This window comes from Rattus norvegicus, chromosome X (genome assembly GCF_036323735.1).
Source record: "Rattus norvegicus strain BN/NHsdMcwi chromosome X, GRCr8, whole genome shotgun sequence".
Taxonomy (NCBI): domain Eukaryota; kingdom Metazoa; phylum Chordata; class Mammalia; order Rodentia; family Muridae; genus Rattus; species Rattus norvegicus.
Genome location: NC_086039.1, coordinates 50,097,848 through 50,386,205, shown reverse-complemented (window position 1 = coordinate 50,386,205; position 288,358 = coordinate 50,097,848). Strand labels below are relative to the sequence as shown.

Below are 288,358 nucleotides of genomic sequence, written 5' to 3'. Positions count from 1 at the left end.
AAAAGAAACCTTATTAAAGCTCAAAACACACATTGCACCTCACACAATAATAGTGGGAGATTTCAACACCCCACTCTCATCAATGGACAGATCATGGAAACAGAAATTAAACAGTGATGTCGACAGACTAAGAGAAGTCATGAGCCAAATGGACTTAACGGATATTTATAGAACATTCTATCCTAAAGCAAAAGGATATAACTTCTTCTCAGCTCCTCATGGTACTTTCTCCAAAATTGACCATATAATTGGTCAAAAAACGGGCCTCAACAGGTACAGAAAGATAGAAATAATCCCATGCGTGCAATCAGACCACCACGGCCTAAAATTGGTCTTCAATAACAATAAGGGAAGAATGCCCACATATACGTGGAAATTGAACAATGCTTTACTCAATGATAACCTGGTCAAGGAAGAAATAAAGAAAGAAATTAAAAACTTTTTAGAATTTAATGAAAATGAAGATACAACATACTCAAACTTATGGGACACAATGAAAGCTGTGCTAAGAGGAAAACTCATAGTGCTGAGTGCCTGCAGAAAGAAACAGGAAAGAGCATATGTCAGCAGCTTGACAGCACACCTAAAAGCTCTAGAACAAAAAGAAGCAAATACACCCAGGAGGAGTAGAAGGCAGGAAATAATCAAACTCAGAGCTGAAATCAACCAAGTAGAAACAAAAAGGACCATAGAAAGAATCAACAGAACCAAAAGTTGGTTCTTTGAGAAAATCAACAAGATAGATAAACCCTTAGCCAGACTAATGAGAGGATACAGAGAGTGCGTCCAAATTAACAAAATCAGAAATGAAAAGGGAGACATAACTACAGATTCGGAGGAAATTCAAAAAATCATCAGATCTTACTATAAAAACCTATATTCAACAAAATTTGAAAATCTTCAGGAAATGGACAATTTCCTAGACAGATACAAGGTATCGAAGTTAAATCAGGAACAGATAAACCAGTTAAACAACCCCATAACTCCTAAGGAAATAGAAGCAGTCATTAAAGGTCTCCCAACCAAAAAGAGCCCAGGTCCAGACGGGTTTAGTGCAGAATTCTATCAAAGCTTCATAGAAGACCTCATACCAATATTATCCAAACTATTCCACAAAATTGAAACAGATGGAGCCCTACCGAATTCCTTCTACGAAGCCACAATTACTCTTATACCTAAACCACACAAAGACACAACAAAGAAAGAGAACTTCAGACCAATTTCCCTTATGAATATCGACGCAAAAATACTCAATAAAATTCTGGCAAACTGAATTCAAGAGCACATCAAAACAATCATCCACCATGATCAAGTAGGCTTCATCCCAGGCATGCAGGGATGGTTAAATATACGGAAAACCATCAACTTGATCCATTATATAAACAAACTGAAAGAACAGAACCACATGATCATTTCATTAGATGCTGAGAAAGCATTTGACAAAATTCAACACCCCTTCATGATAAAAGTCCTGGAAAGAATAGGAATTCAAGGCCCATACCTAAACATAGTAAAAGCCATATACAGCAAACCAGTTGCTAACATTAAACTAAATGGAGAGAAACTTGAAGCAATCCCACTAAAATCAGGGACTAGACAAGGCTGCCCACTCTCTCCCTACTTATTCAATATAGTTCTTGATGTTCTAGCCAGAGCAATCAGACAACAAAAGGAGATCAAAGGGATACAGATCGGAAAAGAAGAGGTCAAAATATCACTATTTGCAGATGACATGATAGTATATTTACGTGATCCCAAAAGTTTCACCAGAGAACTACTAAAGCTGATAAACAACTTCAGCAAAGTGGCTGGGTATAAAATTAACTCAAATAAATCAGTTGCCTTCCTCTATACAAAAGAGAAACAAGCTGAGACAGAAATTAGGGAAACGACATCCTTCATAATAGACCCAAATATTATAAAGTACCTCGGTGTGACTTTAACCAAGCAAGTAAAAGATCTGTACAATAAGAACTTCAAGACACTGAGGAAAGAAATTGAAGAAGACCTCAGAAGATGGAAAGATCTCCCATGCTCATGGATTGGCAGGATTAATATAGTAAAAATGGCCATTTTAACAAAAGCAATCTACAGATTCAATGCAATCCCCATCAAAATACCAATCCAATTCTTCAAAGAGTTAGACAGAACAATTTGCAAATTCATCTGGAATAACAAAAAACCCAGGATAGCTAAAGCTATCCTCAACAATAAAAGGACTTCAGGGGGAATCACTATCCCTGAACTCAAGCAGTATTACAGAGCAATAGTGATAAAAACTGCATGGTATTGGTACAGAGACAGACAGATAGACCAATGGAATAGAATTGAAGACCCAGCAATGAACCCACACACCTATGGTCACTTGATTTTTGACAAAGGAGCCAAAACCATCCAATGGAAAAAAGATAGCATTTTCAGCAAATGGTGCTGGTTCAACTGGAGGTCAACATGTAGAAGAATGCAGATCGATCCATGCTTATCACCCTGTACAAAGCTTAAGTCCAAGTGGATCAAGGACCTCCACATCAAACCAGACACACTCAAACTAATAGAAGAAAAACTAGGGAAGCATCTGGAACACATGGGCACTGGAAAAAATTTCCTGAACAAAACACCAATGGCTTATGCTCTAAGATCAAGAATCGACAAATGGGATATCATAAAACTGCAAATCTTCTGTAAGGCAAAGTACACTGTGGTTAGGACAAAACGGCAACCAACAGATTGGGAAAAGATCTTTACCAATCCTACAACAGATAGAGGCCTTATATCCAAAATATACAAAGAACTCAAGAAGTTAGACCGCAGGGAAACAAATAACCCTATTAAAAAATGGGGTTCAGAGCTAAACAAAGAATTCACAGCTGAGGAATGCCAAATGGCTGAGAAACACCTAAAGAAATGTTCAACATCTTTAGTCATAAGGGAAATGCAAATCAAAACAACCCTGAGATTTCACCTCACACCAGTGCGATTGGCTAAGATCAAAAACTCAGGTGACAGCAGATGCTGGCGAGGATGTGGAGAAAGAGGAACACTCCTCCATTGTTGGTGGGATTGCAGACTGGTAAAACCATTCTGGAAATCAGTCTGGAGGTTCCTCAGAAAATTGGACATTGAACTGCCTGAGGATCCAGCTATACCTCTCTTGGGCATATACCCAAAAGATGCCTCAACATATAAAAGAGACACGTGCTCCACTATGATCATCGCAGCCTTATTTATAATAGCCAGAAACTGGAAAGAACCCAGATGCCCTTCAACAGAGGAATGGATACAGAAAATGTGGTACATCTACACAATGGAATATTACTCAGCTATCAAAAACAACGAGTTTATGAAATTCGTAGGCAAATGGTTGGAACTGGAAAATATCATCCTGAGTGAGCTAACCCAATCACAGAAAGACATACATGGTATGCACTCATTGATAAGTGGCTATTAGCCCAAATGCTTGAATTACCCTAGATCCCTAGAACAAACGAAACTCAAGACGGATGATCAAAATGTGAATGCTTCACTCCTTCTTTAAATGAGGAAAAAGAATACCCTTGGCTGGGAAGGGAGAGGCAAAGATTAAAACAGAGACTGAAGGAACACACATTCAGAGCCTGCCCCACAGGTGGCCCATACATATACAGCCACCCAATTGGACAAGATGGATGAAGCAAAGAAGTGCAGACCGACAGGAGCAGGATGTAGATCGCTCCTGAGAGACACAGCCAGAATACAGCAAATACAGAGGCGAATGCCAGCAGCAAACCACTGAACTGAGAATAGGTCCCCCGTTGAAGGAATCAGAGAAAGAACTGGAAGAGCTTGAAGGGGCTCGAGACCCCAAAAGTACAACAATGTCAAGCAACCAGAGCTTCCAGGGACTAAGCCACTACCTAAATACTATACATGGACTGACCCTGGACTCTGACCCCATAGGTAGCAATGAATATCCTAGTAAGAGCACCAGTGGAAGGGGAAGCCCTGGGTCCTGCTAAGACTGAACCCATAGTGAACTAGTCTATGGGGGGAGGGCGGCAATGGGGGGAGGGTTGGGAGGGGAACACCCATAAGGAAGGGGAGGGGGGAGGGGGATGTTTGCCCGGAAACCGGGAAAGGGAATAACACTCGAAATGTATATATACTCAAGTTAATAAAAAAAAAAAAAGATTATTTGCATCAACAATCAAATCCACAAAGAATAAAGATGCACAAATTATCTTTAAGAAATTAACAAATAAATCTCCATATTTTAATACTATCCTCAACTGTGAAAGTCATGGAGCAGACTGAAAGAGCCTAAACTCATACAGAAGGCACACAACTAATAAAAGAATTGCACATACCTACATCATATCGCAAAACATGAACAATGGCCAATGCATTATGTAATTCTTCACAACCATTACTCCTATATAAATGTTCCCCAATGAGAATTACCTGAGATACAAAACTTAAAAGAATAATAAAAATTTCATCTGTCAATTTAAGAACTTTAATGAAGACATAAATTGACATCCCAATGAAAACTGACTCCAGTAAAGAGATAAAAGTCTCTAAGAGAACTCATGATGGAGTGAAGATGTAATGGAAAAGCTACATATAACTATGAAAACACTCTGGGGAAATATTTACCAGTAGAATGTATCAAGGAGAAATGTTGAAGATGAAGTAGGGGAATTTGACTACCCTAGTAATGAAAATGATTTTTAAATGAAAGGAGTATGTCAGAACTGTTGGATGCCATGAAAAGACCAGGTTCTCAGATTATAGTCAAAGAGAAGGCCATAGACTGTATCTTCTACAAGCTGATGAAAGGAAATGTGCAATTCAGGGAAAGATGAATCTATATAGATACAGGAAGCATACAGAACACCAAAAAGAGAGGACCAGAAAAGAACTGCCTTGTGATCTGCTATAGTGGAAACATGAAATAAACAGAACAAAGAGACTGTATTGAAAACCTCAAGAGATAAACTACAAATAAAAAAAATAGGAAATACCATAAGTCAACAGCTGAACTTTCAAGGAAACTTTAAAAGCAAGAAGAGCCTGGAGAATTATACTTCAGATTCAAAAGGAACACAGAGACCAACTGAGACTACTGTACCCAGCAAAACTGTCTGCCATAATTGAAAGAGAAATCAAAACTCAAAACTTTAGATGATATTAACTTTAGATGTTAAGGTTTGTTGATAGCTGCAAACATTTAAAGATGTTCAGTTGTGTTGATTACTGGAAAAAGAAATTGAAATAGTTTACAAATATTATAATAGCTACTGTAATATACAAAGGGAAGAAATAGCAAACAATAAGAAGACTGTAGATGAAATGGAACCCCAATGTACTATTTATTGGAATAGAAAATTTAAAAAAATGAAAGCATACAAAAATACACAGCCATGCCTATAAACCCTTAATACAGAATTATCATATTAAACTAAATATTCATCCCTTGTTATATACTATAGCCTTCCATTCCATCTTAATTTTTGTTTTTCTTTTCTTTCTTTCTTTCTTTATTTCTTTCTTCCTTCCTTCCTTCCTTCCTTCCTTCCTTTCTTTCTCCCGAGATCTCACTTTGTAGGTGTGACTAACTGGAAATTCACAACTTATCTGTGTTGACAATTATGAAAAAGAGATCCACCTGCATGTCTGCCTCTTGAGGGTTGGGATTGCAGGTGTTTACCACCATATTCAGCTAAAATTCTTTAAAGCAAGGATAAATATAGGTTCTATTTGTGTATGTTATAGCAGCATAACTTAAGAAAACAGTAACAGCAATCATAAATAAGAGAAAAAAACTAGTTTTGCTATAATAATGATCGTATAAAAATGGAGCCTATACATATATTAATTTTATTAAATTTAGAAATTGTTTTTATTATTTCAAGTTCATAGAAAAGACAACTTCAGAGACAGATCAAGAACTGTATGGGGATTAAGAGAGATTCTCTGTTCGTAAGCAACCTTCAAGATTTACAGAGTTTTATTTAGGAAGAAAAGATAGTTCTAGTGACAATTGTGGTAATTATTACAAATTCATTCAGATATAATTAATGTAAACAAAAGTACTCTTATGAATTATCAATTTTAAATTCCTAGCTTTGTGTTAATTACTTTGAATTGTCCTTTTCATTGATCACTTTATGTTTTGTATTTTCTTTATTCATTAATATTTAGTATATATACATGTACTTTTTTGGCAACTTTGCACAAACTAGAATCATTTTGGAAGATGGCCTGTGGTCAAGCCTGTGGAGCATTTTTTTATTGATAGTTGATGTGGGAGTGCTCTGCTCACTTTGAGTGGTGTTACACTAAGGCTGGTTGCCGTAGATGGTATAACAAAACAGATTGATTAAGCTATAAAGAGCAATCCAGTAAACAGGAGGGGAATCTTCTATGGCTTCTATTTCAGTTGCTGTCCCAATGTTTCAGATAAGACTTCGTTCAGTAATGTGACTTACAAAATAAATATGGTAGTTTGACATCGCAATGTAGTAAGGCTCAAATGTTGAGAATACCATTCATAAAAATAAGAATGAACCTGGGGGTATTATGTAAAATGAAATAGGCCAGGAACAGAAATTTATATATGTGATTATGTCATGTATATTTAAATGCAAAAATATTAAACTTATAAAAATCACAAAAATGATTACTTAAATGTTTAAGCTATGATTGAAAAATAGATGAATAAATAACCAATCATCTCTATCTGGTGTCATAAATATTTTTCTGCACTAACGATAGCTTTTACACAGGTATTTATGTAAGCCAAATGGATATGGTTTAATAAATATATCTGTTCTTCAAAAATTAAATAGAAAGAAGACAGTGATCATAAAAATAACTCTGCCTAGGAAAATAATACTTTGGGAGAAAGACTAGGGAATATTCATTTTTGCTTCTTTGTATTTTCTAGCCTAACCATAAGATCAATTCCTCTAACCTATACTTAAAGTATTTGCTTTGTATTTTAATGTTGGAAGGATTCATAGTGCTTTATTTTGTAAATTATCATTTTGCCAACAGTGTAGTTTCTTTTTCTTCTCTCTTTTTTTTCATCTTTATTTACTTGAGTATTTCTTATTTACATTTCGATTGTTATTCCCTTTCCCAGTTTCCAGACCAACATCCCCCTAACCCCTACTGCTCCCCTTCTCTATGGGTGTTTCCCTCCCCATCCTCCCCCCATTACCACCCTCCTCCCAACAATCACGTTCACTGGGGGTTCAGTCTTGGCAGGACCAAGGTCTTCCCCTTCCACTGGTGCTCTTACTAGGCTATTCATTGCTACCTATGAGGATGGAACCCAGGGTCAGTCCATGTATAGTCTTTGGGTAGTGGCTTAGTACCTGGAAACTCTGGTTGGTTGGCATTGTTGTTCATATGGGGTCTCAAGCTGCTTCAAGCTCTTTCAGTCCTTTCTCTGAAAACCATTCTTGTCATTTACATTTCAAATGATATCCCCCTTCCTAGTTACTCCTCCACAACACCCCATTTCATCTGCCCTCTCCCTGCTTTCCTTTGCCTGTATGAGGGTGCACCCCATCCACTCATCCACTTCTGCCCCATGCCTCTAGTGTTCCCCTATGCTGGGGCATCAAACCTTCACAGGACCAAGGGACTCCCCATCCTTTGTTACATATGTATCTGGCCCCATGGATCCCTCCTTGTACACTCCTTGGTTGATGATCTAGTCAATGGGATAACTGGGTGATCCCAGCCAGCTGACCTTGTTCTTCTTATGGAATTGCAATCCCCTCTGCTCTCCAGTTTCTCCATCAGCTCATCCACTGGGGTCCCACAGCTCATATAATAGCCAACAATCCAGATTTCGCTCAACAGAAGAATGGATACAGAAAATGTGGTACATTTATACCATAGAGTACTATTCAATTATTAAAAACAATGACTTCATGAAATGCTTAGGTAAATGGATGGAACTAGAAAATATCCTGAGTGACGTAACCCAGTCACCAAAAATAAAATAAAATAAAATAAAATAAAATAAAATAAACCCCACAAGGGATGACTCACTGATAAGTGAATATTAGCCAAAAACTCACAATGCCCACAATATAACCCAAAGATCATATGGACTTTAGAAGGAAGGAAGAACAATGTAGTTTCTCAAAGATCCCCAGTAAACAGAAATCGTTTAAAATTCTACTGAGTTCTTCCTACAGAACTGTAGGCACATATTGTCAGCAGTCATAAATGTGCTTATGACATTGTTACCTAGAGAAGAAGTGGCCACTTCCAGCAACATTTTCCATTTCTTTTACATGCAAAACCACATGAAGGTGAATTTCATCTACATCTGCGGAAAATGCTCTCTTTTAAACCTGGTATTGATGCTGAGACAGATATCTTTGGATGAACCTTGTTGCATCAAGTACAAGTTGTTACAAAAATACTATTTTAAGTATTTCTGTCCCTGTAACTATAGTAAGTTGTACCATGGATTCAAAGAAATGATGCCAATATCATAAAAATCCAATATGTACTCATTCACATTTTCCCTTCAGTCTTTCTATTTTGCAGTTTGTAAAAGGAGCAACACTGAGTGTGACAATAACACAATTAAAATTAATTTTATTTTGTGGAAATGTGAGAGCCATATAGTAAAATGGTAGTTCAAATTTACTGGATTGCAAAATATAAAAAAGAAACAAATATTTACAAGTCCTTAAAAGTATTTAATAACTCATCATTGAATATTAGTTTTATATTTGTGTCTATGTACACATACATAATGAGACTCATATAAGATAAAAAAGCAACTTTTAAGATCTTATAGTACATATTCTATAATATTTAATTTCTTTAGCAAATCAAGGGAAGTGACATAAATATTAAAAGTAATGAAATCTGCATATACTCTACACTATAATTGATAAAGTAATCCAATTATGGTTAAAATGTGATATTTCAATTATTGTTAAAAAATAGGGAGGAGATGTGCAATTCTTCGAATGCCTGCCCTTGGAAGAGAGGCTACTCCAGAAATTATGATTTTGCTCAACTGGGATACGGCCCAATCTTTTGAATTTAACAAATTCCTACTAATGCTAACACAGGAAAATGCATTTAAAAATAGATAAAACAAAATATTTCCTTAGTTACGTCTTTTGCTCTAATTATCAAAATTTATTTTATTCAAGTATCTTTCTTGCTGAAGATAAATTTATTAAACCAAAGAAAGAAAAACATTGTTTCTTAGATATGTAAACTTTAAAATGTTTTCTTCTTGAGGAAGATTTAAGATATTCCTAACTTATCTCTGTCTTTGACTGATAAAATGGGTACCTGTACTATGATAATTGATAGACAATACCCTGATTACATGTATTGAACAAATATGGGGTCTGAAGAGATGGCTCACTGATTAGGAGTGCTTGCTGCTGTGACTGAGGAAAATGCTTCACTTCACAGCTTCCATAGTGTTGTAGGCGGTTCAATACCCTCTCTGACTTTTGCAGTCACTGCACAAACATGGACATATAGATAAATATAAATACTATTTTCGAAAATGGGAACACATACTAATCAAGGCTAACTATACTTGCTGATGAATAAATATAAATACTTGACAATTTCATATATTATGTTTATACTTAAATTAAGCCTTAAAAATTAATCTGGGAGAAAATTCTATTTAAAAATATTTTAATGCTTGCATTGAAGAACTGGAAGAATTCCAATTCTTTTTGAAAGAGTTCTTTTGGTTTGTAAAGACTATTAATTTAAACACTACAGAAGAGCAAAAGTATCCTGAACCATAATTAAATACCTAACCTGTTTGAAATAATGCAGAAAGGCTACAAGAATTTAGTAGGTTTTGTGTAATGTAAATACCATTAACTTTAAGTTATGACACTTGTATTTAATTTTCTGCTTCACAATTATAAGCTGTGCAAGCTGAAATAAATTAGCTTAATACTTAATTCTTAATACTCTTTGTTTTATAGAATTAAGTGGGTAATATAATTGGTAACATTTACTTACGACACAGTCTGCCTTAGGAAATGCACTTAATATAAATCAAATCCTCAGTTCTTAATATAAAATATCAGTAATTATTAACATGTATTGGACATTTATGATATTTAATGTGATTTCAAAATACACTATCTTTCTAAATCTTCTATCACAACTCACTGATCATTTTTGAAATAGAAACAATATCCATGAAAATTTAGATTATGAGCTCACTTAGTATAGTTTTCTGTAGTGATTACCTTAAAATATTAAGGAGATTTATAGGTTTCTATAGGAAATCACACTTTCAACATAATTGAATTATGCTCTAAGTCATTGTAGAGTTTAATACTACAGAAATCTGTGTCAAAATGGTGTTGTGTTAGATAACTCATATAGAATAGGCCATCCTTATCCATGTAAAAAAAATCAGTTCTCTGGTTTCTGTTTTTCAATTATGTTTCTTAAGCAAAGGAGTACAAAAGCTTACAGAATACACTCTGAATAATCAATATCATTGGAGCCAAAGTGTCTCTGGTTATATTGTATTCGTCCACATTTTACACTTTTTCAATTTTCCTCTGAGAATCTGTAGTTATCTTAAATGTATATGACTATAAGACTTCACCATAATGTGTGCTATGGTAGCTGAAATCATTATTAGTATCCCTCAAATTTGAAATTACAATTTTGGTGATGCAGTGTAACTTAAATTTAAAAGGATTATTTTTCCAATTCATCACCACAACATATTAAGTTTTTTACAAAATATATGTTGATATTAATGTAATTGTGGTTGAACATCTGTTGAAAGTATCCTGTCATTTTTTTTGGTTCTTTTTTCAGAGCTGGGGACCGAACCCAGGGCCTTGCGCTTCCTAGGTAAGCGCTCTACCACTGAGCTAAATCCCCAGCCCCAAGTATCCTGTCATTTACTAAAGGGAAAATATTTCCATTTAAGAGGAAGAGAGGAATCTGGGAGGAAGAGGGAGAGGTGGAAATAAAGGGAGGCAGTTCAGATACAGGTGGAGATGGGGGAAAATTATAGGAATTTGAAAGTAGATGTGTAGCAGTAGGGGAAGATGAACTGGGGGTAACCACTAGAAAGTCCCAGATGCCAAGGACCCAAGTGATTCCCAGGACCCAACAGGAAAGAAATTAGCCAAAATACTCAGCAAAGTGGAAATATGAACTCTAGTCATATACCCACTGGATATGCATGGTCCCCAGTTTGGGGGGATGGGGTCACACACCCACCTCAAAAATATTAATTGGGAATTCCTCCTGACAAAAGAATATGCAGGTACAAAGAGTGGAACAGAGACTGAAGGAAACATCATCCAAAGACTGCCTGACCTAGGGATCCCATCCCATCTGCAGACATCAAACCCAGACACTATTCCTGAGGCCAAGAAGTGCTTGCGACAGGAACCTGGTATAGCTGTCAAGAGAGTTTCTGCCAGACCCGGACCAATGCAGATGCAGATGTATTCAGTCAAACATTGGACTGAGTTTGGGGACCCCAGTGGAGAAGTTAGAGCAAGGACTGAAGGAGCTGAAGGAGTTTGCAACCCCACAAGAAGAACAACAATATTAACCAACCAGACACCCCAAAGCACCGAAGGACTAATCCACCAACCAAAGAGTACACATGGAGTGACCAATGGCTCCAACTAGATATGTAGGAGAGGATTACCTTATCAGGCATCACTGGGAGGGGAGCTCCTTGGTCTTGTGGAGGATCAACGACCCAGCATACTGGGATGCCAGGCCATTGAGGCAAGAGTGGAGGGGATGGGGGAGCATCCTCATAGAGACAGTGAAAGGGGGAGGGCACAGGTGGTTTGTGGAGGGGAAACTTGGAAGGGGGATAACAATGAAATGTAAATAAATAAAATAAACAATAAAAAAGAATTCATTGTATATACCATTATAAATACATTTATTTAGAGGTTTACTTGAGATTATAATCATACAAAAATAAACACAACAAAATTACCAAGATAGGAGACATACAGATTAGAAACAAAGAAATATATTCTCTAGCCCAGAACTGTACATTTCTATTTCTTTTTGCCCTAATTTCTCCTTTTCACTGAATATCTGCCTAAGAATGATCACTAATAACTGTCTGACACTGTAAAACTAAGCTGTCTTGAACATTCCTCTTCCAATAACATTAATCCCAAACTCCAATTAACTTCAGGCTAAATTTTTAAGACAATAGCATAAAGCAGCTGAGTTTTTGTCAAATTAGCACGAAGAATGGGCTGTAGTCCAGATGATAATATTATTCTCCTTCGAACCCCCTTGCTTGGACCAGCACAGTCTAAATTGAACTTGGCATTTCTATCTTTCACTAGGATGGCCCACTAAGTCCCACTTAAAGTGTTCAATCTCAAAAAGCAGCATGGTCAGGTCTCTCATACTAATACCACAATCCTTGGTTGAAATTCTGTCTTAGATTATCTTTGATTGCTCTGAAGACAAACCATAGCCACAGGAAAGATTTTTAGTAAAACTCATATGTATCTTAGCAAGGTTCTTTATCAAGAAGACTTGGCTTTTCTTTTTATTCAAGGATTTCTGAGTCAATAAATTGCCTTTAAGTCTTGAAATTATTTGATGATCTGGAACAATTTGTTGATTTGATCCAAGTTTCCTGACCTTTATTTATTCTAGAGATTTCACAGTATATAGTTTGAACAATATATAGATTAAACAGATTAAATAGTATATGGCTTCTTAATTGGTTTTTTTCTGGAAACCCATGATTGATTAGAAAATACCAAAAATATTTATAAGCCATGCTTTCCTAGACATTGTATTAACTGTACTTCCCATTATTGTGATTATGCCATAGATCTCAATCATAATTACAGAATCCTATGCTTTTCCATTGAATGCCCTCCCTTTAACTCGGTCCCTTTGGGTCTGGGATCTTTATTTTTATATTACTTTATTTTATTTTTTGAAATGTGGCCAATTTTATCAGGGCTTGAGTTCTGTGGCTGCTAGAGAGAAAATATTCTTCCTAGAAACACCTAGAAAATATTAGATTAATCAATTCTAGAGTTGATTAATTGTATCACAGAGCCCATGGTTTTCTTGTCAGTTTTTCCAGAGATGCTAGAAGCAACCACCCTGTATCATATTTTCCCTTACTTTTCCAAGGACAAAGAACATATATATAGAGAGTTGTATATAGAGAGTCAGAAAATTTCCTGCTCTTTACAAGATTTTAATGAATAGTATTGAATCAAGTGATCTTAAAAAGTCCTTCAAATATTTCATATCATGGGCTTTAAGTACTATCCAGGCTACCACGGGTTTCTTTAATAAGTTTGTTTCATGAAGTTGCAGTTACAGCTCCAAATATTACCAAGCTCAGGAGAAGAAATCATCCATGTGATTCTTCGTTTATAGCTTTTCTTTGTATCACAATCTGGATTAGTCTGAGTTATCTAAGGAAACAGAACTAATATTGTCAATATATATGTATAATTATAATGACATATTAAATAATTATGTGTATAAATATTACATATTATTATATATCTTATATAATATTTATACATGTTTGTATTAATTATTGATATATAATAGATAAATCTATAATTAGCTTACCGAATATGCCTCCAGCAGTCTACCAATGACCATTTTACTCCGGAGAGGCCAATAATGCAGTAATTTTTCAGTTTATGAGGTTGAATGTCTCATTAGTCCCAATCTCTTTTGGAAGGTATAGAGAATTCCTGAAGGGCTAGGAGTTTTCAGTGCACTGGAATTGTGAATGACTTAATTCTAACAAAGGGTATACTTAATTCTAACATAGTAACAGTAGAGATGAATCTGACTATGAGAGTGAGATCAGTCAGGTAAAATGTTGATTTTTCTTCTTCCATGTTCTTTCATTTTAATTGAAATCACAAGGTGACATCTAACTGCTTCTAATAATCTATTTTTAAAAATCCCTTATAAGAGTGGCCAGGAGCTTGGGTTTTAGTTGAATCATAATGTAATATTATTGACAACTAACATTAATCATCACACTGCTCTTCAGGAGGACCTTATATTATTTCCCAGCATCTGTGTTCAGTGGCTCACACCTGCCTATGACTTCAGATCCAAGGGACCAGTGTTATTTTTTTTCCTCCACCCAATATACATTAGTGCATATGAATCTACTCACATGTATGTACAAAATTTTTAAAAAAATCTTAAAATGATTTAAAACTGAAATAAATCCTCTCTAAATTACTTACCAGTTTGTTAATACAATTACAGGCAAAAATAAGGCAAAAATCATTAGTAATTGACAAATTGAAACTTAAACTTGAAATTGCAAATGACAGAAGTAAAACAACTTTTATAATAAGCTACAGTAATGTCTTTTCACACATACTTTCTCAAGGCAGAAAACTCCCCCATTAATTGCTGTTTCTCCTCTTTCATATATTGGTTTAAACTTCACTTCAAAATGTTGTGGTTTGCCCTGGAGTTATCTGTATTTTGATGCTAATTCCACTGCCCCAACGACTGCTGCCTAGTCACATACTCAGGACTCAGGTGACTTCACCAGAACCTTCTCCCCATTGAATTTGTAAGATACAGGTGAGGGGAGGAACAGGACAGAAAGTGGCCTGTCATTGGAGGAGAAGGAAGGATGGGTGGGAGAGAAGTTTGAAAGTAGAGGAGGAGACTGGAACAGAGGAGGAGGAAGAGACAGGAGGGAGAGGGAGAGGAGCTGAGGGACAACAATGGAGGCTGACATTAAGATTCTGCGGGTTGGGGATTTAGCTCAGTGGTAGAGCGCTTGCCTAGCAAGCGCAAGGCCCTGGGTTCGGTCCCCAGCTCCGGAAAAAAAAAATAAGCTACAGTAATATAACTATGTCATATAATTTTAGACTTTAAAATACTTTATTTTTATTTGTAGCATATGAGGTCATATATAAAGAGCAAGTTTATTTGGAAATTGCATGGATGTATCTGATGCCTTTTGACGATATTCATCCCCACTATTTAATAAGTTCCATAGCAAATACCAAATAATAACATATGCAGACCATTCCTCTAGGCAGACAGATACCAGATATGAAGTGGCATCTAGAGTCTCATCCTTTCAGTAAGCAGACACCAGGCAGCTATAGTTCAATCTTGAAGAATCCTCCACGCTCACCAACAGGTTTGAGGCAAGGCTATAGAAACAGCAAGCTGCTGCAGGAACCTCACAAGCAGTTCTTCGGCAATGGGGAGATTACCAGACGTTAAGCTCTATAATACTATGTAAGGTGCCTGTCTTTAGTGAAGAATAGTCAGGTAGAGCAAATAAAACCAAAGCACAGTGCTTGACTCCCACTGTCTGTAGGATCATATTCATACCCTTTCATCATAGGTCCTTCTATTTGTTTGCTATATCAAAACATCATTCCACCTGTGTCTGCTTCAAGAAAATAGTCTTTAATGTTTTTGCTTTAGCAAGACATCTTTTCATCTATGCGACCCAGCAAAACATAATTTGATATAACTAACATTCCAAAGAACTAGAAGTTTCCACTTCAAATACTAATATTTAAAGAAAAATTAAAAATTATTCCATTTCATAAAATATCCATTTAGACTAAAAAGCTCAAAGTTCACTAAAAATTACAACAGTTTTAGTTTCCTATTTGCTTGAGCCTTAAAATAAAAATCCATATACAATATGTCTGTCCATTCATCATTTTCCTGTTTCTTAGGCAGTGTTATGCACTTTACCACTTTCCCATTAACTAACAATAAGTCTTCAAATTTGTGTTTAAGGACAGATAGTTGCAAGTCTTCCTCTAAGATCCATAATTTCAGTAGGCTTTAATATTTGAATGAGTTTTCAGAATCAGACATGAGTTCTCTCTTGTTGAGTAGGACTTAAATTCAGTTAGCTTGCAAAGTTATTTATGCTACTACTGCACGCTTAGGGATATTAAACTATATTGTAGTTGTTGTGATTCTTAAGCATCAAATTGTGTAGGACTGTTAGTTGTTTTGTTTCTCCTTTGGAAACTTGAATGTTGACTTCTGATACCATGAAAGCTAGTCCTTAACAATGTAGCATTCAGGTCAATTCCCATTCAGTGGACTACTAGGACTTGTTTCTGAAGTCCATGGTGCCCTGAACAATAAGGGTTTTCCTTCCACCTACAGGAGAAAATGAAGTGCAATGCCAGTAAATCTTTTTTTTTTTATCTTTATTAACTTGAGTATTTGTTACTTACATTCCGATTGTTATTCCCTTTCCCGGTTTCTGGGCCAACATCCCCCAACCCCTCCCCCTCCCTTCTCTATGGGTGTTCCCCTCCCCATCCTCCCCCCGTTACTGCCCACGTTCACTGGGGGTTCAGTCTTCGCAGGACCAAGGACTTCCACTTCCTCTGGTGCTCTTACTAGGCTATTAAATGCTACCGAGGCAGTTGGAGCCCAGGGTCAGTCCACGTATAGTCTTGGGGTACTGGCTTAGTCCCTGGAAAATCTGGTTGGTTGGCATTGCTGTTCATATGGGGTCTCAAGCCCCTTCAAGCTCTTTCAGTCCTTTCTCTGATTCCTTCAAGGGGATTGCATTCTCAGTTCAGTGGTTTAATGATGGCATTTGCCTCTGTGTTTGCTGTATTCTGGCGGTGTCTCTCAGGAGAGATCTACATCTGTTTCCTGTAGTCCTGCACTTCTTTGCTTCATCCATCTTACCTAGTTTGGTGGCTGTATATGTATGGGCCACATGTGAGGCAGGCTCTGAATGGGTGTTCCTTCTGCCTCTGTTCTAAACTTTGCCTCCCTATTCCCTACCAAGAGTATTCTTGTTCCCCTTTTATAGAAGGAGTGAAGCATTCGCATGTTGGTCATCCTTCTTGAGTTTCATGTGTTCTGTGCATCTAGGGTAATTCGAGCATTTGGGCTAATATCCACTTATCAATGAGTAATGCCATTAAATGTTGAAGTAGAACCTACAACTATCATTTTACTTTAACAGCATTATCCCTATCTATATTTTAAATATATGTCCTTCTGCCTAAAGTTAAGTATACTTCTTACTGTCATTCAGAAAACTTCTCTTTGCAACAAAAGGTGAGCATTACAACAAAGCATAATCAACCAAAATGCAAAGTTGTGGACCTATGGCTTAAGTACTATTGTGGAAGAATTGACAGAAAAAATGTAAGATTCAAATTATGAGGAGTTTTGCTGTGAAATGCTTTTTAGTACTATCAGAAGCAATGACAACCCAATCCCTGGTTTCTATTATTTTCAGTGGGTCAGTGTTAATTGTAGACTTGTGGGAGACTTAACAATTGTGGAATTTAAACTGAATATCTTCTAAGGTGTACAGTTTATTGTTTTTGTTTGTTTATTTATATATTATCATCATCATTATTGTTATTAAAACACAAAAACATTATTTAGAAAAAGAAAATGATAGTTTCCATCATTAAGACCTAACTCTTACTGACATACACAAAGATTTGTTTTAAATATATTCAGAATAACTCCACATTATCTATTCAAAATAATTCCAAATAATTTCCAAAATATCATCCAATATATTATAATGAGAATACAGTTTTGTCACATATTAGAGAAGCAAATTATAAAACACTTAATGTAACACCTGATATCACCAAATGTTTTTCACTTCCTTCATACAAGTAAGTTACTGAACAAATTTCTTGTAACAGTTATAATTTTAAGTCTGTTGATATAAACACTATTTTTGTCTTTTTTTGATATGATAATTACTTACTGAAGGGAAAAACCTATGATCTTACAGATCATGCAACCTGCTTAACTTTTTCTATTCTCACAAGGAAGTTCTGATTCCTCCTATGGCATTTGGAGTAATTCTTTCCTTTGTATTTATATCAATTTGAAGTCACCCCTAAAACATTAGTTTTATTCACACTTAACAGGTGATACTATACACGAGTCTTACAAAATTGTACAATTTAACCAATATCCTTTGTAATATTGTTGTTGCTCAGATACATCAGTGAGTTAAAAGCCTTTCCAATTTTCTTACCTTACCTTAGAAAAGCTAGAACATAAGCATGAAGTATGAAACTTAATTAAAATAATGTAGTTAATTAAAATAATGGACTGCATAAATATATACCGAATGTTTTATTTAGTGTTTGCAGTTTCAAAGTCTCTATTGTAAGCATAATCACTGACACTACATTCTATAATATTTATTATGTTTATATGATAAAAAATCCTAAAATGAAAAAGAAAATTATAAAATTCAAGTAGAAATTTTATAATTGCCATAATCTTGTGAAGTTAAAGATCACAATGCAAAAAATTCTCTCAGCAGGTTTCAAGTCAGTCACTAACTACAAATTATTCTTTTAGTATGAAACAATTAAAACTCATAACTGTATAACTGCCTTCACAGATTTTGACAAATTAAGCCCCAATAGATTTAAAGCTAATTTGTTGGTACTCTTCAGAATGCCCACTGCTTCTTTTTTATTTTAATTTTATTTTAGTTGGATATGTTATATATTTAGCTTTCAAATATTATCCACTTTCCTGCTCTCATAGTCCCTCCCCCTCCTCCTGCTTCTATGAGAATGCACCCACCCCCACCCACCCCCTTCTACCTAAATGCCTTGGCATTACACTACATTGGGGAAAACAGTCATCACAAGACCAAGGACTTCTCCTATTGATGCTAGAGAATGCAATCCTCTGCTATATATGAGGCTGGAGTCGTGGGTCCCTCCATGTGTACTCTTTGGTTGGTGGTTTAGTCCCCAGAAACTGTGGGGGGTCTGGTTGGTTGATATTGCCTTTCTTCCTATTGGGTTGCAAACCCCTTCAACTCCTTCAGTCCTTTCTCTAACTCCTTAATTGGGGTCCCTTGCTTAGTCCAATGATTAGCTGCACGCATGCTCATCTCAATCAGTAGGGCTCTGTTAGAGCCTCTCATGAGACATCCATATCTGGCTCCTATCCGCAAGCAATTCTTGGCATCAGCAAAATGGTCACTGGGTTTGGTGGCTGCATATGGGATAGATCCCCAGATGGCAGAGTCTCTGGATGACATTTTCTTCAGTCCCTGTTCTACTCTTTGTCCCTGTATTTCATTCCTTGAGTATTTTGTTCTCCATTCTAAAAAGAACTGAAGCATCCACATTTTGTTCTTCTTTCTTCTTGAGCTTCATGTGATCTGTAATTTGTTTGTTTGCTTAATTTTGGTATTCCAAGCTTTTGGGCTAATACTCACTTCTCAGTGAGTAGAGACCATCCTGTTCTTTAGTGACTGAGTTACCTCACTCAGGATGATATTTTCTAGCTCCATCCATTGGACTAAGAATTTTCGAAATAGCCATTGTTTTTCATAACTGAGTTGTAGACCACTGTGTTAATGTACCATATTTTCTGTATCTATTCCTCTGGTGGAGAACATCCTGGTTCTTTCAATCTTCTGGTTATTATAAATAAGGCTGCTATGAACATACTGGAACATATGTCTTGGTTATATGTTGGAGCATCTTTTGGATATATGCCTAGGAGTAGAATGGGTGGGTCCTCAGGTAATACTATGTTCAGTTTTCTGAGGAATTGCCACACAGATTTCCAAAGTGGTTATAGTAGCTTGCAATCACAACAACAATGAAGGAGTGGCTCCTATTTCTACACATCCTCACCAACATGAAATGTCACATAATTGTTGAACTTAGCCATTCTGACTGGTGTGAGGTGATATCTCAGGGGTGTTTTAATTTTCAATTTCCTGATGACAGAGAAAGTACAAAATTTCTTTAGGTGCTTCTCAGCCATTCCATATTCCTTAGTTGAGCGTATTTATTTAGCTCTGTACTCCATTTTAATAGGATTATATAATTCTCTGGAGACTATCTTCTTGAGCTCTTTGTATATATTAGATATTATCCCTCTGTAAAATATATGATTGGTTAAGATATTTTTTCCAATTTGTTTCTTGCAATTGTGTCCTATTGAGAGTGTCTTTTGCCTTATAGAGAAGTTTGCAGTTTCATGAGGTATCATTTGTCAATTGTTGACCTTAGAACATAAACAATTAGTGTTCTGTTCAGAAATTTTTCCCCTGTGCCTATGTCTTCAAGGCTCTTCCCCACTTACTCTTCTATTAATTTGAGTGTATATGGTTTTATGTGGAGTTCTGAAGAATTGAGATAGAATTTTATGGGGATTGCATTGAATCTGTAGATTCTTTTCAGCAAGATGGTCATTTTATTATATTAATCCTGACAATCCATAAGCATAAAAGATCTTTCCATTTTCTGGGATCTTCATTTTCTCTTCAAAGACTTGAAGTTTTGCTATACAGATCTTTCACTTGCTTGGTTAGAGTCACACCAAGATATCATCAAGATACTGTATATTATTTGTGGCTATTGTGAAGGCTGTTTCTTCCCAAATTTCTTTCTCAACCTCTTTATCCTTTGAGTAAGGGAAGGCTAACGATTTTTTGAGTTAATTTTATACCCAGCCATGTTGCTAAAGTTGTTTTTCAACTGTAGGAGGTCTCTGGTGGAAGTTTGGGGATCAATTAATTATGATATTATATCATCTGCAAATAGTGATATTTGACTTCTTCCTTTCCAATTTGTATCCCTCTGAACTCTTTTTATTTTCTAATTGCTCTGGCTAGGACTTTACATACTTTATTGAGTAGGTAGGGAGAGGGATAGAATGGGTAGCCTTGTCTAGTCCCTGATTTTAGTGGGATTGTGTCAAATTTCTCTCTATTTGGTTGGATATTGGGTACTAGTTTACTCTATATTGCTTTTACTATGCTTAGGTATGGACTTTTCCCATACTTTCAATATGAAGGGGTGTTCAATTTTGTCAAATTCATTCTCATTATCTAATGAGATGATCATGTGGTTTTTATCTTGAGTTTTTTTTTACATAGTGGGTTATATTGATAGATTTTTGTATGTTGAAAAATCCTTGCTTCTCTGGAATGAAGCCTGCTTGATCGTGGTTAATGATTGCTTTGATGTATTCTTGGATTAGGCTTGTGAGAATTTTATTGAGTAATTTTGCATTATATTCATGAGGAAAATTGGTCTTAAGTTTTCTTTTTTCTTTGTAGGGTCTTTGTGTGGTTTTGGTATAAGTGTAATCGTGCCTTCAAAGAACAAACTGGGTAGATTTTCTTCTGTTTCTATTTTGTGCAATAATTTGAAGAGTATAAGTTATTATTTATCTTTGAATGTCTGCTAGAATTCTGTGCTAAACCTAAATGGTCCTGGGTTTTTTTGTTTGTTTGTTTGTTTGGAGACTTTTAATGACTTTTTCTATTTCTTTAGAGTGTTATGGAGCTGTATAGGTTGTTTATCGGATCCTGATTTAACGTTGGTGCCTAGTATCTGTCAAGAAAATTGTTAATTTCCTCCACATTTTCCAGTTTTGTTCAGCATAGACTTTCCTAGTAGGATATGATAATGTTTTTAATTTCCTCAGTTTCTGTTGTTATATTCACTTTTCATTTCTGATTTTGTTAAGTAGAATTCTGTCTCTCTGCTCTCTCCTTAGTCTAGCTAAGGGTTTATCTAGTTGATTTTATCAAAGAACCACCTCATGGTTTTTTGATTCTTTATATAGTTCTTTTTCTTCTACTTGGTTGATTTTACCTATGAGTTTATTTCCTGATGTCTACTCCTCTTGGGTATATTTGCCTCTTTTTGTTCTAGAGCTTCCAGTTGTGCTGTCAAGCTGTTAGTGTATGCTCTTTCCAGTTTCTTCTTGGAGGCACTCAGAGCTATGAGTTTTCATCTTCGCATTGCTTTCACTGTAGCACATAATTTTGGGTATGCTGTGTTTTATTATCATTAAATTCTAAAAAGTCTTTAATTTCTTTCTTTCTTTTTCCTTAACCAAGTTGTCATAGAGTAGAGCTTTGTCTAATCTATTTACAGTTTTGTGGGCTTCTTGTATATTGATGAGCATCACTTTCTTTAGGTCAGGGAAGTATTCTTCTATAATTTTGTTGAAGATAGTTACTGGCCCTTTAAGTTGGAAATCCTCGCTCTCTTTTATACCTATTATCCCTAGGTTTAGTCCTCTTATTGTGTCCTGGATTTGCTGGATGCTTTGGGGTAGGTGCTTTTAGATGGAGTCAGATAATATTGCCATATTTTGCTAAGTTGGATCATCTAGAACTATAACACAGTAAATTTGAAGAGGAATCATTGGATTTCTTTGTATATCTTTAATTGTTTATAGTTTATAGTATGGACCTTATACACCTTCATATATAGTTATATAGTATGCAGTAAACTTTTAACTACAATTCAATATTTTGTAATGTTCAGAAATTTATTAACCTAATTTCAAAATGGTACAAAATTTGTAATATGCTAAACAAAATTTCACAAACTTTAGTTTTAACCCTGTATTTCCTTTTTTCTTCTTCATTAGCAAAACCCTAGGCAAACATCATTCTACTTCATGTTTTCTGACTTGTATATAAATAAAACCACACAGTATATTCTAATAGCTTATGCCATGCACTATTTCACTTAACAGCAACAAAACACAAGTATCTTCAGATTCTGTAATCTACTTACAAATAATTTATTTTAAGAAATTTATTAGCCAGGAAAATAAACAATAACAAAAAATGGAGTTCAAAGAGATTTCTTAAAGTGATTAGATCTTGGATATAGCAGAAGCCAAAATAGTAGTTATAAAGGTTCACAAATATCAGCATGACTAATGATATGCCTACATTTGTTTCATGTGAATAAATATTGACTAAAGCTGAATGATATAATTACAGCATTATTTTGTTCATCAGTATTTCAGGACAACATTCTATTTTACATTTTATTTTGAAAGAAGACTTTATTTCAGGTGTCATTTTTACAAAATGTCCCGTTTAAATTTAAGTACTGCCAAAAAGACATCTTCTGAAAATGTAATCCATTAGTTGTCATCTATAGATTTCTCTTGACATGACAAAGCACAGCCCTTTGATAACTTTTACCCTCCAGTAAACACCATATAAAAAGAGAAACTTACTTTTCTGAAGGAGAAAACACAGACTGCTTCTAGAAAATGCTTATTAACACAGAGATAAAGCTACGTTCCATGACATATTTAAAAATTATATTACTGTTTATTAGGCAATTTCAGAATACAGATTAAAACAAGTTTTTCTCCAGTTATATACCAATATGTTGATTTATAAATTTAATCTATTCAATTTCTAGAATAATTCAAGTATCATTAAAATTGCTTCTCAACTTTAATAGTTCCACATGTTCAAAAATCGAGGTTTTAAATTTTTACATATAAAATTTTAATTAGAAAACTAAATGAATATTATATCTGAACTTAAATTGGTCAGATTCTATAGATTTTCATATATGGTTTATATGTACAGCTATTAAAACATAACTGACAGATTGGTACTAAACTATTTTACCACTTTCTGGTGCTCTTAGAGGTGTACAATTTGATAAGTGGAAGTCTAAGGAAAGTTAATTCTATCTACTCTTCTACTGTTCAGATAAAACTATATTATTAAAGTGTTTAAGGACTTAAATAATAGAGAAGTTCAATTTTTAGTCCATTGAAATTGTTTTAAATAACACTATAGAGTTAGTAATGACAAACATAGTTTTCTTTTGGGTCACAGGTTGAGAATACACATCTCATGTTAAACACATCACTGGATGATTTGTGGGGTGGTACATGTCATTGTGTTCCAGGAAATATGGAGATAAGTCTTCTGTTCTTGCATAATACTGTGAGTATTAACTTATAGATAGCTCACTGTAAATACAACACTTAGCATTAATTACCTTCTCAAATCCCCATATCCAAATAACATGTTGTTAAATGAATTATCATTAACAATGAAGTTTCATGAATCTTGGGAACATATTTAATTCATATGTAAAACCACTATTCTGACTTCAAAACAAATGTCAAAATATATTGACTACTGTCTTAGGGTTCTTATTGCTCCTGCCAGCATGCACAGTTTTGCTTCATCAATATTGTCTAGGTTTGGTATACATATATGTGCTGATTCCCCAGGTGGGGCAGCCTCTGAATCCCTTCAGTCTCTGCTCCAAACTTTGTCTCCATATCTCCTCCTATGAATATTTTCATTCCCCTTTCTAAGAAGGACTGAAGCATCAGCACTGTGGTCGTCCTTCTTCTTGAGCTTAGTATAGTCGGTGGATTGTATCTTGGGTAATTTGAGCTTTTATGATAATATCTACTTATTACTGAGTGCATACCATATGTGGCTTTTTGTGATTGGGTTACCTCATTCAGGACTATATTTTCTAGATCCATATGCCTATGAAATTCATGAAGTCATTGTTCTTAATTACTGAGTAGGACTCCATTTATAGATGTACCACATTTTCTGTATCCATTGCTCTGGTTTAAGACATCTAGGTTCTTTCCAGCTTCTTGTTATTATAAATAAGGCTGTCTTCTGAGAGCCTCTGCTAGAGCATGACAAATACAGAGGCGAATGCTAGCAGCCAACCATTGAACTGAGAATGTGGTCCCCATTGTAGGAGTTACAGAAAGGATTGAAGGAGCTGAAGGGACTTGTAACCCCATAAGAACAACAATGTCAACCAACCAGAGCTCCCAGGGACTCAACCACCATCTAAAGATTAAACATTGACTGACCCATGGCTCCAGCTGCATATGTAGTAGAGGATGGCCTTGTTGGGTACCAGTGGGAGGAGAAGGCCTTGGTCCTGCCAAGGTTGGGCCCCCCAGTGTAGAGGATTGTCAGGGCAGGGAGGAGGCAAGTCGTGGTTGGTTGTGTGGTGGAACATCCTTATTCAAGATGTGGGTGTGTGGATGATATAGGGGTTTTATGTATAGGAAACCAGGAAAGGGGATAATATTTGAAATAAAATATATCCAATAAAAAAGAATCAATTGCATAATATTTAGAAACCACCTTTATTGATGTATAATATGCATAAGCTAATTTTAGAAATTGTAAGTTTACTATTCAGTTAAAGTTGTTGATTTCTAGTTTATTTTACTTATGCTTGTTATTTTTCCCACCTGATTTAGTGCTGGGGTCTTAATGTATTCTCCCAAATACATAGTGGAGCCTATATAAGCCTACATTATAGAAATTACTGCTTTGTAAGCCCTTCAAGTGCTAACAGAAGTGAGTTGCTTTAAACAAATCAGTATTTATAGCATCTAGAAAACTCCAAAGACTACTTATGAGGTAAAGGATCTGAAACTATTCTTTTTACTTTCAGAGCCTAAATACTATCTTTTCATTTCACTAAACATATCAACAGTAGTTAATTTTTCTAAGATAGTAAACAAATATAATTCTTAAGCTCACAATATCCCCCAAATCAATGAAACCATATTCACCAGTGGTCAATTATAGAATGGTTAAGAATGAAAGAAAGGAAAAACAAAGAAAGAGACAGAGAGAGATAAAGAGAGAGATAGAAAGAAAGAGAACAAAAGAAAGAAAAGAAAAGAATGAAGGAAAGGAAAGGAAGAAAAAGAAAGAAAGAAAAGCAGACTATAGGTAGTAAGTGCTATGTGATCTATGTGTGATTCTCTTTTACAATTTTTATTTATCAAGATTTAGATCCCATGATTTATGGTACTGAAGTTATAGAACATATAATGTCCTTGAAAATAAATTATGGATGTTTTTCTAGAGGATTTGAATCACTAACATGGAATACCACATGCTTCTTACTCACTAAGCAGACTGGGCCTAATGGCCAGAACAGTGGAATGCTAAACAAAAGGCATTGGCCATATTAATGAAGTTTGGATAAGTCCAGTGTTACTTGGATGAATTTATTTATTCTTAATTTCAGAGTTTGATTCCATAATTTTAAAAGTAAGCAGAACATATGTGAAGTGCTGGCTACAGCATCTCCTAGGATTAACTGATCTACATAGGACTGAGTCACTTTCTGTTTCTCTTAAAATATTATGATATATTCAAAAGACCATTAAATCCTGTGTCCTGCTCTTTGTATTTTCCTAAATTATGAGCTTGATAAACTACCATAAGACTTACCAAACCTCACTGTTTGCTCTTCTCTTCTCTGTTTTCCTTGTCCCTTCTCTCCTAATGACCTCCCCACTTTCCTCCTCCTATCAATGGCCGGCCTCCTTTCCTGTCTTCTACTCTTCTTCTCTCGTTAAACCTTTCCACGTGGAAAAAAAGACTTACCAAACCTCAGATGTTCTGTTGTAGCAACATAAAGTAACCAAGAAAAATAAGAAAAGGTAGAAATTGGGATGTTAAGGTTAAAAACCAAATAGTCCCAGTAAAAACAGAAGCTTAATGATCTTTATATTTGTAAGAGAATTTAGTAATGTAGAGTGTACTAAAAGGAAATTAAAGCAATTTGATGCTGACAGCAAAATCAAATCAACTTGAACTGCAGACCATTTTGTGCTATGTTAGTTTCTGTAAAGGCTGATAGCAATATGCAGAGTAATAATAATGTAGCTGAGACATAGGAAGGACAAACTATAGAAATAAAAAATGTAACTCATGATGTTGAGTTAAAAACAAAATAATTATAAATTTTAACAGGAAATACTTCAACAGAAAACTCCAAGAACAAACAAACAACAGGAAAAACAAAACCCAACTGTATTCAACCTAAATTAGAAACCACACAGAGTTTAGTATGTATCTACAGTAACTCAGCTGATAAACAAAAGCAAAAACAAAATAAATTCAGGATGGTAGATTGTATACAATAAAATAGTGGCTATTAAACTGTATCTCTTTAAATATTTGTAATTTCTTTGTAGTTGAAACTTTTTTTTCAATATGAAACTTATTTATTTGGTCCACAAATGAAGAGAGTTTCCAAGGTGAACTTTTGTCTTTCTTCCTGTGTCGATCTCACAGTGTGCAGAATCAAATTCAGGAAGCAGGAGGGAAGATTAGATTAGTTGAAACTTTTGAAATCCTAACTTTTAGCCTTTTGAAATAGATGTTTCAGTACTATAGTAGATGAAAATAAAGGTTTATTAATGGTAAAAATCTAGTATTGTAATACTTAGAATCATTCCAAATGTATAGTACTTAGTATTTTAACATGTTTTAATTCATTTCTCCGTTTTACATTCCTATTTGTAATTTTTGCAGAAGAGATTGATTCCTTTCATGGCAGTCTTATTTATTTCATATAGAAGAAGTGAAGTAACAAAGATGCTGCCCCAAAACAATGTGTCTATGGAAACAATTTCTTCTACTTGATTCCCAAGTTGATTCTGAAAGATCTGTGGTATTAATTCTGATATTTATAAATAGCAAGTATGACATTTTTTCATTTTCTTTCACTTCCTCCAAACATTTAGATCGTTTTGCCTGTCAAGTGACTTTACTCAACATTATACCTGGAAGCATTAGAAGAAATAAAATTAACTAAATAAAGGAATCTGATGAAAATTATGACAAAAATAAATCATTGATCTAAGCTTGTTATATTTGATAACAGTATTTACAGGGAGATAGAAATCGAAAATAAATCATTAATCTGTGACTATAGTCTTGGCTTTCTAATTCTGAGTGTGTTAAAACAGACAGAGGACATGGAGTTAGAAAAGAGATGCCATATGAGAATCTGGGAGGAGCTGTAGGTGAGAATTACATGGATATGGTCAAAATTTATGTTACATACATGTGGAAATTTTAAAAAATCAGATAAAATATATATTTTAAATATATAATATTTTGGTTTACAATTAAAAGAAGTTTAAGAATTAATGTTGATTCCTTGGTGGTCACAATGTATTTAACGAATGATTTATAAGAATTACAATGGATTACAGTTCCCCACATCCAAAATTTAAATTTTCAAGTGATAGAGAAGAAACCTAAGTTAATGAGGCAAGTGAACAAAACAAAGCTCAGACACAAACATAATATTCACAAAAGCTCACATAAATATTAAACTATTTATTAGACCCTTTTGTGTCTTAATATAGAACTAAAGGTAAATATGTAAGCAGATAAAATTAGTAAAAATATTTTAATATAAAGATTTTTATGTTTTAGAAAGTTCTTTTTTTCTTTTTCTTCGTACAGTCTATTAGGTTAAAAAAGATTCAAAATTATCAAAATAACCATCACAGATAGAATAGAATTTTCCTCTTACAAGAACATTTGCCAGAATCTCCTTCATGTTTTGTTCCTCAGACTGCAGATGATGGGGCTCAGCATGGGAGTCCCCACTGTGTACATCATGGCCATAGCAGTCTCCTTTGCAGTAGAATTATTAGGCAGGGCTTGGGACTGATGATGCTGGTATAATGAAGGGAGGAGCAGATAGCTGCATACTGGTCATAGGCAATGACCTCAGGGAGACAGCTCTCAACGTCTATCTGAACGGTTACCTTAGGCAGCTGTAAGTAGCTCCTTCATCTTAGTGTCTCTTGCACATTAATGCCCTAAGGATTTTGAAAATTTTTATTTTAATCAATTAAAATATATCTGAATATATTCCAATTATAATGCATACATATCCTATAACAGTGGCATAAAAACTCAGGTGTGAAAACGCATGTAACCTTTAGAACTCTATCTTATCTCCTAGCAGTTATAGTCTCTTGGCTATTATGGGTATGACAAGAGCAGCAGCTCCAAGTGATACCTATAATTACACTCTGCAGTTTTGCATCTTGCTGTTCCTTGGCTCTCAGTTCTGTAAGGTGACATTTAGGAACTAATAAATTAAATGTCTGCAGAACCTATATAAAATCAGAAATTTGTCAATTTTTATTTTTTTATTAATTACTTTATTCATTTGCATTTCAAATGATATCCCCCTTCGTGTTTACACCTTCACAAACTCCCCATCCCATCCCCACTCTCTATCCTCCCATTTGCCTCTTTGAGGGTGCTCCTCTACTCACTCACCCACTCCTGCCTTACCACAGCATTACCCTATACTGGAGCATCATGCCACCATAGGACCAAGGGTCGCTCCTCCCATTGATGCCACACAGGCCCATCATCTGCTACATATGTATCTGGAGCCATGGATCCCTCTGCTCTTTGATTGATGGTTTAATCTCTGGGAGCTCTTGGGTGGTCCAGTTAGATATTGTTCTTCCTATGGGGTTGCAATCCCCTTAAGCTCCTTCAGTCCTTCCCCTAGCTATTCCATTTTGGTTCCTAGGCTCAGTCTGTCTCTTGGCTGTATTTCCATCTATATTTGTAAGGAGCTGGTAGAACCTCTCAGGGAACAGCCATAGCAGGCTCCTATCAGGAAGTGCTTCTTGGCATCAGTACTAGTATCAGGGTTTGGTGTCTGTTGATGGGATGGATCCCTACGTGGAGCTGTCTCTGGATGGCCTTTACTCTCTGTTCCATTTTTTTTCCTTTCTTTCTGTTGGACAGGAACAATTTTGAGATGGGTAGGTTGCCCCTTTGACTAAAGTCACCTGAATCATGTCCTGGTAGCCTCTCTTTTCCCTGGCATCTGGTACTTTCTAATGGCTACCCTTAGTTCCTTATTCCCCACTGCTACATATATTATTTTTTTTCTTGACCTTCTGTATTTCTTTCCTTTCCCTTCCAATAATTGAGCCTGACTCCCCCCCCATTCCCTCTACCTCCTTTCTTCCTTCCTAGGTCCCTCTGTCTATTTTGTGTGATTATTTGGTTCATTCTTCTATATAGGATCGAAACATCTACATTTTGGTCTTCCTTCTTGTAAGGGTCCATATGGTTTGAGGGTTTTATGATGGGTGTTCTGAGCTTTGGGTCTAATATGGATTAATCAGTGAGTATATACAATGTGTGCTCCTTTGTGTCTGGCTTACCTCACTCAGGATGATATTCTCTAGTCCCATGCATTTGCCTGCAATTTTAATGAAGTCTTTGTTTTTAATAGCTAAGTAATGCTCCACATTTGTAAATGTACCACAATTTCTGTATCCATTCTTCTCTTGAGGGACATCCCTTTTTTTCCCAGCTTTGGGCTATTATAAACAAGGGTGCTTGCTATAAACATAGTGGAACATGTGTCCTCATTATATGTTGGGGCACTTTTTGGGTATATGCCCAGTACTGGTAGAGCTGAGTCTTCAGGTAGAACTATTTCCAAATTTCTCAGAAGTGCCAGATTGATTTCCAAAGTGGTTTTACCAGCTTGAAGTCCCACTAGCATTGGGGAAGCATTCTGCTTTCTGCAAATCCTCACCAGCCTCTGCTGTCACCTGCTTTTTCTATCTTAGACACTCTGATTGATGTGAGGTGGAATCTCAGGGTGGTTTTGATGTGTATTGCTCTGATGACTAAGGAGTTTGAACATTTCTTTAAGTGCTTCTCAGCCATTCAAGAGTCCTCAGTTGAGAATTCTTACATTTAGAACTATACCCCGTTTTTAATAGGGTTATTTGTGTTTTTTTAATGTAACTTCTTGTTTTCATTGTATATTTTGGATACTAGCCTTCTATCAGATGAAGGATTGGTAAAGATCTTTTTCCAATCTGTGAGTTGCCTTTTTATTCTATTGAGAGTGTCCTTTGCCTTAAAGCAACTTTTCAATTTTATGAGGTCCCATTTGTAGAATTTTGATCTTAGAGCATGAGACATGTTGTTCTGTTAAGGAAATTTTCCTCAATCTCCTTGATCTCTTTGTTGTCTAATTGTGCTGCCTAGAACACCAAGCACTCTATTTAATAGATGGCATGAGAGTGGGCAGCCTTGTCTGGGCTGTTATTTTAGTGGGATTGCTTCAAGTTACTCTTCATTTATTTTAATGTTGGCTATTGCTTTGTTTTAACTCTGTTCATGTTTGGATCTTGAATTCCTGCTCTCTCTAATACTTTTAACATGAAGGTCTGTTGTACTTTTCAAAGGCCTTTTCAGTAACTAAAAGATGATCCTGTTTTTTTTTCCTTTGAGTTTGTTTATATAATGGATTATGTTGATGGATTTCCATGTAATGAACCAACCTTGCATCCGTGAAATGAAGCCTATGTGATCACGGTGACTTTTCATTTTAATATGTTATTGAATTCAGTTTGTGAGAATTTTACTCAATATTCATTAGGGAAATTGATCTGAAATTCTCTTTCTTTGCTGGGTCTTTAAATTGTTTAGGTATCAGTTTAACTGTGGCTTCATAGATTGAATTGGGTAGTGTTCCTTTTGTTTCTATTTTGTGGAAGAATTTAAGAAGTATTAGGATTATCTCTTCTTTGAAGGTCACATAGAATTCTGTACTAAAAGTATCTAACCCTGTCCTTTTTAAAAACAATATTCTTAGATATTTTAAATTTATAATTCAAATTGTATGCCAGTTTCCTTTCCATAAACCTGCTCTCCCAACCCCATCCACCGTCTTCTGTGAGGGTGTTCCCCTGCCCATCCAGACACCCCTTCCTGCGTCTCTGCACTGATAATCCACTACACTGGAGGGTCTAGCCTTGGCAGCACCAAGGGATTCTCCTTCCACTGCAGCCTAACAAGGCCATCCTCTGCTACATATGAAGCTGGAGGATTGGTCTGTCCAAGTCTACACTTTGGATGGTGGTTTAGTCCCTGGGAACTCTGGTTAGTTGATATTGTTGTTCTCATGGGGTTGCAAGCCCCTTCGTGTCTTTCAATCCTTTCTCTAATTCTTCCAACGGGGTCCCATTCTCAGTTCAATGGTTGGCTGAGAGCATTTGCCTCTGTATTTGTCATGCTCTAGCAGAGTCTCTAAGGAGACAGCTATATGAAGCTCCTGTCAGCATGCACTTCTTGGCATCAGCAATATTGTATGGATTTGGTGGCTGTATGTATGTGGGCTGGATTCTAAGGTGGGACAGTTTCTGGATTGCCTTTCCTTCAATCTCTGAGCCAAAGTTTGTTTCCATACTGCCTCATGTGAATATTATTCTCTACATTCTAAGAAGGACTGAAGCATATGCATTTTGGTCACCCTTCTTCTTGAGCTTCATGTTGTCTGTGGATTGTATTTTGGGTAATCTGAGTTTTGGGGCTAATATCCACTTATCAGTGAGTTCATACCATGTGTGGGATTTTGTGATTGGGTTACCTCACTCACGATGAAATTTTCTAGTTCCATTCATTTGCCAATGAATTTCATGAAGTTATTGTTTTTAAAAGCTAAATAGTACTTCATTGTGTAAATGTACCACATTTTCTGTATCCATTCTTCTGTTGAAGAACTTCTGGATTCTTTCCAGCTTCTGGCTATTGTAAATAAGGTTGCTGTGAACATAGTGGGGTTTGTGTTCTTGTTATATGTTGGAGCATATTTGAGGTATATGCCCAGAAATGATATAGCTGGGACCTCAGGTAGTATTATGCCCAATTTACTGAGAAACCTCCAGAATGATGTTCAGAGTAGTTGTACCATCTGGAAGTCCCACGAACAATGGAGGAGTGTTCCTCTAACTGCACATCCTTGCCAACATGTATTGTCACCTGAATTTTTTATTTTAACCATTCTGACTGGGATGAGGTAGAATTTCAGGGTTGCTTGGTTTTGCATTTCCCTGATTAGTAAGAAATTTGAACATTTCTTTAGGTAGTTCTCAGTTATTCAATATTCCTCAGCTGAGAACTGATAGCTCTGTAGCCCATTTTTAAATAGTTTTATTTGATTCTCTAGAATCTAACGTATTGGGTACTTGCTATATATTGAATATTAACCATCTAACAGATGTAGGGTTGGTAAAGATCTTTTCCCAATCTGTTGGTTGCTGTTTTGTTCTAATAAGGGTGTCCTTTGCATTACAGAAGCTTTGCAGTGTTATGAGGTCCCATTTGTCGATCCTTGATCTTAGAGCATAAGCCATTGGTGTTGGGTTGAGGAAAATTTGTCCAGTGCCCAGGTGTTTGAGACTCTTCCCCACTTTATCTCCTATTGGTTTGAGTGTATCTGGTCTGGTGTAGGAGTCCTTGATCCACTTGGACTTGAGCTTTGTACAGGGCAATTAGAATGGATCAATTTGCATTCTTCTACATACTGACCTCCAGTTGAACCAGCACCATTTTTTGAAACTGCTATTTTGTTTCCACTGAGTGTTTTTACCTCCTTTTTCAAAGAACAAGTGACCATAGGTGTGTGGGTTCATTTCTCTGTCTTCAATTCTATTCCATTGATCTAACTGCCTGTCTCAGTTCCAATATAATACAGATTTTATCACTAATGTTCTGTAATACTGTTTGAGGTCAGGGACAGTGATTTTTCCCCAGAAGTTCTTTTACTATTGAGAATAGTTTTTACTATCTTGGCTTTTTCATTATTCCAAATGTATTTCCAAATTGCTCTTTCTTACTCTATCAAGAATTGAGTTGGTATTTTGGTGGGGATTACACTGATTCTATATATTGCCTTTGGCAAGAAGGCCATTTTTACAATATTAATCCTGCCAATCCATACGTATGGGAGATCATTACATCTTCTGAGATATTCTTCAAATTCTTTCTTCAGAGACTTGAAGTTCTTATCATACAAATCTTTTACTTATTTATTAGAGTCACACAGAGGCATTTTATATTATTTGAGACTATGGTGAAGGGTGTTGTTTCCCTAATTTCTTTCTCAGCCTGTTTTTCCTTTGAGCAGAGGAAGTCTAGTACTTTGAGTTAATTTTATATCCAGCCATTTTGCTTAAATTGTTTATCAGGTTTAGGAGTTCGCTATAGAGTTTTTGGGGTCACTTACTTATACTACCGTATCATCTGCAAACAGTGATATGTTGACTTCTCCCTTTACAATTTATTTCCCTTTGACTTCATTTGTTGTCTGATTGCTCAGTCTAGGACTTTGAGTAGTATATTGAATAGGTAGGGAGAGAGTGGGAAGCCTTGTTTAGTTCCTGAATTTAGTGGGACTGCTTCAGGATTCTCTCTATTTAGTTTGATGCTGAATATTGTTTTTACTATGTTTAGTTATGTGCCTGGATTTTTCTTTCTGAACTTTTTAACATAAAGTGGTGTTTAGTTTTGTCAAATGCTTTCTCAGTATCTAATGGCATAATCCCATTTTTCCTTTGAATTTGTTTATATTGTGGATTAAGTTGATAGATTTTTATATATTGAACCAATCCTGCATCCCTGGAATGAAGCCCAATTGATCATAATGAATGATGATTTTGTGTGTTCTTAGATTAGGTTTGTGAGAATTTTATTGTGTATTTTTGCATTGATATTCATAAGGGACATAGGTCTGAAGTTCTCTTTCATTGTTGGTTCATTGTGTGCTTTACGTGTAAGTGTAATTGTGGCTTCATGGAAGGAATTGGGTAGTGGTCCTTGTGTTTCAATTTTGTGGAATAGTTTGGATAGTATTGGTATGAGGTCTTCTATGAAGGACTGATAGAATTCTGCACTAAACCGATCTGATCCTGGGAGTTTTCTGGTTGGGAGACTTTTAATAACTGTTTCTACTTCTTTAGGAGTTAAGGGACAGTTTAGAATGTTTATCTGATCCTGATTTATCTTTGGAACAATTTATCTCTCTAGAAAATGTCCATTTCATCCAGATTTTCCAGTTTTGTTGAATATATTCTTTTGTAGTAGGACCTGATGATTTTGTAAATTTCCTCAGATTCTGTTGTTATGTCTCCCTTTTCATTTCTGATTTTATTTATTTGACCACCCTCTCTGTGACCTCTGAATTCTCTGGCTAAGGCTTTATCTACATTGTTGATTTCGTCAAAGAACTTGATCCTGGTTTTGTTTATTCTGTCTATAGTTTCTACTTGGTTAATTTAAGCCCTGAATTTGATTACTTAATGCCTTCTACTCTTCAGGGCTGTATTTGCTACTTTTTGTTCTAGAGCTTTTAGGTTTGCTGTCAAGCTGCTAGTGTATGCTCTTTCCAGTTTCTTTTTGGAGGCACTCAGTTATATGAGTATTTTCCTTAGTACTGCTTTCATTGTGTCCCATAAGCTAGGGTATGCTGTGCCTTCTTTTTCATTAAATTCTAGAAAGTCTTTAATTTCTTTTTTACTTCTTCCTTGACCAAGTTATCATTGAGTAGATCGTTGTTCAGCCTCCCTGTTTAAGTCGGTTTGCTGTCATTTTTGTTGTTTTCAAAGACAAGCCTTAGTTTTGATCTGATAGCATGTATGGGATTATATCATTCTTCTTGTATTTGTTGAGGTGTGTTTTGTGGTCAGTTTTGGAGAAGGCACCATGAAGTGCTGAGAAAATATATTATTTTGTTTAAGGATGAAATGTTCTACAGATATCTGTTAAATCCATTTGTTTCATTCAGTTAGTTTCTCTGTGTCTCTGATTAATTTTGTGTTTCCATAATCTGTCTATTGCTTGTGTTGGTTGATGAAGTTTCTCACTATTTTTGTGGGAGGTTCAATGTGTGCTTTAAGCTTTAGTAAGGTTTCTTTTATGAATGTAGGTTCCCTTGCATTTTGAGCCTATATATTCAGGATTGAGAGTTCATCCTGGTGGATTTTTCCATTGAAGAATATGAAGTGTCCTTCCTTACATTTTTGATAAATTATGATTGAGTGTCAATTTTATTCCATATTAGAATGGCTACTCCAGCTTTTTCTTCTCACCATTTGCTTGGAAAATTGTTTTCCAGCCTTTTACCATAAGGTAGTGTCGTTCTCTGTCATTAGGTGTGTTTCCTGTATGCATCAAAAGGCTAGGTCCTTGTTTTTTATCCACTCTATTAGTCTATGTCTTTTTGTTTAGGAATTGAGTCCATTGATGTTAAGAGATATTAAGGTATAGTGTTTATTGTTTCCTGTTTTTTGTAGTTAGAGGTACAATTATCTTTGTGTGCTAGTCTTCTTTTGGTTTGTTATAAGATTATTTTCTTGGTTTTTGTTTATTTGTTTTGGGGGGTTATAGTTTTCTTCTTTGTGTTAGAATTTTTCTTCTATTATCTTTCCTCTTTTAGGGATGAATAATGGGAAAGATATTGTTTAAATTTCATTTTGTCATGGAATATATTGTTTCTACATCTATTGTAATTGAAAATTTTGCTGGGTACAGCAGGCTGGGCTGGCATCTTCCTCTCTTAGTTTCTGTATGACATCTGCCCAAGATCTTCTGGTGTTTAGGGTCTCTGTTAAGAAATCTAGTGTAATTCTGATAGGTTTGCCTTTATATGTTCCTTGACTTTTTTTCCTTACTGGTTTTAATATTCTTTGTTTTGTGTATTTGGTGTTTTGACAATTATATGACAGGAGGAGTTCCTTTTTGAATCCCAACTATTTGTAGTAATATAGTTTTTTGGATGTTCATGGTCATCTCCTTCTTTAAGTAAGGGGCAATTTTCTTTTATAACTTTGTTGAAGATATGTACTGGGCCTTCCATTTGGGAATCTTCACTCTCTTCTATACCTGTTACCTGTAGGTTTGATCTTCTCTTGTATCCTGGATTTCCTGAATGTTTTGGGTTTGAACATTTTTGTGTTTTACATTTTCTTTCATATCGGTGTCGATGTTTTCTATAGTATCTTCTGTCCCGGAGATTCTCTCTTCTATCTCTTGCATTTTCTTGGTGATTCTTTCATCTATGACTCCTGATCTCTTTCCTAGGTTTCTATCTCCAAGGTTGTCTGCCTTTGTGATTTCTTCATTGTTTCTATTTCCATTATTAGATCCTGGATGGTTTTGTTGAATTCCTTCACCTGTTTGGTTCTGTTTTTCCTGCAATTCTTTTAGGGATTTTTGTGTTTTCTCTTTAAGGTCTTCCAGTTGTTTACCTATTTTGTCCTGTATTTCTGAAAGTGGGGGTTATTTATGTCATTGTTAAAAGTCCTCTATCATCATCATATGATTTTAAATCCAAATCTTGCTTTTCCTGTGTGTTAGGATATCCATTATTTGCTTGGGTGGGAGAACTGGGCTCTGGTGATACCAAGCAGTCTTACTTTCTGTTGTTTACGTTATTGCTTAGGTTCCTGTGCTTGACTCATGACATCTGGTTTTCTCTGGTGTTAGCTGGTTATGCTGTCTCTGACAGTGTCTTGACCTTCCTGTAAACCTGTGTATCAGCATTCCTGGGCACTTTTTTTTCACAGCAGGATATGGGTACAGAGATCTGTGTTTCAGGGTCAACTCTGGGCACAGGGGGAAACCGGAAGGATCCTGTCCCAGACTGCTCCTTGGATCCTGTGTCCAGAAGGCTGAAGGCAGGTTCCTCTTGGGCCAGGAATGTGAGCAGAAGTATTGGTCTCCCCTGTGGTCTCTGTATTGTCCACACTTCTCAGAGTTCCACTCTTTCCCCAGGGATCTGGGTACAGAGTTTTATAGGACCATGTCAGTTCAGGGCTAAGGCAGAAACCAGAAGGATCCTGTCTCAGACTGATCCTAGGTTCCTGGGTTCTGAGAGCTCCAGGCAGGTCCCTCAGAGCAGAAAGGGTGGTCTTACCTCCCCTCACAGGTGTGTCAGATGCTCCTGGAGACTGTCTTTCAGCTCAGAGAGCAGATGGAGAATAGAAATATCCTGTCCCTGTCTGCTCCTAGGTTCCTGTGTCCAGAGTGTTCTAGTTGTGTTACTCTTGGGCCAGGAATGTGAGCAGAAGTGGTCATTTCCCCTGATCTCTCAGGATTTTCCTTACTTCTGAAAGTCCAGATCTCTCCCCCATGGTATTTGGGTACAGAGATAACATGTGTGACCAGGTCAGCTCTGGAAGCAGCGATTGAGAGACTTTAATGACTGCTTCTATTTCATTGGGATTGTGGGATAGTTTAGATAGTTTATCTGAACCTAATTTAACTTTGGTATGTGGTATTTTTCTAGAAAGTCATCCATTTCATCTAGTTTTTCCAGTTTTGTTGAGTATAGGCTTTTGTAATAGGTTCTGATCAGTTTTTTTTAGTTTCCTCACTTTCTTTTGTTATGTCTTTCTTTTCATTTTTGATTTTGTTAATTTGAATCCTATCTCTTTGCCCTCTTATTAGTTTGACTAAGGATTTATCTATCTTTTTGATTTTCTCAAACAGGGAGCTTGTTTTGCTGATTATTTAGTTCTTTCCATTTCCACTTGGTTGATTTCAGTCCTGTGTTTGATTATTTCTTGCCATTTACTTCTCTTTTGTGCTTATTTTTGTTGTAGAGCTTTCAGTTGTGCTGTTAAGCTGCTAGTGTATAATATCTCTAATTTCTTTATGGAAACATTCAGAACCATGAGTTTTCCTTTTAGGACTGCTTTCATTGTGCCCATTAAATCTGGGTATGTTGCATATTCATTTTCATTAAATTCTAAAAGTTTTTAATTTTTTATATCTTTTCTGACCAAGTTATCATTGAGTATAGAGTTGCTCAGTTTCCATCTGTATGTGGGCTTTCTGTTGTTTTTGTTGTTATTGAAGACCAGCTTTAGTCTATTGTGGTACAATTGCATATGTGGGATTCTTTTCCCTTTTCAGGTATCAGCTGAGGTTCATTTTGTGTGCCTGATTATAGGGTCAGTTTTAGAGAATTGTACCATGAGGTACTGAGAAGAAGGTTTATTTTATTTTATTTTATTTTTCGGTTGAAACGCTCTTTTGATATTTGTTAAATTCCTTTTTCATAATTTCTGTTACTTTCACTGTGTTTCTAATTTCTGTTTCTGTTCTATCGATTGGTGAGAAGGGGGTGCTGAAGTCTCCCACTGTTATGATGTGAGGTTTCACTGTGTGCTTTGAGATTTAGTAACATTTCTTTTACAAATGTGGGCACCCTCCCATTTGGGGATAAGATGTTCAGAATTGAGAGCTCATCTAGGTAGATTTTTACATTGATGAGTATGAAGTGTCCTTCCCTGTCTCTTTTGATAATTTTTGGTTGAAAGTTGTTTTTATTCCATATTAGAATCACTATTCTAGCTTGAAACCTGGGACCGTTTTCTTGGAATTTTTCCCCAGTGTTTTACTTTTTGGTCATGTCTGTCTTTGTCACTGAGTTGTATTTATTGTATGCAGCAAAATTCTAGATCCTGTTTACATATCCAGTAAGTTAGTAAAAATCTTTTGATTAGGGAATTGAGTCAATTGATTTTGAGTGATATTAGGGACCAATAATTTTTAATCCCTGTTATTTTTGTTGTTAGAGTTTGGAATTATCTTTGTGTGGTTCTTGTCTTTTGGTTTGTTGTGAGAAGACTAACTTTTTGGGGGTTTTTTGTTGTTGTTTTGTCTTGTCTTGTTTTTGTTTTTTTAATATAATTTCCCTCTTTGTGCTAGAGTTTTCCTTCTATTGTCTATCCTCTTTAGGGATGGAGTAGTGGAAAGATATTGTTTAAATTTTGTTTTGTTAAAGAATATTTTTTTTCTATATCTAAGTTAATAGAGTTTTGCTGGGTATAGTAGACTGGGCTGGCATCTTTGTTTTCTTAGTTTCTGTATGACATCTGCCTAAGATCTTTTGGCTTTTAGAGACTCTGTTGAGAAATCTGGTATAATTCTGATAGGTCTGTCTTTATATGTTACTTGACCTCTTTTCCCTCATTGCTTTTGACATTCTTTCTTTGTTCTGTGCATTTGGCATACTGATTATTTGAGTTGGGAGGAATTTCTTTTCCAGTCCAATCTGTTTTGTCTTCTGAAGGCTTCTTGTATGTTTATGGGCATCTTTTTCTTTAGATTAGGAAAGTTTTCTTCTATAATTTTGTTGAAGATATTTAATAAACTTTGAATTTGGGCATCTTTGCTCTCTTCTATACATATTATCCTTAGTTTTTTGCTTTGCTTTTTTTTTCTTTTCATTGTGTACCAGATTTCTTTTTTTTTTCCCTTGTCAAGGTCTGTTTATTGAGAGGACTGTACAACATTTAAAGCTCTAAAGCAGGAATTGAAGCAGGAACTGACGCTTAGGCCAGCAGTGGGGGGGAGTACTGGGTGGTGCCCAAGGACATAAGGTGAATCATTAAACCGCAAGATATTCTCCTTAGACAATGAGGCAACAGTCTTCCGGGGACAAGTTTTTTGAAAAGGAATCTGCTCAGGGCAGGGCTCTAGCTTTGCTTAGTTCGGACTTTCGGTCCCTGACATCTCCACCTTTCCTTAACTGTCAGTGGGAGGAAGTTCTGTCTATATGGTGTGCATCCACAACCAGCACCTGGTCAGTGAAGCCCTGTGTCTTAGTCTACACAGGTTGCCCCCATGTCTGGCACTCTCTAGGTTTCATTATTTCCGCCAGGGTGGAAGATTTCTTAAATGTTTCAGTTAAGAGCTTTTTACCATTTGTATTTTCTTTGACTGTTGTTTTAATGTTTTCTATGGTATCTTCTATGCCTGTGAGTCTTTCTTCTATCTCTTGTATTCTGTTGGTGATACTTGCATCTATGACTTCTGCTCTTTTTTTTTATGATTTCCATCTTTGGAGTTGTCTCCTTTTGTGTTTTCGTCAATGTTTCTATTTGACATTTTAGATTCTGAATGGTTTTGCTCAATTCCTTCTATAATTCTTTGATAGAATTTATGTTTTTTTTTCCTCTTTGAGGGCTTCTACTTTTTAAAATGTGTTCTCCTGTACTTTCTTTTTTATTATTTCTTTTTTTGTTGGATTTTTTTAATTTATACTTCAAATATTATCCCCTTTCCAGGTTTCCCATCCATAAACACCCTATACCAATACCCCTCCCCCTTCTTCTCTGAGGGTGTCCCTCCACCCAACCCGCCTCCATGTCTTGACATTCCCCTACACTGGGGGGTTCAGTCATGGCAGGACCAAGGACTTATCCTCCCATTGGCACCCATATGGAGCTGGAGCCATGGGTCTGTTCATATGAACTCTTTGGGTGGTTGTTCAATCCCTATGAGGCCTGATTGGTTGGTATTGTTGTTCTTATGGGGTTGCAACCCGCTTCAGCTCCTTCCATGCATTCTGTAACTCCTCCAATTGGGACTCTGCTTTTGGTTCAATGGTTGGCCGTTAGCATTCTCATTTTTATAGGGCGGGAGTATCTATCCCCTGTATTTCTTTAAGGGGGTTATTTATGTCCTTAAACTGCTCTATCATCTTCATGAGATGGTATTTTTAGGCCTGAATCTTGCTTTTCAGTTGTATTTGGGTATCCAGGGCTTGTTGTGTTGGAAGACCTGCATTCTTATATTGCATTGGTTTCTGTTTTTTTTTTTTTTTTTCTTGTGCTTATCCCCTGCCATCTAGTTATCTGTGGTGTTAACTTTCCTTGCTGTCTCTAACTGTAGCCTGTCCCTCCTGTGAGCCTGTGATCCTGAGTGTGTCTGAACTCCTGAGAATCAACCTATTTGTGGATGTAGGTGAGTTGCAAGACTGGAGCACAGCCTTCACCCCTAGGCACAGGTGCAAAGAAGAAAGTACAGGGTTCCTGTGTTATCTGGGTCCCAGGGGTTCCAAGTTAGGCCAGGTATTGGGTTAGGTGATGGGGCCTCACCTGTGATCCTGGATGTGTCAGTACTTCCATGGATCAAGCTGCCTTAGTGTGGGCTGAGTGGGTGGGGATGTAGAGCAAAGGCTCTGCTCCTGGGTGCAGGTGTCAACTGGGAAACTGTCAATGTTTGAAAGTTACTTTATTTGTTTATAATCCAAATATTGTTCATCCTCCCTGTCTCCCTCCCAAAGTCTTCACTCCACCCTTCTCCTTTCTGTGTATAAGAGGGTGTTCCATCACCTATACACCCACCCCCTTCCCACCCATTTTTACTTCATCCATGCCCTGGGCATCCCCTTTTCCTGGGGTATCAATCTTTTACAGGATTATGTTCATCCTCTTCCAGTGAGGCCAGAAAAAGCACTCATCTTTTACATATGGTCCTAGGTCCGTGATCCAGACCCTGTATGCTCTTTTAGTTGTGGGTTTGTTTCTGGGAACTCCCAGGTGTCCAAGTTATTTGACACTCTTGGTCTTCCTATGGAGTGGTCATCCCCTTCAACTGTTTCAATCCTCCCTCCAAATCATCCATAGGGGTTCACAATGTCAGCCCAATGACTGGCTGTTAGTATCTGCATCTGTCTCAGTTACATGCTGGTAGAGCCTCTCAGAAGACAGCCATGCTAGACTCCTGTCTGTAAGGGCAACATCACTTTAATAATAGTCTCAAGGTTTGATGCCCACCCATGGTATGGATCTCAAGTTGGGCCAGTCACTGGATGGGCTTTTCTTCAGTCTCTGCTCCATTTTGATTACTGAATTTCTTTTAGAAAGGAAAAAATTCTGGGTCAAAAATTTTGAAGGTAGTTTAGAAAGACTATTGCTCCATTGGGGGGTCATGTTTATTATTGGAGGTGATCTCTTCAGGTTCTACCTTTCCACTGCTGGAGATTTTGTCCTATATAGTAATCTCTATTGAGTCCTGGGAGCCAATCAGGTCCCACGTCTCTGGGACTTTCAAGAGGTTACCCCCAGGTGTCCAGCCCCAGCAGTCGCATGTTTCATTTCATTCTTCTGGTTTCAGGGCTTCTATCCTGTCATACCCAATACTGGATCATGCCCCCCCATTCCCTTCCTCTTCTCCTCTCCCACCCAGGTCCCTCACTCCTTCTAATTTCCCCTTTCTAAGTGGGACTGAAGCATCCTTTCTTTGACCTTCCTGCCAACTTCTTAATGTCTGTGGATTATATCATGGGAATACTGTACATTTTGGTTAAATCTACTTATCAGTGTATATACACCATGTTCTTTTGTATCTGGGTTACCATACTCAGGATGACATTTTTTAGATCCATTACAATATTTGCCTGCAAATTCATGATGACCTCATTTTTAATAACTGAATAGTATGCCATTGTGTAAATGAACTGCACTTTTGGTATCTATTCTTCAGTTGAGGGATATCTGGGTTTCTTCCTATTACACATAAGGCTCCTACAAACCCAGTCGCATACATATTCTTCTGGTATAGTGGGTCTTCAGGTAGAACTATTTTCAAATTTGTGAGGAACTTCCAGACTGATTAACAGAGTGTTTGTATCAGTTTGCAATCCCACCAACAATTAAGAAGTGCTCCTCTTTCTCCACATCCTTTTCAGCATGTGCTGTCACTTGCATTTTAGATTGTAGTCATTCTGCCTTGTGTAAGATGGAATCTCAGTTCATTTGGATTTCCATTTTCTTGCTCACTAAAGATGTCTTTAAGCACTTTAAGTACTTCAAGGCCATTCTATTGAAAATTCTGTTTAGTTGTGTACTCCATTTTTAATTGTGTTTGTGTTTGTGTGTGTGTGTGTGTGTGTGTGTGTGTGTTTGTGGCGAACATCTTGAGTTCATTATATATTTTAGATGTTGGCCCTCTATGTGATGTAAGGCTTGTGAAGATCTTTTCCCAATCTGTACATTACTGTTTTGCCCTATTGACAGTGTCCTTTACCTTACAAATGCTTTGCAGTTTCATGAAGCTCCATTTGTTGTTCCTGTAGCCTGAGCAAAGGACACTGTCAGTAGGACAAAACCGCAACCAAGGCAACTTTTACGAGGACATACTTAAATGGGGATGGCTTATAGGTTCGAAAGTTTAGTCCATTATGGTCAAGGTGGGAACATGGCAGCATCCAGGCAGACACAATGTCAGAAGAAATGAGCTTTCTATATCTTGTACTGAAGGCAAGAGGAAAAAACTGGTTTCTATACCACTAGGATGGGGGTATTAAATCCCAGGCCCACAGTGATGCACCTACTCCAATAAGGCTACACTTTCTAACAGTGCCAATCTCTTGGCCCAGTATATACAAATGATCACAATCCAGTCCCTGGGTCTTTCTTTGTATAACATTTCTTAAGGTCTATCTGTGTGTTATATCCTAGGAATACTATATTTGTTGACTAATATCCACTAATCAGTGAGTACATACCATGCATGCCATTTTGGGTATAAGTTACTTCACTCAGGATGGTATTTTCTAGTTCCATCGACTTGCCAGCAAAATTCATGATTTCATCGTTTTTAATAGCTTAATAGTATTTTATTGTGTAAATGAACTATATTTTTTGTACCCATTCTTCAGTTGAGGGACATCTGGGTTGTTTCCAGCTTCTGTCTATTAGAAATAAGGCTTCTATGAACAAGGTGGAGTACATGTCCTTGTGATATGGTAGGGCATCTTTTGGGTATATGCCCGAGAGTGGTATAGGAAGGTCTTCAGGTAGAACTATTTCTACTTTTCTGAGGAACTGCCAGATTGATTTCCAGAGTGGTTGTACCAGCTTGCAATCCTAACAGCAATGGGGGAGTGCTCTTTTTTCCCACATGCTAGCCAGCATGTTCTATCACTGGAGTTTTTGATGTTAGTCATTCTGAATGTTGTGATGTGCAATCACAGGGTCATTGTTTTGATTTGCATTTCTCTGATGACTAAGGAGTTTGAACATCCTTTTTTATTAGATTTTTTATTAATATTACAAATGATCCCATTTTCTGGTTGCCTGTCCATAACTCCCCTATCCCATCCCCTCTTCTTCTATGAGAGTGTTCCCCCCAACCACCCACCTCTTCCCTCCCTCCAGCCCTGACATTCCCTGGGGGGTCCAGCCATGGCAGGACCAAGGGCTTCTCCTCTCACTGGGGCCCAACAATGCAATCCTCTGCCACATATGCAGATGGAAGTTGGGGCTGTTCATGTGTACTCTTTGGATCATGGTTTTGTCCCTGGGAGCTCTGGTTGGTTGATATTGTTGTTTTTATGAGGTTGCAAACCCCTTAAGCTCATTCAATCCTTTCTCATTCAAAACTCCTCCAATGGCTACCCTGTTCTCAGTTCAATAGTTGGCTGCTAGCATTTGACTTTGTATTTCTTTAAGTGATTTTCAGCCATTCGAGATTCTTCTGTTGTGAGTTATCTGCTTACTTCTGTACCCCATTTTTATTTGGGTTCTTTGGTTTTTTCATGGGTTAACATCTTGATTTCTTTATATATTTTGAACATTAGTCCTACCCTCTTTCAGGTTAGTGGAGATTTTTGCTGATTTGTCCTATTGACTGTGTCCTTAGTCTTTCAGAAGATTTTCAGCTTCATGAGATCCTTCCTATTTGTAGATTGGTGATCTTAGAGCCTGAGCAATTGGTGTTCTGTTCAGGATATTTCCCCCAGTGCGGATGAGTTTCAGATGCTTGCCCACATTCTAATTCTATTATAGTCCGTGTATCTGGTTTTATGTTTAGGTCCTTGATACACTTGGACTTGAGCTTTGTGCAGGGTGATAAATATGGTTCTACTTTCATTCTATAACATACAGACTGCCAGTTAGACCAGAACCATTTATTAAATATGTTTCCTCTTTTCCTCTGTATTTTACTGAAACCTTTGTCAAAGATCAAGTATCAGTAGATGTGTGGGTTTACTTCTGGTTCTTTGATTCTATATTCCTGATTTACCTGTCTGTTTCTATACCAATAGCATGTGCATTTTTTTATCACTATTGTTTTGTACTACAGCTTGAAGTCAGTGATGATGATTCCCCTGAAAGTTCTTTTATTGTACAGGATTTTGGCTACCCTGAATTTTTGTTTTTCCATATAAAGTTGTGAATTGCTCTTTCCATCTGCCTGACAGAATTATGTTTGAATTTTGATGGTGAATGCATTGAATCTATAGATTGCTTTGGTAAAATGCCCATTTTCTCTATGGTAATCCTACCAATCTATAAGCATGAGAGCACTTTCCATCTTCTGAGGACTTTGTTTATTTCACTTTTCAGGGATTTGAACCTCATGTCATACACATTTTTCACTTGCTTGGTCAGACTTACACCAACATATTTTATACTCTTTGTGTCTATTGTGAAGGGTGCTGTTTTTCTAATTTCTTTCTTAGTTATTTGTATATCTTGCTACTGTGATGAAGTTGTTTATCAACTGTAGAGGTTCTATGGTAGAAGTTTGTGGATACCTTATGTATATTATCATATCATATTCAAATAGTGACTTCTTGCTTTACAAATTGTATCCCTTTGATCTCCTTTTGTTTTCTAATTGCTCTGACTAGAACTTTGAGTACTATATTGAATACATAGTGTGAGAGTGGTCAACCTTATCTTGTTCTTGATTTTAGTGGGATTGCTTCAAATTTCTCTTCATTTAGTTTGATGTTGGCCATTGATTTGCTGTATATAGTTTTTATTATGTTTAGGTATATACCTTCAATTTCTGATCTGTCCAAGACGTTTAACATGGAGGTGAGTTGTATTTTATCAAACACTATTAAAATAACTAATGAGATGATCTGGCAGCTTTTTTCCTTGAGTTTGTTTATATAGCCCATTATGTTGATGGATATTCATATATTGAACCATATCTACATCCCTGGGATAAAACCTACTTGATTATGGTGAACAATGATTTTGGTGTGTTCTTGAATTCAGTTTGCAAGAATTTTACTGAATATTTTTATATCAATACTCATAATCAAAATTGGTCTGAACTTTTAGTTCTTTGTTGGGTCATTATGTTGTTTAGGTATCAGTGTAACTGTGACTTCATAAAATGAATTAGTGTTTCTTCTATTTCTATTTTGTGGAATATTTTGAAGAATACTGGTATTAGTGAGAGGCCAAACCTTTTCCATCTTTGGACTGGCCACCATCTTACAGAAAAGATAAATGCTGAAAACTTTACCTACAGCAGAATCCAAGCTGCACTCACATATAAGAAAGGACCCCACAGCTTGTCCTTTACTATAGTGACTCCCTAGGTTCCTCTTTTTTTCTTATATACATCAGATTAACTTTTAGTAGACAGGAAGAGAAAAACCATGTTTCAATATACAGATTGGATCTTGATTTCACAATAGATTAAACAAACAAAAAAACAATGACAATCAAAGAATGTTCCACACCAAAACTGCTTAATTCAAGAAAGTGTATTAAATAAACAATGATTAAAACAAAAAGCACAAAGCCTCTCCCCAAATTGTAAAGCTGTGAGACATGGGTGAAGTTGGCAAGCAGGACCAATGAGAATGTTTTAGAAACAGAACAACTGGACAATAAAACCCCTTCTCAGTTATGTGGTTCCCTTGAGTTATTCATGAGCCTATATGTAAATCACTGCTTTACTCTCACAATGAACCCCCCTACCCCCATTAAAATACATAGCTTTCATTCTCCTTTTTTTCTTTTTTCTTTTTTATTGTATATTTTCTTTATTTACAATTTAAATGTTATCTCCTTTCTAGGTTTCCCCTCTGAAAATCCCCTATCCCATCCTCCCTTCCCTTGCTTCTTTGATGGTACTCACCTACCCACCTACCCATTCTGTCCTGTCTCCCTGCCCTGGAATTCTCCTACACTGGGGCATTGAGTCTTCATAGGACTAAGGGCCTCTCCTCTTACTGATGCCAGACAATGCCATCCTCTGCTACATATGCAGCTGGAGCCATTGGTCGCTCCATATATAGTCTTTGGTTGGTGGTTTAGTCCCTGGGAGCTCTGGAATGTCTGGTTGGTTGACATTGTTGTTCTTCTATGGGATTGCCAACCCCTTAAGCACCTTCAATTCTTTCTCTAACTCCTCTATTGGGATCCCTGTGCTCAATCCAATGATCAAAGATCTACATCTGTATTTGTCAGTATCTGACAGAACTTCTCAGGTGACAGCTATATGGAGACCTGGAGCAAGACGGCCACTTCACCCAATAAAACAGTGGTCCTCCCCCTCCGAGCCTATGGGCCCTTAGATAAGAATGGGAATTAGGCCATGGAATATTGGCCCTTTTCTTTGGCTGACTTGTACAACTGGAAGGCCCAACACCCCCTTTCCAGATAACCCAAGGAGCTGATTAATCTCTTTGAGACTGTTTTATTTACTCATAAGCCCACGTGAGATGATATCCAACAACTCATGAAAATGCTCTTCATGATCAAAGAGCTAGAAAGAATGATTCAGGAGGCCAGAAATAATGTCCCCCCTTACACGGGGGCACCATTGATTGACCATGCTGTGATTGACAGCTGATTTTCCCTGATTAGATGGGACTGGGATTACTAATACTGTTGTAGGTAAGAAGCACCTGAAGGTCTACCACCAGACTCCATTGTCAGGCCTCAAGGGGGTTGCAGGATGACCCACAAATTTGTGTGTTTAAGCAGGGACCAGACACCCTCAGCTTTTCTAGAGTGGCTCATGGAGGCATTTCACCAATCTATACACTATGACCCCAGCAGCAAGGAGCACAAACTACTCTAACTTTGGCTTTTATAGACAAGGCTAATAGAGATATCAAGAAAAAACTTCAGAGGTTAGAGGGACTACAGGATAAGTTGTTGAGGCATTTAGTGCAGGCTGCTGAGCAAGTCTACCATAACAGGGAGACAGAGACAGAGGGGGAGAAAAACAGAGAAAGAGAAGGGAAGAAGATGAAAGGGTGATACAAAAAGAAAGGGGACAAAAAGGAATTTGCTGTAGAATCTTTGCTATAGTGGTTGAGGAAGACAGAGGAGAGACAGAAACCATTAAAAAGGACTGTTGTGCCTATTGCAAGGAGAGGGGCCACCAGGCTCAAGAGTGCCCTAACAAACAGAAGCTGGGGACAGGAAATCCCAGGTCTTGGGAAAAGTGCTTTCCTGGGCGAAAACAGTGACTAGGGAAGACAGAGTTTGGGCCCCCTCCTCACAGCCAGGATAATTCTGAAAGTGGAAAGAAAACCCACCAAATTCTTGGTGAACACTGGAGCTCAACACTCAGTCCTCTGAGCTGACTGACCAGTCTCCAGAGGAAAGAAGAAAAAAAAATTGGGATCCAAGAGGCCACTGAGACTAAACAATATTGACCTGAAGAATTATAGACCTGAGTATGGGCTGGGCATCCCACTCATTCGTGGTCATTCCTGTCTGCCCCTATTCCTTGATCAGGGGAGATTCGCGCTCCAAAATGGCTTGCTTGGGCTAAAATGGCTGGGCGAGGCCATGTATATACATATCTGCAGGTTGTATATGTGGAGCTTAAGATCCAGGCTGACTCTGTCTCACCACCAGTATCTGATGTCGGGGGAGGCATGAGAAGGAATTGAGCCATACATCTCCCAGCTCCTCCAGCTGAGAGTGTTCTTAGTCCTATTCTGCCTAGAACACACAGCTCCTGTCAGCCAGACACTAATGATTATCACTCAGTTCAAGACTTCAGAAAGATAAACCATGGGCTGACTACTACCTACTGTGCCTAACCCCAACACTCTGAGTTCTTTGCCACCTTCCAGAATTTGGTACACCATTTTAGACTTGAAATGTGCTTTCTTCTGCCTAAGCTAGGCATCCAAAAGTCAAAAATATTTTACTTTTGAATGGAAAGACCCAGAGGATGGGACCACTGATCAGCTGACATGGACTAGATTCTCCACCAGTTGGGCTCAATCTGTTCAACTTGCTGCCCAATCCTGACCTGAAGCCACCACAGGAAGAGTGTCAAACACTGGCAAAATCCATGGATGTAGGGAAGGCCTCTTCGACTGACCGATTGACCCCTGCTGTAATCTGAGGATACCTTGTATACAGACAGGAACAGTTTTCTTCATGAAGGTCAGAGATGAGTGGGTCCTGCCGTGGTAGACAGCATGAATGTCATCTGGGATGGCTGAAACTCTACTCCCCTAAGCCCCTAGCACATCAGCGCAGATGCCTTTGCTATCTCTTGGATGCCCTGATGAAGCCAGCAACTGTGAGTATTATTCATTGCCCAGGAAATCAGAAGGGGAGAGACTCTGTGGCCCAGGGCAAAAATCAGGCAGATCAAGTGGCTCGAGAAATGGCTATGCAGAAGCCTATCCTGGCTGTGGGCCTGCAAGAGACAGCCACTGGGAACTGGGATTGGACTAAGGGATGGCCTCACTTAGAATGTACAACAAAAGAAGAGGTACAGATTGCTTAGAAGAGGTACACTCGAGGGGAAAGCTTTACTCCCTAGAGAACAAACAAAAGACTCACTTTGCCAAATGCACACATGGACTCATTTAGGGGATAAGAAGCTTATCCAAGTAGTTAAGATATATGTAATAGACCTCAGTATTTTAGCCAGAGGACAATAGAACAGTGTAAGTGTCAGCAAGTAAATGCTTATGCAGCCAAGAGCAAACAGGGCAAAGAGACCTAGGAAGTTTATTGGGATATAGTTATAAATACATTCTAGTGTTTGTAGATATTTCTCTGGATGGGTTGAGGCTTTCCCCACCAAGCAGGAAACAGCTACCATGGCAGCCAAGAAGATATTAGGAGAAATCTTCCCGAGGTCTGGGGTTCCCAAGGTAATTAGATTGGACAACGGTTCTGTTTTGTTTCTAAGGTAATTCAGGGATTGGCAAAGATATTGTAGACTAATTGGAAACAACATTGTGGGTACTGTCCCTAGAGCTCAGTGCAGATTGAGAGAATGAACAGAAACCTAAAATAGACCTTAATTAAATTGACCTTGGAGACTGGTGCTGACTGGGTGGTGCTCCTTCCCCTGGCTCTGTTCCGAGCCTGGAACACCCCTACCATTTTATCTTGACACCTTTTGAGATCCTGTTTTGTACCCCAACTCCCTTGGTGTCCACTGTTCCCCCCTTGAGGTATCCCAACTCACTGATAGGAACCTCTTCTTGAGGCTCCAAGTCTTTCAGTTAATACAACATGAGATTTGGCCCAAACTGTCTGCCGTATATGCTCCAGGAATGTCACAGACCCCTCACCATCTCTAGACTGATGACTGGGTTTTATGTCCAGAGGCACTGAGTGAGGTCAGTGTAATCCCAGTGGAGGGAATTCTTCCTGGTGCTATTAACAGTATTACAGCTTTGGTGTATACATCCCATTTGAAACCTACAGAAGTTTCACTCCCCAGGGACTCCTGCTGCCTCCATGTGCTGGTCTGTCAAACCTGGAATGTGGTTTCTACTAGAACTGGAAATGAGGCTCCCTCCCTGACTGCCTCCAAGCCCCTCAACACCTGGTGGCCTGACCTTACTTTTGACCTGTGTCAGCTGGCAGCAGGACTTGACTTGTGGATCATCCCCACCTAGGGCAGGAGTGCTGGCAGAAACAAACTGCCCATGTGGGAGAAAGAGAACTCTGGGCTGGGAGCGGGGGTCAATAAGATGTGCATTCCATGCACAGAGGTGTCACTTGCAGGAGAAACCCACTTAGGTTTACCCTCAATGGAAGAAATCAGGCAGAAGTTCACCGATGTGGGAGTCCACACCAACTTTATTGCACTGCCTGGGGATGCGAGACTACAGGAGACACCTACTAGAACCCTTCCTCCTCTTGGGACTTGGTCACAGTGAGAATGAATGAATGAAAGAAAGAAAGAAAGAAAGAAAGAAAGAAAGAAAGAAAGAAAGAAAGAGAGAGAGAGAGAGAAAGAAAGAAAGAGAAAGAAATTACACTACTGAGGGGCCCTACCAGGGGAACCGAAGATATTGAGATACTTTCTGAGCAAATGCTACCTACAACCCAATAATCAGATTCACTCAGAAAGGCAAAGGATCAATGAGATGGCTAAAAAAGTTGGGGACTTAGGTTGTACAAATTGTGATATGATGACCAAGATGAGAGAAGGGCAAGCCAAAAGAAAGAGTGAACAGTCAGGGTTGGTTAGAAGCTTGGTTTAACTCATCTCCTTGACTAACCACCCTCATATCCACCTTGCTAAGACCCCTATTTGTTCTTCTATTGTTGATCTTTAGACTCTGCATATTGAATAAGCTTATAGATTTCCCAGAAGAAAGAATAGGTGCATTCCAGCTGATGGTCCTGTGCCAAAAATATGAGACCCTGAGGACAGCTCTTAAAGAATATGAATTAGTTACCCAAAACCCCTGAACATAGCTCCAGGATTGAAGGTTGTACAAAGAGAAAGGAAGGGGGCAGGGATATAAGATTCAAACTTAAGAACAAAGGCTGCCTTAGGCAAAGATCAGGTGGCTGGGACTTTAACACACTGTCCAAAGAATTTAGGATAACACCCTATTCCAGGAAATGAGCCAACTGCCCTTAACAGTCCCCCATCCATGTGAATGAGCTAATTGCAGTAAGGGCAGAATCCTTCACCACCCCCTCGGCATGCCAAAGGTATTTTCCTACCAAGGGCCTCCAATGAATTCAAAGGACAATAGGCAGCCCCCAAGGAATTCAAAAGGCAATAAGCCCCACCAATGAAAAATAACCAACTCATGCTGTAACCTAAAGCCTATACCCTGAAACAGTATAAAGAGTGTGTGCTTTTGTTCTTCGTGACCACTTATGTCTCAATTACAGGGCCACCGTAGTGTACTGGATCATTAATCCACTTTCGTATTGCATCGATCTCCATCTCTGTGTCTCTGTGAGTGGGACATCCCAGATGTAGGACTCGGGACGGGGTGTTTCTCAAGTCTTACAGTTTCACTGTGTCTCTGTTTAGTTTCTGTTTCATTGACCTGTCTTTTGGTAAGAGTGGGCTCTTGAAGCCTCCCACTATTATTGTTTGATTTTCAATGTGTGCTTTGAGCTTTGATAAGGTTTCATTTCGAATATTGGTACCCTTTCATTTGAGGCATAGATATTCAGAATTGAGACTTACTCCTGGTGGATTTTTTCTTTGATGGATATGAAGTGTCTCTCCCTATCTCATTTGACAACTTTTGGTTGAAAAGTCTATTTTATTGGATGTTATAATAGCAGCTCCAGCTTTTTTCCTGAGACTATTTGCTTGGAAAATCTTTTTCCAATCTTTTACTTTGAAGTAGTGTCTGTCTTTGTCGCTGAGGTACATTTCTTGCATGCAGGAAAATTCTGGATGTTAGTCTGTTACTGTGGATATTTTTATTGGGGAATTGAACCCATTGATGTTGAGGGATATGAAGACAGTTGATTGTTACTTGCTATTATTTTTGTTGCTGGATATAATATGATGTGTGTATGATTCTCTTCTTTTGGGTTTGTTGTAAAATGTTTGATTTCTTCTCTTTTGTTGGGTGTAGTTACTATTTTTGTATTGGATATTTCTTTCCAGTATTCTCCATAGGGATGGATTAGTAGAAATATAGTTTAAATTTGGTTTTGTAATGGAATTTTGTGGTTTCTCCATCTATGGTGATTGAGAGATTTGCTGGGTATAGTAACCTAGGCTTGTATTTCTGATCTCTTAAGGTTTAGAGGACATCTGTCCAAGATCTTCTGGCTTTTAGAGTCTTTTTTGAGAAGTCTGGTGTAATTTTGATAGGTCTAACTTTATATGTTAATTGTTCTATTTTCCTTTCAGTTTTTAATATGTGTTCTTTGTTCTTTTATTTGGTGTTTTAATTATTAGGTGGTGGGAGGATTTTCTTTTCTGGTCTAATCTATTTGGGATTCTATAGGCTTCTTTTATACTCATAACCATCTCTTTAGGTAGAGAAAGTTTTTTTTTTTTTTATGAATTTGTTGAAGATGTTTTCTGGTCCTTAGATCTGGGAATCTTTCATGGGTGCCATTCAGGCTATAGGTTAGGGGATTATCTGACTGCTGATTTGGCCTAGGTAGGAAGCAGGGTAGAGGAAAGTTGGAATTCAGGGGTGAGGATAGGAGTGGGGGTGGGGGTGGAAGAGGTGGGTCCTGAGTCAGCTGGTTATCCCAGCATGGTTGTCTCAGTTTGTGTGGGTATATGGGTGAGATTCCCACTTGTGTCTTTAATTACTGTGGACTTCCTGAGACTCGGGCTCTAGCTGTGGTTACATATCTCATTTTTTTAAATTTATGAAATATTTCTTATTACATTAGAACTACTTGGTTTTATTATTTTACCTGATGGTAATAAACTATTGTGAAATGAACTGCTATAGGTTTATGATTGGAATAAACAATTAAAATTCATTGACCTAAAAGGATAATTTATTATTGTATTTTTCTTACTCTTCCCTAGTTTTGGTCAGATTTCCCTAAGCAGCTCATTTGCTGTTCTTTGTGTATCTATGGATTAAATGGCAGAAATTGATTCAGTTTGGAGACCAAAAATTGTTTTTCCAAAGACCTTTTCTGTATGCCTTAAAGCCATGAACCCTAAACAGTCCCAATCAATTTTATCCTAAAACTGAAAATTGATAGGTTGTCAGTTTGGGAAGTAGTCAACACAAGATGGGACACACATAAAAATTACCAATGGTAACAGGTTAAATGACAAAATAATTAAGGTAAGAATAAGAAAGAGACGCTTCAGGACTCATTTCAGGTATGACACTTGTGAAGTGATAAAGCATGATATCTATGGTACAAAGATAAGACATAGCCTTATACCACACATGCTTATTATTTTAGGGGACTTGTAATTTTTTGATTCACATTTACCCACTGTGCCCAGACTTTGGCTGCTACTATTCTATGGACACATCTACTGACCCATGAGTGATGAGACAGATTCAATGTGTATATTTGTTGGAGACTCTTAGGTAATTACAACTATCTTTTTGCATTCTCTCTTCAACAGAAATTTCAGTAAAAAGCAATGACTGCTACTAAGGTTTTGGAAAAAAAGAGTGAATTTAGAATGTCATAATTAACCAAGTAGAGACAAAAGAGTAATTTTGCATGAACAAGATTGCAAATTTTTACTTCACAATTAATATAAAATAAAATTTATAAAACTTTTCTTTAGAAAAAATGATCACTGAATGAATTATTTATTGTCAATGATCTTGTTGCATAATTTAAAAATAAGATTGCCATAAAGTCCAGGTTAATATAATCAAAATGAACAAAAATATATGGCAGATGTTACCTACTACTGAATGGAATGTAAATAAATAAAATAATTTAAATTAAAAAGAATTTTCTGTACATTTTACAATTTTGCATTTGATATTTAAGATTATGATCTATGTTCTGTGAAATTAATATTTTTCATTTTCTACTTTTAAACAAATGTATAGCTGTTACAGTATAGGTTGTAGGTTTTTGAAAAGATAATCCTTGAGTTGCTCTTTTTATGTGATCAAAATGACAGGCTAGGTTTATGTAGGTATACTGTTGGGATATATAATCTATCCTATTAATATATCTCTATTTCTATTAATACTAAATTATGTTATATATTCTTTAGCTGCTATCCCCCAATCCACTGCCAGAAACAATATCACTGATGTTTCATCTACAAGTTTTGTATTTACAGATAGAGGTTTATATTACCTATTTTAAGCTTACCTTTGTATATGTTCTTAAGTAAAAGATTCACATTCCGTCATTGTAAACATAGACATGTAGTCCTCTGGATATAGTTTATTAAAAAATAAAAATAAAGCTGGACAATTGTGACACATGTCTCTAATTCCTGCACTTGGAAGGCAAAAGCATGGGGAAGTATGAGATTTCAAGGCCAACCTGGTCTACAGAGGTAGCTCTAGGACAACTAAGACTACAGAAAGAAACCCTGTCTTGAAACAAAGAAATATTTTTGAACTATAGCATACAAAAGCACAATCAGAAGCTGCAATATAGTAATTAGAGTATTTGAAACTGAAATTCATTTGTTTCGTGAATATCAATTATAAGGAAATGATAGCCTAATAGCTCATTGAAATTTTCTTAAAATATATACACAGGACACATATCTAAAATACATTAAAAACAACTATCATTTGTTTTTAGTCTTGGTATCCTAGAAGGGCTTCAAACTATATTTAATCGTAAAGCTTCTTGAACTTCTGATCTTCTTATTGAGTACTTCAAGCTATGGGGATTACAGGCATATGCATAATTTGAGAATCAGTAGGGATCAAACCAAATTCTTTGTGCATGTTAGTCAAGGAGTCTTCCAACTAAATTACATCCCCTGTGCTATATAAAACAATCTGAAACTCAGCAATATGAAAATAAATGTACAGTAAACTTTGTCTACTATAAAATAGCTCAGATTGTATAATTTCTAAGCAAGAGTTTTGTAGTTCTATATTCAATATCAAGGTTGTAGAATAATTAAAAAATGTTTAGGTCCATGATTTTTCATAAAGGACACATTTTTTTCTGCCTTCTAACAAGCTACATTTGTAAATTTTAACTTAATGTTTCCAGATATCAAGGACTAAACCAGATTATTATAAATCAATTACACTCCCAACCTAAGTGTTCATGAGGGTTTTATTCTGAAACCCATATTAGGCCTGAACTTGCAGTTATTCTTAAGTCTGTCTGTGTCTTTGGATAATAGTTATATGCCACTGAAGAGGCTGATTCCACTAATAAAGATTCTGTCTCATAATCTTGGAAGTTCCTGAACAAATTTCCTTTGTAATAGTGTTGTATTGTGGATTAAAGTTTTACACGTGAATTTCTTGTGGACAATATCAACAAATGATAGCAAAAAAAAAAAAAATCAGACACACAGAACCTTAGAGAACTATAATAAAAGTAAATTTTTGGGAGAGAGAGCTCATCGCTCAGACAGGTGGGCATGGCTGAGACTGCAGGGCAGGAGAGACTACCAGTACTGCCCATCCTTGCACTCATCCCTGGCCCAAGAGTAAACTGTATAGGGTCTCTGGGAACAGGAAGACAGGGGCACTCAACGCTCCAGTCCAGATACCGCCCGGATCTGAAGGGACCCGGTCAAACAACTCCCTGCAACCAAATTCCTTGGGAGGGAAAACTAGACCTTCAGAGGGGCAGACATGCCTGGAAAGCGAGAGGAGATTACTCTCTGCCCACATTTCTGACTCTAGAGGAAAATGCCTAGTGCCATCTGGGCCCCCTGTGCACAGTGTCCCAAGTGAAGGCAGGGCAGGCCCTTCTGGTTGCTGCCCTCATGGAGAGCTGAAACTGACTCTGAAAAGCAACTCCAGGCCTGAGACCAGAGGTAAGACCAACTTTTCTGCTCCCAGTGACCTGCCTGGTGGACTCGGGACACAGGCCTACAGGAACACTGAAGACCAATAGACAGAAACAACTACATGCTTGAAAGCAGAACACTCTGTTCCCATAAATGGCTGAAAGAGAACAGAAAAACAGGCCTACAGCACTCCTAACACACAGGCCTATAGACAGTCTAACCACTGTCAGAAATAGCAGAACAAGGTAACACCAGAGACAATGTGATGGCAAGAGGCAAGCACAGAAACCCAAGCAACAGAAACCAAGACTACATGGCATCATCAGAACCCAATTCTCCCACCAAAGCAAACACTGAATATCCAAACACACCAGAAAATCAAAGTCTAGATTTTAAATCACATTTGATCATGATTATGGAGGACTTCAAGAAAGACATAAAGAACTCCCTTAGAGAAATGCAGGAAAACACAAATGAACAATCAGAAGCCTATAGAGAGGAAGTGCAAAAATCTCTGAATTAGGGGGAAGACACAATCAAACAGGTGAAGGAGTTAAAAATGGAAATGGAAGCAATGAAGAAAGCACAAAGGGAGACAACCCTGGATATAGAAAACCAAAGGAAGAGACAAGGCGTCATAGATACAAGTATCACCAACAGAATGCAAGAGATAGAACAGAGAATCTCAGGAGCAGAATATTCCATAGAAATCATCAACAGAAATGTCAAAGATGATGTAAAACAGAAAAAGCGAGTAGCCCAAACCATACAGCAAGTCCAGGACACAAAGAACAAATCTAAGGACAATAGGTATAGAAGAGAGTGAAGACTCCCAAGTCAAAGAACCAGTAAACATCTTCAACAAAATCATAGAAGAAAACTTCCCTAACCTAAAGAAAGAGATGCCCATAAACATACAAGAAGCTTGGAGAACTCCAAATAGATTGGACCAGAAAAGAAACTCCTCCCATCACATAATAGTCAAAACACCAAATCCACAAAACAAAGAAAGAATATTAAAATCAGTAAGGCACAAAGGTCAAGTAACATATAAAGGCAGACCTATCAGAATTACAACAGACTTCTCACCAGAGACTATGAAAGCCAGAAGATCTTGGACAGATGTCAAACAGACCCTAAGAGAATACAAATGCCAGCCCAGGTGACTGTATCCAGTAAAACCCTCAATTAATATAGATGGAGAAACCAAGGTATTCAATGACAAAATCAAATTTACACAATGTCTTTCTACAAGTCCAGCACTACAAAGGTTAATAAATGGTAAAGCCCAACACATGGAGGCAAGCTACACCCTAGAAAAAGCAAGAAACTAACCGTTTTGCAACAAAACAAAGAGAAAACAAGCACACAAATATAATATCACATCCAAACATGAATATAGCAGGAAGCAAGAATCACCATTCCTTAATATCTCTCAACATCAATGGACTCAATTCCCAATAAAAAGATACAGAGTAACAAATGGGATACTGAATGAGGAAACACACCTCAGAGACAAAGACAGATACTACCTCAGAGTAAAAGGCTGGAAAACAACTTTCCAAGCAAATGGTCTTAAAAAGCAAGCTGGAGTAGCCATTCTAATATCAAATAATATCAATTTTCAACCAAAGGCCATCAAAAAAGATCAGGAAGGACACTTCATATTCATCAAAAGAAAACTCCACCAAGATGAACTCTCAATCCTAAATATCTATGCTCCAAATACAAGGGTACCTACATACATAAAAGAAACCTTAGTAAAGCTCAAAACACATTGCACCTCATACAATAATAGTAGGAGATTTTAATATCCCACTCTCATCAGTGGACAGATCATGGTAAGAGAAATTAAACAGAGACATAGACTAAGAGAAGTCATGAAGCAAATGGATTTAACAGATAGTTATAGAACATTCTATCCTAAAACAAAAGGATATACTTCTCACAACCTCATGGTACTTTCTCCAAAATTGACCGTATAATCAGTCATAAAACAGGCCTAAACAGATACAGAAAGATAGAAATAATCTCATGTGTCCTATCAGATCATCATGGCCTAGACTGCTCTTCAATAACAATAAGGAAAGTATGGCAACATATACATGGAATTTGAACAATGTTCCTTCCACACAGTGATACCTGGTCAAGGAAGAAATAAATAAAGAAATTAAAGAATTCTTAGAATTTAATGAAAATGAAGGTACAACATACCCAAAATGATGGGACACAATGAAAGCTGTGCTAAGAGGAAAACTCATAGTTCTGAGTGCCTGCAGAAAGAAAGAAGAAAGAGCTTGACAGCATACCTAAAACCTCCAGAACAAAAAGAAACAAACACACCCAGGAGGAGTAGAAGACAGGAAATAATCAAACTCAGAGCTGAAATCAACCAAGTAGAAAGAAAAAGGACTATAGAAAGAATCAATACAACCAAAAGCTGGTTCTTTGAGAAAGTCAGCAAGATAGATAAACCCATAGCCAGACTAACCAGAGGACACAGAGAGTGTGTCCAAATTTACAAAATCAGAAATGAAAAGGGAGACAAAACAACAGAAACAGAGGAAATTCAAAAAATCATCAGATCCTACTACAAAAGCCTATATTCAACAAAACTTGAAAATCTGCAGGAAATGGAAAATTTCATACCAGGATACCAGTTACCAAAATTAAATCAGGAAAAATAAACCATTTAAACAACCCCATAACTCCTAAAGAAATTGAAGCATTCCTTAAAGCCTCCCAACCCATAAGAGCCGAGGTCCAGAAGGGTTCAGTGCAGAATTCTATCAGACCTTCATAGAAGACCTCATACCAATACTATTCAAACGATTCCACAAAATTCACACAGATGGAGCACTACCGAATTCCTTCTATGAAGCCACAATTACTCTTATACCTAAACCACACAAAGACCTAACAAAGAAAGAGATCTTGAGACCAATTTCTCTTATGAATATCGACACAAAGATACTCAATAAAATTCTTGCAAACTGAATCCAAGAGCACATCAAAACAATCATCCACCATGATCAAGTAGGCTTCATTCCAAGCATGCAGGGTTGGTTTCATATACGGAAAAGCATCAACATAATCCACTATATAAATAAACTGAAAGATAAAAGCCACATGATTTAAGGGAAATGCAAATCAAAACAACCCTGAGATTTCACCTCATACCAGTGAGAATAACTAAGATCAAAAACTCAGATGATAGCAGATGCTGGCGAGATTGCGGAGAGAGAGGAACACTCCTCCATTTTGGGTGGGATTGCAGACTGGTACAACCATTCTGGAAATCAGTCTGGAGGTTCCTCAGAAAATTGGACATTGAACTGCCTGAGGATCCAGCTATACCCCTCTTGGGCATATACCCAAAAGATGCCCCAACATATAAAAAAGACACGTGCTCCACTATGTTCATCGCAGCCTTATTTGTAATAGCCAGAAGCTGGAAAGTACCCAGATGCCCTTCAACAGAGGGATGGATACAGAAAATGTGGTACATCTACACAATGGTATATTACTTTTTTTTTTTCTAATTTTTTTTTTTATTAACTTGAGTATTTCTTATATACATTTCGAGTGTTATTCCCTTTCCCGGTTTCCGGGCAAACATCCCCCTCCCCCCTCCCCTTCCTTATGGGTGTTCCCCTCCCAACCCTCCCCCCATTGCCGCCCTCCCCCCATAGACTAGTTCACTGGGGGTTCAGTCTTAGCAGGACCCAGGGCTTCCCCTTCCACTGGTGCTCTTACTAGGATATTCACAATGGTATATTACTAAGCTATCAAAAACAACGACTTTATGAAATTCGTAGGCAAATGGTCAGAACTGGAAAATATCATCCTGAGTGAGCTAACCCAATCACAGAAAAACACACATGGTATGTACTCATTGATAAGTGGCTATTAGCCCAAATGCTTGAATTACCCTAGATGCCTAGAACAAATGAAACTCAAGACGGATCATCAAAATGTGAATGCTTCACTCCTTCTTTAAAAGGGGAACAAGAATACCCTTGGCAGGGAATAGAGAGGCAAAGATTAAAACAGACACAGAAGGAACACTCAATCAGAGCCTGCCCCACATGTGGCCCATGCATATACAGCCATCCAATTAGACAAGATGGATGAAGCAAAGAAGTGCAGGCCGACAGGAGCCGGATGCAGATCTCTCCCGAGAGACACAGCCAGAATACAGCAAACACAGAGGCATATGCCAGCAGCAAACCACTGAATTGAGAATAGGATCCCCGTTGAAGGAATAAGAGAAAGAACTGGAAGAGCTTGAAGGGGTTCGAGACCCCATATGTACAACAATGCCAAGCAACCAGAGCTTCCAGGGACTAAGCCACTACCTAAAGACTATACATGGACTGACCCTGGACTCTCACCTCATAGGTAGCAATGAATATCCTAGTATGAGCACCAGTGGAAATGGAAGCCCTGGTTCCTGATAAGACTGAACCCACAGTGAACTAGTTTGTTGGGAGGAGGGCGGCAAGGGGGGAGGATGGGGAGGGGAACACCCATAACGAAGGGGAGGGGGAGGGATTTGGGGGGTGTTTGCCCGAAAACCGGGGAAGGGAATAACACTCGAAATGTATATAAGAAATACTCAAGTTAATTAAAAGAAAAAGCCACATGATCATTTCATTAGATGCTGAGAAAGCTTTCATGATAAAAATCCTGGAAAGAACAGGAATTCAAAGCCCACAACTAAACATAGTAAAAGCCATATACAGCAAAACCATTAGTTAATATTAAACGAAACGGAGAGAAAATTGAAGCAATCCCACTAAAATCAGGGACTAGATAAGGCTGCCCACTCTCTCCCTAGTTATTCAATATATTTCTCAAAGTCCTACCCAGAGCAATCAGAAAACAAAAGGAGATCAGAGGAATACAGATTGGAAAGGAAGAAGCCAAAATATCACTATTTGCAGATGGGATGATTTTATATTTAAGGGTTTCCAAAAGTTCCACCAGAGAACTACTAAACTTGATAAACAACTTCAGCAAAGTGGCTGGGTATAAAATTAACTCAAATAAATCAATAGCCTTCCTCTATACAAAAGAGAAACAGGCCGAGACAGAAATTAGGGAAACAATACTCTTCACAATAATCCCAAATAATATAAAGTACTTCTGTGTGACTTTAACCAAGCAAGTGAAAGATCTGTATGATAAGAACTTCAAGCCTCTGAAGAAAGAAATTGAAGAAGATCTCAGAAGACTGAGAGATCTCCCATGCTCATGTATTGGCAGGATTAATATAGTAAACACGGCCATTTTACCAAAGGCGATCTACAGATTCAATGCAATCCCCGTCAAAATCCCAACCCAATTCTTTATGGAGTTAGACAGAACAATTTGGAAATTCATCTGAGATAACAAAAAGCCCAGGATAGCTTAAACTATCCTCAACAATAAAAGGACTTCTATGGGAAGTACCATCACTGACCTCAAGCGGTATTACAGAGCAACAGTAATAAAAACTGTATGGTATTGTTACAGAGACAGACAGATAGAACAGTGGAATAGAATTGGAGACCTAGAGTTGAATCCACACACCTTTGGTCACTTGAATTTTGACAAAGGAGCCAAAACCATCCAATGGAAAAAAGATAGCATTTTCAGCAAACAGTGCTAGTTGAATTGGAGGTCAGCATGTAGAATAATGCGGATCAATCCATGCTTATCACCCTGTATAAAGCTTATGTCCAAGTGGATCAAGGACCTCCACAGCAAATCAGACCACTCAAACTAATAGAAGAAAAAGTGGGGAAGATTCTCAAACACATGAGCACTGAACAAAACACCAGTGGCTTATGGTCTAAGATGAAGAATCCAGAAATGGGATCTCATAAAACTGCAAAGCTTCTGTAAGGCAAAGGATACTGTTGTTAGGACAAAACAGCAACCAACAGATTGGGAAAAGACATTTACCAATCCTATAACTGATAGAGGGCTTATATCCAAAATACACAAAGAACTCATGGAGTTATACTGCAGGGAGACAAATAACCCTATTAAAATTGGGGTTCAGAGCTAAACAACGAATTCACAGCTGAGGAATGCTGAATGGCTGAGAAGCCCCTAAAGAAATGTTCAATACCTTTAGTCATAAGGGAAATGCAAATCAAAACAACCCTGAGATTTCACCTCACACCAGTCAGAATGGCTAAGATAAAAAACTCTGGTGACAGCAGAAGCTTGCGAAGGATGTGGAGAAAGAGGAACACTCCTCCATTGTTGGGATTGCGGACTCGTACAAGCATTCTGGAAATCAGTCTGGAGGTTCCTCAGAAAATTGGACATTGAACTACCTGAGGATCCAGCTATACCTCTCTTGGGCATATACCCTAATGATGCTCCAGCATATAAAAGACATGCTCCACTATGTTCATAGTTGCCTTATTTATAATAGGCAGAAATTTGAAAGAACCCAGATGCCCTTCAACAGAGGAATGGATGCAGAAAATGTGGTACATTTTCTACACAGTGGAACACACATGGTTTGTACTCACTGACCCCAAAAGCTCATATTACCCAAAATGCAATCCATGAACCACAAAAAACACAAGAAGCAGGATGACCAAAGTGCAATGCTTCAGTCCTTCTTAGAAGGGGGAACAAAATTACTCACAGGAACAAATATGGATTCAAAGTGTGGAGAAGAGACTGAAAGGTTATCCAGAGACTGCTCTACTTGGGGATGCATCCCATATACAGCCACCAAACCCAGACAATATTGTGCATGCCAAGAGGTGCGTGCTGACAGGCACTTAATATAGCTTTTTCCTGAGAGGCTATGCTAGAGCCTGACAAATACAGAAGTGGATGTTGTAAGAGAGCCATTGAATTGAGAGTAGGATCCCTAATGGAGGAGTTAGAGAAAGGACTTAAGGAGTTGAAGTATTTTCAACACCATAAGAACAACAACAATGTCAACCAACCAGAATCCCCAGTGCTTCCACAGACTAAACCACCATACCAATAGTATGCAAGAATGAACCTATGGCTCTAACTGCATATGTATCAGAGGATGGCCTTGTCAGTTATCAATGGGAGAAGAGGCCCTTGGTCCCGTCAAGGTTCAAAGTCCCAGTGTACAGGAATGTCAGGGTGGAGAGGCTTAAGGGAATGGGTAGATTGGAAGGATAGCAGCCTCATAGAAACCCGGGGAGGGGGAATGGGATAGCAGGTTTCTGGAGAGGAAAGAGGATAACAGTTGAAATGTAAATTTAAAAAATCCAATAAGAGAAAAAATTAAATAAAAAAGAAAAAGAAATTGCTCAATTACTTTCCTTCAGGATTATTTAAGTCAATGTCATCTCCCTTTAATGCCTATTTTTTCTCATTACTAATTGTTATTACAAGCAAAATTATGATTTAACTTAAAACAAAACAATGACAAAAACTTTGTGATTAAGGTAAGTATCCTGGAAAGTTACTTAATTAGAAGCAGCTAACATATATGGAATACTTAACATTCAAAGACACTGAAATTCAAATAAGTAAAACTGATAAAAAAAATCATCTGATATTTCCAATGGAGATATTCATATTGTATTTAAGCATTTTCATCAGAGTTGCTTGCTCTTGTCTTCATCAGATATTTATTGTTCACATTTGTAAAGTCGTTTTTGAGTTCAAGTAAATAATTCAAATTTTATTTCTCAATTGAGAGTATTATTTCAAAAGTGTATCCCACATGATCTTGCCAGTAAATGTTTGATTTAATGTAGAAATTTTAATCTCTGAAGTGTAACACAGACTTATACCAATTCCTATATCAGTATAAGAAAAAATATTTTCTAGATTCTGTTCTAATTTTAATAATATCATTCACTGTACTATTGTTTATAAAAGCGTATATACTGAAATAAGTAATTTTCATAACAAAAGATAAAACCACAATTTAGAGTATTAAGGATTTAAGTAAAAGAAACAATAAAAATGGAATGGCTGTAAAATGATGATAAATGCTTTGTTGCAAAAAAGCATGCAGTTGGTAATATGCTCTTGTTGATTTAATTCTGTAATATCTTTCAGATATTTTAATGCTAAGAATCACAAAATGATGTCTGTAAATTGTTCTAGATCAGATTTTTTAAATTTTATTTTTCTTGAATATTTTATGTATTTACATTTCAAATGTTATCCCCTTTCTTCTTCTCTCTCATACTCTTCCCCTGCTTCTATAAGCATGTTCCCACTCCAACGCACCCACTCCAACCTAAAAGCCCTGGCATTACCCTACATTGGGGAAACAAGCCTTCACAGGACCAAGGGCTTTTATTCCTATTGATGCTGGACAATAACATCATCTGCTATGTATGTGGCTAAGAGTCATGGGTCCCTCCATTTGTACTCATTGGTTGGTGGTTTAGACCCTGGAATCTCGGGTGGGGTCTGGTTGGTTGATATTGTTGCTTTTTCTATGGGGTTGCAAACACCTTCATCTCCTTCAGTCCTTCCCCTAACTCCTCCATTGGGGTTCTCTTGTTAAGTCCAATGGTTAGCTGCAACCATCCTCATCTGTATCAGTAGGGCTCTGACAGAGCCTCTTAAGGGTCACCCACATCTGGCTCAAGTCAACATGCACTTCTTGGCATCAGCAATAGTGACTGTGTTTGGTGGCTGCATATTGGATGCATCCCCAGGTCAGGCAATCTCTGGATGACTTTTTGTTCACTCCCTGTTCCACTCTTTGTCCCTGTATTTCCACCTGTGAGTATTTTGTTCGCCCTTCTAAGTAGGAATGTAGCATCTTAAATCTCAGGATTTTTCACCCTCAATGGATCTTATTAGTCAGAAATAATGTAAAACAACATGAAGAAAGTTTGGTATACTGAAAACATGTATACAAAAGTGTTGAAAATAATAAGAAGGTAAGATCAAATTGTAGTTCTCTTATATCATTTAAACAATATATATATACATATATATATATCCTATTATTATTAAGTTTTCTGAACAATGTTTTAGAAAGTCTGTGATATACAAACTTGGATTTATAGCTAGGCTCAATACCACAATGGAGGGGATTGCCAGGGCAGTGAGGTGGGAGTGCGTGAGTAGGAGAAAACCCTCATAGAAGCAGGGGGAGGGGGGTGATAAGGGATTTGCAGAAGAGAAACCAGGAAAGGTGATAACAGTTGAAATGTCAATAAATAAAATACCCTATAAAAATGTCAAAAGGGCTATTATAACAAAAAATGTATTGTTTTTGAATGACTTAAATAAAGGAATTATAAATATAAAGATTTCAATCAAACATTGAAAATGCATATGCATATCTAAGTTGTCACATTAACTTTAATTTTAAGTTATCTAATTGTTAATACTGTGGACTCACATTTATGGTCAAAAAGAATTAAAATATTGTTGAAAGCACTGCTCATTAATAAAATTAGTGAAAAGAAAGCTAAAAATATAGTGATATTTAAACTTAAAATTGAGATATCCATAAAATTAGGTTTCATTTTAGGTAGGGAAATTACAATTCTTAAATTACTATATTTTAAATATTTATGGAACCTCAAAAATATGAATAAATATCATGAGTTGGTTTTAACACTAACAATAACAATAAAGTGCCAATAAAATAGCAACATGAATTTCAAAGTAACCCTGAGAACAATTTGGAAAACTAATCCAAACTTAGAACTTTTTAGAGTAGACAAAAAAACATTAAAATCAAAATCATCTTTCAAGCTCAAATAGTATAAAAAATTACTTTCTCCTGATTTACACTGACCCAAGAAAGTTTAGCATTGCAATTTACAGTACAAAGTAGAAAATAGGATTTTAAGATATAGTGCTTTCTTTTAGTCAATGTAACTGACCGAAGAGATAGAAGATAGAAGAGTCAGTATTTAGTGCTGGTAAATGTCAATTTACCTAATCTCCTTCCTCCTTTAAAGGAATTCCTTCCTCCAACCCAATTCCCAGGATTCTCATGCTCAGGCCACCTGTTACTTTTCAATAAGACTGTGAAAAGTATCTAAAATGAATTTACACTGAGGTGTTGATGACTATGTCGGTATAGTTTCCTCTTGTGTATCTCCTATTTCTAACTGTGAGTTACTTAAAGGCAAGAATCATGTTTTATTCATGATCATTTTTAGGACCACTCATGGTGCTATGGTTGGGCAGTCTCTATATCAACAATTCAACAAAAAATTTCTTGTTAGAATTCTGAGCAACTCATCTCTCCATACTACAAAACTTCAAGATATTTTGTACACTGAAAAATGAGATCTGAAGTAACACACAAAGAAGAATAAAATGGAGACATTTGAGTGATGAATTGGAAGGGAGACTGGGTGTTTGGAATAAACTAGGTGCAAAGAGAAATTATGTAAGGCTGACTCATGGTACTGTATAACCCTTCAATAAGTCACAAAAAGCTTTTTGGAAAAGGAGGTCAATGACATATGCATATGCTCTTCTAGCTATTTTCCTTACTGTATTATTATTTGGTATTACAAAGCCTGAGCCACAAACGGAAAATCTGAGGTTCAGAGAATTCCTAAAGATCATGTAATAGGTAAAGCCAGATTCTACAAGGGAATGTGTGGCATTCATATTTTTTGAAAATATTATAAAAGAACCAAAGTGAAAATGTGAAGAATCACATTTGCAATTTGAAAACTAAAGTGGTTGAGACAGGAAGATGCACAGAAATTCAAATCCTATCTTGGTTCCATAGTATTTTCCAGATAAGGCAATATTAGAGTGAGGCAAGGACCAAATCAACAAACAAACAAACAAAAAGTTGTTCATAAAAAGATAAAAGTCACTGAAATATATGGAAAATGAATTTTGGTATTTTATTGTTATATAGTAATAATAAAATTAAATTTTCTATCATCTTTAGGTACATAAAAAATATGGATTCAAAAGAGTCCTGTGTCCCACGCGCGACTTTCCGCCAGCAAGAAGCACGCGAGACATAGAAATTCTTGCTATGAGTGATACTTTATTCCTATCTCATGGAGAAGCCCCGCGTGCCGGCTAGGCGCGCCTATTTAACCCTCGCGCACGCATCCACACCTGATTGGTTGCTTACTCATGATCTCATCAGGCACGCCCCGGAATGGGCAAAGACCTGGCAGGAAGGCACTCTTGCACATGCGCACAGTTAACTTCCTGAGAGGGGGGCCAGCTGGCGCAGCGAAGGCTGGCGCCATCTTGACTGACTTGGCCTTCCACTTGGGGCGCAGTGGAAGACAGCGCCATCTAGTGGTGGCGAACGTATTGCGGCCCTCTACAATCCTGTATTATTTTTTCCAACTCGATTTCACATTATTAACATCATAAATACATCAATATATATTTTAAACTTGAAACACCAATTTACATAAAATAAAACCCATTGCATTAGAAATTACCCTTTAGAATGGCCATTCGGAGCCTGACACAAATGTGGCATATATATATATATATATATATATATATATATATATATATATATATATATACACACACACATATCCACCAAAACTAGATAAGATTGATGAAGTTAAAAAATGCATGCAGAAAGGAACTGGATATAGATCTTTCCTGAGAGACACATCCAGAGATGTCCAATACAGAGATCAATGCTAGCAGCAAACCACAAAACTGAGAATAGGACCCCCTTGGGGGGAATTAGATGAAGTAGAGGAAGTATTGAAAGAGTTAAAGGATCTTGCAACCACATAAAAACAACAATGCCAACCAACCAGAACTTCCAAGGACTAAACTACTACCATAGGACTATACATGAACTGACCCAGGGCTCCAATTGCATATGTAGCAGAGAATAGCCTTGCTGGGGCACCAGTGGAAGGGAAAACCCTTGGTCTTGCCAAGGTTGGACCCCCAGTGCAGGGGAATATGGGAGAGGGCAGTAAGGGGGATATATAGTGGGAATACCCATATGGGGGAGGTGGAGGGGAGGGAATGGGGGCTTATGGACAGGAAACTGGGGAGAGAATAACCTTTGAAATGTAAGTAGAGAAATATATAATAAAAAATTAAAACGAAGAAGATTAAGTGTTATGGGCTTTAACAGATGCATATTATTTTATACCTAGTATTATATTTTCAGAATTGGCTCATCTATGTCAAAATATATTACACTTTACATATCAATTCTATCAAATGTCATCTGCAATCTTGAAACTACTGAATTAGTTTGTATGTCGCAGTCAGTTGAAATCATATTCTACAAAGTTTTTCAGACTGGTGATTTTAAAGTTATGATGTTAATTTCTTTATATATCTTTTATGGTTTATTGTATTATTGGTTCTCTGCACTGAAGTGTACTTTATTGTACGATTGTAGCAGTTGGTTTATATATTAGCCTAACAATAAATGTATGTGTTGCTTGTTGCTTTTGGAGACTATGATAAATATTTCACTATATTCATGAGGATGTGAAAGTCTTTGATTGGGTCTCTCTCTCTCTCTCTCTGTGTATGTGTGTGTGTGTGTGTGTGTGTGTGTGTGTGTGTGTGTGTATGTGTGTGTGTGTGTTATGTTGTATGTATAACTTTGTCCTTTTCTATGAATATGCATGCAGAGGCAAAGGGTAAACATCAGGAATCTTCCTTCATTATTGTCTAACAGTGGATCTTAACCTGTGGGTTGCAAACCATTTATTGGTCATACACAAGATGTTTACTTTACAATTTGTAGCAGTAACAAAACATAGTTATTAAGTAGGAATGAAAAGAACTTCAGGGTTGGGGTCACTACATGAGGAATTGTCTTAAACAACAAAAAAGAAATCATGATCATCTCAATAATTGCTGATAAAGCATTTGACAAAATTTGACACCCCTTCATGTTAAAAGTCTTGGAGCGATCAGGAAGTCAAGGCCCATACCTAAACATAGTACAAGCAATATACAGCAAACCAGTAGCCAATAACAAACAAAATGGAGAGAAACTTGAAGCAATCCCAACAAAATTAGGGATTAGACAAGGCTACATACTGTCTCAGGACTTATTAAATATAATACTTAAAGTCCTAGCAAGAGTAATCAGACAACAAAAGGAGTGAAATGGATACAAATTGGAAAGGAAGAAGTCAAAATATCACTATTTGCAGACGATATGATAATATACTTAAATGACCGCAAACGATTCACCAGAAAACTACTAAGCCTGATAAACAACTTCAGCAAAGTGGGTAGGTATAACATTATCTCAAACAAATCAGTAGCCTTCCTCTACTCAAAGGATAAGCAGGCAGAGAAAGAAATTAGGGAAATGACACCTTTCACAATAGACACAAATAACATAAAATAACAAGCAAGTGAAATATTTGTATGACAAAAACTTCAAGTCTCTGAAGAAAGAATTTAAAGAAGATTTGAGAAGATGGAAAGATTTCCCATGTTTATGGATTGGCAGGATTAATATTATAAAAATGGCCATCTTGCTGAAAGCAATTTACAGATTCAATGAAATCTCCATCAAAATTCCAACTCAAATTTTCATAGACTTAGAAAGATAAATTTGCCAATTCATTTGGCATAACAACAACCACAAAACAATACAGGACAGCAAAACCTATCCTCAATAATAAAATAATTTCTGGGGAAGTCACCATCCCTGACCTCAAACTGTATTAAAAGGCAATAAGTATAAAAACTGCATGGTATTGGTACAGAGACAGAGCAGTAGGTCAGTGGAATAGAATTGAAGACCTGGAAATGAACCCAAACACCTAGGGTCACTTGATCTTTGACAAATGACCTAAAATCATCCAGTGGAAAATAAAAAGATAGCATTTTCAACAAATGGTGCTGGTTCAACTGCCATTCAGCATGTAGAAGAGTACAAATAGACTCATGTTATAGCCCTGAATAAAGGTAAAATCCAAGTGGATCAAGGACCTCCACATGAAACCAGATACACTCTAACTAATAGAAGACAAAGTGGGGAAGAACCTGGAACACATGGGCACTGGGGAAATTTTTCTATACAGAACACCCATGTACTAAAATCAAGAATCAACAAATGTGACTTCATAAAACTGCAAAGCTTCTGTAAGGCAAAGGACACTGTCATTAGGACAATATGGCAATTAACAGATCTTTACCAATCCTACAGCCATTAGAGGGTTAATATCCAATATATACAAACAACTTAAGTTCTACCACATTGGCAACCTTCAGGCCTTTGTAGGCCGGGAAGCAGGAAGCATAGATGATGTGAAGAACCATCTGGATTATTTGAGAACCCTGAAGGTGAAGGGCCTAGTTTTGGGCCCAATTCACAAGAACCAGAAGGATGAAGTCAATGAAACCAACTTGAAACAGATTGATCCCGCTTTAGGCTCCCAGGAAGATTTTTAAGACCTTCTACAAAGTGCCAAGAAAAAAGAGCATTCACATCATATTGGACCTCACTCCCAACTACAAGGACCAGAATGTAGTTCTTCCCTCCTCAGGCTGGCTTGTAGCCACCAAAATGAAGGAAGCTCTGAGTACTTGGTTGCAGGACAATGTGGATGGGTTCCAAGTTTGGGATGTGGGAAAGCTGGCAAATGCATCCTTGTACTTGACTGAGTAGAATATCACCAAGAACTTCAGTGAGGACAGGCTTTTGATTGCAGGGACTGAGTCCTCTGGCCTGCAACAAATTGGCAACATACTTGAATCCACCAGCGACCTACTGCTAACTAGCTCATACCTGTCACAGTCCATTTTCACTGGGAAGCACACAGGATTCTTAGTGACTAAGTATTTGAATGCCACTGGCAGTTGCTGGTTCAGCTGGAGTGAGTTGCAGGCAAGACTCCTGACAGCTTCTATACCGGCTCAGTTTCTCTGACTCTATCAGCTGCTGCTCTTCACTCTGACAGGGACTCCTGTTTTCAGCTATGGTGATGAGCTTGGCCTTCAGGCAGCTAACCTTTCTGGACAGCCTATGGAGGCCCCATTCATGCCGTGGAATGAGTCTGGCATCTCCCACACCTCAAGACCTGTAAGCCTCAACATGACAGTGAAGGGTCGGAATGAAGACCCTCAGCCAGCAAAGAAGACGCAACATGGTCAGATTCTTCTCAACAGCCTTTATTGCAGGACCACCTCATTGCTGATACGGGGACCTCGAGTGGCAAAAACGCTCGCCTTATATACACAACAGGCTGTGGCTATGCTAATTGTCCTTCAGGGATTGGCAGAGCACGAATCACCCCACTATCACCCCTATTGTCCTCCAGGGATTGGCGGAGAACGAATCACCTCACTAGGATGGTACCATCCCGGTCAACTGACACCAGGTGCAAAACCCGAGCATGCGCAGTACCGTTGTTCACCACAGGAGGGCGCCCTGCACTTAGGAAAGAATCTACCACTAGAAATTTGCTAGGCCAGCATAACTCCTTTGTATATCTAAGTCTTATCCTTACACCCACATATAAATGTACCTAGCCCTCCTCATCACAAAAAATTTTCTTTATATAAAATGAAGATCAACACAGAAAACCACAACTGGACACAATGTACAGTTACTTTCACTCTCCTATACTGATGACATAATTTTATCTTTCCTACGGTTGAATTTCATTGTTTATGTAGAATATATTTTAATTCATTTGCTGATCGAAATCAAAGCTTATTTATAGAGGAATTTTAATCCAGCCACATGACTGCTGAGGTAAGGGATCACATTTAAAACCATCTATGCTTATGTGAACTGCCTCTAATGCAGACCTGTCACAAACCTTTAATCCCTTCTTTGGATTATAGATATACTTTTAATCCCAAATAATTAAGGTAAAGCTAGTTTATAGAAGGAAACAACCATGTTTCAAGTGATATTTAATTAATGGGCAAGCAATGTGATAATTCTGAGAAATATTTGAAAGATTTAAAGATAGGATACACCCAACTCTGATAAGAACAGCACAGGAAAGAGGTAAACCAACAGGAAGAAGTAGTGACTTAAAAGAGCAGCAGCAGCAGCAGCAGCAGCAACAACAACAACAACAACGAGAGAGAGAGAGAGAGAGGGGGGGGGAGAATAGTACTGGGACAGATTTTACATAGAGAGGTTCAGGTCAATACATAATGTGTCAGAAAATGAGAAGGAGCCAAAAGATCAGAACAGATTGCCAGAGTTATTTTGAGGATAGGCAGAGCAATTCAGTCAGTAGCTGAGATAAACCAGTTTGAATTAGTCAGCATGGAGAGAAATTTGTGCCACAATATCTGGGTTGAACAAGTGAGCCAGAGTTCTAAAAGAACAAGAAAGTGTGAGTTCATTCAACAGTAAGATTCTGAAATGACAATTCCATTAGGCAAATGAAAAGAACTTTTATAGTTATTCCAGAACTCTATGCTATAAAAAACACAGTGCTATAATAACTCAGTGCTATAATAAAAATTAATTTTAACTAAGCTCTTAAGTAAGATAATACAGAAACATTTGAATGTGTATCCAGATGTTATATAATTAAGTCACACAATAATTCTAATTTCAGTTTTTTAAAAAGTTTCAAAATGATGTTTATAGTGGCTATGATATTTTTCCCTAACTAGCATTAAAAAGGAATCTACTTTCACTTACACCCTATCCATAATTTGTTGCCAATTGTTAGATTGGTGTCAGCCATTGTGACACTTGTGACATGAAATGTCAATGTGCTTTTGGGCTATATATCCCTCATGATTAAGAATATTGAGCATAACTTATTTTGTGCAGACTCCTAAGGGGTCAGTTGTGTCAAGAAGACACATTTATCTCATTTATAGGAACTGGCTGTCAGAAACTCACTAAAGTGAAATTCATTGTAATTTGTAAATTCATTGTTATTGTACTTTGCGTTAGAGGCTCAAAACCTTAGAAATACCTTTTATGCTCTGAGGGAGGAGTGGAAGAGTTATATGTTCCATATTAGTGGGAGTTAGAAGCATGATTTTCCAATGAAGAAAAGTGTTTTGACATACAGGACACTATCTCTACTTTTGAGACAGCAGCATTTTTCTTGTTGTAGACAGAGAACTGGAAAATAGGAATTATAATTTTATTCATGTATTTCTACATTGACAAATACTACTATGCTTTGCCAGTTTGTGTACAAAAATACTAGCTGAATTCAGAAGTTTTTCAATATCTATAAAGAAGATTATTGTGGTTTTTTGAAATAAATGGCTCCCATATGTACAGAGGGAGTGGCAGTATTAGGTGTGGTCATATTGGATGAGCTGTGACATTTTTGGGAAAGGATATCTTACTAGATTTGATCTTTGAGGCCTTAGAAGCACACACCAGCCACTGTGTCACTATCACTTCTTACTGCCTGCAGATCGAGATGTAGAACTCCTCCAGCATTATGTCTGCCTGAATGCAGGCATGCTTCACACCCTAAGCTAAATCTCTGAACTGCAACCAAGCCCTAATTAAATATTTTCCCTTATAAGTGACTCTGAGAGGATTGTGTATCATTACAGCAATAAAACCCTAACTAAGACAATTATATTTTCCAAAGTGTTGTCAGAAAGCACACAGAAAAAGAAGGTAAGAATACTAAGACAAATGGCCCTAAGATTCAGGATGGTGTCCTGCAGCACAAAAGGTAACATAGTGTTCTGAAGAAGCATGAGCTAAGAAAAACAAGGTGGCTCCCACACTTTTTGGCAAAGATAGTGGAGAGATACAAAGAAAAACACTAGGAACAGATTGTCAAGAGATGTAGGCTGTTCTCACTGAAAAATTCTAATTCTAAGTCTGAGTCCATACAAATCTAGGTCCTTAATAGTAACAAAGAACCTTATGCATCACATGCTAACATATTTAGTTCGCAATCTGTGCCTTTGAAAGGAATCAACCATTCCACTTTTATTCATACCCCGATATTCCATCTATATATTTTACTTTATGTAAATGATGAAGAATATTCCATTACTCTTTTCTCTTTCTCTGATTCATATCTATCTGTAGGTAAAAATTGAATTATTACTGAAGATTAAATAGTGAAATGTATGTTATTCTATCATTCTATTCTCCCACCTTCTACTCAGAGAATTACCTGTTTACTGTTTAACTGATATTTATGTGTCTGTTTAACTATTATAGATGAATGAATAAGTCTCTGTAATATTTTTCTTATATACATATTTATAAATGTATTTGCTTTTCTAAATATATAATAGATTATTTTAATCATTATTAAGTGATGTATAGTCTAAAATGTGTTTTATAATGCCCTTGATGGCTTTGGATTTTGTTTTTTTGTTGTTGAGGTTATAGAGCAAATGTAAAAATGAAGGTCTTAAACAGTAATATGTGAGCAAAGGTAAAATTCAAATAAAATATTATCTCACAAACTGAATTGCAGTGCCAAATCATAGGCTTTAAAAGCTTTAATAAATTATAAATGAAATAACATCAGTAGTATATGATATGATGCTATTGATGAAGATAATATAAACATTGGTTTCAGGATATAGAGAATTCAGTTTCAAGGTAACTAGAAAATTTTCTCACTGCTAGCAGTCTTTTGTAGTGATGACAGTGCTGTGGAAGTTGCTGCTGGGGAGAAGACAACAGTAATCCTACACTGCAAAGGAACCTTACATGTTACAATGTTGAGAAGCTAGCAAAAAGTAGACACTTACATGGTGGTGGCTTCCTTGCTACAGATACCCTTTTGATGTCTGTTTCACAGGAAAAATGCATGCTAAAATTGGCCATGAGTCCATGTCTGTGGAAATGATAGTTTATTTTTATTTTTGTTTGATTATTTTTATTTACATTTTAAATGTTATTCTCTTTCACTGTTTCCTGTCCACAAGACCCTACTCATTCACCCTCCCCTTTTCTCTATAAGGATGTTCTCCCACCCCAACCACTCCCCCTTCCTACCTCCTCACCTTGATATTCCCCTACACTGGGGGATCTAGTCTTGGCAGGACCAAGGGCATTTCCTCCCATTGATGCCCAACATGGCCATTCTCTGCTATATATGCAGCTGGAGCCATGGTTCTGTCCATGTATAGACTTTGGATAGTGGTTTAGTCCCTGGGAGCTCTGGTTGATTGGTATTGTTCTTATGGGGTTGCATGGCATTTCAGCTCTTTCAATCCTTTCTCTAAAGTTATCAAAACTGATAAGGAAGGAACTTCATATTCATCAAAGGAAAAATCCATCAAGTAGAACTTTCAATCCTAAATATCTATGTCACAAATGCAAGGACACCTATATTGGTAAAAAAAAAAAAAATCTTACTAAAGCTCAAATCAAACATTTTAACTCACACCATAATAGTGGGAAATTTCAGCAACCCACTCTCATCAATAAACAGATCATTGAAACAGAAACTAAAAAGAGATATAGAGAAATGAACAGAAGTTATGAACCAAATGGATTTAACAGATATTTATATTAGTCCTGCCAATCCATGAGCATGGGAGATCTTTCCATCTTCTGATATCTTCTTCAATTTCTTTCTTCTGAGGCTTGAAGTTCTTTTCATATAGATCTTTCATTTGCTTAGTTAAAGTTACACAGAGGTATTTTATAATATTTGGGACTATTAAGGAGGGTGTCGTTTCCCTAATTTCTTTCTCGGCTTGTTTCTCTTTTCTTTAGAGGAAGGCTACTGATTTATTTGAGTTAATTTTATACACAGCCACTTTGCTGAAGGTGTTTATCAGCTTTAGTAGTTCTCTGGTAGAACTTTTGGGATAACTTAAATATACTATCATATAATCTGCAAATAGTGATATTTTGACTTCTTCCTTTCCAATCTGTATCCTTTGATCTCTCTTGTTGTCTGATTGCTCTGGCTAGAACTTCGAGAAATATATTGAATAAGTAGGCAGAGAGTGGGTAGCCTTGTCTAGTTCTTGATTTTAGTGGGATTACTTCAAGTTTCTCTCCATTTAGTTTAATATTATTTAATATTATGGTTTGCAGTATATGTCTTTTATTATATTTAGGTATGGAACTTGAATTCCTGTTCTACCCATGACTTTTATCATGAAGGGGTGTTGAATTTTGTCAAATGATTTCAAGAATCTAATTAAATGATCACGTGATTTTCATCTTTCAGTTTATTTATATAGTGGATTACGTTGATGGTTTTCCATACATTAAACCATCCCTGAATCCCTGGGATGAAGCCTACTTGATCATGAGGGATGATTGTTTTGATGAGCTCTTGGATTCAGTTTGCAAGAATTTTATCGAGTATTTTTGCATCGATATTCATAAGAGAAATTGGTCCGAAGTTCTTTTTCTTTGTTGGGTCTTTGTGTGGTTTAGGTATAAGAGTAATTGTGGCTTCATAGAAGGAATTTGATTGGCAGGATTAATATAGGAAAAATGGCCAATTTATCAAAAGCAATCTATAGATTCAATGCAATCCCCATCAAAACACCAATCCAATTCTTCAGAGAGTTAGACAGAATAATTTGCAAATTCATCTGAAATAACAAATACCCAGGGTAGCTAAAACTATCCTGAACAATGAAAGGACTTCCATAGGAATCACTATCCCTGACTCAAGCAGTATTACAGAGCAAAAGTGATTAAAAAAAAACAACAACCACCACAACAAAACAACAAAAACTGTGTGGTATTGGTTCAGGAACAGGCAGATAGACAAGTGGAATAGAATTGAAGACCCAGAAATGAACCCACACACCGACAGTCACTTGATTTTTGACAAAGGAGCCAAAACCATACAATGGAACAAAGATAGCATTTTCAGCAAATGGTGCTGGTTCAATTGGAGGTCAGCAGTAGAAGAATACAGATTGATCCATTCTTATCACCCTGTACAAAGATTAAGTCCAAGTGGATCAAGCTCCTCCACATCAAACCAGATACACTCAAACTAATAGAAGAAAATGTGGAGAAAAGCCTTGAACACATGGGCACTGGAGAAAATTTCTTGAACAAAACACCAATGGCTTATGCTCTAAGATCAAAAATCGACAAGCGGGATCTCATGAAAACAGAGACAGAAGGAACACCCATTCAGAGCCTGCCCCACATGTGGCCCACACATATACAGCCATCCAATTAGACAAGATAGATGAAGCAAAGAAGTGCAGGCTGACAGGAACCGGATGTAGATCGCTCCTGAGAGACACAGCCAGAATACAGCAAATACAGAGGTGAATGCCAGCAGCAAACCACTGAACTGAGAATAGGACCCCTGTTGAAGGAATCAGAGAAAGAACTGGAAGAGCTTGAAGGGGCTCGAGACCCCATATGTACAACAATGCCAAGCAACCAGAGCTTCCAGGGACTAAGCCACTACCTAAAGACTATACATGGACTGACCGTGGACTCTGACCTCATAGGTAGCAATGAATATCCTAGTAAGAGCACCAGTGGAAGGGGAAGCCCTGGGTCCTGCTAAGACTGAACCCCCAGTGAACTAGATTTTTGTGGGGATGGCGGCAATGGGGGGAGAATGGGGAGGGGAACACCCATAAAGAAGGAGAAGGGGAGGGATTAGGGGGATGTTTGCCCGGAAACCGGGAAAGGGAATAACACTCGAAATGTATATAAGAAATACTCTAAGAGCATGTCTATATTCCACATCGTACTGTAATCTAGGACATTTCCTGTGTTATTTTCATTTCAGTTGGACATATCCTATCTCTGACTCATTCTGTAAAATCTTTCTCTGATTCCTAACTTTGACCACCACCACCCTCTCCCAAATTTGATGTCAGTTTCAAACATGGCTACTTCCTTCTACAAACTAAATTTCCTTGCCATTGCACTGGATTGAAATTCCTCTAAACCTGGTATAAAATTATTTATTAACTCTATTTTCTTCTGTTTAGTAAACCTACTGTGTGGTAGTTTTTCTTCTAGTATCTGGTATAGGGTTGAATTTGGGGATAAATATTTTTAAATTTCGTTTTGTTGTGGAACATTTTGTTTTCTCTATTATGACTGAAAGTCTTTCTAGTCATAGTAGTTTATCTGGCATCTGTGGTCTCTGAGAGACTACAAGACATCTGCCTAGGCCCGTTTTTTGACCAATTATATGGTCAATTTTGGAGAAAGTACCATGAGGAGCTGAGAAGAAGGTATATCCTTTTGCTTTAGGATAGAATGTTCTATAAATATCCGTTAAGTCCATTTGGCTCATGACTTCTCTTAGTCTTTCTACGTCTCTGTTTAATTTCTGTTTCCATAATCTGTCCATTGATGAGAGTGGGGTGTTGAAATCTCCTACTATTATTGTGTGAGGTGCAATGTGTGTTTTGAGCTTTAGTAAGGTTTCTTTTACGAATGTAGGTGCCCATGTATTTGGGGCATAGATATTTAGGATTGAGAGTTCATCTTGGTGGATTTTTCCTTTGATGAATATGAAGTGTCCTTCCTTATCTTTTTTTTTTTATTATTAACTCGAGTATTTCTTATATACATTTCGAGTGTTATTCCCTTTCCCGGTTTCCGGGCAAACATCCCCCTCTCCCCTCCCCTTCCTTACGGGTGTTCCCCTCCCAACCCTCCCCCCATTGCCGCCCTCCCCCCATAGACTAGTTCACTGGGGGTTCAGTCTTAGCAGGACCCAGGGCTTCCCCTTCCACTGGTGCTCTTACTAGGATATTCATTGCTACCTATGAGGTCAGAGTCCAGGGTCAGTCCATATATAGTCTTTAGGTAGTGGCTTAGTCCCTGGAAGCTCTGGTTGCTTGGCATTGTTGTACTTTTGGGGTCTCGAGCCCCTTCAAGCTCTTCCAGTTCTTTCTCTGATTCCTTCAACGGGGGACCTATTCTCAGTTCAGTGGTTTGCTGCTGGCATTCGCCTCTGTATTTGCTGTATTCTGGCTGTGTCTCTCAGGAGCAATCTACATCCGGCTCCTGTCGGTCTGCAATTCTGTGCTTCATCCATCTTGTCTAATTGGGTGGCTGTATATGTATGGGCCACATGTGGGGCAGGCTCTGAATGGGTGTTCCTTCAGTCTCTGTTTTAATCTTTGCCTCTCCCTTCCCTGCCAAGGGAATTCTTTTTCCTCATTTAAAGAAGGAGTGAAGCATTCACATTTTGATCATCCGTCTTGAGTTTCGTTTGTTCTAGGGATCTAGGGTAATTCAAGCATTTGGGCTAATAGCCACTTATCAATGAGTGCATACCATGTATGTCTTTCTGTGATTGGGTTAGCTCACTCAGGATGATATTTTCCAGTTCCAACCATTTGCCTACGAATTTCATAAACTCGTTGTTTTTGATAGCTGAGTAATATTCCATTGTGTAGATGTACCACATTTTCTGTATCCATTCTTCTGTTGAAGGGCATCTGGGTTCTTTCCAGTTTCTGGCTATTATAAATAAGGCTGCGATGAACATAGTGGAGCACGTGTCTCTTTTATATTTTGAGGCATCTTTTGGGTATATGCCCAAGAGAGGTATAGCTGGATCCTCAGGCAGTTCAATGTCCAATTTTCTGAGGAACCTCCAGACTGATTTCCAGAATGGTTTTACCAGCCTGCAATCCCACCAACAATGGAGGAGTGTTCCTCTTTCTCCACATCCTCGCCAGCATCTGCTGTCACCTGAGTTTTTGATCTTAGCCATTCTCAGTGGTGTGAGGTGAAATCTCAGGGTTGTTTTGATTTGCATTTCCCTTATGACTAAAGATGTTGAAAATTTCTTTAGGTGTTTCTCAGCCATTCGGCATTCCTCAGCTGTGAATTCTTTGTTTAGCTCTGAACCCCATTTTTTAATAGGGTTATTTGTTTCCCTGCGGTCTAACTTCTTGAGTTCTTTGTATATTTTGGAAATAAGGCCTCTATCTGTTGTAGGATTGGTAAAGATCTTTTCCCAATCTGTTGGTTGCCATTTTGTCCTAACCACAGTGTCCTTTGCCTTACAGAAGCTTTGCAGTTTTATGAGATCCCATTTGTAGATTCTTGATCTTAGAGCATAAGCCATTGGTGTTTTGTTCAGGAAATTTTTTCCAGTGCCTATGTGTTCCAGATGCTTCCCTAGTTTTTCTTCTATTAGTTTGAGTGTGTCTGGTTTGATGTGGAGGTCCTTGATCCACTTGGACTTAAGCTTTGTACAGGGTGATAAGCATGGATCGATCTGCATTCTTCTACATGTTGCCCTCCAGTTGAACCAGCACCATTTGCTGAAAATGCTACCTTTTTTCCATTGGATGGTTTTGGCTCCTTTGTCAAAAATCAAGTGACCATAGGTGTGTGGGTTCATTTCTGGGTCTTCAATTCTATTCCATTGGTCTATCTGTCTGTCTCTGTACCAATACCATGCAGTTTTTATCACTATTGCTCTGTAATACTGCTTGAGTTCAGGGATAGTGATTCCCCCTGAAGTCCTTTTATTGTTGAGGATAGCTTTAGCTATCCTGGGTTTGTTGTTATTCCAGATGAATTTGCAAATTGTTCTGTCTAACTCTTTGAAGAATTGGATTGGTATTTTGATGGGGATTGCATTGAATCTGTAGATTGCTTTTGGTAAAATGTCCATTTTTACTATATTAATCCTGCCAATCCATGAGCATGGGAGATCTTTCCATCTTCTGAGGTCTTCTTCAATTTCTTTCCTCAGTGTCTTGAAGTTCTTATTGTACAGATCTTTTACTTGCTTGGTTAAAGTCACACCGAGGTACTTTATATTATTTGGGTCTATTATGAAGGGTGTCGTTTCCCTAATTTCTTTCTCGGCTTGTTTCTCTTTTGTATAGTGGAAGGCAACTGATTTATTTGAGTTAATTTTATACCCAGCCACTTTGCTGAAGTTGTTTATCAGCTTTAGTAGTTCTCTGGTGGAACTTTTGGGATCACTTAAATACACTATCATGTCGTCTGCAAATAGTGATATTTTGACATCTTCTTTTCCAATCTGTATTCCCTTGATCTCCTTTTGTTGTCTGATTGCTCTGGCTAGAACTTCAAGAACTATATTGAATAAGTAGGGAGAGTGTGGGCAGCCTTGTCTAGTCCCTGATTTTAGTGGGATTGCTTCAAGTTTCTCTCCATTTATTTTAATGTTAGCAACTGGTTTGCTGTATATGGCTTTTACTATGTTTAGGTATGGGCCTTGACTTCCTATTCTTTCCAGGACTTTTATCATGAAGGGGTGTTGAATTTTGTCAAATGCTTTCTCCACATCTAATGAAATGATCATGTGGTTCTGTTCTTTCAGTTTGTTTATATGATGGATCACGTTGATGATTTTCCGTATATTAAACCATCCCTGCATGCCTGGGATGAAGCCTACTTGATCATGGTGGATGATTGTTTTGATGTGCTCTTGAATTCGGTTTGCCAGAATTTTATTGAGTATTTTTGCGTTGATATTCATAACGGAAATTGGTCTGAAGTTCTCTTTCTTTGTTGGGTCTTTGTGTGGTTTAGGTATAAGAGTAATTGTGGCTTCGTAGAAGGAATTCGTGTCTCTGTTTTAATCTTTGTCTCTCTATTCCCTGCCGAGGATACACTTGTTCCCTGTTTAAAGAAGGAGTGAAGCATTCAGGTTTTGATCATCCGTCTTGAGTTTCATGTGTTCTAGGCATCTAGGGTAATTCAAGCATTTGGGCTAATAGCCACTTATCAATGAGTGCATACCATGTATGTCTTTCTGTGATTGGGTTAGCTCACTCAGGATGATATTTTCCAGTTCCAACCATTTGCCTACGAATTTCATAAACTCGTTGTTTTTGATAGCTGAGTAATATTCCATTGTGTAGATGTACCACATTTTCTGTATCCATTCCTCTGTTGAAGGGCATCTGGGTTCTTTCCAGTTTCTGGCTATTATAAATAAGGCTGCGATGAACATAGTGGAGCACGTGTCTCTTTTATATGTTGAGGCATCTTTTGGGTATATGCCCAAGAGAGGTATAGCTGGATCCTCAGGCAGTTCAATGTCCAATTTTCTGAGGAACCTCCAGACTGATTTCCAGAATGGTTTTACCAGCCTGCAATCCCACCAACAATGGAGGAGTGTTCCTCTTTCTCCACATCCTCGCCAGCATCTGCTGTCACCTGAGTTTTTGATCTTAGCCATTCTCAGTGGTGTGAGGTGAAATCTCAGGGTTGTTTTGATTTGCATTTCCCTTATGACTAAAGATGTTGAAAATTTCTTTAGGTGTTTCTCAGCCATTCGGCATTCCTCAGCTGTGAATTCTTTGTTTAGCTCTGAACCCCATTTTTTAATAGGGTTATTTGTTTCCCTGCGGTCTAACTTCTTGAGTTCTTTGTATATTTTGGATATAAGGCCTCTATCTGTTGTAGGATTGGTAAAGATCTTTTCCCAATCTGTTGGTTGCCATTTTGTCCTAACCACAGTGTCCTTTGCCTTACAGAAGCTTTGCAGTTTTATGAGATCCCATTTGTAGATTCTTGATCTTAGAGCATAAGCCATTGGTGTTTTGTTCAGGAAATTTTTTCCAGTGCCTATGTGTTCCAGATGCTTCCCTAGTTTTTCTTCTATTAGTTTGAGTGTGTCTGGTTTGATGTGGAGGTCCTTGATCCACTTGGACTTAAGCTTTGTACAGGGTGATAAGCATGGATCGATCTGCATTCTTCTACATGTTGCCCTCCAGTTGAACCAGCACCATTTGCTGAAAATGCTACCTTTTTTCCATTGGATGGTTTTGGCTCCTTTGTCAAAAATCAAGTGACCATAGGTGTGTGGGTTCATTTCTGGGTCTTCAATTCTATTCCATTGGTCTATCTGTCTGTCTCTGTACCAATACCATGCAGTTTTTATCACTATTGCTCTGTAATACTGCTTGAGTTCAGGGATAGTGATTCCCCCTGAAGTCCTTTTATTGTTGAGGATAGCTTTAGCTATCCTGGGTTTGTTGTTATTCCAGATGAATTTGCAAATTGTTCTGTCTAACTCTTTGAAGAATTGGATTGGTATTTTGATGGGGATTGCATTGAATCTGTAGATTGCTTTTGGTAAAATGTCCATTTTTACTATATTAATCCTGCCAATCCATGAGCATGGGAGATCTTTCCATCTTCTGAGGTCTTCTTCAATTTCTTTCCTCAGTGTCTTGAAGTTCTTATTGTACAGATCTTTTACTTGCTTGGTTAAAGTCACACCGAGGTACTTTACATTATTTGGGTCTATTATGAAGGGTGTCGTTTCCATAATTTCTTTCTCGGCTTGTTTCTCTTTTGCATAGAGGAAGGCAACTGATTTATTTGAGTTAATTTTATACCCAGCCACTTTGCTGAAGTTGTTTATCAGCTTTAGTAGTTCTCTGGTGGAACTTTTGGGATCACTTAAATATACTATCATGTCATCTGCAAATAGTGATATTTTGACCTCTTCTTTTCCGATCTGTATCCCCTTGATCTCCTTTTGTTGTCTGATTGCTCTGGCTAGAACTTCAAGAACTATATTGAATAAGTAGGGAGAGAGTGGGCAGCCTTGTCTAGTCCCTGATTTTAGTGGGATTGCTTCAAGTTTCTCTCAATTTAGTTTAATGTTAGCAACTGGTTTGCTGTATATGGCTTTTACTATGTCTAGGTATGGGCCTTGAATTCCTATTCTTTCCAGCACTTTTATCATGAAGGGGTGATGAATTTTGTCAAATGCTTTCTCAGCATCTAATGAAATGATCATGTGGTTTTGTTCTTTCAGTTTGTTTATATAATGGATCACGTTGATGGTTTTCCGTATATTAAACCATGCCTGCATTCCTGGGATGAAGCCTACTTGATCATGGTGGATGGTTGTTTTGATGTGCTCTTGAATTCGGTTTGCCAGAATTTTATTGAGTATTTTTGCATCGATATTCATAAGGGAAATTGGTCTGAAGTTCTCTTTCTTTGTTGTGTCTTTGTGTGGTTTAGGTATAAGAGTAATTGTGGCTTCGTAGAAGGAATTCGGTAGGGCTCCATCTGTTTCAATTTTGTGGAATAGTTTGGATAATATTGGTATGAGGTCTTATATGAAGGTTTGATAGAATTCTGCACTAAACCCGTCTGGACCTGGGCTCTTTTTGGTTGGGAGACCTTTAATGACTGCTTCTATTTCCTTAGGAGTTATGGGGTTGTTTAACTGGTTTATCTGTTCCTGATTTAACTTCGATACCTGGTATCTTTCTAGGAAATTGTCCATTTCCTGAAGATTTTCAAATTTTGTTGAATATAGGTTTTTATAGTAAGATCTGACGATTTTTTAATTTCCTCTGAATCTGTAGTTATGTCTCCCTTTTCATTTCTGATTTTGTTAATTTGGGCGCACTCTCTGTGTCCTCTCGTTAGTCTGGCTAAGGGTTTATCTATCTTGCTGATTTTCTCAAAGAACCAACTTTTGGTTCTGTTGATTCTTTCTATGGTCCTTTTTGTTTCTACTTGGTTGATTTCAGCTCTGAGTTTGATTATTTCCTGCCTTCTGCTCCTCCTGGGTGTATTTGCTTCTTTTTGTTCTAGAGCTTTTAGGTGTGCTGTCAAGCTGCTGACATATGCTCTTTCCTGTTTCTTTCTGCAGGCACTCAGCGCTATGAGTTTTCCTCTTAGCACAGCTTTCATTGTGTCCCATAAGTTTGGGTATGTTGTATCTTCATTTTCATTAAATTCTAAAAAGTTTTTAATTTCTTTCTTTATTTCTTCCTTGACCAGGTTATCAGTGAGTAGAGCATTGTTCAATTTCCACGTATATGTGGGCATTCTTCCCTTATTGTTATTGAAGACCAGTTTTAGGCCGTGGTGGTCCGATAGCACGCATGGGATTATTTCTATCTTTCTGTACCTGTTGAGGCCCGTTTTTTGACCAATTATATGGTCAATTTTGGAGAAAGTACCATGAGGAGCTGAGAAGAAGGTATATCCTTTTGCTTTAGGATAGAATGTTCTATAAATATCCGTTAAGTCCATTTGGCTCATGACTTCTCTTAGTCTGTTACATCACTGTTTAATTTCTGTTTCCATGATCTGTCCATTGATGAGAGTGGTGTGTTGAAATCTCCCACTATAATTGTGTGAGGTGCAATGTGTGTTTTGAGCTTTAGTAAGGTTTCTTTTACGTATGTAGGTGCCCTTGTATTTGGGGCATAGATATTTAGGATTGAGAGTTCATCTTGGTGGATTTTTCCTTTGATGAATATGAAGTGTCCTTCCTTATATTTTGATGACTTTTAGTTGGAAATTGATTTTATTTGATATTAGAATGGCTACTCCAGCTTGCTTCTTCTGACCATTTGCTTGGAAAGTTGTTTTCCAGCCTTTCACTCTGAGGTAGTGTCTGTCTTTGTCTCTGAGGTGTGTTTCCTGTAGGCAGCAGTATGCAGGGTCCTCGTTGCCTATCCAGTTTGTTAATCTATGTCTTTTTATTGGGGAGTTGAGGCCATTGATATTGAGAGATATTAAGGAATAGTGATTATTGCTTCCCGTTATATTCATATTTGGATGTGAGGTTATGTTTGTGTGCTTTCATTCTCTTTGTTTTGTTGCCAAGACGATTAGTTTCTTGCTTCTTCTAGGGTATAGCTTGCCTCCTTATGTTGGGCTTTACCATTTATTATCCTTTGTAGTGCTGAATTTGTAGAAAGATATTGTGTAAATTTGGTTTTTTCATGGAATATCTTGGTTTCTCCCTCAATGTTAATTGAGAGTTTTGCTGGATACAGTAACCTGGGCTGGCATTTGTGTTCTCTTAGGGTCTGTATGACATCAGTCCAGGATCTTCTGGCCTTCATAGTTTCTGGCGAGAAGTCTGGTGTGATTCTGATAGGTCTCCCTTTATATGTTACTTGACCTTTTTCCCTTACTGCTTTTAATATTCTTTCTTTATTTTGTGCGCTTGGTGTTTTGACTATTATGTGACGGGAGGTGTTTCTTTTCTGGTCTAATCTATTTGGAGTTCTGTAGGCTTCTTGTATGTCTATGGGTATCTCTTTTTTTAGGTTAGGGAAGTTTTCTTCTATGATTTTGTTGAAGATATTTACTGGTCCTTTGAGCTGGGAGTCTTCACTCTCTTCTATACCTATTAATCTTAGGTTTGATCTTCTCATTGAGTCCTGGATTTCCTGTATGTTTTGGACCAGTAGCTTTTTCCGCTTTTCATTATCTTTGACAGTTGAGTCAATGATTTCTATGGAATCTTCTGCTCCTGAGATTCTCTCTTCCATCTCTTGTATTCTGTTGGTGAAGCTTGTATCTACAGCTCCTTGTCTCTTCTTTTGGTTTTCTATATCCAGGGTTGTTTCCATGTGTTCTTTCTTGATTGCTTCTATTTCCATTTTTAAGTCCTTCAACTGTTTGATTGTGTTTTCCTGGAATTCTTTCAGGGATTTTGGTGTCTCCTCTCTATGGGCTTCTGCTTGTTTATTTATGTTTTCCTGGAATTCTTTCAGGCATTTTTGCGATTCCTCTCTGTAGGCTTCTACTTGTTCTCTAAGGGAGTTCTTCACGTCTTTCTTGAAGTCCTCCAGCATCATGATCAAAAATTATTTTGAAACTAGATCTTGCTTTTCTGGTGTGTTTGGATATTTCATGTTTGTTTTGATGGGAGAATTGGGCTCCGATGGTGCCATGTAGTCTTGGTTTCTGTTGCTTGGGTTCCTGCGCTTGCCTCTCGCCATCAGATTATCTCTAGTGTTACTTTGTTCTGCTATTTCTGACAGTGGCTAGACTGTCCTATAAGCCTGTGTGTCAGGAGTGCTGTAGACCTGTTTTCCTCTCTTTCAGTCAGTTATGGGGACAGAGTGTTCTGCTTTCGGGCGTGTAGTTTTTCCTCTCTACAGGTCTTCAGCTGTTCCTGTGGGCCTGTGTCTTGAGTTCACCAGGCAGCTTTCTTGCAGCAGAAAATTTGGTCTTACCTGTGGTCCTGAGGCTCAAGTTTGCTCGTGAGGTGCTGCCCACGGGCTCTCTGCAGCGGCAGCAACCAGGAAGACCTGTGCCGCCCCTTCCGGGAGCTTCAGTGCACCAGGGTTCCAGATGGTCTTTGGCTTTTTCCTCTGGCGTCCGAGATGTGTGTGCAGGGAGCAGTCTCTTCTGGTTTCCCAGGCTTGTCTGCCTCTCTGAAGGTTTAGTTAGCTCTCCCTCCCACGGGATTTGGGTGCAGAGAACTGTTTATCCGGTCTGTTTCTTTCAGGTTCCGGGGGTGTCTCAGGCAGGGGTCCTGCCGCTCCTGGGCCCTCCCCCACGGGAGCCCAGAGGCCTTATACAGTTTCCTCTTGGGCCAGGGATGTGGGCAGGGGTGAGCAGAGTTGGTGGTCTCTTCCGCTCTGCAGCCTCAGGAGTGCCCACCTGACCAGGCGGTTGGGTCTCTCTCTCACCGGGTCTGGGAGCAGAGAGCTGCCCTTCCTCATCTTTTTTGATGACTTTTAATTGAAAATTGATTTTATTTGATATTAGAATGGCTACTCCAGCTTGCTTCTTCTGACCATTTGCTTGGAAAGTTGTTTTCCAGCCTTTCACTCTGAGGTAGTGTCTGTCTTTGTCTCTGAGGTGTGTTTCCTGTAGGCAGCAGAATGCAGGGTCCTCGTTGCCTATCCAGTTTGTTAATCTATGTCTTTTTATTGGGGAGTTGAGGCCATTGGTGTTGAGAGATATTAAGGAATAGTGATTATTGCTTCCTGTTATATTCATATTTGGATGTGAGGTTATGTTTGTGTGCTTTTCTTCTCTTTGTTTTGTTGCCAAGACGATTAGTTTCATGCTTCTTCTAGGGTATAGCTTGCCTCCTTATATTGGGCTTTACCATTTATTATCCTTTGTAGTGCTGGATTTGTAGAAAGATATTGTGTAAATTTGGCTTTGTCATGGAATATCTTGGTTTCTCCATCAATGTTAATTGAATATTTGCAGGATACAGTAAGCTGGGCTGGTATTTGTGTTCTTTTAGGGTCTGTATGACATCTGTCCAGGATCTTCTGGCTTTTATATTCTCTGGTGAGAAGTCTGGTGTGATTCTGATAGGTCTGCCTTTATATGTTACTTGACCTTTTTCCCTTACTGCTTTTAATATTCTTTCTTTATTTTGTGCATTTGGTGTTTAGACTATTATGTGGTGGGAGGAGTTTCTTTTCTGTTCCAATCTATTTGGAGTTCTGTAGGCTTCTTGTATGCTTATGGGTATCTCTTTCTTTAGGTTAGGGAAGTTTTCTTCTATGATTTTGTTGAAGATATTTACTGGTCCTTTCAGCTGGGAGTCTTCACTCTCTTCTATACCTATTATCCTTAGGTTTGATCTTCTCATTGAGTCCTGGATTTCCTGTATGTTTTGGACCAGTAGCTTTTTCTGCTTTACATTATCTTTGACAGTTGAGTCGATGATTAATATGGAATCTTCTGCTCCTGAGATTCTCTCTTCTATCTCTTGTTTTCTGTTGGTGAAGCTTGTATCTACGGCTCTTTGTCTCTTCTTTTGTTTTTCTATACCCAGTGTTGTTTCCATGTGTTCTTTCTTGATTGCTTTTATTTCCACTTTTAATTCCTATTACTGTTTGATTGTGTTGTCCTGGAATTCTTTCAGTGATTTTTGTGATTCCTCTCTGTAGGCTTCTACTTGTTTATTTATGTTTTCCTGTGTTTCTCTAAGCGAGTTCTTCACTTCTTTCTTGAAGTCCTCCAGCATCATGATCAAATATGATTTTGAAACTAGATCTTGCTTTTCTGGTGTGTTTGGATATTCCGTGTTTGCTTTGGTGGGAGAATTGGGCTCTGATGATGCCATGTAGTCTTGGTTTCTGTTGCTTGGTTTCCTGCGTTTGCCTCTCGTCATCAGATTATCTCTAGTGTTACTTTGTTCTTCTATTTCTGACAGTGGCTAGACTGTCCTATAAGCCTGTGTGTCAGGGGTGCTGTATACCTGTTTTCCTGTTTTCTTTCAGCCAGTTATGGGAACAGAGTGTGTTGCTTTCGGGCGTGTAGTTTTTCCTATCTACAGATCTTCAGCTGTTCCTGTGGGCTTGTGTCCTGAGTTCACTAGGCAGGTCGCTTGGAGTAGGAAGGTTTGTCTTACCTGTGGTCCCGAGGCTCAAGTTTGCTCGTGGGGTGTTGCTTATGAGCTCTCCGTGGGGGCAGCAACCAGGAAGATCTGCGCTGCCCTTTCCGGGAGCTTCCATGGACCAGTGTTTCAGATGGAGTTTGGTGTTTTCCTGTGGAATCAGTAATGTGGGCAGAGTGTAGTCTATTCTGGTTTTTCAGGCGTGTCTGACTCTCTGAAGGTTTAACTCTCCCTCCCACGGGATTTGGGTGCAGAGAACTGTTTATCTGGTAGGTCCCTTCAGGTTCTGTTGGTGTCTCAGACGCAGGGGACCTGCTGATGCCGTTCCCTTATCCAAGGGAACACAGAGGCCATATACAGTTTCCTCTCGGGCCAGGGATGTGGGCAGGGGTGGGCAGTGTTGGTGGTCTCTTCCGCTCTGCAGTCTCAGGAGTGCCCACCTGTCCAGGAGGTGAGGTTTCTCTCCCACGGGGTTTGGGAGCAGCGAGCTGCTGCGGGTAGGGATCCACGGGTTTGGGAATCCAGCTAAAAACCGGAAGTGTACAGTCTTAGAGGAATTTTGCCTCTGTGTGTCCTGAGTTCACCAGGCAGGTCGCTTGGAGCAGGAAGGTTTGTCTTACCTGTCGTTCCGAGGTTCAAGTTTGCTCGTGGGGTGCAGCTTATGAGGTCTCTTCAGGGGCAGCAACAAGGAAGATCTGTGCTGCCCTTTCTGGGAGCTTCTGTGCACCAGGGTTCCAGATGTCGTTTGATGTTTTCCTCTGGAATCAGTAATGTGGGCAGAGTGCAGTCTCTTCTGGTTTCCCAGGCCTGTCTGCCTCTCTGAAGGTTTAACTCTCCCTCCCACAGGATTTGGGTGCAGAGAATTGTTTATCTGGTTGGTCCCTTCAGGTTCCAGCGGTGTCTCAGATGCAGCAGATTTCCTGCCCCTGTGCCCTTATCCAAGGGAATCCAGGGGCCATGTACAGTTTCCTCTTGGGCCAGGGATGTGGGCAGGGGTGGGCAGTGTTGGTGGTCTCTTCCGCTCTGCAGTCTCAGGAGTGCCCACCTGTCCAGGTGGTGAGGTCTCTCTCCCACGGGGATTGGGAGCAGTGAGCTGCTGCGGGCAGGGATCCGCAAGTTTGGGAATCCCCTCCTGCATTTCTTTAAGGGAGTTCTTTATGTCTTTCTTGAAGTCCTCAATCATCATGATCAAATGTGATTTTAAATCTAGATCTTGCTTTTCTGGTGTGTTTGGATATTCAGTGTTTGCTTTGGTGGAAGAATTGGGCTCTGATTAAACCATGTAGTCCTGGTTTCTGTTGCTTGATTTCCTGCTTTTAACTCTTGCCATCAGGTTGCCTCTGGTGTTACCTTGTTCTGGTATTTCTGACTTTGGTTAGACTGTCCTGTAGGCCTGTGTGTAAGGAATGCTGTAGACCTGTTTTCCTATTCTCTTTCAGCCAGTTATGGGAACAGAATGTTCTGCTATCAGGTTTGTAGTCATTCCTGTCTACTGGTCTTCAGTTCTTCCTGTGGGTGTGTGTCCTGAGTCCACCAGGCAGGTCATTTGGAGCAGAAAATTTGGTCTTACCTCTGGTCTCAGGCCTGGAGTTGCTTCTCAGAACCTGGTTTCAGCTCTCCATGAGGGCAGCAACCAGAAGGGCCCACCCCGCCTTCCCTAGGGACCCTGTGCACTGGGATCCCAGATGGTGCTAGGTGTTTTCCTCTAGAGTCAGAAATGTGGGCAGAGAATAGTCTCCTCTGGCTTCTCAGGCATGTCTGCCCCTCTGAAGGTCTAGCTCTCCCTCCCACGGTATTTGTGTGCAGGGAGCTCTTTGACCAGGTCCCTTCAGATCTGGGTGGTTTCTCGACTGCAGAGTTGAGTTCTTCTTCCTTCCTGTTCCCAAACCCCTATACACTTTCGTCTTGGGCCAGGGATGTGGGCAAGGGTGGGCAGTACTGGAGGTCTCTCCTGTCCTGCAATCTCAGGCGTGCCATCTTGTCTGGGCGATGAGCTATCTTTCCCAGGGGTTTGGGAGCTGGGAGCTGTGGGCAAGGATCAGCAAGATGCGGGCCCCAGCTGGATACCGGAAGTGCCCAGTCCAGAGGAATTTTGCCTTTGTGTGTCCTGAGTCCACCAGGCAGGTCACATGGAGCAGAAAAGTTGGTCTTACCTCTGGTCTCAGGCCTAGAGACACTCTTCAGACCTGGTTTCAGCTCTCTGTAAGGGCAGCAAACAGAAGGGCCTGCCCTGTCTTCGCTCGGGACCCTGTGCACATGGGTCCCAGATGGCGTTAGGTGTTTTCCTCTAGAATCAGAAATGTGGGCAGAGAGTAGTCTCCTCTGGCTTCCCAGGCGTGTCTGCCCCTTTGAAGGTCTAGCTCTCCCTCCCATGGGATTTGTGTGCATGGAGTTGTTTTACCAGGTCCCTTCTTAATTAGGTTTTTGATTTATCATTTTATGGCTTACTGAACAGTTCTATTATTAATAGGTTTTTAAAGTGATTAAAGCTGAGGTTCAATAGATGGGGAGTTATGGTAGGGTGGTGGAAGGTGAGAATCCTCTTGAAGACAAAGGAGGAGGAAAAACACTTTGAGGGTGAAACAGCAGGAGTATAACAACTGGACTGTAAAAAGTCCTTAAAGAATAATAATATTTAAAAAATTAAAAAAATGGTTAAATCAGTAAGGATTCTAAGCACTTACACCTGTAAGTACATAAGTACCTATGTAGTACATGTGTATTACATCTCTTATATGTATAAATCATTGTTGACTATGATTCAACATCAACATGTATTTTTATTTAGTATTATATATATTTATCATGCTGAACTTTATTCAATATTTAAAATGTATTTTTGTAGTTAGAATATATTGACCTTGTTCTTTAGATTAAAATAATGTGCTTAATAAGAAATAATATATAACTCAGGGTAACTTCATCAATTATAAACAAGTTAAAAATAGTTTAAGTTGCCATAATAATATAGAAATTTCACACAGTGTATAGGAAAATGGGCACAATATTTTAATTTTGGTGGATTAAGTTCATCCTCTGTAGATCAAAATACATATTAAACTATTAGAATTGCCATAGGACCGAAGGAACTTCTGAAGCACTACTGTTTTATACATGTATGACAGAAACTTCAATTACACAAATTTAAATGTATTTTCACATATATAATTTTGCAGGTTGAAATTTACCAGATAGTTTATAACATGACTCTGGTTGTTACTATACAATTATTAAAAGGGTGATTCTTCCAGCATAATATTGGCTTAATACTGTAGTGAAAATTTAATGACCTATAAATGATAAAACTTGTCAACTCTAAGTTCTCCCTTGATCTATATGTTTGATCATATGTCAATTAGTTTTATGGTATTAGGTTTCAAATCTAGACCTGTGACTCCTCCAATATTTTTTGTTTGTTTTTGCGATCATTTGTATTATCCTAGATATCATGGGTTCCCATATGAATTCGAGAATAAGCTTGTCAGTTCTAAAAATCCAGTACATTTTTTCCTTTATTTAGTTATTTGTTTTTTCACTTTACATCACTATCACAACACTACCTCCTCCTTCTCTTCTAGGTCCCACTCTCTGACCCTCCTTCTCTCATTGCCCCCTTCTCCTCAGAGAAAGAAAAGCTCCCCCAGTACCAACTTGCTCTGGCACATCAAGTGTTAACAGGACTAACTGTATCCTCTTCCACTGAGACCAGAAAAGGCATCCTAGCTAGAAGAAACGGTTCCAGAAGCAGGCAACAAATACAAGTCAGAGAGATCCCCACTTCAAATGTTGAAGAACCTAAATGAAGACCAAGTTACATAACTTTTACATATGCATAGGGGACCTTAGTCCAGTTCAGGCAAGCTCTTTGGTTGGTGGTTCAGTTTCTGTGAGCCCTCATGGGACCATAGTGTTTGGATCTGTAAATGTTTTGCTGTTCTTGATTCCTCTCTCTCTCTCCTTGAATCCTTCCCCTGACTCTTCCACATGAGAATGTGAACTCTGCCTAATGTTTGGCTGTGGGTCTCTGCATTTGTTTTACATTTGCTTTTGGATGAAGCCTCTCAAATAACAATTGTGTTATGATCCTGTCTACAAGTGTTACAGTCTATCATTAATAGTGTTAGGGGTTGATGCTGTACAATTGAAGGGGTCTCAAGTTTGGTCAGTCACTGATTGGTCTTTCCCTCAAATTTAGCTCCATCTTTACTACTGTACATCTTATAGGTAAGGCAAATTTTGGGTCTAAGGTTTTGGGGCTTTGGTTTGTGTCACCTCTATCTACTAGAAGTCTTGCCTGAATATAATAGGGCTTCATTATCTCAGCTGCTAGGGTTCTCAGATAAGGTTACACCCATCCACCTGAGAGTCTCTTCAACTCACCTCTCTGATTTTCACAGAGATACTCTTTCACTGATTTTCATTTCTCCGTTCCAGCCCTCTCAACCCAACACCTCCTCTTCTCATACTTAATTTTTACCTCCATTAGCCTCCATACCCCCTCGTTCAGATATTTTTCCCTCTTCATTCATTACCTATCTCTATTTTATTTCCCCCTTCTGAATGCCATTCAAGCATTCCTCTCTTGGGTCCTCCTTGTTACATAGCTTCTTTGGGTCTATAGATTGTAACAGATTTTACAGATTGTTATCTGTTCTTTAGAGCTAAAATCCACTTATAAGTGAGTATATACTGTTTGTCATTCTTGTTCTGGGTAACATCACTTAAGATGATCTTTTCTAGTTCTATCCTACAATTTGCCTACAAATTTCATAATGCCCTTTATTTCAATTTAATTTTATGTTTTTACTTATTCACTTTACATACTGCTCACTGCCCCCTTCCTGGTCAGAACCTCTCACAATCTTTCCCCACCTCCTCTAATCAGAGAAAGTGGACATGCCCTAGGTATTCCCTGACCCTGGCACTTCAAGTCTCTGTGAAGTTAGGCACTTCTTCTTCCGTTGAGGTTAGAAAAAGAAGCCCAGCTAGAAGAACATATTCCAAAGATAGGCAATGGCTTTTGGCATAGGTCCCATTACAATTGTTCAGGACCTACATGAAGATCAAGCTGCACATCTGCTACATATGTGCAGGGAGGCCTAGATCTATCCTGTATATGTTCTTTGCTTGGTTGTTGAGATTCTGAGAGCCTGAAGAATCCTGGTTAGTTGGCTCTATTGGTCTTCCTGTGGAGTTCCTAACCCCTTCAGATCCTCTGATCCTTCTTCCTCTTCTTCCATGAGTTCCCAAGCTCCCTCCACAGTTTGAATGTGGGTGTCCTAATCTATCTGTCAGCTGTTGAATGGAGCCTCTCAGAGGACAACATGGCCCTGTCTTCAAGCATAACAGAGTATCATTAACAGTGCTAAGGACTGGTCATTGCACATGAGATGGGTTTCAAGATGGACCGATCATTGACTGGTCATTCTCTCAATCTCTTTCACATCCCCCCCCATGTCTGAAATAGGATAAATTGTAGGACAAAAGTTTGTGGATTGATTTGTGTCCACTGGGGTTCCTGTCTGATTACAGGAAGTGAGATCTTTAGGTTCCATATTCCCAATGCTATGAGTCATCACTAAGTTCACTCTATTGATTATTCAATGCCTCCCTAATCCCAGATCTCTGTTTCATTCGGGAGATGACCCCACTTCCTCACCCCTGTGAGGTGCAGATTCCCATGCATTTTCATGGCCATCTACCCATTTCCCCTGTCCTTCCCCATGACTGATCCTGAACCCCTTATTACTGTCCTAGTGTTCCCTCCTTCCCTCCCAGTTCCCTCTTTTCATCTGCCTCTTATGATTATTTTATTCCCCCTTCTAAGTAAGATTCAAGGACATTCTTGTTTAGCTTCTTTATATCTGTGGAATTGGAATGTAACATGGTACCTGTCTTTATGGCTAATATTCCCTTTAAGTACATACCATGCACGTCCTTCTGGGAATCAGTGATCTCACTCAGAATGATATTCTCAAGTTCCATTTATTTGTGTGCAAAATTAATTTCTTTATTTACCTGGTTAGTATCCCATTGTGTAAATATACCATATACTCTTTATCGATTGTTCAATGGAGGGACATCAGTGTTTTTTTCTTTTTCTGGCTGTAATAAATAAACTTGCTATGCCCTTTGTGACAAGTAGTTCAAGTCTCTGAAGAATGGAATTAAAGATATCAGAAAATGTATTAGGATTAACGTGGTAAAAATGGCCAGTTTACCAAAAGCAATCTACAGATTCACTGCAATTTCCAACAAAATTCCAACACAATTATTACTGTCCTTAAATGAAAAATTTTCAATTTTAAATGTAATAATATAAAATCAAAGATAGCTAAAGTAATCTTGTGCAATGAGCGAATTTCTGGAGGTAATACTATCACTGATTTTCTGCTATATTATAGAGCAATGGTAATAAAAACTACGTAGTATTGGCATAAACCCAACTGGGTGATTCAATTCAATTCAATTCATTGGAATTGAAGACTCAGAAATTAAATCACATAGAGATACTTTATATTTAGCAATGACATCAAAACCATACCCTGGAAAAAAGGAAAATTTTCATCAAACTGTGCTGTCCTACCTGGATGTCTGCATATAGAAGAATGCAAATATATCCATACATATCACTCTGCACCAGATCAATTCCAAGTGAATCACAGGCTTCAAAAACAAAACAAAACAAAACAAAATAACAATAAAAAAACACTAAAAAGAAAATAAAAATAAAATAAAATAAAAACAAGAATCACTAATCCTAATAGAAGAGGAAGTGAGGGATGCTGTACACATTGGTACAATACATAACTTCCTCAACAGAACACTAACATCTCAGGCACTAGTATCAAAAATTTAATAAATGAGACCTCAGGAAACAGAAAACCTTCAGTAAGGCAAAGTACACTATCAATAGGACAAAGTTGTAGCCTACTGTCTTCATTAGGGTTTTACTGCTGTGAACATACACTATGACCAAGGCAACTCTTATAAGGACAACATTTAATTTGGGCTAGCTTACAGGTCCATAGGTTAAGACAATTATCATTAAGGCAGGAACATGGAAGCATCCAGGCAGGTATGGTAGAGGAGGAGCTGAGAGTTCTACATCTTCATCTGAAGGCTGCTAGCAGTATACAGGCTCCCAAGCAGTAAGGACAGGGAATTAAAGCCCAAACCCCCAGGCCACACCCACTTCAACAAGTCCACACCTCTGAACAGTGCCACTCCCTGGGCCAAGTATTTATAAAACAGCACATTCCACTCCCTGGCCCCCATAGATTTGTTCAAACACAGGAGTCTATGGGTGGCATATCTAGCCATAACAAAATTTAAAAAGTACATTTAGCCCAACTTTCAAAGTTCCCAGCATCTATAGCAGAATCAAAAATATCAAATGTCTAAATAAAGTTCAAAGTCTCTTCTGAGACCCATCCAATCACTTAATTGTAATCCCTGAATCAAGATAGGAAATCAGCTGGCCAAACTCCAAACTTTGCATCTTCTTATATGATGTCAAAGCAGTTCCCAGGTCTCCAACTCTTCTTTTCATTTTTGTTGATGGCCACAAACTTCTTTTCCTGGGCTGGTTTTACTATCTGCTTGCAGCATTTCTCAGGAGATATCCTATGGCTCTGGCATCTCCTCAAACATCTTGGGGTCTCCAAGGCAATGTCAATGTTACAATTTCTTGTTTCAATGTCTGGGATCCACATATGATTTTCTGGGCTCTTTCAATGGATTGAGGTCTCTTCTCCATCTCTGCCCTCTGTAGCACTCTAAGCTCAGGTTGACCCACTCCACTGCAGCTGCTGTTCTTGGTGGTTATACCATGGTACTGGCATCTCCAATACACTTGGGTTCAGCTACAACTAGGATTTAGAAATAGCTTCTTACAGGCTCTCTTCATGGTGACAAGCCTCAAATTCTGTGTGTGATACCTTCAGTCCTAGGTCATCAACTGCTACTGAACTTGCACCTTTACCAATGGCCTTTCATGGCTTCTCACTGCCAAACCTCAGGTGCTGTTCATGACCTCTTCATGCCTTCAAAACCAGTGACACCTGGGTGACTCTTACATATTACCAAGTAGAGGTGCAGCTCGAGGTACAACCTTGGCTATCTCTGGACACAGCTTCTATCTGCTTGCAGAAAACACTTGCCAGAAGATTTCACCTTAATGACTTTGCTCTCTTCTTAACCACTGCTAATTTCTTAGCTCCAGCTAAGAACATCATTTGTCCCAAAATTCCCTTCTATTTTTCACTCTAAAGCCATGTGGCTGCAGCTGCCATGTTCTACTGATTTCTGGGGCTGGAATACAGTCCACCTTATTCTATTATCATCTTTCTGTTTTCCAACTCCCTCAATGCCTAGACTTGGCTTTCCTGGAATTTGTTCTGTATGTTGACATTGAGCTCAGATATCTGCATTGCTGTCTCCATTAATGCTGTTATGAAAGATATTTACCATTATGCCTGGACTTAACATTAGCTGGATGGAATTTTGCCCCCAAATTGCTTAATCTGTTATCTTCAAGAACATAGTATTCAGCTCCATTTCATTTCCTGGTGACTCTTTAATAGTCGAACCTTATATTTTATATTTTTCCTTCCTAAGCTTGCTACACTTGTTCAAAATGTTCTTCATGAAATTTAATCAGAGAACAAAGTCTCTACTGACTTTTTTGAGACTTCCTTTGCCAATGCAATTAACATAAATCTCTTTACCTTAGACTGAGGCAAGGGCAAAAACCGCCACATTTTTCACCAAAATATTATAAAAGAAATCTCTAGGCCACATATTGCAGTACTCCATTGAAACCTCTTGGGCCACACTGGCAAAATTCAAATCATTCACAGCAACAATATATTCCATAGTCCTAGTAGGAAGGATCATTAAGCCCCATTCAAAGCATTCCATGGCTTTCCAAATCCAAAGTCCCCAAATCCACATTCTTCCAACCAAAAGCATGGTCAGGCCTATCACAGCAATACCCCAGTCCATGGTACCAACTTCTGTCTTAGTTAGGGTTTTAATGCTCTGAAAAGATGCCTTGACCAAGGCAACTCTTAAAAGGACATTATATAATTGGGACTGGCTTACAGGTTCAGAGGTTCAGACGATTATCAAGGCAGGAATATGGCAGCATCCCAGGCAGGCATTGTGTAGCAGGACCTGAGAATTCTACATCTTCATCTGAAGGCTGCTAGCAGAATATTTGCTCCCAGGAAGTTTGGACAGGGCTACAAAAGGCCATGCCTACAAGGCCACACCTACTCCAACAAGGCCACACCTCCAAACAGTGCCAATACCTGGGCCAAGGAAATAGAAACCATCACACCTAAAATGTTGAAAAAGATTTTCATCAACTCTACATTTGCCTGAGTATATAGAGGACTTTTTAAAGAAATTGCATACTAGCAATCCCACACATCCAATTAGAAAATGGGGTAAGCTCTAAACAGAATTCTCAGTAGAGCATTTTTTAATGGTCTAGAAGCACTTAAAGCAAGGTTAAATGTCTTTATTATTCAAAGAAAGTAAAATAAAAACTATGATTTCATCTTATGCCAGTTAGTATGGCTAAGCTCAAAAACTCAGGTGGCAGCACATGCTGCCTAGGATATGAACCAAGGGGGGCACTCCTGCATTCCTGGTGGAAGTGCAAATTTGTACAATCACATTGGAAATCAATCTTATGGCTTCTCAGAAAACTGGAAATAGTTCTATTTCAAGACGCATCTATACCACTCTTGGCCATATAACAAAAATATGGTCCTCTTATCACAAGGACATGTGCCAGTGAAAATTTTTGAGAATGTTTAGATTAAAAGGTATGCATTACTTTATATGCCTCAATACTCCTCAGTTGAGAACTATTCGTTAAGCTCTGATGCTCATTTTTAATAAGGATTATTTGGTTCTCTGGGTTCTAACTTCTTGACTTCTTTGTATATATTAGGTATTAGCCCTCTATTAGATGTAAAATTGGTAAAGATCTTTTCTCAATTTGTTGGTTGTCATTTTGTCTGATTGACAGTGTCATTTGCTTTACAGAAACTTGCAATTTTATGAGATCCCATTTGCCGATGCTTGATATTAGAGCATAAGCCATTGGTGTTCTGTTGAGGAAATTTTCCCCTGTGCCTATGAGTTGGAGGCTCTTCCCCACTTTCTCTTCAATTAATTTCAGTGTATATGGTTTTATGTAGAGGTCTTTGGTCCACTTGGACTTGAGTTTTGTACAAGGAGATAAGAATGGGTCGATTTGCATGGTGACCTCCAGTTGAGCAAGCACCATTTGTTGAAAATGCTTTTTTTTCCATTAGATGGTTAGCTACTTTGTCAAAGATCAAGTGACCATAGGTGTATGGATTTGTTTCTGTTTCTTCAATTCTATTATATAGATTTACCTGCCTATCTCTGTACCAATCCCATGCAGTGTTTTCACTGTTGCTATAGATTGAGTTGAGAGATGGCAATTCCTCCAGAAGCCCTTTTAATGTTGAGAATAGTTTGTGCTATTCTGGATTTTTGTTATTTCAAATAAATTTGGAAACTACTCTTTCTAATTCTATGAAGAATTGAGTGTGGGAATTTTGATGGGGATGGCACTGAATAGCCTTAGTCATCAGGGAAATGCAACTCAAACATACCTGAGATTCTACCACAGTCTAGTAAAAATGGCTAAGATAAAAAACTCAGGTGACAACAGATGCTGGCAAGGATGTGGAGAAAGAGGAACACTCTGCTGCTGTTGGGATAGCAAGCTAGTAGAACCACTCTGGAAATCAGTCTGGAGGTTCCTCAGAAAGTTGGACATTGTCATATCTGAGAATCCTGCTACACATCTCCTGGGGATATACCTAAATAATGATCCAACATACAACAAAGACACATGCTCCACTATGTTCATAGCAGCCTTATTTATAATGGTCAGAAGCTGAAAAGAACCAAGATGATCTCCAACAGAGGAATAGACACAGAAAATGTGCTACATTTACACAGTGGAGTACTACTCATCTATTAAAAGCAACGACTTTATGAACATCACAGGCCAATGAATGAAACTAGAAAATATTATCCTGAGTGTGGTCACCAAATCACAAAGAACACACAAGGTATGCATTCACTGATAAGTGAATATTACCCTAAAGCTTGAATACTATAGAAACAATTCAGCAGACCATATGAAGCTCAAGAAGAAGGAAGATCAAAATGTGGATGCTTTAATCCTTTGTAGAAATTGGAACAAAATACTCATTGGAGGAAATACAGAGACAAAGGGCAGAGCAGTGACTGAAGGAAAGGCATCCAGAGCCTTTCCCACCTTGTTGTCCATCACATGTGTAGCTACCAAACCCAGACACTATTGTGGATCACAAGAAGTGCATGCTGACAGAAGTCTGATAAAGCTGTCTTCTGTGAGGCTCTGTAAGAGCCTTTGTGAGACAAATGAGGATGCTTGCAGCTAACCATCAGATTGAGCACATGGAACCCTAAGGGAAGTGTTAAAGAAAGAACTGAAGGAGTTTAAAGTGTTTTTAATCCCATGGTAAGAGCAATATCAGCCAACCAGACCCCCCCCCCCGAGCTCCTAGGGACTAAACCACCAACCAAAGAGTAGAGATGGACAGATCCATGGCACTAGCAGCAAATGTAGAAGAGTACACCATTTTCTGGCATCAATAGGAGAAGCTTTTAGTCCTATGAAGGCTTGCTTCTCCAGTATAGAGGAATGCCAGGGTGTTGAGGTGAGAGCAGGTGGGTGGGAGTAGGAACATCTTCATATAAGCAGGGGAAACGGAGATGGGAGAGTGGGGAAGGGGCTAACATTTGAAATGTAAATAAATACATGAAATATCATAGGTTAATTAGGTGAGTGATGATTTTTCTAAGAAATAAAACTCACATAGGGTTAACTTTTCAATTGTATGCTTTACTTGCATTGATATATTTGCCATGTTGAAAATATTTAAGATCTACAGTGTCAAATATTTTCATTTTTCTGCAGAATGTTCCATGGAAATTTTCACCTTCCATTTCCACACTTGATCACATAAAAATCCTTCATTTGTTTTCTATTTCTCCACACTTTTTTTAATGAGTGTATTGTAAAAGGCCTCAGAAATGAATGGGACTACATTTCATTCCCAACACATTTGACCTTCATGCACAAGACTCAAAGGCTAAAAAAAAAATTACAAATCAAATGACTCAGCTTTATACGATTTTTGTATTTGTTTCTTCTTATTGTTCAATTCTCATGTTTTCAAAGCTCATAAAATTTGGAACATGTATTAATATTTATTGTTTTCTTAGAAGCAGGTTCTCATTGTACCGTCATGATGCCCTTGAAGTTGATAGGTAGACTGAGTTATCATCAAACTTACAGAGACGTTCCTATGTCTGTATCCAGCATGCTGGGATTAAAGCTGTGCATTGCCACATAGGATATTAGTAGTTCACTTTTGTTGAATACTATTCACTTTATTTATATAGATACTGTAATTCATTTTAATTTGTTTGTACTTTTTATTTTACAGTTAAATTGGCTTTTCTTTATGGGGCATAAAATTATAATATGAATCACATTTATAATCTATAATCATCAAGTCAGGATAATTAACATTTATGTTTCTACAACTATTATTGTTATCACTATGTATATAACTAGAGGTTCTAATTTATTTGCCTGTGATATTATATACATGTGCTTATATTTCAAAAATACATTCATTCATCATCTAAAATATTAATTTCTTCCATACCTTGTCATAAAATTTATATCTTGAATGCTAAAATAAACTTAAAATAGATATTTTGTTATAATTATTTCATAGTCTTGAAATGTATAATAATTGGGCTTTGATTAATATATTTTTACTCAATTTTCTGTTTGTAAACTCCATATCATTTCCACAAGACTATTCCAAACTATATGTTTATAATATTATTTAAGAATTAGAATTTCATAACTTTTGTTCGAAAGCCAATTCAATTCGACTTTAGAATGGCTACTCCATGCTTCAGTCCTTCTTAGAAGGGGAACCAAAAATATTTATAGGGTAAGATATGGAGACAAAGTTTGTAGCAGAGACTAATGGAATGGGCATTCAGAGTCTGCCCTACCTGGGGATCCAGCCTATATATATATATATATACAGCCATCAAACCCAGACAATATTGCTGATGCCAAGAAGTTCATGCTGACAGGAGCCTGATATAGCTATCTCCTGAGAGGCTCTGCCAGAGCATGGGAAATACAGAGGTGAATGTTAGTAGCCAAACATTGAACTGAGAATGGGATCCCCATTGGAGGAGTTATAGAAAGGATTGAAGGAGCTGAAGAGTTTTGTAACCCTATAAGAACAACAATCCCAAAAATTCAGAGCTCCCAGGGACTAAACCACTATCCAAAATACACATGGACAGATCTCATGGCTCCAGCTGCATATGTAGCAGAGGATGGCCTTCCTGTGCACCAATGGGAGGAGAAGTCCTTGGTCCTGCCAAGGTTAGAAACCCCAGTGTAGGGGAATGTTAGGTCAGGGAGGCAGGAAGGGGTGAGTGGTCGGGTGGGGAAAAAGGAATAACATTTTAAATATAAATAAAAAATATCCAATTTTAAAAAAAGAATTAGAATTTTCTTTTTAACATTTTTAAATATTAATACAATTATTTTGTTTACATGGTAGAATTGGCTCCACTTACATGCTGAAGTAGGCTTAGAATTTCTAAAAGTGAGAGTAGCAACAATGTCTTTATATAAAATGATAACTAGTTTTAATTTTATGTTAGTTCTGTGATGAATTGTATTTGTGAAATGTTAGGGGTAACAAGTTTTATTTTTTTAGAAATTATTCATAAACTACATCAGTATTCCAAAATAAAAATATCCAAAAAGTTATCATGTAATTGACAAAATATTTCACTAATTTATTTTTGAGCATTTTCATCAATTATTATATTATAAAATCTATATAATTTGAAGCATATTTTAGGAATTGTACAGAAAAAAAGCTTTATAACATATTATCTTTATCTCTTGAATTACTGCATTTCCTGAAATGTACTTTAGTGTTTCATGCTTGGATTCATTTAGAGACAATTAAAAGTTACTTCTTCGTTATGTCTGTTTTTATAACCAATGCCCACCAAAGTCATGAGAAAATAATTGGATATATTTTCATTGAAAATATTTAGAACTTTATTTCAAAACACTAGTAGGCTTTCTCAGGATGATCATCAGAGTTATGCCACCTATGTCTCTGTGTATAATTTGGCATGACTTTTATAATAGTTGCACTGGAAATGGTGGGGCACATCTTTAATCCCAGCACAAGGAAAACAGAGGAAGGTGGAACTCTCTCTGTTAGAAGCCAGCCCTGTCTACAAAGTTTGTTCTAGGACAGTAAGACAGCAAGTGGCCATGTAGAGATACTGTGTCTCAAAAAAAAAGGCAATTGTTATCTACATCCAAGTAAATGTCCAAAAAGGAGAGCAGTTATGAATGGATATTTTATTACTCCTTTATTATACGAAAAACTAAGTGTATGTATTATATTCTTTTTGAATGTAGGAATTTTATGAAACTTCCGTAAAAACTTACCAAGAAATGTCACATAGAACTAAATTTTATAAATGAAATGATCAGTCTCTTATCTATTTTTCATGTCTCTTCTGGGCTATCTGTAATTATTTTCAGCCTTCAGACACTGTTGTTTTCATTCTGAGTCCCAACAGGGGCCATTTCTTACTCCCCAGGAAACCTTGCCATTTTAGTAGGAAAATGCCTTCTTTCCTGGCAAAGCTATCAGAAAAAAATATCCCTTTATTTCTCCCTTATCCCACTTTGCACGAAAGACATTTTCAGTAATACAAAGTCCTCTACAGCAAAATTATTAGACACCAAATTGACATTCAAGCTATCTTTAATACTTTTTCAGAGTTGTTACCAAAAATATATGAATTTTTTTATTTTAACTGAAAGCCCTATTTGTGATACCAATTAAACCTTTAGGGAATACACTTGTTATTTCCTGTTTGCCTCACAGTTTGCTTCTGTTTCAGATGCTTCTCAGTATATTACTAGGGATTGCACACTGATGAATAACTTTTCTATTATTACTTTTCCAAATGCATTCCTTTATGTTTAATTGAAACACAAAAAGGAAAATTAGACATAACTACAGGAGGAATGATAGAGTTATACTATTTCTACTCCCTGACTCTGATTGTACATGGTCTCCAACTTAGAGTTACTATTGTTGTGTTGAAACACCGTGACCCAAGTAATATGGCAAGGAAAGTGCTTATTTCAGTCACAATTCCATAGGACAGTTCATCATGTAAGGAAGTCAGGAAAGGACTCAATGAGGGGAAAAACCTGGAGGCAGGATCTGATACAGAAGTCAAGGAGCGATGCTGCTTATTGGTTTCCTTCCCACAGGTTGTACTGCCTGCATTCTTGTAGAATCCAGTAGCCTTAGACTAGGGATGATACCGTTCACAATGGACTGAGTTCTCTCTTATCAGTCACAACTTAAGAAAGCTGCCCTACAAGCTTGCATACAACCTAATCTTAGAAAACCATTGTCTGAATTAAGGTTCCCTCCTCTTAAATGAATTCAGCGTGTATCAAGTTGACATAAAACTAGCCAGTACATTTTCCATGAAGTTACTTCTATAGCAGGATATTTCTCTTCTGAAGTCCCAGCTTTCAGTTTAAATGCTCCACATTCATGATGGTAGCTAATGATTGCCAGCTCTATATATATTCTTTGAATACCACTTCTTTCACTTAAGTGCATTACTCACCTATTCCTTGAAATATCAACATGGTCTAGATATCTATGTGGTATTACATATTTGCTTTGGTATTTCACAACTTATGATAAATTTTTAAATATTAGCTATTGATCTATTCAATAAGGGCTGTTGTCCCTTGACTAAAATAGTTAATAAAACAACAACTATAATAGTTTTATTTATTTCAATCCTTTGTAGTTTCACAACTACTTAGAAAATACGGTATACTGTAATTTTTAATGAGAATATAATTTTTCAATATTTTCATAATTATATTAGTTTCTACCTACATAACCAGTGTTAAAAACAGTCCACTTCCATTAATATCTTTATATCACAAATTAAGTGGCAAAGTGTGATGTATCCTTGAAGAGAGATGTAAGTATAAATATTGGTTTTAAGTTCATATTAAAAATTTGAAGGAATATATATTTAGAAAAGTTCCATTTCAAAATTCTAGTTTTAACCACCTCATTACTTCAACTTCCAGGAACAGGCCTAGATGTATACAGACCCTGTAAACAGTAGGGTTTATTGTGTCTGGTCATAGCTAGGAATTTTTGGTATGTTCCACTTATGAAATATGAAATTGTTAATATATTTTGCTGATGTAAAACTAATTTTATACTACCAGTATTGAAATTAATTTCATTCCCCATGGTACATGTATATTTTCTATGACAACCACCTATCAAATATCATATATAATATTCGCTGGATTTGTAAACTTCATTGATCCGGTATGAGATGAGAGTTTTTGCATACTTCTGAAAGATGGTTTGTTTTGCAAGGTTTGTGAAGTTGTTTTTTATTCTTAACCAACTCGCTCATTATGTAATGGTGCAGATTATTCAGAGTATACATTTAAAATTTAGTTTTAGTGAAGGAACAAAATGGTCCACTTTGTGTAGTTAGAAAGTGTCATTGATTTTGTCACCATGAGGATTGGACAAAATCTATTCTGGAGTTTTCATTTTATCAAAAAGTATTTGCAAAGTACTTAGATGAAGTTATAGAATTAAAAGCATCTTACTGGAAAGAAAAACATTAGAAGACAGTTTTTAGCAATGCTAATAAACATACTTGTGTCAAATAAGTTAATATTTATGTCAACTTGACATAAGCCTGAGTAATTAGGAAAGAAGGGACCTCAACTGAGAAAATCCCTCCATAAGCTTGGCCATAGGCAGTTTTTGAATAATAATTGATGTGGGGATTAACAATCCACTGTGATCATGTTCAATCCTGGACATTCATCAGTCTCCACTTCAGTTCATGCTTTCAGGTTCTGACAGTGACTACTGATTTATCTTTTGGATACCTGTAATTTGTAAAATAAAATCAATTGCTTCCTCTTTAAGTTGACTTTGGTCATGGTGCTTTTCACAACAATAGAATGCAAACTAGGGCATGACCCATATTAGTACAGTATTTTAACTTTTCTTTATTTGCAGTCTAGATCTTTGTATCTACCTAAAATATATTAGTTTTAGAAAGGAAGGCTAAATAGAATAGTTTTAGAAAGGAAGGCTAAATAACAATGATAATATGGGAAATTTGTGTAAATTTGTGAAGTAAAGCAACATAAGCCTACATGTTTCAAATTGGTTGCTAATTCATTTAATGTATTTACTAGTAAATATATGATCCACTTTCTGTCAATTAGCCATATTAGACTTCAGGAAATATAGAAATGTTCAGAATAGCCTGTGTTTACTAATCAAATAGTAAAACAGTGGCACATTATTATTATATTTGCCTGTCCCGCGCGCGACCTCTCACCAGCAGGAAAACACGCAGGGACATACGAATCCTTGCTGCAGCCAAAACTTTTATTCAATCTTAAGGAGAGGCCCGCACGCCCGCATGGCGCGGCTTATATACACCCTAGTGTGGCGCATCCACACCTGATTGGTCGCTTACCCATGATCTCATTAGGCATGCCCCGGAGTGGGCAAAGACCTGGCACAAAGGCACTCTTGCACATGCGCACACAGTTAACTTCCTGAAAGGAAGTCGACTGGCGCGGCGGAGGCCAGCACCATCTTGTAATGGCAGAAGCTATCCTGGCCTTCCACGTGGGGCGCAGTGGAAGCCAGCGCCATCTTGTGGTGGCGAATGTTATAGCGGCCCTCTACATTTGCCTAACACAATTTCTGGAAAGTGAATTTATATTTCATTCAGTAAATATAAAAAAATTATCTTGATGTCTGTAATAAAATCATTGCAGGATGTGTTGTGCAATAGTTACTGAAATCTAATGTTTGTTCAACTGGAATATATCTAGAAGTTCAAAACTTATAGGGCCATGCTTTCTTAGTAAAATGATTTAAAAGAATATACAAATAAAACAAGAGGGGATTAATGTTGATCTAGTGTAAAATCTTAGGCAAATTTTCATAAGCATCAAATCTGAAGGACAATGGTAATGAAAAAAATGAACAAATTTTTCTTTCTCATGCCTTCTTTCTCATCAGTGAAATAAAAATTAACTGTTGTTCTGTTTTGCCTACAATGGCTAATATATACGGTATACAAGTACTTTCTCAATTTGCTCTATGTATGCAGTAAACACATAGTAGATGAGGAAAATAAACTAGGAAAGTGATAAACAACAACTTTCTGGATAGCATAGATTTTCATAAATTAAGTTTTAAAAAACGAGATCTAATTTATAAAAATGGTAGTAATTAGTTTATTATCCATGAATTTGGTAGAAAAAGTAGAAAAAAACTGACATGAAATCTAAACCCCAATTTTTCATGAGGAATTACCATGAATTTTGACATAACGCTGCCTTTATTAATATGCCCTTAAACTTACATCTGAAATAGAATTCAGCTTCTTACAGGAAAATAGAAATTAAAACAATAAAGAAATTAGACCTTAAGCACTCTGTGAAAATGGGATCATTTGTTTCTTCTCTAAGATGATTTTGATCAGGGTGTTTATCACAGAAATTAGTTTACAGAAAAAAAATATCTATTTGCTATAATTTGTTGCTTTTTCATTATCCCAAAAGGACAAACTAGAAATGTCAAAAATAACTATTAAGTGATCTTGAATAATTAAAGGATATTAGATGGGTTTTTGAGATATACTTTTCCAATTTAACCCAGTACGGCCTTGAATTCAGCAACCCTAGTTCTGGTTTATACGTGTCCATTACCACATCTGGCTGAATATATCTAAAACATAAAAAATTTAGAAAGATTGAGGAACAAAGTGGTTAATATGAGCTTGATGTGATCAATGCATGCTACATATGGGTTGAAATTTCATATATAATCCCATTAACCCCCTCATATGAATGTATAGGTGTATATGTGTACATGTGTATTATGTATGTTTATATATATGTGTATATGAGTATTTATATGTATGTGTGCATGCATGTATTTGTATATGTGTATATATGTATATTATATATGTGTGTGTGCTATATTATAATACATATATAAGTATATATGTATAAATTATACTTTAAAAATACTCTTCTTATAAATTCATTGCTAATGCGATGACTGTTCTCTGGTTTCTAATAATTTATGTTGTTGTCCTGCGAATGTGGAATAAAACAAGCCTTTCAATGAAAGATTTTTTTATAACATTCTTAAGTTGTTTATTTCTTCTTTCCAGATTAGCAATTTAATATAGAGAAAATTTGAGAAGTATATGATAGCAACTCTTTAGAGTAAAGCCTTACACTTTTGTATTGGTTGTTATTATCATCATTGTTTGTGTTTTACTTCCAATGACATTTCTTTTATTCCATAGATATCTTTATCATTATATTCTAAACAGTGAATAGAACAATTTGTTTCAAGAAAGCCCAATTATTTATTACACTTTGATTTTGTGTTTATAAAGGAGACTTACACTTTTCTTATTTGCTTTTATTTTCTTTCTTTTGTTCATTGGATATTTTTTTACTCTTATTAAAATGTTATACCCTTTCCAGTTTCCCAACAATAAGCCCCCTATACCATCTCCCTCCCCCTACTTCTATGAGTGTGTTCCCCTCCCCAAACACTCCCATTTCCTACCTCCCCGCCCTGACATTCCCTTACATTGGGGGGGGGTCCAACCTTCACAGGACCAAGGGCTTCTCCTCCCATCGGTGCCCAACAAAGCCATCCTCTGCTACATACTCAACTGGAGCCATAGTTCTGTCCATGGGTAGTCTTTGGGTAGTGGTTTAGTCCCTAGGAGCTCTGGTTGATTGGGATTGCTGTTCTTATGGGGTTGCAAGCCCCTTCAGCTCCTTCAGTCCTTTCTCTAATTCCTCCAACAGGGACCCCATTCTGAGTTTTGTCATGCTCTAGCAGAGACTCTCAGGAGATAGCTATATCAGGCTCCTGCCAGCATGCACTTCTTAACTTCATCAATATTGTCTAGTTTTGTGACGATATATATAATATATATATATATATATATATATATATATATATATATATATATATATATATATATATGCTGGTTCCCCAGGTGGGGCATGTTCTGAGTGGCCATTCATTTAATCTCTGCTCTAAACTTCATCTCCATATGTCCTCCTATGAATATTTTTGTTCCCCCTTTTAAGAAGGACTGAAGCATCTGCACTTTTTTTCATCCTTCTTCATGAGTTTCATGTGATCTGTGGATTGTATCTTAGTTAATTTGAGCTTTTGGGCTAATATCCACTTATAAATCCACTTATAAATGAGTGCGTACCATGTCAGGGTTTTTTTTTTTTTTTGTTTTGTTTTGTTTTTTGTTTTTTGTTTTTTGTTTTGTTTTGTTTTGTTTTGTTTTTTTGCTTTTCTTTGTTTTTTTTTGTTTTTTGTTTTTGTTTTTTGTTTTTTTGTGATTGGGTTACCTCACTCAAGATGATATTTCCTAGTTCTATCCATTTGCCTATGAATTTCATGAAGTCATTTTTTTTATGTCTCAGTACTACACAATTGTGTAGATGTACCACATTTTCTATATACATTACTGTGTTGAAGGGCATCTGGGTTATTTGCATCTTCTGACTAGTATAACTAAGGCTGTTATGAGCACAGTGGAGCTTGTGTTCTTGTTATATGTTGGAGCACTTTTGGGTATATGCCCAGTAGTGGTATAGCTGGGCCCCAGGTAGTACAATGTCCAATTTTTGGAGAAACATCCAGACCAGTTTCCAGAGTGGTTGTATCAGATTGCAATCCTACTAACAATGGACGAATATTCCTCTTTCTCTGCATCCTCGCCAAAATCTGTTGTCACCTGGGTTTTTGATCTTAGCCATTCTGACTGGTATGGGGCAAAATCTCAGAGCTTTTTTGATTTGCATTTCCCTGATAAGTAAGGATTTTGAACATTTCTTTAAGTGCTTCTTAGCCACTCGATATTCCTCAGATTAGAATGTTTTTGTTTAGCTATGTACCCCAACTTTAATAGGGTTATTTGATTCTCTGGAGTCTATCTTCTTGAGTTCTTTGTATATATTGGATATTAGCCCTCTTTCAGATGTAGGATTGGTAAAGATCCTGTCCCAATCTGTTATTTCCAATCAGATGTACTAAGTATTCATTCTGAATACAATTTTTTGTAATTGTTTATGCATACATAGACCTTTTCCATCTCGTGTACAAATAACATTGCTTCATAGTAACACAAAATATCATTTCTAAATGCCATAGTTTCAATTCCTGATTTCTTTATTTACATAATATTTTGGTAGGTCAATAAATAATATGGCAAGAAAGACTAAAATTTATGTTTTTCTTTTAGAACAATAACATCATTGAAAACTTTTTCCTGTTATCAGGACAATTATTCAATTATACATGATTATTCAATTTTAATATTAGAATATTTTACTCTCAATTATTTTCAAGATTGCTTTATTTTCATGTATATATTCAGAGTATAATATGTGTTAAACACACATAAGATTTAAATAATAGATGCCTAAACTGAAAAAAAGATGTCCTATTAAAAATACTCCAATTTTTACAACTTGTAAAAAGAACTATAAACTTTTAAATATTTCAAGTAGGATTCCTTAAAAACTCTTTATATATTCAAAGTATAACAAAGGATTGAACATTTAAGAAACATAAGAAATATAATTAATGGCCATAGATATCAACTATGACAAAAATAAATAACAGTAAATATCCTAAATAACAGTAGAGAAATTATATAGAGCAATTATAAACCATAAAGTAAAAGGGGCTATAATTATATGAAATATCCAAGAATCATTTAAATATTAATAAAATGAAATTTGTCATCTATATTATATTTATAGTTCATCATTACATTGTATGCAAAATAAAATAATTTTTAATTCAATAAATACATTCAAATTATGGCATATTTTTAAAAATTATGGAGTAGTCTATTTATATTAACATAATGATGTACAATAGTTCTTACTCTGAGGAAAGCTAATAATTCAGTCAATAAAATTAATGACATTGGCGGCCACATGTAATTTACATTCACGATTTTGAGATAGAAATTAATAGAGTGGTTGTTCAAGATATTTATATGTGTTGTGAAAGAAGATTAAAACTATTAAGAAAAAATATGAAAACAAACATGCATATACATGTGTGTATGTTCATATATATATACTAAGGTTTCACATTCATGAAAACATTATTTGTATAAAAATACTATTTTCTTTGGAAAAATTACTGCAAGTTTTGGAGATATAAAATTTTATTAAGCCAATAATCCAAGATAAATCAGGTACATCTTTACTAGAATGATATGCAAGAAGCTACATATATAATGATAAAAATAATTTGCTTTCTTTTACCTTTTAAAATTGAATAATTATTATTTCAGGTTCCCTAGGGGAAAAAACATAAAATATATCTAAAGAAAATTTAAAATTTTGTCAGGGGCTTTCTCAGCATCTAATGAAATGATCATGTGATTTTTTTCTTGACTTTATCAATATAGTAGATTACATTGATGGATTTCCAGATATTGAACCATCCTTGCATCATTGGGGTGAAGTCTACTTGATCATGGTGAATGATCATTTTGATGTGTTCTTCAGTTAGGTTTGATAGATTTTTTTTCTTGAGGATTTTTGTACCAATATTCATGAGGGAAATTGGTCTGAAGTTCTCTTTCTTTGTTGGGTCTTTGTGTGTTTAGGTATAAGATAATTGTGGCTTCAAAGATTGAACTGGGTAATGTTCCTTCTGGTTCTATTTTATGGATTAGTTTGAAGAGTATTGGTATTAGGTCTTCATGAAGTTCTGATACAAATCTGCACTAAACCCATCTGGTTCTGAGATTCTTTTTCAGTTGGGAGGCTTTAATGACTGCTTCTAAATTTAGAGGTCTGTATGAAAGAACTTCACACCTCTGAAGAAAGAAATGTAAGAAGATCTCAGATGATAGAAAGATCTCCCATGATCATGTATTTTCAGGATTAATACAGTTAAAATGGCCATCTTGCTGAAAGAAATCTATAGATGCAATCCCCATTAAAATTTCAACTCGATTTTTCATACAGTTAGAAAGGAAAATTTGCAAATTCATTTGGAATACAAAAAACCCTGGATTACCAATCTATTCTCAACAATAAAAGAACTTCTGTCGACTCACCATCCCTGACCTTAATCTGTATAACAGAGCAATTATAATAAAAACTGTATGTCAATGGTACAGAAACAGGCACATAGATTAATGGAATAGAATCGAAGACCCAGAAAAAAACCCAAGTACCTATGGTCACTTGATCTTTGACAAAGGAGTGAAAACAATCCAATGGAAAAAAGATAGCATTTTCAACAAATGGTGCTGTTTGAACTGGAAGTCAGCATATAGAAGAATGCAAATCTACCCTTTATTATCTCTTTGTACAAAGCTCAAGTTCAAGTGGATCAAAGAGCGCCACATAAAACCAGATACTCTGAAACTAATAAAAGAGAAAGTGGGGGAAGACCCTGGAACCTATAGGCATAGTATGAAATTCCCTGAACAGAACAACAAAGAATTATGTACTAAGATCAAGATTGACAATTGGGACCCATACCTGAGACTTTCCCACAATTGGTGGACACACAATTTGCCAGCAGAGAGGTGATCTGCCAGAAGTAATCTTCCTTTTAAGCCCAAAGCCCACAGGTAGGACTCTACTTTCTCTCTACTGACTATCCAAACAGAAACCACCTCGGGGTGCACAGGCATCTGGAGCTGCAGGTCAGACTGGGAGACAACCCTTCAGGTCACCACCTGTGCCCAGAGCTGGGACTGTCCCACAGCCGTCAGACAGAAAAACCTGCCTGCAGAAAACTGGTTTTGCCCGGAGCACTTTTCCTCCTAAGCTCTCAACCTACACTGGGGCCCCTAATGTCTCTCCATTGACTCTTCAAAGGCAAGTCCACATAGAATGCACAGGGATCTGGTGCTGTAGGGTGGCCTGGGACAGGACCCTTTCATTCTCCATCTCCACCCAGAGCTTGGGATATTCCATATTTCTTGGACCCAAAACCAACCAGCAGAGAGCTGGTCTGCAAAGAGGGTTCTCAATCAAAAGATCACAGGCTCAGACGCTCACAGATTCACAGGCCCACAGGAGGGACAAGCTCTAGTCAGAGACAGGAAGACCAACTGACATAAGGGATAACCAGATGAAAAGAAGGAAGCCCAAGAACCTACAAAACAGAAAGGAAGACTACATGTTATCATCAGAAACCAGTATTCCCACTGCAGTAAATACTGGATATCCCAAAAGCAAGATTTTGATTTAAAATAACATCTCATGATGATGATAAAGGACTTTATTTAGGACACAAAAACTCCCTTAAAATGTACAGAACAACATAGGTAAACAAGTAGAAGCCTTTAAATAGGAATCAGAAATATCTTTAAAAGGATTATAGGAAAACATAACCAAGCAGGTAAAGGAATTGAACAAAACCATCCATGATCTAAAAATGGAAATATAACCAATAAAGAAATCACAAAGCAAGACAATCCTGGAGATAGAAAACCTAGGAAAAATATGATGAATCATAAATGCAAGAATCATGAACATAGGGGTTGGGGATTTAGCTCAGTGGTAGAGCCCTTGCCTAGGAAGCGCAAGGCCCTGGGTTCGGTCCCCAGCTCCAAAAAAAAAAAAAAAAAAAAAGAACCAAAAAAAAAAAAAAGAATCATGAACATAATTTAAGAGATTGAAGAGAGAGTCACAGGGGCAGAAGATGCCATAGAAAACATTGACACAACAGTCAAAAAATGCAAAAAGCAGAAAACTCCCAACTCAAAACATTCAGGAAATCCAGGACCGAATGAGAAGACCAACCCTAAGAATAATCAGTATAGGAGAGAATGAAAATTTCCAAGTAAAAGGACCTGTAAATATCTTTAACAAAACTGTAGAAGAAAATTTCCCTAACCTTAAGAAATATAGCCTATGAACACAGAAAAGAAATTCCTTCTGTCACATTGTAGTCAAAACAACAACTACAACAAAAAGAATATTAAAAGCAGTAAGGGAAAATGGTCAAGTAACATATAAGGCCGACCTATCTAAATTACACCAGACTTCTCAACAGAGACTATGAAAGTTAGAGGATCCTGGAGAGATGTCATAAGACTTCAGAGAACACTAATACCAGTCAAGGCTACTATATCCAGCAAAACTCTCTCTTAACATAAATGGAAAAACCAAGATATTTCAATGACAAATCCAAATTTGCATACCATTCTACAAATCAAGCCACACAAAGGATACTAGACAGAAAACTCCAACACTAGAAGTGAAACTACACCCGTGAAAAAGCAAGAAAGTAATCTTCTAGCAACAAACCGAAAAGAAAAGAGACACACAAACATAATTTCACCATTAACAACAGAAATAATCACCATTGCTTAATATCTCTTCACATCAATGGACTCAATTCCTGAAAAAAATGAGATAGACTAATTCACTGAATAAGCAAGCAGGACCCAGCATTTTGCTGCATACAGGAAACACACCTAGGTTACAAAGACAGACACCACCTAAGAGGAAAAGGATAGGAAAACATTTTCCAAGCATGTGCTATCAAGAAAAAACGTTGAACTAGCCACTCCAATATCAAATAAAATCGACTTTAAACCAAAAGTTGTTAAAAAAGATAAAGAAAGACATGTCATAATTATCAAAGAAAAAATCTACCAAGATGAACTCTCAATTCTGAACATCTATATTCAAAATACAAGGGCAGCCATATTCATAACTAAACTTTAATAAAGTTCAAAGCATAAATTGAAACAAACAAAATAATAGTAGGAGACATCAATACACCAATCTCATCAATGGACAGATCATAGAAACAGAAACTAAACAGAGACACACAGTAAAACTAACAGAATTTATGAACCAAATTGATTTAACAGATATCTATAGAATATTTTATCTTAAAACAGAAGAATATAACTTCTCAGCATATCATTGTACATTCTCAAAAATTGACCATAAAATTGCTCACAAAGCAAGCCTAAATACATACAAAGAGATTGAAATGATCCCACACTTTCTATCAGATCATCATGGATTAAGACTGGCATTCAATAACAACTAAAACAACAGAAAGGAACTATAAAGAAAGAACACCCACATATACATGGAAGTTAAAGAATTCTCTAGTCTATGACAACTTGTTCAAGGAAGAAATGAAGAAAGAAATTAAAGACTTTTTAGAATTTAATGAAAATGAAGTAACAACATACTCAAAATTATGGGACACAATGAAAACAATGCTAAGATGAAAACTTATAGCTTTGAGTACCTCTGAAATAAGTTGAAGAGAGCATACATAAACAGCTTGACAGCATAACTGAAAGCCCTAGAACAAAAAACAAAAAAAAAAAAAAATTTACCCAAGAGTTCTAGACAGAAGGAAATAATCAAACTCAGTGCTGAAATCAAGTAGAAAGAAAAATTCAATACAGAAAATCAATAAAACCAGGAGCTGGTTCTTTGAGAAAATGAACAAGATAGATAAACCCTTTCGGAATAACAAGAGGTCAGAGAGACAGTATACATATTAACAAACTCAGAAATGAAAAGGCAGAAATAATAGAATAACAGAATCTGAGGAAATTAAAAAAGTCAACAGATCTTACTACAAAAGCCTATATTCAACTAAACTGGATAATCTGGGTGAAATGGACAATTTTCTAGACAGATACCAGGTAGCAAAGATAATTCAAGATCAGATAAAACATCTAAAAAAAAAACCCATAACTCCTAGAGAAATACAAGCAGTTATTCAATGTCTCCCAACCAAAAAAAAAAAAAAAAATCCCAGGACCAGATGCGTTTGGTGAAGAATTCTATCAGACCTTCATTGGAGGCCTCATATCAATACTGTCCAAACTATTTCACAAAACTGAAAAAGGCAGAGCATACCAAATTCCTTCTGTGAAGCTACAATTATGCATATACCTAAACTACACAAAGAAACAACAAAGAAATAGAACTTCAGACCAATTTCCCTTATGAATATCAACTCAAAAATAATCAATAAAATTCTTGCAAACCAAATCCAAGAACACATCAAAATGATAGTTCATCATGATCAAGTAGGATTCAACCCAGGGATGCAGGGATGATTCAATATGCTGAAATCCATCAAGGTAATCCACTATATAAACAAACTCAAAGAAAAAAAAACTGAGTGAACTGATAACATCCCACGGTGCCCTGTACCCAAATCCTGTGGGGAAGAAACTAGACCACCCAGTAGTACAGGCATCCTGAGATCGCAGGCAGACTGCCACCTCTGCACACCTGGACACACATCCCTGGTCCAAGGGGAAACTGCAAAGTGCCTCTGGACACAAGGATATAGGAACAGACAATCGCTGGTCCCCGTGGTTCTGGTCGGTGCCCAGGACCAAACTGAGCCTGCCAAACAGCTCCCTGCACCCAAATCCTGTGGGGGAGAGAGCTGGACCCTCAGTAGCGTGGATACTCCTGAGAAGTCAGAGGAGAATACCCTCTGCCCCAGAGTCCAGACCCAAGAGGGAATCACATAGTGTCAACTGTGCCCACTGGGTGCAAGGACCTAAACGAGCAATCAGAGGCAGGACAATTTGATTCCTGCCCATGCCATGATTTGGAAGACAAGTCTCCAGGAATGCTGACACGCCTGAAATCAGAGCACCTTTTCTCAGGAAAGACTGAAAGAAAACAGGAAAACAGTTCTACAGGAGTGCTAACACAGAGGCCTACAGCAGGGTCAAGTCACACTCAGAAACAGCAAGACAAGCAAACACCAGAGACAACTCAATAGCTAGAGGCAAGCACAAGAACCTAAGCAACAGTAATCAAGACTGCTTGGCATCATCAGATCCCACTTCTCCTCCCAAAAAAACTATTGGATCTCCAAACACACCAGAAAAGCAAGATTTAAATTTCAAATCACGTTTTGATAACGATGGAGGACTTTAAGAAAGACATAAAGAATTCCCTTAACGAAATGCAGGAAAACACAATAGGTAGAAGCCCTTAGAGGGGAAACACAAAAACCCCTAAAAGAATTACAGGACAACACAACCAAACAGGTGAACGAATTGAAAATAGACATAGAAATAGAAACAATAAAGAAAGCACAAAGGCCAACAAACCTGGATATAGAAAACCAAAGGAAGAGACAAGAAGCCATAGATACAAGCAACACCAACAGAATGAAAGAGAAGAGAGAATCTCAGGGGCAGAAGATACCATAGAAAACTTCGATGCAGCTGTCAAAGATATTGTAAAATGCAAAAAGCTCGTAGCCCAAACCATACAGGAAATCCAGGACACAATGAGAAGATCAAACCTAAGGATAAGAAATACAGAAGAAAGTGAAGACTCCCAAATTAAAGGGCCAGAAAATATATTCAATAAAATTATAGAAGAAAACTTGCCTAACCTAAAGAAAGAGATGCCCATAAACATACAAGAAGCCTACAGTACTGCAAATAGATTGTACCAGAAAAGAAATTCTTCCCGTCACATAATAGTTAAAACACCAAATGCACAAAACAAAGAAAGAATATTAAAAGCAGTGAGGGGAAAAGGCCAAGTGACATATAAAGGCAGACTATAAGAATTAAACCAGACTTCTCACCAGAGACTAGGAAAGCCAGGAGATCCTGGACAAATGTCATACAGACCCTAAGAGAACACAAATGTCAGCCCAGGTTTTTGTATCCAGCAAAACTCTCAATTAACATAGATGGAGAAAAAAGATATCCCATGAAAAAACCAAATTTACACAATACCTTTCAACAAATGCAGCCATACAAAGGATAATAGATTGAAAACTCCACCACAAGGAGAGAAATTACAACATACATAAAGCAATAATATAATTTCCTTTCAATGAAACCAAAAGAGAGACAAACAAACGTAATTCCACCTCTAAAAATGAAAATAACAGGAAGGGGCAATCATTATTCCTTAATATCTCTCAACATCAATGGACTCCACTCCCCAATAAAAAGACATAGACTAACAGATTGAATACATAAAGAGGACTCAGCATTTTGCTGCAAGCACGAAACACACCTCGGAGAAAAAGATAGACACTACTTCAGAGTAAATGGTTAGAAAACAAATTTCCAAGCAAATGGCCTGAAGAGGCAAGCTGGACTTGCCATTCTAATATCAAATAAAATAGACTTTCAGTAACAAGTGATTAAAAAAGATAAGGAAGGATACTTCATCCTCATCAAAGTAAAATACACCAAAATGAACTCTAAATCCTAAATATCTATGCTCCAAATGCAAGGTCAGCTACATTCACAAAAGAAACCTTACTAAAGCTCAAAGTATACATTGCCCCTCACATGGAAAGAGTAGAAGAGTGCAACATCCCACCCTCATCAATGGATAGATCATGGAAACAGAAATTAAATAGAGAAACTAACAGAAGTTATGAACCAAATGAATTTAACAGATATTTATACAACATTCTATGCTAAAACAAAAGGATATACCTCCTTCTCACCACCTCATGGAATCTTCTCCTGAATTGACCATATAATCAGTCATGAAACACCCCAACAGATACAGGAAGATAGATATAATGCCATGCACCCTATCAGATGACCTCGCACTAAGACTTGTATTCAATAACAACAATAATGACAGAAAACTCACATGTACATGGAAGTTGAACAATGCTGTACTCAATGACAACTTGGACAAGGAAGAAATAAAGAAAGAAATTAAAGACTTCTTAGAATTTAATGAAAATTAAGATATAACATTCCCGAACTAATGGAACACAATGAAAGCAGCACTAAGAGGAAAACTCATAGCTCTGAGTACCTGCAAAAAGAAACAGGAGAGAACATATGTGAGCAGCTTGACAGCATACCTAAAAGCTCTACAACAAAAAGAAATAAACAGAAGAGGAGAAGGCAGGAAATAATCAAACTAAGAGCTGAAACCAACCAAATAGAAATGAAAAGGACTATACAAAGAATCAACAAAACCAGGAGCTGGTTCTTTGAGAAAATCAACAAGATAGATAATTCCTTAGCCAGACAAACCAGCGATCAAACAGAGTGTATCCATTTTAACAAAATCAGAAATGAAAAGGGAGACATAGCAACAGAATCTGAAGAAAAAGAAATTAAAAAATCAGATCCTTCTACAAAAGCCTATGTTCAACAAAACTGGTAAAACTGGAGGAAATGAACAATTTTCTAGACAGGTACAGGTAACAAACATAAATCAGGACCATATAAACCATCTAAACAACCGCATAACTCCTAAAGAAATAGAAGCAGTTATTAAAAGCCTCCCAACGAAAAAGAGCCCAGGTCCAGATGGTTTCAGTGCAGAATTCTATCAAACCTTCATAGAAGACCTCATACCAATACTATCCAAATTATTCCACAAAACTGAAATAGACAGAGCACTACCAAATTCCTTTATGAAGCCATAATTACTCTTGTACCAAAACCACAAAGAGACCCAACAAAGAATGAAAACTTCAGACCAATTTCCCTTATGAATATTGATGTAAAAATATTCGATAAAATTCTTGCATACCAAATCCAAGAACAAATCAAAACAATCTTCTATCATGATCAAATTGACTTCATCCCACGGATGCAGGGATGGTTTAATATACGAAAATCCATCATTGTGATGCACTATATAAAGAAACTCAAAGATAAGAATGACATGCACATTTCATTAGATGCTGAGAAAGCATTTGACAAAATTCAGCACATCTTCACGATAAAAGTCCTGGAAAGATCATTCAATGGAAGAAAGATAGCATTTTCAACAAATGGTGCTGGTTCAACTGGAGGTAAGCATGTAGAAGAATGCAAATTGTTTCATTCTTTTCTCCCTGTACAAATCTTAAGTTAAAGTGGATCAAGTACCTCCACATCAAACCAAATACACTCAAACTAATAGAAGAAAAAGTGGGGAAGAATCTCGAGCACATGGGCACTGGAGAAAATTTCCTGACAAAAACACTAATGGCTTATGATCTAAGAGCAAGAATCGACAAATGGGATCTCATAAAACTACAAAGCTTCTGAAAGGCAAAGGACAGTGTTCTTAGGACAAAATAGCAACCAACAGAATGGGAAAGGTTCTTTACCAATTCTATATCTATAGAGGGCTAATATACAAAACATTCAAAGAACTCAAGAAGTTAGATGCCAGAGAGCCAAATAACCCTATTAAAAATGGGGTACAAGAGCTAAAGAAAACATTCTCAGCTAAGGATTTGTGAATGGCCAAAAAACACCTATAGAAATGTTCAAAATCCTTTTCATCAGGGAAAGGCTAATCACAACAACCCTGAGATTCCACCTCACACCAGTCATAATGACTAAGAAAAAACTTGGGTGACAGCAGATGCTGGTGAGGATGTGAAGAAAGAGGAACACGCCTCCATTGTTTGTGGGATTACAAACTGTTACAACCACTCTGGCAATCAGTTTGGAGGTTCCCCACAAAATATGACATTCCACTACCTGAGGACTCAGTATTACCTCTCTTGTGCTTATACTCAAAAGATGCTCTGACATACAACAAAGACACACACTCCACTATGTTCATAGCAGCCTTAATTTGATTAGCCAGAAGATGGAATGAACCCAGATGCCCTTCAACAGAGGAATGGATTAAAAAAATGTGGTACATCTACACAATGAAGTACTGTTAAGCTATCAAAAACAATGACTTCATGAAATTCATAGGCAAATGAATGGAACTGGAAAATATCATCCTGAGTGAAGTTACTCAATCAAATAAAAACACACTTGGGATGCTCGAATTACCCAAGATGCACTCCACAGACCACAGGAAGCTCAAGGAGAAGGATGACCAAAATGCAGATTCTCCCACTCTTTCTTAAAAGGGGAAAAATACCCATAGGAGGGGATATCAAAGCAAAGTTTAGAGCAATGACTCAAGGAATGGCCATTCAGAGCCTGACCCACATGTGGCCCATACATATACAGCCAGCAAAACTAGATCAGTTTGATAAAGCTAAAAAATGCATGCTGAAAGGGACCAGATAGTTCTCTCCTGAGAGACACATCTAGGGAATGTCCAAAACAGAGGTCAGTGCTAGCAGCCAACCACCAAACTGAGAATAGGACCCCCTTGGGGGGAATTAGAGGAATTATTGAAAGAGGTGAAGGAGCTTGCAACCCCATAAAAACAACAATGCCAACCAACCAGAGCTTCCAGGGACTAAACCACTACTGCAAGACTATACATGGACTGACCCAGGGCTCCAACTGCATATGTAGCAGAGAATAGCCTTGTTGTGGTACCAGTGGTAAGGGAAGCCCTTGGTCCTGCCAAGGTTAGAACTCCAGTGCTGGGGAATATGGGGGGTGCAGTAAGGGGAATATATAGGAGGAATACCCGTATAGGGGAGGTGGAGGGGAGGGAATGGTGGCTTATGGACAGGAAACCTGGAAGGGGAATAACATTTGAAATGTAAGTAAAGAAATACATCTAATAATTTTTTAAAGTGTGAAATGTAAGCAAATACCTCTAGAATATTAACCATAAAATAGAAAAAAAGTAAAAAAAAAAAACATGATCATTTCATTAGATATTGAGAAAGTATTTAACAAAATTCAACAGCCCTTCATGATAAAAGTCCTGGAAAGATCAGGAATTCAAGGTCCATACCTAAACATAATAAAAGCAATATACATCAAACCCCTAGCCAACATCAATCAAAATGGAGAGAAACCTGAAGCAATCCCACTAAAATCATGGACTAGACCAGGCTGCCCACTCTCTCCCTACCTATTCAATATAGTACTCAAAGTCCTAGACTGAGCACTCAGACAACAAAAAGAGGACAAAGAGATAAAAATCAGAAATGGAGAAGTCAAAATATGACTATTTGCAGATGATAAGGTAGTATGTTTGAGTGACCCCAAAAATTCACCAAAGAATTCTTAAACCTGACAAACCATTTCCGCAAAGTGGCTAGATATAAACCTAACTCAAATAAATCAGTAGCCTTCCTCTACTGGAAGGATAAACTGGCTGAGGAAGATATTAGGGAAATGATAGCTCATACAATAGCCATAAATAATATATAACACCTTGGTCTGATTCTAACCAAGCAAGTGAAATATCCATATGAAAAATTTTAAGTCCCTGAAGAAAGAAATGGAAGAAGATCTCAGAAGATGGAAAGATCTCTCAAGCTCATGCGATGGTAGGATTAATATAGGAACCATGGCCACCTTGCTAGAAGCAATCTGCAGATTCATTACAAACTCCATCAAGTTTCCAACTCAATTCTTAATAGATTTAGAAAGACCAATTTTCAAATCCATTTGGAAAAGCAAAAATCCCAGTATAGCAAATTTATTCTCAACAATATAAGAACTTCTGGGGGAATCACCTTCCCTCACCTCAATCTGTATTACAGAGCAATTGTCATAAAACTGCATTGTATTGGTACAGAAAAAGGCAGGTAGATCAATAGAAGAGAATTGAAGAACCAGAAATGAACTGACACGCCTATGGTCACTTGAGCTTTTGACAAAAAAGCTCAAACTATTGAATTAAAAAAAAAAGACAGCATTTTCAACAAATGGTACTGGTTCAACTGTAGGTCAACTGGTAGAAGATTGCAAATTGACCCATTCATATATTATTTTACAAAGTTCAAGTTCAAGTGGATCAAAAACTTCTACATAAAACCATATAAACTGAAACTAATAGAAGAAAAAGTGGGGAAGAACCTCAAACACATATTCCCAGGGAAAATTTTTCTAAACAGAACACTCATGGCTTATTCTCTAAATTAAAGAATCAATAAATGGGACCTCATAAAATTGCAAAGCTTCTGTGAGGTAAAAGACACTGTCATTAGGGCAAAACACAACAAACTGATTGGGAAAATATCTTTACCAATCCTACATTTGATTCAGTGCTAATATCCAATGTATATAAAGAACTCAAGGAGTTAGATGCTATAGAATGAAATAATCCCATTAAACAATGGGATGTAGAGCTAAACCAAGAATTCTCAACTGAAGAATATTGAATACCTGATAAGCACCTAAAGAAACGTTCAACATCCTTAGTCATCAGGGACATACAAATCAAACAACCCTGAGATTCTACCTCACACCTGTAGGAATGGCTAAGATAAAAAATTCAGGTGTCAGTAGATGCTAGTGAGGATATGGAGAACATTCCTCCATTATTCGTGGGGTTGCAAGGTGGTACAACCACTCTGCAAATCAGTCTGGAGTTTCCTCTCAAAATTGAACATAGTATATCACCTGAGGACACAGCTATACCCCTCCTGGGCATACACCTAAAAGACGTTACAACACATAACAAGGACACATGCTCCAGTAGGTTCATAGAACCCTTATTTATAATAGCCAGAAGCTTGAAATAACCCAGATGTCCTTCAACAGATGAATGGATACAGAAAATGTGGTACATCTACAAAATGTATTAAAAACAACGACTTCATGAAATTCATAGGCAAATGGATGGAAATAGAAAATACCATTCTGAGTGAGGCAACCAAGTCACAAAAGAACAAACATGGTATACACTCACTGATAAATGGATATTAGCCCAAAAGCTTGGAATACCTAAAAAAATTCACAGATTATGTGAAGCCCAAGAAGAAGGAAAACCAAGTATGGATGCCTTATTCCTTCTTAGAACAGAGAACAAAATACACATGGGAGGAAACACAGGTAGAAGAGTGGAGCAAGGAATGAAAAGGTCCTCTAGTGTCTGCATTACCTAGGGATCCATCCCATATGCAGCGTCTAAACCCAGTTTTTATTGCTTATGCTAAGAAGTGCTTGCTAACACGAGCCAGGTATGGGCATCTTCTGAGAGTTTCTGCCAGAGTCCTACTGATACAGATTCGGATGGTTGTAGCTAACCATAAGACTGAGCAGGGGACCCCAATTGAGGAGTTAGAGAAAGGACTGAAGGAACTGAAGGGGTTTGCACACCATAGAATAAAACAAAATATCTACCAACCAGACCCCACCAGAGCTCCCTGGGACTAAACAACCAACCACTGAGTACACATAGAGGGACCAATGACTTCATATGTAGAAAAGGATGACATTGTCCAGCATCAACAGTAGGAAAAGCTTTTGGTCCTGTGAAGGCTCATTTTCCCAATGTAGGTGAATGCCAGTGTGTTGAAGTGGGAGTGGTTGTGAGTAGAAGCATCCTTCACAGAAGCAGAGTAATGGGGGAGGTGGTATGGGAGAGGGAGAAAGGGGGTTACATTTGAAATGTAAATAAATAAAATTTTCAAGAAAAATAAATTTTAAAAATAAAAAATATAAAAAGCAGATTTGAATCAGGAGTGGTATCTCAGTCATGAAAAGTATTGGCTGATATTCTTGAGGATACAAGTTTTATTCCCCAACCCAGGAGTGTTAGTACATAGTTTCCTGTAATGGGAAGCTCCAATTCCTTCCTCCAGCTTCTGTAGTTTTCTTCACACATTAATATATTCTTGTATGTTCACAAATACACATGCTGTGTTTGTTTAGGTTGCAATGTTGTAAAGAGATACAACAACCAAGAAAACTCTTATAAAGGAAACATTTAATTTGGTGGCCTGGCTTATTTTTCAGACATTCAGTCCATTATCATCATACTGGAAAGCATAGCAGCATGAAAACAGTCATGTTCTCAGGGGATCCGACAGTTCTACATCTTGATCCTCTGGCAGTCTCAAGGAGACTTTCATTCTAGGTAGAACTTGAGCATAACTCTTCAAAGCCCAACCACACCACGGAGTGACTCACTTCTTTTAACAGTACCAAATCTAGGCAATCAAGGCCATACCTTCTATTAGTACCACTTTTCAAGGGGCATTAAACATTCAAAGCACCACATTTTTCTGCTTAGGGCCCATAGCCTTACTCAAACACATGACTCTTTTGGGACCAAACATAACCATAGCATAATGAAAATATATTTAGCTCAACATCAAAGGTTCTAATTAGTCTATCATAGTCTTAACAATGTTTAAAACCCCAAAGTTCAAAGTCTCCTTTGAGATTACTGTAATCACTTAACAGTGATTTTGTATAAAATCAAAACAAAACAAACAGATAACACTTATAATACTACAGGATATATACTACAATTCCAAATTGTCATAGAGAGGAAATACTGGACCAAAGATAGAAAAAAAAATAATGAACCGGGATCTTCATGTCAATATCCAACTCTTTCCATCCTTGTTGACTGCCACAATTCTTCTATTGGGCTGGTTCCACTCCCTTTTACGTGATTTTCTTGGCAGGTATCCCATATCTGGCATATCTAACATTTTGGGATATCCAGCGAAACTTCAATTTTATACCACCTTGTTCCAATGCCTGGACTCTACATACAATATTCTGGATTCCTCCAAAGGGCTTAGAACTGTCTCCATCTTTGCCCTCTGAAACACACTAGGCTCTGTTTGACTCTCTTTGAATGCTGCTGCTGTTCTTGGAAGCCACCCATAATACTGGCATCTCTAGTACACGGGGGTTTTCAGTTGGAACTAGGCTCCCCAAATGACTTCTGATAGGCACTCTTTATTGTGTCAAGCTTCAACTTATTTGTATGACTCCTTCAGGCCTGAGCCATCAACTGCAACTGAGGCTGTACCTTTACCAATGGCCTTTCTTGATCTCTTACAGTGCCAAGCCTCAGCTGCTCTCCAGGACTCCTTCAAAACCAGTACCAACTGGGTAATTCTCACAAATTACCAAGTCCAGCTGCAGCCCAGTGTCTATATCTGGAACACAGCTTCTTTGTATTCTCAGAAAACCCATCCCCAAAGATTTCACCTCAGTTACGCTGATATCTTTTTAATTAACACTGATTTCTAGCTTGAGTTAACCAGCCTCAATTGCCCCAGTAACATCTTCTATTCTTTGCTTTTCAAATTAATCATTCCACTTTTTCATATCTGATATGATATCCCACTTGTCGGTTACCCCCTTCATCAACACCCTATCTTATGATATCCCACTTCCTGGTTATTCCTACAGCTCCCCAACCTACATCTGTCCAACACCCTCCACTTTGACTGTATGAGAGTGCTCTGCTACGTTCCCACACTTTCCCACACCATCCCTCCAGCATCCGTCTATGCTGGTGCATCAAGCCTCCTCCGGAACAAGGGCCTACCCTCCTGTTGCTGTCAGGCAAGGCCATCCTCAGCTACATATTTATCAGGAGCCATGGATCCCTCCAGGTACACTCCTCGGTTGGTGGTCTAGACTCTGGGAGAAATTGGTGAACAGGCCAGCCTATGTTGTTCTTCAAATAGGGTTGTAGTCACCATCTCCTCCTTTAGACTTTCCACCAACTCCCCAACCAGGTTCCCTGATAACCACTTGGCCAAAGTTGTAGAGTTGTACTGATATCCTTGTGAATGCAGGACTTAGCTCCATTCCACATCCTGATGACCCTTTAATCTTTAAACAATCATTTTGTATTTTTCATGTTTTATTATTTTTAATCTTTGTTTCTACAGTTCAGTCTTTATAGCCCCCTGCCCTGTTGAACCTCTGACTATTCCTCATACCATTCCTACCCCCATCCTCAAGAGAATGTCCACAAACTACCAACTCTGCCCCACCAGACTTCTCCACTCCCTGGAGCCTCAAGTCACTTGAAATTTAGGTACTTCTCTCACTGAGACCAGAACAGGCAATTCTTTGCTGTATATATGTTGGGGACCTCATATCAGCTGGTATATGCTATGTGGTTGGTGGCTCATTGTCTGAGAGATCATGGGGGTCTCAGATAGTTGAGTCTGCTGTTCTTCCTTTCAGGTAATCCTCCTCCTCAGCTAATTTCAGCTTTTCCCTCATTCAACCACAGGAGTCAGCAGCTTCTGTTCATTGGTTGTGTGTAAATACCTGCATTTTACTCTTTCAGCTCTTTGGTGTGCCACTAGGAGGGCCACTTGCTAGCCTCCTCTCTGTAAGCACACCATAGCATCAGTAATAGTCTCAGGTCTTGGAGCCTCCCCATGAGCTAGATCCCAATTTGGGCTTGTCACTTGACCTCTTTTTCCACAGATTCTTCACCAATTTTCTCCCTGAAGTTCTTTCAGACAGGAACAATTCTGGGTCAGAGGTTTTAACTGTGTGATGGCAACCCCAATAATCCACTTGACGTGTGGAGGTGGACTCTACAAGTTCCCTCTGCCCACGGTTGGGCATTTCATCTAAGGTCCCTCCCTTTCAGCCTGGAGAGTCTCTCACCTCCCATATCTCTGGTACATTCTAGAGTGCCCCCCCACTTCCTAACCTCTTGAGTTTGCATGTTTTCCTTCTTTCTGCTGGCCCTCAGGGCTTCAGTCATGTTTCGCCCCAATACTTGATCATGTTCTCATTTTTCCCTGCCTGTCCTCTTTCCCACTCAAATTTCTCTCTCCCACAACCCAATGTCCTAAAATGAAAGAATGGATACAGGAAAATGTGGTTCATTTACACAATGGAATAATACTCAGCTATTAAGAAGAGGGACATCATGAGTTTTGCAGGCAAATGATAGAACTAGAAAATACCATCCTGAGTGAGGTAACTCAGAACCAAAAAAAATGCTTATTATGTACTCACTAATGAGAAGATATTGACCAAAAAATGTACAGAATACCTAGAATACAACCCAGAGAATTCAAGGAGGATTAAGAGCAATCCCTAAAGTATTGTTCTTTTCTCTGTTTGGTATACTTGATCAAAACCCTCTTTATAATGAGTGAACCACAGAGCATAATTTAAAATAGGTTTTTATTTTGAGACTTCTTTCATCAATGCAATTAATCTGAATCTCTTCACTTTATCCTCAGACTTTTTGGACAAGAAGAAGCAGATACATTCTTTAACTAAATATCACAAGAACTGTTTATAGGCCACATACTGAAATTGTTCTCTGAAACCTCGTGAGTTAAGCCCCCACAGTTCAAATCATCCTCAGCACCACTATCTGCCATGTTTCTTAGTGTGTGGCTCAACAACCCCTACATAAATTGTTCTACTATTTTCATAATCCGAAGTCGCCAAATCTCCATATTCGTCCAAATAAAAACACAGTCAATCCTATCACAGCAATGCCCCTGTCCCTGGTACCAACTTCTGTCCTAGTTAAGAATCATGGACCAAGGCAACTCTTATCAAGGACAACATTTAATTGGGGATGGCTTATAGTTTCAGAGGTTCAATCTATTATCATCATAGTTGGAGACATAGCAACATGTAAGCAGATATGATTTTAGAGGAACAGCGAGCTCTACATCTTGAACCACAGGCATCCAGAAGGAGACTCTCTTCCACATTGGATGGAGCTTTTCATTGGACCACAAGGCCTACCCGCCATGGGGACATACTTCTTCCAACAAGGCCATGCCTACTCCAACAAGAACACACTTTCTAATAGTGCCACTTCCTGTGAGCCAAACATACTCAAACCTCCACACATATAAATAAACTGTTTTAAAGGGTAATATTTCTGATTGGCTTCCTTATAAAGTCCAGGTGATTGAACAGTGGATGTTCTTATGCTATAAAATTTGGGAACACTATACATGCTTAGTCCAAAAGTCTTGGTGCCTCAGTGGTCAGAACTTATCAGTAAAGGCCTAGAGGATTCGTCGAGAGCTACTGGTCTTCATTCCACATTGGCAGTCTGAAGATCCTGGCTCTGATCCTAGTGAAGGAGGAAAATAGCATTAGCAGTGACAGAGTAGATGATTCTGTCAGCCAAATAAATAGCGTGTTAGATAAATATTAAGATAGCGAGAAAATATTTTTGATCTTGGATCTCATTTTATTTGGCTCATACTATAAGGTACTACCTAAAGTTAGGTTTATTCTTTACATATAAAATAACATGTCAAAAATTATCCCTAACAGATGTGCTCTGAGGCTTATCTCAGTCAATTCCTAATCTAGTTAAATTGACAACCAAAATTGTAAATTTTATACATGAATACATACATATACTTTCTATAATTCCCCTATCCCTATGTTCTCTTTTTCTCTCTTCCTTTTCTTATTAAAAATTTGTATCAATAACCCCGTTTCCAATGCTGTCTTCCTCGATTGTCTTCCCACATGATACCTCGTGTTCCTCTCCCTATGCATCCTCAGTTCACTGCAATATTTATTCTATTTTCAACTTCCCCTTACCAGGGATATCCATGCATCCCTGTTTGAGCCCTCCTAGTTACTTAGCCTCTTTGGGTGTGTGGATATTCCCATAGTTATCCTTTACTTTACAGGTAATATCCATTTATAATTGGGTATATAGTATACTTGTCTTTCTAGAGCTGGCTTACTTTGATCAGAAATATTTTTCCTAGTTCTTTCCATCTGCCTGAAAATTTCATGAGGTCTTTGTTTGTAACAGCAGAGTAATATTTCATCCTGTAACAAATTGTGTGTGTGTGTGTGTGTGTGTGTGTGTGTGTGTATTCATGGGTGAAATTTAGCAATCTAAAGCAATTAAACCTATTAGAGTGGCACTCTCGCTAATACTCCTCATAATGGGGTTGTAGGGCCTGAACAGGTCATCTCCTATAACTGGGCAAATCTTCCAGAAGGTTTGGGACACCAACCCATCCACAAAACCATCAACCTCTATTACTTGCTGCCAGCATGATATACTGAGGTAAGGGTGGCACAGAAATTGTGGGAGTAGTTAAGCACTGACTTGTCTAGTTTGAGACCCATGCCACGAGAGGGAACCAAACCCAGGCCCTAACTGTTGGACTATAAACCAGAGGCCAAATCGCCCAGATATCTAGAATAGAACCAAACACTACTGGAAAAAATGCCAATGAAATGATGATTAATGATCATTATACTCTATATGGGTACCTAGCCCAATTTATCATCAGAGAAGCTATAACCAGCAACTTATGTAAACAGTCAAACATTAGGTGGAATTTGGGGAATCTTGGTGAAGTTGAGGAGGAAGGATTGTAGGATCCACGGGGTTCAGGAACACTAAAAGAAAACCTATAGAATTAACAAACATGAACTCATAGGGTGTCAAAGAGAATGATCTGATAATCTGAGAGCCTCCATGGGTCTAACCTAGGCCTTTTATGTGTATGTTATAGCTCTGTAGATTGGCTGGGAGTCACAACAGAGATCAGGGACTGTTTCTGATGCCTTTTCATACCTTCGGTACCCTTGTTATCTTACTGAGTTGCTTTGTTCAGCCTTGATAGAAGGTGAGGTGCTTAATCCTATTGCAACTTCATATGACACGTTTGGCTAATATCCCCAGATAGCTTCACCTATTTGAAGGGAAACAGAGGAGGAATAAGTGGTTAGAGAGAGGTGAGGGAACTGAAAGTGTCAGATTTAGGGAGGGGAAACTTCAGTCAGGATGTAATATGTAAGAGAATAAAATAATAAAATAAAACTCCACTCAATTCAACAAATGCTTATCTTTGATTCTGTTTCTGCACAGAGGTCATTAACAATATGCTTAGAATACCATACCAGTTTTTACCTTTGGAATGAAATATTTTCTCTGAAAATTCCATAAGATTCACTATTTCGGGACTACAGGATTTTTTCATAGGTTCACATGCATTTTCTCTTTGCTATTTCAAGAGAAATCTCAAAAGTGTTAGGTTTGTTCCTATGTATCTCTCCCCAAGATGAATTATTGTACTGAGAATTTTTCAGAACATACATTTCCAGTAAAACAGTCAAAACAAATATTGCATTGTGATGGCTTGGTGAAAGTGTGGTGTGTGTGTGTGTGTGTGTGTGTGTGTGTGTGTTGTTTCTGTATGACTTATAATGAGTTAAGCCAAATGAAGATAAATTAGAGATATTAATAAATTTAAATCATGTGCTCCCCCATCATTAATCAGGTTTTGTAATTAGAAACACAATGCTGTTAATAATGTTAAGATGAAAATTCAAAGAAAGAAAAATCACATAAATTCTATAGATAAATAAAATGAAAGTCATAACCATGTTTAAATATTTAGTCAACATTCAATTTCATAAAGAAAAATTTGTGGCTCTTCTAACTGTATAAAAATTCAGTAAAATGTATATGGGTCTGACTATTTTCTCTAAAAATGTCATTTATTTTTCCCTATTTTAAAGTAAATATTTATCTCTAAAACTAGGTTTTGATTTTTTCTTTTCTGGAAATTTTTAATTTATCACTACTAAATACATTATATCATAAATTCCTGTAAAGAGAATTTGCCACCATGATCAAATATGCATCATTGTGCAGATGTACAGATATTTCAGTATATTAAAATAAGTAAATGTTATCCATACTATAAACAAACTAAAAGACAAACCCTCATAATTATCCCATTAGATGCAGAAATTTAGTTGAATAAGTCAAACAATGCTTCATGATAAAAGCCTGAAGAAATCATGGACACAAAGAGCATAATTAGATATAATAAAGGCTATTTATAGAAAGCCTATAAATTATATTAAATTAAATGGAGAGAAACTCAATACAATTCTCTTAACATCAAGAAAAAGACATGGCTGTCCACTGTTTCTATGTCTTTTTACTAGTCTTAGCTAGAATAGTAAGACAACAGAAGGAGATCAAGGAGATGCAAATTGGAAAGGAAGAAGCCAAAGTATTTTTTGAAAATTATATGAGAGTATAAATATGTGACCTGAGAAAACAAAACAAAAAATATTTCTACTGCTTATAAATACTTCCATCAAAATAGCTAGATAGAAAATTAACTAACAAAAATCAGTAGCTTTTCTATATACAGCTGACAATTGACCTGAGCAGAAATTCAGGGAAACAAAACTTTATAGAATAGTCTCAGATAATAGAAAATGCATGGAAGCAACGCTAACTACCAAGTGAAGTACTTAAACTTTAAGATATTGACCTAATACCAAAACTATCCAAACTATTCCACAAAATTGAAACAGATGGAGCACTACCAAATTCCTTCTATGAAGCTACAATTACTCTTATACTTAAACCACACAAAGACCCAACAAAGAAAGAGAACTTCACACCAATTTCCCTTATGAATATCGATGCAAAAATACTCAATAAAATTCTGGCAAACCGAATCCAAGAACACATCAAAACAATCATCCACCATGATCAAGTAGGCTTCACCCAGGCATGAAGGGATGGTTTAATATACGGAAAAACATCAACGTGATCCATTATATAAACAAATTGAAAGAACAAAACCACATGATCATTTCATTAGATGCTGAGAAAACATTTGAAAAATTCAACACTCCTTCATGATAAAAGTCCTGGAAAGAATAGGAATTCAAGGCCCATACGTAAACATAGTAAAAGTCATATACAGCAAACCAGTGGCTAACATTAAACAAAATAGAGAGAAACTTGCAGCAATCCCACTAAAATCAGGGAGTAGACAAGGCTGCCCACTCTCTCCCTACTTATTCAATATAGTTCTTAAAGTTCTAGCCAGAGCAATCAGAAAACAAAAATAGATCAAGGGAATACAGATTGGAAAAGAAGAAGTCAAAATATCACTATTTGCAGATGATAGGATAGTATATTTAAGTGATCCCAAAAGTTCCAACAGAGAACTACTAAAGCTGATAAACAAATTCAGAAAAGTGGCTGGGTATAAAATTAACTCAAATAAATCAGTAGCCTTCCTCTACACAAAAGAGAAACAAGCCAAGAAAGAAATTAGGGAAACGACACCCTTCATAACAGTCCCAAATAATATAAAGACCTCGGTGTGACTTTAACCAGGCAAGTAAAATTCTGTACAATAAGAACTTCAAGACTCTGAAGAAAGAAATTGAAGAAGACCTCAGAAGATGGAAAGATCTCCCATGCTCATGGATTGGCAGGATTAATATAGTAAAAATGGCCATTTAACCAAAAGCGATCTACAGATTCAATGCAATACCAATCAAAATACCAATCCAATTCTTCAAAGAGTTAGACAGAACAATTTGCAAATTCATGTGGAATAAAAAAACCCAGTATAGCTAAAACTATCCTCAACAATAAAAGGGCTTCTGCGAGAATCACTATCCCTGAACTCAAGCAGTATTAAAGAGCAATCACGATAAAAACTGCATGGTATTGGTACAGAGACAGACAGATAGACCAGTGGAATAAAATTGAACACCCAGAAATGAACCCACACATATATGGTCACTTGATTTTTGACAAAGGAGCCAAAACCATCCAATGGAAAAAAGGTAGCATTTTCAGCAAATGGTGCTGGTTCAACTGGAGGTCAACAGGTAGAAGAATGCAGCTCGATCCATGCTTATCACCCTGCACAAAGCTTAAGTCTAAGTGGATCAAGGACCTCCACATGAAACCAGATACACGGAAATTAATAGAAGAAAAAGTAGGGAAGCAACTCGAACACATGGGCACTGGAGAAAATTTCCTGAACAAAACAACAATGGCTTATGCTCTAAGATCAAGAATCGACAAATGGGATCTCATAAAACTGCAAAGCTTCTGTAAGGCAAAGGACACTGTTGTTAGGACAAAACTGCAACCAAGAGATTGGGAAAAGATCTTTACCAATCCTACAACAGATAGAGGGCTTATATCCAAAATATACAAAGAACACAAGAAGTTAGTATGCATGGGGACAAATAACCCTATTAAAAATGGGGTTCAGAGCTTAACAAAGAATTCACAGCTGAGGAATGCCGAATGACTGAGAAACACCTAAAGAAATGTTCAACATCTTTATTCATCAGGGAAATGCAAATCAAAACAACCCTGAGACTTCACCTCACACCAGTGAGAATGGCTAAGATCAAAAACTCAGGTGCCAGAAAATGCTGGTGAGGATGTGGAGAAAGAGGACCACTCCTCCATTGTTGGTGGGATTGCAGACTGGTACAACCATTCTGGAAATCAGTCTGGAGGTTCCTCAGACAATTGGACATTGAACTACCTGAGGACCCAGCTATACCTTTCTTGGGAATATACCCAAAAGATGCCCCAACATATAAAAAAAAAGACACTTGCTCTGCTATATTCATAGCAGCCTTAGTTATAATAGCCAGAAGCTGGAAAGAACCCAGATGCCTTTCAAAAGAGGAATGGATACAGTAAATGTGGTACATCTACACAATGGAATATTATTCAGCTATCAAAAACAATGACTTTATGAAATTCATAGGCAAATGGAGGGAACTGGAAAATATCATCCTGAGTGAGGTAACCCAATCACAGAAAAACACACATGGTATGCACTCCTTGATAAGTGGCTATTAGCCCAAATGCTTGAATTACCCTAGATGCACAGAACACATGAAACTTAAGACGGATGATCAAAATGCAATTGCTTCACTCTTTCTTTAAAAGGGGAACAAGAATACCCTTGGCAGGGAATAGGGAGGCAAAGATTAAAACAGAGGCAGAAGGAACACCCATTCAGAGCCTGCCCCACATGTGGCCCATACATATACAGCCACCCAATTAGATAAGATGGATGAAGCAAAGAAGTGCAGGCCGACAGGATCTGGATATAGATCTCTCCTGAGAGACACATGCAGAATACAGCAAATACATAGGCAAATGCCAACAGCAATCCACTGAACTGAGAACAGGACCCCCGTTGAAGCAATCAGAGACAGGACTGGAAGAGCTTGAAGGGGCTCAGGACTCCATGTAAACAACAATGGCAACCATCCAGAGCTTCCAGGGACTAAGCTGCTATCCAAAGACTATATACATGGACTGACCCTGGCTCCAACCTCATAGGTAGCAATGAATAGCCTAGTAAGAGCAGCAGTGGAAGGGGAAGCCCTTGGTCCTGCTAAGACTGAACCACCAGTGAACGTGATTGTTGCAGGGAGGGCGGTTATGGGAGGAGGATGGAGAGGGGAACAACCATATAAAAGAGGATGGGGAGGGGCTAGGGGGATGTTGGCCCGGAACCCGGGAAAGGGAATAACATTTGAAATGTAAATAAAAAATTCTCAATTTAATAAAGAAAAAAAGGAAAAAAAAAGATATTGAAGAAAGAAGTTAAAGAAAGTATCAGAAGATGTAACGTTCTCACATGCTCTTGAATAATCTGATAACATAGCAAAAATGGTCATCCAACCAAAAACAATTTAGAGATTCAGTGAAATCATGAGCAAAATTCTAACATTAATCTTCACATATCTTGAAAGATCTTTTATCTTAATATGCAAACATCTCCACACTCACCCACAGTGAAAGGTAAAAGTTTTAAAGGTGCCCCCCCTAGACACAAAGTTTAGAGCAGAAAAAAAAAAAAAAACAACCACAACAAAAAAAAAACAGGTTAGGCCCCAGAATTGTATGTTCCAAGAAGCCTCTCCTAGGGCTATAGAATGGATAATTACATTGGCCAGCTCAACAGCTTTCTCTCAGAAACTAGCTGACCATAAATCTTAGAGAAAAATCTTGAGCAGCAGGAAACAACTTCTCCTAGGAACTAGTGGACCATGAAGTTAAACAATCTGGGAAGTAGGAGACAGCTTCTCCTAGGAAACAATCTTGGGGGACAGAGAGTTCTTCTTTGTGATTTTTCACTGTTATTCTACACACTTTCCAATGACGCCATCCCTGCCCCCTCGGGTTGTGGTTTCTCCCTTTAAATACCTCTTTTCCCAGCCTCTCGGGGTCGAAGTCCACTGCCCCTGCGTGGGATATGAGTCTCGACCGCAGTGCACTGGTTGCTATCGATAAACCTCGTGTGATTAACAAGGACGGTCTTGTGTGAGTTCTTGGGGGGTCGCGTCATCCGGAGACTTGAGTGAGAGTCTCTCCACTCCAGGGGTCTTTCAACAACAAAAAAAAAGCAAAAAGGAGGAGGAAAAATAAACAGGAAAGCAAAAATAATCCTAAAAACCTACCCCACCAACCAAACCAAACCAAACGATCAAACCAAAGTCTGGTGCAATTGTCACCATAGTAGTTTTGAACTTGTTCTACAGAGCTCTTGTAATAAACAAATCATAAAATTTGGGCAAAAAAGACATGTTGATTAATGGGATAGAACTGAAGATTCAGCTATAGAGCCATACTCTTATAGGCAATCACACGTTGACAAAGAAAACAGAAATACACACTCAGATATGGCATCCTCTATAAGTGGTACTGGTGAAACTACTCAGCTGCATGTAGAATAATTCAAATAAATCCCTTCTTATCATACTCAACGCTATACTCCCAATGGGTCAAAGGCTTCAACAAAAAAGGAAATATACTAAACTTGAGAGAAGAGAAACTGAGAATCATCATGATATCATTGGGCCAGAAGAAGACTTTGAGTACAGAACACAGTTAACACAGGCACAAAGATCAACAATTATTTAATGAAAAGCTTCTGTAAGTCAAAGGATACTGTCATTGGATAAAGCACTATCCTACTCATTAAGCAAAGAGTTTTACCAACTACATATCTGATAGAGGGATAATATATAAAGAACTTAAAAACTTAGAAATCAAAACACAGTTAATAATGGGGCACATATTTAAATGAAGAATTGTCAATGAGGAAGCTCAAATTGCTAAGAAATACTTATAGAAATGTACAACATTCTTAGTTACCTTTACACTTTCATCTATACTTATCTGAGTGGCTACAATAAATAAAACAATTGAGTTCATGCTGGAGACTCAACCATTGCTGATGGAAGTTTAAAATTATACAGCAAATATTAAAATAATGTGAGAATTGATTTACTTGTCAGCCATATGCAAATATACCCAAAGACTACTGCATCCTACTTACAGAACCACTTTCCTCATTACATTCATTGTGCTAATTACAATCGCCATAATTTGGAAACAACTTAGATGTCCCCCATGAGAAGAAAGGATCAAGAATATGTAATACACTTACATAATGAAGTAATACTCTACGATTTGAAAATGAATATGGAATTCTTTAGTGTGTAATGAGAGTTTTTTTCTTCTAAAGTTTGTTCTATTCCAATTTCAATTTGTTTGTTTTATTGTATGTATCATTTATTTTGTTATTATCCCTTAGAAGCTTGTATGTTGTCCAATGAGAGACAGAAATGGAATATATCTGGATGGGAGTGGAGGGGAGGAGGAAGTGGGAGGAATAAATTGAAAGGAAATGGTAATGTGGATATATTAAGTGAGGAAAATATCTATTTTAAATAGAGAAAAAAGTAAAAAAATGCACACAAAAAGAGATCAAGACAGAGAAACAGACAGATGAACAGAAAGACAGACACACACACACACACACACACACACACACACGCAGAGGCAGGGAGGAGAGAGAGAGAGAGAGAGAGAGAGAGAGAGAGAGAGAGAGAGAGAGAGAGAATGCCAAAATAAGTGGGGTTTGGTCACAATAGGGATATATGTAAAATATAGATTGAGGAGTACTATAGGATATTGAGATGTTCTGTTATTAAAGGGTTTCTAAACTACAAAGAAAAAAGTGAATGGTATTCTGGTGTCATTGATGTGAGATAGATGCCTATATGGTTTTAAATTTATTTGTTATTATATGAAACATTTTTTCCTAGAAAGATTTGTTATTCTATAGTGGAATATATACTTAATAAAAACATAAGATTTGTACTGAAATATTATAGAGCACCTTTTGAGTTCTCTGAAAATTTTTTGTTATATACATTTAATACTAATGCAACAAGAAAGCCGATTCATTATATTGTATGTACTGACAGTGGGTATGATTTTATTCTTTGCAACTTGAGTACAATTTTTTTCTCCTCTTATTCTTTGATACTTTGGAAGAAAAAGAAAATAATCTCACTGTGTTATTTTATAATGTTATTGCTTATTTATTTAGACTTCTTCAGGCTCAATTTCCAAAGATTCAATCATCAAAATCAACCTTAGATTTCTCTTATATCTAATCCCCTCAAATCATGTTCCCATGGATTGCATAAAGCAGAGATCTCACTTGACCTTTATTTAACTTTCATTCTAGCACTTATCTTACAATTTTTTGTATTCTGCTCAAGCAATCATAATTTTTAAGTTATGTTGAGTTGGTTTCAGTGGAACTATGCAGGATTCACTAGGAGCTATTCATTAGTAAAGGAGGTAGTAAATAAGACATATTTTCACAGCATTCAGGACTTGATATCCTAGGACTTAATCACTGTCATTTCTGAAATATTCATGATATTGAACTTTTTAATAAAGTAATTATTAACTAAAATATGCTTTAATTTAATATATAGCTTATGTGTTTCTTTTAGATATGGTTATGCATAACTCATGACTTTCACCAACTCACCTATAACCTTTAATTTCCGTAGATTTTATAAATTGTTCAGTCAGTATTTTGCTGAATAATAAGTGAAAGACACACACACACACACACACACAGAGAGAGAGAGAGAGAGAGAGAGAGAGAGAGAGAGAGAGCAATAGACAGAGAGACAGACAAAGAAAAAAGAAATTATGAACTAGGGGGAGGGAGAGGGAGAGGAAGAAGGATATGAATTCTGACAGGGAGATGTTGTATGTCAGGTTCATTGTTTATTTGAAGGGAAAATTCAGGTTTGTGTATATATTATACATTGTACACATGTATGAAATTATCAAATATTATTTAAATAAATAAACCACACAAAGTGTTTTTAAATGATATTATTACTAAATGCTTACATTTTTGAAAATATAAATACTAGTCAAGCAATAGACCACATTTAGGTAAAACAAATATTAAAATATGTTTTATTTTTCTTACCATTTACTATACAAAGATATACAAGTGACAATCAGTATATTATAGACTTTCTTCCAATTTGGATAAAAATTCTCTAAAATAGAATTGTTTTTCTTCTCAAACATAATGAATAATACTTAAATTTTTGCTGTTAAGAGACAAAATATTGGGGTTGGGGATTTAGCTCAGTGGTAGAGTGCTTGCCTAATAAGCAGAAGGCCCTGTGTTCAGTCCTCAGCTCCGGAAAAATAAAAGAGACAAAATTTTAGCAATATTCTCTTTATTCAGTTCACAAAGAAAGTATACTATTCTCAGCTCATCTGTTATGTGTTTAGTTTAAAATAGTGTTTTTTTCCCTACAAGAAACTCACAAAAATATTAATTATCATTCTGTCATTCAAATTCGTTTATTATGTTTGGTTATTATGATGTTGCCTTTGATTTTATACTTTGTATTAGTCAGGATTCTTAGAGTCACAGAACTTATGGGTAGTCTCTATATAGAAAGGGAATTTGTTGATGACTTACAGTCTTTAATCCAATTCCCCAAAAATAGTCAGGAGCAGTTGTGTATGGAATTCCAAGGATCTGTCAGTTGCTCAGTCTCACAAGGCAGGCAGGTGAAGAACAGAGTCTTCTTTCTTCCAATGTCTTTATGTAGGTCTCGAACAGAAGGTGTGTCCCAGATAAAAGGTGTGTTCCACTACACCTGGATCTGAGATTTGCTTTGTCCAAGAACACCTTGAACTCAGAGATCTCCTTGCCTTACTCTCCTGAGATTTTTAAACACTATGCACCAAGATCTCCATGCCAAGGTCCAGGTCAGAAACTTGTATCTCCCAGCCTCAAGACAAGGATCACAGTTGAGACTTCTAGTTCTGAATTGTAGTTCATTCCAGATATAGTCAGTTTGACAACCAGTAATAGCCACTGAAAGAGCTAAAGTTGGGGTCAATCTAAGGCCAGTGGGAAAGTTCCACCACAAACCTCCAAATACAAAGACCCCTCCCTTCAAGGGAGTGTAGGGCTAGTTTAGTTCTTGGAGCAACTTCAAGACAAACTTCCAAACAAAGCCACCTGTGACTCCCAACCGTCACTCCTGGAAATTCCAGATTGATCCACTGATCTCGAGTCAGTTTGAAGGTCCCTTTGCCCCACCAATAGTACCCTGTCTAGTTACCAATTGTTTGAATTCTACCCCAATTGCTTGAATTCTGCTCCAATTGTTTGCAAGGTTAGTGTCTGCTTGGGGTCACCTCTCTCCGAAAGAGAGTAAAACCTAATGTTGGAACAAAGTTCTTCTTGCATTTGCATCGATTACCGCCTTGTGAGTCTCACTCAAAGGGTCGTAGACAGGGGTCACTTTGGACCTCACACCACTTCTTTGGAGTAATAGTTCATTGAAGACATATATGGTATGTGATTCAATCTTTCCAAATACCTGGAGTCAAGATCAGCTAGATTTGACCATGAAAGATTAAGTAAGGTTGTACGTATAAAATATAATAATTACTTTTACAGTTCACAATGTTTGGGATTGGTTGTGTTAGTATAGTATTAAGAATATGTGATAGGAATATCAGAACTGGACACAGTTTTAAAACTATAAAAGAATCTACTAAGTTTCAAGAAATTCAAATCCAAAGTGTTTGTGGCACTGAGAATAATAAAGTTAGAGTTATTAACTCTGTTATTTACTTTTCTATTGCTGTGATATTGCATCATGAGTACTTTTAGAAAGATGAATTTTCAGGGAACTGATAGTTCCAAAGAATTCTATGACCATCAAGACAGGAGCATGACAGCAGGCAGGAAAGTATGGTGCTTGAGGAGTTGAGTGTTCATATTCCAAAACACAAACGAGAAGCAAAGAGAGCAGACTAGGTATTATGGAATAGCTTTGGAACTTAAATTCTCCTTCAGTGTTTCACATTCTCTGGTAAGGCCATAAATAATTCCCAGTCCTTCCAGAATAGCTGCCAATTAGACATAATAGTGAAGTGCCTGAGATATAATATGGGTGGAACATGATTTCATTAAAATCATAAGCAGCTTTTACTAGATTTGTACAATTTTGATGAAAAGGGAAATTTTGTAAAGAGAATAAGTAGAATCTTAACAATAACTTGTATAATTGTCATAATTTGTATTTGCCTTTTAAATATTTTAAAATATTAAATTTAAGTTGTCTTTTAAAAAATATCTTATTTAGGCTGCCACAAACAAATGTCCCTGTGAATATATTAAAGTTAACTTTCAGTTATTTTTAGAATTCTAATTTACAAATTTTGAGTTTGTATGTGCATATATATATATATATATATATATATATATATATATATATATATATATATCTCAAAAATATTTCCTTACATTCAGAAAATGACCATTCAACACTGGTTCAATGATACATATTTATTATTGTGATGTCATCAAACATTTTTCTCTTGAATACATATCTGATTTAAAACAATGTCTAATGTAATGAAAACGAATACGATTAGAACATGAGCATAGCAAAATTTGGATTATTCTCCTGATCAAAACCTGGCACAAAACTGTCCATATTTTAAAAATATATACTCAAATTGTAATTATTAGCATAAATAGAATACAAAATGAGGTCAGTGATTTTTACTTTATTTATTTTTGAGAGAATAACATACAGTTTTGAACAGACTCTGTCTCTAAGCTAGTATTTCCTTGCATTAGACTCCACTGTTTTATAGTAGAGCCTGCAGACATCCATAGCTTCATACATTCTGGACTTTATTTTAATCATATGGTTAAAAGAACCAGACTTAATAAAGAAAGGGAAGTTCATAATTACACTAAATATCTTTATATGGTCATTAAATTTGTTCAATTATTCAGTACCTAATAAGATATAAACATAAAATAACAAAAAGAAATAGTTCCGTTGTTTAACTCCTCAAAATCCTATAATGAAATGAATTATTTCATAGGACTTATTAAAATTGCCCTGAGAAAAATATCTGTCTGTGCTTTTGAGGACAAACACTAATACCAATAACAGGACACAAATGGTTCCCATCTACATCTAAGACATGCCTAGACATAAATGATTGTTAAGGGGATGAAGTTATCACTTCAAATGAAAGTTATAATAAAAGTCATCAACTATTTTGCTTTGTTACTGAATTTAAAAATATGCTTAACTAGCTCCCTAATTATAGGAAGAGAAAAAGGGTAAATATTTTCCTTATACATTTTTAAATTAATTATTTGATACAAGTATAGGCTTATGGTAAAAATTGCAATTTAATATATACATACAATGAAGAAATTACCCCATCACTCTAATTATGGAAAAAAAAACTGATGTAATATTGTTCCTATATCTTGGTTGGCCATAACCTACCTATCATAGTGTTTATCTTTGATTTCTTGACAGTCTAGCCTGTATTCAGAAGTCATTCCTTTCTAAATGATGTTTTTAAGAAGGAGGTCTCTGGCTGAAGGTTCAGGAATTTTATTCTCTCAAAGTTTGTTTCATTCTAAGAATAAAATCAGATAAAGTCTCTCCTTGCTTTTGGTGGAGAAAGCAGTGAGAAGACACAGTCTTGTGAATCAGAGGGTGGGGTGTTTCTATCCCAGGTTTGAAATGCTCAACTGTGCACCTTGTCATTGAAACATGCTGGCAGCAATGCTTGCTGACCAAAATGCTTATCAAATACTGACAGGATGTCCATACATTGTTTTTCATTTCACCTGATTTATTGGAGGCATTCATCTTGGAAAAAAGACATCTGGTCTGTAAAAGATCAGACAAGGCAGGGAGGGGAGGAAGGTATCTTGCCAATCTTGAGGTTTGTTGAAGGTCGCAATTTGACTCTGTAAGAATGATTTTGTCTAAAGTGCCTAGGGTGAATGAATGTCATCTTCCTTTTCTGTCTGAATTCTAAGTCTAGGGCTCTATATAGATAGCAATTATGTAGTTTGTTTCAGGTATTAACATTAACTGGGAACACCTGGAGTTCTAGGTCCATATTGGAATCATGAGAGGTAGGTGGAGTTAACTGGGGATTAATTGGCATGTTTTCCATTTTTGCAACAGAATCACTGAGATTACGAAGTTGTTGTGTACTAGAGGGTTGGACATAGTAAGCCTTGAGATTACATTTCCTTTCCTACCTAACTATCCATCTATCCATCCATCTATCTATCTATCTATCTATCTATCTATCTATCTATCTATCAATCTTGGCTGCTCTTGTGTGTCAACTTGACACAAGCTAGAGTTATCTGAGAGAAAGGAGCCTCCCATAATAAAATGCCTCTATGAGATCCAGCTGTAAGTCATTTTCTTAACTATTGATCAAAGGAGCAGGACCCCTAGTGGGTGGTAACACCCTGGGTTCATAATCTTAGGTTCTTTAAGAAATCAAGTTGAGTAAGCCAGGGGAAGCAAGCTGGTAATTAACATCCTTCCATGGACTCTGTATCAGATACTGCTTCCAGGATTGCTAGAGTTCCAGTCCTGACTTCCTTTGGTGATGAACTGAAATGTAGAAAGTATAAGTAGAATAAACCTTTTCGTCCCTAACTTGCTTCTTGGTCATGATGTTTTGTGCAGGAATAAAAACGCTGACCAAGAAAATTTGTACCAGGAGTGTGGTATTCCTGTGCCCACCTGACCATTTTTGGGGAGGACTGTTGAAGGGCTTTGAACTTTGAGCTAGAAGAGTCATTGAGATGTTAAGAGCTCTGTGGGATGTTCTGTAGGAGTTTGGAAAATAATGTTAAAAGCAGTGCAGAAGATGGAGGTCTGGCTTGGGAAAATTCAGAGGGAAGATTAAAAAAACTCTTATTATGGCTGTTCTTATTTTGATTTTGAGCATTCTGTTGTTTTGGTTAGCTGGAGTTGAAGAATAAGCTGTGATTTATCAGATATCAGAACTATTAAAGCAAAATTTTGCTTTACTAGGATGATTGATGATGGTCAGCTAGAGCTAAGAAATTACTGGTGATTAAGAAGAGTTCAGCATTGTCTTCAAATAATATTTTGAATTCTTCCTTTCCAATTTGTAAACCTTTGACCTCCTTTCATTGTCTGATTCTTCTGACTAGGATTTCGAGTACTATATTGAATAAGCAGGGCGTGAGTGGGCATCCTTGTCTAGTCCCTGATTTTAGTTGTATTGCTTCAAGATGCTTTCCATTTAGTTTGATGTTGGCTATTAGTTTGCTGTATATTGCTTTTACTAATTTTAGGTATGGGCCTTGAATTCCCAATCTTTCCAGGACTTTTATAATGAAGGGCTGCTGAATTTTGTTAAATGTTTTCTCAGCATCTAATGAAATGATTATGTGGTTTCTTTCTTTTTATTTGTTTATATAGTGGATTATGTTGATGGATTTCCGTATATTGAACCATCCCTGCATCCTTTGAATGAAGCCTCTTTGATCATGATTGATGATCCTTTTGATGTGTTCTTGGATTCAGGTTGCAGGAGTTTTATTGAGTATTTTCACATCAATATTCATAAGGAATATTGGTCTGAAGTTCTATTTTTTGTTTGGGGTTTGTGTGGATTAGGTATGAGCATAATAGTGGCTTCATAAAAGGAATTTGTTAATACTTTGTTTCTGTTTTGTGGAATAGTTTGGACAGTATTGGTATGAGGTCTCCAATGAAGGTCTGATAGAATTCTGTGCTAAACCCATCTGGTCCAGGGCCCCTTTTAGAGACTTTTAAAAACTGCTTCTATTTCTTTAGGAGTTGTGAGACTATTTAGATGGTTTATCTGTTCCTGATTTAACTTTGGTACCTGGTATTTGTCTAGAAAATTGTCCATTTGCTCCAGATGTTCCAGTTTTGTTGAATATAGGCTTTTGTAGAATGTTGGGAGCGATGTCCTTGAAGCCCTCCATTGTTGATGTTAGAATTAGTATGACTTGGTTCATGGAAAATCCTCAGCCAGTTGCAGAAGAGTAATACAAATCTGATGGTTAAAAAAAAATAATGATATGATAAAGACATCCTGCTAACTAATAGATATGACAAACATGTGACCCTTTCTGACAACCTGTCAACATCAGCCTACTCCCTGACCTCATGAATATTGTGTCCTTGGCCTGCATAAATGTTTCTTACTTCCCCCCCTCCCTGTAACCCATATTATGGTATAAATTCAGCCTTGGGGAAAAATAAAATTGTCGCCTTGATCAGACTCTTGAAAATTGTCGCCTTGATCAGACTCTTGTCTTGGCATCCTTGCTCACGTCCTTTGTCCCCCATTCTCTTCCAGGTACCCTCTGACACCCATCGTTTACAAATGACACCCAACGTGGGGCTGTTTGGAGGTCTCTTGGAGGAGAACATCGTCCCCCGTGAATAGGCAGGCCTGTTTTTCTTGTTTTTCAGAGCCTTTGGTACCCCTCGGAGCTTTTGCCCCCCACTCTGAACTTTTGCTCCCCCTCAGAGCCTTTGCTCCTCCTCTGAGCCTTTGCTACCCCCTCAGAGCCTTTGCTGCCCCGCTTCTTGCATCCATGGACTGCCCGAACTTAGTTCAGAGGCTAGGTATGTGTTTTTCCCCGGACGATGCAGATATCAGTGGTGAGTGATGGGACAAGCATTCTACAGTCAGCTTTTGTGACAAGACAAAGGGAGTCACTCAGGATGCGAAGAATAGGGTTAAAAATTTTTTTAAAAAATTCTTAGGTTTTGTAGGAAATATTTGTCCATAGTTCCCCCAGGAGGGAACAATTGATACAAAAGACAGTGCAGAGTTAGTGATTGTTTAATGGATCCGCTAATCTTGTTGCTGAAGTATGCCCTCTGTAATGAATAAAAGTTGTATGCTTTTTGGGTTCAAGGTTGCCTTTCCCTGCATGGATGAACAACCCCCACATACGTGGATTAAAATCCTTATACCCTCATGCTATTGCAGTGGTCACTTTGTCAATCTGTGCTCTGTGGGTGGTGCTCCTGAGGTAAGGCCACTATGGGGTTTTACAACATTTTGGTGCACCTGCCAGGAACTGTGCTCCCCATAGAGTATTATTGGCAAAGAGATCGGAGGTAAGCTTGAGCAAATCTGTGTTTTGTGTTCTGTGTTACTTTCTGTTTTGTCTCTGTGTCATGTTGTCTCCTCTTTGTTTCATGTTGTCTTGTGTAGTCTGCGTCTGCTATCTGAAGGGTTTGAGTCCCCCCTGGAGAGGGGTTAGAGTCCCCGTGGTGGTTTCTGTGGGTCCTGTGAGGGGCTTATGGCTGTGACAGGCAGACATATTAGTTGTCACAGGCCACAGGCCCTAGAGGATGCTCTAGGAGGAGAAAGGAATCTAAAGGAAACTCTAGAATCCCCTTGGGAGGTGGGATCAGAGATGGTCCACCTCATCCCGGAAACAGCTAAGGTTAAGCTGCAGTTTGGGACAGGTACTGAAAGGTATCAGGCGTCTCTTAGGACAACTTGTCTTGGTCTTGTTTGTCTAGTTTGTTTTCTGTGGTATTGTCGTGGCTTTTTGGCTTTTGTTTCGTTTTTGGACTTGGACTGATGACTGTGTTTGAAATCATGGACTGACGACTGTGTTTGAAATCATGGAACTGTTTGTTTTGTTTGTCAAGGAATTTTACTTGGTCCTCTTGGTGCTCAACTTAGAAATAATTTGCTTGAGAGAAATTGTTTTCTGCCAGGGAGCCTGCCTTATCTGCTGGCCCTATTCCAAGAGAGGAGTTGGTCTTCAACATTAAGTCACCTTCCCCGTTAGTTATCATTGACATAGAGAGTGCCTCTGATCCTATCCCTGCAACAGTCAGTTCCTGCCCCTGTGGTCAAAATGCCCCAGGTTGGGGGCCAGGGGACCCCCTTAAGTAGTTTTAGAAAGAGTGTGCACCAGACTGTGAGTAACTTTGTTTTTTTCTTTTTTTTTTTATGACTATGTTTACCCTACAAAGATAACAGGAGAAGGTCTTGGCATGAGCTCTTCAGCGTACTCCAACTGGAGGATGTGGCCAAGGTCAGGATCAATGTTTTCTTTTCCATGACCCTCTAACCCAGTGAGATGGGTTGGTTAAGGACTGCTACTGAAGTCCTGGTATTCAGAGGCTGTAGTTCTATTAAAGTTCAATATTCCAGTGTTAGCAATCTCTTTATTGGATGTAAGAGGCAAGAAGCCCAGCTCAACTGTGAACCCCTACCTCAGAAATGGCAACAGAAAGAGTCCTTATAACCAGTTATCTCTGACTATACCCTACTCTCTGATACCTGAGGCTTCAATCGAATCACACCCCCCTGGGCGAGCCTCCTTCAATATTCAGATGCTATTTTCTCCTGTTTTTTTTGGCTCAAGGTCGCCAGGCATGTCTGACAGCCTGGAAGAAACTTCCCCCCTAAAGCAGATAAGTCATACAATTCTTTTGTCAGCTACTTGGCATCTAGCACCCAGGTCCTAGCTATCTCTCCATCCTTTTGTTATTAGTTCTTACTGGAAGCCTAGTGACTTTGGAGGCTGGGTCTCTTGAGAGACAGAGACACCGAGCTGAAACTGAAGGGAGGTACTCCTTAAGCAAAATCTAAGTTCAGAGAGACAGCTGGTAACAGACTTCAGCTGCCCCTCTGCTTGCCTTTCTGTTTCACAGCACAAAGCTTGTGCTCATTTTTGCAATGGCCTTTTCATCCCAAGAAAGCTTCCTCATTTAGCTGTGTGACTGAAGGCTATTTGTCACCTGATCTGGTTGTTCCACCAGCTCTCAACGGGCCACTCCCTAGCTTTCTTGCCTGGCCCCTTTCCTCTGTTCTTAAGAATTTTATCACCTAATACACTGTGTTGTTTGACTTAAAATATCATGTCCCATATACATGTCCCAGATTCCCATTGTGAAGGTTCTAATTCTAAAACAAGGTGATGGTGCATCCCCCTAAATATTAAATTTACCTCCACAGGTTGAAACAGGGATTGGACACATGGATATACTTGGGGTCTTAGAATGTTACAATCAGGTGCTAATACAGGGACTATATTTACCATAAATTTTTTAAAAGAACCTGGACATTCCTACTCCCCCGCTTCTGGGCACTGATCCAAAGAAGGAGCCCAGGGAGGCACTGAACATGGCACAGGGTACACACAACTTCATCTACAGCCTGTACTCCATCGAGAGTATTGCTTGCTCAAAGACCTGCACTGGTTCAAGACCACTGCCATCACACAAGAAGAATTGGAAGCTCTACCACCCATTCCATGACAGCTGAATTATGTATTCTTCTACAATGCGATACCTTTTGTAGGGTTTGGCATTTTGGATAATGCAATTATGATTGTTACATGAAACCAAGTTGAAGTGTCTATTGGAATTATTTTGAGAATATCAACAATGTCAGTCAACATGTTATCTCTTCCTTCTATGTATCAACATATTATTTAACTTTCAGTTATTGATACTGTACTGTACTGTGTTGGGGTTTGCTTATTTCTTATATAACATGCAAGGGATAACTATTTATGTCTTTATTTTTTGGTTATATCTTTTGGCCCTTGGACATTTAATCATTTAACCAGCTTTATTAAATAACAGGTAGATAATATAGCAGCAAAACCTATTCAGGTATATTATCATAGGCTAGCTATGGAGGATGCTTTGATGATGGCCTAGCTCACCTACACATGTCCTCCCAGCCCAGGCAAGGACATTTTGTCCTTCAGCCAAATAAGGCCAACATTCTATTCTGCCTGCTGTCCTGATGTCTTTGCTGAAAAATCAATGAATTGTCACTCCTGTGTGCTGAGCTGGACAGTCAATCATGGGTAAGAGAGTGATATATTCACGAATAAAGGGCCTAAGACAGGAGGGCCACCATTAGCTGCTGCCTTATCCCATGACAGACCGTGGCCACAAGATTCTCTTTGCCATGTGACAAATATCACTCCAACCTAAGACAGACGCAGTTCCTGAGGGGCTCTTCTCAGGACAAGCATGGCCATTTGGCCACCTTTTCATTTGACTATAAGGAAGGGGGAGATGTTGGGAGCGATGCCCTTGAAGCCCTCCATTGTTGATATTATTATTATGGTTAGAATTAAGTATGACTGCGTTCATGGAAAATCCCCAGCCAGCTACAGAAGACTAATACAAATCTGGTGGTTAGAATGTATTATATGATAAAGCTAAAACAAACATCCTGCTGACTAATAGATATGACAAACCTGTGACTTTGTGACAACCTGTCAACATCAGCCTACTCCCTGACCTCATGAATATTGTGTCTTTGGACTGTATAAATGTTTCTTACTTCCCCCTCCCTCTGTTACCCATGTTATTATATAAATTCAGCCTTGGGGAATAATAAAATTGTCGCCTTGATCAGACTCTTGTCTTGGCGTCCTTCTTCATGTCCCTTGTCCCCCATTCTCTTCCAGGTACCCTCTGACATCCATCGTTTACAGTAGAAAGATATGATGATTTTTTTTTAATTTCCTCACATTCTGATGTTAAGTGTGCCTTTTCTTTTCTGATTTTGTTAATTTGAATACATACTCTGTGCCTTTTCATTAGTCTGGCTAGGGGTTTATCTATCTTGTTGATTTTATCAAAGAACCAGCTCCTGGTATTGTTGATTCTTTGTATAGCTCTTTTCCTTTCCACTTGGTTGATTTCAGCCCTGAGTTAGATTATTCCCTGCCTTCTACTCCTCTTGTGTGTATTAGCTTCTTTCTGTTCTAGAGGTTTTAAGTGTTCCCTCAAGCTGTCCATGTGTGGTCTCTCCTGTTTTGTTTTGTTTTGTTTTGTTTTGTTTTGTTTTGTTTTGTTGCAGGCACTCCGAGCTATGAGTTTTCCTCTTTGTACTGTTGTCATTGTGTCCCATATGTTTGGGTGTTTTGTGCCTTCATTTTCTTTAAGGTGTAAAAAGTCTTTATTCTCTTTCTTTATTTCTTCTTTGACCAAGTTATCATTAAATAGACTATTGTTCAACTTCCATGCATAGGTGGACTTTCTGTCCTTTTTAATGTTATTTAAGACCAGATTTAGTATGTGGTGATCTGATAGGATGCATAGGATTATTTATATCTTCCTGTGTCAGTTGAGGCCTGTTTTGTGACTGATTATATGGTCAATTTTAGAGAAGGTACCATGAGGTGCTGAGAAGAATGTATATCCTTTTGTTTTAGGATGAAATGTTCTATAAATATCTGTTAACTCCATTTCATTCATAACTTCTGTTCATTTCTCTATGTCTGTTTAATTTCTTTTCCCCTGATCTGTCCATTGATGAGAATAGGATGTTTAAAGCTCCTACTATTTTGGGAGAGGTACAATGAAGTGACCCCAAAAGTTCCAACAGAGAAGTACTAAGCCTGATAAGCAACTTCAGTAAACTGGCTGGGCATATAATTGACTCAAACAAATAAGAAGCCTTCCTCTACTCAAAGGATAAATTTGCTGAGAAAAATACCTCAGTGTGATTTAGCCAAGCAAGTGAAAGATTTGTTTGACAAGAACTTCAAGCCTCTGAAGAAAGAAATTGAAGAAGATCTCAGAAGATAGAAAGACCTCCCATGCCAATGTATTGGCAGGATTAATACAGTAAAAATGACTATTTTGCCAAAAGCAATCTACAGATTCAATGCTATCTACTTCAAAATTGCAACTCAATTCTTCAAAGAGTTAGAAAGAGTAATTTACACATTCATTTGGAATAGCAAAAATCACAGGATGTTGAAAAGTATACTCAACAATGAAAGAACTTCTAGGGGAATCATCATCCCTGAACTCAAGCAGTATTGCAGAGCAATAGTGATAAAACTATATGGTACTGGTACAGAGACAGGCAGATAAATCAGTGGAATAGAACAGAAGACACAGAAATGAACCCACACACTTATGGTCACTTGATCTTTAGCAAAGGAACTAAAACCAACAAATGGTAAAAAGATAGGATGTTCAACAAATGGTGCTGGTTCAACTGGAGGTCAGCATTTAGAAGAATGCAAATCAATCAATTCTTATCACCCTGTACAAAGTTTAAGTCCAAGTTGATCAAGTAACTCCACACCAAACTAATAGAAGAAAATATGGGGAACAGTTTTGATCACATGGATACTGGAGAAATTTTCCTGAACAGAACACCAATGGCTTATGATCAAAGATGAAGAACACACAAAAGGGACCTCATAATATTGCAAAGAATCTGTAAGGCAAAGGACACTGTAACTAGCATAAAACAGCAACCAACTGATTGGGAAAAGATCTTTACCATTCCTACACCTGATAGAAGGCTAATATCCAAAATACACAAATAACCCAAGAAGTTAGACCCCAGAGAACCAAATAACCCTATTAAAAATGGGGTACAGAGCTAAACAAAGAATTCTAATCTGAGTAATATTGAATGGCTGTGAAATACCTAAAGAAATGCTCAACATCCTTAGCGATAGTCGAAATGCAAATCAAAACAATCCTGAGATTCTACCACACACCAGTCAGAATGGCTAAGATAAAAATCCCGGTGAAACAGATGCTGGAGTGGATGTGGAGAAAGAGGAATACTCCTCCACTGTTGGTGTATTGCAAGCTGGTACAAGTCTGAAAATCAGTCTGGAGTTTCCTCAGAAAATTGAATATTCCTCTATCTGAGGACCCAGCTATTTCTCTTCGGGGCATATACCCAAAAAATGCTCCAACATACAACAAAGACACAGGCACCACTATGTTCATAACAACCTTATTTATAATCGCCAAAAGCTGGAAAGAACTTAGATGCCCTTCAACAGAGGAATGCATTTAGAAAATATGGTACATCTACACAATGGAGTAGTACTACTCGGTTATCAAAAACAATGACTTCATGAAATTCATAGTCAAATGAATTGAACTAGAAAATATCATCGTGAGTGAAGTAACTCAATCACAGAGAAACACAAATGATATGCACTCACTGATAAGTAGTTATTAGCCCAAAAGCTCGAATTACACAAGATACAATCCACAGATCACATGAAGCTCAAGGTGACCAAAATGTGGATTCTTCACTCATTCTTAAGAGGGGGAAAATATTCATAGGAGGGGATATGGAAGCAAAGTTTGAAGTAGAGACTGAGGGAATGGCCATTCAGAGCCTGCCCCTCATGTGGCTCATATATACAGCCACCAAAACTTGAAAAGATTGGTTAAGCTAAGAACTACATGCTGGCAGGAACCGAATATAGTTGTCTCCAGAGAGACACACCCAAAGCATATCAAATACAGAGGCAAATGCTAGCAAAAACCACTGATTTGAGAATGGGACCCTTGTTGGAGGAATTAGAGAAAGGATTTAAAGTGCTGAAGGGGCTTGCAATCCCATTAAAACAACAATGCCAACCAACCAGAGCTCCCAGGGACCAAACCACTACCCTCAGTATATACATTGACTGACCCATGACTTCAACTCTATATGTAGGAGAGCATGGCATTGTTGGGCATCAATAGAAAGAGAAGCCCTTGGTCCTACCATGTTGGTAGCCACCCGTACCAGCTGTTGTCTGTTAGTACAGGGCACAGCTGTTGTCCACCCCCGAAGGACGCAGTGCACATGCGCAAGGGTGTGTTTGCGTCATGTCTTTGCCCACCCCGGGGCATGCCAATGAGATCACGGCTATGCGGCCAATCAGGAAGGAACATGTTGCTTTGGGGGATATAAAGCTAACACTCTCTGGTGTCGCAGCGTCTCTCCTCTTCAAGATGCAATAAACGCTTTGCTGCAGAAGGATCCTGGTGTTCGCATGCGTTCCTGCTGGCAAGACGATAGCGCGGGACATTTAGTGCTGAAACCCGGAAACAATGCCTCACCATTGCCGGCGCCGACGAGACCCTCCGCTTGTGGAGAGGATTCAGAACTGCAGGACAAAGGTAAGCTCTGAGAGGCATGTTTGGTCTTGATCTCTCTCATCTCTCTCCCCCATTAGAAGATGCGGTGGAAGCTTTTGTTATTGTTTTGGCAGTGCTCATTCTTTTTTCTTTTGGTGTTTGATTTTGCAGCTGCCGCTAGGCACAGTCAGAAGTCATGCCTAGAAGATGAGAAATGCCGCCCAACAGTAATAGCAGGACAGGGGGTGTTAGAGGAGTTACAGGACAGCATGTCAGAAACAGAGCGAGGTGAAAGATTAGAAGCTTTAAGAAGGAAAGGTGCACCTAAGAAAAGAGGCCCTTCCAAGGACTTTGGATCTGAGGAAGCGAGAGATAAGGGAAAGGACGCCCTGGGAGAGAAACAGGGAGGAGATAAAAGGAACACAGTATTTTGGGAGAAAAATTTTGTCTTTGTGCTTGTAAAAGGTGTGATCAGGCTCTGGAAACTTCACAGAGTCATACTGATCAGATTTGAAACAGGTAGACCGCCTGAAAAATTTATTCAGGAGAATCAAACAAAAAGATATCTCGATTCTAAATTTTGTCTTGAGAATTGTACAGAGTGTGCCTACTTGGATTCCTGGTCTGAAGGACTTTCAGCTGGGACCAGTCAGGACACATCAGCTACAGGATTAGTTTCATTTTTTCTACCCCCTACCCCCAAGGACATCTCAACGCCCATGCACAGCTTGATGAAGTTAATGTAATTGGGTTGTGAGTGGAAATATTCAGGACTGTGTTTCACTTCCATACCATTTGTGAATGTCAGTCGTGCTGCTCAGATATCGCGTAATATATCTCAGTATCTTATAGGAATTTGGTTTCAACACGTTGATGGACTAGTCCAGGAATTGAGACAATCCATCGTCCATATCAACTCCACTTGAATGGATGGTCACCGTGGAAGTGGTGGGAAAGGGGAAATCCTACCTCTCTGATGACTCCTATTGGAATCTGGGTCCCTTTGGTGGGACACCATCTAGTTTTACCCCTCTGTCTATTGTCTGTCCTTGGTGCATCAAGCTGTCCATGTATGCCAGTTTATGTCTATGGTTTTTGTTTCTTGTGGCTTAAATGTTTTATGTTTCATATTCAAAAGAGAAAATGGTAAAAAAAACACACTTTATCTGCTGGTTGTTCACACCTTGATTTGATTTTAACTCATTTCAAAAAAGGAACAAATGAATAAAAAGCAGTTCAATCAGCCCTTGGAGACTTGCACCTGTAGTAGGAGCCTGGGTCAGCTGGAGAAGCTGCCCAGGGATGAGCGTCTGCATGAGCTGATTATTAGACTTAGCAGGTGACAAAGTGCTTCTCTTAAAATCACAGCTAGAAAAGTCATAATGGTGTTTGGTCTAAATATTGAAGATATGTGTAGCCACTTCAATTTTGTTTCTGATTGGTTCTAAATGTATAATTATTCTCTACATGCCTTGGTTATGGAATATTGACTTTTATTTTATTGGATATGGTTAAAAAATGTAACATTGGGAACAGAAAGTTGAGAAAAAAAGTGTAACGTTGGTTACAAAGTTGACATAAAACTGTTAATTTGGATGAACTTATTCTAGACAACATGTGGCATGAACCAATCTAGGGAAACAGGTCTAAATTGGGACAATATTTTTATGTAACTCTTATCTTAGAAACCAGGCTTCTAAAAGATTTTAAGGGCAATGTCTCTTTGTTGAGGTATTGGAGACCACACCGGGGCATGCCAATGAGATCATGGCTATGTGGCCAATCAGGAAGAAACATGTTGCTTTGGGGGATATAAAGCTAACACTCTCTGGGGCCGCAGTGTCTCTCCTCTTCAAGAAGCAATAAACGCTTTGCTGCAGAAGGATCCTAGTGTCTGCGTGAGTGCTTGCTTGCGAGACGATAGCGCGGGACACTACCATGGTTGGACCCCCAGTGTAGGGGAATGTTGGCATGGGGAAGCGTCAGGAAATAGGGGTGGATGGGGAGGGAAACACTCTTATAGAAGAAGTGGAGGGGGATCTGATTGGGGGTTTATGTCTGGAAACTGAGAAAGGGAACAACCTTTGAAATGTAAATAAAAATATCCAGTTAAAAAATAAAAAAAAAAATTAGTTGTCAATTTAGAAAAAGCAGAAGCAGAAGAAGCAGAAGCAGCAACAGAAGAAGAGGAAGAGGAAGAGGAGGAGGAAGAAGAAGAAGAGAAGGAAGAAGGAGAGGGAGAGAGAGAAGGAGGAGGAGGAGGGGAAGGGGAAGGGGAAGAGGAAGAAGGAAGAAGGAAGAGGAAGAAGGAAGAAGGAAGAAGGAAGAGGGAAGAAGGAAGAAGAAGAGGGAAGAACGAAGAAGAAGAAGAGGGAAGAAAAAAGAAGAAGAGGGAAGAAGGAAGAAGAAGGGGAAGAAGGAAGAAGAAGAGGGAAGAAGGAAGAAGAAGGGGAAGAAGGAAGAAGAAGAGGGAAGAAGGAAGAAGAAGGGGAAGAAGGAAGAAGAAGGGGAAGAAGGAAGAAGAAGGGGAAGAAGGAAGAAGAAGGGGAAGAAGGAGGAAGAAGGGGAAGAATGAAGAAGAAGAGGAAGAAGGAAGAAGAAGAGGAGAAAGGAAGAAGAGGAAGAAGGAAGAAGAAGAGGAAGAAGGAAGAAGAAGAGGAAGAAGGAAGAAGAAGAGGAAGAAGGAAGAAGAAGAGGAAGAAGGAAGAAGAAGAGGAAGAAGGAAGAAGAAGAGGAAGAAGGAAGAAGAAGAGGAAGAAGGAAGAAGAAGAGGAAGAAGGAAGAAGAAGAGGAAGAAGGAAGAAGAAGAGGAAGAAGGAAGAAGAAGAGGAAGAAGGAAGAAGAGGAAGAAGGAAGAAGAAGAGGAAGAAGGAAGAAGAAGAGGAAGAAGGAAGAAGGAAGAGGAAGAAGGAAGAGGAAGAAGGAAGAAGGAAGAAGAAGAGGAAGAAGGAAGAAGAAGAGGAAGAAGGAAGAAGAAGAAATGGTGACCGGCCTCATTGAGGTGAACTTTTCTGGGAAGTGTTTTCTGAAAGCACAATAAGGCTGTGTTCCAGAGATATCCAAGGTTGTACCTTCTGTTGTCAATGGACTTGGTAATGTGTCAGTGACAACCAGGTGGTACTTGTTTTGAAGAAATGAAGGGGTCACGAAAAGTAGCTGGGGCTCAGCACTGTAAAAGGACAAGGAAGGCCATTGTTGACGGTACATCGCAGTTGCGATTTATGGCTAAGGACTGAAGAGGTAATGCAAAGGAGTTGAGTATTTTACACTGAAGAGAGTCTATGAGAGACTATTGTTGAAACCTAGTTTCAGCAAAAGACAACAGTGTTTTGGAGATGCCAGTACCATGAGATGATCATGAAGAGCAGCAGCAGCAGTGAAGTACAGGCAACTGTAGCCTTGAGACAAGGTGTGTGCTACAAATTTCAGAACTGGGGAAGTGACCCAAGCCCTTGGAGGAGCTCAGAAGATCATGAGTGGATCCCAGTCATTGGATGGTTAAAGTTTGATTTTGATATTGGTTGTGACTGTGCCCTGATACTTTTCCCTCTAGAGGGAAGAAATTATTTTAGTGGGGCCGACAGTTAAGAGACTTTGAATTATAAAAAGACTTTGGATTTTAAAAGAGATTGGTTATTTCAAAGGGATTGAAAACTTAATATGTAAGAACTTTTAAATACTGTGGGACTCTTAAATTTATGTAGATCTTGGCAATGAATAAGAAATTAAGAGTTGAGGCTTATAGTGATACGTTTGTGTGTCATGTTGGCAAAGGGTCAATTGTACTGGCTGGTCTTGTGTGTCAACTTGACACAAGCTGGAGTTATCACAGCAAGGAGCCACCCTTGAGGAAAAGCCTCATTGAGTTACACCTATAAACACTTTCTCAATTAGTAATCAAGTGTGGAGGTTCCCTAGTGGGTGGAGCCATCCCTGGGCTGTTAGTCTTGGGTTCTATAAGAAAGCAAGTTGTGCAAGCCAGGGGAAGCAAGCCAGTAAGTAACATCCCTCCATTGACTGTGTATCAGCTCCTACTTCCTGACCTGCTTGAGTTCCAGTCCTGACTTCCTTTGGTGATGAACAGCATTACAGAAAGGGTAAGCTGAATAAACCCTTTCCTCCCCAACTGGTTTCTTGGTAATGATGCTTTTTGCAGGAAAACACTACCTTTGTATTTATTTGGCAGGTTTTGGATAGTGTAGCTTTTTGGCTGCAGGTAGAAGCAACCGGGAGGGCATTCTCTGCTGTGACAGAGGTAAGTAGAGTAGAAAAAGAGTGGAGAATGAGGGGAGATCTGTCTGCCTTTTTAAAAGGCTTGTTCTGATTGTATTCTTGGAGGGCAGTGGGAGGAATTGCTCCACATCCAAGGGATCCTATGGAGTTAGGGAATGGTGTATGGTTTGATTTTTTGTTTACTGCCTAGAGAACTGATATATGTTGGTCATTATGGCCCTGATCCTTGGACTCCTCTCACTGTGGGAACTCAGCATTCTCTGAGAGTCCTCTTCTATGTATTTCTTTGCATTATTAGATTGCAACTAAAATGGGCAGAAAATCAGGAGAGGGAGGTATTTCTTCTTGGGTGTCTCAGCTTTGGATGAGAGAATCTGCTACGGTCTATTAGTCAGGACTATAAGTATTACCTGGGAACCTCCATTGTGCTATCTGAAGGACCTTCCAAAAAGAAAAAAGACTTGCTTTTTGTTGAGTCTCAAAATTTTAATTTTTTTGCTAATTTTTAAATTATTCATTCCATTCATTTACATCTCAAATGATATCCCCCTTCCCAATTACCCCTCCACAAAACCCCTATTCTAACCACCCTCTCCTCATCCCCATTGCCTCAATAAGGGTGCTCCCCACCCACCAATCCATTTCCACCCCACTGCTCCAGCTTCCCCCTATGCTAGGGCATCAAACCTGCGCAGGACAAAGGGCCTCCCCTCCCATTGATGTCAAACAGGGCCATACACTGCTATATTATGTGTCTGGAGCCATGGATCCCTCCCTGTACACTTTTTGGAAGGTGGTATAATACCTGGAAGCACTAGGTTGTCTGGTAAGCAAATATTGTTCTTCCTATGGAGTTACAATCCCTCTCAGCTTCTCCAGTCCTTCCACCAGCTCCCACTCCGGGCTTTCTGAGCTCAGTCTAATGTTTGGCTACAAACTTTGGTCAAGTTCTGGCAGAACTTCCCAGGGAACAGGTATACCAGGTTCCTGTCAACAAGCACCTCTTGGCAACAACAGTACCTGGTTTTGGTGTCTGCAGACAGGATGGATCACCAGGGGGGTGGGTCTGGGTGGACCTACATTCTCTGCTCCATTTTTTGTACCTGCCTTTTCTTTGGACAGGAGCATAGTTAAAAACTGTGAGATGTGTAGGTGATCCCATCCATTGACTGGAGACTGTATTGTCTGCTGGAGGTAGTCTCTATAGGTTCCCTTCACTGCAAATTTTGGCTAACTTCATCCCCTTTGAGTCATTTCCCTGGCATCTGATACCCTCCAGTGCTTATCCTCAGACCTTCATCCCCTCTGCTACATGCTACCTATTTTTATTTGATTTCATGACCATCTGTACTTCTCAACCATCCCTTCCAGCACCCGATCCTGCCTCATTTTTCCCACCACCACCTCTCTAGATCCCAGGTAACCCCCTTCCCTCCACTTCCAGTGATCATCCTGTTCCACACTCTATGCAGGACTGAAGCATCCACATTCTGATCTTCCTTCCACCTAAGCCCCATATGGTCTGTATGTTGTATACTTGGAATTGTGAGATTTTGGGCTAGTATCCACTCATCAGTAAATACATACCATGTATTTTTTGTAATACATGTAATTTTTGTCTGGGTTACCTCACTCAGGATGATATTTTCTATTTCTGTTCATTGCCCTGAAAATTTCCTGAAGTCATAGTTTTCATGAGTCATTTCAGCTCTGTCCTACTCCATTGTGTAAATGTACCACATTTTCTGTACTCCTCCTGTTGAGGGACATCTGGGTTGTTTCCACCTTCTGGTTATTATACATATGGCTGGTATAATCATAGTGGACCATATGTCCTTGTTTTATGTTGGAGCATCTTTTGGGTATATAACCAGGAGTGATATAACTGGGTTTTCAGGTAGAACTGTTTTCATTTTCCTTAGGAACCACCAGATTTATTTGCAAAGTGGTTTTACCTACTTGCAGTCTGATAAGCAATGGAGTAGTGTTCCACTTTCTCAATATCCTTGCCAGCATCTGCTGTCACCTGCATTTTTGATCTTAGCAATTCTGATTGGTGTGATCCCAGGGTTCTTTAAATTTGCATTTCCCTGATAGCTAAGAATGTTGAACATTTATTTTTTTTATCTTTATTAACTTGAGTATTTCTTATTTACATTTCAATTGTCATTCCCTTTACTGGCCTATATCCCGCTAACCCTTCCCCCTCCCCTTCTGTATGGACTTCCCCTCCCTATCCTCCCACAATTACCACTCTCCCCCGAACAATCACGTTCACTGGGGGTTCAGTCTTGGCAGGGCCAAGTGCTTTCCCTTCCACTGGTGCTCTTACTAGGATATTCATTGCTACCTATGATGTTGGAGCCCAGGGTCAGTCCATGTATAGTCTTTGGGTAGAGGCTTAGTCCCTGGAAGCTCTGGTTGCTTGGCATTGTTGTACATATGGGGTCTCCTTCAAGCTCTTCCAGTTCTTTCTCTGATTCCTTCAACAGGGGTCCTATTCCCAATTCAGTGGTTTGCTGCTGGCATTCGCCTCTGTATTTGCTGTATTCTGGCTGTGTCTCTCGGGAGAGATCTACATCCGGCTCCTGTCGGGCCTGCACTTCTTTGCTTCATCCATCTTGTCTAATTGGATGGCTGTTGTTGTATGGGCCACTTGTGGGGCAGGCTCTGAATGGGTGTTCCTTCTGCCTCTGTTCTAAAATTTGCCTCCCTATTCCCTCCCAACAGTATTCTTGTTCCCATTTTAAAGAAGGAGTGAAGCATTCACATTTTGGTCTTCCTTCTTGAGTTTCAGTGTTCTGTGCATCTAGGGTAATTCAAGCATTTGGGCTAATATCCACTTATCAATGAGTGCATATCATGTGTGTTTTTCTGTGATTGGGTTAACTCACTCAGGATGATATTTTCCAGTTCCATCTATTTGCCTATGAATTTCATAAACTCATTGTTTTTGATAGCTGAGTAGTATTCCATTGTGTAGATGTACCACATTTTCTGTATCCATTCCTCTGTTGAAGGGCATCTGGGTTCTTTCCAGCTTCTGATTATTATAAATAAGGCTGCTATGAACATAGTGGAGCATGTGTCTTTGTTATATGTTGGGGCATCTTTTGGGTATATGCCCAAGAGAGGTAGAGCTGGGTCCTCAGGTAGTTGAATGTCCAAATTTCTGAGGAACCTCCAGTCTGTTTTCCAGAATGGTTGTACCAGTCTGCAATCCCACCAATAATGGAGGAGTGTTCCTCCTTCCACATCCTCACCAGCATTTCCTGTCACCTGAGTTTTTTATCTTAGCATTCTCACTGTTGTGAGGTGAAATCTCAGGGTTGTTTTCCTTTACATTTCCCTTATGACTAAAGATGTTGAACATTTATTTAGGTGTTTCTCAGCCATTCAGCATTCCTCAGCTGAGAATGTTTTTAATAGGGTTATTTGTCTCCCTGAGGTCTAACTTCTTGAGTTATTTGTATGTTTTGGATGTAAGCCCTCTATCTGTTTTAGGATTGGTAAAGATCTTTTCCTGATCTGTTGGTTGCAGTTTTGTTGTACCAGCAGTGTCCTTTGCCTTATAGAAGCTTTGCAGTTTTATGAGATCCCATTTGTCGATTCTTGATCTTAGAGCATAAGCCATTGGTGTTTTGTTCAGGAAATTTTCTCTAGTGCCCATATGTTCGAGATGCTTCCCCACTTTTTCTTCTATTAGTTTGAGTGTACATGCTTCTCAGCCATTTGATATTCTTCAGTTAAGATTTCTCTGTTTAACTCTGTACCCCATTTTTAATAGGGTTATTTGATTCTGTGTAGTCTAACTTATTGAGTTTTTTGTATGTTTTGGATATGAGGCATCTATTGGATGGAAAACGTTTCCCAATTGTCAGTAGGCATTTTGTCCTATAGTCAGTGTCCTTTGACTTAAAGCAATGTTGCCATCTTACAGGATGGGCCAATGGTGTTTCTGTTCAGGAAATTTTTCCCTGTGCCAGTGTGTTCAATGCTCTTCTTCACTTTCTTTCCTATTAGATTCAGCATATCTGGTTTAATGTGGAGGTCTTTGTTCCACTTGTTCTTGAATTATGTACTAGGAGATAAGAGTGGATCAGTTTTTGTTTTTTTACATGTTGACTGACAGTTGAACGAGCACCATGTGTTGAAAGAGTTGCCTTTTTTCCAGTGGATCATTTAAGCTTCTTTGTCAAAGATCAAGTGAACATAGGTGTAGGGTGCCCTCCTGTGGTGAACAACGGTACTGCGCATGTGCGGGGTTTGCACCTGGCGTCAGATGGCCGGGACGGTACCATCCTAGTGAGGTGATTCATTCTCTGCCAATCCCTGGAGGACAAATAGCAGGGGTGATAGTGGGGTGATTCGTGCTCTGCCAATCCCTGAAAGATAATTAGCATAGCCCCAGCCTGTTGTGTATATAAGGCGAGCGCTTTTGCTGCTCGAGGTCCCCGTATCAGCAATGAGGTTGTCCTGCAATAAAGGCTGTTGAGAAGATTCCGACCGTTTTGAGTCTTCCTTGCTGGCTGAGGCGAGCGCGACAACTGGTGGCCCTTGCGGTGACCTGAGGACATTCTTGTGGATTCAGAACTCTTCAGTTTCAGGACAGCGAAGTCAGTAAATTCCCGGATAAGGGACGATAAGGTTCTCTAGAGGTAAGCGGAGAAGATGAAAGCCTTGGTATAGAGGCCGAAAGGTTTGTAAACTACGGCAATGTTGTTTCCAATGGATTCTTTGTGGGTAGGGATTGTAATTTTGTTTCTTTTTTTCTTTGCGTGGGATAGAGAAGCTACAGAGGGCAAGATTAAGCCCGGACCAAAACATCTTTGGCGAATGGTCCGTGCCTGCTTAGAGGATAAACGATGTGAGGAAGCTGTTAGAGCCTTAGGACAGGTCAGAGGGTCCTTGCAGAGCAACAAGAAAGTGTGTTGGAGGGAGAAAGGTCTTGAAATTAAAAAAAAAGAAAAGAAAAGGAGATAAAAGGAACAAGGAAAAGGCAGAGATAAAAAAAGAGGATAATCAGGGCCAGGAAACAAATAAGATATATTCTTCTTTAAAAGCCTTGACCTTAGAAATGTCAGACAATCTAGAAAGCATCGCCGACAGCTTAGAGAAAGTGAAAATAAAGGTAGAACCATCGGTTCCGGGGCTGCCCACAGAGCAACAAAAGGAAGTGCAGTACTCGACCTCAGTTCCACCACCAGACTCGTATTGACCCCTCGAATGGGAACTCAGGTGGTGGATACAGATTTTAAAGGCCCCAATAAGCAGAATTCAGAAGGATCGCAGAAATTGAAAGCATGTGCAAAGATAAAGATTTGGGGTAGTGGTAGTGGTCAAAAGGGGACAAGGTAATAATGGTAAATGTTTTTGTGTATGTGTTCTTTTAGAGTTATGTTAAAATATAGAGAAGCAAAGTCGATTCTCATAGATGCTTTATTCTTTGGACCCTGACTAGAGACAGTTTACACCCTAGACAAGAGAGAGAATGAGGTTGAGAAAAACAGTCCTACCGAACTCTCCACAGATGCTTTGGCAAAAGAAGGAAATGAGCTTAAGTTTTTTGTAGCTCTCCTGGAGACAGAAGGAGATGGGAGACGTCTTGCCTCCTTGCTGGCTCCTATTGGAGAAGTGCTTATTTCTGGTTCTGGGTTCTTTAGGTAGGTTGTTTGGTTCCCTTTGCTTGAACACCATCTAGTTCTTTCCCTCGGTTTCTATTGTCTGTCCTTGGTGCACCAAGCTGTCCATGTATGTCAATTTATGTCTGGGTTTTGCTTCTCGTTGCTTGAATGTTTTGTGTTTCATGTTTAAAAGAAAAGGTTAAAATTTTAAATGCTGGTTGATTCACCCATTGATGTAGCTTTAACTCATTTTAAGAAAGGAACAAATAAATAAAAAGTTTCAATTGGCTTTTGGAGCCTGCATCTATAGCTAGAAGCCTATGTTGGGTGTGCAAGCTACCCAGAGGGCTGGCTAAATGTTTTATACTAGCCGATCCTAAAGACACCAGGAGCTTCCCCGCTTCTAAGGTAATGGAACTGATGACTGTTTCTCTTAGAAAAATCTTTGACTGTGATTATTGGACTCAACAGGTGATAAGGTGTTTCTCTTAAAACTAGAGCTAGAAGAAGTAAAAATGGTGATTGATTTAAATATTAAAGTTATGTGCAGCCACTTCAATTTTGTTTCTGATTGGTTTTAAATGTATAAATATTCTCTACATGCCTTGGTTATGGACTATTGGCTTTTAAGTTATTGGATATGGTTAAAAAAATGTAACATTGGTAACAGAAAGTTGACATAAAACTGGTAAATTTGGAAGGAGTCATTCTAGACAACATGTGTCATGAGCCAATCTAGGGAAACAGGTCTAAATTAGGATGATATTTTTATGGAAGTCTTATCCTAGAAACAAGGCTTCTAAAATATTTTAAGGCAATGTCTCTTTGTTGAGGTATTAGAGACCGCACCATCATGCGTTCATATGTAGGAATTGGCAGTCAAACCTTGTAGCATGAAGGATAGACTCGGTGTTTTGGAGACTGGATTTTGGGATGATGAGGCTGATCTTGAGGAAGAGGCTGCTCACTGTGAGAGAGAGAGATATGATCCAGACTGGCCAAACAATAGTTCCACGTGGCAATGAGGCAGACAATTAGGCAAGAAAGCGGTTATACCAACAGCACCTCCGTATAACCCTCAACATAAAAGCATGGTGAAGCCTACAAAAGCTATTTCCTTTTGCCTAGAGGTGTGGAAAGAGATGGGATTAAGTTTCCCACTGTTTCTGGATGCCAATGAGCATCGGTATCATGAACTCCTTAACTTTAAGACTATAAAGCAATTGGCAGAATCAGTCAGAACCTATGGGGTCAGTGCAGCTTTTGTTGTGGCTCAAGTTGAGGCTATTGCTAGATACTGCCTCACCCCTGGGGATTGGGGGAGTCTGGCTAAAGCCTGCCTCTCCTCAGGTCAATACTTAGATTGGAAATCTTCTCTTTTTGAATACTATCATTATCCTAAGGATCCTTTGCTACAATTTTTTATTGAACATCCAGTGATTTTTCCAAAGGTCACTGCATCAGAGCCTTTGTCTGGAGCGTTAAATATTTATACAGGTGGCTCCAAAACAAGTGTAGGTGCATATATGTTTGATTCTCAAGAACCAGTCTTGATTCAATACAGTCCAGGCACCCCCCAAATTACAGAATGTAAAATTGTATTGGAAGTTTTTAAAAGATTTCATGATTCTTTTAATTTAATTTCTGACTCTGCTTATGTAGTTAATGCTGTGCGCTCACTTGAAATTGCAGGGCCAATTCGATCGACTAGTACTGTATGTCAAATTCTTCTAGAATTACAAAAATTGATTTGGGCCAGAAAAAATAAATTTTTCATCAAACCACTGAACTGAGAACAGGACCCCGTTGAAGGAATCAGAGAAAGAACTCGAAGAGTTTGAAGGAGCTTGAGACCCCTTATGAACAATAATGCCAAGCAACCAGAGCTTCCAGGGACTAAGCCACTACCTAAGGACTATACGTGGCCTGACCCTGGACTCTGACCTCACAGGTAGCAATGAATATTCTAGTAAGATCACCAGTGGAAGGGGGAAGCCCTTGGTCCTGCTAAGACTGAACTCCCAGTGAACGTGATTGTTAGGGGAGGGTGGCAATGGGGGGAGGATGGGGAGGGGAACACCCATAAAGAAGGGAAGGGGGAGGGATTAGGGGCATGTTTGCCTGGAAACCGGGAAAGGGAATAACACTCGAAGTGTAAATAAGAAACACTCGAATTAATAATAAAAAAAATAATAAATGTAATTTTAATAATAGTCACATTGCAAATTAAAATGTCATCTGCCTTATCAATTGGATATACATAGATTTCACTACATAGATTTTATTCTTTATTAAAGTTTATCTATTATATGAATTACAAGTATATACAGAAGTAAGGGTGTAGGTGTAATATAGAAGGACTAGCACATGAGAAAATGGAATACAAATGATAAAAATACAGTGTACTCAGGAATAAAATTTTCAAAAGTTTTAAATAAAAATAAAAAGTAGGAAACACTATTCTTTCATATTCAGTATATATTTTATTTTATTTTAACGTCAGTATAAAATTAAATAGCTAAAAAACAAGTAGTCTTTATTTTCACAGAGAGAAACATAATTGTTTTCACTACAGTTTACTGTTGCCTTTGGTTGTTGATTTTATTCTGAAAATCATAAATATGGTTGACACTGATTGTTTCCAAATATACATATATCTAGCATGTCATTAGGAGCTCAGTATATTTCTACTAATGAACTGCTACTGAGGACCAAAGTTGACTTCTGAGAGGGGCCTAATGCAGGAGTGTTTTTGATAATGGTGGATGAAACAACTCAAACTCAATTCTGGGTACAAGCTGGCAGCTCCATATTCTGGTCAAGAGAGTGCTCTACTCACCAGAAAAAAATCTAAATGCTCTGTGGAAAGCTCATGGGTTTTCTGCCAAAGTCAGAGAACCTACCAGACAAATTGCCTTAAAACAAACAAACAACAAAAAACAAAACAAAACAAAAACAAACTCAAATAGCTCCCTAGGTAGCTCGTTTCTTGCATAACAATATAGTCATTGACCCTAGGTTTCCCTTTGATTGTCCTGTGAATCAGCATTTTATGATCTTAGTCCCTTCATTCTTAGAAAAATATAGCAAGTCTTTTTTCTTTTTTTAACAAAGCAAATGAATTCAATGTTCTTTCTGCCTGCCTTAAATCTCGTTATCTCATTGCTTAATATCTTTCTGACCAGCAGGCTCACAGTACATTTGACTTTGTTTTTTAGGTCCAAGAAGTCCCTCATAAAATTCATATTTCTTCCTTATATATTTCATAGTTGATATATACCCTTCAACTCATGTTTTCAGAATTCTTTCCCACAACCTTAAGTGCTGTCCTGAAGATCACAGCATTTAAGTTTTTGCTAAAGACATTTGATACACCCTTGCTTGCCTCCCCCACTGGTACTGCTTCTAATTATCATGGAGTCATTTACTTTGGCAGTGAAAGCATTCTCCAAAGGAGTAACATGAGAATATGTACATTGTCAAAAAATCAACATTCATGCTTAGTAACCCTCCACATCCTTGGAGCCCAACACCCAACTAGCTCTACTCAACTGGTGGGAACAATGTCACACCATCCTTTCTTCATGTCCATGCAGTACTTGGCAAATTGTAGTTTATGGCAAAAATAACATAAATTATATCAACTGATTACAGTACAATGTAGCATGTGTTTAGTACTAAGTAATACATAGAGTACTATAGTCACAGTAGCAGAAAGAAAATGGAAAAATTTTAAGTATATTGATCTATAAATTATGGTTTTTATTTTTGGAATACAGTATAAAGTTTTTAGTTTAAACAATATAATAAAGAATTCTTGAGAATTTGAAACCTCACAAACTTGAGGGAATTATTTTTTGTTTTTAAGGAAGTAGTCATTTTTTTCTTTGCACTTATTCTTTTATTATACAATACCTCTGGACCACAGCCTTCTCTCACTCTATTCCTCCCAGTTCACCATCCTACTTTCCATCTTCTCCACATCTACTGTTCCTCAACTTCCCTTTAGGAAAGAACATGCATTCTAGTGATATCAATCTAACATGTCAAAACAAGGTGCAATAAGACTAGGCACAATCACTCATATCAGGATATAACAAGGCAAGATAGGTGTGTGTATTTATATCTGGTTCTTCAATTTGATTACATTGATCAACATATTGTGTTTTATGCCAAAACCATGAAGTTTTTATTACTATACTTCTGTAGTCTATTTTCAGTTACAGATTATGATACCAGCTGAAGTTTTTCATTGTTCAGGGTTTTCTTAATTAGCCTGGGTATTTTGCTTTCCCATATGAAATTGAGTATTTTTTCTTAAATATCTGTAAAGATATATTTTTGGAGTTTTTTCTGTGGCTTTGTTGGTCTAGGAATTGCTTTTGGCAGCATTGCCATTTTTATTATGTTAATCCTAACAATCAGTGTGGGAGACAGCTTGATCTTCTGATATTTTCTTCAATTTTTTCCCTCAAAGAATTGAAGGTTTTATCATATAAGTCATATATGTTTAGTAGGGGTGTGATGGTTTACATCCCGCTTGGCCCAGGGAGTGGCATTATTAGAAGTTGTGGCCTTGTTGAAAGAAGTGTGTCATTGTGAGGGTGGGCTTGGAGACCCTTCGCCTGGCTTCCTGAGGATGCTCAGTCTGTTCTTGGCTTCTTTCGGGTAAAGATGTTGCTGCCATGCTCCCACCTTGATGATAATGGACTGAAGCTCTAAACCTGTAAGCCAGTCCCAATTAAATATTGTCCTTTATAAAACTTACATTAATCATGATGTCTATTCACAGAAATAAAACCCTAACTATGACAGAAGGTAACCCCCGTGTCATTTTATATTGTTTCTGGTGATTGTGAAGTCTGTCACTTCACTGATTTTTTCTCAGCCCATGTGTAGGATGGTTAGTGATTTATTCTTATTTTTATTTATTTATTTGTTTTGTTGGTAATCTTGTATTCAGCCACATCTCTTAAGTTTTTTATCAGCTGCACAATTTCCCTGGTAGAATTTTAGAGATCACTTATGAATACTATTTATATTATCTGCAAATAATGATATGCTGTCTTCCTCCCTCCCAATCCGTAGGCACTGGACACCCCTCAGTTGTCTTAGAGATCTAACAAGAATTTTTAATACTGTATTGAATAGACATAGAAGTAGTGTCCTACCTTGTTTTCTTCCTGATTTTAGTGGAATTGCTTTGTTTTATTTATTTCCAGTTAATTTGATATTAGATATTGCCCTGCAGTAAATTATTCTTTTGATACTTAGATATATTCTGTGTATCCTTAACATCTCCAAGACATTTTTGATGAAGGGATAATGGATTTTTCTTAACAGGAATTAAGCGATCTAATGAGATGTTCATGGTTACTTCTCAGGCATTCGATATTCCTTAGCTGAGAAATCTTTGTTTAGCAATGTATGCCATTTTTATAAGGTTATTTGATCCTCTGGAGTCTAATGTTTTGAGTTCTGTATATGCATTGGATATTAGCCCTGGATTGGATGTAGGATTGGTAAAGATCTTTGTCCAATCTGTTTTTGCTCTTTGGCCCTAATGATAGTCTTTTATCTTGCAAAATATTTGCAATTTTATTAAGTACCATTTGTCAATTCTTGATCTTAGAGCATAAGCCATTGGTGTTCAGTTCAGGAAAATTTCTCCAGCACCCATATGTTCGAGCTTCTTTCCCACATTTTCCTCTGTTAGTTTGAGTGTATCTGGTTTTATGTGGAGGTCCTTGATCCATTTGGACTTGAGTTTTATATGGGGCAATAAGGATATATTGATTTGTACTATTCTACATGCTGACCACCAGTTGAACTAGCACAATTTATTGAAAATTCTGTCTTTTTCCACTGTATAGTTTTAGCTCCTTTGTCAAAGATCAAGTCATCTGTTCATTTCTGGGTCTTTAGTTCTATTCCTATGATCTACCTGCCTGTCTCTGTACCGATACCATACAGATTTGATCACAATTGCTCTGTAATGCAGCTTGAGCTCAGGGATAGGAATTCTCCTAGAGGATCTTTTATTGTAGGGGATAGTTTTAGCTATAGTTGGTTTTTGTTATTCCAAATGAATTTGCAAATTTCTCTTCCTAACTCTATGAAGAATTGCATTGGAGTTTTGATAGGGACTGCATTGAATCTGTAGATTGATTGTGGCAAGTTGTCCACTTTTACAATATTAATGCTATAAGTCCATGTGTATGGGGGATCTTTCCATTTTCTGTGATCTTTTTTCAATTTTTTTCAGAGACTTGAAGTTCTTGCCATACAGATCTTTCACTTGATTGGTTAGAGTCACATCAAGGGATTTTATATTATTTGTGAATATTGTGATGGGTGTCCTTTCTCTAATTTCTTTCTCAGTGTACTTAGCCTTTGTGTAAATGAAGGCTACTGATTTGTTTGAATTAAGTTTATACACAGTCATTTTGCTGAAGTTGATTATCAGACCTAGTGGTTCACTGGTGGAACTTTTGGTTTCACTAAATTTTACTATCATATCATCTCCAAATAGTGGTATTTTTACTTCTTCCTTTCCAATTTGTGTTCCTTTGATGTCCCTTTCTTTTCTAATTGCTCTAGCTAAGACTTCAAATGCTGTATTGAGTAGGTATGGAGAAATTGGATAGCCTTTTCTAGCCCCTGATTTTGGTGAGATTGCTTCAAGTTTCTCTCTATTTACTTTAATATTGGCTACTGGTTTGTTGTACATTCCTTTTACTATGTTTAATTTTAGGCTTTGAATTCCTGATCTTTCCAAGGCTTTTAACATAAAGGGGTTTTGAATTTCGTCAAATCCTTCCTCAGCATCTAATGACATGTTCATGTGTTTTTCCCCTTTAATTTTGATTATATAGTGGATTACATTAATGGATTTCTGTATATTGAACCATTCCTGCAACCCTGGGATGAAGCCTACTTAATCATTATGGATGATTGTTTGATGTGGTCTTGAATTCGGTTTGTGAGAATTTTATTGAGTGTATTTGTATCAGTATTCATAAGAGAAATTGGTCTGAAGTTCTCTTTCTTTGTTGGGTCTTTGTGTGGTTTAGATATAAGTATAATTGTGGCTTCATAGAAGGAATTGGGTATTGTTCCTCTGTTTGTATTTTGTGGAATAGTGTGGACAGTATTGTTATGAAGTCATCTATGAAGATTTGATCGAATTCTGAACAAAACCTACCTGGTCCTTGTCTTTTTTTTTTTTTTTTTTTTGAGAGAATTTTAATAACTGCCTCTATTCCTTTAGGAGTTAGGGAATGTATATATGGTTCATCTGATCCTTATTTAACTTTGGTTCCTTGTATCTCTCTGGAAATTTGTCCATTTAATCCAGATTTTCTAGTTTTATTGAGTATAGGCTTTTGTAGTGGTATGTAATGATTTTTTTTTCAATTTGCTCAGATTCTGTTGTTATGTTTCCCTTTTCATTTCTGATTTCGTTAATTTGGATACTGCCACTTTGTCCTCTGATTAGTCTGGCTAAGGGTTTATCTATCTTGTTGATTTTCTCAAAGAACTGGCTCCTGGTTTTGTTCATTCTTATTATAGTCCTTTTTGTTTCTGCTTGGTTGATTTCAGTCCTGAGTTTTATTATTTCCTGCTGTCTACTTTTTCGGGTCTATTTGCTTCTTTTTTTTTCTTGAGCTTTTAGGTGTGCTGTCAAGCTACTAGTGAATGCTCTCTCCAGTTTCTTTTCGGGGGCACTCAGATCTATGAGTTTTCCTCTTACCACTGCTTTCATTGTGTCCCATAAATTTGGGTATGTTGTACCTTTGTTTTCATTAAATTGTAAAAAGTTTTTAATTTCTTTCTTTATTTATTCCTTGATCAAGTTATCATTGAGTAGAGTGTTGTTCAACTTCCATGTATATGTGGGCTTTCTATCGTTTTTGTTATTGAAGATAAGCCTTTGTATGTGGTAATCTGATAGGATGTGTTGGACTATTTCAATCTTCTTTATCTTTTGAGGCCTGTTTTGGTATACTATTTAGTTTTAAGATGAATTATTCTTTAGACATCTTTTAAATTCATTTGGTTCATGACTTCTGCTAATTTCTCTATATCTCTGTTTAGTTTTTGTTTCCATGATCTGTCCCTTGCTGAAAGTGTTGTGGTGAAGTTTCCCACTCTTATTGTGTGAGGTGCAATGTGTGATTTGAACTTTAGTAAAGTTTTTTATGAATGTAGGTACCCTTGCACTTAGAGAATAGATATAGATTTAGAGTTCATCTTGGTGGGTTTTTTCTTGGATGAATATGAAGTGTCCTTTCTTATCTTTTCTAATAACTTTAGGTTGAAAGTCTTTTTTTTTCAATATTAATGTGGATATTCCAGCTTTTTTCTTGTTACCATTTGCTTGGAAAATTATTTTTCAGCCTTTTATTCTGAGGTAGTATCTGTCTTTGTCACTGAGATGTGATTCCTGTATACAGCAAAATGCTGGGTCCTCTTTATACATCCAGTTGGTTCGTCTGTCTTTTTATTGGGGAATTGAGTCCATTGATGTTAAGAGATATTAAGGAATAGTGATTGTTATTTCCTGTTATTTTTTGTTGTTAGAGGTGTAATTATGTTTGTGTGCCTCTCTACTTTAGGGTTAGTTGCAAGAAGATTTCTTTCTTGCCTTTTCTAGGGTGTAGTTTCCTTCCATGTATTGGAGTTTTCCATATATTATGTTTTGTAGCACTAGATTTTCAAAAAGATATTTTATAAATTTGATTTTTGCCTTGGAATATCTTGGTTTCTCCATCTATGCTAATTGAGAGTTTTTCTGGATATAGTAGCCTGAACTGGCATTCATATTCTCTTATGGACTATAGGACATCTGCCCAGGACTTTAGACCTTTCATAGTCTTTAATGAGGCATCTAGTGCAATTAGATAGGTCTGCTTTCATATGTTACTTGATCTTTTTTCCATTATTGCTTTTAATATTCCTTGTTTTGTACATTTGGTGATTGGACTATTCTGTGACAGGAGGATATTTTTTGAATGAATATATTTGGAATTCGGTTAGCTTTATGTATATTATTTGACATTTCTTTCTTCACGTTAAAGAATTTTTCTTCTATAATTTTGTTGAAGATATTTACTGGCTCTTTAAGTTAGGGACAATCACTCTCTTCAATACCTTTTATCCTTAGGTTTGATCTTCTCATTGTGTACTGGATTTTCTTGATGTTTTGGGTTAGGAGCTTTTTACCTTTTACACTTTCTTTGATGGTTGTGTAAATGATTTCTATGGTATCCTTTGTCCCTGAGATTCTGAGATTCTGTCGTCTATCTCTTATATTCTGTTGGTGTTACTTGCATCTATGACTCCTGATCATTTCCTAGTTTTTCAATCTCCAGGGTTGTCACCCTTTGTGATTTCTTTATTGTTTTTATTTCCATTTTTAGTTCCTGGATGGTTTTGTTCAATTCTTTCACCTGTTTGGTTGTGTTTTCCTGTAAATCTTTACGGGATTTTTCATGATTCCTCTTTAAAGGCTTCTACTTATTTACCTGTGTTGTCCTGTGTTTCTTTAAGAGAGTTATTTATGTCCTTCTTAAAGTCTTACATCATCATCATCATGAGATGTGATTTTAAATCTAAGTCTTGCTTTTCTGGTGTGTTGGGATATCCAGTATTTGTTTTGGTGGGAGAACTGGCCTCTGATCTTGCCAATTAGTCTTGGTTTCTGTTGCTTATATTCCTGTGTTTGCCTCTCACCATCTGGTTATTTCTAGTGTTAACTTGTCTTGCTGTCTCTGAAAGTAGCACAACCATACTGTAAGCCTGTGTGTCAGCACTCCTGGAGACCGGCTTTCTATCAGAGGATTCTCAGTTCAGAGATCTGTGTCACAGGGTCAGTTCTGGGTGCAGGTAAAAACTTGAAAGATCTTGACCCAGACTGCTTCTCGGTTCCTGTGTCAAAAGGGCTCCAGTTGGGTTGCTCTTGGTCCAGGTATTTGAGCAGAATTGGTGGTCTCATATGTTCTCTCAGTATCGTCTGTACTTTGAGTCCGGCTGTCTCTCCCATAGGATCTGGGTACAGAGAGCTATGGGACCAGGTCAGCTTGACCCTGGCAGAAATGAGAAGTGTCCTGTGCCAGTGTTCTTCTAGGTTCCTTTGTCCAGAAGTCCCCAGGCAGGTTCCTCTTGGGCTAGGAGTATGGGCTAGAAGTAATGGTCTGTCTATGTGAGATGAAGGCTACTTGATAAAGGTGGATCATCTCTTCAATGTGTTCTTGATTCAATTTACAAGTATTTTGTTGAGTATATTTGCATCTACATTTCTAAGGGAAATGGGTCTGTAATTCTTTTTTCTTTATTGAGTCTTTGTGTGATTTCGGAGTATAAAGGTTACTGTGGCCTCATAAAATAAATTGAGCTATGTTACCTCAACTTCTATGTTGTGGACCAATTTGAAAAGTATGGGTGCTAGTTCTTCATTGAATGACTATTAGAATTTTGGTTTAAACCATCTGACTATATTTTTGTTTTTGTTATTTTATGTTTGTTACTTTTTTATGCTTTGTATATTTTGATGACTGATTCTATTTCCTTAGGGGTTATAGGTTTATTTAAGTTGTTTATCTGATCTTGATTTAATGTTCACAAGTGGTGTCTATCTTGAAAATAACCAATTTCTTTTATATTTGTAGTGTCTGCGAGCCCCAATATTTCTCTATTTAGGCTGCCTCTGGATGTCTTGTCCATTGATGAGTGTGGGGTTTTGATGTCTTTCATTATCAATTCATGAAAGTTGATGTTTTGGTTAAACTTTGGTAATGTTCGTTTTGCAACTGTGGATGCACTTGTGGCGTTCATGGCATAGATCTTAAGAATTGGAATGGCATGTAGTATATAGCTAAACAGAATTCTCAACAGGAATCTAATGGTTGGGAAACACTTAAAAAATGTTCCCTGTCCCTAGTCATCATGGAAATGCAAACCAAAATGACCCTAAGGTTCATTCTTACTCTGATGAAATTGAAAACTCAAGAGACAGTACAATCTGGCTAGGAGGTGGAGCAAGGTGAACATTCCTATATTGCTTGTGCAAGTGCAAATATTTGTAACAACTCTGGTGATTTCTCACAAAATTGGGAATAGTTCTCCCTCCAGACCCAGCTATACCACTCCTCAGCATGTACCCCAAAGATGCTCTAACATCACACAAGGGTATTTGCTCAACTATGTTCATTCCAGATTCATTCTTATAGCCTGAAACTGGTAACAATCCAAATGCCCCACAACTGAAGACTGGATAAAGAAAATATGGTTCATTTATAAAATGGAATACTTCTCCTCCTTAGAGAAGGAGCTACATTAGTGAGAGTATGTGAAGTGAGGAAGGTGTGGGGAATCAGACACAGAGAGCAAGAGAGAAATAATAAAAATTGGTGGTGGGATTGGGGGAGGGGCGATCCATAGACCATTCCAGAAACCCAAATGGGAAGAGGTCCCAGGTTTCTCTAGCTGAGACTCCAAGCAGTGGAGGATATGAGTCCTGAAATGGCCACTTCCTGTGGTGAGGCAGAACTCCAATTGGAGAGAAAAGGACAGCAAGTGATCTACGAAACCTCAGCCCAAATTGTGTCCTGCTTACAAGATGCACAGGGACAAAAATGTTATAAAGACTAAGGGAATGACCAACCAATAACTGGCCCATATTCAGACCCATCCCAAGGGAAAGAATTGATACTTATTGTACTATTGTTGTACAATTGTACAATTGTACTATTGTACAATTATTGTACTATTAATGATACTCTATTATGCTTGGAGACAGGAGCCTAGTATAATTTTCATCTGTTAGGCCCCACTGAGCAGCTGCTTAAATCTGATTCAGGGAGCTATACGCAAATGTTAGATGGAGCTCACGGAGTCTTATGGAAGAGTGGGGGGAAGAATTGGGTGACCCAAATAGGACAGAGACTCCACAGTAAGACCAAGAGTGTCAACTAACACGAACCCTTGAGGACTCCCAGAGATGGAACCAGAAACTAAAACAGATCTAGGGCTAGATCTAGCTACATTCCACCACATATACAAAGCAGCTTGATTTTCATGTGGGTTCCCAACAACTGGAGTGGAGGTTGTCCTCTGAATCTGTTGCTGGACAGTGGATCCTGTATACCTAACTGGCTCCCAGTTTCTGGCTTCAATGGCAGAGGTTGTACCTAGTCCGACAGTGATTGAGGGGTGTGTTGATACACAGAGGTGTTTCTCCTTCTTAGATTAGAAGGAAAGGGGGAAATGGGACAGGTTATGTGTGAAGGGGTATTAGGAGGAGAAGGAAGACTGATATTGAGGTATAAAGGAATACATAAATATTTTTAAAGTGAAAATTTAAATGTCACCGTGATCAATTTTTCCTTGGATGAGTAAAAAGTGTCCTTTCCCATCTCTCTCTTTTTTTTATTAACTTGAGTATTTCTTATATACATTTCGAGTGTTATTCCCTTTCCCAGTTTCCTAGCAAACATCCCCCTCCCCGCTCCCCTTCTTTATCGGTGTTCCCCTCATCATCTTCCCCCCCCTTGCCGCCCTCCCCCCAACAGTCTAGTTCACTGGGGGTTCAGTCTTAGCAGGACCCAGGGCTTCCCCTTCCACTGGTGCTCTTACTAGGATATTCATTGCTACCTATGAGGTCAGAGTCCAGGGTCAGTCCATGTATAGTCTTTAGGTAGTGGCTTAGTCCCTGGAAGCTCTGGTTGCTTGGCATTGTTGTACATATGGGGTCTCGAGCCCCTTCAAGCTCTTCCAGTTCTTTCTCTGTTTCCTTCATTGGGGGTCCTATTCTCAATTCAGTGGTGTGCTGCTGGCACAGCCTCTGTGTTTGCTGTATTCAGGCTCTGTCTCTCGGGAGATATCTACATCCGACACCTGTCAGCCTGCACTACTTTGCTTCATCTATCTAGTCTAATTGGATGGCTGTATATGCATGGGTCACATGTGGGGAAGGCTCTGAATGGGTGTTCCTTCTGTGTCTGCTTTAATATTTGCCTCTCTATTCCCTGCCAAGGGTATTCTTGTTCCCCTTTTAAAGAAGGAGTGAAGCATTCACATTTTTATCATCTGTCTTGAGTTTCATTTGTTCTAGGCATCTAGGGTAATTCAAGCATTTGGGCTAATAGCCACTTCTCAATGAGTGCACACTATGTGTGTTTTTCTGTGATTGGGTTACCTCACTCAGGATGATATTTTCCAGTTCTGGCCATTTGCCTACGAATTTCATAAAGTCATTGTCTTTGATACCTGAGTAATATTCCATTGTGTAGATGTATCACATTTTCTGTATCCATTCCTCTGTTGAAGGGCATCTGGGTTCTTTCCAGCTTCTGGCTATTATAAATAAGGCTGCTATGAACATAGTAGAGCACGTGTCTTTTTTATATGTTGGGGTATCTTTTGGGTATATGCCCAAGAGAGGTATAGCTCGGTCCTCGGGTAGTTCAATTTCCAATTTTCTGAGAAACATCCAGACTGATTTCCAGAATGGTTGTACCAGTCTGCAATCGGATGAGTGTTCCTCTTTCTCCTCATCCTTGCCAGCATCTGTTGTCACCTGAGTTTTTGATCTTAGCCATTCTCACTGGTGTGAGGTGAAATCTCAGCGTTGTTTTGATTTGCATTTACCTTATGACTAAAGATGTTAGACATTTCTTTAGGTGTTTCTGAGCCATTCGGCATTCCTCAGCTGTGAGTTTTTTGTTTAGCTCTGAACCCCATTTTTTAATAGGGATATTTGTCTCCCTGTGGTCTAACTTCTTGAGTTCTTTGTATATTTTGGATATAAGGCCTCTATCTGTTGTAGGATTGGTAACGATCTTTTCCCAATCTCTTGGTTGCCATTTTGTCCTAAACACAGTGTCTATTGCCTTACAGAAGCTTTGCAGTTTTATGAGATCCCATTTGTAGATTCTTGATCTTAGAGCATAAGCCATTGGTGTTTTGTTCAGGAAATTTTTTCCAGTGCCCATGTGTTCCACATGCTTCCCTAGTTTTTCTTCTATTTCTTTAATTGTATCTGGTTGATGTGGAGGTCCTTGATCCACTTGGACTTAAGCTTTGTACAGGGTGATAAGCTTGGATGGATCTGCATTTTTTCTGCATGTTGACCTCCACTTGAACCAGAACCATTTGCTGAAAGTGCTGTCTTTTTTCCGTTTGATGGTTTTGGCTCCTTTATCAAAAATCAAGTGCCCATAGGTGTGTGGGTTCATTTCTGGGTCTTCAGTTCTGTTCCATTGGTCTATCTGTCTGTCTCTATACCAATAGCATGCAGTTTTTACCACTATTGCTCTGTAATACTGCTTGAGTTCAGGGATAGTGATTCCCCCTGACGTCCTTTTATTGTTGAGGATAGTTTTAGCTATCCTGGGTTTTTTGTTATTCCAGATGAATTTGCAAATTGTTCTGTCTAACTCTTTGAAGAATTGGATTGGTATTTTGATGGGGATTGTATTGAATCTGTAGATTGCTTTAGGTAAAATGGCCATTTTTACTATATTAATCCTGCCAATCCATGAGCATTGGAGTTCTTTCCATCTCCTGAGGACTTCTTCAATTTCTTTCTTCAGAGTCTTGAAGTTCTTATTGTACAAATCTGTTACTTGCTTGGTTAAAGTCACACCGAGGTACTTTATATTATTTGGGTCTATTATGAAGGGTGTCGTTTCCCTAATTTCTTTCTCGGCTGGTTTCTCTTTTGTGTAGAGGAAGGCTACTGATTAATTTGAGTTAATTTTATATCCAGGCACTTTGCTGAAGTTGCTTATCAGCTTTAGTAGTTCTCTGGTTGAACTTTTGGGATCACTTAAATATATTATTATATCATCTGCAAATAGTGATATTTTGACTTCTTTTCCGATCTGTATCCCCTTGACCTCCTTTTGTTGTCTGATTGCTCTGGCTAGAACTTCAAGAACTATATTGAATAAGTAGGGAGAGAGTGGGCAGCTTTGTCTAGTCCCTGATTTTAGTGGGAATGCTTCAAGTTTCTCTCCATTTAGTTTAATGTTAGCAACTGGTTTGTTGTATATGGCTTTTACTGTGTTTAGGTATGGGCCTTGAATTCCTATTCTTTCCAGGACTTTTATCATGAAGGGGTGTTGAATTTTGTCAAATGCTTTCTCAGCATCTAATGAAATGATCATGTGGTTTTGTTCTTTCAGTTTGTTTATATAATGGATCACGTTGATGGTTTTCCGTATATTAAACCATCCCTGCATGCCTGGGATGAAGCCTACTTGATCATGGTGGATGATTGTTTTGATGTGCTCTTGAATTCGGTTTGCCAGAATTTTATTGAGTATTTTTGCGTCGATATTCATAAGGGAATTTGGTCTGAAGTTCTCTTTCTTTGTTGTGTCTTTGTGTGGTTTAGGTATAAGAGTAATTGTGGCTTCGTAGAAGGAATTCGGTAGGGCTCCATCTGTTTCAATTTTGTGGAATAAGTTTGGATAATATTGGTATGAGGTCTTCTATGACGGTTTGATAGAATTCTGCACTAAACCCGTCTGGCCCTGGGCTCTTTTTGGTTGGGAGACCTTTAATGACTGCTTCTATTTCCTGAGATGTTATGGGGTTGTTTAACTGGTTTATCTGTTCCTGATTTAACTTCGGTACCTGGTATCTGTCTAGGAAATTGTCCATTTCGTGCAGATTTTCAAGTTTTGTTGAATATAGGCTTTTATGGTAAGATCTGATGATTTTTTGAATTTCCTCTGAATCTGTAGTTATGTCTCCCTTTTCATTTCTGATTTTGTTAATTTGGACACACTCTCTGTGTCCTCTCGTTAGTCTGTCTAAGGGTTTATCTATCTTTCTGATTTTCTCAAAGAACCAACTTTTGGTGTTGATTCTTTCCATGGTCCTTTTTGTTTCTACTTGGTTGATTTCAGCTCTGATCTTGATTTTTTCCTGACTTCTACTCCTCCTGGGTGTATTTGCTTCCTTTTGTTCTAGAGCTTTTAAGTGTGCTGTCAAGCTGCTGACATATGTTCTTTCCTGTTTCTTACTGCAGACACTCAGCACTATGAGTTTTCCTCTTAGCACAGCTTTCATTGTGTCCCATAAGTTTGGGTATGTTGTACCTCCATTTTCATTAAATTCTAAAAAGTCTTTAATTTCTTTCTTTATTTCTTCCTTCACCAGGTTATCATTGAGTAGAGCATTGTTCAGTTTCCACATATATGTGGGCATTCTTCCCTTTTTGTTATTGAAGACCAGTTTTAGGCCATGGTGGTCTGATAGCCCGCATGGGATTATTTCTATCTTTCTGTACCAGTTGAGGCCCGTTTTTTGACCAATTATATGGTCAATTTTGGAGAAAGTACCATGAGGAGCTGAGAAGAAGGTATATCCTTTTGCTTTAGGGTAGAATGTTCTATAAATATCTGTTAAGTCCATTTGGCTCATGACTTCTCTTAGTCCGTCTACGTCTCTGTTTAATTTCTGTTTCCATGATCTGTCCATTGATGAGAGTGGGGTGTTGAAATCTCCCACTATTATTGTGTGAGGTGCAATGTGTGTTTTGAGCTTTAGTAAGGTTTCTTTTACGTATGTAGGTGCCCTTGTATTTGGGGCATAGGTATTTAGGATTGAGAGTTCATCTTGGTGGATTTTTCCTTTGATGAATATGAAGTGTCCTTCCTTATCTTTTTTGATGACTTTTAATTGAAAATTGATTTTATTTGATATTAGAATGGCTACTCCAGCTTGCTTCTTCAGACCATTTGCTTGGAAAGTTGTTTTCAAGCCTTTCACACTGAGGTAGTGTCTGTCTTTGTCTCTGAGGTGTGTTTCCTGTAGGCAGCAGAATGCAGGGTCCTCGTTGCCTATCCAGTTTGTTAATCTATATCTTTTTATTGGGGAGTTGAGGCCATTGATGTTGAGAGATATTAAGGAATAGTGATTATTGCTTCCTGTTATATTCATATTTGGATGTGAGGTTATGTTTGTGTGCTTTTCTTCTCTTTGTTTTGTTGCCAAGACGATTAGTTTCTTGCTTCTTCTGGGGTATAGCTTGCCTCCTTATGTTGGGCTTTACCCTTTATTATCCTTTGTAGTGCTGGATTTGTAGAAAGATATTGTGTAAATTTGGATTTGTCATGGAATATCTTGGTTTCTCCATCTATGATAATTGAGAGTTTGCAGGATACAGTAACCTGGGCTGGCATTTGTGTTCTCTTAGGGTGTGTATGACATCTGTCCAGGATCTTCTGGCCTTCATAGTTTCTGGCGAAAAGTCTAGTGTGATTCTGATAGGTCTGCCTTTATATGTTACTTGACCTTTTTCCCTTACTGCTTTTAATATTCTTTCTTTATTTTGTGCATTTGGTGTTTTGACTATTATGTGACAGGAGGTGTTTCTTTTCTGGTCCAATCTATTTGGAGTTCTGTAGGCTTCTTGTATGCCTATGGGTATCTCTTTTTTTAGGTTAGGGAAGTTTTCTTCTATGATTTTGTTGAAGATATTTACTGGTCCTTTGAGCTGGGAGTCTTCACTCTCTTCTATACCTATTATCCTTAGGTTTGATCTTCTCATTGAGTCCTGGATTTCCTGTATGTTTTGGACCAGTAGCTTTTTCCGCTTTACATTATTTGACAGTTGAGTCAATGATTTCTATGGAATCTTCTGCTCCCGAGATTCTCTCTTCCATCTCTTGTATTCTGTTGGTGAAGCTTGTATCTACAGCTCCTTGTCTTTTCTTTTGATTTTTTCTATATCCAGGGTTGTTTTCATGTATTCTTTCTTGATTGCTTCTATTTCCATTTTTAATTCCTTCAACTGTTTGATTGTGTTTTCCTGGAATTCTTTCAGGGATTTTTGTGTCTCCTCTCTATGGGTTTCTACTTGTTTATTTATGTTTTCCTGGAATTCTTTCATGTATTTTTGCCATTCCTCTCTGTAGGCTTCTACTTGTTCTCTAAGGGAGTTCTTCACGTCTTTCTTGAAGTCCTCCAGCATCATGATCAAATATGATTTTGAAACTAGATCTTGCTTTTCTAGTGTGTTTGGATATTCCATGTTTATTTTGGTGGGAGAATTGGGCTCCGATGATGCCATGTAGTCTTGATTTCTGTTGCTTGGGTTCGTGCGTTTGCCTCTCGCCATCAGATTATCTCTAGTGTTACTTTGTTCTGCTATTTCTGACAGTGGCTAGACTGTCCTATAAGCCTGTGTGCCAGGAGTGCTGTAGGCCTGTTTTCCTGTTTTCTTTCAGTCAGTTATGGGGACAGAGTGTTCTGCTTTCGGGCGTGTAGTTTTTCCTCTCTACAGGTCTTCAGCTGTTCCTGTGGGCCTGTGTCTTGAGTTCACCAGGCAGGTCACTTGCAGCAGAAAATTTGGCCTTACCTGTGGTCCCGAGGCTCAAGTTTGCTCGCGGGGTGCTGCCCACTAGCTCTCTGCGGCGGCAGCAACCAGGAAGATATGCGCTGCCCTTTCCGGGAACTTCCATGCACTAGGGTTCCAGATGGCGTTTGGTGTTTTCCTCTGGCATCCGAGATGTGTGTGCAGAGTGCAGTCTCTTCTGGTTTCCCAGGCGTGTCTGCCTCTCTGAAGGTTTAGCTCTCCCTCCCATGGGATTTGGGTGCAGAGAACTGTTTATCCGGTCTGTTTCCTTCATGTTCCGGTGGTGTCTCAGGCTCAGGGGTCCTGCTGCTCCTGGGCCCTCCCCTACGGGAACCCAGAGGCCTTATACAGTTTTCTCTTGGTCCAGGGATGTGGGCAAGGGTGGGCAGTGTTGGTGGTCTCCTCCGCTCTGTAGCCTCGGGAGTGCCCACCTGACCAGGCGGTGAGGTCTCTCTCCCACGGGGTTTGGGAGCAGAGAGCTGCTGCGGGCCGGGATCTGCGGGTGTGGGAATTCCGGTTAACCCAGGAAGTGCCCGGTCCTAGAGGAATTTTGCCTCTGTGTGTCCTGAGTTCACCAGGCAGGTTTCTTGCAGCGGAAAAGTTGGTCTTACCTGTGGTTCTGAGGCTCAAGTTTGCTCGTGGGGTACTGCCTAAGTCCTCTCTGCGGCGGCAGCAACCGGGAAGATCTGCGCTGCTCTTTCCGGGAACCTCCGTGCACCAGGGTTCCAGATGGCGTTTGGTGTTTTCCTCTGGCGTCTGGATGTGTGCAGAGTGCAGTCTATTCTGGTTTCCCAGGCGTATCTGCCTCTCTGTAGGTTTAGCTCTCTCTCCCACGGGATTTGGGTGCAGAGAACTGATTATCTGGTCTGTTTCCTTCAGGTTCCGGCGGTGTCTCAGGCACAGGGGTCCTGCCGCTCCTGGGCCCTCCCCTATGGGAACCCAGAGGCCGAATACAGTTTCCTCTTGGGCCAGGGATGTGGGCAGGGGTGGGCAGTGTTGGTGGTCTCCTCTGCTCTGCAGCCTCAGGAGTGCCCACCTGACCAGTCTCTCTCCCACGGGGTTTGGGAGCAGAGAGCTGCTGCTGGCCAGGATCCGCAGGTGTGGGACTTCCGGTAAACACAGGAAGTGCCCGGTCCTAGAGGAATTTTGCCTCTGTGTGTCCTGAGTTCACCAGGCAGGTTTCTTGCAGCAGAAAAGTTGGTCCTACCTGTGGTTCCGAGGCTCAATTTTGCTCGTGGGGTACTGCCTAAATCCTCTCTGCGGCGGCAGCAACCAGGAAGATCTGCGCTGCTCTTTCCGGGAGCCTCTGTGCACAACAGTTCTAGATGGCGTTTGGTGTTTTCCTCTGGCGTCTGGATGTGTGCAGAGTGCAGTCTCTTCTGGTTTCCCAGGCGTGTCTGCCTCTCAGAAGGTTTAGCTCTCCCTCCCACGGGATTTGGGTGCAGAGAACTGTTTATCCAGTCTGTTTCCTTCAGGTTCCGGCGGTGTCTCAGGCGCAGGGGTCCTGCCGCTCCTGGACCCTCCCCTACGGGAACCCAGAGTCCTTCGGTGGTTTATTTCTTAAAAGCTCTTAGAGGTCTGGTTAGTTGAAACAGGACCAGGAAGGGTAATAGCATTTGAAATGCTAACAAATAAAATTATTTATAAATAAAAAATAATGAAAAATGTGAATTATGAAAGCATTCTGCAACAATAAGTTAAAGTGTTGTAAAAACTTTGTAATTCAGTTGGAAGAGATTAGTATTTAAACTGTATTTTTTCTATAAGGAATAAAACATTCATATAGTTCAATGTATAAAAATAGTCAGGGTATATTAAGCAATAGATATTTTAAAAAACTAGCCACATTCACCTGACCTACAAGGATCGAAAGGGGTCAAATGGCTTTAGGCATTATGGAAATAAATATTTAAAACATTTCTTCTACTTTTAAAGTGTCCTGATAGCTATTTTGACAGTTTGTCTGCTGGCCAGTAAAGATTCCTGTCTGACACATCTATCTTATCTTTTGCTCACCAAAGGTGCCGTCCAATTAGAGCATTAAACGAAAGTCCAAAATTACTGAAATTTCATCAAACGTAAGCCCTACAATTCATAATATAATTCATATAAGTCAGGTATGATTGAATCAAACCAGTGTTTAATTACCTTAAGCATAGTTCTCTATCTCTGGTATCATTAAACCAAAGAATCAAATTATGTTAAACCAAAATAAGAGATGGATAGTAATTGTGTGAGCAATGTAGATAATATGGTGTTATTTTTAACCATAGAAATAGACTTTGAAATTCATTTATAAAGCATCATTGAGTAGTTGTAAAAGATACTTCAGTATCTATAGTTAGACTATATTCTTAGAGATAATGTTACATTATACAGCAAGGACTTAAAAGTGTAAAAATATTAAATTTGTTACTAATAAATTACAACATGAAAGAATATTTTAAGAAATGTTATGAAAAATATAAATTAGAAGTATCTATGTTTTATTAAATGACTTAATAAGAGTACCACTTAACCCTAACAAGCTGACCTTGGTTCTCGTCTTTTGAATATTTGTTTGGAAGAGTAAATTTATTCTGTTGGTTCTCAAGATGGTATACTGTTATTTTCAGATGCTGGGGCTTTCTCACAAAGCAGATAGCTAGCTAGCTATTGAATGTCCTGTAATACAAGGAGTACATAACTTCATACAAATGTTCTGGAAAGTAGAAACAAATAGTGTGTTCTATTATGGTAAGCCATTAAGAGTGGTCTGATGTGGAAACTCAGGGTTGTTTCGATTTGCATTTCTTTTATGACTAAGGATGTTTGAACCTTTCTTTAGGTACTTCTCAGCCACTTTTTATTTCTCAGTTGAGAATTCTTTGTTTTGCTCTGTACCCCATTTTTTAATAGGGTTGTTTGGCTCACAGTAGTCTAACTTCTTGAGTTCTTTGTATATATTGGATATTAGCCCTCTTTTGGATGTAGGACTGGTAAAGATCTTTTCCCAATCTGTTGGTTGCTGTTTTGTCCTAATGACAGTATTACAGGAGCTTTGCAGCTTTATGATGTCCCATTCAATACCCACCAACCAGAGATCCCAAGTACTAAACCGCTACTCAAAGACTACACATGGACAGACCTATAGTTCTAGCAGCATATGTAGTAGATGATGCCCTTGTTGGGCACCAATGGGAGGAGAAGCCCTCGGTCCTCCCAAGGCTGGACCCTCAGAATAGAAGAATATCAGGATGGGGAGGCTAGAAGGAAAGGTGTTTGGGGAAGAAGAACATCCTTATAGGAGTAGGGGAGGGGATTGGATATGGGTCTTATGGACAGTAAACTGGGAAAGGGAATAACATTTAAAATATAAATAAAATATATCAAAAAAAGGAAAAGGAAAATGGCATTCCTTGCTAGAAGGACCAATGATCCTAAGAGCTGAACATATCAGACTGTATATGTTTATGCTTGGGGCAATGGGCTGTGAAAGATTTCCTAGATCCTGGTTGAGATGAGGTTTGAAATCCCAGTGACCCTAAGGGATGGAAGACATTTCCCTAAACTCCCAGGAAACCAGATCTCTGTTACATAGCTACAGCACCCCCTACAGCCCCCTGTAGAGAGGATCTTGACCATCAGTCACATAGGAGCAGCATCCTGAGCTCTTCCACATGCAGATAAATTATCCCCAAGCTCTGAGACCAAGCCAATAGGAAATACCTACTGTCAGATACTGACCCATGCCAAAACTGTATATAAAAATCCTATCTAGAAGAATAAAGCTATCAAGAAATACTCCATTGTCTGAGAGCTTCTGTCATAAGAGCTGTAACACTGCCACTTGGGGAAGAGATTTGCTCACTCTCCTGCTGGCTCAGCCTTCCCCTGTCTTGGAGCAACTAAAACAACAGTGGCAGAGTTGGAGGTGGAACAGCACCAGCAGTGGAGATGGAAGAGGCAATTTCCCCTTCTTGCTCAAGTTCTCTCTCCTTTGCCTGAACCCTCACACCTGGCCAGGTCAGAGTTCTCCATGAAAAGTCTTCAATACATATGCCCACATATATGAATGCAAACTATTTGGACATTACTTAGTATAAATATTATTTACATTTTGTATACTGTTATGAATAAGAAACTTCTGACTTTTTGTCCACAAAAAACATGAACCATTGATGAAAATTTTCCTTTACTATCCTTAATACGTATGGTTAGACAAACTTCATCTTATACAATATTTAAATTATTATTTTGGTGTATCTCTGTAGATCAGTAGACTCTTCTTAGCTTACTTGATTTTCTTTGAACCATAGAACTCATGCTTAGACTCTCCTTAAGATAGCTGGGATTTCTCTGTTAACAAAGACAATTTGAAAGTTTTATCATATTTTTGTATTTTGTATATATTTTCTCCAGTATGGTCACGTATCCATTTCTTTCACAAAACACTTCCACCAAATAAGGACAATTTAAATCCATTTTAATTCTAACTACCATCATTGGCAATTGTAAAGAAAATATATCTGATTATGCATATAATTATATAAATTGCTAAGATTTATCTATTTGACAGGACAAAAACCAAGGTGGATTTAGCATAGCCTCTGAGTTAGGATTTTAGTGCTGTGAAGAGGCCTGACCAAGGCACCTCTTATAATAAGTACAGAATTTAATTGCACTGGCTTACAAGTTCAGGTGTTCAGTTCAGTATAATTAAGATAGGAGTGAGGCTGGATCCAGGCAAGCATGGTGCAGGAGGAGCTGAGAGTTGTACATCTTCATCTGAAGGCTGCCAGCAGAATATTAATTTCCAGGCAGCAAGGACAAGTGTATTAGTGCCCACATGCACGAGGCCACAGCTACTGCAACAAGGCCACACCTACCAATGTTGCCCCTTCAAGGGCCAAGCAAATGCTACTCCCTGCCACACATAGGCTTGTTTAAACTTATAAGTCTTATGGGGGCCGTATCTAAATGTAGCATGATAAAAAAGTACAATTATCTCAACTTCCAAAGTTCCCATAGTCTATAGACATCTCAAAAATTTTAAAAGTCCAAAGTCCAAAGTCTGTTCTATGATACATTCTATCACTCAACTGCAATCCCCAAATCAAGAAAGGAAACAACTGGGCAAATTTCAAATGCTGCATCTCCATGTCTATTGTCAAATCAGTTTTCAGATATACAACTCCTTTTCATCTTTGCTCACTGCCACAATCGTCTTTTCCTCTGGACTGGTTTCACTCCCTGTTAGTAGATTTCCACTGCAGATAGGCCATGGCTCTGGCATCTCAAACCCCTTGGGGTCTCCAAGGTAACTTCAATATTAAAGCTTCTTGTTTCAATTTCTGGGATCCATAAATGATATTCTGGGCTCTTCTAAAGGGCTGGCATCACTTCTCCAGCTCTGCCTTCTGTAGCACAAGAAATTAAGTTTGATTCACCCCACTTCTTGGTGATCAACCCATGGCACTGGCATCTTCAATACACTGGGTTCATCTGCTGCAACTAGGATTCTCCAATAGCATGTTACAGCTCTCTTCATGGTACCAATCCTCAAATACTTTGCATGACCTCTTCAATCCTGGACCATCAAGAGAAACTGAGGATGCACCTTCACCAATGGTCTTCCATTGCTTTTCACAGTGCCAAGCCTCAGATGCTTTTCATGACTCCTTCATGCTTCGAAACAAATACCACCTGGTTGATTCTTACACATTACCAAGTACAACTGCATCAGGAGTTACAACCTTAGAACACAACTTCTTTGTGCCTTCAGAAAACACTTCCTAGGAGATTTCATCTCAGTGATGCTGGTCTCTTCTTAATCAGAACTAATTTCTTAGCACCACTTTTCCAACATCAATTATTCCAGTAGTCCCTTCTATTCTGGACTAAAGCCAGAACCACATGGCCAAGACTGCTGTGTTCTGCTGCTTGCTGGGGCTGGAACATGCGGTCCCTCTTATTTTATTACTAGTTTTCTGTTTTCCAACTCCCTCACTGCCCAAACTTGGAACTTGCTCTGTAGATAGATCTTGAATGTAGTGATCTGCATGACTCTGTCTCCTGTAATGCTGGGATTAAAGGTGTGTACAACCTTACCTGGATTTAAGCTTTTCTTCACATAGAGCCTGCTTTGACCCAGGCTAGCCTTGAACTCAGTGATCTGTTTGGCATTGTCTCCTGGGATCAAGGTTGTGTGCCACCACGCCTGGATCTAAATTTAGCTGGTTAGTATCTTGTCCTAAAATCCCTAATCTGCTATCCCCTAGAACAAAGGATTCAGTTCCACTGCACTTTCTGGTACCCTTTTAATACTTGAACCATATATTTTATATTTTTCCTTTCTAAGCTTGTTATGCTTGTTCAAAATGCTCTTCATGTGACTTAACCAGAGAACAAAGTCTATTATGTGCATTTCTGAGACTTCCTTTCTCGAGGCAATTAATCTGAGTCTCTTCACTATATTCTCAGGAAGACTCTTCAAATAAGCAGCTTCATTCTTCACCAAAATACCACAAAAACAGTCTCTAGGCCACTTACTGAAATTCTTCACCACTGAAACTTCTTGGGCCAGGTCTGCAATTTACATCACTCTCAGCAACAATGTCTTCCACATTCCTACTAGGATACCTTATTTAATCCCTACTTAAAACATCCCACCACTTTCCAAATCCAAAGTCCCACTATCCACATTCTTGCAAACAAAAGAATGGTCAGGCCTATCATAGCAATACCAAAAGCCCTTGTACCAACTAGTCTTTGCTAGGGTTTTATTGCTGTGAACATACATCATGACCAAGGGAACTCTTATAATAAGGACAACATCTAATTGGTCTGGCTTACAAGTTCAGAGATTAAGTCCAGTATCATCAAGATTCCCACCAAGGCAGGTATGGTGGAGAAGGAGCTGAGAGGGTTATATCTTCATCTGAAGATTGCTAGCATCATGTTCACTTCCAGGCAGCAAGGACAAGAGTATTAAAGCCCACACCTACCCCCAAAAAGCCACACCTCCCACAGTGCCACTCTCTGGGCTAAGCATATACAAATCATCAGAGCCTCCTATTTTATTATCATGCAGGTAAATATGCCAGTAGATTTTAGGGTTTTATTTATATGTTTTACTTTTTATTTACTGAAAGTTAACAACTAAAATAGATTGACCAAGGGAATACCTCTTGTAAAAATCATTTACTTACTTTGACATGTGACTTTCCATAATGAGTCAAATGTTACAAGGTGGGGTACTACGAGTAAGGGATCTATCTTAGTGCACTTGGAGGCCAAAAAAGGAAATCCCCAAAATGAAAACAAAACAAAAAAGAAACCCCCAAAACAGAATTACATTTCCTTATTATTTAAAAATTCATTATTTATTTACATCCCAAATATTGCCTCCCCTTTATCAATTCCTCCTCACAGAAGCCTTCCCTCATTCCCCTTCCCTTCACATATGAGAGTGTGCCCCAGACACCGGGGCATTCCCCTCCCTCAGGTATCAAGTCTCTACAGGATTAGGCACATTCTCTGCCACTGGAGATAAGGCAGTCCTCTGCACCATATGTGCTAGGGGATTTAGATCAGCCCATTTATGCTCTTTTGTTAGTAGCTTAGTCACTGGGAGTGCCCAAGCCTCCAGGTTAGTTTAGACTGTTGGTCTTCTTTCAAGGTTGCCATCCCCTTCAGATCCTTCAATAATTTCTCTACTACTAGGATAGGGGTCACTGTCCCCAGCCCAATGCTTGTCTGTGATTATCTGCATCTGTCTCAGTCAGCTGCTGGTAAAGCCTCTCAGGGACAGACATGTCAAGTTCCATTCTGCAAGCACAGCATAGTATCAGTAATGGTGTCAGTTTTGGTGCCCATACATGGGATAGATCTCAAGTAGGGTCAATCACTGGTGTGTTATTTATTCAAGTCTCTGTCCCATTTTTGTTCCTGCACTTCTTTTTGTCAACGACAATTTTGGGACAAAACTTTGAAAGTGGGTAAGTGTCCCAATCACTACTGTGTACCCTGTCTAACTAAGGGAGACCGTCTCTTCAGGTTCTATATTCTCACTTTGGATATTTGGCCTAAGGCTAATCTCACTGAGTTCTGTGAGCCTTCCCCATGCTAGGTCTCTGGGACTTTCTAAAGTTTCCCCATATTTTTCACCCCTGGCAACTGCTTATTTCCCTTCATTTTCCTGACCTTCTGGATTTACTCTTTCAAGGTATGTGATTAGAATGAGTCTACTTTCCAGAATTATCTTTCAAGGAGTGCTTCTAAATGACAGTATCAAGCACTCATTTTAAATGTTTTAAACAAAAATGAATTGGTAAAATTTGCACCCATTTTTTGAGCAATAGTTTTAATTTTTCAAACTTAATTAAAGAATTAAGTCCCTTAGAATATTAAAAATAAACAACTTAAATTTGAGTTATGAAGGAATTTCTCATTTGAAGTACAAACACAAGGCCTTGTGAGTACCAGGTAATTATTTCACTCTTAAGCCACACATTTGGACTGAACAGTAATTTATTTTTAAATTTACTTTAAACCTTTCAATGTTTGAGCTAAAATTTCTTGCTGAAATTTCTTTTTTTTTAAATTTTTTATCTTTATTAACTTGAGTATTTATTATTTACATTTTAATTGTTATTCCCCATCCTCCCCACATTACCACTCTCCTCCCAACAATCACGTTCACTAGGTGTTCAGTCTTGGCAGAACCAAGGGCTTTCCCTACCACTGGTGCTCTTACTAGGCTATTCATTGCTACCTATGAGGTTGGAGCCCAGGGTCAGTCCATGTACAGTCATTGGGTAGTGGCTTGGTTTCTATTGAAAATAAATTTTTATCTAAAAACTAACCCAGAACCTCACTCAAAACTGACATGATACATTATATTCATTTGACAGTAGAGTAGGTGTTTAGGTTACTATAATTAAGGTATAATTATGTATAAGTGTGAAACATTTCAGTTTCTATGAGACTCATAATACAGGCAACTGAGTAAAGCTTGGAATAGGAGAGGTGGTCCTCCCCAGGGAAAAATACATTAATTAGTTGTTTAATATCAAATGATCAGTCCTCAGAATATCTACACAAGTAACATCATATGTAGTCAAAACAGAATATTTAGGGAATATTTCTATGTATACATAATATATATGCATGTAATAGCAATTAATGAAAACAGAGGTCATACATTTTAAGGAGAGTGGAGAAAATATAGGGGCAGAGGAAAGAAAAGGGCTCAATGTTATAAGTAAAATATAATCTTAAAAATAAACGAAAGAAAAGACTCAATTCTGAATAAGAGAAGACATAAAATAACCAACTTAAAAATTGAACACACTGAATTAGGAAAACAAAAGAATTTAAACAAAGCAACTTATAAAGACTGGGAACAGTATTTACAAATGGAACTTCAAGATAGTTTACATTATAAAATATATTTCATGGTTTAGTCATTAAATGACAATATGTAAATTTCCAATTTATTTGGTATTGACTATTAGGAGATCAACATATTTTTATTTTGTTTGTTTAAATACTACATCTAATACAAACAGACTGAAAAAAAGCACAATTAGTAATACCTAATTGGAAATTCAATTTCCCCCGATATTAACATGGTAGAACATTCATTGTAGGAAATTCTTAGGTCTGTTGATCATAGAATATGAAAACATGGCACCATAATTATGTAATTTACAGTCATAAAAGACATCTGGTCTCAGTCTCCAGCATATAAAGTGATTTAATTTGTTCATTGAAGAGCTGCATTGCATATTGCCTTGGATATATCTCATTTATTCTAATTAAGAATAGAAATATTCTTAGAAATAAATGAGTATATTATTAATACATTGTAAAAACTCATATAGTCATTCAAATATACTAAAAGATGGTAATGTTTTAAATCATTACTATAAAAATACATTTTATAAGAATAGCAATTTTATGGATGCCAACTATTTAACTAAATTTGGCAACTTTAATGTTTTGAAAAATGATTCACTTTTGTAAATTAAGTTCATACTATATTCTTTCCATTTCAATCAAAGGATGGTTAAATTTTTGAAGTCTATGTTTTGTATGTTAACATGACTAACTTGTTCAGAAATATAGTATATATACAAATAAGTCATTGAGATATTTCAGATAAAAAAATCAATGTAAAAATATTGACTACACCAAAATTAATGCACAGGTAAGTTTTTCCTTAGAATTTTTCATTTTATCCTCAAATAATGTCATTATAGTGATATAAGATACATTTTACAAACATAGAATTATTTACATGTTCAAATATTTCTATATTTGTTTTACTTCAAAGAATGAATAGAGTTTGTTCTCCCCTCATAATCATAATTTCTTTGTTTAAAGTGTGTCTTAATTCTATAAAAATGTGATCTATGATACATTTACATCATATTTTAGGTTGTAATTTTTAAAAAAGATCTTAATTTATATCTATGAATTCAGTTTACTTAAAAACGGAATTATTTGACATTCAACATGTTTAAAGGATTCTAAAAATGGCATAGTAGGCTATATTCAAAAGAAAAGGATCCCAAAGCATGTCTGAAATTCTTGATAAAATGATTAGCTGTTTTATACCATCAGTATTTTAGTGATTAAATGAAAAAATGTAAGTTCGTTTTAAAATATATGCTTTCTGTCACACAACATAGTATCAAGTATCTATAAAATTATTATGATATATGAAGCTATTTTCCCAAGAACTATATCTTGTACTTTAATCCTGAATAATAATAAATCTTTGCATTTTGCATGCATTATTCACACATGAAATTGAACTTCTCATAATCGATTAAGAACAGAAATTAAGTATTTTAAAATATTCCTAACTTAATAGATAATATAGTTAAGTTACTTATATATTTTATTAATTGTAATCAAACACACCATTTTAAATAAGAACATTTGTGAAAAAACAATTAAATATTATATTGCTTCAGAAATATCCAAAAGATCTGAGTTGGTTCCTAACAACATTCCCAAATGAAGATACTTTTTTTCTTTTTTCTTTCTTTCCTTTTTTTAATGGAATGCCAATTTTTCTTTTCTCTTTATTATTTTTTTCAATTTTTTAAAAATTGGGTATTCCTTATTTACATTATTCCCTTTCCTGGTTTCCTGTCCATCAGTCCCCAAACACCACCTTTACCCTTCTATAAGGGTTTTCCCCTCCCCATCAACCCCCCTTACTACCCAACTCCCAAAAATCCCCTACACTGGGGGTACAATCTTGGCAGGACCAAGGGCTTCCACTTATACTGGTGCCCCAACAAGACTATTCTCTGGTACCTATGCATTTGGAGCCATGGGTCACTCCATGTATAATCGTTGGGTAGTAGTTTAGTCCATAGAAGTTCTGGTTGGTTGGCATTGTTCTTATGGTGTTGCAAGCCCCTTCAGCTCATTCAGTCCTTTCTCTAAATCCTCCAACAGGGCTCCTATTCTCAGATCAATGGTTTGTTGCTAGCATTTGCCTCTGTATTTGACATGGTCTGGCTGTGTCTCTCAGGAGAGTTCTATACCCAGTAGCTGTCAGCATGCTCTTCATAGCTTCGTCCATCTTATCTAGTTTTGGTGGATGTATATATATATAGGCCACATGTGGGTCAGGCTCTGAATGGTCGTTCCTTCAGTCTCTGCTCTAAACTTTGCCTCCCTTTCCCCTCCTATGGATATTTTTGTTCCACTTTTTAAGAAGAAGTGAAGCACCCACATTTTGGTCATCCTTCGTATGATGCTTAATTTTGTATAAAAACTAGAGAAGTGACTACTGTTTATTAATGATCATGTACATTCTGAATGATTAGTCAGAATCCTATAAGCAAAAACAATATGATAAACATAATGTATCAACATATAAACAATATTTGTTGGGATAAAACTCATTTGTTTTATAGGAACACTCTTGTGTCTGAAAGTAAAAACACACTGGAATATATCCTGAATCTATGGTTATTTTCTTTATCATTCTATGTTAACTTTTTAGAATTATGATAATCTGAGTTTTCTTTCTATTTTTTGAATATGGTAAATTTTATTAGGAAATAATATTATCTTTCTATCACTACTTTTTCTCTATCTATCTATCTATCTATCTATCTATCTATCTATCTATCTATTCATTTATTTATTTTATTCCCCTCCCAGTCCACCACCCTGACAATTCCACATTCCTCCTCCTTGCCACCCCGTGTCTCAATAAGGATGTCCCTACCCCACCTACCCTACCTACCCCACCAGACCTCTCAACTTCTTGGGCCTCCAGTCTCTTGAGGGTTAGGTGCATCTTCTTTGACTGAACCCAGACCAGGGAGTCCTCTGCTGTGTATGTGTTAGAGGCCTCATCTCAGCTGGTATATCCTGCTTCTTAGGTGACACAGTGTCTAAGAGATATTGGGGTAGTTTAATTGAGATGCTGGTTCTCCTACAGGGTTGCCCTCCTTCTCAGCTTCCTCCAGCTTTTCCTTAATTCAACCACAGGGGTCAGCAGCTTCTGTTCATTGGTTGGGGGCAAACATCTGCATCTGACTCTTTCAGCTGCTTTTTGGGTCCTTTGGATGGAAGTCATGACAGACCCATTTTTGTGAATGTCCCATAGCCTCAGTAATGGTGTCAAGTCTTGGGGCCTCCCCTTGAGATGGATCACACTTTGGGCCTGTCTCTGGACCTTCTTTTCCTCAGTATCTTCCCCATTTCCATCACTACATTTCTTTCATACAGAAAGAATTATGGTTCAGAGCTTTCACTTTGGGATAGCAACCCCATTCCTGTTTTTCTGTGGACATGGGCTCAACAAGTTCCCTCTCTCCACTGTAGGGCATATCATCTAGAGTCCTCCATTTTCAGTCCTGAGATTCTCTCACTTCTCAGGTCTCTGGTACATTCTAGAGGGTCCTCCCAACCTCCTTCCTCTGGAGGTCTCCTGTTTTCCATTCTTTCTGCTGGCCTTCAGGACTTTAGTCTTTTTCTCCCACCCAATACCAGATCATGTTCCCCTCTCCCCCCATCCCCATTCCTTTACTCTCCCTTCCCCTCCATCCCTCTACCCCTTGTAGTTGCTTTCTTCTCCCTATCAACTGGAACTGAGGCATCCTCACTTGGGCCCTTCTGTTTGTTGATATTTTTTTACTTCTGTGGACTGTATCTTGGGTATTCTGTACGTTTTCTGTTATTGTTACCGCTATTGTTATTGTTGTTTTTGCTTTGGCTAATTCCACTTATTATGGAAAACACATGTCCTTTTGTTTCTGAGTTACCTCATTCAGGATGGTGTTTTCTGGTTCCATCTATTGGCCTGCAAATCTCAGGATGTCCTCATTCTTAATAGCTGTGTAGTATTTCATTGTATAAATGAAACACATTTTTGGTATTCATTCTTCTGTCATCGGATATCTGGGTTGTTTCCAGCTTCTGGCTCTTACAAATAAGACTACTATGAACATAGTGATATATGTGTGCCTGGAGAAGGGCACGACATCTTTTGGGTATATTCCCAAGAGTGGTATTTCTGTGTCTTTAGGTAGGCCTATTTCTAATTTTTGAGGAACCTCCAAAATGATTTCCAGAGTGGTTGTACCAGTTTGCAATCCCACCAGCAATGGAGGAGTGCTCTTCTTTCTCCACATCCTCACCAACATTTGTTGTCACCTAAGGTTTTGATCTTGGGCATTCTGATAGTTGTAAGGTAGGTACTCAGTGTTGTTTTGATTTGCATTTCTCTGATCACTAAGGACTTTGGCCATTTCTTTAGGTTTTTCTCAGGTATTTGAGATTCCTCTGTTGTGAATTCTAGGTTTAGTTCTAATAGCTCATTTTGTGATTGGGTTGTTGGTGGGTTTTGGTGGTTAGCTTCTTGAGTTATTTATATATTTTGGATATTAACCCTCTTTCAAATGTGGGGTTCATGAAGATTTTTTTCCCAATCTGTAGGATGCCGATTTGTCTTACTGACTATGCCTTTGCTACTTTTTCTTTGGAGTGTGAAATGATTTTCAGACATGCAAAACCAATTAGAAACATGAGAAGTAGTAAACATTTTCCAGTTCCTCATGTTTTCTAATCATCACTTAAAATTTAATTTTCATCATCTCTGTGTCCTCCAGCCTATTACTTACTTTATCACAAATGTAGCTAATACATTAAAAAGGAATATTAATTTAAAAATGGCAAATACTTAAATACTCAAGTAATAAATTAGATGACATCGAAGTAGTGCTACTAAACTACAATAAATGGGCAAGTCAATATGCTTTAATAAAAAATGAAAAACACACAACAGAGAATATAACACAGACTAAAGAAAGAAAAATACAAAAAAAAAATCTCCCCAAAACAATTTTGATATGAAAATTGAAGCAAATTTCAGATAAATCATGGAATAAATACAACTCAAGACATATTTGGTAGTTTTAAAATCAGTCCAAAGAACCCCAACCAAAGGAAATGCAAATATTACAGAATAAATGTTATGAACTAGTATATAAACTTATAAGTGAAAGAATCAGCTGTTTCAAAATCTAAATAACAGAAATCTTTAAAAAGAAACGAGTATGAAACAGTAGGAAAATGTGAAGCAATATTGGAGTTATATTCAGTGCCTGCAGTGACAAAATCTATGAGAATATTACTTGTCAGGAAACATTTCCCAGACAGTAGTATACTTTCAATCGAAGTATTTCCCACAGGAAAGAAGCCATGTTTTCAGTGATGTTTACAGACAGAAAAATGAGACACAGCTTTTTCATTAGTTCCTTGAGAACTTCAAGCAATGTGTTTTGATAATATTGACCCCTCATTTGCCCAGCTCCTCCTAGATCAATAATCCTTCCTTACACATGTAGCCAGTGTTCTGCTTAATTTTAAACCTATGAAGTCCAGTTTGTGATTTCTGTATAATATTAGAAAAGCGGCCATTCATTATAGTATGTTAGTTTTCTCAGGATTGTGAACCTTCAAAAATTTCGTCCAGATTCAGTGGCTACGAATTGTCAATAGTTCCTTGGGAAGGGAGTGGGATACTTCTCCCTCCCCGACCCCAAGCTGGGATTTGGTTTGAATTGGGGTTGAATGGGTCTGGTACAAGCAAGTTGGGTATTGCAATGTTCAGCCATGGAGGAGTGACAGAATCAATATCTGAGCCTTTGATGATAAGGCAGGTATCTGTGACCTCACCTTAGAAAAAAGTTTTCACAGGTTTGAAAGCTGAGTTCAAACTGCTGGGCTTAAGCAACACTATCATCATCCACAACTTCTGACTCTTACTGGTTTTCAGTACCCTCATATGCAATGATAGCCAAATCACAGTTTATGTGATTTGAAGGATGAGAAGCTAGAATCTGAAAATTCATCTTCCATGAAAATATCAATCAGTGATTGTATTTCTTTTAAGAAAAATAACTAAAAAGTTAGGTCTATGAACTTCATCAAAACTAATATTTTTACTTCTACTATGGTATTCATGTCCTTTTCTGTCACCCCTTATCATTTTATATTTTAAGATTTATCTATGAATACACTACTCATATTTACTAAAGTGCACATATATATTTATGTGTGTTTGAATAATTAAATAAAAGTGTTTCATAGGACCCTTATAAAATTAGGGAGAGGACCAAATTGGGATCCAGCTCAAGGGGAGGCCTCAAGGACTGATACTATTACTAATGCTATGGTGTGATCATAAAAAAGGACTAAAGTGACTGTCCTCTGAAAGACCCAACAGGCAGCTGAAAAAAGTCAGATGCAGATATATATACCCAACTAATGGACAGAAGCTGCTGACCAATTTGTTTGAATTAGGGAAAAGCTGGAAGAAGCTGAGGAGGAGGCCGATCCTGTAGGAGGACCTCAAATAACTTGGACCCCTGAGATCTCTCAGACACTAAGCCATCAATGAGGCAGCATACATCAGCTGATATGAGGCCCCAACACATATATAGCAGAGGACTGCTGGGTCTGGGTTTAGTCGGAGAAGATACACCTAACCTTCAAGAGACTTGAGGCTCCAGGGAGTGAGGAGGTCTGGTGGGATGGGATTGGGGGGGGGGGGTGGAGACATCCTCTTGGAGATGGGGGGAGGAGGAATGGGATGTGGAACAGTCTGAGTTTGGACTGGAATCAGGATAAATTCTGAACTGTAAAAATTATTAAAGAATAGATAAATGTAAAAATGATATAATAACAAAAGACGGAAAACTTAATGCTTAGCGCTAAAATATAGAACATTATAGTCTTAAGTGTAATGATGATGCACATAGGCATATTCAACAATTTTTAAGAATGATTTTTTTCAGGAAGAAGGAAATAAAGTAATAAATTAGGGAAAGATTGATAACAGTTATTACAAGAGACTGATAATGCCTTTTCAACCTCAGGTTGAAAGCATGTTATATGTTACAGCGAATAACAAAAATGGCAAAGCTGAATAAGAAAGAACAGAGAGTCAAAGGACAGTGTATGATTTAGGAGTTCTCTTTCTTAGTGAAAATTACCTCCGTAGACTGCAGAACCATAGCAAATTGCAGTCATATTCCCCTCCCCAAACCGCACTATGTTTTTATTAGCAGAGATTTTAAGGATTAGGAAAAGACAAGAGAAAGGGACTTACAGACTAGGAAAAGACTGGAGAAACAGACAAAACTTGCTGTGTAGTACTAGCAGAGGGGCGAGCAGCATGAGAATATCCTCTTTCTACATCAATAGATTGAAGTAGTATTAGGGGACATTTTATATTAAAAATGTAGGGGATGCATTTTTTCAAAGGCCTTTCGCAGCTATAGAGGGGGCTCAGCATTTAAGAGCAATTCATGCTCTTTGCAGAGGCCCAGGGTTGGGTTGCCAGTACCTGTATTTTGGCTCACAGCTGCCACTCCAGTTGCATAGAATCTGAAACACTTTTCTGGTCTCCAAGAGAACCAAGGATATGCATGGTGCACATACAGGCAAAGCTCACATAGATATAAAATAAAATTAAAATATATCTTACAAGAGTATGGTTAAAACTGAAACATCCTCAGTGAGACACAAACTCAAAAGTCAGAGCAAACCGTTTTGGACTAATCTTTTAAACATGATCAACAAAATTCCACCACAGAATTCCTCTAGAGAAAGACCTTGTTTGGCTTTACAGATTATTCAACAAAAAAGAAAATCTATTAGGCCAAAATCTACAGGAAAACACATTCACAGTTTCTTACTCCAAGCTGGGTATTATTGCAAAGAACAGATTTGGAGGGGTGACAGCATCAACAAGCTAGCCTCTGATGATAAGGAGAGCATCTATGACTTCACCTTACAAAGGACTGTTCACAGGTGTAACTGGCAGTTTGGATCCTGGATTTCAGTGTAAAGAATCAAGGTTTGTCCCAGAAAACATTTGAAAAATGCACTCAGACTGTACACATGCAACTGACTCATTATTCAGTTGCTCTTTTTTCTCCTTTACTTAACACTCTCTTCCATCTTAGCAAGCCCACTATTCCATCTCTTTCTCTTTTAACTTACTTCTACTTCTCTTTCATTCTAAAACACTTTTAATATTTTATCATTATTTTATTTTTTTGTTTTCTTTCTGCTAGGACGTACAAAAGGCAAAAAGAGTTGCTTCCTTTGGGTGTTCTTTGACCCTTAAATCCCTGAGGTCTGAGATTGTTTTATGTTATGTGATTATATTTAAATTTTTCTCTCTTTATCAATAATCAGAGGTATTTTATTTTTCTTCATTATTCAGTTTTCATGAAATGAACAGGATTAACAAAATTGATTTACACATAGTAAAATCTGATTTATTAGATTGGCTTAGAGAATGTGATCTAGATACTCTAATAATAGATCTCTCATACTTGGAAGGCTGTATTTAGTAATTGGTCAGTCCACAAGACTGGGGAGTTCAGCTGTCCCAATGTAGTACTGTAAATATAAGGGATTCCTGGAGAGATGCTGGTCAGTCTACAGTAGAAGTCTTTGAATTAATTTAAAATTAATACTTTAGGGATGGCTCATTGTTGAAAACTGTTTGCTGGTCTTATTCAGATGTTAAGTTCAGCTATCAGTACTCTTACGGGTAGCTCACATTCACCCTTAACTACAGCTCCAAGACATCTGGTACCCTCTTCGGTTTACCTAGTTTTTATACTCTCCTTCACATAACCTCACATAGATACACATAAATATATGTAAATTGAAGAAAATAAAAATAAATCCTGGCTCAGTAGTTAAGACCACTTGTTGCTCATGGAAAAGACCCAAAGTCAATATATAGAACTCATGTGGTAGCTCATAACCACATTTTTCAAGTTCTTGGGGAAACTGATAAATTTTTCTGATCTTCATGAATACTACACACGTATTTGTTATACACAAAGCCTGCAAAAATCAAGTCATTTACATTAAATAATAAACATTTGTGAGACACGCCTGGGAAACCAGAAGAGACTGCACTCTGTGCACATCCAGGCGCCAGAGGAAAACACCAAACGCCATCTGGAACCCTGGTGCACGGAGGCTCCCGGAAAGAGTGGCGCAGATCTTCCCGGTTGCTGCCACAGCGGAGAGGACTTAGGCAGTACCCCATGAGCAAACTTGAGCCTTGGAACTGCAGGTAGGACCAACTTTTCCCCTGCAAGAAACCTGCCTGGTGAACTCAGGACACACAGAGGCAAAATTCCTCTAAGGCCGGGCACTTCCTGTGTTTACCGGAAGTCCCACACCGGCGGATACCGGACCGCAGCAGCTCTCTGCTCCCAAACCCCGCGGGAGAGAGACCTCACCGCCTGATCAAGTGGGCACTCCTGAGGCTGCAGAGCGGAGGAGACCACCAACACTGCCCACCCCTGCCCACATCCCTGGCCCAAGAAGCAACTGTATAAGGCCTCTGGGTTCCCGTAGGGGAGGGCCCGGGAGCGGCAGGACCCCTGCGCCTGAGACACTGCCGGAACCTGAAGGAAACAGACCGGATAAACAGTTCTCTGCACCCAAATCCCGTGGGAGGGAGAGCTGAACCTTCAGACAGGCGGACACGCCTGGGAAACCAGAAGAGACTGCACTCTGTGCACATCCAGACGCCAGAGGAAAACACCAAACGTCATCTGAAACCCTGGTGCACGGAGGCTCCCGGAAAGAGCGGCACAGATTTTCCCGGTTGCTGCCACAGCGGAGAGGACTTAGGCAGTACCCCACGAGCAAACTTGAGCCTTGGAACCACAGGTAGGACCAACTTTTCCCCTGCAAGAAACCTGCCTGGTGAACTCAAGACACAGGCCCACAGGACCAGCTGAAGACCTGTAGAGAGGAAAAACTACACGCCCGAAAGCAGAACACTCTGTCCCCATAACTGGCTGAAAGAAAACAGGAAAACAGGTCTACAGCACTCCTGACACACAGGTTATAGGACAGTCTAGCTACTGTCAGAAATAGCAGAACAAAGTAACACTAGAGATAATCTGATGGCGAGAGGCAAGCGCAGGAACCCAAGCAACAGAAACCAAGACTACATGGCATCATCGGAGCCCAATTCTCCCACCAAAGCAAACACGGAATATCCAAACACACCAGAAAAGCAAGATATAGTTTCAAAATCATATTTGATCATGATGCTGGAGGACTTCAAGAAAGACATAAAGAACTCCCTTAGAGAACAAGTAGAAGCCTACAGAGAGGAATCGCAAAAATCCCTGAAAGAATTCCAGGAAAACACAATCAAACAGTTGAAGGAATTAAAAATGGAAATAGAAGCAATCAAGAAAGAACACATGGAAACAACCCTGGACATAGAAAATCAAAAGAAAAGACAAGGAGCTGTAGATACAAGCTTCACCAACAGAATTCAAGAGATGGAAGAGAGAATCTCAGGAGCAGAAGATTCCATAGAAATCATTGACTCAACTGTCAAAGATAATGTAAAGCAGAAAAAGCTACTGGTCCAAAACATACAGGAAATCCAGGACTCAATGAGAAGATCAAACCTAAGGATAATAGGTATAGAAGAGAGTGAAGACTCCCAGCTCAAAGGACCAGTAAATATCTTCAACAAAATCATAGAAGAAAACTTCCCTAACCTAAAAAAAGAGATACCCATAGGCATACAAGAAGCCTACAGAACTCCAAATAGATTGGACCAGAAAAGAAACACCTCCCGTCACATAATTGTCAAAACACCAAACGCACAAAATAAAGAAAGAATATTAAAAGCAGTAAGGGAAAAAGGTCAAGTAACATATAAAGGCAGACCTATCAGAATCACACCAGACTTTTCGCCAGAAACTATGAAGGCCAGAAGATCCTGGACAGATGTCATACAGACCCTAAGAGAACACAAATGCCAGCCCAGGTTACTGTATCCTGCAAAACTCTCAATTAACATAGATGGAGAAACCAAGATATTCCATGACAAAACCAAATTTACACAATATCTTTCTACAAGTCCAGCACTACAAAGGATAATAAAGGGTAAAGCCCAACATAAGGAGGCAAGCTATACCCTAGAAGCAAGAAACTAATCATCTTGGCAACAAAACAAAGAGAATGAAAGCACACAAACATAACCTCACTTCCAAATATGAATATAACGGGAAGCAATAATCACTATTCCTTAATATCTCTCAATATCAATGGCCTCAACTCCCCAATAAAAAGACATAGATTAAGAAACTGGATACGCAACGAGGACCCTGCATTCTGCTGCCTACAGGAAACACACCTCAGAGACAAAGACAGACATTACCTCAGAGTGAAAGGCTGGAAAACAATTTTCCAAGCAAATGGTCAGAAGAAGCAAGCTGGAGTAGCCATTCTAATATCAAATAAAATCAATTTTCAACTAAAAGTCATCAAAAAAGATAAGGAAGGACACTTCATATTCATCAAAGGAAAAATCCACCAAGATGAACTCTCAATCCTAAATATCTATGCCGCAAATAAAAGGGCACCTACATATGTAAAAGAAACCTTACTAAAGCTCAAAACACACATTGCACCTCACACAATAATAGTGGGAGATTTCAACACCCCACTCTCATCAATGGACAGATCATGGAAACAGAAATTAAACAGAGATGTAGACAGACTAAGAGAAGTCATGAGCCAAATGGACTTAACGGATATTTATAGAACATTCTATCCTAAAGCAAAAGGATATACCTTCTTCTCAGCTCCTCATGGTACTTTCTCCAAAATTGACCATATAATTGGTCAAAAAACGGGCCTCAACAGGTACAGAAAGATAGAAATAATCCCATGCGTGCTATCGGACCACCACGGCCTAAAACTGGTCTTCAATAATAATAAGGGAAGAATGCCCACATATACGTGGAAATTGAACAATGCTCTACTCAATGATAACCTGGTCAAGGAAGAAATAAAGAAAGAAATTAAAAACTTTTTAGAATTTAATGAAAATGAAGGTACAACATACCCAAACTTATGGGACACAATGAAAGCTGTGCTAAGAGGAAAACTCATAGCGCTGAGTGCCTGCAGAAAGAAACAGGAAAGAGCATATGTCAGCAGCTTGACAGCACACCTAAAAGCTCTAGAACAAAAAGAAGCAAATACACCAAGGAGGAGTAGAAGGCAAGAAATAATCAAACTCAGAGCTGAAATCAACCAAGTAGAAACAAAAAGGACCATAGAAAGAATCAACAGAACCAAAAGTTGGTTCTTTGAGAAAATCAACAAGATAGATAAACCCTTAGCCAGACTAACGAGAGGACACAGAGAGTGCGTCCAAATTAACAAAATCAGAAATGAAAAGGGAGACATAACTACAGATTCAGAGGAAATTCAAAAAATCATCAGATCTTACTATAAAAACCTATATTCAACAAAACTTGAAAATCTTCAGGAAATGGACAATTTCCTAGACAGATACCAGGTATCGAAGTTAAATCAGGAACAGATAAACCAGTTAAACAACCCCATAACTCCTAAGGAAATAGAAGCAGTCATTAAAGGTCTCCCAACCAAAAAGAGCCCAGGTCCAGACGGTTTTAGTGCAGAATTCTATCAAACCTTCATAGAAGACCTTATACCAATATTATCCAAACTATTCCACAAAATTGAAACAGATGGAGCCCTACCGAATTCCTTCTATGAAGCCACAATTACTCTTATACCTAAACCACACAAAGACCCAACAAAGAAAGAGAACTTCAGACCAATTTCCCTTATGAATATCGACACAAAAATACTCAATAAAATTCTGGCAAACCGAATTCAAGAGCACATCAAAACAATCATCCACCATGATCAAGTAGGCTTCATCCCAGGCATGCAGGGATGGTTTAATATAAGGAAAACCGTCAACGTGATCCATCATATAAACAAACTGAAAGAACAGAACCACATGATCATTTCATTAGATGCTGAGAAAGCATTTGACAAAATTCAACACCCCTTCCTGATAAAAGTCCTGGAAAGAATAGGAAGTCAAGGCCCATACCTAAACATAGTAAAAGCCGTATACAGCAAACCAGTTGCTAACATTAAACTAAATGGAGAGAAACTTGAAGCAATCCCACTAAAATCAGGGACTAGACAAGGCTGCCCACTCTCTCCCTACTTATTCAATATAGTTCTTGAAGTTCTAGCCAGAGCAATCAGACAACAAAAGGAGATCAAGGGGATACAGATCGGAAAAGAAGAGGTCAAAATATCACTATTTGCAGACGACATGATAGTATATTTAAGTGATCCCAAAAGTTCCACCAGAGAACTACTAAAGCTGATAAACAACTTCAGCAAAGTGGCTGGGTATAAAATTAACTCAAATAAATCAGTTGCCTTCCTCTATACAAAAGAGAAACAAGCCGAGAAAGAAATTAGGGAAATGACACCCTTCATAATAGACCCAAATAATATAAAGTACCTCGGTGTGACTTTAACCAAGTGAGTAAAAGATCTGTACAATAAGAACTTCAAGACACTGAGGAAAGAAATTGAAGAAGACCTCAGAAGATGGAAAGATCTCTCATGCTCATGGATTGGCAGGATTAATATAGTAAAAATGGCCATTTTACCAAAAGCAATCTACAGATTCAATGCAATCCCCATCAAAATACCAATCCAATTCTTCAAAGAGTTAGACAGAACAATTTGCAAATTCATCTGGAATAACAAAAAACCCAGGATAGCTAAAGCTATCCTCCACAAAAAGAGGACTTCAGGGGGAATCACTATCCCTGATCTCAAGCAGTATTACAGAGCAATAGTGATAAAAACTGCATGGTATTGGTACAGAGACAGACAGATAGACCAATGGAATAGAATTGAAGACCCAGAAATGAACCCACACACCTATGGTCACTTGATTTTTGACAAAGGAGCCAAAACCATCCAATGGAAAAAAGATAGCATTTTCAGCAAATGGTGCTGGTTCAACTGGAGGGCAACATGTAGAAGAATGCAGATCGATCCATGCTTATCACCCTGTACAAAGCTTAAGTCCAAGTGGATCAAGGACCTCCACATCAAACCAGACACACTCAAACTAATAGAAGAAAAACTAGGGAAGCATCTGGAACACATGGCCACTGGAAAAAATTTCCTGAACAAAACACCAATGGCTTATGCTCTAAGATCAAGAATCGACAAATGGGATCTCATAAAACTGCAAAGCTTCTGTAAGGCAAAGGACACTGTGGTTAGGACAAAACGACAACCAACAGATTGGGAAAAGATCTTTACCAATCCTATAACAGATAGAGGCCTTATATCCAAAATATACAAAGAACTCAAGAAGTTAGACCGCAGGGAAACAAATAACCCTATTAAAAAATGGGGTTCAGAGCTGAACAAAGAATTCACAGCTGAGGAATGCCGAATGGCTGAGAAACACCTAAAGAAATGTTCAACATCTTTAGTCATAAGGGAAATGCAAATCAATACAACCCTGAGATTTCACCTCACACCAGTGAGAATGGCTAAGATCAAAAACTCAGGTGACAGCAGATGCTGGCGACGATGTGGAGAAAGAGGAACACTCCTCCATTGTTGGTGGGATTGCAGACTGGTAAAACCATTCTGGAAATCAGTCTGGAGGTTCCTCAGAAAATTGGACATTGAACTGCCTGAGGATCCAGCCATACCTCTCTTGGGCATATACCCAAAAGATGCCTCAACATATAAAAGAGACACGTGCTCCACTATGTTCATCGCAGCCTTATTTATAATAGCCAGAAACTGGAAAGAACCCAGATGCCCTTCAACAGAGGAATGGATACAGAAAATGTGGTACATCTACACAATGGAATATTACTCAGATATCAAAAACAACGAGTTTATGAAATTTGTAGGCAAATGGTTGGAACTGGAAAATATCATCCTGAGTGAGCTAACCCACTCACAGAAAGACATACATGGTATGCACTCATTGATAAGTGGCTATTAGCCCAAATGCTTGAATTACCCTAGATCCCTAGAACAAAGGAAACTCAAGACGGATGATCAAAATGTGAATGCTTCACTCCTTCTTTAAATGAGGAAAAAGAATACCCTTGGCAGGGAAGGGAGAGGCAAAGATTAAAACAGAGACTGAAGGAACACCCATTCAGAGCCTGCCCCACAGGTGGCCCATACATATACAGCCACCCAATTAGACAAGATGGATGAAGCAAAGAAGTGCAGACCGACAGGACCCGGAAATAGATCGCTCCTGAGAGACACAGCCAGAATACAGCAAATACAGAGGCGAATGCCAGCAGCAAACCACTGAACTGAGAATAGGTCCCCCGTTGAAGGAATCAGAGAAAGAACTGGAAGAGCTTGAAGGTGCTCGAGACCCCAAAAGTACAACAATGTCAAGCAACCAGAGCTTCCAGGGACTAAGCCACTACCTAAAGACTATACATGGACTGACCCTGGACTCTGTCCCCATAGGTAGCAATGAATATCCTAGTAAGAGCACCAGTGGAAGGGGAAGCCCTGGGTCCTGCTAAGACTGAACCCCCAGTGAACTAGACTATGCGGGGAGGGTGGCAATGGGGGGAGGTTTGGGAGGGGAACACCCACAAGGAAGGGGAGGGGGGAGGGTGATGTCTGTCCGGAAACCGGGAAAGGGAATAACACTTGAAATGTATATAAGAAATACTCAAGATAATAATAAAAAAAAATAAAAAAAATAAACATTTGTAAAATAAATCTTTTTACATTTGCTTTTGTTGCAAATAAATCCTGTTTGCAGTTTTCTTTCCCTCTACTACTCCCAGTACATCCCTATCTACACTTCCATGTGGATTTTTTTCCCTTTCTCTCATTAGTAAAGAATATGTTTCTATAGACAACAACAAAAAATAACAAAAAATTAAATTAATACCATGAGCATTTTGAAAACATTTTTACTAGTTTTATCTACTGTTATATGCAGAACATGTCCACTTGACACATTCTTTTGAAGTAATCATTTCCTTCATTATTTTTCAGAGATTTTATTGTCTTTGGTTGTCAAGTAAAAAATATGGGCTTCACTTGACTTTATTTTTTGAGGATTGAAATTGTTAGCCATTTCTATAAAATTGTTAACCATCATCTCACTTAATATTTTTCCCATCCTCTGTGCTTTTTTCTTTTAAACCTGTGAAAGTATCAAATGGTTCTTGCTGTTCAGCAAATGAAAGGAACTTTATCAATGGTAGTAGAGGGAGCCCCAAGAGCATCTGGCAAATGACAGCATGTTACTCATCGTGGAATCCTATTGGAATTAATACTTCAAAGAAACATAATGAAAGAATGGTGATAATTAAACAATAATTCACAAGTATCAAATTATGGGTTATAATACTTTACTGGTCAAAGAAAACCTTTCTTTATGAAAAGATACTCCCTGTTTGGTGCTTAATTATATCCAAGTACAAGGAATGTATCCAATTTAGAGCCCAATGTTCTAAAAATTGCTTAAATAGAAGTATTTTTGGCTGTTGGTATAATTCTTATCTATTTGTTGAGATAAAAGAGAAAATGTATCATGAAAACTCATCTTATCCTTCACAATTTAAATCAGGAACATCTGTGTTCCTCTTTTTAGGGACTCTGGGGACCAAGATACGTTAAGCTGAAAAATGCTACATCTGCTTGTGCCCTGAGATGCCAAGTCACATTAGATAAGAATGTCTACCTTAATAAAATTAAATGGGAAAGTTCACATAACATAAGAATGCATAGTTTTTCATCCTACCAAATCATAATTCATCCAGTACCTTAAGCTTCACATTTTATGAAATTCTTTCTCAGAAATTGATAAATATTACTTAAATTTGATTTCCATAGTTTTGTTCACAGTGAGTACATCTACATATTTATAATTGCTTCTCTTTCGTAGAGAGCCAAGTGTCACTTTTTGCCAGCTGTTAATCGCAGGCCAGACCAATATAATTAGTTTGGGTAATTACTTATAGTTCTTCAGGAATAATTGAAATCATTGCTTCCTTACTTCATTTCAGAATTAAATTGATGGATTCTTCCCATGTAAGAACCTGTAACCTTTAATCTTACTTAACCATAATATATTCCATACCAAATTAAATGTGTACTTCAAGCCTTTATTTACTATATAAAGGCATTATAATCAAAATGTTGCAAGCCATACTTAACTGAAAAGCACTGGAATATATTACTCACACTGAGCATATTAGTTTAAAATATTTCTAATTTTATAACTTTTTATTATCTGCTGGGGCAGTTTCTCTCTAAGATATAAATGAACACTGATGAAAGGAAGCCAATGATAACTAGATGATTCTAATTGCCTTGAGTTTTAACAAGGTCTTTCAATAGCCATAGATATTTTTGCACATGGATAAAAGAAATGTCAGTTCAAAATTTATGTAGCCTTTCAAATAATTATCTGCATTATCAATATTTAAAATAAATTTATTTGAATTATTTTAATCTTATTATTCTTGCATTTGAATATAAAAATTTTAAATTAAATTGGCTTTGGTGTCAAGAATACATGGCAATTTTTTGTTGTCTCACTTATTAGCTATATTGCATTATGCTAATTATTTTTCTTTAATCTTCTAATTTTTTAATTTGCATAATTGCAAGAATGCCTCCTATCATTATTTATTAACTAAATGAGATACCAACTGGAACTTGGTAACAAACATTAAAATAATTTTTATAGTAATCCTTACAAAAAATATATGGTACAGAATTTCAAATATAATATGCTCTATTGTGCAATATGTGGAAATGGAGTTATCTGATTTTTATTCCTTTTCTTTCTTTCTCCTGCCTGTGATTTACCCTAATGTTTTTGGGGTTTTTTGTTTTGTTTTGTTTTGTTTTTTCAGTTTTATTTATTTTTTCATCTGATATAGACCTCTCACAGAAAATAATAGCCTTGAATTGTATTGAACTCTGTGTCATCTTGATTCTTCACCTTTATGGCTGAGATTACGGGCTTTTGTGCCATATGTCTAGTTAAGAGTACTGGCAATTCACTATAGAGTTTCGTGTCTGCTGAACAAGCACATTAATTATATAGGGACACCTGCTGTGGTGACAGATATAATGACTAAATTAAGATAGATATGGTAAATAAAAATGGCCCCAATAGACCCGTAGGAAGTGACAGAATTAAGAGTTGTGGTCATGTTGCAAGAGGTATATTACTAGTGGGCAGGCTTTGAAGTTTTATTAGGTAGAGCCAGTTCTTTTCCTGCTACATGTGGGTCTAAATGTAGAATGTTCAGCTACCTCTCCAGAAACATTCCTCCATGTTGTTATTCTTTCTACCACAACAATAATGGATAAAACTTCTGAAATCTAAGCTAGCCTCAATTAAACATTATATTATATAAGAGTTGCTGTGATCACAGTGTCTCTTCACAGCAATAGAAATTCTAAGACAATCCGCATTTATATTTCTCTTGAATACTAAAGAAATATTCCTAAAAGAAAAAATACAGCATTCAGAGTGGCCCATATATACTATATGGAACAGGTGTGTGAGGGAACGGGCATGTGAAGGAGCAGGTATGTGTGGGAACAGGTGTATCTTTACTTTTTTTTGCCTAATACTGGAACTCTTTTCCTTCAGTTCGGTTCTATTTTCCATTTTCAGTGTGAAAGCTCTTGCTGTATTGTGTTCTGTTTTGGTATGTTTGGTTGTTGTTTCTTGGAGGCCTATTTTTTCTGTTCAGAAACAGAGGGGGAGTAGATCAATAAAAGAGGGGATGGAGGGGAATTGGATTATTGGAGGGTGGAAAAATTGTCTGTTGTCAGTATGCATTGTATGATAAATGAATCTATTATTAATATACATCATATATATGATGTTTCTAAATTATTTGCCATAATGTCTTCTTCCTATTATAAAAAACATCAAGAAAGCCTAAAAGTCCTAGAAATGCATGCTATCTGCATACACACACACACACACACACACACACACACACACACACAAAGATGCACTAGAGATGTAGGGATAGGTATAGAATAGCTGTGAAGAAGAGAGTCAACATTAGTGCTATAAGCATACAAGAGGCCATTGGGAAGGAAATATGATTGTAGAACATTTTATATGTGAATATTATTGTCAAGATATTAAAACACATTGATATATAAAATCACTTGATGTGCTATATATTGAAATATGATTTGGGTAAGATTTTTTCTAGTAGTAAATGATAATAAGGCATGTTTTGGATTTAATATTAATGCATTAACAGTACGAATTCTATTGGCAGTCATTAAAGAGAAACACTGTAAGTTTATAAATGTTCAGTTGATGAAAATATTATCCAAAGAACTTTCAAAATCTTATTCTGTGTTTCATTTAGGAGCAGTTTTTCAGTATTCTCAAATTCCCTGCTAATTCAGAGATTCTATACGGCAAGCAATCATGATAAAGGAGAATCATCAGATATGTAGAAAGAATGAAGCAAATAATTTTCTTTGATTCTATTATGTGAAGTGTGTTCACAAGAGACAAAGAAGAGCTCTTTTCTACCTTTCTTTTCCAAAAATGAAATTAGAAATTTTTAGACATATAATTTGTATTATCCAATCAACATATTTTATATTTATATAACAATAAACTATATTTATTCAGGTGTATGAATAAGGCTAATTGTTTTAAATTATTCTTTTATATTTTATGATTATAATTGCATAATTTTCTCTTTCCTTTCCTTCAATCTCAACCCTCCCGTATATCATTCAAATTCATGGCCTCTTTCTTCACTAGTAGGTTTTATATGTTTATATACATGTGCATACTTACAGCTCAAAGTGCAAACTACTCGTTGTGTATATTGTGCATTTTTAAGATTATAGAGATACATTTTAATATTTCAATATTCTTAAACATGTGTGTAACTTCCAGGGTAGGCACCAATAATAGGCCAGTGGTGAAAGGAAATTTATATCAGATTACATAATACTCAGGATATGGCCAAACAATTTTTTAATACTGAATATTAAAATGATTAGATCCAAGAGTAATTACTTATATGCTTAAGAATAGTGAGGGAAGAATAGAGCTATTAAATTTTTTGAGGATTTCAAATACAAATAATTTCTATTATCATTTATATCTTTTACATCTATTTCTCTGCTTTTTCTCTCTATAAATCCTTCAGTTTTCCCCAAGAAACCTACCTTCAAACTCATGATATCTTCTAAATGCACACACAAACACACACACACACACACACACACACACACACACACACACACACGAGGTCAAGAGAGAAAGAGAGAGACAGAGACAGAGACAGAGAGAAGCAGAGAGAGAAAGAGAGAGAGAGAGAGAGAGAGAGAGAGAGAGAGAGAGAGAGAGAGAGGGAGAGAGAGAGAGAGATCCTGATGGATCCAATTACTGCTTTCTTTATTTGTCTAAGTTTAGGGCTAAGTACGTAGTATTCAGATATCTTCCCTGAACAGCAAAAACTGATTCTTTTTTCTCTAAGCATCTATTGGTTAACTGATTTCTTCAGCTATGTGTGAAAGTTTGTGAAATTTGCTTCCATCTTCCTTGGCATGTTGACTGGTGTATAACTTGCAGTTCTTCTAGAGAAAGAGGTATTGCTGTGAGTTCATGTATACAACATATCTTTTCTTTTTCCTATCTAGAAGAAACTATTACAGAATATTCATCCAAATTCCATGACTCTTAGATTCTTTTCTCCTCTATGATGTTTTCTTAGCCATAGATATATAGGTTATGTTTTAGACACAATATTTGGGGCTAAGAATGCTATGATTATTTATTCTTTCCATTTTGAACAATTGTGCATGAATCTGTTGCAAAAAGTGCTTCTTTGATGGGAAATTAAAGCTGTACTTGTCTATGATTGTAAGGTTTAATATTTACAAAGCAAGTGGAAAGTATTATCTTAGTAATATGGTAAAATACATTCTCCTCCAAGGCCAATAGCCTCTGCAGACATGCGTGCTTCACAGGATTTGAATACCAGTCTAGATTTTCTACAATTGATTGGATCACTTGCTTACTTTCTTCTTTGCTTTTTTAAAAGTTATTTGTATATTTTATACCAATCTTCTATATAGATATCTATATATAGATAGCAATGGTTCTTTCTCACTCTATGGCCTCCTCTTTAGTAGATTGTGTATTCTGCTCTGCTGAAATATTTTAGTCATTTGTCACTTGGTGGAACTAATTCCTCATCAAATTGAGTCTAATTCTATAATTCAGAAAGTCCTTTTCAAAGACTTGTTAGGCACTCCCAATGTTTGGAATTGATTTTCGTACAAGGTGATAGAATTTTCTTCTTCAACTTGTGATTATCCAACTTTACCAGCATAGTTGCTTTTTTTCTAGTATATATTTTCAGCATCTTTGTTAAATATCAGGAATATATAATCATATGTGCTTTAGACTATGTTTTTCATTTTTCCATTTTTTTATTAACATGAGTATTTCTTATTTACATTTCCAGTGTTATACCCTTTCCCAGTTTCTGGGCAAACATCCCCCTAATCCCTCCCACTCCCCTTCATTATGGGTGTTCCCCTCCACATCCTCCTCCCATTGCCGCCCTACCCCCAACAATCTAGTTCACTGGGGGCTCAGTCTTAACAGGACAATGGCTTCCCTTCCCACTGGTGCTCTTACTAGAATATTCATTGCTTCCTATGATGTCAGAGTCGAGGGTCAGTCCATGTATAGTCTTTAGGTAGTGGCTTAGTCCCTGGAAGCTCTGGTTGCTTGGCATTGTTGTTCATAAGGGGTCTCGAGCCCGTTCGAGCTCTTCCAGTTCTTTCTCTGATTCCTTCAATGGGGTCCTATTCTCAGTTCAGTGGTTTGCTGCTGGCATTCACCTCTGTATTTGCTGTATTCTGGCTGTGTCTCTCAGGAGAGATCGACATCTGGTTCCTGTCTGCCTGCCCTTCTTTGCTTCATCTATCTTGTCTAATTGGATGGCTATATATGTATGGGCCACATGTGGGGCAGACTCTGAATGGGTGTTCCTTCTGTGTCTGTTTTAATCTTTTCCTCTCTGTTCCCTGCCAAGGGTATTCTTGTTCCCCTTTTAAAGAAGGAGTGAAGCATTCACATTTTGATGATCTGTCTTGAGTTTCATTTGTTCTAGGCATTTAGGGTAATTCAAGCATTTGGGCTAATAGCCACTTATCAATGAGTGCATACCATGTATGTTTTTCTGTGATTGGGTTACCTCACTCGGGATGATATTTTCCAGTTCCAACCATTTGCCTACGAATTACATAAAGTCACTGTTTTTGATAGCTGAGTAATATTCCATTGTGTAGATGTACCACATTTTCTGTATCCATTCCTCTGTTGAAGGGCATCTGGGTTCTTTCCATTTTCTGGCTATTATAAATAAGGCTGCGATGAACATAGTGGAGCACGTGTCTCTTTTATATGTTGAGGCATCTTTTGGGTATATGCCCAAGAGAGGTATAGGTGGATCCTCAGGCAGTCCAATGTCCAATTTTCTGAGGACCTCCAGACTGATTTCCAGAATGGTTGTACCAGTCTGCAATCCCACCAACAATGGAGGAGTGTTCCTCTTTCTCCGCATCCTCGCCAGCATTTGCTGTCACCTGAGTTTTTGATCTTAGCCATTCTCACTGGTGTGAGGTGAAAGCTCAGGGTTGTTTTGATTTGCATTTCTCTTATGACTAAAGATGTTGAACATTTTTTTTAGGTGTTTCTCAGCCATTCAGCATCCCTCGGCTTTGAATTCTTTGTTTAGCTCTGAACCCCATTTTTAATAGGGTTATTTGTCACTCTGCGGTCTAACTTCTTGAGTTCTTTCTATATTTTGGATATAAGGCCTCTATCTGTTGTAGGATTGGTAAAGATCTTTTCCCAATCTCTTGGTTGCCATTTTCTCCTAACCATAGTGTCCTTTGCCTTACAGAAGCTTTGCAGTTTTATGAGATCCCATTTGTCGATTCTTGATCTTAGAGCATAAGACATTGGTGTTTTGTTCAGGAAATTTTTTCCAGTGCCCATGTGTTCCAGATGCTTCCCTAGTTTTTCTTCTATTAGTTTGAGTGTATCTGGTTTGATGTGGAGGTCCTTGGTCCATTTGGACTTAAGCTTTGTACAGGGTGATAAGCATGGATCGATCTGCATTCTTCTACATGTTGACCTCTACTTGAACCAGCACCATTTGCTGAAAATCCTATCGTTTTTTCCATTTGATGGTTTTGGCTCCTTTGTCAAAAATCAAGTGACCATAGGTGTGTGGGTTCATTTCTGGGTCTTCAATTCTGTTCCACTAGGCTGTCTGTCTGTCTCTGTACCAATAACATGCAGTTTTTATCACTATTGCTCTGTAATACTATTTGAGTTCAGGGATAGTGATTCCCCCTGAAGTCCTTTTATTGTTGAGGTTAGTTTTAGCTATCCTGGGTTTTTCGTTATTCCAGATGAATTTGCAAATTGTTCTGTCTAACTCTTTGAAGAATTGGATTGGTATTTTGATGGGGATTGCATTGAATCTGTAGATTGCTTTTAGTAAAATGGCCATTTTTACTATATTAATCCTGCCAATCCATGAGCATGAGAGATCTTTCCATCTTCTGAGGTCTTCTTCAATTTCTTTCTCCAGAGTCTTGAAGTTCTTCTCGTACAGATCTTTTACTTGCTTGGTTAAAGTCACATCAAGGTACTTTAGATTATTTGGGTCTATTATGAAGGGTGTCGTTTCCCTAATTTCTTTTTCGACTTGTTTCTTTTTTGTGTAGAGGAGGGCTACTGATTTATTTGAGTTTTAATTTTATACCCAGCCAGTTTGCTGAAGTTGTTTATCAGCTTTAGTAGTTCTCTGGTGGAACTTTTGGGATCACTTAAATATACTATCATATCATCTGCAAATAGTGATATTTTGATTTATTCTTTTTAGATCTGTATCCCCTTGACCTCCTTTTGTTGTCTGATTGCTCTGGCTAGAACTTCAAGAACTATATTGAATAAGTAGGGAGAGAGTGGGCAGCCTTGTCTAGTCCCTGATTTTTGTGGAATTGCTTCAAGTTTCTCTCCATTTTTTTACTGTTAGCAACTGGTTTGCTGTATATGGCTTTTACTATGTTTAGGTATGGGGATTGAATTCCTATTCTTCCAGGACTTTTATCATGAAGGGGTGTTGAATTTTGTTAAATGCTTTCTCAGCATCTAATGAAATGATCATGTGGATTTGTTCTTTCAGTTTGTTTATATAATGCATCACGTTGATGGTTTTCCATATATTAAACCATCCCTGCATGCCTGGGATGAAGCCTACTTGATCATGGTGGATGATTGTTTTGATGTGCTCTTGGATTCGGTTTGCCAGAATTTTATTGAGTATTTTTGCATAGATATTCATAAGGGATTTGGTATGAAGTTCTCTTTCTTTGTTGGGTCTTTGTGTGGTTTAGGTATAAGAGTAATTGTGGCTTCATAGAAGGAATTCGGTAGTGCTCTATCTGTTTCAATTTTGTGGAATAGTTTGGATAATATTGGTATGAGGTCTTCTATGAATGTCTGATAGAATTCTGCACTAAACCCTTCTGGACCTGGGCTCTTTTTGGTTGGGAGACCTTTAATGACTGCTTCTATTTCCTTAGGAGTTATGGGGTTGTTTAACTGGTTTATCTGCTCCTGATTTAACTTCGGTACCTGATATCTGTCTAGGAAATTGTGCATTTCCTGCAGATTTTCATGTTTTGTTGAATATAGGCTTTTATAGTAGATGTGATGATTTTTTGAATTTCCTCTGAATCTGTAGTTATGTCTCCCTTTTCATTTCTGATTTTGTTAATTTGGACAAACTCTCTGTGTCCTCTCGTTTGTCTGGCTAAGGTTTTATCTATCTTGTTGATTTTCTCAAAGAACCAACTTTTGGTTCTGTTGATTCTTTCTATGGTCCTTTTCGTTTCTACTTGGGTGATTTCAGCTCTGAGTTTGATTATTTCCTGCCTTCTACTCCTCCTGGGTGTATTTGCTTTTTATTCTAGAGCTTTTAGGTGTGCTGTCAAGCTGCTGACATATGCTCTTTCCTGTTTCTTTCTGCAGGCACTCAGCGCTATGAGTTTTCCTCTTAGTACAGCTTTCATTGTGTCCCATAAGTTTGGGTATGTTGTACCTTCATTTTCATTAAATTCTAAAAAGTCTTTAATTTCTTCCTTTATTTCTTCCTTGACCAGGTTATCATTGAGTAGAGCATTGTTCAATTTCCACGTATATGGGCATTCTTCCCTTATTGTTATTGAAGACCAGCTTTAGGCCTTGGTGGTCTGATAGCATGCATGGGATTATTTCTATCTTTCTGTACCTGTTGAGGCCTGTTTTTTGGCCAATTTTATGGTCAGTTTTGGAGAAAGTACCATGAGGAGCTGAAAAGAAGGTATATCCTTTTGCTTTAGGATAGAATGTTCTATAAATATCTGTTAAGTCCATTTGGCTCATGACTTTTCTTAGTCTGTCTACGTCTCTGTTTAATTTCTGTTTCCATGATCTGCCATTTAAAAGAGTGGGGTGTTGAAATCTCCTACTATTATTGTGTGAGGTGCAATGTGTGTTTTGAGCTTTAGTAAGGTTTCTTTTACGTATGTAGGTGCCCTTGTATTTGGTTTATAGATATTTAGGATTGAGAGTTCATCTTGGTGGATTTTTCCTTTGATGAATATGAAGTGTCCTTCCTTATCTTTTTTGATGACTTTTAGTTGAAAGTTGATTTTATTTGATAATAGAATGGCTACTCCAGCTTGCTTCTTCAGACCATTTCCTTGGAAAGTTGTTTTCAAGCCTTTCACTCTGAGGTAGTGTCTGTCTTTGTCTCTGAGGTGTATTGTTACACATGCCTATTATTGTCCTTTTTTGCTTACTAGGGCTTTGTAATATAAATTGGCATCTCATATGATAATTCCTCTAACATTTTTGTTTCTATTCAGAATTCTGTCTATATGTTGGGTCTTCTGAGCTTCCATATGAAATTTGAGCTTTTCCCTCCTATTTTCCTGAAGAATGTCATGGAGATCTTTATTGGGATTTCACTGCATGTATAAATTGCTTCTGCTATCAGGTTCATTTTTCTCAGTATTATTTCTGCAAATTTGTTAGCATAGGACATCATTCCCCCTTTTAATGACTTCCCCATTTTATTTCCTTACAGAATTTTTCTGTAAAGATCTTTTTTCTCCCTGTTCTGGTTTGTTCCTAAAAGGGACTTTCATTTGTTTATTTCTTTTATTTTTTGAGGCCTTTATAAATGAGAATGATTAAGTGATCTCTTTTGAATATATGCATTTTTGCTATGTAGAAAGGCAATTGATTGCTGTAAGTATATTTTGTTATGCTATAATTTTGGTGAGCCAGTAGATGTGGCAGAAGTAATTTCTATAGAGGAGACATGGGGTAGAGGGTTTCAGGGTCACACATGGCTACATAGAAAAATTCTGTCAAAAAGAAGAGAGAGGGGCAGGTGCAAGGACATGATAGGGGAAGAGGTGAGGTAGAGGTAGAAGAAGCTTGTTGCTCTTTCAGAAAATACATCCTGCTTGCACAAATCCAATAACCTCTTTCTATCTCCACAAATGCATGGCCACAAGACATACTCATAGGCACACACACACACACACACACACACACACACACACACACACACACGAAGAATAATAAAAATCAAATAATTTGAGAATATCACATCTCTTCTGGTTAAAAATATTAGTGATGATATGGAGGTCTTTCGATTTCTTGCCAGTTAGAACTAGTCTGTTTTCTGAGTAATTTATATTTTTCTGTGATTAGGTACAATTTCTTTAATGATAAACAGATGCTAAGACATTTCAACCAGTGCATTCTTAGTAACACTTAACTATGAGCGATTAATATACAAGTTACACTCTTTCTGAAAACTGAGAAAATAAACTCTTTGTTCCATATTAATCTAGATGTATTTATTGGTAGGTAGTAACTTTTAATGATTGTATCATAGAGAATATTTTTATTAATTTATTTTTACTTAATTTTATTATTTCTAGGAATTCAGAATAGTTTAGAAATAATCTACCAAATATGTACCTTGGTCTTCATGTGGGTCTCCAAACAACTGAAGCAGAAATTGTATCTGACTCTGTTGTCTACCTTTGGATGCCTTTCAGTTAGCTAGGCTTCCTTGTCTGGCTTCAGTGTGATAAGAAGTGCTTAGTCCTCATGTGATTTCAAGTGCCAGTGTGAGTTGTTACTCAGGGAGAGGCTCCCTTTCTCTTAATAGAGAATGTTTGTGAAGGTGGTCCTGGGAGGAGAGTAGGGAGGAAGGGATGTGATCCGCACATAAAGTGAGTAAATAAATACATTTAAAATTAAAAAATAAAGAGATTTTATGTGACTGTTTTCTGATAATCAAGCAACCTTCACTTCTCAATCTAATTTTTCATACAAGAAAAATACGTATGGAATTTAAATTCAAAACCAATAATACTGGAAAGTTATAATACATCGTTTTATATAGTATAATGCTTTGAAACAATAAAATAATTGCATCACCTCCTTTTTTAGTTTGTAAAATTTCTTTCACTCACACACATCCACACAAACAAGTTAAATAGACGTCATTACTATTGTCTGGGTTGATTGTCTGTTTGTTTTGCATAAGCACATGTGTATCATAGGCTCAAATGGTCAAATGTAAATGTTAAAGGACAACTTTCAGGTGTGATTCTCTTTCCACTGTGAGTCAGGGAATAAACTAAGGTTTTCAGCTTTAAATGTCAAGCACAGTCACTAGGTGAAACATCTCTATAGCATAATGATTTTGTGCACTGTGTAAAGATTATCCTTATTCAAATGTTGATTTTTCTGACCCCATATCTGGATGTAAATGCAGACATGGCACTGCAATGCTTACTTTAAAAAACTCCTGTCTCAAGTTTGTGTAAACAGTGCTCCCCATTTATTCACTTCTTTGTCCATTAAAACTCTCTGCAGCCAATGACTGAGTAGCCAGAGGGGCGGGAGGATGGTGGGAAGAGTTGGAGAAGAGAGGATTAAACCATGTGGAGAGATACTATAGAAACACTTGTGAAACAAAGAGAGGCAGATCAACACTAAAAATGAAAGTTTCATGGGGATTTTGGCTGGGAGGTAGCCAGAGTAGCTTAGAGGAATAAAATAAATTAATAGCCGCTCATATATGTGCAATAAAGCTTACAAAATAAATCTTTTTTAAAAAATATTGGTTATTTTATTTATTTATATTTCAAATGCTGTCCCTCTTTCAGGTTTCCCTTTGGCAAACTCAGCTATTCCCTCCTTCTACTTGCTTCTATGAGGGTGCTCCCCCACCCATTTACCCACTTCTGCCTAACCACCTTAACATTCCCCTAGGCTGGGGCATCCAGCCTTCACAGGATCAATGGCTTCCCCTCCTTATAGTCTCTATCTCCCTTACTTGGGATCTAGCTGGAATAGAGAAAAGATTATCATTTTTTTTATTTTTTCTCTCTCTCTCTTTTTTTTTTTTATTATTAACTTGAGTATTTCTTATATACATTTCGAGTGTTATTCCCTTTCCCAGTTTCCGGGCAAACATCCCCCTCCCCCTCCCCTTTCTTATCGGTGTTCCCCTCCCCACCCTCCCCCCATTGTCCCCCTCCCCCCAACAGTCTAGTTCACTGGGGGTTCAGTCTTAGCAGGACCCAGGGCTTCCCCTTCCACTGGTGCTCTTACTAGGATATTCATTGCTACCTATGAGGTCAGAGTCCAGGGTCAGTCCATGTATAGTCTTTAGGTAGTGGCTTAGTCCCTGGAAGCTCTGGTTGCTTGGCATTGTTGTACATATGGGGTCTCGAGCCCCTTCAAGCTCTTCCAGTTCTTTCTCTGATTCCTTCAACGGGGGTCCCGTTCTCAGTTCAGTGGTATGCTGCTGGCATTCACCTCTGTATTTGCTGTATTCTGGCTGTGTCTCTCAGGAGCGATCTACATCCGGCTCCTGTCGGTCTGCACTTCTTTGCTTCATCCATCTTGTCTAATTGGATGGCTGTATATGCATGGGCCACATATAGGGCAGACTCTGAATGGGTGTTCCTTCAGTCTCTGTTTTAATCATGCACTGACACACTTCCTTGTTGTCAAGAGAACATTTTAAATAAAGCAAAATACATGGTATTTCCCTTATTTTTGAATATTCATTTATGTAACATTAATCGGTTTTCCTACCAAATAGGTATTTTAATAACAAAGTTCTGTTCAAATGAGCCTGTGTTTCTTTTACAGATACTTTTAAATATTAAAAGAATGAATTCCCTATAAGTAATAGTTATTTATAATTATTTAAAATTTGCATTTTCTTTATTCCTTGATGTTAAAAATACTTTAAACCATTTGAGGAATGTCAGAGTTAATGTGTTAAGATACGTCTTCTTAGTATAATTATTTAATTTATTATCAAATAAGTCAATCCCGTCTGAATACCAGTACTAAGTTTTTAATGTAACAATAAGTTTAAGACATACAGTATATCCATTATATTTCAATTCTTCTACTTACAGGAACACAAACACCAGGCCATTCATCAGAACTGAGACAAGCCAAACATAGGACTTAATTCTATTTCTCTAAAGATTCATTGCTAGTGGTATTTAACATTGAAGTAAACATATTGTGCTTTTTCACGAGAAAAAAAATGTTTTATTACATTTCAAATAGTATACCCTTTCCAGGTTTCCCCTCTGGATATCCCCCATCCCATCCCTACAACCCCTGCCTCCATGATGGTGTTCCCATCCACCCACCCACCTCTACACCCTGACATTCAAATACAATGGTGAATGGAGCCTTCGCAGGACCAAGTGCCTCTGCTACATATGCAGATGGAGTCATGGGTTGCACCATGAGTACTCATTGTTTGCTGGTTTAGTCCCTGGCATATCTGGGTGTCTAGTTAGTTGATATTGTTGTTCTTCCTATGGGATGCAAATCCTCGTAGCTACCTCAGTCCTTTCTCTAATTCCTCCATTGGGGACCCAGTTCTCTGTCCAGTGGTTGGCTGTGAGCATCCACCTCTGTATTTGTCAGGCTCTGGCAGAGCCTCTCAGGAGACATCCATATAGGCTCCTGTCAGCAAGCACTTCTTGGCATCCCCAATAATCACTGGGTTTGGTGACTGCATGTGGGATAGATTCCCATGAGTGGCATTCTCTGGATGGCCTTTCCTTCAATCTCTGTTCCATACTTTGTTTCTATATTTCTTCCAATGAGTATTTTGTTCCCAATTCTAAAAAGAACTAAAGCATCCATACTTTTGTCTTTCTTTTTCTTGAGCTTCATGTACTCTGTAAATTGTATCTTGGGTATTCCGAGCTTTTAGACTAATATCCACATATCAGTGAATACATATCATGTGAGGTTTTCTGTGATTGGGTTACCTTACTCAGGATGCTGTTTTCTATTTCCATCTACTTGCCTCAGAATTTCTGGAAGTCATCATTTTTAATAGCTGAGTAGTACTCCATTGTGTAAATGCACCACGTTTTCTGTATTCATTCGTCTCTTGAAACACATCTGGGTTCTTTCCAACTTGTGGATATTATAACTAAGTCTGATATGAACATAATAAAGCAGGTGTCCTTGTTAAATGTTGTAGGATCTTTTGTGTATATTCCCATGAATGGTGATAACTTAAGACACTATCATATGAAATAATTCTCTAGAAAAAGATTTTATTCATAATTTATTTTTTACTTTATATTTTCTGGTAAAATATTTAAGTATACAGAGTAGAAAATATTTGTAAATATATGGAAGTAAAAACTATACATGATAGATTTTATCACTATTTATGTGTGTATTTATTAAATATTAATTTACTTGTAACAAAACAAGGTATCTATATGGATATTCTTGTGAATAGGTATTATTGTTAGCAAAAAATAGTGTTTTGAAGAATGCTCATATCCACACCAGCATTATTTTCCATGACCAAGAGGTAGTTTATAAATGGATGAAAAAATTATAAAAGTATTGTTGTATGTTGCATGCATTCTGTTGCTGTACTGAAACTGATGAAAATTCACTAGTAAGAAAGAAATTATATGTCTTATATTTCCATGACACAACCCATTATTGAGGATCCATAGGTAGAATGTGAGATAAGAAAGAATTTAAGTTGAGACTATGGGAGAACACTACTTATTGACCACTTCTCAACAACCATGGTCAGCAATATTTCTTTTCTTTTATTAAGTTTATGTTTATTTCATATATGTATACAGTATGTATATAAAAATACCTACTACCGTTCTTTATTTCCACAACTTCCAGAATTTTAGACTTCTACTTAATTCTTACATATGTGGCTACAGTTCTTTTTTTTTTTTTTTATTGAGTATTTCTTATATACATTTCGAGTGTTGTTCCCTTTCCCGGTTTCCGGGCAAACATCACCCTCCCCCCTCCCCTTCCTTATGGGTGTTCCCCTCCCGACCCTCCCCCCATTGCCACCCTCCCCCCCACAGTCTAGTTCACTGGGGGTTCAGTCTTAGCAGGACCCAGAGCTTCCCCTTCAACTGGTGCTCTTACAAGGATATTCATTGCTACCTATGAGATCAGAGTCCAGGGTCAGTCCATGTATAGTCTTTAGGTAGAGGCTTAGTCCCTGGAAGCTCTAGTTGCTTGGCATTGTTGTACATATGGGGTCTCGAGCCCCTTCAAGCTCTTCCAGTTCTTTCTCTGATTCCTTCAACGGGGGACCTATTCTCAGTTCAGTGGTTTGCTGCTGGCATTCGCCTCTGTATTTGCTGTATTCTGGCTGTGTCTCTCAGGAGCGATCTATTTCCGGGTCCTGTCGGTCTGCACTTCTTTGCTTCATCCATCTTGTCTAATAGGGTGGCTGTATATGTATGGGCCACATGTGGGGCAGGCTCTGAATGGGTGATCCTTCAGTCTCTGTTTTAATCTTTACCTCTCCCTTCCCTGCCAAGGGTATTCTTTTTCCTCATTTAAAGAAGGAGTGAAGCATTGACATTTTGATCATCCATCTTGAGTTTCGTTTGTTCTAGGCATCAAGGGTAATTCAAGCACTTGGGCTAATAGCCACTTATCAATGAGTGCATACCATGTATGTCTTTCTGTGATTGGGTTAGCTCACTCAGGATGATATTTTCCGGTTCCAACCATTTGCCTACAAATTTCATAAACTCGTTGTTTTTGATAGCTGAGTAATATTCCATTGTGTAGATGTACCACATTTTCTGTATCCATTCCTCTGTTGAAGGGCATCTGGGTTCTTTCCAGTTTCTGGCTATTATAAATAAGGCTGTGATGAACATAGTGGAGCACGTGACTCTTTTATATGTTGAGGCATCTTTTGGGTATATGCCCAAGAGAGGTATAGCTGGATCCTCAGGCAGTTCAATGTCCAATTTTCTGAGGAACCTCCAGACTGATTTCCAGAATGGTTTTACCAGTCTGCAATCCCACCAACAATGGAGGAGTGTTCCTCTTTCTCCACATCGTCGCCAGCATCTGCTGTCACCTGAGTTTTTGATCTTAGCCATTCTCACTGGTGTGAGGTGAAATCTCAGGGTTGTATTGATTTGCATTTCCCTTATGACTAAAGATGTTGAACATTTCTTTAGGTGTTTCTCAGCCATTTGGCATTCCTCAGCTGTGAATTCTTTTTTAGCTCTGAACCCCATTTATAATAGGGTTATTTGTTTCCCTGCGGTCTAACTTCTTGAGTTCTTTGTATATTTTGGATATAAGGCCTCTATCTGTTGTAGGATTGGTAAAGATCTTTTCCCAATCTCTTGGTTGCCATTTTGTCCTAACCACAGTGTCCTTTGCCTTTCAGAAGCTTTGCAGTTTTATGAGATCCCATTTGTCTATTCTTGATCTTAGAGCATAAGCCATTGGTGTTTTGTTCAGGAAATTTTTTCCAGTGCACATGTGTTCCAGACGCTTCCCAGTTTTTCTTCTATTAGTTTGAGTGTGTCTGGTTTGGTGTGGAGGTCCTTGATCCACTTGGACTTAAGCTTTGTACAGGGTGATAAGCATGGATCGATCTGCATTCTTCTACATGTTGACCTCCAGTTGAACCAGCACCATTTGCTGTAAATGCTATCTTTTTTCCATTGGATGGTTTTGGCTCCTTTGTCAAAAATCAAGTGACCATAGGTGTGTGGGTTGATTTCTGGGTCTTCAATTCTATTCCATTGGTCTATCTGTCTGTCTGTATACCAATGCCTTGCAGTTTTTATCACTAATCCTCTGTAATACTGCTTGAGTTCAGGGACAGTGATTCCCCCTGAAGTCCTTTTATTGTTGAGGATAGCTTTAGCTATCCTGGGTTTTTTCTTATTCCAGATGAATTTGCAAATTGTTCTGTCTAACTCTTTGAAGAATTGGATCGGTATTTTGATGGGGATTGCATTGAATCTGTGGTTTGCTTTTGGTAAAATGGCCATTTTTACTATATTAATCCTGCCAATCCATGAGCATGGGAGATCTTTCCATCTTCTGAGGTCTTCTTCAATTTCTTTCCTCAGTGTCTTGAAGTTCTTATTGTACAGATCTTTTACTTGCTTGGTTAAAGTCACACCGAGGTACTTTATAATATTTGGGTCTATTATAAAGGGTATCGTTTCCCTAATTTATTTCTCGGCTTGTTTCTCTTTTGTATAGAGGAAGGCAACTGATTTATTTGAGTTAATTTTATACCCAGCCACTTTGCTGAAGTTGTTTATCAGCATTAGTAGTTTTCTGGTGGAACTTTTGGGATCACTTAAATATACTATCATATCATCTGCAAATAGTGATATTTTGACCTCTTCTTTTCCGATCTGTATCCCCTTGATCTCCTTTTGTTGTCTGATTGCTCTGGCTAGAACTTCAAGAACTATATTGAATAAGTAGGGAGAGAGTGGGCAGCCTTGTCTAGTCCCTGATTTTAGTGTGATTGCTTCAAGTTTCTCTGCATTTATTTTAATATTTGCAACTGGTTTGTTGTATATGGCTTTTACTAAGTTTAGGTATGGGCCTTGACTTCCTATTCTTTCCAGGACTTTTATCATGAAGGGGTGTTGAATTTTGTCAAATGCTTTCTCAGCATCTAAGGAAATGATCATGTGGTTTTGTTCTTTCAGTTTGTTTATATAATGGATCACATTGATGGTTTTCCGTATATAAAACCATCCCTGCATGCCTGGGATGAAGCCTACTTGATCATGGTGGATGATTGTTTTGATGTGCTCTTGAATTCGGTTTGCGAGAATTTTATGGAGTATTATTGCATCGATATTCATAAGGGAAATTGGTCTGAAGTTCTCTTTCTTTGTTGTGTCTTTGTGTGGTTTAGGTATAAGAGTAATTGTGGCTTCGTAGAAGGTATTCGGTAGTGATCCATCTGTTTCAGTTTTGTGGAATAGTTTGGATAATATTGGTATGAGGTCTTCTATGAAGGTTTGATAGAATTCTGCACTAAACACGTCTGGACCTGGGCTCTTTTGGATAGGAGACCTTTAATGACTGCTTCTATTTCGTTAGAAGTTATGGGGTTGTTTAACTGGTTTATCTGTTCCTGATTTAACTTCGGTACCTGGTATCTGTCTAGGAAATTGTCCATTTCCTTAAGATTTTCAAGTTTTGTTGAATATAGGTTTTTATAGTAAGATCTGATGATTTTTTGAATTTCCTCTGAATCTGTAGTTATGTCTCCATTTTCCTTTCTGATTTTGTTAATTTGGACGCACTCTCTGTGTCCTCTCGTTAGTCTGGCTAAGGGTTTATCTATCTTGTTGATTTTCTCAAAGAACCAACTTTTGGTTCTGTTGATTCTTTCTATGGTCCTTTTTGTTTCTACTTGGTTGATTTCAGCTCTGAGTTTGATTATTTCCTGCCTTCTACTCCTCCTGGGTGTATTTGCTTCTTTTTGTTCTAGAGATTTTAGGTGTGCTGTCAAGCTGCTGACATATGCTCTTTCCTGTTTCTTTCTGCAGGCACTCAGCGCTATGAGTTTTCCTCTTAGTACAGCTTTCATTGTGTCCCATAAGTTTGGGTATGTTGTACCTTCATTTTCATTAAATTCTAAAAAGTTTTTAACTTCTTTCTTTATTTCTTCCTTGACCAGGTTATCATTGAGTAGAGCATTGTTCAATTTCCACGTATATGTGGGCATTCTTCCCTTGTTGTTATTGAAGACCAGTTTTAGGCCGTGGTGGTCCGATAGCACGCATGGGATTATTTCTATCTTTCTGTACCTGTTGAGGCCCGTTTTTTGACCAATTATATGGTCAATTTTGGAGAAAGTACCATGAGGAGCTGAGAAGAAGGTATATCCTTTTGCTTTAGGATAGAATGTTCTATAAATATCCGTTAAGTCCATTTGGCTCATGACTTCTCTTAGTCTGTCTACATCTCTGTTTAATTTCTGTTTCCATGATCTGTCCTTTGATGATAGTGGGGTGTTGAAATCTCCCACTATTATTGTGTGAGGTGCAATGTGTGTTCTGAGCTTTAGTAAGGTTTCTTTTACATATGTAGGTGCCCTTGTATTTGGGTTATAGATATTTAGGATTGAGAGTTCATCTTGGTGGATTTTTCCTTTGATGAATATGAAGTGTCCTTCCTTATCTTTTTTGATGACTTTTAGTTGAAAATTGATTTTATTTGATATTAGAATGGCTACTCCAGCTTGCTTCTTCAGACCATTTGCTTGGAAAGTTGTTTTTTAGCCTTTCACTCTGAGGTAGTGTCTTTCTTTGTCTCTGAGGTGTCTTTCCTGTAGGCAGCAGAATGCCTGGTCCTCGTTGTGTATCCAGTTTGTTAATCTAATTCTTTTTATTGGGTAGTTGAGGCCATTGATGTTGAGAGATATTAAGGAATAGTGATTATTGCTTCCCGTTATATTCATATTTTTATGTGAGGTTATGTTTGTGTGCTTTCATTCTCTTTGTTTTGTTGCCAAGATGATTAGTTTCTTGCTTCTTCTAGGGTATAGCTTGCCTCCTTATGTTGGGCTTTACTATTTATTATCCTTTGTAGTGCTGGATTTGTAGAAAGATATTGTGTAAATTTGTTTTTGTCATGGAATGTCTTGGTTTCTCCATCTATGTTAATTGAGAGTTTTGCAGGATACAGTAACCTGGGCTGGCATTAGTGTTCTCTTAGGGTCTGTATGACATCAGTCCAGGATCTTCTGGCCTTCAATAGTTTCTGGCGACAAGTCTGGTGTGATTCTGATAGGTCTGCCTTTATATGTTACTTGACCTTTTTCCCTTACTGCTTTTAAAATTCTTTCTTTATTTTGTGCGTTTGGTGTTTTGACAATTATGTGACGGGAGATGTTTCTTTTCTGGTCCAATCTATTTGGAGTTCTGTAGGCTTCTTGTATGCCTATGGGTATCTCTTTTTTTAGGTTAGGGAAGTTTTCTTCTATGATTTTGTTGAAGATATTTACTGGTCCTTTCAGCTGGGAGTCTTCACTCTCTTCTATACCTATTATCCTTAGGTTTGATCTTCTCATTGAGTCCTGGATTTCCTGTATGTTTTGGACCAGTAGCTTTTTCTGCTTTACATTATCTTTGACAGTTGAGTCAATGATTTCTATGGAATCTTCTGCTCCTGAGATTCTCTCTTCCATCTCTTGTATTCTGTTGGTGAAGCTTGTATCTACAGCTCCTTGTCTCTTCTTTTGGTTTTCTATATCCAGGGTTGTTTCCATGTGTTCTTTCTTGATTGCTTCTATTTCCATTTTTAATTCCTTCAGCTGTTTGATTGTGTTTTCCTGGAATTCTTTCAGGGATTTTTGTGTCTCCTCTCCATGGGCTTCTACTTGTTTATTTATGTTTTCCTGGAATTCTTTCAGGGATTTTTGCGATACCTTTTTGTAGGCTTCTACTTGTTTATTAATGTTTCCCTGTGTTTCTCTAAGGGAGTTCTTCATGTCTTTCTTGAAGTCCTCCAGCATCATGATCAAATATGATTTTGAAACTAGATCTTGCTTTTCTGGTGTGTTTGGATATTCCATGTTTGTTTTGGTGGGAGAGTTGTGCTCCGATGATGCCATGTAGTCTTGGTTTCTGTTGCTTGGGTTCCTGCGCTTGCCTCTTGCCATCCGATTATCTCTAGTGTTACTTTGTTCTGCTATTTCTGACAGTGGCTAGACTATCCTATAAGCCTGTGTGTCAGGAGTGCTGTAGACCTGTTTTCCTCTCTTTCAGTCAGTTATGGGGACAGAGTGTTCTGCTTTCGGGCGTGTAGTTTTTCCTCTCTACAGGTCTTCAGCTGTTCCTGTGGGCCTGTGTCTTGAGTTCACCAGGCAGGTCACTTGCAGCAAAAAAGTTGGTCTTACCTGTGGTCCTGAGGCTCAAGTTCGCTCGCGGGGTGCTGCCCTCGGGCTCTCTGTGGCGGCATCAACCAGGAAGATCTGCGCTGCCCTTTCCGCGAGCTTCAGTGCATCAGGGTTCCAGATGGCCTTTGGTGTTTTCCTCTGGCGTCCGAGATGTGCGTGCAGAGAGCAGTCTCTTCTGGTTTCCCAGGCTTGTCTGCCTCTCTGAAGGTTTAGCTCTCCCTCCCACGGTATTTGGGTGCAGAGAACTGTTTGTCCACTCTGTTTCCTTCAGGTCTGGCGGTGTCTCAGGCAGGGGTCCTGCCGCTCCTGGGCCCTCCCCAACGGGAGCCCAAAGGCCTTATACAGTTTCCTCTTGGGCCAGGGATGTGGGCAGGGGTGGGCAGTGTTGGTGGTCTCTTCCGCTCTAGCAACATTTCTTATACAGGCCAGGATCACCTCCTTAGAGATAGTAATGCCCATATTGGGCCAGTCCCTCCCATGTAAATTAGCAGTATAAGCTCAGAGAGCATTGTGCTGGTAAAATAAACAAGAGATATATGAAGTAAATTATAAAAAAAAATCAGATCACGGAATAGAAAATATTAGAATGATTACAAAAGGCTGGAGCAAGTAGAAGACAGATATTGATAGATGAGATAGTAGTCAAAGTTAAAAAGAGTTGATTAGAAAGGAAGAATCAAATCTGGTATTCCAATGTACAAGAATGTACAGTTAATAGTGCATTCTATTTTAAATTTTGTAAAAAGATTTTACATATTCTTATTTTAAAGCAATATAAATTTGAGAAATGTCAACTAAACTGGTTTTATAATGTATGCATATATTAAAATATCAATATAACTGTTATTTATCAATTATGAGTAAAATTTAAAATAGTAAATTATTTTGAGATTTGTATAAGGAGATGAGAATGGATCAATTTGCATTCTTCTATATGCCTACTGCCAGTAGAACCATCACTGTTTGTTGAAAATGCTATCCTTTTTCCACTGGGTTCTTTTGTATTCTTTCTCAAAGATCAAGTGACCATAGGTGTGTGGATTTAATTCTGGATCTTAATTCTATTCCACTGATCTACCTGTCTGTCTTTTTACCAACACCATGCAGTTTTTATCACTATTGCTCTGTAATAGAGCTTGCGGTCAGGAATGGTGATTCCCCCAGAAGTGGTTTTGTTGCTAAGAACAGTTTTAGCTATCCTGGGTTTTTTGTTATTCCAAATGAATTTGAAAATTACTTTTTCTAAATTTGTGAAGAATCAAGTTAGAATTTTGATGGGGATTGCATTGAATCTATATATTGCTTTTGTTAAGATGGCCATTTTTTACTGTGTTAATCCTGTGGATCCATGAGCATTGGAGATTGTTCCATCTTCTGCTGTCTTCTTTGGTTTCTTTCTTCAGGGACTTGAAGTTCTTGTCATACAGATATTTCACTTGCTTGGTTAGAGTCACACCAAGATATTTTATATTATTTGTGACTATTGTGTAGGGTATTGTTTCCATAATTTCTTTCTCAACCTATTTATCCTTTGAGTAGAGGAAGGCTACTGATTTATTTGAGTTAATTTTATACCCAGACACTTTGTTGAAGTTGGAAGTGCCAGCAGAAGAACTGAAGGAGCTGAACGGCATTTCAACCTCATATGAAGAACTGTATCAAGTAACTGAACCACCCAAAGTTCCCAGGGACTAAACCACAAAACAAAGAGTATACATTGAGGAACCCATTGCTCCAGATACATATATAGCATAGGATAGCCTTATCTGACATCAATGGAAGAGGAGGCACTTGTACCTATGGAGGCTTGATGTTCCCACATAGGGGGATGCTAGAGCAGTGAGGCAGGAGTAGATGAATAGGTGGACGAATACCCTCATAGAAGCAAAAGGGAGAAAGGTTGGGGGAATGGGATGGGGGATTTTTGGAGGGGTAAACTGAAAGGGAGGTATAATTTGAAATGTAAATGAATAAAATGATAAATTAATAATTATACAAAATAAAATAGTAAATAATGACTATAGTTAATAACCTATCACTTTATATTTTAATGTAGATGTCTATATTTATATAATATGATATGTATGGCCTTGTCAATGAACACAGGCCAAGTAAAAGACTTTGATATATTTCACTGTGTTAAAGGCTGTAGATATATGTAAAAACAGTGGTTATTTCATCAAACCTATCTTGTGTTTATTTTGTGACTGTGAGAGGATAGTTTTTATTGCACAGAACAGTTGGGATTCAATTTGTGAAATGGCCATCTCTTTACAAAATTTCTTCCGTACAGCATTCTCTGGGGTAGGTAAATGTAGGTGCATGAATTAAGCTTGAAAAGTAATTACTTTATCCAATAGAATGCAAAGTACATTTCCCTGGCTTCACAAAATTGCATTTTAAAATTAGATAAAAGGTTCTCTTTGGATATAACAAAGTCAAAAGAAATTCTTCCAAAGACCTACCAATCTCTGGCATTTTTTTAAACATTAGAACATTATCAAATATAATGTTTGCTATGCATGAAAATATTTTTATGTTTTAAAAATTACTTATTTATTTTTATTTTATTAGAATATTTCTATTGACTTCTTCTTTAATTTCATACCTCCATGTTCTCCCTTGTCTCTGTGGCACATCCTTTCAATCTGATGACAAGACTAAAAATTTCTGTCTACTCTTGCTTGAACATATGATTTCTGGACTGAGCAATTTTTAATAGATTGCCAACTAAGGGGGCTTATACTTGGGAAATAAAAATTATTCCTTTCCTATCAATCATTTGTTACCTTTACAACTTTGTTTTAGAATGGGTCCCTGTGGAATACTCCCATTCTGTGTTAGCAGGCCTATTGTTACTGCCATTGTTAATGTCTTGGTTAGGTACTAATATTTTTAGATTATCATGGCAGAAGAATATATAATAATTCATAGTAACAAAATTAAGAATTTCTTGGCAAAATGTCATACTTCATTAAATTTTGTCAATTTTAAGTGATATAGCAAGTAAAATTTGTGTAATGAACTAAGTCCATCTACCACCAAACTAGTTTTAGAGAGATAATAAAATGTATATATCCTCTTCATTTCTATTAAGTCACAGTTTGGGTGATTTTCTACCACATATTCATTTATTTGTTATTAAATGATTCAATTTCCCACTATATGACTATATAATTGCATAGTACTACCCAGTATAAATCCTGAACTTTAAATTGTGTATATGCCTTTATTATAGAGGATATGTTTATGAATTATCAAGCTCAAAATTTTAATGAGGATTTCTCATTTCTGAGGAACGAAAGCTTAGTTTCTTCCATTACAAAAAGAAAATCATTCTAAAAAAGAATCCTTCTTAGAGTTATCTCTTTGTTCTATATTTTTAGCAAACTACAATCACCTTCATTTTGCAAGAAGGTAGGTTATGGTATACATTGATATTTAAAATCCCCAAAACTTTTACTCAGCATGGTTATATTTTTACTTCTAAAACATGAAAGGAAAAAGATTGTTAGCGAGCTTTAACTAGGACACTGCAATAATTTCTTCAGACGCTTAACATGACAGGGATGTGATACATTGTTTAAAATTCATTTTACTCAATTTAAGAAAATAGAAGAGAGGGCCCAAGAGGAAACTGTATAAGGCCTCTGGGCTCCCGTGGGGGAGGGCCCAGGAGCAGCAGGACCCCTGCCAGAGACACCACCGGACCCTGAATAAACAGACCGGATAAACAGTTCTCTGCACCCAAATCCCATGGGAGGGAGAGCTAAACCTTCAGAGAGGCAGACAAGCCTGGGAAACCAGAAGAGACTGCTCTCTGCACACACATCTCGGATGCCAGAGGAAAAAGCCAAAGACCATCTGGAACCCTGGTGCACTGAAGCTCCCGGAAGGGGCGGCAAAGGTCTTCCTGGTTGCTGCCGCTGCAGAGAGCCCGTGGGCAGCACCCCACGAGCGAACTTGAGCCTCGGGACCACAGGTAAGACCAACTTTTTTGCTGCAAGAAAGCTGCCTGGTGAGCTTGGGACACATGGAAGCAGAATTCCTCTAGGACCGGGCACGTTCTGAGTTTACCGGAAGTCCCACACCCTCGGATCCCGGCCCGCAGCAGCTCTCTGCTCCCAGACCCTGTGAGAGAGAGACCCAACCGCCTGGTCAGGTGGGCACTCCTGAGGCTGCAGAGCGGAAGAGACCACCAACACTGCTCACCCCTGCCCACATCCCTGGCCCAAGAGGAAACTGTATAAGGCCTCTGGGCTCCCGTGGGGGAGGGCCCAAGAGCGGCAGGACACCTGCCTGAGACACCGCCAGAACCTGAAAGAAACAGACTGGATAAACAGTTCTCTGCACCCAAATCCCGTGGGAGGGAGAGCTAAACCTTCAGAGAGGCAGACAAGCCTGGGAAACCAGAAGAGACTGCTCCCTGCACGCACATCTCGGACGCCAGAGGAAAAAGCCAAAGACCATCTGGAACCCTGGTGCGCTGAAGCTCCCGGAAGGGGCAGCACAGGTCTTCCTGGTTGCTGCCGCTGCAGAGAGCCCCTGGGCAGCACCCCACGAGCGAACCTGAGCCTCGGGACCACAGGTAAGACCAAATTTTCTGCTGCAAGAAAGCTGCCTGGTGAACTCAAGACACAGGCCCACAGAAACAGCTGAAGACCTGTAGAGAGGAAAAACTACACGCCCGAAAGCAGAACACTCTGTCCCCATAACTGACTGAAAGAGAGGAAAACAGGTCTACAGCACTCCTGACACACAGGCTTATAGGACAGTCTAGCCACTGTCAGAAATAGCAGAACAAAGTAACACTAGAGATAATCTGATGGCGAGAGGCAAGCGCAGGAACCCAAGCAACAGAAACCAAGACTACATGCCATCATCGGAGCCCAATTCTCCCACCAAAACAAACATGGAATATCCAAACACACCAGAAAAGCAAGATCTAGTTTCAAAATCATATTTGATCATGATGCTGGAGGACTTCAAGAAAGACATGAACACACTTAGGGAAACACAGGAAAACATTAATAAACAAGTAGAAGCCTACAGAGAGGAATCGCAAAAATCCCTGAAAGAATTCCAGGAAAACACAATCAAACAGTTGAAGGAATTAAAAATGGAAATAGAAGCAATCAAGAAAGAACACATGGAAACAACCCTGGATATAGAAAACCAAAAGAAGAGACAAGGAGCTGTAGATACAAGCCTCACCAATAGAATACAAGAGATGGAAGAGAGAATCTCAGGAGCAGAAGATTCCATAGAAATCATTGACTCAACTGTCAAAGATAATGTAAAGCGGAAAAAGCTACTGGTCCAAAACATACAGGAAATCCAGGACTCAATGAGAAGATCAAATCTAAGGATAATAGGTATAGAAGAGAGTGAAGACTCCCAGCTCAAAGGACCAGTAAATATCTTCAACAAAATCATAGAAGAAAACTTCCCTAATCTACAAAAAGAGATACCCATAGGCATACAAGAAGCTTACAGAACTCCAAATAGATTGGACCAGAAAAGAAACACCTCCCGTCACATAATAGTCAAAACACCAAACGCACAAAATAAAGAAAGAATATTAAAAGCAGTAAGGGAAAAAGGTCAAGTAACATATGAAGGCAGACCTATCAGAATCACACCAGACTTGTCGCCAGAAACTATGAAGGCCAGAAGATCCTGGACTGATGTCATACAGACCCTAAGAGAACACAATGCCAGCCCAGGTTACTGTATCCTGCAAAACTCTCAATTAACATAGATGGAGAAACCAAGATATTCCATGACAAAACCAAATTTACACAAAATCTTTCTACAAATCCAGCACTACAAAGGATAATAAATGGTAAAGCCCAACATAAGGAGGCAAGCTATAACCTAGAAGAAGCAAGAAACTAATCATCTTGGCAACAAAACAAAGAGAATGAAAGCACACAAACATAACCTCACATCCAAATATGAATATAACGGGAAGCAATAATCACTATTCCTTAATATCTCTGAACATCAATGGCCTCAACTCCCCAATAAAAAGACATAGATTAACAAACTGGATACGCAACGAGGACCCTGCATTCTGCTGCCTACAGGAAACACACCTCAGAGACAAAGACAGACATTACCTCTGAGTGAAAGGCTGGAAAACAATTTTCCAAGCAAACGGTCAGAAGAAGCAAGCTGGAGTAGCCATTCTAATATCAAATAAAATCAATTTTCAATTAAAAGTCATCAAAAAAGTTAAGGAAGGACACTTCATATTCATGAAAGGAAAAATCCACCAAGATGAATTCTCAATCCTAAATATCTATGCCCCAAATACAAGGGCACCTACATACATAAAAGAAACCTTACTAAAGCTCAAAACACACATTGCACCTCACACAATAATAGTGGGAGATTTCAACACCCCACTCTCATCAATGGACAGATCATGGAAACAGAAATTGAACAGAGATGTAGACAGACTAAGAGAAGTCATGAGCCAAATGGACTTAACAGATATTTATAGAACATTCTATCCTAAAGCAAAAGGATATAACTTCTTCTCAGCTCCTCATGGTTCTTTCTCCAAAATTCACCAAATAATTGGTCAAAAAACGGGCCTCAACAGGTACAGAAAGATAGAAACAATCCCATGCGTGCTATCGGACCACCTCGGCCTAAAACTGGTCTTCAATAACAATCAAGGAAGAATGCCCACATATACTTGGAAATTGAACAATGCTCTACTCAATGATAACCTGGTCAAGGAAGAAATAAAGAAAGAAATTAAAAAATTTTAGAATTGAATGAAAATGAATGGACAACATACCCAAACTTATGGGACACAATGAAAGCTGTGCTAAGAGGAAAACTCATAGTGCTGAGTGCCTGCAGAAAGAAACAGGAAAGAGCATATGTCAGCAGCTTGACAGCACACCTAAAAGCTCTAGAACAAAAAGAAGCACATACACCCAAGAGGAGTAGAAGGCAGGAAATAATCAAACTCAGAGCGGAAATCTACCAAGTAGAAACAAAAAGGACCATAGAAAGAATCAACAGAACCAAAATTTGGTTCTTTGAGAAAATCAACAAGATAGATAAACCCTTAGCCAGACTAACGAGAGGACACAGAGAGTGCGCCCAAATTAACAAAATCAGAAATGAAAAGTGAGACATAACAACAGATTCAGAGGAAATTCAAAAAATCATCAGATCTTACTATAAAAACCTATATTCAACAAAACTTGAAAATCTTCAGGAAATGGATAATTTCCTAGACAAATACCAGGTACCGAAGTTAAATCAGGAACAGATAAACCAGTTAAACAACCCCATAACTCCTTAGGAAATAGAAGCAGTCATTAAAGGTCTCCCAACCAAAAAGAGCCCAGGTCCAGACGGGTTTAGTGCAGAATTCTACCAAACCTTCATAGAAGACCTCATACCAATATTATCCAAACTATTCCACAAAATTGAAACAGATGGATCACTACCGAATACCTTCTACGAAGCCACAATTATTCTTATACCTACACCACACAAAGACACAACAAAGAAAGAGAACTTCAGACCAATTTCCCTTATGAATATCGATGCAAAAATACTCAACACAATTCTGGCAAACCGAATCCAAGAGCATATCAAAACAATCATCCACCATGACCAAGTAGGCTTCATCCCAGGCATGCAGGGATGGTTTAATATACGGAAAACCATCAACGTGATCCATTATATAAACAAACTGAAAGAACAAAACCACATGATCATTTCATTAGACGCTGAGAAAGCATTTGACAAAATTCAACACCCCTTCATGATAAAAGTCCTGGAGAGAATAGGAATTCAAGGCCCATACCTGAACATAGTAAAAGCCATATACAGCAAACCACTTGCTAACATTAAACTAAATGGAGAGAAACACGAAGCAATCCCACTAAAATCAGGGACTAGACAAGGCTGCCCACTCTCTCCCTACTTATTCAATATAGTTCTTGAAGTTCTAGCCAGAGCAATCAGACAACAAAAGGAGGTCAAGGGGATACAGATCGGAATTGGGAAAAGATCTTTACCAATCCTACAACAGATAGAGGCCTTATATCCAAAATATACAAAGAACTCAAGAAGTTAGAACGCAGGGAAACAAACAACCCTATTAAAAAAAGGGGTTCAGAGCTAAACAAAGAATTCACAGCTGAGGAATGCCGAATGGCTGAGAAACACCTGAAGAAATGTTCAACATCTTTAGTCATAAGGGAAATGCAAATCAAAACAACCCTGAGATTTCACCTCATACCAGTGTGATTGGCTAAGATAAAAAACTCAGGTGACAGCAGATGCTGGCGAGGATGAGGAGAAAGAGGAACACTCCTCCATTGTTGGTGGGATTGCAGACTGGTTAAACCATTCTGGAAATCAGTCTGGAGGTTCCTCAGAAAATTGGACATTGAACTGCCTGAGGTTCCAGCTATACCTCTCTTGGGCATATACCCAAAAGATGCCTCAACATATAAAAGAGACACGTGCTCCACTATGTTCATCGCAGCCTTATTTATAATAGCCAGAAAATGGAAAGAACCCAGATGCCCTTCAACAGAGGAATGGATACAGAAAATGTGGTACATCTACACAATGGAATATTACTCAGCTATCAAAAACAACGAGTTTATGAAATTCGTAGGCAAATGGTTGGAACTGGAAAATATCATCCTGAGTGAGCTAACCCAATCACAGAAAGACATACATGGTATGCACTCATTGATAAGTGGCTATTAGCCCAAATGCTTGAATTACCCTAGATCCCTAGAACAAACGAAACTCAAGACGGATGATCAAAATGTGAATGCTTCACTCCTTCTTTAAATGAGGAAAAAGAATACCCTTGGCAGGGAAGGGAGAGGCAAAGATTAAAACAGAGACTGAAGGAACACCCATTCTGAGCCTGCCCCACATGTGGCCCATACATATACAGCCACCCAATTAGACAAGATGGATGAAGCAAAGAAATGCAGACCGACAGGAGCCAGATGTAAATCGCTCCTGAGAGACACAGCCAGAATACAGCAAATACAGAGTCGAATGCCAGCAGCAAACCACTGAACTGAGAATAGGTCCCCTTTTGAAGGAATCAGAGAAAGAACTGGAAGAGCTTGAAGGGGCTCGAGACCCAAAAAGTACAACAATGCCAAGCAACCAGAGCTTCCAGGGACTAAGCCACTACCAAAAGACTATACATGGACTGACCCTGGACTCTGACCCCATAGGTAGCAATGAATATCCTAGTAAGAGCACCAGTGGAAGGGGAAGCCCTGGGTCCTGCTAAGACTGAACCCCCAGTGAACTAGTCTATGGGGGGAGGGTGGTAATGGGGGGAGGGTTGGGAGGGGAACACCCATAAGGAAGGGGAGGGGGGAGGGGGATGTTTGCCCGGAAACCGGGAAAGGGAATAACACTCGAAATGTATATAAGAAATACTCAAGTTAATAAAAAAAATGGGGTTCAGAGCTAAACAAAGAATTCACAGTGAGGAATGCTGAATGGCTGAGAAACACCTAAAGAAATGTTCAACATCTTTAGTCATAAGGGAAATGCAAATCAAAACAACCCTGAGATTTCACCTCACACCAGTGAGAATGGCTAAGATCAAAAACTCAGGGGACAACAGATGCTGGCGAGGATGTGGAGGAAGAGGAACACTCCTCCATTGTTGGTGGGATTGCAAACTGGTAGAACCATTCTGGAAATCAGTCTGGAGAGTCCTCAGAAAATTGGACATTGAACTGCCTGAGGATCCAGCTATACCTCTCTTGGGCATATACCCAAAAGATGCCCCAACATATAAAAAAAACACGTGCTCCACTATGTTCATTGCAGCCTTATTTATAATAGTCAGAAGCTGGAAAGAACCCAGATGCCCTTCAACAGAGGAATGGATACAGAAAATGTGGTACATCTACACAATGGAATATTACTCAGCTATCAAAAACAACGACTTTATGAAATTTGTAGGCAAATGGTTGGAACTGGAAAACATCATCCTGAGTGAGCTAACCCAATCACAGAAAGACATACATGGTATGCACTCATTGATAAGTGGCTATTAGCCCAAATGCTTGAATTACCCTAGATGCCTAGAGCAAATGAAACTCAAGACGGATGATCAAAATGTGAATGCTTCACTCCTTCTTTAAAAGGGGAACAAGAATACCCTTGGCAGGGAATAGAGAGGCAAAGATTAAAACAGAGACTGAAGGAACACCCATTCAGAGTCTGCCCCACATGTGGCCCATACATATATAGCCACTCAATTAGACAAGATGGATGAAGCAAAGAAGTGCAGACCGACAGGAGCCGGATGTAGATCGCTCCTAAGAGACACAGCCAGAATACAGCAAATACAGAGGCGAATGCCAGCAGCAAACCACTGAACTGAGAATAGGACCCCCGTTGAAGGAATCAGAGAAAGAACTGGAAGAGCTTGAAGGGGCTCGAGACTCTATATGTACAACAATGCCAAGCAACCAGAGCTTCCAGGGACTAAGCCCCTACCCAAAGACTATACATGGACTGACCCTGGACTCTGACCTCATAGGTAGCAATGCATATCCTAGTAAGAGCACCAGTGGAAGGGGAAGCCCTGGGTCCTGCTAAGACTGAACCCCCAGTGAACTAGACTGGTGGGGGGAGGGCGGTAATGGGGGGAGGGTTGGGAGGGGAACACCCATAAGGAAGGGGAGGGGGGAGGGTGATGTTTGCCCGGATACCGGGAAAGGGAATAACACTTGAAATGTATATAAGAAATACTCAAGTTAATAAAAAAAATATATATATATAAATAAAGAAAATAGAAGACAACTGTCTGTTGTTCATGCTGCTATCAAGGATTATGTTGGTTTCCATTGCCTGTATTGTATCCAGAAAACATGTGGAAGTTCATGAACCATTCTGCTCTTGACTATAAGAGGCATGGAAACTTCTTTTATGGTGGTATTGATGAATGCATACTAACAGTTGAGAATGAGAGATATAGAATACTATTGTGACAAGCTCTCTTCACCACATTTACTTCCACCATTCCCTCAAAAGAAATATTCTATAATAAGAGCTATTAAAGGGAATTCTTAAAAATATAAGAGTGTAAAATTGTCAGCTCTTAAAATCTAGAATACCATGAGTTATACAGACAAAAGAGGGCACTAGAAAATACCATCCTGAGTGAAGTACCTCAGACACAAAAAGGCACGCATGGTATGTACTCATTAATAAGTAGATATTAGCCAAAAAATACAGAATACCCAGGATACATCTACAGAACTAAATAAGGTTAAAATTCAATAGGGCCCAAGTGAGTATGTCTCAATCCAATTTGGGAAGGAGAAGAAAGCATTCAAGGGGGTGGCAGAACAGAGGGAGGGAGGGACCTGGGTAGGAGAGGGGACAGGGAGAGGTAAAGGTGGGCATGATCAGGTATTGTAGAAGTAATAGGACTGAAGCCCTGTTGACGTGGAGAAAGAGTAGAAGCAGGCAACCCCAGGAGGTAGGATATTTGCTTTAAGAAAGTTGAAACTTTAAAAACATAGGGATTTTATTTTGCATTGTTATATGCTCATGAGTATTTTGAGAGACAGAATCTGGCATGTTGTAGTTTGAATGAAAAAAAAATATATGTTGATTTGAATATTTGGCAATTGGTATAGGAGCCTTTTGGAGAACCTTGCTGGAAGAAGTTGGTCACTAGTAAGATGACATTTAGATTTTATAAACATAGCCATTTTCCAGTTTATTTCCTCTGCTTTCGGCCATGGTTGAAGATGCAATATGTGAGCTTCCTTCTCCTGTTCACCTGCCTGCTGTTTGCTGTCATGCCAGCATGCCCACCATCTGGAACCAGAAACCAAACTAAAATTTTCTTCCTTGAAAGTTTGTTTGGAGGTTCTATCTGGGGAACACAACTACTCGAATATCTTTGCCCAAAGACTGGACCTTCTCCCTTCAGGGAAGGTTCATCATCTTCAACGGAGTGCGCAGCATCAGGAGGAATGCACATGAAGCAGTGAAGGAGGAAGGGGACACCTGCCGACCAGCAAGATCAGCTAAATCAACTGTGGCAATCAATGGGATGTCAGATATCCAAGCCAGAAAACTCTAAGCAAACAAGTAAAAGATCTGTATAACAAGAACCTACAGTCTCTCAAGAAAGAAATCCAAGATCTCAGGAAACGGAGAGATGTCCTATGTTCATGAATTGGCAGAATTAACTTAGTAAAATATGGCTATCCTATGAAGAGCAATCTATAGATTCAATGCAATCTCCATCAAAATCCCAACACAATTCTTCAAAGCCTTGGAAATAACAATTCTCAAATTCATCTGGAAAACCAAAAGCAAAAAACAAAACAAACAAACAAACAAACAAAAAAAACCAGAATACTGAAAACTTCTTAACAATAAAACAACTGCTGGGAGAATCACCATCCCTGATCTCAAGCTATACTATAGAGCAGCAGTGATAACAACGGCATGGTATTGCTACAGAGACAGACACACTGTTCAATGGAATAGAATTGAAGACCCAGAAATAAAATCACACACTTAAGCACACTTCATCTTTGATAAAGAATTCAAAATATACAGTGAAAAAAAGAAAGTGTCTTTAAAAAATGGTGCTTGTCTAACAATCTGCCTGTATATAGAGAAATGAAAATAGACCTATATTTGCCACCTTGAACAAAGCTCAAGTACAAGTAGATCAAGGGCCTCAACATAAAACCAGATACGCTGAATCCAATAGAAGAGAAAGTGGGAAAGAGTCTTGAACTAATTGGTGCAGGGGGAAATTTCCTAAACAGAACTCTAATTGCTTACCTTTTAAGATCAAGAATAGATAAATGGTGTCTCATGAAAGTGGCAAGGTTCTATAAGGCAAAGGACATGGTCAACAGGACAAATTGGCAGCCTACAAATTTGGAAAAAATCTTCACTAATCATCAGATAGAGGACTAATATCCAAAATATATAAAGAACCCAAGAAGCTAACCACCAGAAAACCAAACAATCCAATGAAAAAAAATGAGTTATAGAACTAAACAGAGAATTCACAACAGAGGACTTTCAATTAGCAGAGAAGCACCTGAAGAAGCATTAAAAAGTCCTTAGGGATCAGAGAAATGCAAATCAAAACAACCCTGAAATTCTGCTTTACACCAGAATTGCTAAGATCAAAACCTCAATTGACAGCACATGTTGTAAAAGGTGTGGAGAAAGATAAACACTCCTCCATTGCTGGTGGGATTGCAAACTGTTATGACTACTCTGGAAATCAGTCAGGAGTCTTCTCAGAAAATTGGAAATAGATCTATCTGAAGATCCAGCTATACAACTCTTGGGCATAAGGTGCCCAATGAGGCCACAGGGGAACATCTTCCACTATATTCACAATGGCCTTCTTTGTGATAGCCAGAAGCAGTAAACAACCCAGATTTACCATGACAGAAGAATGGATACAGAAAAGTGGTTCATTTACACAATGGAAGACAACTCAGCTATTAAGAACAAGGACATCCTGAATTTGGCAAGTGAATAGAAAGTACTAGAAAATGTCATCCTGAGTGAGGTATCTCAGACCCCAGAAGACATCAATGGTATTTACTCACTAATAAGTGGATATTAGCCAAAAGTATATAGAATACCTAAGATACAGACAGTCCTCAGAACTCAAAATAGGTCAACAAGCTGAAGGGCCCAAGTGAAGATGCCTCAATCCCACGTGGGAGGGAGAAGAAAGCAATCACAAGGGGAGAGGAAGGGTGGGACCTGAATGGAAAAGGGGAACAGAGGTGCAAAGAGGGAACATTATCAGGTTTTATGGGGAGGAGGATGACTGAAGCCCTGATGGCCAGCAGAATGAATAGAAATAGGCAACATCGGGAGGTAGGAGGTGGGGAGACCTTCCAGAAAGTACCAGAGACCTGAGAGGTGAGAGATTCTCAGGATTTAAAGTAGGGATCTTGGATGAAATACTCTGCATTCAAAGACACGGCATCAAGAGGAGGGATGGGGTTTCCATCCCACTGTCAAATCCCAGACCTAGAATTGTTCCTGTCTGAAATAACTGCAGGGACAAAAATTGAGAAGAGCCTGAGGAAAAGGAGGTCTAGTGACAGGCCCAAAATGGGATCCAGATCAAGGAGAGGTGCTAAGGCCTGACACTATTATCTAGGCTATGGAGTACTCATAAAACAGGAACTGTCATGACTGCCCTCTGATAGATCCAACAAGCATGGAAAGAGTCAGATACAGATATTTGTACCCAGTCAATGGACAGAAGCTGCTAACCCCTGAGGATGAATAATGGAAAAACTGGAAAAAGCTGAGGAGGGCAACCCTGTAGGAGGACCAGTAGTCTCAATTAACCTGGCCCCCATGAGATTTCTCAGGCACTGATTCACCAACCAGGAAGCATACACCAACTATATGAAGCCCCTAACTCATATACAGCAGAGGAAATACCAGTTCTGAGTTCAGTCAGAGAAGATGCACTTAACCCTCAAGAGACTGTAGGCCCTAGGGAGCTTAGAGGTCTGGAGAGGTGGGGGTAAGGGGGTGAGGACATCCTAGTGGAGACAGAGGAAGTGAGGAGGAGGTATTGGATGGGGAACAGTCAGAGGGTTTATGGGGTGGGGGATAAAATCTGGAGTGTAAAAACATATGAATAAGTAAAATAAAAACACAAAATTTCTTCCTTAAGTTGCCTTAGCCATGCTAAATAATACAGCATGTTTGCAAAGGCAGCATTGAATGAATTGGCAAATGACCTCACTACCATATTGTGTTTGATGTGTATTTTAATGAATGTAGTGATGTTAGAGGCTACATTTGCCCATTTGTTTGCTTTTTGGGTAAAATATGTTCTCTTTGTGAAAACTGTTTCAGAGTGCATATTGTGTAACTGAAATACACTTCTTTAAACTTTTAAAACCCCAAATTGTCATGGAAAGTCAAGTATGTCCTCCCTGAGTATACACAATTTTTCCATCATGATATAACTTTGTCAATCAGAGCACGGCAAAATCCTGATCATAGTAATTAGAATTGGGATGGGTACACGGGTGAATATGCCTTAATAAAATCAGTTTTACAACATATATTTAGAAAAAGTAATGGAACATTCTGTTGAGAATCAGGAGAACACAAAATATTAGCGTATTCCTTCCCCTCAGTCTCACTGCAATCCCTAAATATTTTTAATATTCTCAATCTATCATCTTCTAGTATCTGTCCACTTGGATATTTCTCAAATTATATTACTCTTACTATCAAATATTTCAGACATACTACAATATAGAAAATATTTTATGACTTAATCAAAAAAATCACAAAAGTACAAATGTGCTGAACATTTGAAGACAGATAAAAATAATTCTACCCATGAATGTTTTATTTAGACCAAAAGACACCAAACCATAAAGAAACATTGTTCAATAAATTTGAACAAAAATAAACGATATTATTTCTCTGATCATAAATGTCAACTTATTACTAGAATTTTAAATAAATATAAATTGACAAAAGTATATGAAATAGATTTACCTTTAAAGAAATATCCTGGCAGGAATTTATCAACATACTTTAGAAACAATGTGAAACTACTTTCAGTTCATACATGTTCATAGACTAGAATGTTTAAAGTAAAATACAAGTGACAAATAACCTGATAAAACAAATATAATAATGTTTTCCCTATAGAAAGGCCAGGGCAGTCAAATCTCATCCAGACTATTTAGGAGGATAAGGAACCTTATCTGTTATTGATGGTAGGAGTTCTTGGTGAGCACTATCACCAATGTTCTTTTTAAAATGTATTAACTTATGATAAACTAACAGTGGGATATATTTTCTGCATTTTTGATGATGAGAAATTAAACAGCAGTATTTTTCCTTCCACCTAAGGAATTGTTTATTTCATAATATTCATCCATGTAATAGTCAAAGTAATTGCGTAAAAATAATAACAAACTCTATTCTGTGGAATCAGAGAAAACATAAAGGATTTTTTCCATTACAGGAGTGAGAAGAGCATTAATCATATTTTGCCTTTTTCTTTTCCCACTGTCTGATATATCAAATCCAATTAAGAAGGTGTAACTTAATAGCCCCACTCTTTAAATGAAGGGAAATGATTATTTTCTTTAATAAAAGGTTAATGAGGTCCTGATGCTCCATTTGTGAAAAATTGAGTAATTTGGGTCATTAAAAATAATGTCCTGTTTTGTAGCGATGCAATAATGGTCTGAGCCATGGCATTTTAAATACGGATATCTTGAAGCATAGGATCTACAATATTGATGAAAATATAAGTACTTTATTCTGGGGCATATTTGGGGAAAAGGAAATAAGACAGTCATCATTAGCATCTTATAAGGTTATTTAGAGATGATTTGTTTCAAATATATTAAATATAACTAGAGGAATACACAAATGAGTTGACCAAACAAAAACAATAACTACTACAACAAAGATTTGATATTTTTCTCTCTAGCTCTTGCTTTTTGTTAATTAATACTTCACAAAGCATGTGATTTTCTTTGAGACAGAGAGAAAATATAATGAAACTAGATAAGCAGGAAGTATCTGTAAAGTAAATTAATTTTTGACCCTCTTACTCACAGTCAAATAAGACTTTTTTGAGATTATGTTAACAATTTGGCAGCAAAGACCTTTACATTTACATGATTCCAATGACTGAATGTTATAGTAGCTATAATGTGGTATTTGTTCTAAATCTGTTAGTTAATTATGTATGTTAAAACTCACATGATTGTCTCAAGTCAATACAAAGTTTGCTGTCAACACCAGAATAAAAAAGCCTATCAGAAATTCAAATGATTTTCATTATTAAATTTACAGCTATAGAAACATTGATACTAGTCCTAGTGCTGGACTATCCAAGCATCTATTGATTTTTAGTCATTTCAAATAAATAAAATATTAACATTTTAATGAAAGAATTTTATTCTCATAGTATAAAGTGGGAAATTTGATTATTTTGTTTTAAAGATAATAAAACGCTAGTTGGATTCTTCCTTTCTCTTTCTGTGTCATGGAGCAAAGAGCCCTCATACCCTAATCTTGCCTGGAGAGAGCTAGTCTCCCAGGAGTGCTCTCAATCTCAGGCCCACAGATAGGACACCACATTCACTCCAGTGACTATACAAAGAGGAACAAGTAGGAGTTAACAGGGCACAGGAGCCACCGAGGAGCCTGGGACAAGATCTTTCCAGCCTCCAACTGCATGCAGACCTGTGGCTATATGACAGCCCTCTGTGCCTGGATCCTGCCTGGAGAGAGATAGTTTCCCAGCAGTGCACTAGCTCCTGGACCCACAGGTGAGACCCCACTTTTCCTCCAACAATTCTCAAAAGAGGGACTTGCCAGGAGCACACAGGACACTAAACCACAGCACAGGAGCACAGCCTGTGACAGGATCCATCCAGTCTCCATCTGCTTCCAGAGCTAAGGCTGTCCCACAGCCCCTCCTTACCCAAATCTGATCCGCAGAGGGCTGCTCTCACAGGAGTACACTCACTCCTAAGATCACAGGCTCACAGGGAAAAAGGTCAAGTAACATATAAAGGCAGACCTATCAGAATTACACCACACTAAGTAACAGAGACTATGAAAGCTACAAGATCCTGAGCAGATGCCATACAGAACCTAAGAGAACAAAAATGCCAACCCAGGCTAAAATATCCAGCAAAACTCTCAGTTACTGTAGATGGAGAAACCAAGACATTCCATGAGAAAACCAAATCTAAACAATAGCTTTTTACAAATCCAGTCCTACAAAAGATAATAGATGGAAAATGCCAATACAAGGAGGGAACCTACTCCCTGGGGGGGGGGGGGGAACAAGAATGCAATTTTCTTTCAAAAACCCCCTAAAGAAGATAGTCACACAAATGTAATTCTACTTCTAACAATAAAAGTAAGGGGAAGCAACGATCACTATTCCTTAATATCTCTTAACATCAATGGATTCAATCCCCAATAAAAAGATACACTGCTTTCTGCCAGGGCAGCCATCTTCCAGTAACTCGCCAAAATGACGAACACTAAAGGAAAGAGGAGAGGTACTTGGTATATATTCTCTAGACCTTTTAGGAAACATGGAGTTGTTCCTTTGGCCACGTACATGTGAATCTACAAGAAGGCTGATATTGTAGACATCAAGGGAATGGGCACTGTTCAAAAAGGAATGCCCCATAAGTGTTAACAAGGCAAAACCAGAAGAGTCTACAATGTCACCCAGCATGCCATGGACATCATTATAAAAAAGCAAGTTAAAGACAAGATTCTGGCCAAGAGGATCAATGTGTGGATTGAGCACATCAAGCACTCAAAGGGCAGAGACAGCTTCCTGAAGCGGGTGAAGGAGAATGATCAGAATAAAGAGAAAGCCAAAGAGAAGGGTACCTGGGTTCAGGTGAAGAGCCAGCCTGTGCCACCCAGAGAAGCCCACTTTGTAAGGAGTAATGGAAAGGAGCCTGAGCTGCTGGAGCCCATCCCATACGAATTCATGGCCTAATGTATAAAAAAGAAATAAAGGACCTGGACTGTAAAGTGTTTTCCTTAAAAAAAAAGATATACACTAAAAGATTGGATATGTAAAGAGTACCCAGCATTTTGCTGCATACAGAAAATACACTTTAGTGACAAAGACAGATAGTACCTCAGAGCAAAATTCTGAGTAAAATCAAATTCCAACCAAAAAATTATCAAAAATAAAAAGGAAGAAAAAGAAAAACAAACCTACCTAGATGAAATCTCAGTTCTGAACTTTTATTCTCCATATGCAAGGTCACCCACATTATAAAAGATACTTTACTAAAACTCAAAGAATATATTGCACAACATACAATAGTAGTGGGTGACTTCAATACCCCACTCTCATCAATGGAAACTGAAACTAAAAAGAGACACAGTAAAACTAACATAAGTTTGAACCAAATGGATTTAATAGATATCTATAGAACATTTCATCCTAAAAAGAATATGCCTTTGTCTCAGCCCCTCATGTTACATTTTCCAAAATTGATCATACAATTGGTCACAAAACAGGCCTCAGTAGACACAAAACGTTTGAAATGATCCCATACATCATTACAGATTACCATGGACTAAGATCTGTGTTCAATAACAATAAAAACAATAGGAAGCACACATACATGTGGAAGCTGAATAACACTCTATTCAATCAAACTTGGTCAAGGAAGAAATAAAGAAATTAAAGACTTTTTGGAATTTAATGAGTGAAGGCACAACATATCCAAATATATGGGACACAATGAAAGCAGTGCTTAGAGGAAAACTCGTAGCTCTGAGTGCCTCCAAAATGAAACTGGAGAGAGCATACATTAGCAGCTTGACAGCACACCTAAAAGCTCTAGAACAAAAAGAAGCATATACACCCAAACTCAGGGCTGAAATAAACCAATTAGACACAGAAAAATCTATAGAAACTATCAACAAAACAAGGAGCTGGTTGTTTGAGAAAATCAACCAGACAAGCCAGAAGGCACATAGACAGTGTCTGAGGAATACAGAGCTAAACAAAGAATTCTCAGCTGAGGAATATTGAAAGGCTGAAAACTACCTTAAGAAACTTTAACCTCCTTAGTCATCAGGGAAATGCAAGTCAAAACATCCCTGAGCTTCCACCTCACACCAGTCAGAATGGCTAAGATCAAAAACTCAGGTGACAGCAGATGCTGGCAAGGATGTGGTCAAAGAGGAGCACATCTCCACTGGTGGTGCAATTGTAAGGTTGGTACAGCAGCTTTGTAAGTTAGGCAATTCCTCAGAAAATTGGGCATAGTGATACCTAAGGACTCAGCTAGACCAGTCCTGGACATATACTCAAAAGATCCTCCAACATATAACAAGGACACATGCTCCACTATGTTCATAGCAGCCTTATTTTTAATAGCCAGAAGCTGGAAAAAACTTAGCTATCCCTCAACAAAGGAATGGATACAGAAAATGTGGTACATTTACAAAATGGAATACTACTTGGCTATTAATAACAATGACTTCATGAAATTCTTAGGAAACTAGATGGAACTAGAAAATATCCTGAGTGAGATAACCCAGTCATGAAAGAACATACATGGTATGCATTCACTGATAAGTTGATAATAACCCAAACCTTGGAATTCTAAAGATACAATTAAAAGTCCATATGAAGCTCAAGAGGAGGAAGAACAAAGTGTAGATGCTTCAGTCCTTCTGAGAAAAGTGAACAAAATACACATGGGAGGAAATACAGGGACAAACATGGAAGCAGAGACTGATGGAAAGATCATCCAGAGACTGCCCCACCTGGGGTTCCAGCCTATATGCAACCACCAAACCCAGTAATCATTGGTGATTCCAAGAAGTGCTTGCTGACAGGAGCCTGATATCTATGTCTCCTGTGAGGCTCTACCAGAGCCTTACTGATACAGATTAAGGATGTTTCATTCCTTCTTAGAAGGTAAAACAAAATACACACTGGAGGAAATACAGGGACAAAGAGTGGAGTAGGAATTGAAGACAAGGTCATCCAGAGACTGCCCCACCTATGGATCCATCCCATATGCAGCCATCAAACCCAGTCACTATTGCTGATACCAAGAAGTGCTTGCTGACAGGAACCATATATAGGTGTCCCCTGAGAGGCTTTGCCAGAACCTTGCTTTTAGAATGAGGTTTGTTGTAGCTAATCATTGTACTGGATAAGGGGACTGCACCGGAAGTGTTAAAGAAAATACTGAAGGAGCTGAAGGGGTTTGCAACCCCATAGGAAGAACAACAATATCCACCAAACAAACCATAACATAGCTATCAGGGACTAAACCACCAACCAATGGGTACATATAGAGGCACTCATTACTCCACCCACTTATGTAGCAGAAGATGGCATTATTCAGCATCGATAGGAAAAGGTGTCCTTTGTCCTTTGAAGGCTCTTTCCCTTCAAAGGGAAATTTTCTATCATTTTATCATAAGGTGATGCCTATTGTGTTTATGTTAATGTGTATTTCTTGGAAACAGCAAAAGGAGGCATCATGTTTTCTCTTTCAATATATTAGTTTAGGTGTTTTTATGTGGTGATTAAGACCATTAATACCAAGAGCCAATAATGAACAGTGTTTATTGATTTCTACAATTTTCTTTTGGTGAAGTGTGTTTTCCTCTGTTTTGACCAACTATTGTAGAATTCAGAATAGGAAAAGTCACTAGAAATTTTTTGTTTTACACAGAGAGAGAGAGAGAGAGAAATAGAGAGAGAGAGAGAGAGACAGAGACAGAGACAGAGACAGAGACAGACAAACAGACAGAGAGACAGACAGAGACAGAGAGAAAGAATAAAAGTATTGATATTTACAATTGTTATAAGAACACACATATTTTTAATTTAATAGGTATTTTTAATAATCAATTTGAACAGTATCCTGATATTTATCATATAGTTAAATATACCCATACTGTAATAAAACAATCTATGTTTATGTATTCATCCAGGAAATATAAATATGTGTGTATATGTGATATTACAAATTAAAACAGCTACTTCATTTAGGATATTACCTTTCTTAAATTACATAAATGTTTGTTTTCTCAAAAAAGTTTGTCATTTTAATAAGAGGAGCAATCAAATTTTACATCTTTATTTTTTATTGCCTATGAGGCTCTAATTACCTCTTTTCCCCATAATAATGTACCTAATGAAATCATGGTTCCTTGGCAATAATTATATAAAGAAATTTTAAAAAAGCATGTGCAGGACTAAATGACATTGATTTCTGTCTTGTTACATAATGGCTAGCTCTCTGGAAAGTTGTAGCTGTATTGATGCCTAAGTTAATTATGAATAACAGAAAAATTGCAATGGGATTTCCCAGGAGTAAAAAAGGAATTATAAAACATAAGTAAGCTAATAAAATTTTATATTTCATGAAAATAAGTATAATTTAATTCTTCATTTAACAATATAGACTACATTTTAGTAAGTATGCTTTTCTTTTAGGTTTTGGTGGCAGTAATAGAATGGTGCCTTTTTAGGGATCCAGTACTGCCTCTAATCTTGATAGACTAGACACTTTGCAGTGACTATTCAAAAGTTCAAATTGTGAATATGAGTCTATATTTTTGTTTATGCTAAAACTCTTCTACATTTATATGTGTATTTTCAATGAACCTAATGGGTTCTGAAACTGACAGGAGAGGTTAATTAATCATTTATAATTGTATCTTTTGAGTGAAAAAAACATTTATTTAATATCCACATGAGTAAAAGAATTTTTTCATGTGATTTGTCCCTTAAAGAAGTCTATTCTATGTTTAGCTCTGTACCTCTTCTGTATCCCACTGAAGGTCCTGTAAAGACTCAATGACTCATTGTAGGACTATGTCAAAGCAGGGAGGTGGGGAGTGAGTGGATGGGTGGATAGGGTTGCACCCTCATTAAAGCTGGGGCGCTGGGGTGGGATGGGCTAGAGGTTTTCTGGAGGGGAAACCTGGAAAGGAGACAACATTTGATATGTAAATAAAAAAATCCAATAAAGAAAAAAATTAAAAAGAAAGAAAACTGTAGAAGACAAATATTATCTCTTAGACTCTATTATTAATATATACACATATTGTGTGAATCTATAAACCATTGATATTAATGTGCAGTGACTTCATTATTAAAGTTATTGCATTTGCCAGGCAAGTGAATTCTAAAATTATTATGAAATAGCAAGTGGAATAAAGCAAATATCCAAGGAGCTAAAAACTGGACCTCATTAGTCCCTGAATTACTGAGTATTTCTGGGTCAATATGTACCTTCTAAAATACTTGGTGTGCATACAGATTGTAAATTTTAATATTTATTTTTAATCCAACATTTATACAGTTTTAAGACATTTACTGGGTAGAAAAATAAGTGCAACAATAATAACAAAAAATCCATGGAAGCCCAGGCCAGTTTTTCTTGCCATTTTTGTTTACATTTCTAAATCAGGTAAAGTTTTACCTCTATAAAAATCCCTCTAAATCTCAGAAATGTTATTAAGGCTAATTACATGTGGGTTCAAATTATTGTTGGCACCAGAATAAAATGAAATAAATGGTAAAGAACAAAGGGGTTGTGAATTTTATTGAATTAAGAGTTTATAGAACACAACTCTAATTTAATATATAAGTCCATAGTTATATGTGCAACAGTACATAACAGTATATAAATTAGTGCAAATAGCAGAAATATTTTACCTAAAAAATGTGTGATTTCTCATGTTTATCTATAAATATGCATTTTGAAAAATGTAATTATTACCTCTAAATGAATGATGATACATACTGTTTTCATTACTTTTCTGTAGTGAGTTTATTTTTCGGGTACTCTTTTATGGCTATGAGATTGTTTTGTTTATTTTGAGGTAAATTATCACTATGTAGCCACAGTTGTCCTGGAAGTTGTTATATAGGCCATTTTTACCTCTGTCTTGTAGTAAAATCTTTGACTGACACACACACACACACACACACACACACACACACACACACTCACACACACACACTCCTTTTGACAAATTATGACAATGTGATCTGTATTCTTATTCAGGTTTTCTTTTTTTCATTTTTACTGGATATTTTTATTTACATTTCAAATGTTATCCCCTTTCCATGTTTCCCGTCCAGAAACCCCATACCCCATACACCCTACCCATTTTGCTATGAGTTCCTACTCCCAAACACATATACCTTTCTGCCTCCCCGCCTTGACAATTCGCTAAACTGGGGTATTCAAGTCTTGGCAGGACGAAGGGCTTCTCCTCACATTGCTGCCCAACAAGGAAATCCTCTGCAACATGTGAAGCTAGAGCCATAGTTCTGTCCATGCCCACAATTTTGGTAGTGGTTTAGTCCCTGGGAGCTCTGGTTGGTTAGTACTGTTATTCTTATAGGGGGGCAAGCCCCTTCTGCTCCTTCAATCCTTTCTCTTAACTCCTCCAATGGGGACCATATTCTCACTTCAATGGATGGTTGCTAGCATTCGCCTCTCTATTTGGCATGCTCTGGCAGAACCTCTCAGGAAACAGCTATATCAGGCTCCTGTCAGCATGCATTTCTTGCCGTCAGCATGCATTTCTTGCCATCAGCAATATTGTCTGGGTTTGGAGGCTGTATATGTATGGGCTGGATCCCGAGGTGGGGCAGGACATAAATGGCTATTCCTTCAGTCTCTACTCCAAACTATGTCTCCATATCTCATCCTATAAATATTTTCGTTCCCCCTTTTAAGAAGGACTGAAGCATCTGCACTTTGACCGTCCTTCTTTTTGAGCTTCATGTGGTCTGTGGATTGTATTTGAATAATCCAAGACTTTGGGCTAATATCCACTTAAAAGTTCGGTGCACACCATGGGTGTTTATTTGTGATTGGGTTACCTTACTCAGGATGAAATTTTCTAGTTCCCTCCTTTTTCCAATGAATTCCATGAAGTCGTTTTTGATGGCTGAAGAGTACTCTACTGTGTATATGTAACACATTTTCTATATTCATTCCCCTATTGAAGGGCATCTGGGTTCTTTCCAGCTTCTGGCTGTTATAAATAGGGCTGCAATGAACCTAGTGGAGTATGTATCCTTGTTATATGTTGGACGATCTTTTGAGTATATGCCCAGAAGTAGTATAACTGAGTCCTCAGGTAGTACTCTGTCCAATATTCTCAGGAATCTCCAGACTGAGTTCCCAGATAGTTATACCAGTTTGCAACCCCACCATCAATGGATGAATTTCCTCCTTCTCCACATACTTGCCATCATTTCTTGTCACCTGAGTTTTTTATCTCAGACATTCTGATGGGTGTGAGGTTGAATCTCAGGGTTGTTTTCACATGCATATCCTTCATAACTAAGGATGTTGTATATTTATTTAAGTACTTCTCAGCCATTCAATATTCCTCAGCTGAGAATTCTTTGTTTAGCTCTGTACCCCATTTATAATAGGGTTACTTGATTCTCTGTCGTTCAGCTTCTTCAGTTTTTGTATGTATTGGATATAGGCACTTTATGAGATATAAGATTGGTAAAGAGCTTTCTGAATCTGTTGGTTGCCACTGATGACAGTGTCCTTTGCCTTACAGAAGATTTGCAATTTTATGAGGTCCCATTTGACAATTCTTGATCTTAGAGCATAAGTCATTGGTGTTCTGACCAGGGAATTTTCCCCAGTGCCCATGTGTATAATGCTTTTCCCCACTTTTTCTTCAATTAGTTTGAGTGTATTTGGTTTAATCTGGAGTTCCTTGATCTACTTGGACTTGAGATTTATACAGGGCTATAAGTTTGGATAGATTTGCATTCTTCTACATGCTGACATCTAGTTGAACCAGCACAATTTGTTGAAAATGCTATGTTGTTTTTTCATTGGATGGTTTTAGCTTTTTTGTCAAAGATGAAGTGACCGTAGTGGTCTGGGTTCATTTCTGGGTCTTCAATTCTATTCCATTGATCTACCTGCCTGTCTCTGTACAAACACCATACAGTTTTATCACTATTTCTCTGTAATACAGCTTGAGGTCAGGGATGTTGATTACCCTAAAAGTTCTTTCATTGTCTAGGATAGTTTTCACACATATGGGGTTTTTGTTGTTCCAAATAAATTTGCAAATTGCTCTTTTTAACTCTATGAAGAATTGAGTTGCAATGTAGATGGGGATTACATTGAATCTGCAGGTTGCTTTTGGCAAAATGGCCATTTTTACTATATTAATCCTGCCAATCAATCAGCATGTGAAATCTTTCCATCTTCTCAGATATTCTTCAATTTCTTTCTTCAGAGACATGAAGTTTTGTCATACTGATATTTACTTGCTTGAATAGAGTCACACCTAGGTATGTTATGTTATTTGTAACTATTGTTAAGGGTGCCATTTCTCTAATTTCTTTCTGTGCCTGTTTATCCTTTGAGTAGGGGAAAGCTACTGATGTGTGTGAGTTAATTTTATATCCAGTTACTTTGCTGAAGTTGTTTATCAGTTAGTACTTCTCTGAACTTTTTGAGGTCACTTAAGTATACTATCATATCATCAGCAAATAGTAATATTTTGAATTCTTTCATTCAAATTTGTATCCTTGTCACCTCGTTTTGTTGTCTGATTACCCTGGTTAGGAATTCAAGTACTATATTTAATAAGTAGGGAGAGAATGGGCAGCCCTGTCTAGTCCCTGATTTTAGTGGGATTGCTTCAAGTTTCATTCTATTTAGTTTGATGGTGGCTACTGGTCTTATCTTCGAGTTTGTTTATATAGTGGATAACATTGATGGATTTTCATATATTATACCATCCCTGAATCCCTGGGATGAAGCTTACTTGATCATGATGGATGATTGTTTTGATGTGTTCTTGGATTCTGTTTGTGAGATTATGATTGAGTATTTTTGCATCAAAATTCTTAAATGAAATTGGTCTGAAGTTCTCTTCTTCGTTGGGTTTTTATATCCTTTAGGTATAAGCATTATTATGGCTTTATAGAAGGATTTGGGTAGGGCTCTGTCTGTGTCTATTTTGTGGAATAGTTTGGGGAGTATTGGTATTAGGTCTTCTATGAAGTTCTGATAGAATTTTCCACTAAACCCACCTGGCCCTGAGATTTTTTTTTTGTTTGGGAAACTTTTAATAACTTCTATTTCTTTAGCAGTTGTGAGCTTCTTTAGATGTTTTATCTAATCATTAATCAAACTTTTAAAGTAGGATATTATGATTTTTTGAATTTCCTCAGAATCTGTTGCTATGTCTCCCTTTATATTTCTGATTTTATTAATTTGTATACACTCTCTGTGACCTCTGGTTAGTCTAGGTAAGAATTTATCCATTTTGTTGATTTTCTCAAAGAATTAGTTCCGGGTTTTGTTGCTTGTATAGTTCTTTTTGTTTCTACTTGCTTGATTTTAGCCCTGAGTTTGATTATTTCCTGCTGTCTATGCCTCTTGGGTGTATTTGCTTCTTTCTAGAGCTTTTAGGTATGCTGCCAAGATGCTAGTGCATACTCTCTCCAGTTTCTTTTCAGAGATACTCAAATCTATGAGTTTTCCTCTTAGCACTGCTTCCATTCTGTTCCTCAGTTTGGGTATGTCTTGCCATTATTTTCATTAAATATTAAAAAGTCTTTGATTGCTTTATCTATTTCTTCTTTGACCAAGTTATCATAGAGTAGGGAGTTGTTCAACTTCCATGTGTATGTGGACTTTTTGCTGTTTTTGTTGTTACTGAAAACCAGCCTTAGTCTCTGGTGATTTGATAGGATGCATGGGATTATTTTAATCTTCTTGTATCTGTTGAGTCTTCCCTTGTGACCGGTTATATGGTCAATATTGGAGAAGGTACCTTGAGGGGCTGAGAATAAGTTATATTCTTTTGTTTTAGGATGAAATGTTCTATAGATGATTGTTAAATCAATTTGGCTCCTAAATTCTGTTAGTTTTTCTGTGTCTCTGTGTAACAACTGTTTCCATAGTCTGTCCACTGATGAGTGTGGGGTATTGAAATCTACCACTATTATTATGTGAGGTGCACTGTGTGTTTTGAGCTTTAATAATGTTCCTTTTATGAATGTAGGTGCCCTTGTATTGGCAGCATATTCAGAATTAAGTGCTCATTTTGGTGGATTTTTCTTTTGATGAATATGAAGTATCCTTCCTTATCTTTTTTGATAACTTTTGTTTGAAAGTCAATTTTATTCGATTTTTGAATGGCTACCAAATCTTGTTTCTTGGCACCATTTGCTTGGAAAATTGTTATCTAGCCTTTTTCTCTGAGGTGTGTTTCCTTTATGCAGCAAAAATTCTGGGTCCTCTTTGGTCATCCAGTCAGTTAGTCGTTGTCTTTTCATTAGGGAAAGATATTGTGTAAATTTGGTTTTGTCATGGAATATCTTGATTTCTCCATCTACGGGAATTGAGAGTTTTGCTGGATATTGTAGCCTAGGTTGACATTTGTGTTCTCTTAGGGTCTGTATGGCATCTGCTCAGGATCTTGTAGCTTTCATAGTCTCTGTTACTTAGTCTGGTGTGATTCTGACAGGTCTGCCTTTATATTTACTTGACCTTTTTCCCTTACTGCTTTTAATATTCTTTGTTTTGTGCATTTGGTGTTTTGACTATTGTGTGACTGGAAGAATTTCTTTTCTGGTCCAATCTATTTTGAGTTCTGTAGGCCTCTTGTATGTTTATGGGCATCTCTTTAGGGAAATTTTCTTCTATAATTGTGTTTACTGGCCCTTAAAGTTGGGAATCTTTGCTTTCTTCTTGAGGTTTGATCTTCTCCTTGTGTCCTGGATTTCCTGTGTGTTTTGGATTAGGAGCTATTGCATTTCACATTTTCTGTGATGTTTGTGTCAATGATTTCTATGGGTGGTATCTTCTGCCTCTGAGATTTTCTCTTCTATTTCTTGGATTCTGTTGGTGATACTTGTATCCATGACTTCTGATCTCTGCTCTAGGTTTTCTATCTCCAGGGTTGTATCCCTTTGTGGTTTCTTTTCTTTTTTTTTTTTTTTTTTTTTTTTTTTTTGCCTTTTCTCTGATTCAGGGAAAATTACAGAGTAGGAAATATTTGATTAAACAAATTAGTTTCAAACTGTTTGAGGGTTGTTTTTTTTTCTGTCATTGATGGTTTTTTTTTTTTTTCTTTTTTCGGAGCTGGGGACCGAACTCAGGGCCTTGCACATGCTAGGCAAGTGCTCTACCACTGAGCTAAATCCCCAACCCCCCTTTGTGGTTTCTTTATTGATTCTTTTTCCATGTTTAGATCCTGGATGTTTTTGTTCAATTCTTTCACCTATTTTTTTTTTCTGTAATTCTTTAAGGGATTTTTTTGTTTCTTCTTTAAGGGCTTCTACTTGTTTACCTGTGTTGTCCTATATTTCTTTAAGGGATTTATTTATGTTTGTCTTAATGTCATCATGATATGTGACTTTAAATCCAAATCTTGCTTTTCTTGCTTGTTGGGAATATCCAGTATTTTCTTTGGTGGGAGAACTGAGCTCTGATGACGGCGATTTGTCTTGTTTTCTGTTGCTGAAGTTCCTATGCTTGCCTCTTGATATCTGGTTGTCTCTGGTGTTAGCTGGTCTTGCAGTATCTGACAGTGACTTGACCCTCCTATAAGGCTGTGTGTCAAGCACTCCTTCAGACTGGCTTTCTCTCACTGGGATCTTGGTTCAGGGACCTTTGTCTCAGGGTCAGTTGCAGGCACAGGCAGAAACCTGAAGTATCCTTTCCCAGACTGCTCCTGGGTTCTTGTGTCCTGATGTTCCAGCCAGTTCCCTCAGAGCAGAAGTAGTGGTCTTTCCTCTGCTCTCAGGTGTGTCAGTGCTCCCAGAGACTGGCTTTCAGCTCTGGGCACATGCAGAGATCTTCTCCCTGGCTGTTTTTAGGTTTCTATTTCCAGAAGACTCCAGGCATGTTCTTCTTGAGCCAGGAATGTGAGCAGAAGTTGCAGTCTCCCTGAGCTCACAGGACTGTTTGCACATGTGAGAATCCAGCTCTCTCTCCCAATAGATTTTCGCACAGAGAGCTGTGGGACTGGGTCAGCTCTGGGCACAGGCAGAAACTGTAAAGTTCTTGTTTTATTTATATTTCCATAATTTCTGTTTGAAATACCAGCATTATATTTGAAAAGTCTTGTTAAATTCTGTAGCTGTAAAATTTTCTTTACTACAGAGATAAATCTTTCAGCTTTCTACCTGTCATTATAGTATAACATTAATTGTTTCGAAGTATCCTTTATTAAGTTTTGGAATATTCTATATATATGCAATTATCATATATAGTGATTTGGACCTTTTTCTAATTTTTCCTTTTGTTTTATATTTTTCTTTTAATTTTCAATTCGTTCTTTCGTTTAAAATTCTTTTCATGCAACATACTTTTTAAATTTAATTTAATTCTCCTTACTTACTCACTTTATATTTCTCCCAGTGATCCACTTCAGGTCATCCCCTACCACAATCCTTTCTCCTTCTCCCCTCCCCTTATCCTCTGAGTGTGTGGGATCCCCTTTCTATTCCCCCATCCTTCAAGTTTTTTGAGGCTACGCACTTCCTCTCCCACTGAGAACCGACAACATATTTTAATTATAATTTTTCTTCCCCAACTTTCCAGATCTTCCTTATCATAACCACCCAATTTCATGGTTGTTTCTTCCCAATACTCTCTTCTCTCTCAAAACCACAAAATAAACAAAAATGAACTAACTGTGCGTGTGTAAGTGTGGTGAGTGTAAGAGTGCTATGTGCTTATGAGTATAGACAGTGTGCAAATTCTTGAACAGGATACCCTTAGACTAAAGGAACACTTGTTTGGATTTAATTAAAAAATCATGATGTTGCACCAAGATAGTCAGTTTAAATCTGGATGTTAAAATAAGGAAGAAATGTCTTGTTGTAATTACCTTCATCTAGAAAAAGTTAATTTTGCTTCTAGAATACTTCTACTATTACAGGGTCATAGAAATGCCTAAATAATTTTGCTTAGTAAAATATTTTCATAATTTAAACAAATATTAATTCTTGTATGAACTTTTATATTTATATTTCAAGATTACGTATATAGCTTTGTTCTTTAGAATGCCAATATAAAGAAATGTTTATTAGGTTATTTTTATTGAATTGGGAAAACATGTTTTATTCATATTTCCCAGAACATTCATTTCAGCAACATATTTTGTGAGGTATAACTCTACTATTAAGCACTGATTAAAGTAGAAGAAAATTTCTTGAACACTAAGTATTTTGTTTATTTTCTCACTTGAACATGGCCCTAAAATGCTTAAATTATACTAACTGTACTTTCTTCAAAAATAACAATCACGATAAAATTTCTTGTATTTATAATGTTTATGGTTAATTTGAGGAAAGTTATTTCATCATTGTTCTGATAATAACTTTTAACAGAATAATCCACCTATATTAATTTGGCACAGCAGCTCTAATATGAATGAACTGATCTATCTTGTCTTTGCTATAGTCTATGGCATTTGTAGCAAGAAGTGGGAAATGCTCAAATATGTTGCTTGAAATGATTATCTTCACAAATTTTTAGAAAAAGATAATATTTCACTTAAATTTGAATTAGATGAAAGAGAGTAAATTGTACACAAAAAATATTTAAAAAGCCTCAGAGAAATTGATGCAAAGATAACATGATAGGGTTTTGCTTTTCGTTGTCTTTAAAATACCCTAGTATTTATGAAATATGAGATCAAATGTTATGTCATTAATTTTAAGACTTGATATAATCCTGAGTTTTAAGATAGGAGTTAATCATTAGTTTTCAAAATAGATAAAATCAATGGGGAAATATTGGTCTTTACAAGAAGGTAAGGCTTTGAATTTTGAGCTTGCTATATTTGAATAGATTTAATTTACTATATAATTTATTTATCCTAGAGAATTTCTAGAATCTACACAATTTTCAGCAGAGACATGACATAGATGTTAATGTCAATTACTAATGACAGCTAATTATTTGGTCTGTTGTTGACCTGTTAAGGCATCTGTCCATTAACTGCTCTCAGGTACAAAAAGAAGATTCTCTAGCCAAAATAGAGGACAGCTCAGGTCTATGTTAATAAATGTAAGTATTAACATAATTTGACAGCATGAACATTTTAAAAATTAAGAATAGCAGTTTTTATTGTAAAGTCTATGAACTCTCCAGTTATAGAATTTTGAAACTTAAATTACACTCTCTAGGCATGAAATTAACTCCTGTGGAACAGACCTCAAACTCAAACTCAATCAAAAACCTCTTAGTTACCAGTGACTGTGTCTTGCCAGACAGGTGAATATTTGAGTATACAATGTCCAGTTCAACATTCTTAGCTATCAAGGGAATTCCAACTAAAACTACTTTAAAATTCTGTCTCATTCAGTCAATATAGCCACCATTTGAAAATATGTAGAGGAATGAGTCTCAAAGACCCCTTTGAAGTAGGCTTAGTGGCTGTTCATCTCTCAAAGATACACTTTTTTTTTTATTTTTAAACATTCCTGGTGTTTTTTTCTCATCAAGAAAGGAAAGATGTTGGAGAAAAGTGCAAAAAAAAAAAGATTAAAGTCTCCTATTTAGTAATGGTTAGGCTCTTTCTTATTTCCCTACTTCCTTAATGACTGTCAGTCATTAACCAATAGTTCTTTTGAACACTAGGTTGAGATAATCACACAATGTTTGGAGCTGATCTCCTGGGTTTCCAAAGGCATAGTCTCCATAAGGGCTATTTGTAATAGTTTGTACAAAACATTGGGTAACCATAAATCTAAATAAGCTCTAGATAATCCTGTAATTTATTTCTTCTATCTGTGCTAAATGGAGAGCAATTTTCATGCTGAGAATCGAGCTAGAATGAAGGCTGTGATGAGCTCAACTGATATATGACTGTAACTGGTCCACCACCCAAAACACACACACACACACACACACACACACACACACACACACACACACAAAACAGAGAGAGAGAGAGAGAGAGAGAGAGAGAGAGAGAGAGAGAGAGAGAGAGAGAGCACACTCTGGCTACTAGAGCAGGCCACTTAGGCTCTGAGTGAGCTATATGTAAGATAGTTTTCTGTGCTGGCTGTTCTAGTGCTGCACCCTTAGGCCCGATAAAAGGTTTCCCTTCAGTGATCTTTTCATGACTTTTTTCAGTAGAGTGGTATGATAAGCTGAAAGGACATAGAGAGAAGTAGCTGAGAAAGCAGAGTTGGTATTAGAGGCAGAAGAATGGTGATGAAGGATGAGCTTATGGAGCACGTGAGGTAATATAGTGTCTGATTGCTATCAAACCAGTCATAGAATAATACGAGGGAGGCCAAAGGAAAAAGAAGGGTACCAGAAGTAGTAAGATGGAGGAGAGCCTAGAGTTGAGACTGGACTTGGGTAGATTACTCCAAGGAATCAGGGAAGAAAAGCTTTAGCCCCAGTTAGCAGAGAGGATCTAAAGCAATGTCAAGCACTTAGGTCCAGGGATATCAGGTCCCCGTCTAAGGGATGTACTGTGAATGGTTGTGAGAGTTAAGATTCTCCTAGACCCACTGAATATGATAATATCTGTAAGTTTCAGTGTCATAGTATCTTAGATGAACATTGCATCACTACTAGGTACCACCTGCCATGGCTCTCACATGTCAACAGCTGCAGCTGGCTCTAAAAGGAAAATTATACAGATTTAAGGTTTAAAAATATAAAATTAAAAGAGTAAGTTTCCAAACACTGTCCAGGCAGGGCGGGGTCTGCCCTACAGCCAATACAGACAGGCCATAAAGATACAGAATGGCACCTCCCCTAGCTTACTCAGAGTCACAGGTTAACCAGATGTCTTTCAAACCCTGATAAGCCCCTATCTTCTAAAATCCTGTACACCCCAGTCAGCACGTACTCTTCTGCTGTGTTATCTGTTTGAATGAGCCAATCACTTATAGCCGCGCCAAAAATTAGCCAATTGTGTGTAACCACGCCAAACCCCCTAGCTTTCCCTATATAAACCCCTGACTTTTAAGTTTTGGGGTCGACACCTCTGTCTACTGCGCAGGATACGTGTCGACCCAGAGATCCCCTTAATAGATCTCCGTAATAATCCTCGCCTTTGCTTATTACATCCAAAATGGTCTCTCTGGGTCTGGGGTCCGCGATTTCCTGAGACTTGAGTAAGGCTCTCTCTCTCTCTGTGTGGGATCTTTATCCGGGGGCTCGTCCGAGATCAGTGTTTCCTGGGGCGCACCATCCTGAGACTCGAGCCAGGTTCTTTCATTTGGGGGCTCCTTCAGGATCTTCGCGACCACCCCAGACTCTGAAGACCCCTTGGAGGTGAGTTAGATGTTTGTCTGAGTGTTTCTGTGTGAGCTGCTCCGCATTTGTCTGTCTGTGTCCGTCTCTGTTTTGGTTCCACCGTGTGTTCGTGTGTGTCTCAGTACCGGTCTGTGTTAAGAGAGTGGATGTGGAAGCCCACTCAGTGTTGCCTCCTAAGAGTGGATGTGGAATCCCACTCTGTAGGAGAGGAGAGTGGATCTGGAATCCCACTCTGTGCAGCTGCCTTTGCGATTCGTAAGGATCCTCTGTCTGTGGCAGGGGGGGGCGCCCAGATCCCGCAAGCTGCAGCCCCTGGAAGATGTTCCACGGGCGGAGAGCAGTCAAGAGAGCCCGGCTGTGGGCAGTCATGAGGACCGTGACTGTGGTTTTCTGGAACAAAGGAGATGGAGTGCTCCTTTTACCTAGGCGGGAGCGGACGAAAAATCCCACTCCGTCAGAGGTTGCATTCGGCTGCCTATTTAAGTATAGGCGCAGACAAGTGCACTTGGACTTGTTAGTGTCTGTTGTCTGTATTCTGTTTCTGTGTCTGGTGTTCTTTTTCTTTGCCATGGGGCAGACTGTGCTAACCCCTTTTTCTTTGATGGTGGACCATTGGACAGATGTTAGGGCAAGGGGACACTCTGGAATTCTGTTGGGAGGTAGAATCAGATGGTCCATCTCATCCCAGAAGCAGCTAAGGTTAAGCTGCAGTTTGGGCCAGGTACTGAAGGTACCAGGCATCTGTGGAAATTGGTTATAAGGTGCTTTGTCTTGGTCTTGTTTGTCTGGTTTGTTTTCTGTGGTATTGTCGAGTGTTTTTTTTTTTTTTTTGGCTTTTGTTTTGTTTTTGGACTTTGGACAGACGACTGTGTTTGAAATCATGGACTGATGACTGTGTTTGAAATCATGGAACTGTTTGCTTTGTTCGTCAAAGAGTTTTACTTGGTCCTCTTGGTGCTTAAGATAAAAGTTAAAAATACTTTGCTTGAGAAAAATTGTTTTCAGCCAGGGAGTTTTTATCTTTCTCTCTTGAGCCTCCTCCCCAAGGAGAGATGCCCCAGGTTGGGGGGCAGAGAAGCCCCTAAAAATATTTTCAAAAAGAATCTACAACCAACTGTGAAGAACTTTGTTTTGCCAGTCAAAATTTAGAATTCAGGCTTTGGCTGTGGCCAAGGTCAGGATTAATGTTTTCTTTTCCATGGGCCTTTAGCCCAGTGAGACAGCTTGGTGAAGGACTACTACTGCAGTCCTGGTATTCAGAGACACAGAGAGAGCTATAGTTTTTTTTTTAAAGGTTGGTACTATAGTATTAACAATCTCTTTATTAGATGTAAGAGACAGGAAGCCCCAGGTGAACTGGTTACAATTCTTTTGTCAGCTGCTTAGTATCTAGCACCCAGGTTCTAACCATATCTCCATCCTTTTGTTATTAGTTCTTACTAGAAGCCTAGTGTCATTTGGAGGCTGGTTCTCTTGAGAGGCAGAGCCACCAAGATGACACTGAAGAGAGGTACTCCTTACGGGAAAATCTAAGTCCAGAGAGACCGCCGGTAACAGATAGGCTGCCCCTCTGCTCGCCTTTCTGTTTCATAGACAAAGCTTGTGCTTATATTTACAATGGCCTTTTTGTCCAAAAATGGCCTCCTGGTTTAGCTGTGTGTCTAAATGCTATTTGTCCTCTTCAGTGAACCTCTATTCTCTAGATTCCCTTCTTGTTTTCTCACCATCACTTGAGATGCTTGTTAGTAACTGTTATAGGTCTTCTTTAACACCGAGGAAAGACGTAATCCTACTAGAGGCCAGAAAAGAATGTTCCAGACATGGATGGAAGGCCCTCACTCCTGACTGTTGACTTCAATACCCCTGAAGGTAGGGAGTGCCCCGGGTCTGCCCCCAGACTCCAAGGGTGGGTCTCCTAGGGACTGGAAAATGCCCCACCAATCTGGCTAAGATAAGGAAAAGATATGAAGAAAAATTGCAGAAACTTGAAGGGTTAAGCTAAGTCACTGAGAGAGTTATTGTAAGTTGCAGAGAAAATAAGTTGATGTGTGGTTCAGGGTCTGTGCACAAAAGTGGACAGCACCTAATAGCTATAGAAGAAGATGCAGACAGAGAGACTGAAAAAGGAAAGAAAGAGGTAAAAAGAGCAGGAAGCTAGGGAAGAAAAGAGACAAAAAGAAGAGGAAGCTAGAGAGCTAAAGAGAGATAAAAGACAAGAGAGGAACATACATTGGCCACAGTAGTTAGGGAGCCTAGGAAGATAGTACCTGGCAACAGAAGAGAATTCCTGGCTAAAGATCAGTGTGCCTAATGCAAAGAAAAAGGACACTGGGTCAGGAACTGCCCAAGAAAGAACAAGAGGGGCCACTGGAGAGCTTCTTGGTCCTAGAGTGCTGGCTATGCACAGAGATAGAAGGGAAGCCCGCCTAGTTGTTTTGTGGATACAGGGACCCAATGCTCTGTGCTCCTATGCCCCCCCAGTGGGCCAATATCCAAAGACCTTGAGTATAGGGGACTTCGGACTGCCCGAAGAACAGTGGACCGTGGCGTGGGCCGGGTAACCCACTAGTTCATGGTCATCCCTGACTGCCCCTATCCCTTGCTGATGAGTAATTTGCTCTCCAAAATGGCTTGTGTGGGCTGAATTGGCTGAGAGAGGCCATGTGTATGCATATCTGCAAACTGTGTATGTGGAGTTTAAGATCTGTCTCAGTGCACCAAGTACCTGATGCTGGGAGATGTGAGATATGTGGCTTAGTGCTGTTCGGCCTGGAACCCATGACTCCTGCCAGCCGGGCACTAACAATTATCACTCAATCCAGGACTTGAACTGTGGTAGAGTGGCTGATGTTTTGCCTTTGAATAGAACGTCCCAAAAGATGGGACCACTGGTTAGCTGCCATGGACTAGATTCTCCACCGGTTGGGGGCAATCTGGTCACCTTGCTGCCAAATCCTGACCTGGAGCCACCATAGCACGAGTGTCAAGCACTGACAAAAGCCCATGGGTGGAGAAAAGACCTCTGCAACTGGCTGATTGACCCCTGCTGAAGGCCGAGGACCATGTCCACAGACAGGAACAGTTCTCTTTATGAAGGGCAGAGATAAGTGGGTGCTGCCATGGTGGACAACACAATGTCATCTGGAATGGCTGAACCCCAACCCCCCAGCACATCAGTGCCGCAGATGCCTTTGCCATCTCTTGGATGCCCTGGTGAAGCTAACAACTGTGAGTACTATTCATTGCTCAGGATATCAGGAGGGAAGAGATTCAGTGACATGGGGCAATAACGAAACAGATCAAGTGGCTCAAAAAAATGGCTATGCAGGAGCCTATCCTGGTTACAGGCCTGCAAGAGACAGCCGCTGGGAACTGGGATTGGGCTAAGGGATGGCCTCACTTAGAATGTACAACAGAAGAAAAGCCCCAAATTGCTTAAATGAAAAAAAGACAATGGCACACTTGAGGGAAAACTATATTCCTCAGAGAACAAACAAAAGACTCACTTTTCCAAATACAGAAATGGACTCACTTAGATAAGAAGCTTGTCCAAGTAGTTAAGGTGTAGGTAATAGACTTTAAGATTCTAGCCAGAGAGGCAGTAAAGAATATAACATATGTCAGTAAGTGAATGCTTAACAAGCAAACAGGGCAAAGAGACTTAGAGTGTTTAGTGAAAAGTAGAAGTGAACTTCACTGAGATAAAACCAGAAAAATATGATCACAAGTATCTCCTAGTGCTTGTAGATACCTTTCCAGGAACAGGTAGGAGCTTTCCTCATCAAGCAAGAGACGGCCTCGGTTGTCATCAAGAAGATACTGGAAGAAATCTTCCCCCAATTTGGAATGCCCAAGGTAATCTGGTCAGACAACGGCCCTACTTTCATTGCCAAGGTAAGCCAGGGTGTGGCCAAATATTTAGAGGTCGATTGGAAATTACATTGTATTTACAGACCTCAAAGTTCAGGACAGGTAGAGTAAATAAATAAAACTCTAAAAGAGACCCTGACCAAATTAAATTGACCATGGAGACTGGCACAGACTGGGTGGCACTCCTTCCCTCTTGCTCTCTTCAGAGCAAGAAATACCCCTTCCAGATTCAGCCTTACCCGCTTTAGATCTTATATGGGGCCTCAGCTCCCCTGACTGTATTAGATGGTGTTACTGAACCAACATGTCATAGTAATAATGATTTATATTCCAGGCTAAAAGACCTACAGATGATACGGAAAGAAGTCTGGTCACAGCTGGCAGCAACCTATACCCCAGGGACCCTCGAGACATCTCATCAGTTCCAGGTCAGAGACTAAAGCTACATATAATGACATGGAGCCCAGACACTCGAGCCTCACTGGAAAGGACCATACCGGGTGCTGCTGACCACCCTGACAGCCATCAATTCTCAGTCCTCACCAGCCGTGTACAAGCTGTTGGGGCTGAGAGCTGGGACCTAGAGGGAAACTCAGATCTTCAAAAATCTCCCTAGACTTAATTTCATGTTTGCCCTAGAGGGAAACTCAGATCTTCAAAAATCTCCCTAGACTTAATTTCATGTTTGCCCTGGGTTCTATCGAGATAGGTGTGGGGATAGGCTTGATTTCTATTGCAAATGGTGTAACATTACATATGTTAGTACTCCTAACTCTTTTTGGGACTGTGCCTCAGGGATCACAATCTGTATAAGTATAGAAGTTGTAAAAGCTAGTCATGACCTTAGTGTGTAGGTTTAGATAGTGTCCAGATTGGAATCCTGATGCTAAAGATTTATTAAAAAAAATTAAGAGTTGAGAATTACTTAAGGCTATCTAGGTGCTGCAAGGGCAGCATAAGGACATCTGCTGTTGCCCTGCAGTACAAGGCTTATAGAGAATTCAGAACTGCCATTGACTCAGATATAAAAAGAGGGAAAGACTTTTTAGCTGATCTCCAAGAATATCTAACCTCCCTCTCAGAGGTAGTCCTTCAAAATAGGAAAAGATTAGACCTGATATTCCTTAAAGAAGGAGTCTGTCTGCTACACTGAAAGAAGAATGTTGCTTCTATGCAGACCAGTCAGGAGTAATTAAAGACTCCATGAATAAACTTAGAGAAAGGTTAGACAAAAGACAGACAGAGAAGCGCATCAGGGATGGTTCGAGAGCTGGTTTAGTAGATCTCCTTGGATGACTACTCTGATATCTTCCATTATGGGACCCTTCTTAGTTTTGCGTCTGCTTCTGATTATAGGTTCATGTGTGTTAAAAAAAAAAAACTAGTTAATAGGCTTGACTCCTACAAAAAGATAGAGACGCTCAACAAGGTTGGTTTGAGTCTTGGTTCACTCGGTCTCCCAAGATGACTACCCTACTTTCTGCTATATAGCTGGGCCATTACTAGTAATTTTCTTGGTTTTAGTTTTTGGACCCTGCGTGACAAACAGGTTAATTGCTTTTGTAAAAAATCGAGTGGGTGCTGTGCAGTTGATAGTTCTGAGACAACAGTACCAGTCAGTTAGGACAACTGGTGAGACCAAATACAAGACTTGATATAAAAATTCTAAGATTAGAATTACTTAGTAGAAAATGGCCATTTTACCAAAAGCAATCTACAGATTCAATGCAATCCCCATCAAAATACCAATCCAATTCTTCAAAGAGTTAGACAGAACAATTTGCAAATTCATCTGGAATAACAAAAAACCCAGGATAGCTAAAGCTATCCTCAACAATAAAAGGACTTCAGGGGGAATCACTATCCCTGAACTCAAGCAGTATTACAGAGCAATAGTGATAAAAACTGCATGGTATTGGTACAGAGACAGACAGATAGACCAATGGAATAGAATTGAAGACCCAGAAATGAACCCACACACCTATGGTCACTTGATTTTTGACAAAGGAGCCAAAACCATCCAATGGAAAAAAGATAGCATTTTCAGCAAATGGTGCTGGTTCAACTGGAGGTCAACATGTAGAAGAATGCAGATCGATCCATGCTTATCACCCTGTACAAAGCTTAAGTCCAAGTGGATCAAGGACCTCCACATCAAACCAGATACACTCAAACTAATAGAAGAAAAACTAGGGAAGCATCTGAAACACATGGGCACTGGAAAAAATTTCCTGAACAAAACACCAATGGCTTATGCTCTAAGATCAAGAATTGACAAATGGGATCTCATAAAACTGCAAAGCTTCTGTAAGGCAAAGGACACTGTGGTTAGGACAAAATGGCAACCAAGAGATTGGGAAAAGATCTTTACCAATCCTACAACAGATAGAGGCCTTATATCCAAAATATACAAAGAACTCAAGAAGTTAGACCGCAGGGAGACAAATAACCCTATTAAAAATGGGGTTCAGAGCTAAAAAAGAATTCACAGCTGAGGAATGCCGAATGACTGAGAAACATGGACTGACCCTGGACTCTGACCTCATAGGTAGCAATGAATATCCTAGTAAGATCACCTGTGGAAGGGGAAGCCCTGGGTCCTGCTAAGACTGAACCCCCAGTGAACTAGATTGTTGGGGGGAGGGCGGCAAGGGGGGGAGGATGGGGAGGGGAACACCCATAAAGAAGGGGAGGGGGGGAGGGGGATGTTTGCCCGGAAACCGGGAAAGGGAATAGCACTCGAAATGTATATAAGAAATACTCAAGTTAATAAAAAAAGAAAAAGAATTACTTAGTAGAGGAGGGGAATAAAAGGAAAATTATACAGATTTAAGGTTTAAAAATATAAAATTAAAAGAGTAAGTTTCCAAACACTGTCCAGGCAGGACAGGGCCTGCCCTACAGCCAAGACTGACAGGCCATAAAGATACAGAAGGGCACCTCCCCAGCTTACTCAGAGTCACATGTTAACCAGATGTCTTTCATACCCTGATAAGCCCCTAGCTTCTAAAATCCTGTACGCCCCAGTCAGCACGTACTCTTCTGCTGTGTTGTCTGTTTGAATGAGCCAATCACTTATAGCCGCACCAAAAATTAGCCAATTGTGTGTAACCGTGCCAACTCCCCTAGCTTTCCCTATACAAACCCCTGACTTTTAAGTTTTGGGGTCGACACCTCTGTCTCCTGCGCAGGGTACGTGTCGACCCGGAGATCCCTGTAATAGATCTCCGTAATAATCCTCGCCTTTGCTTATTACATCCAAAATGGTCTCTCTGGGTCTGGGGTCCGCAATTTCGTGAGACTTGAGTAAGGCTCTCTCTCTGCGTGGGATCTTTCATATGGAGGCTCCTCTGGGATCGGTATTTCCTGGGGCGCACCATCCTGAGACTGGAGCCAGGTTCTTTCAGCTCCTGCTGCAAAATACAGAAACACAAACATGCCATAAGCCAGCACTAGAAAAATTTCTTTCCCTAATAATTTTTATCAGAGTAGTACTAATGGCTTCCAGCTAGCTGATTGTTAACATTCTTTACTTCAACTTCAATAAACACTATCTTGAGAATTTGATTATGAATAACATTTTTTGCTTGGGTTATTGAAGTTATTTATTAGCCTGTATGTGTGTATATATGCATATATGTATGTATATATGTATTTATGTATGTTTGTATGCATTTTGTTTTCCTCTGTGTGCACACACCATAGAATATGTGTGTAGGTAAGAACTTCTTCCTTATAGGAGGCAGTTTTGTTCTCCCATTTAGCGGATTCTGCATATTGAAATTAGGTCATCAAGATTGATGGCAAGCATCTTTTCTACTCAGTCATCTTTCAAATCCATAAAAACCAGTTTCAGTAAAAAACCCTGAGAAGCATGTTAAAGAAACCTCCATCCTCAATGTCTTACTTTCTATTTCTTTTCATATCCTGATGAACAATCATATTGGTTTGTCTATAGTAAGAATAATTTTTGAACTCTTAGCCAAAATCCCCAGAAACTGTGATTTCTCCTAGAAATATTATGCCCCCTCTCTGTCTTTTGGCTATAAATCCCTAATTAGCCAGTCTATACTTGGAGTTGAACGCCACCACCCTCCTTCATTGTAACACCCTTTGTAGTGGCCCCTATACCTGTTTCTGACAACCAAATAAGCCCTGCTTTCCATGCCTTGAGTACCATTGACAGTTGCTTCATCAGCATCCGTGGCTGTTGATCATTATTGGCCCTCATAGCTCTTTCTCTATTGCAGATAACAAAAAAAAAAGACTTTCTTTTTAAGGCTCTCAATTCCACAAGGTGCCACAAATTCAACCAAGAGAATTTCCCATCATCCTATCTACAAATTTTACTGATGTCCTCACCTACTAGGCTCCTTACAATGAGCCTTGCAGTTATTTTTCATTTTGACTTTTAGGCAAGCATACCAAACAATGAATGAACCCAGAGACTACTTTGTCTTCATACTTTGTGACACACATTAGTCTTATATTTAGCAGAAAATTATTTTCTATTTAAACATTTTATTGTATTTTTAGGTATGAGATTTTGGTATATGCCCAAGTTAATTTTTCTCAAAAGAATTTTATATTAATTTTATAATTTGAACCAGTGAGAGAATTTGATTTGACATTCAGGTTTACACATATCCAGTACTTCTTTAAAATTTTTATTGATTTATTCGCTTTACATTTCAATATCAGCTCCTTCTCTCCTCTCACATAGATCCTCTCCTCCTTCCCCCATCTCCTATGAGAAAGGGGACTATCCTCTGGGAATTACAACACTCCCCACATCCCCACCCCTGGATTTGGGCCTGGTCGCCTGGTAGATTGTTGGATGAAAACCTCTCCCATGAATTTATGGCATAAACAGATTACAATCACAGAATGTTTTCAGCCCAGGCAAAATCATTCTGAGTCTCTTGCAGGGTTTGACCCCTGCTGAGCCCTGCTGAAGCCTTTTGTCCCTAACAAAGGAGCAGTCTCGCCTGGTACCTCACACCTGGGTGAATCTTTCCTGCCTTTTGTTTTCTCGGTCTTTGTCTTTAAGATTTAGGCTGGTCTTCCTGGATATTTCCCTACTTTATTCAGGTCCCATAGTTGGTCTTTTGTTACCAAAGTCTCCAGCCAGGGTTTCCCAGTGTGCTTCCCAAATATTTTCTACCTGGTGTACTTGGGGTATATAGTTGGTCAGTAAAGTTACAGGGGGCTTCCTCTTCCGGCTTGACATGAATAACGTGTTTGTGTGTGCTTCTTTCATCCTGCAGGCTTTTGCCCGATTCTGGGTACCGAGTTGCTGCTGGAGCCAACACACCCCTACACCCTGCTTTATTAAGTCACTGCAGGACTAGGCCTACTTTCCCACAGTAAGTCCAGACTGACAAAGCCAGTTAGGAGAAAAGGATTCAGAGCCAGGAAACAGATTCAGGGACACTGCTTATTCCAGGTGTTTGGGACCCACATGAAGACAAAGCTTCACATCTGTTTTTCTGTGTTTGTGTGGCAGGGGGAGGGAAGCAGTTAGCTAGGTCCAGCCAGTGTTCACACTTTAGTTTGTGGTTCAGTCTCTGGGAGCCCTTAAGGGTACAGGTTACTTGACACTGTTTGTCGAGCTGTATACTGCCTGTTGTCCTTTTTGGATTCCTTAAACCTTTTTCCAATTATCCCATATGACTCCCCAAGCTCATTTGGTTGTGGGCCTCTGAATTTCTTCTTATTAAAAGCTAGTGGAAGTTCTTTTGTTGTTGAGAATAGTTTTTGATACTTTGTTTTCTTTTGTTGTTATTCCAAATAAATTTGCAAATTGTTCTTTCTCACTCTGTAAAGAAATGAGTTGGAATTTTGATGGAGATGGTATTGCATCTATATATTGCTTTCAGCAAGAAAGACATTTTTACTATATTAATCCTGCCAATCAATGAGCATGGGAGATCTTTCTATCTTCTCAGATCTTCTTCAATTTCTTTCTTCAGAGACTTAAAGTTCTTATCATACAGATCTTTCACTTGCTTGGTTAGAATCACACTGAGGTATTTTATATTATTTGGGCTATTGTAAAGGGTGTCATTTTTCTAATTTCTTTTTCAGCTTATTTGTCCTTTGAGTAGAGGAAGGCTACTGATTTGTTTAACTTCTGGGAGAATCATGATCCCTGACCTCAAGCTGTACTATAGAGCAATAGTGATAAAAACTACCTGGTGTTGGTACAGGAACAAGGAAGTAGCTCAACAGAATAGAATTGAAGACCCAAAAATGAACCAACACACCTATGGGCACTTGATCTTTGAGAAAGGAACTAAAATTATCCAATTGAAAAAATATAGCATTTTTTCTCTCTTAAAGGATCTCGGATTTTCTTTTTTTTCCTTTTTTTTTTGTATTTACATGTCAAATTTCATCCCCTTTAAAAGTTTCCTGTCCATAAATCCCCTTTTCCATTCACCCTCCCCCTTCTTCTATGAGGATGTTCCCCACCCATCCACCCACACCTTCCTTTCTCCCTACCCTGACATTCCTCTACACTGGGTGGTCCAGCCTTGGCAGGAACAAGGGCATCTCCTCCCATGGGTGCTACATTCACAACTGGAGCCATGAGTCCATCCATGTATATTCTTTGGATGGTGGTTTAGTCTCTGAGAGGTCTGGTTGGTTGGTAATGTTATTTTTATGGGGTTGCAAACCATCTCAGCTCCTTCAATCCTTTCACTAACTGCTCCAGTGGGGACCCCATTCTCAGTTCAATGGTAGTTTGCTAGCATTTGCCTGTGTATTTGGCATGTTCTAGCAGAGCCTCTCAGGAAACAGCTATATCAGAGTCCTGTCAGCATGTACCTCTTGGCATCAACAGTATTGTCTGGGTGGCTGTATATATATGGACTGGATCCTCAGGTGGGGCAGTCTCTGAATGTCCATTCCTTCAGTCTCTGCTCTAAACTTTGTCTCCATATCTCCTCCTATGAAAATTTTTGTTACCCATTCTGAGAGGGACTGAAGCATCCACTGGAACTGAAGTCGCAGAAATGATCCTCCACACCTATGGTCACTCGATCTTTGACAAAGGAGCTAAAACTATCCAAAGGGGAAAAAATGACATCATTTTCAACAAATGGTGCTTTGTTCAATTGGAGTTCAGCATGTACAAGAATGCAAATTGACCCATTCTTATCTCCCTGTACAAAGCTCAAGTCCATGTGGATCAAAGGCCTCCACATAAAACCAGATACACTCAAACTAATAGAAGAGAAAGTGGGGAAGATCCTTGAAGACATAGGCACAGGGGAAAGTTCTCTGAACATAACACCAATGACTTACCCTCTAAGATCAAGAACTCATAAAATTGTAATGCTTCTGTAAAGCAAAGGATACTGTCTCTAGGACAAAACAGCAATCAACAGATTGGGAAAAACACTTTTTTTCTTTTTCTTTTTTTATTGAATATATTTCTTTATTTACATTTCAAATGTTATTCCCTTTCCCAGTTCCCTATCCATAAAACACCATCCTCACCTCCTCCCCCATAAGGGTATTCCCCCGATGCATTCCCCCTTACCACCACCACCCTGACGTTCCCCTGCACTGGGGGTTCTACCATGATAGGACAAAGGGCTTCTTCTTCCACTGGTGACCAACAAGGCCATCCTCTGCTACGTATGCATTTGGAGCCATGGGTCAGTCCATGTATAGCCTTTGGGTAGTGGTTTAGTCCCTGGAAGCTCTGGTAGGTTAGCATGCTTTTTATTTTTTTGTTTTTTTTTTTTTTTGTTTTTTTTTTGTTTTTTTTTTTTTTAATTAACTTGAGTATTTCTTATTTACATTTCGAGTGTTATTCTATTCCCTTTCCCGGTTTGCAGGCAAACATCCCCCAACCCCTTCCCCTACCCTTCTTTATGGTTGTTCCCCTCCCCATCCTCCCCCCATTGCCGCCCTCCTCCCAACAATCACGTTCACTGGGGGTTAAGTCTTAGCAGGACCCAGGGCTTCCCCTTCCACTGGTGATCTTACTAGGATATTCATTGCTACCTATGAGGTCAGAGTCCAGGGTCAGTCTATGTATAGTCTTTAGGTAGTGGCTTAGTCCCTGGAAGCTCTGGTTGCTTGGCATTGTTGTTCATATGGGGTCTCGAGCCCCTTCAAGCTCTTCCAGTTCTTTCTCTGATTCCTTCAACGGGGGTGCTGTTCTCAATTCAGTGGTTTGCTGCTGGCATTCGCCTCTGTTTTTGCTGTACTCTGGCTGTGTCTCTCGGGAGCGATCTACATCCGGCTCCTGTCGGTCTGCACTTCTTTGCTTCATCCATCTTGTCTAATTGGATGTCTGTATATGTATGGGCCACATGTGGGGCAGGCTCTGAATGGGTGTTCCTTCAGTCTCTGTTTTAATCTTTGCCTCTCTATTCCCTGCCAAAGGTATTCTTGTTCCCCTTTTAAAGAAGGAGTGAAGCATTCACATTTTGATCATCCGTCTTGAGTTTCATGTGTTCTAGGCATCTAGGGTAATTCAAGCATTTGGGCTAAAAGCCACTTATCAATGAGTGCATACCATGTGTGTTTTTCTGTGAATGGGTTACCTCACTCAGGATGATATTTTCCAGGTCCAACCATTTGCCTACGGATTTCATAAAGTCATTGTTTTTGATAGCTGAGTAATATTCCATTGTGTAGATGTATCACATTTTCTGTATCCATTCCTCTGTTGAAGGGCATATGGGTTCTTTCCAGCTTCTGGCAATTATAAATAAGGCTGCTATGAACATAGTGGAGCATGTGTCTTTTTTATATGTTGGAGTATCTTTTGGGTATATGCCCAAGAGAGGTATAGCTCGGTCCTCGGGTAGTTCAATGTCCAATTTTCTGAGGAACCTCCAGACTGATTTCCAGAATGGTTGTACCAGTCTGCAATCCCACCAACAATGGAGGAGTGTTCCTCTCTCCCCATCCTCGACAGCATCTGCTGTCACCTGAGGTTTTGATCTTAGCCCTTCTCACTGGTGTGAGGTGAAAGCTCAGGGTTGTTTTGATTTGCATTTCCCTTATGACTAAAGATGTTGAAAATTTCTTTACGTGGAAAAAACTCTTTACCAAACCTACATCCAATACAGTGCTAATATCTAATATATTCAGAGAAATCAAGAAGTTAGTCTCCATAGAATCAAATAATACTATTAAAAATGTGGTACAGAACTAAACAAAGAATTCTCACCTGAGTAATACCAAATGGCTGAGAGTACCTAAAGGAATGTTCAACATCCTTAGTCATCAGGGAAATACAAATCAAAACAACTGTGAGATTCTACCTCACACCAGTCAGAATGGCTAAGATCAAAATCTCCGGTGACAGTAGATGCTGTCAAAGATGTGGAAAAAGAGGAACACTCCACTGTTATTGGTGGGATTGCAAGATGGTACAACTACTCTGGAAATCAGTCTATAGGTTCCACAGAAAATAGGACATAGGGCTGGAGAGATGGCTCAGCTGTTAAGAGAACCCAACTACTCTTCCAGAGGTCCTGAGTTCAATTCCAAGCAACCACATGGTGGCTCCCAACCATCTGTAAAGGGAATCGATGCCCTCTTCTGGTGTATCTAAAGATAGCTACAGTGTACTTACATATAATAAGTGAATAAATCATTAAAAAAAAGAAAATCGGACACAATACTACTTGAGGACCCAACTATGCTACTCTTGGGTATACACCTAAAATATGATCCAATCTATATGAAGGTGACATGTTCCTCTATGTTCCTATGAGCCCTGTTTATTCCAGCTAGAAGCTGGAAAGAAACCAGATGTCCTTCAACAGAATAATGGATAAACAAAATGTTGTACATTTACACAATAGAGTACTACTCAGCTTTTAAAACCAATGACTACATGAAATTCATAGGCAAATGGATGAAACTATAAAATTTCACCCCGAGTTACATAACCCAGTCACAAAAAAACACACATGGTATGTGCTAACTGGTAAGTGGATATATACCCAAAAGCATGGAATGCCTAAGAAAAACATTTACAGATCACATGAATCTCAAGAAGAAGGAAGACCAAAATGTAGATGCTTTATTCCTTCTTAGAAGGGAGAACAAACTACTTATGGGATGAAATACAGGGACAAAGAGTGGAGCAGGGAATGAAGAAAAGATCATCCTGAGATTTCCCCACCTGAGGATCCATCCCATCTGCAGCCACCAAACCCAGTCACTATTGCTGATGCCAAGGAGTGCTTGCTGACAGGGGCCAGATGTGCACAACTCCTGAGAGGCTCTGCCAGACGTATACTGAAACAGATGAGAATATTTGCAGCTAACCATTAGACTGAACAAGGGGACCTCAGTGAAAAGATTAATGATCTGAAGGGGTTTGCAACCCCATAGGAAGAACAACAATATATACCAATCAGACCCTACACGAGCTCCCAGGGACTAAACTACCACCATTGAGGACACGTGGAAGGACCCATGACTCCAGCCACATTTGTAGCAGAACATATCAATGTCTAGCATCAATAGTAAGAAAAGCCCTTGTTCCTGTGAAGGCTTTATCCCCATTGTAGGGTTATACCAGGACATTGAGGTGGGAGTGGGTAGTTGGGAGCATCCACATAGACACAGGGGTAGGGATAGGGGGTATTGAAGAGGGGGGAAAGGAGATAACATTTGAAATGTAAATGCATAAAATATCCAAGGAAAACAAAAATTAAAAAATGTACTGGTACTAATGTTTAAAAAAAGAGCTTAGTGAAACCTCAGAGAAGATAGTGATGCTAAGGACTCGTATGTAAGCATAACAGACTATCATTAATAGTGTAAGGTATCATTCCATTCCCATGAGGTGGGTCTCAATGTGGGCCAGTTATTGGTTGGCCATTTCCTTTGTCTCTATGGTATTTTTTTCCTTGCACAAACGATACACTTCTTGATAGAGATATAGTAGGAAAGAAACGTGAGTTTTAGAGAGGTAAGCATATAAATGGTGCCTTAAGATATAGCTTGAAAATATACTACATTTTTGGAAATCATTTGGTATATATTTTGAAAAAAATCATAACTCAATTTTTGTATTCTTAATATAAATATACTATTATATATAATATAATACATAATATATATTATAATACATATTATATATAATATAATACATAATATATTATAATATATATTATATATAATATAATACATAATATATATTATAATACTTATTATATGATATATATATAATATAAACATAATATTCTTTACACTTTCAGATGAAATCTGTTTGTGAAAATAAGTAAATATACTAGTTGTTACACAAACAAAATCAACAAATGAGATCACCAAAAAATTTATGATATTAGTATGGACTGAAGAAATAATTGTGATTTACCTGGTAATATAAATATATTAATGAACACATCCTCAATGGTAATAGCAAATAAAAAAATAAGTGATGGATTTTATTATGATTCAGTAAACTCAAAGTTTTTAATAAAATTTTGCATTAATATTATCCAAATAGAATGTAGATATATTAGTAGAGCTGAAGAAACCATAAATATTTGCTACTGTAATTTACATAATTTATCGTTTAGCTCACTATGTAGCTCACTACCATATATCATTCTACTTTCAACTATATAATACCACTGTCATAAGTGCCTCCTAAATTACTGGTTCTTACAAACAGTAGTTTTCTGAAACTTGATACACAGTTTATATTTCTGTATATTAAAATTTAAATTGTTATTTTTCCTCAGTGTGTTTATATAAAAAAAATAAGCATTGCTGTATCCACAAAATTGACTCTAATTTTCTGCCATTATTTAAAAGTAAAGTCTTTAAGAATGAAGTTATTGATAGACCTATTTTAAATAGATATTGAAACAATGGGTACAACTAACCAAAATTGTGAGATTGTATCATGGTAACATCTCATCTCATACATAGAAAACAATAGCTGTGGTGTGAGGAATGTGCTAATTTTTCTACAATTATCCTGATACCCATATACTCAAAAAATATGACGAAATGATAAAAGACCTACATCTAGGTTGTCTGACTTAAACGTTCTCTCAATCAATTGCTAGAATGGTTCATGAATGCAAAATGGACACATAATGACATTTCAAATCGTAACTTCTATTCCTCTGTGAACAACTGATCATGATGAAAGATTTCTTAAGCTCATGAATCACTATAAAGATGTTGACTGAAGCCATTTCCTAAAGTCACCTAAGTATTGCATCATTAATTGACATTAATATTAAAATGGGAGAATAAAATATAAATAACCGTTTTGTTTCTAAAAGTGCAAATTTTAAAAAATCTTTAGACTAGATTTATATCCTTGATCTATTTAAAGCAGCTACAGTAGATGCACACTTTTCTTTGAGATATTAGGTTATTTGATTTTAACATAAAAATGTAAACTTCAAGTCTAAGAAAAATTTAAATATGGAAATGCACAGTAAATTGAAATTTTAGGTTGAGACCATAAATTTAATATATTCTTGTATTTAAATGCTCTGTAATATGATATTTTGAAATATATCGGGCAGAACATAAGTCTAATTTTGTGCTAAAAGAGAAAGTTACAGGACAAAATTTTTATTTTTCACTTTGGAAAAGGAAGTTTTTATACAGAAATATATAGGATGTAAAGAATATCTATAATTTTGAAGCATGTTCCTGTGAGAATGATAAACAAAGCAAGAAAGAGAGAAAGAGAAGAACCTAGAGAAGAACTAAATAGTATCAATTTATAGGATGTGTCAAAGGCTCCTAGACTTTGATTATTTTCACTGATGATTTACCAACACAGAAAAGTACCAGAGGACTTAAGATTTTGAGGAAAAGATAGAAAAGAGCATCAACCCTTGGTATTGGGATGGCTTAATGTCCCAGTGTAGGAAAATGCCAGGGCCCGGAGGCAGGAGTAGGAGGGTATGTTGGGGAGCATCCTCAGATGAGGATGAGAGAGAGGGAGGAGGATGGGATGGGGGATTACCAGGAAGGAAACCTGGAAGAGTTTTGAAATGTAAATAAATAAAATATCCAACAGAACAAAAAAGTTTATCAAAGTCAAATACAGAGTAACACATACAAAGGGAGTAATAATAACTGTATTACAATATCAGAATTAGAATACTGGTGTCATTAAAGCATTTGTGTTTCTTGATGTAGAATTAGTCCTCCAAAAGAAGAAAGGTCACTTTTGATTCAGTCAAGCATGTAGTTAATTGTGCGGTAATAGCCAATTTAGTAAACTTTCAGCTTGAGTTTATTCACATAAAATTCTACTGCAGAACCCTACCTTACATATTTACTTCAAAAACAAGAGTATGTCAACTAAACAGAATTGGATATACAATAAGTGAGATTGTGTTCAATATTGTCTGTAAAAGGAACTTCTTTTCAGCAGATATAATTGTTTCACATTCTTTCTCAACTGTGGCAATTTTTTCTAATCTTCTGTGTTCTTATTCTTTACTTCAACTGCCTCTGCTGACCTGTAAAGCATACACTGCGCAAACTGAAAAGAAATCAAGGAGGAATTTATTTGAACTCAACTGCACTACATGTACTGAACTGACTGAACTGATTCAACCCTGTCTATCCCTGAACTGATCTTAACTAGTCTCTCTTTTGTGTCTATCTGTTCTCCTGAGAGTTGGGTGTATCCTATCTCTGATTCAGTCTGTCATTTTTTTCTCTGATTTGTCATTGTGTCTATCACACAATTATACATCATTGTTTGGAATAAAAGGAATGTACTAAAGGCATGTCTATATTTCATCCAGAGGGATTAAAGGTACATGGCAAATCTTTATTCCAGCTGGATCATACAGACCTAGGTCTTTGGATGTGATCTCTTGCCAGGGCACCTATGTTACTGGATATATATATATATATATATATATATATATAGATAGATAGATAGATAGATAGATATAGATATAGATATAGATATAGATATATAGATATATAGATATATAGATATATAGATATATAGATGATATATAGATATATAGATATGTAGATATGTAGATTATAGATATATAGATATATAGATAGATATATAGATATATAGATATATAGATATATAGATATATAGATATATAGATATATGTATGTTGATTTTCACTTTTTTGGTTTTGATATTATAGTACTCTTATTTGTGTTTGATATTAGCATTGGAAGGCCAGGCATAGGGTAAATGAGGACCCATGCATATTCCCTTGATAGAAATGAACATGGATTGCCATTTTTAAATAATCAGTGAAAATCTTAATGAGACCTATAATAAATGCATTTTCCTAAAAGCATAGGGATTCAGAAAAATTCTATAGCTAGAGAAAAAGACTGATATAACTTGAAGCACAAGCCATTGCATCTCTCCTACATTATGAAATAATATGTCCCAAACATTTCAATCATTCACATAATTTTCTGACTTCACAGCTACCTGGTTCCAATTTTGTCTTCTGTGTCATCTTGAGGGAGTCCAAGTGTCATACTGTTACAAATAGGTATAATTATACTTAAATAAAATTACTACCGACTGTGAAAGTAAGGAGAATTATTATCCAGTGGTCAGAACTAAGAAGTGCAGAGGAAAATGTTAGAAATAACATAAAAGGTCACATTATCTCTATGTAAAATTCTTGACAATTTGAATGAAATCTGGGACACATGCTTTTTAAGATGATAAAGATCACTTTCAAATATATGTTCTAGACTATACCATATTTTGTCCACTGTTATTTCTATTGTCTTGAATATTTTCTATAATTTGTAAGAACTCTAATTTTCAAAATGAAAGATCAGATGACTGAATAAATTAGAAATAAAAGAAAGAAGTTGTAAAAGAGACTCCTATAAAGATGAGAAAATGTCTGTAGGAAATGTTTCTAATCACAAATAATGCTGGTGTAAATGGATGTTGAAAAACCCATGAAAATAGGAATGTGAAAATCAAAGTAAAGAGACTTTTGTTGTTGGTCATACTTAGTGTTAGATAATGTTTCAAATATAGGAAATGTGATAAGAGAGATAAATTTGGGTGAGAAGGAGGAAAATGCAATTGTTTAATGGATAAAAGATATTAGACAGCTTTACCATGCTTCATTCAGCAACATTCTAAGTCTGTGCTGACATAGGGAATTAACATTGAAACAATGGCACTGCACAGAGTAAAGATTTTTAACTCACTTTGGTACAGTTTGATACTCCTTCGTTTCTTACAGAAAATACAGCAGGAATCTGAAATTTGAAGAAAGACTGTAGAGTAGAAATTGCCAAGTTCTTCTTGCAGGTACTTATTTGTCAAATTGAAAGACTTCACCTGGGGACATAAACAAGGAAGGAATCTGACCACTGCTTGAAATGAACATTATATAAGCTGTCACTCCCTAATCAGAGGTGCGGATGGACCAGAAAAATAACTGTGAGCCTCACAACAACAAATGTCACTTAGATAATCATCCTAACACTCAGATGTTTCCTGATTTAAAAGACTTAGCAGAAAATGTGTTCATGGTATCAAATAATGTCTTTGCAAAGAATTCCCATTCTACAGTCAAAATGAGACTCCATTTTCTTCTTTAATAAAATAAGAATGTGGTCTGTATTGACACTGACTAATACTGCCAGTGTTGTTCCATCTAGAAAACAGGAGGTAGGCACAAATATATCAAGAATATATTTATTGTGTTGGCAGATATCAAGAGTCCTACCCTTATTTGAAATTATGGGACTTAAGATATGATGGCTTAGCACGATATGCCCAATGATACAATGGCAATAACTGGAAGGTATCTAACAGTTGTCTGATTGGACTTAAGGCATGATCACTAAGAAGGAACTAATAACTGGTATTGAAAACGTAGTCAGGCCCTTGTATGTGGTATGTATAGAACCAGTAATTAACATTTTGCTATTAAATTAATACAACATCTAATTTCCTTCTCTCTACTGATCCTTATAGATAAACATAGTTCTCACAATACATGAAGAATGGTCTTTTTGTACAGGGCAGAGATTATAACAGAGAACTACAATTCATCAAAGCACAACAAATAAGTGACTGATAGATTGTTCATCCACAAAATGGACATCTATAACACAATAAAATAAGGAGTGGAAATATTTTTAAGAGGCTCAGGACAAGAAAGAAAATATCTTCTCAACAGGACAGAAATATTGCATCTACAAACTCCAAAAATTATGGCTACCTGTGAAAACTCATACTATTCCAGCATAAATGGAAGTAGGGCACATAATGCCCATCCTTAGTAGAAAAGCCACAGGGAGCAGATGACTGCTGAGAGAAGTAGAATAAGTTGTTACAGAGATATATTACCTGATAAGTTGCCTATGTTGAATTTGCCAGACGTACACCTAGGCACTCAAAGATAGCATTAATTTAATCAACAAATTTCACACACAGACACAGACACACACAGATACACAGACACACACACACACACACACACACCTATCTATATTTATAATATAACTATATCTATATCTATACATATATCTATCTATATCATCTATATAAACAACACAAAATGTAGATGATAAAAGCACACATTTGAGAGCAAACAAAGGGTCATGAGCTATGCAGGGAGGTGGAAAGGTATATAGATGATAAGAATATATTTTATCTTTACATGTACCTCTTAAGAGAAAAATAAAAATATCCATTCAATCCATAGACCTTGACTGAGAACTCTTTATGATATGTTTAAAGTATATATTTTATCAAATTAGTATATACTAGGAAAGATAAAAATAAATCCTAACTTCTCTGTCTGAATAAGTAACAATCAGTTTTATCTTGCTCATGAATAGAGTTCAAGCTAAATTCATTTTCCATATTATTTTCCTTTACTATCACTAATCTACATTTCCTGGTTATTTTATATCTCTCTATGTGTTTAAGAGGAATTAAATTCTGCTTCTTTCTTTTCTGGTTTAGTGAGGCAGAATTTTCTAAAAGGTCATAAGTCACTTTCTACAACTGAAATATGCAGAGGGAAACAATACTCATGAAAGCCAGATGGTCTAAAGTATAAGGAGGAAAGAAAAGGAGACATGCAGTTTTATCTACTAAAAGATGATAATGATCTATCCTATGTATTAGTGGGACAGTTTTTAAAAAATTGTATTTTTTATGTGTTTGAACGGTTTGTGTAAATATAAATGCACAAGTGTTTGCATCTTGCAAACACAGGCTGAAGAATGGCACTGGGTCCCTGAGAACTGGAGTTATGAATGATTATGGAATACGTTGTTATGCTGGACTCTAACTTGTCATATGTCTTAAAAAACAACAAAAAAAACCCCACTAACCAATCATTCAAACAAAAACAAACACGTGCTTAAGTGCTTTTGAATATTGAGTCATCTTTTTCAGTCCCATTTTATCGATTTTGAAAACTTTTTTTGTTTATTTTATTTATTTTCATTTCAAATGTTATTCCTCTACCCCTTCCTTGTTTCTCTTCTGCAATTCCCCTATACCATACCCCCTTCCCCTACTTCTATAAGCGAGCTTCCTCACCCACCCACCTATTCCTGCCTCACTGCTCTAGAGTTCTATTACACTTGGGCATCAATCCTTTACAGGACCAAAGGTCTCCCCTCTCACTGATGCAAGATAAGGCTATCCCATCCTCTGGTACATATGCAGCTGTAGTCATGGTTCACTCCATTTGTAATCTTTGCTTGGTGGTTTAGTCTCTGGGAGCTCTGGGGGATCTGTTTGGTTGAGACTGTTGTTCTTCCTACGGGGGTTGCAACCCCTTTAACTCCTTCAATCCTTCCTCTATCTCCTCCACTGGGGTCTCTTTGCTCAGTCTGAAAGGTTGGCTTCACGTATCCATATCTTTATTGCTCAGTCTCTGGCAGAGTCTCTCAGGGGACAGCCATACCAGGCTTCTGTCAGCAAGTATTTCTTCCAATCATCAATAGTGTCTGTGTTCGGTGTCTGAAGGTGGGATAGATTCCTAGGTGGGTCATTCTCTGGATGTCTGTTCCTTCAGTCTTTGTTCCACTTTTTGTCCCTGCATTTCCTTTAGACAGGAGCAATTCTAGGTTAATATTTTTGAAATGCATGGGTAGCCCTATCCCTCAACTTGGGACTGTGTCTAACCTCTGGATATGGTCTTACAGGTTTTTTTTTTCTTCCCTTTGTTGGGTATTTCAGCTGATATCATTCCTATAATGTCCTGGGAGCCTCTTGCTTTCCTGGCATTTGGGACTTTCTAGTGGTTACCCCCATCACCCACTGCTACACACCTCTGTCCAAGGAAGTACCCATGGCTCCAGCTGCTTGTGTAGCAGAGAATGGCCTTATCCGGCCTCAACAGGGAGGCCTTTGGTCCTGTGGAGACTCGATGTCCCAATGTAGAGGAATGCTAGACTGGTGAGGCAGGAGAGAATGGGTGAGTGAGAGAACGCCCTCATAGAAGCATAGGGAAGGGGTATCAGATAAGGGGTTTGCAGAGGGGAAACCTGGAAGTTGGATAACATTTGAAATATAAATAAATAAAATAATCAAAAAAAGTTTCCAAAATCTATAAAATATGGCTGAAAAAGATGACTCAGTAGTTAAAAGTACTTGTTGCTTTTTTTTATTTGGTTAGGTTTTTTTGTTTATTTTTTTAAATATTTGTTTCTTTAATTTTGTTGTTTTTTAAAAGGTATTAGAAATGTTAGAGTCCAACATAACAAGTAGCTCCTAAGTGCAAGAATGGCTTATTGAAAATAGATGAAGATATGTAGCTAATAATACTGTTTACAAAGATGTTCATAATATTCTTCTGTCCCTTTTTTAAAAGAAGCTTGATCATGCACATTAAGTGACATGTACAGTTCCTAATTTTTTAATCTCCCATTTTGCATCACATGCTGAATGTATTAAGCACTGGAACAACAAAACAAAGACGGTAAAGCCAATATTTTCAGTATATCTTTCTTTGCACTTTTCAATACTACGCAAAAATGTTGTTATGGGTTGGAAGGTATTACAATATATTGAAATAAAAAAAGTAGAATGTCAAATCACAGTACCTCTTATGCCTTTGCTAGCTAATTTATTTTGTGCTTTACTTTGTGTTCGTTTTTATTTGATTGCTTGCTTTTTCACTTGGCCTAACTTTCATATTTAATAATAGTTAATTATAAAATTAATGAGACACAGGGACTAGGTATGAGGCTAAATGTACCTTCATAATTTTCGTTTAGAAAAATTTATAACATTTATTGATTCTGAATTCAGTGTTGATCTTGACAGTTTTAAGAATGGGAAAAGGGATAATATTTGAAATAGGTAGAGAGAATATATCGAGTAAAAAATGGGACAAAGGTGTCGTTTCTAGAGATCATTATCATTTCTTCTATCTATTTTATTAATATGTATGCTTTTTGCTGATACCAAAATGTAGGTCTACAGTAATTACTAATTTAGAGGGTTAGCCAAGGTTAGTCCGTGAAATATTTGATGCATTAACTATTACCATTACTACAAACCCAAACAACATGAAAAATATTGTGAAATGAATTTACTTGCTTGGAAATAATGACTATAGCCAAGAAAAACATAGAAGCAATAATGTCTGATCAAGAAATTAAAATATGTTTGCAAGTTTAGTTAGCATAGGCATTGAAATAAAAACACAAATAGAATAAAAGTAATAATCTTATGATAGGGTTTTCTTAGTTGAATTAAGACATTGGAATCTCAACTGTAGTAATGCATTTATAATGGATGTTTTTCAAACGAAACTGAAAGATAGAAAATAATGATGGTGAAAATATTAGATTTTTATAATTGCTCATTTTTCTTAATCTACTAGACATTTTGATAATTTATTCTATCCTACCTTTATATTTCATGTACTAATCAAAGTGTGGTTAAAGTTTTCTTATACTTTTGCTTATTTTACAGCATGGAGAATTACGTGTAAATTAATATAAATATAATAAATGTTAGCCTTATTCTCACTTAAAATGCTGTGTTAATATTCACGTATTTGACTAGTAACATTTTCTTTAGAAAGGCCTCAATTTCTACATTCTAAAATATAGTTTTCTTATGTCTTAAATATTAAAACATGGCAATTTAAAAATTCACAATGGTACTATATTTTGTGAATTTTGGAGGGGAAACACATGGAAATATTTATTCACCTCTGATGTAGTGCCAACAGCAGACCAAAATAATGCAAACTAAATTCTAACTTGACCTCTTGAACCATAAGTGAGTTAATTGGTTATCTAGCAATTAAATGGAATAACAGTGAGTGGTTCCTTGCAGTACCACAGCTACATCATTAAAAAGTAACACATTAGAAGAGTACTGACTCAAAAATCTGGCTCTCTGGAGTTTTATTTACAGAATCTATTAGTCTCCACTGGGGAGTCTCATTTTTCATATTGTTTTCTATTTCTGCAACAGTGAAGAATTTCATGTACTTTCCAAGACTGTAACTATTTCCTATCGATATTGTTTGGACTGTATCAATTAAAACACATATGAAGCTCAAGACGAAGGGCGACCAAAGTGCAGATGCCTCACTCCTTCTTAGAAGGGGGAATAAAAATATTCATAGCAGAAAATGTGGAGACAAAATTTGGAGCACAGACTGAAGGAAAGGCCATCCAGCAATTGCCCCAACTGGGGATCCAGCCCATATGCATTTAGCCACTAAACCCAGACAATATTGCTAATGACAAGAGGAGCATGCTGACAGGAGGCTGATATGGATGTCTCCTGAGACGGTCAGCCAGGTTATGACAAATACATAGATGAATGGTCCTAGCCAACCATTGAACTGAGAATGGGGTTTCCCAATAGAGGATTTTGAGAAAGAATTGAAGGAGCTAAAGGGGTTTGCAACCCCATAAGAATGACAATACCAACAAACCAGAGCTCCCAGGGACTAAACCACCATCCAAAGAGTAAACATGGACAGACCCTTGACTCCAGCTTCATATGTAGCAGAGGATGGCCTTGTTGGGCATCAATGGGAGGAGAAGATTTTGGTCCTGCCAAGGCTTGATGCCCCAGGGTAGGGGAATGTCAGAGCAGGGAGACAGGAAGGGGTGGGTCGGAGTGTGGAGGAGCAACCTCATAGAAGAGGAGGAGGGGGATGGTATAGGGGGTTTATGGATCAGAAACTGGGAAAGGCAATAACATTTGAAATGTAAATTTTAAAAAATGCAATAAAATGCCACACAACACTTTGCCAAGCATTCTTTCTTATATTACTATGAATTTATTTTAAAGGTTTTGAATATAACTCACAATAAAGAACACATCATGACTTTTATAGATACATAAACACATACTTTTCTAAATGAAAACAAACACATGATTGCTTTACTGGAGCCAAGAGTTTTGGTGATATTTTCTGATCTACTGTATGACATAATTTTCTATTACCTTGTTTTTATCATTTTTAAAGCATATATACACTCATTCACTACAACACACTGTGGTTGATATCATGATGTAATACTGGTTATATATTTCAAACATATTGAATAAATATAAAAGAAAAAATATTAGCTTAACCAAATGAAATGGAGCTAAGAATTTATAGAAATGAGTACTTCTTTCTTATATATTTGGTTATGAGCCAAGCCATCTTTCCAGCCCTGGTATTTCTTTCTTTAGTGGAAATTTCATATATTTTATATAAAATAATTGATAAAACTCCACTGTCTTCATGCAAAGGATCATTAATTACTGTAAAGTAAAATTGGTATATAACTACATTGAAATGAATTCAATTTCTCAGTCATCTAAACAGAATTCCAAAATAATTGACGGACCACAGGTAACAACTGTTGTGAAAGTATATAATGTCCCTGCTAGAAATTCATATTAGAACACTTCAGTTGGATAACAATTTGAAATTTTTTGGTTACATTCACCTACATTCTATGAGAACATGGAACACTGAATCTAGGAATACTTCACTGCTACTGGTTCCCTCACCAGTCTACATTTTTGATGATTCCATGCATAGGGGCAAGAATTCATGTGCTTCACTGTAACTTATAGAAAATTAAGCCTAATGATATATTGCAATGCCATATTGAATATAATTTATTTTTGCCTTTAGTATTGGTGTTAATTATATTCCAAGTTTGAACTTTAAAAATCAAATGGGGCATTATGCAATGCTTTTTACACAAATATTTGCATGAAAATTATTTTTCTCAGAAATATTGATAGAATTATCTCAGATTCAT

At 37.9% G+C, this 288,358-nt stretch overlaps 2 pseudogenes; both read left to right on the top strand.

Moving 5' to 3' along the window:
* Positions 1-69,764: 69,764 nt before the first annotated feature.
* Positions 69,765-240,519, top strand: Slc3a2-ps1 (solute carrier family 3 member 2, pseudogene 1; annotated as a pseudogene).
* Positions 240,520-246,471: 5,952 nt separating this feature from the next.
* LOC134484087 (large ribosomal subunit protein eL21-like) lies at positions 246,472-246,954 on the top strand (annotated as a pseudogene).
* Positions 246,955-288,358: the final 41,404 nt, after the last annotated feature.